The 243,793-nt window shown below is 40.7% G+C and overlaps 8 protein-coding genes across 9 annotated transcripts; 2 read left to right on the forward strand and 6 right to left on the reverse strand.

The window, feature by feature from the left end:
- Positions 1-30,064: 30,064 nt before the first annotated feature.
- Positions 30,065-35,071, reverse strand: LOC117492930 (protein phosphatase 1 regulatory subunit 29). Of its 2 annotated transcripts, XM_034143360.1 has the most exons (3): positions 34,722-35,071; positions 32,112-34,131; positions 30,065-32,045 (listed from the first exon to the last, which is right to left on the reverse strand). In XM_034143360.1, the coding sequence occupies exons 1-3, from the start codon at positions 35,061-35,063 to the stop codon at positions 31,630-31,632; spliced, it is 2,778 nt and encodes a 925-aa protein (XP_033999251.1). In that variant the 5' UTR covers positions 35,064-35,071; the 3' UTR covers positions 30,065-31,629. The 2 variants fall into 2 exon arrangements, with proteins under 2 accessions (XP_033999251.1, XP_033999250.1); XM_034143359.1 differs by having other exon boundaries at positions 30,065-34,131.
- Positions 35,072-104,526: 69,455 nt separating this feature from the next.
- LOC117492932 (adhesion G protein-coupled receptor E2-like) lies at positions 104,527-112,033 on the reverse strand. The gene is made up of 21 exons (XM_034143361.1): positions 111,949-112,033; positions 111,657-111,788; positions 111,329-111,475; positions 111,101-111,223; positions 110,589-110,732; positions 110,329-110,475; positions 110,093-110,239; positions 109,960-109,997; positions 109,693-109,773; positions 109,426-109,455; positions 109,140-109,320; positions 108,927-109,040; positions 108,236-108,411; positions 107,962-108,141; positions 107,037-107,240; positions 106,301-106,542; positions 106,144-106,210; positions 105,873-105,964; positions 105,397-105,556; positions 105,194-105,256; positions 104,527-104,608 (listed from the first exon to the last, which is right to left on the reverse strand). Exons 1-21 carry the CDS (start codon positions 112,031-112,033, stop codon positions 104,561-104,563), a joined length of 2,601 nt encoding a protein of 866 aa, XP_033999252.1. The 3' UTR covers positions 104,527-104,560.
- Positions 112,034-114,667: 2,634 nt separating this feature from the next.
- Positions 114,668-122,313, forward strand: gtf2f1 (general transcription factor IIF, polypeptide 1). The gene is made up of 14 exons (XM_034143369.1): positions 114,668-114,712; positions 115,295-115,360; positions 115,824-115,870; positions 116,151-116,223; positions 116,947-117,140; positions 117,715-117,885; positions 117,991-118,196; positions 118,303-118,453; positions 118,540-118,595; positions 118,701-118,835; positions 120,490-120,560; positions 120,826-120,964; positions 121,071-121,209; positions 122,068-122,313. The coding sequence occupies exons 2-14, from the start codon at positions 115,349-115,351 to the stop codon at positions 122,270-122,272; spliced, it is 1,599 nt and encodes a 532-aa protein (XP_033999260.1). The 5' UTR covers positions 114,668-114,712; positions 115,295-115,348; the 3' UTR covers positions 122,273-122,313.
- A 640-nt stretch (positions 122,314-122,953) lies between these two features.
- Positions 122,954-127,859, reverse strand: LOC117492948 (GDP-L-fucose synthase-like). The gene is made up of 11 exons (XM_034143383.1): positions 127,831-127,859; positions 127,498-127,666; positions 127,205-127,319; positions 126,965-127,093; positions 125,318-125,391; positions 124,733-124,866; positions 124,557-124,621; positions 124,340-124,406; positions 124,109-124,188; positions 123,706-123,805; positions 122,954-123,009 (listed from the first exon to the last, which is right to left on the reverse strand). Exons 2-11 carry the CDS (start codon positions 127,650-127,652, stop codon positions 122,954-122,956), a joined length of 975 nt encoding a protein of 324 aa, XP_033999274.1. The 5' UTR covers positions 127,653-127,666; positions 127,831-127,859.
- A 419-nt stretch (positions 127,860-128,278) lies between these two features.
- On the reverse strand, positions 128,279-130,524 carry alkbh7 (alkB homolog 7). The gene is made up of 4 exons (XM_034143385.1): positions 130,132-130,524; positions 129,291-129,461; positions 129,001-129,125; positions 128,279-128,887 (listed from the first exon to the last, which is right to left on the reverse strand). Exons 1-4 carry the CDS (start codon positions 130,402-130,404, stop codon positions 128,767-128,769), a joined length of 690 nt encoding a protein of 229 aa, XP_033999276.1. The 5' UTR covers positions 130,405-130,524; the 3' UTR covers positions 128,279-128,766.
- A 7,734-nt stretch (positions 130,525-138,258) lies between these two features.
- cacna1aa (calcium channel, voltage-dependent, P/Q type, alpha 1A subunit, a) lies at positions 138,259-218,816 on the forward strand. The gene is given in 50 exon segments (XM_034143354.1): positions 138,259-138,578; positions 155,648-155,753; positions 156,217-156,356; positions 162,582-162,673; positions 163,523-163,675; positions 164,655-164,842; positions 167,027-167,130; positions 167,465-167,580; positions 169,133-169,177; positions 169,291-169,374; positions 170,228-170,434; positions 170,922-171,034; positions 171,278-171,390; positions 171,483-171,614; positions 171,812-171,884; positions 172,258-172,375; positions 172,873-172,940; positions 173,039-173,145; positions 175,509-175,559; positions 176,543-176,711; positions 176,902-177,533; positions 178,193-178,542; positions 179,072-179,207; positions 179,445-179,574; positions 179,928-179,987; positions 180,148-180,254; positions 186,185-186,284; positions 186,822-186,982; positions 187,086-187,226; positions 187,320-187,521; positions 187,616-187,780; positions 188,031-188,141; positions 189,502-189,585; positions 191,417-191,419; positions 192,891-193,007; positions 193,180-193,245; positions 194,020-194,117; positions 194,278-194,428; positions 194,915-195,042; positions 196,841-196,937; positions 201,478-201,592; positions 202,084-202,191; positions 203,666-203,769; positions 205,462-205,577; positions 205,978-206,110; positions 208,129-208,242; positions 212,247-212,457; positions 213,020-213,342; positions 214,559-215,155; positions 215,157-218,816. Coding segments are annotated over 50 exon segments (7,584 nt in total). The 3' UTR covers positions 215,382-218,816.
- Positions 218,817-221,027: 2,211 nt separating this feature from the next.
- On the reverse strand, positions 221,028-222,124 carry ier2a (immediate early response 2a). Its single transcript, XM_034143388.1, has one exon. The coding sequence runs from the start codon at positions 221,982-221,984 to the stop codon at positions 221,448-221,450; it is 537 nt and encodes a 178-aa protein (XP_033999279.1). The 5' UTR covers positions 221,985-222,124; the 3' UTR covers positions 221,028-221,447.
- A 9,075-nt stretch (positions 222,125-231,199) lies between these two features.
- LOC117492936 (nucleus accumbens-associated protein 1) lies at positions 231,200-243,230 on the reverse strand. Its single transcript, XM_034143367.1, is given in 9 exon segments — positions 231,200-231,507; positions 232,355-232,452; positions 232,620-232,725; positions 233,557-233,724; positions 233,943-234,513; positions 234,515-234,562; positions 236,630-236,899; positions 237,712-237,865; positions 242,211-243,230. Coding segments are annotated over 8 exon segments (1,695 nt in total). The 5' UTR covers positions 237,838-237,865; positions 242,211-243,230.
- Between the last annotated feature and the right edge of the window lie 563 nt (positions 243,231-243,793).

Here is a 243,793-nt window from a genome sequence, read left to right on the forward strand (position 1 = left end):
AGCAGCAGTGATAAGAGGATGGGGAGCGAAGAGGGGGCGGCTCCTCTGGGGTGTAATTAAGGCTCCGGATTCTGTTCGCCATTGACCGCTAGAACTTAAGAAACATAAGGGGAGAGATGTGCAAGTGAAGAAGCAACATGCGTGGATAGAACACAAGGGAAGGCCAGTCCCTTGGCAAAGAGCACTGAAGGTAAACAAAGAAAAAAGGGAGCATGTGAAAGAGGATGACCTGGAATGAAAGAGAATATTAACAGCGGAAAAAAGTAACGTGGGAATGAGTTTAAAAGATTCCAGATAATAGTATAAGAACAGAAGAGCTGTGGGAAATGAATCAAACTGAAGGAGGGGGAAAACTAGAAAGAGGGAAGAAAGAATAAAGAACAAGAAACAGGAAAGTGTGTGAGCATGAATGTTAGCGACAGACTTATTGCTCTTAAATGTCCTATTTTTCAAATGTTTTATTTGTTGACTTAGTTTGTTAAAGGTGGGGTAGGTAAGTTTGAGAAACCGGCTCGAGATACACTTTTTGTTATATTCCATGGAATGCTCTTAACATCCCGATAGCAATGAATATTTTAAGTGCTTTTTGACAGCTTCATCTGTGGAAGCCGTAGTACTGTAAAAAGCACGACCAACTGGATGGCCTACCTGCCTGTCAGCCTTCCATCTGTGCACAAACTTATCTCGTGCCCTCATTGGTCATGTGCGCGTTCGTGTGTGTTGGAGGAGGGGCTCTGTAAGGAAGTGGCAGATTTGTTCCGGCTGTGTATTTTCAAATTTTAGCGCACTCGAGCTGGTTTCTCCAAAATTACCTACCCCACCTTTAACAGATGAACATTTTTACATAAAGTGTCGGTAAATCACAACAAAGAAACATAAAAAAACACCAAAAAAAGGAAAAAAATATAAATGAAATATGTAAAACAGTAATAATAGTATATAGTAATTTAGTTATATTAAAGCTGATTACAGAGCTATGATAAACAGAAGGGACTTCAATTCATACTTCTTTTTTATAACAATATATTCATACCTCTGGTCAACATTTTGTTCTTGTTTTAAGTTAAATGTTTCTACTTTGGGTGATGATAGAAAAAAACATCTTCAAAAGTCTTAGCCCTTACATTTTGATTTATATGGGCCACACATTGAGCCATCTGTCCACCATGTGAATCCCACTGAGGACGTGACAGTGTCTTTTGTCGGACAAATTGATTTAATACAGAGAGGCTTGACCTTTAGTTAACCGATATTTGCCTTGGCCGAAGACAGCCCTTGTAGACAGAGAGAGAGAGAGACAGACGTGGGCTTGTCTCTGCTCGTGGCACTTGCGCTGTCATGAGGCTCCCGGACAGCTGTCTCTGTCATCCTGTCTTATTACCATCACTCATCCTGTACATCTGCACCCTTGATGTGGTAAAAAATAATTTTATATTTGTACAGCTTTTTTATACATCGGTTGAGATTGACTCTGAAAGAAATGTAGTTCCCGCGTTTTAATTTTTTGTTGCTAAGTCTTTCATGTGGTGGTGTTGAAGCAGAAGCTTTGTACTTGTTTCTTCTAATTATTCTCAGCTTTACTACGGCTTTTTGTGTGTGTGTGAAATGAGTTGCTTTCATCTATTCCAAGGGATTGAGAGAATGATCTTAATCCATTTTTTGACAGGATATAACATAGGTTGAGAAGGGCTATACAACGCTCAATTTATTTGAGTAAAGTGTGCCAAATGTGGAAATAAGGTTGAATCAATGGATATGGGGTTGACTCAGCTGTTTCAAGACCAGAAAACACTTCAATATTGAGCAGTGTGTCTTTTAACTTTATTAATGATGTGGAAAAATTGAGCCAAGCTTTACGTCAGAGTCAGGTCTTATTAGGTTCACCTAGTTTGTGAGATCTAAAGATGTCCTTCCCCGTATAGCTGATGACGCAGACACCCTAGGAAATATTATTCATGTAAACTTGAGTCAATATGTAACGTTTATGTGACGCAGGAAGCTGCTGATCTGCAAAGCACGTGGCAGATTTACTAAATGGCATGCCTTTCAAACTGGCAGGTCTTCTAAAGAACTTCTCTCGGGATTCGATGGCTCCCACGGGATGGAGAAGTGAAATCCTGGACAACATCTACGTTTAACTCGTGACAGCATTTTACACAACAACCTGACAGATTTAAATAGTATTATATGTTTCAAAGTCACATTTAGTTCTAAATTACTCGTGCTTTTATCTAAATATTCCAGCTTTTATCCACTGCTATCAAAGAATATAATATTATGTCTTGTTGTGGAGCACTTTCAATCAAACCCTCGAGACCATTACTGATGATGACAATTTAGCTCCTGTTCGGCAAGATCAATTGAAGCATGAAGATGATTTGAAAAAGTTACCGTAATTGGCGCTGACAGTGGTAGGATGACTGTGCGTTGGGTGCCGTTTCCTCTCCAAAAGGAGATTTGGTGCTGCGAGCGGTTGGCTGCATAGGCCTGCCGCTGATGCTGAGCTCCCTCGGGTGCGGTGGTGAGTCAGGTTCCCTGTCGCAATGCATTTGCTACAACACAGACATGCTCTAGGGAGTCCATGACGGATCTTACTGGCTTGCAGAGCGCTGTTTGCGTGTATTTGTGTGTGTGTGAGTGCACACATGGCATGTGTCCTGCAAAACTACAAGTAAGACTTAAGAGCCCCTTGATGTCAAATAAGTTGACCCAGTAGGCACATGGCAGACATTCATCCTAAATGTAGTCAGCACGTAATGTGTGACTTTGGAAAAACAGTATGACTGTGACAGTTTGCAAACATTGACGAGACACACTGCCGTCCAATTGCCAAGGACATCACAGAGTTTTGGATGGCTCATGTCTGACTGAAACGGACATAGTCACCAGAACGTCACGATTTGGTTTGTGAACTATGTTTTGAACCTGGACATTTGCTATTTTTGCCGAGGCCATTTGTTTTATTGTATAACCAGCAGTGTCGAAGAGGGTGAAAAAAATATGAAGAAAATGTTGCAATTTTCTCAGTGAAAAGATAAAACTTGTAAGACGGAAACACAGAGAGCACATATATCGCAACACTGTGGTAGAGACCTGTCAATCACAAGGTAGCCACTCCCTAAAGCACACCCTCCTTTATCATCTATTTTACCCCAAATGAGAGAATAATTAAAAAAATGAATATAATGATGTTTCGAAGACATGAAATTAGCAATTGAGAACTTTAAATGATTAGGAAACATTTTTATTGAGGCAAAAAAACATGTGAGACGAATGCTAATATTCTCATAAACTTCTATACAATTAGATTTTCTTTTTAACCAGTGGAGTCGCACTATAATCATTGCTAAATCTTGCACATTTAAAAATCACAGACTTCAACAATGTGTCCCCATACAGTATACCAAAACAAGGGAGTGTGTCATTCTGGGCACACACTCATTTTTGTCATGACATATTCTAATATCCATTATGACATAATGATGTTAGGGTCTCTGCTCACCACATGCTGCGCACACCACCAGTCTTCATATAACTCGCAGTACTTTTCTGCTCTCCTCTTTTAAAGCCTTAGAGGTTAAATTAAAACTAACACTCTGCACAGAGCAGCTCTCCTTCTGCCTCCCCAACTCTTTTCTCACTCATGGCTGACTTCATTTACATCCCTCAATTTACTCCCAACTAATTTCTCTTTTCATGCGGTACTGGCTACCATCGAGGGTTTTTGCTTCTGTACACACACACATTGCCCATCTGCTAAACAGATGCAATATAACACTTTTGACCCTAGACACCCTAGAACTCATATTCGTGCCAATAACTTACATATACAGTACAGTATTATGAAAAACATATTACTTTTAAGGTAATAAATGTTTTAAGGTATACATTTGATACCTTTAATGACTTTTTTTGAGTTAATGAATACTTTTAGTGGTCAAGAAAAAGGAAGACATTATTCAGGTAAAAAAGGCTGACTACGTAACTTCATAAATACATACGGTACATAACTTCAGTAACTTCATTTGAATTTTTCGATATTTTGTCAAAACATATTTTATGGCTTTGTTTGACTCAAAATGTAAAAGGACGAATTGAGGTTTAACATGACAGAGATATTTGGATAGATGCAGTTGTTGTATATATTCCAAAGTCTTTCTAACTATGCATGGCAGAACCTAGAATGTTTTGAACTTAATAGCATTGTTATAGTTTTGAAGATATTATTCCTCAAAAACATCAAACTCTTTGAATAATATTTCATTCCTGACACTTGGATGAACAGGGTGATGTGCACTGCGTGAGTTTAAAAGAGTCCATTTCACCCCTGAATGTTTTCATGCTTGATATCATTGACTGGAAGATTACATGCAGCAACTAAGTTTTGTTTTTGTGTAGTTTCTAACTTTAGTTGAGAAAATGGTCCTATATGCCACTCTGACATACTTGTACTCATTCCATCCTCGCTGGTACCCATCATATCGGTGACAATTTGGGTTCCCAGGAGCCTGTTTTCAGCTCCTCCTGTCATGACAAATATAACACCGGTCACAAACATCTGGTCTACAAGTCAGAGATACTGCACTTGATTTATTAGTGAATCGATCCTGACTTTTCTGTATTTTTATACATTCAAGATGGTGGGAGTGGAAATGGGAACTGTTCCCATGCAGCTGCTTGATCTCCAAGAAACATCTTGACCTACCTTCTTGGCTGCGGTCCATCCAGCACCATCCAACCCTCAGGCGTTTTACATTTCCAAACCCAGTGTATGACTTCTATCTGTAAGAAAGATAAAGCTTGCATCAGTGAGTTCACAACGCTCCGACTTCCTGTTTTAGTTCATTACATTTGGCCTGAATAAATTAAGAATAATGTTCACTCACCGTCCAAATAGAGTATGTTTAAAGTGGTGATAACTGATGTTTTGATAATGAAAATGGAACAGGGGTCACAACAGCACACAGACAAAGTTGGTGACTGGCTGGTGAACACAGTGGAGCTTTTAGCAGCGAAAGAGACAGATATTTCCCTCAGGAGTTGGTAGAGAGCAACACAGAACTAAAAGGGCCCGAACACTAGACTTACATTTGCTGGGTGGACAGAAACATGACGCTTAATGTTATATGACTGTTCGCAATATAAACTGAAATGGTGAAAATGTCAATTTTGTATAGATAACCTGTTTACGCTGCCACCAAGTGCAAAGTGCGGGATACATCTTTTCTGTTTCTGTCAATTCTGATGTGGTGATTTTAAGTGATTTTTTATTAGTCACTGGTACTGTAAGGAGAGAATAAGACGTTCTCATATAATCCTTCCATGCTTTTCAAACTCTGCTCTGTTCGTATGCCTGTAAAGAAACCACTCAAGTGACAAATTATCTTTCAAGAAATGCTTATCTCAAGAAAAGTGAAGGAGGGGTGAAGGAGATTAGACGAAGAAACTACACCGAGGAGTTCACATTCAACAATTAGGTAACCTCTGTGTCCTTATGTCTCCTATACTCCACAAATCCCATCTCACATTTCCTCTTCTTTATCCTGACATATCCTTCCTCCTTTAACCAAGTTATCGATCCAAGCAGATATATTCATAGCCCGAGAACTAAGTGGAAAAAGGAGATTTTACTTTGTAGACCATCATTTCTAAAGCTGTATTTAGACGTGATCAATTTCACAGGGAAGAGGTGGGATAATGTAATTGTAACAAAGGTATCTCAATGATTTGAAACCAATTTGAATTGTCTACGTCAGCACTTTCTGGGGACTGCATTGCAGCGATTACTGTGACATCGTTCAGCTCCCTGTGAATGTGTGGTTAACATTACCTCAGGTTGTAACAGTAGAGTTGTGCGAAGTAGAGTATGTGATTTAATGTGTGAATGGAGCATTTTACACATTATCTTTGACTCGTTGACCTAATTACTATCCTCCCTCAACATTAAGTGGGCCTCTACGTGTCAGAAAATGTGTTCACCTCAGTAATGTTATAGTAGGTCATACATTAATGACACTTGTGATCCCCTCATATTATAATTATGAACACAAAAAGTATTTTATACTATTTATAAAATATTTGTTATAGTTTTTTGCATTATTGATCCAAAAGAAAATGTAATACTTGTTACTCACACACCGTAGCTGCATTGTGTTCCAAAGCCAACATTAATCACATAATGTGTAAACAGATACAAAGAAAACACATAATCTGTGGTTCAGGTGTGTCAATATGAATTACTGTGTTTGGATAACATCACTGCACAAACTGAGCTGCCAGTTACACAGCTATTGTTTGTCCTTTGACTATTTAATTTGTGACTTTCAAAATTCATCCACAGCTTTTCATGTAAGTTGCTTGAAACACGGTGGCAGCAAGAGAGTCTTACATTTGTGTGTGTATATGTGTGTATGTGTGTGTATGCATACCCACATGTGCACACGTGCCTCCGTGTAATTACAGTGCAAGCAGTTGAAACCTTTACAATGCCCCTTCAACAGTGTAAATTATCATAATCATGTTTTTTCTGAGAAGTCTGACTTTTCTATCCCCCCAACTCTGCCCCTCTGCCTTTCATCCTCTTGCACACCCTCCCTCTCTTCCTCTATTGGTGTTTTTGCAGCAGCGAGGTAATTACAGTCTGCACACACAAGTGCACGCACACACTGCAGGCCTCGTATGGAGAAATAGAGCACATTAAATATTGATGTAGGCACTCTGAGAGGTTATTCCTCTCTGAAATGTTAATGTCTTATCCCTGGTAGAACCTCGAGAACATTATATACATATAAGGCAGCCCAAGGCCAGAATAAGGTGAAAGGTGCTTTGGTCTTGTCTGCCACCGGGCACTGACGTCACCACAATTATTGTTGGAGGTGATGAGTAATCTGTGCAATGATTTGAAAACTCACAGTAAGGGGTTTCACAGCCAAATCGGCCAAATGTCATTTTATTTCAAATGCTATCGGTACCTTAGAGCAAACCCCATTACCTAATTTATTCACTTGCTATTTTAGGTGTTTGAAACACCGTAAGAGAAACACTTTATGTAATTTGTTTATTTAAAAGAAGACAATTAGTTATTAGATTATTTATAACCCAGTAAGTCATTTATGAAACACATTACCCTAACTGTGTCTGATTATCCTGATTGATTATCTCAATGAAATATTAAGGAAATCTTATAAGGAAATCTAACACTTTAATAAGTAAAAATATAAATAAATTAGATAAATTAAAGCTATTTAAAGCTAAAAGAAAACTGTGTTTGGTTGCAGTTTATTGGCCCTTTACTGATTTATGTTTTCCATTAAAAATCTTAGTAGAAAAAAAGGAAATGCAAGAAAAGGGTTTTGTCAGAAAGAGCTGACTGAAATGTAAAATTGCGGTTTGCTCTATGAAGCACGGCCGGAAAAAAACACTCTTTTAAACACCTTCATGTCCCACTGAGGAGACAGCAAGGTCTGCGGCCAGGACAGCCTGTCAGCTGGGGTCCGTGGCGTGATGAGCTCCAAGTGGAGCATGACAGGCCCGGCGGTAGGCTGATGGAGCACAGCCTTCTGGGAAGGTCAGTTCTCCAGTTGGGGAAAAGAGGTAAAGGTTAGTCACGATACAACAGGGCACTGTAGCATTAGGACAGAGGGGTTTAATCAGCTCAAGTGATGCAAATGTAGACAGCTGCAAAATAAATTCCTCTGAGTTACCTACGTCTGGCACATGAGACATCATAACATCCCCATTCTTAAATAGTTTTAACTAAAACATCATAACTTAATGATTACACTACAATGCATTTGTGTATTTAGTAGTGTTAATGTATTGTACATTTCCTATTTATTCCCATAAATGTAATTAAAGGTGATTTGTACCTATCTATGGTGAGCTTATTTCTTATGGTATTCAGCACCACTTACCTAATTTAATTGCTATATTATGAGTCATTCTATGGTTTTCCGAAATGTGGCGATCAAATTCAATTTCATTTATTGTTGTCCTACAAGCGGTTATTTATGTAAATTGGGTTGTAAGAAAATCCTGCAGTATGGATGGAGCCAAAGACTGACAGAGAGAAACATTTCTGTTCTCAAATTATCTGTAATGTGGACATTGCCTGCTATAGTAGTACATCATTGTGACACACACACACACACACACACACACACACACACACACACACACACACACACACACACACACACACACACACACACACACACACACACACACACACACACACACACACACACACACACACACACATAATCACAGACAAACAAGCATGTAACAAGGAAAGACTGGCTATACAAGATAAAACTATCCCTCCATACATTCCATACACACAATACCCACACTCGTGGCACGTCTTGAAATGAATCTTTCAGCAGAGCCACTGCGGCTATGCAGATCCTTGGGCTGGTACATATATTTGTATTCTATAGCAGCATACCCAATTTGTGGGTTGTGGGCGTATAAAATATACTGTGGATTTCGCACATAACCATAGTGGATATGCACTTTAATAAAAATGTAAATACTTGTTTGTAGCCTACATATGTGCAAAACAAACAAATACAGTCAGTAGCACAAACACATCAAAACACACACAATGTATTTGATCAACTGCAACCCTTCTCTGCAGGATGTTTCACAGAACAATACGCCATATGGGATTAATAGTATCAGATAGAGAGTGCAGTGCCTTTGAGCCCAGAGGATGTGGCAGCGGTGGTCTGTTGTGAGGGTATTAGTTTACTTGACTGCACATATAAAAAATGCATGAAAGAAAATGATAGGAAAAGTCAAAGATCCATTAAAACCATAAAAGTTAAGTGTGTAAAAGGGAAGGAAAAACTCAGATGGTTGTGAACAGACTTTAATGAAAACTACCATTCAAATTAACATTCAGAAACCTTTTTCTCTCTTTGAATGGTTTGCGTCTCGGTTAGAGCATATGTTAAACACTCCAGGGCAGACTAGCAGAAAAAGAGTCTTTAAAGAGACATTTTAAAGTGTATGTATTACGTTGTTAGTACTTAATTGCATTTGCATTAAAGGGGCCCTATAACACTCATTTTCAAGTTTCATATTTGTATTTTGCCTCTACTGTGACATGTTTACTGCCTGTGCTGCAGCACCTCTTTTCCCCCTCTGTCTGAAACAGAGCCCAGTCTGCTCTGATTGGTTAGCTGGCCGGCTCTGTTGTCATTGGTTAACCGCTTAGAGATTTCCCGCCCCTTAGCTTATCAGGTACAATGTGAAGCGATAGCCAATAAAAGCAAGTGTAACGTAATGATGTCACTGTGTCGCGAAAGTAAACAAAGGACTACAATTGAAGCATTTCAGGCAGGCGGTCAGTGTGTGGGAGAGAAACTCCCTGTGGAGGAAACTTTGGGTTTTTAGCCTTTGCAGAACATTTACATGCACAAAAACCTATATGACACACGACAGGAAAGGGGAAAAACAAGTTGAACTAAACTGTCAGAGAAGAAAGTCACTAACTGATGACAATGTATGTGACAATTTATTTTTAATAACTGGCAGGTTGACAGCACAAAGGGAGCAGATTAAAGCTGATGTTCTATTTTGGGAGAATATGAATGTGTCATCCTGTTGTGATTGTTTTTGTGAGCAATTTGACTTGTTTGAACAGGAAATTAACAAAAATAGTATTAGGGATTCAGAGTCAAACTAAAATTAGATTGATCACAACAACAGTTAAAAGTGTATCTGTAATGTTGAAAGATGATATGGGTGTCTACTGAATGTATGGAACTCTGTGGACAAAGACCAATGTGTATATTTTTGTTGTGAAAACAATTGTTTATGTAACATTTTCAGAGACTAGGTAATGCTAACTTTGAGCCATCTCTTACAAATGTTATAACATAACAGGAATGTAGTAAATCCATCCCGACAGTTGTAAAACCAACATCTCAGTATGATGTTAGGTCTAAAGGTCAGTTCACCCCAATCATCCAGGTCACCTGCAGTGGTATCTACCCATGCAAACACTCTTGGTATTACATGCCAAGGTTTTCTGTCCATGAGGATTTGCCTCAACCCCAATATAATCCCTGTTATTCTGAACAATCTCAGAGTTTCCGTCCACATATTGTGTCATAATCCTTTTGTGGGTATCCAATTAAAACTGTTATGAATCTGTTATATTCAATACAGTATAGCAAGTAAACGTTTCAATCTCAAACATAACTGGTTGACAGAAAATAAAATAGAAAAGAGGTGTTGAGTTGATAAGAAAAACCACTGACTAAACCTTAAATAACATTCAGGTACCGTACCACTGATTCTAAACCTAGGTTATTTCTCACTCACTACTTTACTGCATATAGCTCCCTGGTGGCAGAGAGACTAATGCCCAGATCATTACTTCCTGCTCATGGCTGAAATTACTTTTAATGTGAATTATATTATTATGGCGTGACATTATGCCCAAGGGTATAACATGAAAAGCGTTCAGATATTTGCAGAACGCTGGCAGTGATGTGAAGTTGGGATTAGCTGTGAATCAAATACGCTTCCATTTAGAATGGTGATAGTGGATGAATGCTATGTAGTATTGATGTAGTATTGTCTTAGTCCTAAAAAGACAGTACTTAAGGTATGGATCTCAGAGGTACAATGCCTTTGCTGATGGCCTCAGAGTTTAACAAGCTGTACTACTGGCAACACATAAACACAGTTTCAAGGGAAGCTTATTGGCATGTGAAGGCCTTTTTTTCATTTGGGCCTGAGATACATACAGTAAGCCTTGGTTGTTTGGATGCTGAGCTGAGGTTTGACATCGCTACGCTTGGGTTAACAGCTCTGAGTTCCTGATATATGTTTGTGTATGTGTGCTTTTTATGTGCTTGCTGATATTTCTGTGCAACAATAAAGCCAGTGTACTGACAGTGACAGAGTGTGACTGCAGTTATTTGGCCTCTGAATCTGATGCATCACTGCAGAACCACAATGCCACGGGGGGTGAACAGGTCTCAGACCACACGAACACCAACGCGTAGCATGCTGAATCATACTGTAGGCATGATGTCTTACATTCATCCCTTTTGTGATCATCATCCTGTCTCAAATCAACAGAGGAGCTCACCAAATGTTATGAGAAAGGTAGGAAGCCAAGGAGTTTATTTTGGAACTCTCTCAAAAAGTAACTGCAGGCATAGTGATTGTACAAAGATGTTTAAAGCCCATAGACATGATGAAACTCACAGAAAATGATGCCTGGAGCATTCACAGTACATGTCAAATACATAGGAGTCACAGGGACGTCCTGTACTTCTCAAAGTTGCTCTACTGTGTCCTCTACTGCCAACCTTTTTTCTTTTTTTTATATCACTGTTGGTAGACCAGTCGTACTGTATCATGAGACAAGAAGATTGATGTAGGACAAATTTGCCTCCAAGCAGCTGTCAGTCAATCAAACACAGACATCAACGCCTCCTCGAGCCAACTGATAACAACTACATACGTTTTATAAATCATCTTGTCATTACAAAATGTGGTTTTGGATGGAAAAACAGGTCTGGTATCTAGACAAATGTTTATCTCCTGTACGAAAGTCTTATGCATCATGACATCAAGTAACAACTAAGGAATCATATAATTCATAAATTAATAATTGATTTTATGTTTGCAGGAAATTATGATTATTCACCTGTGTGGACGTCATGCATCACTGGCTATATTCCAACTACAATTCATACTGTTACTGCTACTGTTGTTCCCAGGGCCGCCCCTCCCTACAGGCAGATCATGCAGACTGCGTGGGGCCTCACCTTGCGGAGGGGGCCTCACCTTGCGGAGGGGGCCTGATCTGAGGCGCACCTATGCGCTTATGCGGCGCAATTAGTGTGACGCGGCACGGTTTCGCTGCTGCGAGGCTCCACTAGCACTTTGCGTGGGGCCTCAAGTTGACCAGGGACAGCCCTGGTTGTTCTTGAAAATACTTCATCTGCAATATCTTTTTGGGCCGTAAATCAATATACTTATTATAATGTAATTTTAAGTTTGCACATCTTTATTTATCATATTTTTCAAAATGTACATCTCTTCAGTTCAAACTTAAACGCATACTGTCCACCTGAGTGGACATATAAAAATGTGTTTGAAAAAACTAGAAAAAAATCCTGACTGAGGTTTTCATAATTCATGCATGAAAGGGTTAATACCAATGACTATCAACTTCTAATGATTTGACATATTTTTGAACCTATTCAGAAAATCAAATGTTTTTTGAGTTACACATTACAGTTTTTCCGTGACAGACAGATTGCACATGAAAGCACTAAAATAGAGCCTATTTATTACATTTTTTTCTGTGAGTTCCCCTCAGGGTTCAGCCCTGAATATCCCCCAAGTCCAAGAAAAGACCCAATTCGAAGAAATTCTAGCACTCAAATGAATCGTGACTACCAGTGAGATTACCAATGCGTACACCAGTGCAGTAGTTCATAATCGGAAAATCAGCCAACTGTAGTGGAGAATCACACACACACACACACACACACACACACACACACACACACACACACACACACACACACACACACACACACACACACACACACACACACACACACACACACACACACACACACACACACACACACACACACACACACACACACACACACACACACCACACACACACATGCCTTACTACATTCTATCACTACCATATCATCTGTGATCTTGTCCTGCACAAACACAGATGGGAGCACACGTGTGCGTTCACACTGAGCTACATTGAATGTGGCAAAGAACACACACGCATCACTATTGCATAATCAACAGAGCAAATACGTCTAAAAACACATTCAACATTAATTACATGCCATTCATATTTAAGCACAATGAATAAAACATCTGTCAGAATCCTGAATGCTCACTAGTCCACATAAAAAATGCAGAGGACCCTTCCAACAGGTTTTTAATGAGCCTGATTGGTTGATGCAGCCATGTGAGGGGGTGTGTTGTTAGGACACATCTGGCTTTGTTTCAAGAGATATTTGAGTGCTGCCGATGCACAGTTAATACAGTTTTTTTTATTATCAGAGGCAATTACGATAAAAACACATTTCAATTATCTTTAAGATGCGGTAGAGCTGTTTAATTAAAGCTGCTTTTGTTTTTTATTGTAATGAGCATGAATAAAGTATCACAGCAATATAGACATTGCTGATTTAGCTACTGTTATCTGTGGTTGTACATTTCTTCTTTATGCACTTTAAAATATTTTATTTAATAAATGCATTCCTGACATGCATCCTAAGTAGTTAGCAGATCTGCTATTATTATAAAAAAGCAACACCTACAGTACCTGGAGCGTTTGTCACATATTCACACATTTACACATTGGAGGGTGAAACCACTTTGATGGTTATTTATTTAGAGGTGCATGCACATGTAATTGCTTGCATTAAAACAGCAGAATATAATGGTAAATTAGAGTACATTAGATTATGGTTCACCAGGCTCTAATTCCCTCTGGGTGTTTCCTCACCAACCTAAAAACAGAGAATGTGATGTTAGGTCACATGGGGGAGAGGGGCTTAGCGAGGTCGAGTCCCAGCCAGCCAGAGTCGACGCTGCTTTGATTCAAACAGCTGAGAGTCGCACCATACTAGTTGCTCTGTTGGCCTTTAGAGCTAAGAGCTAAGCATTAGCATACTAATATACTCACAATGACAATGCTAATGTTACAATTTTACTGAAAGTAACCTAAGTCAGTGTTTTTTTGTTAGATTTTTTCAATTTGATGCTTGAATTTGATTTAGTAACATATATTTAAAAAAAATCTTTCACTCAAAACTGTAATATGCAATAATTTATGTTAACTATTTTTCTTTTTCACATGCATAGAGACAAGAAAGAGCACTGCGCTTTCTTCTTTCTGAAAGGAGCAATTATATTTAACATGTTTACCATCTCAGTTCAGGTTCAGGCGACACCATATTTACTTGTTGCAACGGTGTGTCATATTATTGTAATATTCATAAATATTGTCCATCACTTGGCCGAGAGACAAGACTACACATTGGTCCCTAACGAATTAAAGCTTGCTATCTTTAAAGTGTGTGAAGACATTGGAAAGGAGGTGCTAAAGTCAAGGAAAAGGGGGAATATGTCATCAAAGGCTAGCAAGTGCAACATGCTGGATTTACTCCAGTTCACACTAGTTTGGGTGAGGCAACTTTTGATCATCATCACAAAACACAAAGTACAGTTTAGGTGGATGGCAATATTATATTTGACTGAAGTCTTAAACATGCATTATCTGAACAAAATGTCGTGCCATTCCATCCGGTAGATGTTGAGATTGATGAACAGACTGATAGCATGGATTCTCCATTAGCGGCACTTTGCTCAACAGCCCAATGTACAAGAGGAAACCATGCAAGGAGTGATGAACTAAAAAGAGATAAGAAAGGATTACGGAATGGGGGAGGTTTAAAAAAGTAAAAGCGGGTGGAAAGGCGGGATGAAGAGACACTCAAATGAGTGTTAATAGTTTTATAAATGCACAGGGTGATTCCTGACAAGCTTTTAATGCCGGCGTGAGGATGACACATAATATTCAGAGTAATTACATGGTGCCATCTAAGGCTTTTAAATCCTCACCAGCAGTACAGTAGCTGCCAGTGTTGTACGTCGTGTTTGTCAAACAGAAAGAACAGCAGAGCTAGATACTCTTAATCTACACTCACTGCAACAAAGACCTTTTAGCAGTCCAACATGTTGGAGCTTTTTTCTGTTTGTTTGTCTGTTTGTCAGCAGGATTATGTAGAAAGTGCTGGCCCTACACAGGAAATATTGGTGAGTATTTTTTCCAGAGTAATTACTATTTTGCTCTGAAATAGTGATATTTAATCATTTTGGAGTGTATTTATTACCCATAGCTTCTAGAGTGCGATCAAAAATGCAGAGTCAATTCTACTGGAGTTAAACCATGACCACGCTGTAACGGAGGTGATCTCTGGGGCCATTGATCTCGGTCTCCGTTACGGATTATATAGCTTCATTATTGGCGAAGTATATTCATTTGTTCCATGCTAAAACATTGCACATGAAGCATGTGATTATATGTCATTTATGCATCTATTTGTCACGATCTGTCTATGTTTTAGTTTGTCTGTCTCTGTTTCCTGTTTTAGTTTGAAAAGTGTTCCCCCTCCCGTCTTGTCTGTTGCTGGTGATTGCGTTCACCTGGTGCCCTGTGTTTTCTCCTCCCTCCTCACCTGTGTCTTGTTGGTTTGATTAGTCCTGTGTGTATGTAGGTTCTGTTTTCCTGTTAGTGTGTGTGTGTGTGTGTGTGAGGTCCTGGTGGCTGGTGACTGTGTTCACGTGAGACAGTCATATTGAGGCTGTGTGTGTATCCTGTACCACAAAGAGGAATAAATGCCCACACCGGGTTGTATTTGAACTCTCTGCCTCCTTGCTTGGTTGGTCCGCTCAATGGTCAGCTTCACACACGCCCACTCATGTTCCTTAAGCACTTTGGTTTATTGACCTTTTTTATTGTAAAGATCATTATGGTTCATTTATTCTATTCTGAGTGAAATGATGTTCGATTGGGAGTAAAAATTACCTTATATTATGAGTAAAATGGCAGTAGAGTTGTTTTTAATACACACTACATAGAGTAAATAACCATTAAGCAGAGTCAAATCTAAGCACATAATAGAGTAAAATGAACTCTAAAAATACAACTCTGAACAAAGAGTACATTTTACTCTATATAGGTTGGGACCAAATGTTATATATTTAGAGTAAAATGTTCTTCAATTTGAGTCAATTTTACTCAGAGAAATTTACTGTGATATTTGCATGGAACATGGTGGAAGGGTGTGGCAAAGGCCAAGGAAGAAACCACTACAGGCTGACATGCCAGAGGTTTACTCTGCAAACGTCTGGGAAAAGTTGTGTTTCTGTCCCCTATCTCCCTGACCATTCTATGTATAATCTCATAGGCGTTTTATCTAGTGAGAGAAGCAATTGGCGGTGGCAATGCTAATAGCTTAAGCTAATATTCATATGGAGATATCCTCTCCCAAGTTACCAGCATTTACAGCCCTATCTAGGTTACTGCCTTAGGGGTTACCCATAATTCTCAGTGGCTCCGGAAGTAGCTTTGTTAAAACTTCCTCTTCTTCTATTACCATATAACTCTGACAATCACTATGATGGATGTGTGAGCAATAGACAAGGTGATTAAGTGAGAGTTAGGGCAGCTCTGTTAGATACCTCTTATCAGTGCAGGGTAGCTGACAAAGCCAGTAAGCCTGGCAGCAAGGACCCGGCTCATGTTCGTCTCTCAGCTGTCAACTCATGGCCTTTGCTGCTTTGTCTAAGATGTAGTTCAAGGCAGGGAACTTTTTCTACAAGGCTGCAGGATTTCTCATTGCCGACATTACAAAAACTCTTCTTCAACAGAAAGACAATTAACAAATACCTCAACAAGCCACTAATGCAGATTGTTTAACATGTATTTGTATGGGTTATTGTTGAAACAGGGTCTTATTTAAATGCAGCAATTTTCAGTTATTGTCAGTGCAAAACCAATTCTGCTAAAAGGTCTGAGAATTTGCACTGAAAATATCCTCAGTTTGCACATGTTAAAGCAGCAGATAGACAAAGCAACATGCCGTTTGAGAAGGTTTTTCTGCAAATAACACATCTAATTAATTTCTTTTTTTCCTAAAACAAATTGCTGCTCCTCCATGTGCTAAAAGGGTCACCTTTCACTTTGAATAGCAAGCACTGTGTGTGAGCAACACTCTCACACTTTTTCAAAAACTCCATCTACCTAACGTTTTGGAGGAACCATTTAAGACTCAAAATACCCCTCCGAGTGGTTCGGAGGGGAACATAAGTGGATGGAATGAATAATTAATAGGTCTTTCTTGAAAGATGTTTTTTAACTTTTCCCTTTTTTGCTTATTTGACTGTGCACACACCTAATGCCTTGTTTACGCAGTGCATAAAGCTTTTAAAGGCAGTCAGAAGGTGTTTGCAAGAAGAGCTTGAACAGGATTTAGCTCTTAGTGTGGACATGGTTGAAAGCGGCTATGTTGTCTCTTTCATTATCATGCACCTTGAATCCAAACATCGTTGACACAAAGATGACCCCAAACACTTTTTCAGGTACCTCTGGACTCATGATTGTTGTATATGAGCACCATTTATATCTTGCATACAGAGTGTATAGACTTGCTATTGTTATTTGTGATGATGAAAGCCATTGATTTAATTATTCTTATCATCCAAATGAGTAAGATTTTAAGAAACCTATGACTTTAAATCAAAAACTCCTCTTATTACCGCCTGTAAGACTCATTCTTGCACTGTCAGACTCCCTGCGGCTCCTTAGTTTCAGAGAAGATAGATTTTCTGCACAAGCTGTTATTTTCAGATTTTTTTGAAAATCCATAGAACACATGCGGCTCCCAGTCACTTCTGGTAGTCCGGGGAAGGCTGATATAAAGCTCAGCTCAGAAGTCTCTGTGTGATTATAGACCTTCAAAAAGTTCCATTTGACACAGAGATGGATAATCAAAACGTTTTCTTTCGTTTCCACTAAACATCAGTTTGGATTAAAGAGTAGAGTAAAGTCGATGTGTTGATTGACAATCGTACAAAAACACCAATGGCGCTGTTTGAAGAGTTGTTGTGTTTGAATTTGTCAAGAAAGACCAATACTTGCAGTAATTTGACGTCTGAAAAATGGATTAATTTAAACGCCAAAACCCTGTAAATAATCCACAAAACAAATACTGTGGGTGAAACAACAAGATGAAATATGTCTGCAAATGTTGTTTTTGTGCAGCATGAAGATTAAAAAGACCCGAATGGCACAATGTAACATTTTAATAATATATGTAGTTACCTCGGCTGTACCACCTGCTGCTCTACCACCTGCTGCTGCACCACCTGCTGTGTGATGGCAACAAAGCAAGTCAAGGAAAAGGAGCTAGCATTCATTTGGTTGGTCAGCATGACAGTTTATATACTAGAAAATAGTTGTAAATTGCCTTGCATACAGTACAGTTAAGTAACGCCACGTCCCAATAAACATACCCTTAATAAAGAACAAAGCATGACCTAGAATGTTTGAATGAACTTAAAGGGGACCTATCATGCAAAATGCACTTTTGTACGTCTTTTATACATGAATATGTGTCCCCGGTGTTCCAGGGAACTCACCAAGTGTCAGAAAACACAACCCTCTCTATTTTCCTCCATACCCAAATCTCTAAAAAAGGGGCTGCAACGGATCTGATAAAAACTGATCCAGATTTGAACACTTTCCTGACGTCAGGACAGTGGCGCTACGGCTATTTGGCCAACTCCACCAATCAGGAGGAGACAACCACGGCATTGCCGTTCGAAAGCGCTGGAGACGCTGTAGTACATATGCCAGGCCTCTAGATGGTGCTGTTGCTCACAGAATCAGCCCTTGCTAAAACAGATTAAAAAAATGTCAAATTGAGCAAAATGAGGCATGGCTAAAATGCATGATCTGTTTGGTATTTTGAAAAAGAAAAAGTATAAATATGCCTTATATACAGTAGGTATGGTCCTACACTATATTATTCAAATATAGCATGATAGGTCCACTTTAATTTACATTCAACTCTCACTTAACCCTACAATAATCAATATGTGCTGCAGGAAGCTCAGTGGGTTAAAATAGCCTAATCAAAGAAGACTTACAGTCTCAAATAATGATGGACGTAACCAAATTCAATATACTGTCTTACAAATGAAGCTTAGCATATGTTCAAGCAGGAACCTTTATGTACATTCTTCCGCAGTTATCTATCTTCTCACTACTCCAGAAGCTTCTAATCATCTTATTATGCATGGCCGTTGGCTCTTTTAGTTAACCAGACCCATGATAGTGTGTCAAAATTGCCTCATGGAGTCCCCTCCCCCTTATAATATATGAAATCGCAACGTAGTCTTATCGGCAAAGACCATTCACATTCTCATCCTTATGATTACATGTCAATAGATATCTGATGCTCACATTCTTGTGGACAATGACTTCCTGCATCGAGGGGCCTACTGTCATTTTCTCGCGGCAGTGAGTGTGTGTGAGAAGGTCAAAGAGAGATTACAGTAAGTCTCAGATTCTCTGGTCAATGAAAGTTGTGTGGTTCCCACAGAATCTTCGAGGTCAACTCTGTTCTTCTTTTTTTAGTGCATAGTTCTTTGATTGTCTTCTCCTTCATTTCTTTTATTTCCTTTGTGTCCATCTCTTATTACATGCACACATACAAACAAGCATTCAATGTTGTAAGACAATGATAGATATGGGCATGAGAGGGCACACACAAAAAGCAGGCAGGATTAACGTAGTTTGAAATGCAGAATGGATAGTCAAGGGTTAATCCAACCCCATAATCCTCAAGTGATAAAGAGCCTAACATGGATGGTTGGGATTTATGGATATTTAGAAATGTGGGATATTTCTATAGCCGCTGAGTTTGGCTTCCACAACTCTCAGCAGGGAGGTTGAGGCTACAATGAAAAGAGGATGATGTTGACAGTGTCAGAGCACGGGGGGGAGAATGATGAAAATACAGGAGGATGAGACAATTAGGAAGAGGATACAGTAGAACAATGGAGGGAAGAATGTGAGAGTAATCAGACGGGAGTAGGCTGAAGAAGAAAAAGATGATAAATGATGTCATGCAGTACAAAATAGAGAGAGATAGATAGCCAGAATCGCCAGTAATATTTGACAGCCTTCATGTCCAAGACTTCTAAGTCTAAAATAGTTTTGCTCCATAGGCAGGGAGAATTGTTTCATTGGTCTTATCATGCCAAACCAACATCAAAAATGTAGTATTTACAGTGTCACCGAAAACACCTCGACTCAAATAGACAAGTGTTTTTCTTTTTTTTCACAAGTGGGTCTTTTTTCGTAACACACTAAATATTTTAGGGAAAATGGATGGAAGCCTTGGATGGAGACCCAGCTGTCATGAAGGAACATTCTATTTTTAATAATTTCACCTACGTCAGGTTGCAAAATTGGGGCAGACAGCCTTCTGCTGGTTCACAAAGTCCTTGTTGAGAGGGACCGTCTCAAAGAGACACAAGATCACCTTGCCCTCTTAAGACAAACTGACCCTTCATTTTTCACAAAATGACCCAAGTAGATTTGCAGAATGTTCAAACATTAGCAGCTCATTAGCTAGGGTAATGGTGCCATACTATTATCCCCACGGCCCATTATTCCCATTCCCAATAGAGTATCAAAAAGTCCCATTGGACCAAAAGCCCATTTGTCTGACAGCCCATAATCCCAAAAACAAATTCCCATTGCTCAGTAGGCCCGCTTCCTGCAACAACAAGGAGCACATGGCTGAGTATTATGATTGTTTTACCCTCAAATTCTTGCCCTATATAACCTCAACCAATCACACTTCTCACGTCTCAACCTAACCAACCCAACAAAGGCAAGGCTCTGTCATTCTGCAAAAAGAATAATATTTTTTCTACAGGCTTTTGCTCCTATGGGATTTTCTATGGCACGATTGATATATTGGAATAATGGGCCATTTGAACAATGGGCCCTCCCCAGGTTCACCTCATTTATCAATGATAACTCTATTGAGACCAGAGGACAGAGCAAAACCTGTTATTTTTCCCATAGGGTTTAACTTTAAATGTGGAAAGGTCAAATCAGCACAATCCCTGTCATGACACACAAACATGACAAACAGTTTGACAGTGTAACAGCTGCCTCGAGGGCATGCCATCAATAACCACCTACCCTTAATCTCCATCATGTGGTGTGGAGTTTTCTAGGACTGATGTTACAGTCCGCAGCATGCTCAACAGACAGTCAACCACACAATGGTCATAATCCTACACCGCGTCTTTTTTCGCCTAGCAGAAGGTGAGGGCAGCATCATCAACACATCCTCGGATGTTGCACAGATTGAACAATACATCTGATCATTTGTTTAAAGCCACACAAGTATTTAGGCAGATTTGCTTTATTGTCCTCATAAACTTGGGATTTATTTCCGATCTAACATTGCTAATTAGGAGCTTGCTTAGTGAATTGCTAATAGGGTTGAACATTATGGTTACCCGTTACAATAGTATATCCCTAAACAGCTCTTTATATTCCTTGTGATAATTAGTTTATAGTTTATTTTTGGCTGGTTAAGAAGTTGTTTATCACCACCAACATTTTTACATGTTTCCCCATTTGTACCAACATTATACGTCCAGTAAATCCCAACGCTTCATCTGTTGTCGAAACGCGTCCAACCAGCACTTTGAATGCTAAACCAGCAAAGCCCAGTCCGGCCCTCGCTGCCTTCAGGTTCAGGAAACTCCCTGGCTGTTCTCTGTCATCCTACTCATTAAATGTGTATGCTCAGCAAAGCGTTTGCTCGTACTATAGACTTAAACATCTGAGTCTCTATGGAACCGTGACTGAGGTAGACGTGTTTTGTCATTTTCATCAAGTGTGCATTTTTTTTTTTTCTCATCTCTTGAAGTACCCATCTGTGCTTCTGTACCAGGGCGCTCAAACACTGAGAGGTTTGAATGGAGAGTACAAGTGGTGTGTGTGTGTGTGTGTGTGTGTGTGTGTGTGTGTGTGTGTGTGTGTGTGTGTGTGTGTGTGTTTACAAATTGACAATAGACTGTCCAGAGGCCTGTACTACGAAGCTGGATTTTCGCTTAGCCGGCTGACTTCAGGGAAGACTCTGGCTTTCCGGTCCTACGACGCTGGTTCTCTTTTTAGCGGGCTAGATCTCCATGGTAACTTATGCTGAGCGGCTAACCTCCTCGGGAGGAGGTTAGGTTGCAGGCTAAGAGATCAACTCAGTGAAAGCACCGCCTGCTGACCAATCAGAGCTCCGTGTGCGGAGTTTAAAGCTATCAAGTCATATTACAGGATAGAGGAAATACAGAAAAACTGCCGTTGCAGGAAAGACGGCCGGCAAAAATCAACTGACTGTGTGAACGTGAAAATTAATAGAATATCCCCTCCTATCTTCAGAGCAATCTGACTATTATAACATTAGCGTTAAGAAAGCTTACTTAAATATCTGCGTGTGTGTGTGTGTGTAGTGTACTACTATATACATACTATACGTGCTACTTACAGTATGGTGCTACTCTATACTTGGATATGTCCTGTAATTCAATTACTCATGCACCTGAGGCCTGTACTACGAAGCTGGTTCAACTTAACCTGGATATGTTGGAGTTAGCCGGTTGGCCCAATCCAAAACATACGCGCTCTCGCTAAGCTGTACTACGACGCTGGTTATCAAGTGGATCGCTCAAGCCAGCCGTGTCCTATCTAGTTAGGTGCGCGTTCACATGAAAGGGGTGGTATTTGGAGCATTCGACCAATCTCAAACTTGGACAAGCGTACTGACAGCGCAGCGTCATACTTCCTGAATGAAAAGTGAACTTTAATATTAGTCAAATATGAAGAAGTTAAACTTTAAACATCCATGACTTAAACACTTTATCCAGGATCAAAGCCACATAGCTGCACCTGCAAGGTGAATACAGCTGGTAAAAGAAAAAGTGTTTGAATGCGTACATTAACAGGTTTATGATATCACTGCCCCATCTAAGACACGATCTGACTTTAATTACATTTGACTCGAGTGTTTCGTCAACTTAATGTGTTGCTTAAAATAATACTTCTGCATACAGTATGTGACACTGTGAGTGTTGCACGGCCAGATACGGCTCAAGAAGCTGACTCAAATAAGGAAATAGCCTTTATATATACAGTCTATGGAAATAGCCTATATGATACATTATGATGTGATATGATATGAATGATAATGGGACACATCAACGTCTCAGTGCCGCGGACTGTACTTAATGTTACTCTGATCCGGTTACTTATGTTGTGGCAGATATTTAAGTAAGCTTTCTTAACGCTAATGTTATTATAGTCAGATTGCTCTGAAGATGGGAGGGGATATTCTATTAATTTTCACGTTCACACAGTCAGTTGATTTTTGCCGGCCGTCTTTCCTGCAACGGCAGTTTTTCTGTATTTCCTCTATCCTGTAATATGACTTGATAGCTTTAAACTCCGCACACGGAGCTCTGATTGGTCAGCAGGCGGTGCTTTCACTGAGTTGATCTCTTAGCCTGCAACCTAACCTCCTCCTGAGGAGGTTAGCCGCTCAGCATAAGTTACCATGGAGATCTAGCCCGCTAAAAAGAGAACCAGCGTCGTAGGACCGGAAAGCCAGAGTCTTCCCTGAAGTCAGCCGGCTAAGCGAAAATCCAGCTTCGTAGTACAGGCCTCTGGACAGTCTATTGTCAATTTGTAAACACACACACACACACACACACACACACACACACACACACACACACACACACACCTAGCAGTGCTGCACGTGTAAGCGCATGTCTTTACAAACGAGTGCATCATTATTGAAAGCTCACTGTAATTAATGTAGAATCAGTATTCCAGTGAATTGAAGAGACTTTATACACATTTTCATATCAAATTTATTGCAAATATAGAAATAGATCTTTTGTACAGAAATCGCAAAGGGAAAAAAAATGTCAATATCAGCAACAAATAATTAAAGAAAGAAAAAAAGCCAAGATTGATCCCCATCATCCAAGCCTGAGTCTCTCCCTTTTGGTGTTTACACATTAGTGTGTAGATCTGAAGCCGGAGGGGAGAGTCACATTAGATTTGGATGGAATATGATCATGGGACTTTTGATTTAATACAGTGACAGACAGTTTAAGATCAAAAGACTAACTGACACTGTCAACATGGCAAAAGCCCTGACACAAATGGGACATATATGGCAGAATAGTAACTAAGATCGTATAATATTGATGCAAAACTTTGCTTTGGCCCTTGGGATCACACAGATAGTGGTTATATTTTAGCACTACAGTGATTATATTAGATGTTCGTGGTACTTTTCTAAGGGGCTATCATAGCTTGAAATCCCTCTACTCCTGTTTCCTTGTATGTGTTCGTAAAAGGGATGAATCTAAATTATTTTGTAAAGGGAATAGAGTCTGAGAGATGTCAGTACAATTAATGTAAAATGTGTCACTACAGCAGAGAAATTGCAATGGTTCAACTTCTAAAAACACACGGTTTATTATTAATATTGTAATTTGCTCAAATGTGTCCTGAAGCGGTAGTTTGTCAGATTGTGCAGTGAAGTGTGAAAGTGTATCCCTAAACTCAAAGGAATTAGAGCTCAGTAGAAGTCAAATCACTGAATACTGACTGAGCAGGTTTTGAAAGCCCGAATCCTGACTGAACAATAGTTTAATTTGGGCTCATCTTAAAAGTACACAGTTCTGCATCATGTGTAAATAGACCTTAATACTTTTGTTGCTGCAAGGCCAAGACAATATTAGCTCTGGAACCGATCAATGCACAGACATTTAATTTCCTCAATGAGTCAAGGAAGGCCCCGCTCCACTGCACTCTTGACAGCCATTTTTCGGGAAGCCGCTGAGTTTTCAATCTCTGGCTCTGACAAGGCCCATCATTCTGACTTTGGGACTGCCACAGCACTGAATTGTGTGTTCGGAATAGCAATGGATTCCCTGCCTCTGTTGTCTGTGAGCGCAGAAAACACTAATGTTCATGAACTAATGATCAGAATGAACTGCTCTCACTGCAATGGGACCTTTTAGCCAGCTTCCCAACACTGGATCTGGCATTAGATTAATAGGAGCTATGAGTTACAGATTAGCCTCCAGTACCAATAAAACTGCCCTATCAGATAACAGCACCATTTTTCCCAATTAAAACATGGCACTACAAACTGGGTTAATAATGTAATATAGCTTTGCCATGTTGACAAGCTGAGGAGAAAAGCCCGGAGGCCTCTTTAGGTTTTGGCAAAGGCTCCACCACAGGCTATACATCTCAGTTGGAGAGTCTTGTACTGTCATTGCAGAATGTAAACATGGATAGGATTTATGGCCTGCTTTTTCTGTACCGACTGTAATGCAATAACGAATCTGTCAGCAGAGGTGCAGTAGGTGTTACCAGCACACTATTGGTTGGGTGCCTAATGAAATGTACTCACATCTCGGACTCCCTTAAAGCCACAACTCTGTCCACAGGAACCATTTATACTTTGTTTGTTTCACTCTGTGTTTATACTATCGTGTCTATAAAGACTTCAGTTATGAACGTAACGTGTATTATAAGTTTCCATATCTGTGCAGGTATCTATTTGTGTTGAATCAAGTTGAGAAACAGTCTTTTCCGTGCACACAAAAGGCTTTTCAGCAGTGTAAAGTATTGTAAAAATGATAAATAACTGATTTACAACAGACGATGTTAGATGAATTTGATCAACTATAGTTGGCTAGAAAACCAGCAGGCTGTGAGAGGAGAGGATGGGAATGAAAATCTGTGATTTAGCTAACAGTGAGTGGGCTGCGTCTGAGGGAGAAGCTGCTGATGCTGCATTGATTTAAGAGTGACGTCTAACTGATGGATTTGGATTAGGTTAATACCATTAAACAATACCTGCTGTGTGTGTGTCTACATCGATGACTCTTCTTTGAACCTATACTGTCATGTGGTATGTCTCTAATCGTACAAAACTTGTAGGGAATTTTTTTTTTTGTCTATGAAGCAGGCCGCTTAGTTAAAGAGAAAATACAACAACTGTGACAGGGCCTCGCCTCGGGCCAAAGAAGATAGCTTTGCATGTCTGCCATGGAGAATAATCGTTGTAATGGAGGAGAACAGAATGCAGTTTCTCAGAACAGATGGATGTGAACACCCACAAGCCTCAGACATTTTTACCCCCTTTGCACTGCACTCGCCACCAGCCTGTGGCTCAAATATTATGGTAGCTGAAGTGTCATTATATTATACAATCACCCAAATGAAAAACCAATAGGTTAGAATGTAAATAGAAAACGTCACAGAGAATAGAAAACGGCTTAAAACCTAAAAGTTCAAATCAAAGGTACTTGACAATATTGTTTTTTTAGCCCCTATAGTTTCTGTTTTTCAATGTACGTCCACTCAACAATATATTTTTCTCTCAAAAAATACAGGGAATCATGCAAATATAACAACTTTTCTTTTATGTAGTACACTATGTTAAGCTTTCTCTGTTCATAAACCTTTATAACATATATCATTGCAAGTACTAAAAGTCAATCCCTTGGTTCCCAATAACCAACCGCCCCACCCGCAAAAAGAAAAACCCTGACAAAGTAAACAAAGACAAACAGCCAACTGAAAAAAGAGAAACACACAGACATATCAAGAGATCAGGCCGAGTATAAAACATCCATTGAAGCATTTTTTTAACCTTAGCATTTTTTTTCTTTTATATAGTGTACAAAATTCACAGATATTTCACAGATTCTTTAAGTCTTTTGTCCGTCTTTGGAAACTAAACATTGCAGTTAATGCATACATATAAATAAACGTGTCTGTGTACTAATCAGGTTATTTGGCTTTCTTTCAGGATTTGCAACTGCTCTTCTGCTCAAAGAAATACGTTATTTAGAATCACCAGAAACTTTCTCACCCTTAAAAATTATAGGTATAGCTTTAATCGTTTTTCCAGCATGCTTCTTCAAGATGTTAAAACGTGAACGGGTTGGACATGAGTAGTCTGCTATATTTGAATGAAGACATCTAGTCGTTTGTGAATGCTTCCAACATAAACATGTCAGGCTTCTCATTGTAGATTTAAAAACTGCTTGGCAGGTGTAAAGGCAGCGTTGGCAGTGTTAAGCCAGTCAGAGCTGCCTCATTAAAGAATGACCAACAAAGCAGTCACGCCAAGACATATTTCATTTGTCTCAAATCACTTCCTTTCTTCGTATTTTAGATGAATACAGTGTTGCATTAAAGCAACATTTTACAAAAATGCGTTTAACATTTTCATCACATCTTATTATGCCTTCTGTAGCTTTCATGAGACGATCAACGGTGTTTTCATGAAATGTTTTAGAATATCCACAAAGGCAATTTCCCGCACAGTAATATATTAAACTTAATAGACCATTAGATAAAAGGTCTGAAGATACCAAATTAAATTATTTCCAACCTATTCTCAGTAGATATACCTGCCTGTCACCTGCCATGAAATTAAGTGGAAATGAAGCTGGCTTAACACAATTAAGGATGCTTTGAGTTGTCAGAAGTGCTGAAGTTTTTGAATATTTTTTAAGACCGGTCCCCACAGTATTCTTTGTTATGTGTGTGACTCTATCCTTTGGTGTGTGTGTGTGTGTTTTTTCTTTTTCTTGCAGCAACATGAATCATCCCCCTGAATCATGCATGGTTAGTCTTAGTGTAGCCATGCTTCCACATCCTTTATCCCAGATGTCTGCGTGCATTAAGCCAAAAATCCCCTTCCCATTGCTATCTTCTCTTTGAAGACCTTGCCCATTACCTGCCTTTCAGGAAAATAGTCATTTTTGGTTTAGTCAGACTGTGACTCATTCTGGCTCACTTTTGTATTTTCCATGTTTGACGACTACTCTTGCCGTGTGTGTGTGTGTTTGTTGTGGAGGGAAAACGTTTTAAAAACACTCTCATTGGCCACATAATAAACCACGTTTTGTTGTTGGTGTGATGGTGTCAACATCGGTTATTCAACATGTTATAATTAAAGAATTACTTAACATTGTGCAATGTTTTTCTCATGTGCTGGATCTTGATTGTCTAATCCACTTTCCTCTTGGTTACATAATAGAATATATTACTTCTGTGGTTTAGAAATAAGAATAATATGCAAGTTTGTATACATTTTTCTTGCCTCCTTGTAAGAAGATGATCAAGTAAATCATTACAGATTACATCCAAATGATGATTATCACTCGTAAAAGCAAAGTCTCACTCAATTGAGATTGCTTAAATGACGCATGACATGGATAAAAACTGGAGTGTATCATGGAAGGACGGAAAACCTTTACTCTGGTCTTTACTAATGAAAGCATTTAGCAACTCAGAAACTGATTAGACATAAGCCCACACCCCATTTTGGGCTGTAATTCATTATTTATACAACTACATTTTAGTTTAATCAGGCCAGACTGGTTAAAAGATAGCATCAAAGAAATACAATTAGAACCCATCTGTGATTTCTTGTGGTAAAGACAGATAGGGGAAGCAACCCAAGCCAGCCACCCACAGAAAGGATGAAACATTAATAGCACATTAGATGGCTTTCTCACGTCTAGCTTTCCTGTGGCTGTGAGACAAACAACAAGGACGGTGCTACAAAAAGGACCATTGATCACTGACTGAGCCTCCCTCCAGGGGTTCAACGAGGATATGAGCAGCATGGGAAGGAAGAGAAGGCTTTTTCTGTTTGATGCTGGCTTTGTGGCACAAAAACAGGTGGAAGGACATGGCTAATGCTTTGAGAAATATTACTGTTTTTATTATTATTATTTAATTATGTCCTGTTTGTAATTTGATAATTCAGATGGTAAGTTAATCAAACCGGATGTTATCTGTTTTATCCAAAGCTGTCCCGTGCAGTGACAATTGAAAATATAATGACATTTGGATTCTCTATGATTATCTTGTGGTCATTTTGGCAGAAGGCTTTCAAGTGATTATCAAGGTTGAGAAACACAATATCCTCCAAAACAATTGCACTCATTTGAGCGATTGTGAAACGGTGTTCATTAAATCATTGGCACTTCTCCCTCTATCGGGTTCTTTGTTGGGCTGGTAATGCTGTGTCATAATAAAAATCAATACAAACCAATCTGTGAATAACATTTGAGCAGAAGAGCAGTTGCACATACATTCGTACCCCCTGAAAATCAGTTTCCTGGCAAATATGTGTGTGTTAAATATATTAATTAAAATAGAAAATGTATTAAATAAAAAAATCCTCCATCAAAACAGTAATACCAGGGATTTCCTGTCAAATAGATCATGTCAGATAGATGAACATTAATGGCAGCTGTAATGATGAGCAATCCTGATATTACTGAACATTTCTAAATTTGCTGAAACGCTTATCCTCAGTGTCCATGTCTGTAAACGTATTATGGCAGTTGAGGATCTGGGAACCAATTTTCTTCAGTGGGATTGAGAACTCCAAAGAAAATCCTTTCTTCTGATTTGTCAATCACAGTAAAACAAGCTCCTTTGGAAACGTTCTTATCTCAGGTAATTGGAGACGAGTGGGAGACATTTCCAAGACTGTCTGTTCATCACATGGTGCTTTATCATAAAAAGAAGGCGGATAAGGTGGTGCATCCCAGAAACGCGATTTTTAAAAGGTGACCATGAGGCTCTTGAATCCATCAATTGTAAACACTCACATCAGAACACTGACTCCAAGGGGCGATGACCTCTGACCCTGACGGTATGCACACATCTTTATAAGACAAGGAAAAGGAGACAGAGATAGATTCATGAAAACAAAGAGAGAGGGAGAAAAACACAGATCAATATGGGGGGGGGGGGATCATAACACACCACCCTTCCATTTTTGCATACTCAGTCCGGTTCAACCTGGATTTTTTCAGTGCATGCTAAAAAAGTTAACAAGCATTGTTGATACGTGTTGAACAGACCCTCATCCTATTACCTTTGCCTGTAAAGAAGGGCAATTTCTTACTGTTACTATCTGATCAAACACAACAGGAAGTGTCTCATGCTGAACCATCGGAACTATGGGAGCAGGGAAGGTAGTGGGAGATGGATCAAAACACACCATCCACAGAAAAGGAGTGAGATAAACAATGTTGAATAAAGCCCTGAACAAAAATGTGGAGCAAGGACCTCTGATTCAGTTTTTCACATTTTTCGGGTATGATCTCAGATTGTGTATGTCAGCAGTTGAAGCAAAAATCCAAAGGCTATACAGCACTTTGGGAAAGCAGGATGCCTTTTGCCAGAATGCCTGTCAATAACACTATCATTAGGAAAATCACAAGTACATAGTTTTATAGAAAAGGCCAGATGGGTGGATAATACTATACAAGAATGGAGATTAGATTATGGCTGTGTTAGCAAGAGGCACTGCACTACTGTGGTATGTATGTCTGAGCATTAATGGACAATTATATTAACATTGTTGAGATTTATACATTTGTCCATGCCTTTAATAATCTAGTATTGTTTAGACTCAAACAACCAGCCAATAGACAATATATGACAACTATTAATTTAGGTAAATTTGGGCACATACAATATATTCTGACAAGGCATGCCAATACCCACTTACACTAACCACTGTGTACCACACAGCCACACACACACACAATCAGGAGGCGTAAAGTGCGAGCGAGCATGCCTGTCACAAGTTGGCTAATTAAGTTATCAATAGACAATCAATAGCATTGATTTCGAGAAAAGAACAGACATGTTGGCAGTAATTAGAAGTGTCCTTTCCCTCTGTGCCTCATCCCGTTTTTAATATTAGGGAAAGGATTTGGAATGTACTCCAGTGCTTACATTGAATGGTGCAAATAGATTTCCTCATAACCTGCTTGTAATCTACTTACATTCACAGTGGCTGCAGAAAAAAGATATTTATATCCTTGCTTTTTCTTTCTTTGTTCTCTTAAATCCTCACTTTCAATTTCTCCTGTTCCATTGTCACGTATATTACATGTTTTCTATGGGGATTGTGTGAGCTCATCTGTCACATGGTTAAATCGTTCTATTGTACAGGTAAGTAGCATTTAAATATATTCATAAATACAAATAATGTTGCCTTCTGTACTTCAAATCACGCATTCTGATCATTACATGGGCAAATGCTGTTTAGAACAAATAAGGATTTGCAGGACAACATTCTTTACACCACTCATTGAACCATGCAAGAGTGTTAGTTGGAAAGATGTGTTGAACACTTCAGGGTGAAATTAAAGTATTATTTTAGGCAAAGGTACCACTTGAATCTCTTTCTCCCTCACGTTTTCCTTATGATGCAGGACCTTAAAGCCCTCTTGACTGCTTTCTCGCTTTTCTCCTTTCTTTCTGTGTGACAGACGCTATTGACGTGCAAATACCTCATCCGCATGAAAAGAGATAGGGTCTGCATTTGACAACTGTGTTCACTAAACGGCATGCTGTCACTTGACAACAGAGCACAGATCCCACCATCCATAGTCTCCCTTTGCCTCGAAGTCGAAACATATCCCAGGGCAAATTGACACAGCACCCAAAACCAAATAGGAAACAACATCTTGGATCACAACAGCTTATAATGAAGGATATCAGCATTTACCTTCTGTGATTATCCATAGATGGAAATGTGGCACTGATAAAGACGGTCCATCTGATCACTGAAAAGTACAGTTTTACACAGTTGGAAATGCTTTCTGTGCTATAAATAAAACCCACAAACACTAAATGAGAATGATCCAGAAATAGTGCTACAACAAAGTGTAAAATAAAACACCATAATGATTCTCGAATCCCAGGCACAGTTTCACAGTCCTTGCTTTAGCACAATATTCTATACACCTAGCATGCCAAAAAACATAACAAAGGCGACGTTTTGTCCTCAATGTTCTCTACATTATCCTCATATCCTTTCTCTAGCCCACAGGCATGAAAGGGAATTATCCAAACCATTTTTCCCACAATGCCTATCTCTGGTCCCAAAGTCACAACTTCTGCTGTGCGGACACCCCTTTCCAGTAATCAAGGATGTCATGCAGGTCCTCGCCTTTAGCGAACTGCACCTTTTTTCTAAGGGCGTTTCCGGCCGTCACATAACAGGCCTCATCGCGCTGGCCTTTCCGGTAAGGACGAAAACGCTCCCAAATCCGCAGTGAGCTCTCTGAGGAGTACTCTGGGCTGGAGGAGTAGCCGGAATAACTGGAATGGTGGCGGGCAGGCGAAAGCTGGGAGTAAGATGCTGCATCCCTGCGGGAGCGCGTCAAGGGCTTTAGGAAGGAAACCCTCTGGGCTGGGGAGCCTTGGTGGGAGCCTTCATAATACAGAGCTGGGACGGAGTGGCGGTGCTCCGAGCAGTGGTAGTCCTGCTGCACCTCCAGCTGCTGCTGCTGCTGCTGCTGTTGTTGTTGTTGTTGTTGGTGTATTTTCTGTTGTTGATGGTAATGGTTTTGCTTCTGGTTGTCCTGATGTTGGGCACCTACACCACCACTGTCACAACCACCACCACCCCCTCCACCGCAGCTCCCACTCCCCACTAAGGGCAGCCTTTCAAGGGGCTCCCCACAGCCCACGGGACTGGCTCTGTCTTGGTACTGCGGCTGTTTACAGCCATCTGGGCTCCGAGGCTCAGAAACTTCCAGGCTATACACCCTAGCTCCTCCGCGTTCCCTGTCCCGACCCATGGACCCACAAGAGGTGGTGCTGGACTGTTTCTTGACAGAATTTGCTATAATCACAGCCGCATCTGCACTCATTTGCCGCTGGATGGGACGTACAGCAGAGGCTGGTGGAGGAGGCCTGTAGGGGGGACTGACGATGAAGCCACCACCACTGATCCCTGGGCGCTCACAGAGAGGGGCATTCAAGGCAGGGAGTGGAGGTGGAGGGGGTATTTTGGTGGGAGCACTGACTTGGCACGAATCTGACAACCCTTGGGAGAGTGGGATTAGGCCACGAGTCAGAGAGGACGTGCTGGTGGGGGGAGGGGAGGTGCGATTGGAGCAGGCTGTAGGGTTATTAGAGACCCCTGAAGCAGCGACTGCTGCCGCATCCAGCTTCAGTGCATCGATGCAGTTGTTTATGATCTGGTTAACCTTGTCCACCTCCATGGCAATAGTGGAAATCTCAGATGCAGAGCCACGTCCGTCATCATCCGAGTCATCTCCTATATCAGTTCCATCATCGTCCCTCATGTCCATCCCTACATGACCACCATCTCCCAATCGCTCCATCCCGGCCCCACCAGTTCTGACATCCATATAGTTTCCTTTACTTGTAGCAAGGGCCTCTGAAAAGGCAGTAGCCATCTTTTCCACTTGTGGGATGGAGGAAAGTCTGGAGGAACTGGTGTTTGCTGAGTGGAGCATTCCCGAGCTAGAGGATTGGGACATGGGAAGTTTGCCTCCATGGTGGTGCTGATACTGGTGATGTTCTCTGGACTGCTCCTGAAGCTTGTGGACTGCCATTGGATCATTTGCCACTGCTGCGGCCACTTCTGGTCCATAGCGCATTTCTAGTATAGTTTTCTTGACACAGATGGACTTCCTCTTGTCGTCATGCCTCCGTTTCTTACGAAGACAATAGTAGACTAAGCCTAAAATAATGAGCATGCCAAAAAGGCAGCCCACAATGGTCATGATGTAGTGAGTAGTGGTGGAAGGTGTGGGGAGCAGGTCATCTTGATTTTGAGCCCGAGTGGCAAACTGGAGGCAGGTGTGGTTGTAACGTTGAGAGTTTCGTATGGATGCTACACAGAAGGTATAATTGGTGTGTGGCTTGAGCTTGTCGAGGGTAATCTTCTCCTTCTTGTTCTTCAAATTCATAACGTCAGACACATATGTGTGGTTGTATTGTGTAAGAATATACATTTTGCTGTAGGGCCTTGGAATCTGTACAAGGAGAGAGGCTGACGACAAAGAGACATGATGAAGCTTGATACTGGGACTGTTTTCAGAAGGGGGGGTGGTCAGATAGTTTGGCCCAATAGCCCCAAACATATCTGGTCCGATCCCGGAAGGACCATCCAGATCTGGTGGGAGTGAAGTCATCCCTGGAATCATCACTCCATCTTTGCAGTGATGGTTCAAAATGTTTTTAGCATTTCGACCAGCATGGCCAGCGGCGATGAGTAAGGGGTAGCCAAACATTTCCCGGGGCGTCTCACACTGGAGGCGGTCGTAGGTGTGCGTTACATTGTTGAAGGACTCCAACCAGATGAGGAAGCTGTAGAGCTCACAGCCGCAGTGGAATGGGTTTGCTGCCAGTTCACACACCATGAGTCGATTGAGATCCGTGAATGTGGATGGGTCAATGCGGCCAAGTCTGTTGGAAGACAGGTCAATGCTGCTGAGGCTAGGGCACTCCCAGAACGCATTGCTGTCAATAACTTCAATGAGGTTGTGCTGGAGGAAGAGGCATTGCATCCGCCCGAGTCCTCTCATCATACCCTCAGTTAAGTTGGTAATCTTGTTGTAACCGAGCTGGAGAACCTGAGAAAAAAACACAAGGGAGCATTTGATAATTTAATTCGTTTTTAGATTTTCTTCAACATAAGCACGTATACATATGGGGAAATGGGCTTCTGTTGACAACCCATTTGATTGTCTAACTGTGTCCGGTTGACTATTTAAGCAAGTAATGTTTCATTTGTTAAGTTGTTCTGCCAATCATTGAGGTTGTGTACTTTAACTAGGAGATCTGGAGAACTTATAAGTATAACACATTAGTACACTCAACCCTATGACTGAGTGGTTAGTTTAATTATGTCTGCAACTCAAGTTATTGAGGAACATTTTATTACCATCACTCATAATACTCCTCAATAATCTTGGTCTCCCTCTTATGCATTTTCATGCGTTCAGCTAAAATATCCTTACAATTAACTCAGTTTCATAATTAACGAGAACAATTCACTGAAATGTAGTTATGGAAGTCATTATTTACAATAAATCGAATCAAGCTCAAGCTGTTACAGTAGCTGTCGTAAAGTGAAAGTCCTAGACTCAATATAAGGTGTAATGCATTGTGTACTATATTATAGTGTTCAGCTCAAAGCTTTTATCATTCATTCCTCCTTCACCTGTAGGTTGGCTTGTCCTGCAAAGGCTCCATCCTCGATATGGGTGATTTCATTCTTGGTGAGGTTGAGGTCAGTCAGGTTGGTGAAGCGAAACATAGAGGTGAAGAGCACAGCTTTCAACTTGTTCTCATTCAATCTCAAGTCATGGACAGTGTTGTTGATGTGCTGGGGGATTGTCTCGTACGGCGGCTGGTTCTGACTGCAGATAGCAAGCCACACATAGCCTTTGTCCCCCTCAATGAGCCAGCAGTCTCCATTGACCATGTGGGGAAAGTGGGAGAAGAGTAGGAGGGAGGGGACAATAAGAAAAAGAAGAGTGGAGGTGGTAAAAGCACCCTGCATGATGCCGGTGAAAAGAAATCAAAGAGAGGAAGCTAGAATATATAGGAGAAAATGTTGGGGCAGGCAGGAAAGGAGGTTGTTTTGTTGGAGAAAGGGAAGCAACAATGGTTGCTCGGAAAGGATTTCCAAAAATGAAAAGGGTCCGGGCTGGTTGCTGAAAAAGGGGTGAAGGCTTCACAATGCCAGTCACAGCTGTATGGTCATCTTGGTGATTAGCAGGGGATCCATGTTATGTCATATCTTGTTGGGCTGCAATGTGGGGTGACACAGCTTGTCTTCATAGTCTCTCCTTCAGCTTCAGCTGTGACTCACGCAAGTGGATGGAACCTTGGAATAGTGGAGAATCTAGAAAGGGAATAAAAAAAGAAATATGAGAAGAAAGTAAAAGCAAAACAGGTGATTTCATTTCATTTCAATCTTTATTTCGAACAGATTAAAAAAATAAAAAAAATAAAAAAATAACAAATGTGAAAAACAGAATACCGTATTGTTAAAATACAGTATTTATCCACATTCACGATAATATTTATATATTCAACAAAAAAAGTCTTCATATTAATAATAATAATAATAATTTAAAAAAATCATATGTGTCCGAAAGGGAGTAGGAGGAAGCAAATGCTTACTAATTCCCACCCCTTACTTGATCAATGATTGTCCTTTAAGTCATTGTGCAAGTTATTCCTTACATTTATACATACATATACAATCATTTCTCATCTTCAGTCACCTCTCTTCATTCTCATAGTTTTCCAAAAAAGTGTTTCTGTACATCCTTTTAAACTGAATTATGCTTGTGCTTTGTTTTAACTCCTGCTCCAAACCATTCCATAAAATCACCCCACAGATTGTTATACTCATACTTCTCAGAGTTGTTCTGACCTTGAGTTGTTTAAAATGTAGATTTCCTCTCAAATGATACCCACCCTCTCGGTCTATGAACAATGTTTTTAATTTCCTAGGAAGTAGATTATGTCTTGCTCTGTACATGATTTGTGCCGTTTTAAATTTAACCAGATCAGTGAACTTCAATATGTGTGACTTCAAAAATAATACATTAGTGTGTTCAAGATATCCAACATTATTGATAACTCTTATAGCCCTTTTTTGTAATGTGCATAACGGCTGTAGGTTGGTTGGGTGATAAAGCAAGACATGTCTATTACCTCCTATTTTTGTTATTTGTATTGCAGTGTTTTACATATATGATATTAATGGCACTTTTGTACTGAAGAATGAATAAATAAACACAGTTGAATTATGAATCAAAATAAATGCTAAATTAATTCAGACTACACCAAATTCATTTAACATTTCATTTTCTCAGGATGGACCCCATTTATGGAACCTGCAGGCGTTCACAAATTAATCTCAATTTTCTTCGGGGCTTGTTCCACTCTTTTTTTTCGTCAGCTGGTGTTCTTTCTCATCATGTTCATATTTCACACGCTGCATTGCCCCAACAGCTCCCCTTTTAGCATTAGTCATCCCCCCTTGGTCCCCCGCTTGGTAATGCTATGAGGTCATCTAGCTTGCGCCGATACCTACATGCACGCACCTGCCAATCCTCCTCAGTCCTCAGGGGAGGATATATTTTTTAAACACAAAGTGCAGCAATAATCACCCAAATTCTGACAACACATTGTCACAGACATTCCTTGTTATTTCACCATCCTGCCAAACGTAAGCTCTCTATCCCATCTGCATGTCATCTGAATAGCAGTCAGGCGTTTACATAAGGAGAGGATTAGCTGCCTGTTGCATCATGACAGACATTGTCCTCTTGCCGGCTCAGTAGCTGGGTAGACACACAATTACACCCACATTACACACATGGCATCTAAAATGCACACATGGTTCTCAAACATACATGTGCATGTGTAAACGTATGAACTCAAACTCATGCATGTCCTCAAAAGTATGTTTCTAGGCTCAGGGGAACTTGTACAGGCATTGAATGCTATGAGGATGGTTTTTAACCAACACACCGATGGAAAGCTGACTATAATTGTACAAAAGGTTCACCTAATGTGAAGACTCATGATGGGAGACATTTAATCCATTGCTATAGGCCAAACCCTCATTCCTATTATAGTTTGAAAGCTTGTTTAGAGCAGCTGGCAGTTAAGTTTTACGTCCTTGACCTCAAGTAAGTGATGTGTTTGTTAGCAAACAGTACAGTGAAGTAATAGGTTTACCAGCAGTGTATATAATTAGTAGTAAGTGTATACTAGTGGCAGCCTTTATCACAGTACAACAGTAGCTGTACTTATAATTGTGGTTTAGTTAATGCTGATGTCTGTATCTTTCCACACACACACACACACACACACACACACACACACACACACACACACACACACACACACACACACACACACACACACACACACACACACACACACACACACACACACACACACACACACACACACAGACAGACACACACGCACACACACACACACACACACACGCACACACACACACAGACTAGACACTCCATATTGTTGTCTACGTTCCAAACTAGTAAGAGCTTCATTCAATTAATATTAAACGTTTTGTTATCTACTGTAGTACGATTCATACGTATCTCATCCCATCTCTCCTCTGTTTGACAGTCCCTCGATTCCCATCAATATTCCATGAAACAACAAATTAAAACTCTCTCTCTCTCTCTCTCCCTCTCTGTGAGGAACAGGCCACTTTTCTCCCTCGTGCTCCAAATTCAAACTGAGAATTGAGCTCATTCCAGACTATTCCGGTTCACGCTCCCGAGAGGTGACAGGAGAGAATCAGGTCCATCCTCTTTTTTTAATCCACTTATTACAGAAAATGGTGCCGCCTAAAGCATGTGGGAAATGGCCCATTATCATGTAGATCTCATGAACTTATGCACCTGCTACATTACCTGTTTCCGCTCACAGGCAGACACAGAGCAAAAAAGAACATTTGGTTGTCAATGTGTTTGACAGATTGTTAAAACAGATGGAGACAACGCTGCATCAAAGTGCGGCTAATCTGGTCATGAGTAGAAAGCTAGAAAACAGGTGTGAGTGACAGATGAATTGCGTCGATCAATGAAGCCACCCTCAACAGTGATATATTTGATTAAACACACATTTGTCCCTGAATGCGCTCAAAAGACCACTTTGTCGTAACAAGCATCCCAATCATGTTTTGATTTGGCTTAACAAATCTGAAAAGTATCAAATTGTTGTTCAATGTTCAATCCATTAAAGGGCTCTTGTAACAGAGATAGCATTACCTAAAATATCCTCAAAGATCTTTGCCCTTTACGTACTATCCGCACATATTACAGCTCCAGCCATTGTGTACAACATGACACCTGTCCTAATCTCTAGTCCTGCACACATCATTTTGGGACACTCCCTTGCAATAGATTGTCTTGCTCTGCTTTCTGAGGCTTATCCCCTCGACATGAGACGTGATCTCATTTGGTGCTCCACATAGTGAAACCCCCAGGGTTAACATGAGGGAGGCAGGAAGCACAGTAGGCCTGCATGTGTGTGTGTGTGTGTGTGTGTGGATGTGTTTGGGGATATGATTATATATTAGGAATATGGGACATGCATAACACTTGTCTCAAATGTAAAGAGCATGACTCACAACACTGATCAATGGAAAGGTAGCACAGATCAAACTTTTTATGCGTTCGCAAACTGTTTTTGTATTTTCTTAAATATATATTTGTATGTAGAACTTGTTATCTGATTTATTCTTGACATGACATGATGATAAGATCCAGTAGCCACATTATTTAGCTTGATCTTTTGGTTTTTATTTCTCACTTGCGCTTGTGGAGCAAGTACAGTTATCCAATCAGAGTAGGTCACAGCAGCAGAAATGAAGCAAAGTAACAAGTGAACAGGTGGTACAAGCTGCAGGTGTCTGACTGTCCTACTTCTACCTTTTTTTCTGAAAATCACAACACAAATTCTCCTTTTTCACAAGCCTCATCTTGTAATTGAATAACTGGCACACACAACAAATAGAATAAAGCTGGAGCACTAATTAGTAGTACAACTGGAGTTAATTAAATATTAAACATCGCTTCACACTGTAACCCCATTCGGTAAGTGGGTAGTCTGTAAACTCGTTTTCCAGACCCCAACCAAGCTATGTTTATGTGTAGAGTTAAAAGTGAGTAAAAAGAGCATTCCCCATGCTTTTGTGTTAGCCCATAACATTTCATTGGCTAAGTGCGTCACTTACTATAGCAAAAGTGCAGATGTTGACGAACCATTTCACCGTGTGTTCTCTCCTTTTAGATACTCTGCACTTTAGCCTAATAGAATATCTATGATTGCACATACAATATATTTATCATATTTCATAAGGAGCTGTTATCCTCCATCTTTGGAACAAGGTTTTTGAAGCCAAACATATTGTGAAGGACAGCATTTACATACATACACGCATACGCAAATATCACACTTCATCACTCATGTGAGATAGCATCTGGGTTACTCAATGTACATGATTGTATTGATCCTCACTGTTGCCATGGAAACACAGTTATGATTGACAGTGGGAAATTAAGCCCTATGCTAACAGAATAGGGTGATGTTGGCAATTGCATGAGATCAGCTTTGTTAGCCACAATGATAAAACCCTAAACTCTGATAGCATCCAACGAACATTGACTGTGACAGGAGTTGGAATTGGAGCGCATCCATATCATTTCTATTAGCAGCGTGACTCTGGGAGCCGGGCCATTGTCGGTCCGAATGTAAATGTATTTACTGACACCTCTTTGTGCTGCGGGCTGCATATGATGCTGTCAGTTTGGATTGTGTCACCTGTGAGTTATATATGTACCAACTGAATAGGCATGTCAAAACAAAGAGAGGCAGATTTATGCACTTGAAAATGTTACAGCAAATGTGCACTGCACCTTTCATGCTATGTGTGGTCATAATCTGTGTATAATTAGCGCCTGATTTACTAGCTAGCTCATTACGCAATCAGAAAAAGACCTTATGCCTCTGGGTGTATTCTGAGAGTTAGCAAGAGCACTGAAGACCTCTGAGAGCTGATCTGGGGTGATGCTGAAGAACAAATAGTCATTAATAAAGTAATCACATTCTAAATCATTAACATGATTACTAATTAAATCATTATAATAATATCCATTTGCAGAGAGGCTTGTTTCACTAATGTTGTGGGAGTGCAGTGTCATGTAGTTTGGTTTTAAAGGGTGTCACTTAAAAAGGTGGAGGGTAATGAAAGCTAAATAAGGCCAAGCCCTGCCTAAATTATTGTTCCCTTTCTTATTGAACAGCACATAGACTGGCAGTAGATGCTACGATTTACCGATGTTACTTAAGTGTTTCAAATGTACAGTACTTTATCATAACATGTTGTAACATAACCCAGTCTCATGGCATTTCGTGTTATAGTCACGAAATTAATTTAATCTATTGTTTGGTGTCACACAGAACGATTTGAAAAGCAATGTATTTCTATTGGTAGTATGTTGCAACACGTCTTTTTGTCCGGTCGGGTCTTGGAAGACCAGAAGCTGTGTGGTTCATAAAAACATGTTCTTACTCAATATCTTACACTAAGCCTAACCCTATCCCTTTTATTTGAAATTGTATAATGTCGGAGTTTTTTTGCCGTCAGTGAGGAAAAGAAATGGCTCAGAGCCTCAGAATACTGAAATCTGTATTTTATGTCATCTTGTTTTCCTTCTAATTTGTTATTATTTGGTGCAGGCACGAAACATACTACCAATATAAATACATTGCTTCTAAAATCGTTCTGTGTCAGAATATTTAAATCTGTATTTTTTTAAAGGTCTTTTTCCTTCTAATTTGTTATTATTTACATTGCTTTTAAAATCGTTCTGTGTGACACGAAAAAAATGGCGAAATCGTGTTGGTGAACACGAATCAATAGATTAATTTCGTGACTATAACACGAAATGCCGTGAGACTGTGTTGAACATAAGGCTTCGGTTTCATAGTTGAAGAATACATGATATGATTAGAGCAATCGTAAGAAAATAGCAGAGGTGGAAGAAGTACTCAGATCTTGTACTAAAGTTAAAGAAGAAGTACCAGAGTGAAGGAATACTCTACAAGTAAAAGTCCTGCAATCAAAATGTTACTTAAGTAAAAGTACAAAAGTAACATCATCAAAATATATAACTACTTATTATGCAGATTGGTCCATTTCAGAATAATATATATCAAATGGTTTATTGATCATTAAAGTGTTATCAAAGCTGGTAAAGGTGCAGCTAGTTTGAATGACTTTGTATACTGCAGGGTAGCTTGTAAATGTATTAAATAAATGAAGTGGAGTAAAAGTACTAGATTTACCTCTGAATAGTAGAGGAGTAGAAGTACAAAGTAGCATAAAATTGAAATACTCAAGTAAAGTACAAGTACCTCAAGATTGTACTTAAGGACAGTACTTGAATAAATGTACTTAGTTACTTTGCACCATTGGAAAATATGACTATCGCTTTGAAACTTGGATAATATAATACCATGCCAAAGAAGATTGTGTAAATCACTCTGAAAAAGTCAACTGGACATACAGTATGTTCTCGGAGATTGTGAATTCAAGTTTATTTGCAAGTGTTGCTCTGCACACATGGAGTGACATTTCCCCAGGCACTGGCAGCAAGAACATCTGAGTGTTTTGCTGTTGCTGGTGTTTAGAAAAAATAAGGATGGTTTAAGCAGCTCATTTTGAGAATAACTGGCAGGCAATCTTCGGGGTATCATACTGTATATTGTTCAAAAGTCTCTGACAATAAATTGCTGTTGAAGTTCAACATAGTTGTTGATCCAGGCCACTGCGACTGAGTGCAGTGGAAAGTGTATCGCTGAACCAAGTGAGATCTGGCATCAAATGTTCACTGAGTGGTTTTGGAGAAAACATAAAGATATGAAATACTACAAAACAGAGAAGCGATCTTAGAGCAGTGCCTGAAAGGAGATGTTCTGATAAATGTGTGAATATGCAAACCTGTTCGTCTGAAAGGACAATGATTGACCCTCGACATTTTCGCTGTATTATCTGGATGCTAAAGTGAATTGATGTGATTTATTCCACACTGAGTCATTAGACCTTAGACAAGACCTTAGAGGGAGGGGGAGGGGGATTTCAAATAAAGTGCCGTTTTCAAGGAAAGGAACAAAATGAAATTATATATTAAATATAACCAGCATATGAATGTTTCTTTGGGCCAAAATGAATTTAAACAAACATATCTGTATATCTCTTATAACCGTTCAAAGTTGGGGACTTTTTTTGTGTGATAAAACGACAATATCTTTTATTGAACTGTAATGTAATTTCACACAGAATGCAAATATTAAACACGAAGAAAACAACATATTTTTTTCTGAATCAGGTTTTTAGGAGATGTTTTGTCTGTCCTTTATTTATGAGGATATTAAATAAACAACACGGAGGCTCTGTAGTTTCGAACCAAAACAGCAAACTTTAAATATTAATACAAATATCAAGTTTTTGCGAGCAACAATTTGGCCTTACGTTTTGTATGTGTTTCAAGCCCCTGGTGTGGAAAGACCTTTACTGTGTTTTTATTGTAAGGCCAACCCTGTTGCTCCTGTCTTTAACCAATGGGAAAAGGGAATTAAATAAAAACTGTGACAGTCCCAGGCTGATGTCATAATCTTAAATTAATCCTATTTCTATTCCCTAAATTGATTTGAAAAAGCCTCAGGTCACTATGGTTACCGTTATTATGCCAAAGTGCCATGATGGGGTGTGTAGCTTTCGTCTCAGTGGTTTTCATGACGGGGTAAGAATGAAACCGGTTGGAGCTGTCAATCAACCATCCGCACAACATCATCCAGCAGCTCAGACGTTTCTCCTTTTCATTCAATTATATGTAGATGGAGGTAGGGGAGCGTGTGCTGTTACTGCAGCGACTAGTTTTCTTTACCTGATGTTCAATAACAAAAAACATTAGATTTGTTGGGTCTCGACTGGCTTTCTGCTCTTTATCTGGCTCTTTCTAGATGTAGACACTCTCCTGCTCCCTCTGGCCCTGGTATTTGTTTCTGTCTCCTAATTTCCTTCAATTTGTCTCTTTCTCACCTCACCCTGTATCACTATTTTTATATCTCTGCACTGCTGTGTTGCCTTCTCCTCGTCCAAGCCGGCTCCCTGGAGTACAGTCAGTGTGGTGCGGAGAAGTTGGGTCTGTGTGCATAACAGTCTTTCCTCTCCACTTCACACAGGGCTTAGAGATGAGACAAACACAACTACAGACAGATGAGGCTCCTCTGAGAGCTCCACTGTGTGTATGTGTGAGCGGAACAGATCATTCCTCAGCAGCCATAAGAGGAACCTGTTAAAAGCAGCAATTGTACTTTGTTAAGCATCACTGAACACCATGTTGCTGTTATCTCTTGGCAGGACTTCAAGTTCAACATTTTGAGGCTCATTATTATGCAACATCTACACACCCTTTTTAGAGCAATCCATATATAAATCCAAATGAATGAGTGTTGGACCATCTTGTGCTTTATTTCTAAATGTTGTGTTGCTCTTTGTTGCTTAAGCAGGATAGAAAAATGTAGGAAGATATAAATAAATGAGGAAGATGAGAGAGGAGAGGCAGAAAGGGAGCGAGAGGAAAGAGAGGGCAGTGCGAGAGAGAGACAGCTGGAGACAGAACTGTTGAGATGTTTGATCTGTGATTCCTCCACAATCTTGTTTTCTGCAGCAACGAAGAACTGAGACAAAGTCACAGACACTGAAACACAAATCACCTTGGATGCACGTTATCATTAAGATCCAACATTTGGAGAAATAGGTAGCAGAACAAGCTCACAGAGAGGCAGACTGAAATGAAAGCGATAGTGGAGGAAAGGGTGTTCCAACTACCTCTCTGAGGTTGGATCTATAATTCATACTCCATGTCATATATGCCTTGAGAAGATCCTTTCAACGTCTCCTTTTTTTTCGTCCTTTTTAACGCTTCTCTCACTTTTTCTGTCTCCTTACTGATCGTTTCTGTGTGTTTGTGTCTATATCTGTTTGCCAATCTTTGAGTTTCAGACCACTGCCATCTGCTCATGCAGGACATCATATCCATTTCGTGGATGCCTCGCTGGAAGACGAAGCGATGCAATGGAGCATGATCAAAAAGTGCATGTATTCAACCCCAACTGACCACTATTTTGCCACAATTTCAACCCCAAAATGACTGGACGCAAGGCCCAGAGGGCATGACTGCATGTTGACACTTTGGCATGTGAGATGATGACTTGGCTGAAGAGTTTCTAGCAGAGAACCAGGGTAGTTACCACCCAGAGCTTGGGTTAAAGCCAGAGAGAGTTGGGGGTTGAAAATCTGGAGCAGCTATATCAACCATGCGGAAAAAAGCAGATTGTTTTTCCTTGAGGCTAGGGCAGGGTTTGTTGAATAGCAGCGGAGAGAAACGGTCCATGTTGCTTGGACCCAGGCAACATAGGGCAACATAAATTGGATTGCATGAACTACAACGGGAAGTGATTGAGGTCAGTGAAATGTCAGATTTCAGCCCAGGCCATAATGCCATGGAGGGAAGAATGGAATAACGATCCAGCTTTAAACATTTATAAAAATATTTTCAGTTCAATCATGTACATTAAAATGCATAGGGAGGTGGGGGTTATTGTGAGGAACGTTTTTTTTTCAAAAGTTTTTCATGCTGTTAGTCAAACACAGCAGAGGTGAATGCAGCTTGAATTTTGAGGAAGCAATATTTAAGGATTCAAAATGTCAAATCAACAGGTTTAGATCTTTTAAAATGAAAACCAACTTAATCTTTCACTTTGACTTATTTAAGCAACTGGCTTTAAAAAAAAACTTGTATTGTAATTCGATTTTTTGAGTTTCTTTTTTTTTTTTTTTTACTATGTTTACCACGTGGATCAACAATAGAATACAAAAAGCTGTCATTAGGTAGCCATTGTTCATTTCAGTGTGACTAACATACATATACATATAGATATTTAAAAAGACAGTGAATCAAGTAATAGGTTGCCAAACAGCCATAAACGTATAGCCAAAGTATGAAAGGAGAGGATTGAACAGAATAGGAAGAAGAAATAAATGAATCAATAGGATACTGAATTCCAGATTTCAGATTCATCAACAGCTCGCTAAAGGTTGGACTTAAATGACAGCTAGACAGATCTGGATGCAGCTGATCAAAATGAATGCATGAAGTAAAGCCCCAATAAGCCCAGATTTGTTTGTTGATTTCCATATTGCATGTGCTGATCAGTAATCCAAAAGGAATCCCTATAGAAGTGCATATTGTGCGTGATTTTCTCTCCATACAAGAATATAAATCACAGTCCCATATAGCACGCGTTTTGTAAGGGATAAAAAGCCCTCTGTGATAGGATGGACGTTTCTGCAGAATATTCTTGCGAATAGCATAATTGGGTTAAGATGCCTGGCAACAATTCAGTTTTTCATTGCCAAACTTTTTTTACAATGAACATTGAGCAAGTGAATTAACAAAAATGATTATGTGTGGGACAGAGTTTGATTGTTTTCAATGACAGATTTGAGGAGATGCAATTATAGTTTTCTGTTTGAACAGGAAAAGGAACTTTAAGCGATTAGGTTTTTTTTTAATTAGAATTATTTCAGGTAGATATCATTTAAAATAATATAAAAAATAAAGAAAAATAAAGATAACATACTCTAGCTGCTCTACTAATCAAAAAGCATCTGTTGTGATGTGTGTGTTTTATACAGTAGCATGGTGCCTTGACTTTCCTCTCAGAATAAAAGCATCATGCCCATAGTATATTGCTTATGGACTATTGATTTTCCTCTGGCTCGAATTTCCTGGAGGCTTTTCATTTGCGGAAACTTAATAGATTCATGTTTGCTAACATGAACTCTGACAAACACACTCAGAATGTATAACAGCAGTACAACTCTCCCTCCACACACATGAGGCACACATGCCTATAATGTGGGGGAAGCTGTGGGTTTTACATTTACTGCTTCTCACATACGAGTCAGAACCACAAGTTAAGCCTCACTCCTGATCAAAGCACAATACATTCGCCACTATCGACGCATCCGTTATCCTTCGACCTACACACTTGCACCGGTGCTGTCATAGCAACACTGTATCAATGCTGCAGGCAAGAAAGAAGCACAATTCATTTTTCGATCACAGAGGAGCATGGGAACCAACGATGCATGAAAATAGAGGAGGGAGAGAAATATTGAAATATTGAGGCCATGGAGATATAAGTACATTTCAAATTTGAAATGAGGTTATAAAAGGAATCAGAATGGTGTGGAGAGCAGAAGCACCGCAGGAGAGATGGATGTGTGGAAAGAGTGAATGAGGGATGGATAATAAAATTGGGACATGGGGTGTCAAGAGGAAGGAGGAAGAATGACGGTGCTAGCATTGATGAATCAGCGGTAACCTGCATGTAGGGAACTGCTGTGCTCACAAAACAGCTGCTTCACAATCATATCTTTCTCTGCGGTGATTCTCACAACCTAGAGATGGAGGCAGTAATCACTTGGCATATACGCTCCTCTATGGCAGACTGGATATGGGTAGAGAGGTGCGGCAGCTCCATTTTGATGTGTGAATGCACTGCCAGGGGTTCAATAACTTTTTATATTAGATTTTGATTAGTTCTGCCACCCCCCTGTGATAAACTGGAGACCTGTGCAGGGTGTAACAGCTCCTCATAACGCAGAGCAGGATTGGTAGTTTGGATGCATAGATAGTGATCAATATTGCTTCCACAAATCAAAGATGGGCAGGAAATATTAAGGGAAACAAAAAGGTCACCAACTGTGTTAGCAATCAAAGATACTGTAGCTTTGTTGTGCATGAAAGGACATGGCAGCTCATTGAGTTGAACATGACAAGGTTATTCTCGGATGCAACCCCCCCATCAGGATCACTTTCTGTGCACATTTCCATTAAGGCGGACCCGTAAGCCCACTTGGGAGAGTGATGTGCTGCGCTGACTATTTATGTGCTGGTTATAAATATTCTAGAAGCCTTATCCATTCCCGCAACGTTCAGGAATTCCTTCGGCAAGCCTGAAGGTAAAACCGCCTTGTTAAAAGAAATTCAGAGAGAGCGAGAGAGGCAGAATCAGCTTGGTAAGCAGTTTGTACTTTCAAACAAATAATTTTTAAAAAAGTGCTTTGTTTCTAGAGGCATAAAATCATCTCTATCCTTTGGCACCACTTTGCAAATGTGAATTATTGGGTTGACTTGTTTAGCCCTGTGGGTTGGAAATGCGGCACTAACATTTTCCCAGGTTGGAGTTTGGTAAATTGGATGCTCTCAATGAGCACTTACATTGCGTTTACCAAATGGCACACTGTGGCATCACACTATATTCAGATTAGGAGGCACACACACATCAAAGAGCTGATGTCTCTCGTCTCTCGTCTTACAGCCATTTTCCCTTCTCTGATTGCTCGTTTATAGTCAGAGGCACTTAAGTTGAGGATTGAACATTTATTTCAAATGGCAACACAGTTATATCTAGTGCGAAAGGCTCCACTCCAAGCAGCAACGAGGATTCTGCTGGGAGCACTAATCCCCCAGAATAATAATCACTTTCGCTTCAGTCTGCAGAAATCAGAGATAGCTGTACACAGATATCAGAACTTTGGAAAATCAGCAACATTTTCAAAAGCATTACGTAGGAGGAGAAATGGCTGCAGAAACAGGGAAAAGGCATTAGTATTAACGGAACAGTCAACATCTGGACCACTACAGTATGTCATGGGATTTACGAAAGAAGCATTCCTCGATAGCTCTACAGCTTATTTTCTTACGTAAACTGTGATAATGGCCACTTTATACCTTGCAGCAGCCATGTTTACCTTCCTGCCTCTGTATTTACGTGCATGCATGGATTCAAGCAGGCAGCTTATTTATAGGGGCGTCACAAAGGAGAGTACAGGCGGAAAAGGTTATAAATATTTCTGCTTTACAGCCAGGATGAGGCTTGATTCCCTCAGGGGCTTCCCAGGATTAAAATACAGAAAGAAAGATAAGAATGGACTGGAGCTGGATAGAAAATAATGTAATCACAATGGCTCGGTTCAATTCACCAACATAATGTCAAAACTCCACTCCAAGGCAGTTGGATTCAAAGGATTGATCGCTTTCTGTAACTATTTTCAAACTTTTTCATTCATATTTTCCAATCAAAAAGGTAAATGGTGAAACAAGTCATGCTACAAAGTGACCTTCTATATATTTGCACCATTCTCTTGCTGTATTATTTCTGGGAGCATTGACAACTGGTGTTATGTCATGAAGCCACTCCTGAGCAACTTGTATCATTCAGCTGCACATTTGAATCATTTATACTTCAATACTGACTGAGTTCCTGCTGAATGCAAAGTCTCTGAATGGGACACTACTAGCAGACCTTGAGGTTGCTCAGGGGCCGCTGAGAGTTCAAGATGGTTTCTTGCATCAAATATTCAATTTGACATTGTGTTAAACAGCATTTTGCTAGTCTTTTCTCTACTTGTCCACAGATTCAGTAACCACAAAAAAGGTTTGCTTTATTCTTTCACATATAAACGTGTTCCTGAATGAGTTGACTTTTTGTCGTAGTGACTTTCCAATATGTCAGAGTAATCTTCTTTGCACTGCCGTTCATCGCTGCAATATGTTTAACAATACAAGGCCTCTTTAACTAAATTGTTCCATTGCTGACAATAACAGGAACAACACTGAAGGCAACATTAAATTAAAAATGAACAATGGATTTAAGACATGGGGATTTTAACTATAGTCCCAATGTTCATTTGGCATTGTGGGCGAATTGATTGATGGAAATTGGCTGCTGGCTTCTTTGTTCGTTTTCCTTCATAATTCTCCTCAGTGATTGTCCGTTGGCCTCAATACAAGATTACTATAATACGACTATAATAATGTGTTTATATATTCCCTTCCAGGCAAACAAGCCTCGGTTTTCCACATGATGGCGGGGTCAATCCGACAAATACTGTTTTTGCTAAGCTAACAGGCTGCTGGCTGTTGCTTCATATTTACCACACAGACATGAGATGGGTAGCAATTTTGTCATAAACATCTTGGAAAGGAAACGTTAACTTAAAGTCAGTTCTAACAGTATAACAAATAATGTGATATGGGATGGACTCAGAAGCTACCCATCTTCATTCGTCCCTATAAATGTGAATCACTCCTTTGTCACATGTTATCAGCACACTGGATAGGGGTAGGCTCTAAATATAGAAGGGGTTTTATTTTTAAAAATATTTTGTATTATTATTTGTCCACTTCCAACCAATCTGAATAGTTGTGTGGCTTGCAGGACACAGAATGAGTCCCGGTGTATATTGATTCATTTGATTAACTATGAGTCAACAGGGAGTCCAGGCAGTGAGTCATGGTTAATAATAATGGAGATGGCCATGGCTGTCAGGAGCCCAGATGGATGGCATCTCATTCAGAAGCCTGCAGGCCTGCATCTACCGTCTGCCACGGATAACAACATGGGTCAGCTGAACCCATAACCCCTTTGTTGACACAATGGAGGGACTAGGGTTGTTAGGGACAATAACTATGACATTCAAATGCACAGTTATTAATACACAAATGATAATGAATAATCCAGCACCTCTTGAATCATTTCAGTTTCCATTCTCACTCCGTCTCACTTGAATCCATTTACCTCCAACACAAAGGCACAACAATGTATTTACCCTGAACAAGCTAAAGAAAACTTAAGGTGGATTTGAGTGATAGCATTATTAATTCTACAAACATAGCGATAATATCTTTATTGCTAATTATTCTGGCCACGATAATCATGTATTGAAAATCTGATATCCTGAGAGCCTTATATAACATGTGTACTTATATAACACGCATACAAAAAAACATACACTGACATACACATCCTGCCTTTGTCGGTCTGTTGCTCTTAACTTTTCCATCAGTTTTTCCATCTCTCTGCTTTCCCCTCTCACTGTATTCATAATCTCCCTTTTACAGTTTAGTGTCATTCTCATTGGGAGAGAGTGATTCGGGGGGGGGGGGGGGGGAAAGACATGAACTGTGTGATGAGAAAATGAGCCAGAGAAACTTTTTCCCTTCAGTTTTAAAGTTTGATTCAAAGATTGTAAATAAGATTTTTACATATTGTCACAACATAATAGACTTCCTTCTCACGTACTCTCTATTTTCCTGACTTTCCCTGATTTAATTATGTTCATCGCAACTGAGTTCAATAAACAAAAGGTAATTTACTGAGATGGCTGTCAGAAAAAGGCTTTTTTAGCACTTTATGATGACAATTGTGTCTACAAAAGAATATAAAACATGCCAAACAAAAGGTGGAAATGAATGCCCGTTAATTATTCTCTTAAAAGTTATTTTTCAGTAAGAATTATACAGTAGCAACCAGCATACTTTGTGTTCCATTCTTCTCATAATTTAACTATGTATGAACAATACAGTATAGCTAGCAGCATTATTTCTGTTGGGGAGCAGGTGTGTTTCCTCAAAGCAAAATGCTCAAGGCTCCAAAGAGAATATCATGCAACGATGTAAGTGTGTGCATTTCTGTGGTGGTGTGAGCCTGTTATTGTGCATATGCCTGTTCCTCTACAATACACTTTGACAGTATGAATATCAGAGACTCTGTAAATTCACACCACTTAAATTGAGGTTATGTCTACAGTAGTGTCCATCTTCACATGTGTTGTTGTTGATTTTGTGCCTTCCCATGTTCTCACTTCCACATTATTGTTTTTTGTTTGGGGGTGATGCTAACAAACCTTCTGCACTGCTAAACTAGGTCAACGCCTGGCTTCTGGCAAAACAAAAAAAGATGGAGGGACAGAGTAGGGGAGAGAAATGGAAAGGGGGGAAATGAGAGGGGAAAAGATATAATGAAGAAATGACATAACAGTGAAATACTAAGCAGCGAGTCATTTCCTTTCCAGGTGTCACGGTGCTCTGTACGTGTCACAGTGACCAGCAGATTGCTTGTAATAGCGAAAAAATACAAAAACGGATTCAAAAATAGATTGGTGGATGGAGCTCTAGTTTCAGTTTAACAATAGCCAAAGCTACAAGAAAGGATGACATTATAGTGGTACTTTAATGTTTTTATTTGTAATCTACCAGGAGTTATGAATCTGACATGTAGTGATCTTAATGCTAAGAGGATTTCATGCCAACCTCTATATTAGTACTGCAAAATCACTGCTTTATTTTGAACCCTGGCCCTGATTAAATGAATAGTGTTCTTTGATACTGTGGGTTAAGCTGGTAGAGCGTATTGCAGGGAATGTATTATTGTTTTGACTTTAAAAGGGCCAGAACCCCAAATAAAGCCAATAAACCAGCATGAAACAACAGAAACACTCATGACACATGACGTTTCACAGGGTGGTCCCCGGGGTTGTTCACCTGGTTAGTGTTTCATTCCGTGTCACTTCCTGTCCGCTCTGTTGGTGGGGAAGGCAATAGCGGGAAGACCCACAACGTATCCTTATGCTTCGTTACACTCACGGAGGGCTGAATCTGCACAAGTGACATGTGTCCCCGTGTGGTACCCAGCGTGGTGTTAATGACTCAGATATGGTTCTTTTGATGTTGCCAGGTTTTTTGTTTTTGTTCAGCAGCTTCACATTCTAAATTGCTGACGGATAAATGGTAGCAGATGATGGTGCATCTGCAATACATCCAGAGAATCTGACTCACTGTAAATATACCTTTGGCAAAAGCTCAATAAAAGATCTGTCTCTCATGTTTCCACAATGTTTGCAAACACTTTTTCTGGGAAATAACACCATTTCCTTTAGAAATGATTTGTTTTCTTTGCCTATTTGTGATGAATGGTGGTTAACAGGGCTATGAAAAGCTCCTCACGTCAATCGGTTTGTATTCACATCTGAAATATGTTTTCTAATGAACAGTTCAACATTAATTAACACAAGAGGGCTCCCACTTATTAAATCACAAGATCGTTTTGTTCAAGGGCACAATCAAGGACATTTAAAACAACGTTAGCCACATCTTCATTTCCAAAAATAAACAAAATACAAGCAGTTTACTGTATACTGAATCATTTTCAAACCTTTTTTGGCACATGTAATCACTCTAGGTCTTGGTTTTTCATGCAAGCCTCCTATTTGGGGTTAAGTGTTCAGAACATCATGCAAAACAAGTTAATCCCATTGGTATTGTGCAGTATGAATTGAGATTTAAACTTATAAGAATGTAGTAAAGATGGGAATGCGGCCGGAAATAAAGAGGGAGGAAAAGGTAGCAGTGAAAGGGGGAGACACAGGGACATGGGGATTGAGTTATGAGGCTGATACAGTGGAGAGAACAAAGAGCTTGACACCAGATATAAGTCGAGCTGCGACAGATCATGTTATAAAACTCCCTTGCCTGTTAAATCTCAGAGACTGTGTGCGAAAGAAAGGAAGTGTGAGACAGTGTGTGAGAGTAAAAGACAACAAGAGAGAACTTTGTGGTCTGGTGTCGAGAAACATCAACAAGAACCCTCAAAAGAACTGGAAAGGGACAAAAAACAAATGGCGGAGGTTTACAAGCACAAGATGGAGAGAAACGGCAGATAGCATGATGAAAGGGGAGAGGAAAGGTGAGGAGAATTCATACTTTAGGCTCATTGCAATGATTAAACTGTGCCGCTGTTATTGTTTGATTCTCGATGCAGACGACAGAAAAACGGGTTGCAAGGCATACAAGTGAAGGGAAAACAGCAGAGAGTGACAGTGATGAAGTGAGAGGAAATGGAGAAAGGGAAACTGAAGATAAAGACGGAGGGAGCAGGAGCAGAGGACAAGGAGAGAAGCAATCATAGAGGAAGACATTTAATTAGAGCAAAGAGAAAAATAGTCTCTGGTAAACAACACGGAAAGGAGCAAGATACAGAAAAGGGAGAGAACAAATTGAGACTAACAAATTCAAGACATAAGAAAATATGGATTTCAGCGAGCCAAAAGTGCAATAGATTTGTAAAGAGATGCAAACATGAGGAAGCAATATCGATAGTCGGAGCTTGGCAATGGCATCGGAGTGAAACTAATTGCAGGAGGTGTGTTGGTGCTTTCAGATGAACTGCCCTCTGGACCAATGCTGATGTGAAAGCCACACTAAAAGCTTGGCTTCAACAAACTAACACACACATACACACACACACAGACAAGCATATACACAAAATCTTTCGTAAAGGAGAAAAGCACATTTTTAATGGCTTTGTGTCAATGTGAAGGTGGAAGGGTCTGACATGAGACACTATCTCATTTTCTTCCATCCACACTAGCACTAGCACACATATAAAGATCCCCACACACTCACACACACCTTGTGCAGTGAGCTGGAGGCTTGTAATGGGCTTTCACCAGCATGCAGCCACCTTTAACAGCATCCCCACCTACACCTTATAAATGACCGAGAGTATGCCGCTATATGATGCTGACCTTTGTGGACTCTAAGGTGTATAGTCATTTTAGCATGTTTAAATCATGGGTAAAAAGAGCAAAGCAACACATCCTAATGTACAGTCTCATCCTGTCTATATTGTGTGATCCTGTGCAGGCTGTCATCATCTGTTAACTGGGTTTAAGTCATTCATTCCGTCATCATTTAAATAGCCAGATGCCAGAAAATCCCCAAAATGCTAGAAATCGGTTCATCTTTAGTTGGTACTTCAGATATATTTAGCTGACTCCATAACTCTTTCAGATGCTGACCATATTCCATTTGTCTTCCGAGACGTGGCATATAAGATATATAAATAAAAGTGAAAAGTACTCAGCATCACAGCTACCTCTCGAAAGGTTACCCATGCCATCTTTCTCTCCTCAACGCCGGATTCCCTGCCTTCACTTCCTCCTGCTGTCTCCCCTGCTGTCCCCGCAGCTCGACCCCCCATGGTGGAGTGTTTTATCTCACACTGGGAGTTTTAACTAACTGCCACTTATCCCAATTAACATTCTTGAAACTATGAGCTTTGTCACCCACAATTGCAGTCCTTGGAAGATGGCAGGCATGGACTATAATGAGACCAGTTAAACAGGCATGTAAGACGCTCCACGCATCAGTGGCCTTTCAGCACCTGTCTCCCCCAAAGGAACAACAGCAGTGCTTCATTTGGCTCCCTTATGACAAGAGCAGAGACTACTTCTACACAGCCAATCCCGCCATTATAAGATAGTGATCAGGATGAAAAGATATACAGTAGCTTGCCGAATTGAACTACATTCATAATTGCATAGTGATCCACGTGGCTGAATTACTTTTTTGACTTTATTTGTGTTGTGAAAAACTACAAATATAAACCATTTTGTGTCACAAAGTAAAGGAACTATTTGTATTATATAATTTAGCATTTGCTGCTCCATTGGAATTTTAGCTAATTGTTCTTTTCATTGGAATGCTATTACCACCCAGAACAGTGTAAATCAAGGAGTGCAATTTGAAGGCTGTTTTAGATTTGCAAGATTGTATGCTGTAAGTCTGATGTTACAAAACAGCTTGGTAAGACTAACAATCACTTGTCTGAATAACAATCAAAAAGGGCGCAATGTTTGGGTTGGAGAGTTTCTTTGAGTTGCTCTTTGGCTAAGTGTAGATGCAAAAATGTGTAGACAGTTTAACACAATTGGTAGCTTTCCAAAGTCTGCTGATAGCACTTTCAAAAATGACATGTACTGTACTCTTGCCAGTGCTGTACTGTATCACTTACCCTATCATACTTGCTAAAGCCACTGTATAGTGTATTCTCCCCAGGGGAATCATGAAAGTTGCATCCAACCATATATTATCTTATCCTAATTGGTAGTTTTGAAATACATGATACAGTAGCACATGTACAATTTAATGATTAATTGTATCCCTCCCTTGGTGCGTGGATCAGTTTCTGGTCACAGAATTGATGTGACAGAAGAACAGAACGGGTCAAGTTGGCACAAGTTATGAATATGTATGAAATAAGATCATCAAGGGACTTATTATAATACTGTCATAGCAAAGATCACATACCAAACCATTGTGGAATTTTAAAACGGAACATTTCAGAAAATACACTGTTCTTATCTTTTTTTACTGTAATATTTGCAGCAGACAAAAAGAGCGGAGATGTTCCCATGGCATCTTGGGAAACGTTGCCTTCCTGGTGCACCATCTGTTGCTCAGTTTAAAGGGCATGTTACCTGCTGTGACACCGAAGGGATGTTGGCTGTCTGCCAGAACACCCTAATGATCCAAGCCCTAGCTAAAGTGAAAACACTCCACATAGAGCTCTTTGTGCTGTCATTGTGCCCTGCATGGCAGCGCCATCTCTTAACCTGTGAGTAGAACTAAGCTCTAAGGGTGGAAGTCTGCTGTAATAAAAGAATGTGCATCAAAGCACATTCAAACATTAGTGAAAGGCTGTCTGGAGTCAGTGGTTTACATATGCTATATTTCTTTTCCATTCCCATAAACTCAATAGATTGCTTAATCTTTTGACTCTACAGCCCATAACGTTTGATGTCTGGTTTTTATTACTGCGCATCTGTCAAGAAACAGATAGTGCTAGACACACAGTAAGATTAAGAAGGGAAATAATCTGAGCATTTTACCATGGAAGATGACACTCCTGTACCCCATATCTCACTTAAGCATATTAGTAGTGTAGACCACCATAGAGATAGGATTTAGAAAGTTTAAGAGTCAGAAAATCTACATTTCACAAATAGTGTGGTGTTTGAAGAACAAGCATTATAGATTGCAAGATCTGACAATCAGGTTGCCTAAATGACCTTAATTTAAGTTTTCAAATCTTTCATTTAAAGGTAGGGTAGGTAAGTTTGAGAAACCGGCTCGAGATCGCTAGAATTTGAAAATACACAACCGGAGAAAATCTGCCACTTCCTTACAGAGCCCCTCCTCCAACACACACGAACGCGCACATGACCAATGAGGGCACGAGATAAGTTTGTGCACAGATGGAAGGCTGACAGGCAGGTAGGCCATCCAGTTATCCAGAGATTACTTTTTTTATGGATTTTTTGTCAAAGCACTTAAGATATTCATTGCTATAGGGATGTTAAGAGCATTCCATGGAATATAACAAAAAGTGTATCTCGAGCCGGTTTCTCAAACTTACCTACCCTACCTTTAAACATTGTCCATTAGATGCTGTGAAATTATATAGATGCTAACCTCTTGTGAAAATAAATGACTGAATGATTTAATTAAAAGAAGAAATAGGTCCAACTATCGCCACAATCTTGCAGCCATTAGAGGACGTGCACCGGTCTCAACACTTATCTCAATTGGCTGCCCTTCACTATGAATGCATACATCTAAGTATTTGGTACTACTACTGTGCCACTGTTGTTCCTGCAGATGTACCCCTTGGTTGTTTCTAAAATATAACTCCCTGCAGGAAACACCAACTCAGAGGCCATTACAGTAAATTGCACAGTAGGCCTATATGAGGCAGCAGAGGGTTTAAAGAATAATCATGTTTGTTTGTGGTTATTATTGTAATGTCTCAAATGTAATATGGTAACATTATTGGAAACAAGTAAATCGCAATTCTAGGATTGCAACTCAAACCTCTCGCAAAATATCTCAAATGGAAGCAATAAACTGATAAGAGGATGCCAAAATATGAACGGTTTAATGGGTATTTCTATGCCTGTTATTGTCACATCCCTTACAAATTATACCTTGTTGTTATCATAAAAAGACATCTAATACCCATTCTGAATGTGCACATTCACATGCACACACAGACACAATGGGAGTTCAACTAGAAGGGATCACTATGTTTATGAGGTTCAGGTGTGAGAAGATGTTTTAATAAAATCACTGCATCTCAGCTGGACACACACAAACACACATAACTACACACACAAACACACACTCGCATCGAGTACAGTCCACATTACAAGCTGCACAGAGAAACTGAGACAGGTATCAAGTCTGTACGTGTGGCAATACACCAAAAAAACATAGCAATAATGTGTAATACTCTTGTCAAAAACACACAAAGACGTGGATACACTGACAAACACATTTACAGCCAACCACAGATCCTCTTCTTCTTTGTAAGAACTCACATGGATTCCTCTTGTCCTATCACCATCCTCACATATTCCAAGTTCTGGGTTAAGAGCTGCAAATACTTGACCTATGACTTCATTCTGGAGATGTATCATCATTTCACCCTCACTGACTCACCCCAATCTTGTTCCTCTCAGTCCTCTGGTCTTACAGTGAAACATTTCTCCAGTATTTTACATTCACAGTCCATTCCCTCTCGCTTCCACTCCATCCTTCCTCGTCTTCCTCTCTTAACCTTTCCCCCAACATTAATTGATGGCCTCACCGTTCTGTCATTCTCTCACTTTATCTCCCTCCCTTATTTCTTACTGTTGGTGCTCCCCTCTGAACCGGGACGCATTAGTCTCCCACAGGAAGGCAAACTCTTCAATCTGATGCAAGCAGCCTGACATTGGGCTTCTCCTCAATAATGGCACTACTCAAATGTATATAAAGAAATGTATCGCAAAGTCTGACATCTCAGTTAAATGTGGAGAAGGAAATTCCTTTTACTAAACATATGAACCTATCATGTCTACCTGCTTTGTACTCATTTGAAAAATGACTGTTAAAAAGCTTCTTGTGGGAAATACAGACCAATAATTTAAATCCTAGGAAAACCACAGCAAGAGACCAAACTATTAGGAGGCACATGGGAGTAAGCATAAGAAAAACAAGACTGCGGGTAAGTCAATCAAAGTTACAGCAAGAAGAGTTTAAAACATTGGGTGTAAGAAGATTTAAGATAAAGGGCTCAAAAGTCTCGCTCATCTTTGGACTTATCTTCTTAAAAAGGGGCTTAACTTATGGTCATATGTTTGCTCAGAAGTCATTACAATCTAGAAATGCTTTGACTTAATGATAGGGGTGGGACTGTATAGATAAAAAAAAAGCACAAACTGTGACAGGATGAGGAATATTAATTTCGTTCATTTAATTGTCAGTAATATAGAATTACTGACACCACAAAGTATAGGACAGTAGTCCTGAGTTTGGTCATAAAGCATGCTGACCATGTATAGCCATTCCTGACTGATAATAGAGAAGTAGAGCACTGTGTAACAGAAGAGGAACCACAAATAAGGAGAAATGGGGACACAAATAATTCAACCTGGTTTTTTTTTAAAGATGAAAGTGTTTTTGTTTTCTTCTTGGAGGTATTTATTTTTCAAATTAAGAAAATAACACAAATTAAAGATTATCTCATGAGAACACACAGTAAAAAATTATCGTTCAAACGGGACTTTTTGGTGGACGCCTACCCATACATACTAAAGGACAAAGACAACACACATGATTGAACAATCTTGACCATAGCAACTTCTCTTTCTCTTTTACTTAAAGGGGACCTATCATGCAAAATGCACTTTTGTACGTCTTTTATACATGAATATGTGTCCCCGGTGTTCCAGGGAACTCACCAAGTGTCAGAAAACACAACCCTCTCTATTTTCCTCCATACCCAAATCTCTAAAAAAGGGGCTGCAACGGATCTGATAAAAACTGATCCAGATTTGAACACTGTCCTGATGTCAGGACAGTGGCGCTACGGCTATTGGGCCAACTCCACCAATCAGGAGGAGACAGCCACGGCCATTGCCGTTCAAAAGCGCTGGAGACGCTGTAGTACATATGCCAGGCCAGTAGATGGTGCTGTTCTCACAGAATCAGCCCTTGCAAAAACAGAGCTAGAAATGGTCAAATTGAGCAAAATGAGGCATGGCTAAAATGCATGATCTGTTTGGTATTTTGAAAAAAAAAAAGTATAAATATGCCTTATATAGGTATGGTCCTACACTATATTATTCAAATATAGCATGATAGGTCCACTTTAAGTTTGGAACTATCTCAAATGTAGCCAGTATAGTGACTTTGAGGAAACAGTTTTTCCTCTCTCGAAAGTGTGCCAGTCACAGAATGAGGGAGGAGGAAACATGTGTGAGGGAGAGAAGTAGCTGTCCTGTACCCAAGTCTGCACATCTAAGAGTTGTTAAGATGAATTATAGATTGAAAGTGGATAGGAAGCAGGTTCAAGACCTGTATCGGCCTTACGTCAATAAGGTGATGAGGTCAGATGGTGAGATGTGAGGAGAGGCTGGGGGAGGAGGAAGACAAGAAGCATTGAAAGTAGCGCAGGATGAAAGAACTGGAACAAAGAACCAAGGAGAAAAAAAGGGGGACAAGGTTTGAGAAAAATAAGAGAGAAAGTGTGAAAGTAGGAAAGTGATAGAAAGTGAGAAAAAAGCAAGAGAGGAGAAGAGACAGGGAAATCATGAGATGGCAAAAGAAAATGGCGAGGAAAGTAAACAGCTGTTTGACACTGGGAGAAATAACAAAGACCAAGCCTCATTATAACTCCTGCTCTCCTCTGGGCTGCTTTAGACATTTTAGAAGCCGTCATTATCAGTTTTACCTGCTTTTCAATTCCTCGCTCAACCTATCTCTCCCACCTCTCTGACAGCTTGGCAAGGGTAAAAATGCTCCCGTAATTATTTTCTGTTTTTTTTTTCTGTCTCTCTTGTTTTCTAACTGACATCTTCCAGCTAGCCACAGGAGGGGATCCAATTTAAAAAAAATGGAGAATCAATGTGTGGCTTTTCTCAGAGCGTTAACAATGTCCAGCACCCACTCTTGGTGGGATGATACACGTTGATGGATTGAAGTAAACATGAGGTGGCTAGCTAGCAGCTTTCTGTCGATCTGTCCGGCGCTCTGTCTGTCTAACTTTTCCTGTGCAGTCTTTCTCTGCCTCCGTCCGTGGGCGACAGTATTTCTTCCCCGTGATGATACGTGCATGTAAGCATCCAGGATTATGGCTTCTGTTCATACAGAAAGAGAAGCTGGTTGGAAGAATAATTGTGGCTTTGGTTGTGAGAACAATGGTTTCATACACTGCTGACTACAACGCTAATGATCACTGCAACTTTTGTACTGTTTTTGGAAGCCAAGTGTGCAATTTACTGTGTGTATTTTAGCAAAGGTGCAATACAACGACAATAGCCATATAGGCTGTAATTAATATAGCTGCATTGTGGTGCTTTCCAATAAAAAGGTGCTAAGGTTTCTCATCTTTATAAAAATAATAACTGTCTGTTGTTGAGAGTCGTACATCACAATGTGTTGCTTTGTTTAATTGTATTCATGCCTGCAGAGGTTGTATTTTTTATTTAGGTGCTACAAAGACAACTAACATCCCCCATTTGAATACACAGTATTAAAATGTGTTTGCAATTCAACCAAGGATGTAGTGTAAATCTGCCATGACACAAACTGAATAATGAGACAGAAATAAACATTCACAAGGAAGACGAGTCATTTTTCCTGAGGCGCAAGGCAAGTTCAGAAGGTTAATAAGCCCATCAGTCAGTCAGCCAATGCTTTATTTCCACATAATAATAGAAGCGTATTCAAACAGCAGCTCAGAATGATTCCAACCATGCATTTTCTGAAGTAGTGTAGTCAGGGTAAAGCTAATTATGTATTAAACAAATGGTCTCTTTATCTTTGGATTGTCTTTGAAGTAACCTTTAGGGGCTTTACAACTATTGACCAACCCGTACCGAGTACAGTATTTGCTGCAAACAGGTCGCTCTCATTCTAGGCTACCTAGATAATATAACCCTGACATGCTTACCAAGTTTAAAATAACACCGGGCTAGGTCTCAGACGACACACTGTTCCTCATTTAGTGCTCCAGTTTCACTTTCTTGGCAATGTATGTTTGTGTGCTGCGTTAGGCGCGCGAACGTCTTGCACACACACAAATTACAGCCCAGTGATAACTTTCCTAAACCAAAATGCAAACTTTTGAAAAGCACATTTGCTTATTTGAGTAGAAGGCTGCGGCAGAGGGTGACATGACAAACAGCACAGCGCATAAAGTTGGATGAAATGCGACATCGCTTGGGAGCAGAACTCAAACTCAGTAAGAGGCGCCTTCTTCACAGAGTTTAGCACGATCTTGTCAGCATCTCTGGATCTGGTGTGTGTACACAGAGCTGAGTCGCCTGTTTGTTTACTGAGCACATCAGCACAGCAGCCCTTCATCTTCTTTTATTTAACATTCTGCGAGTATCAACTGTATTCCTTAACAGAATTAATACGGGACAAATATTCGTTAGTTCAAAACGTGTTTTCTGTGCTCAAACAGGCTACAGTTTCATCTCGTGGCAGGTTGTAGACTAAGTTCATATGTATAGATCAAACTGGAATAGGAATAAATGAATAAGGAACACGGTGTATCTGAAGTGAAGTCTGACTCACTGCCAGTCATGTCATAAACAGAGGGAATTACTTTTTCTGTTCAAACAGATAATCAAAGCACCCTCAGAAAAAAACATTCATACATCAAATTGTCGCTATAGCACCACTTCACAGCAGTTGAACTCCCGTACACAGACAACCATAGCACAACTATTGTCAAACAGAGAAGATCAAGTTGAAAACTGTCATGATATTTTTGATTAGGAAAAGTTTAGCATAATAAAGTTGTTTCTGTATAGACCTAAGTGAGTTAACCTTGTGTAACACACATATCAGAACCAAAGTGTTGTTTAATACCTTGACCTGGTTTAGGGAGGGAGGACAAACCCCATCAGTTTACAGGGGCCCTTGTTTATATTTAGGTTTGATTGCTAAAGTGCCTCCATTGGGCTCCTTTGTTTACTTGCGTGACATTGTGACATCACTATGTAACACTTGTGCTTCTATTGTACTTCATAGGCTTAGGGGCGGACTTCTCAAATTGGTTGACCAAGTCCAACAAAGCTGTCCAGCTAACCAATCAGAGCAGACTGGGCTCTGCTTTCAGACAGAGGGTGAAAAGAGGTGCTGCAGTACAGGCAGTATGAGAAGAAAAGGGACTTTATGAACATTAAAGCACGTAAATGTCACAGCAGCAGTCACAACAGAGGCACTAAATACAAATAAGAACTTATAAGCAACACATAAGCATAATAGGGCTCCTTTAGTTTGAAATGAATGTAAGATTGCCATCAAAGGATATTATCACATTCAATTTAAACAATTGGATCCCCTCAGAGTTATCAGAGTTCAACCTCACTCTAATCTGCCTTCTTATAACAGAAATAGTTTAAAGTGGACTAAAAGTGGCCTCTCAGTCGATATCTTATTAATACCCACATCTTGGATTCAATTTCCAGGACCACTCAGGCTTCACATCACTCCACAGGGCAAGTAATGGACTGTTTCTAGCTTCCTTATTGCTTTTCTTCCCTTCAACACATCACAGTCTTTTATTAGAGGAGAGGAGATCTACATTACGGGCAGGGCCAGGGAATCATGCACGGGTAGGTTGAGATTACCATCATTCTCCAAGAACAAGCTAATGGGGGTTCTGCCGGCGTAAGTGAAACCTGAGTTTACATGCTTAGTAGATCTTAGTAATACTGCACAATGGTAGCGACATCATGCTTGGATGCTGGTGCTTTGGGTTGGTGCAGTGAAACGTGTTTTGAGTGCCTAGCGCAAGTGATTGAAACAGAAGAAGATAGCCTGTTTTCTTCTGATGCCTATAGGGAATTGAACCATCTTGGAAGCTGCTGGTCTGAAAAGTCCTGCAACTTGTACGTGTAAATCCGGCTACAGTAGGCAGGCTGTTCTGTGAGAAAGAGGCGTACAGTAAGAGGACAAATACGGTCATAATCTCTGCGCATAAACCCCCATCCCCCACCTATCTCCTATTTTTCAGAATGGTGAACATCAGAGACTGCATGGACCTAGAAATATCATAGCTCTCATCAAATATACATGCTAGATACACAGGGAAAAAACACACACATGCAGTATTCCCTGCTGTGAGAAGTATGAAACAAGCGCACTCAGAGAAAGAAGAGCTGGGTGTGGAGGCACGACATCTCCAAGGGAGGATTGTCTGAATGACTTTCTTTGATCATGTGTCTCTTCCATCCACTGCTTTAACCCTTTTGACTGTGCTTTTTTTGTTGTTGGCTCAACTGCTCGTATATGGTGGTGGCTTCTGTATTAGGCTTTTGCAACCATACTGAGCTGATTACAGCACGAGATGGGTCGGCTTACGCAACATGTACTGTATGGCTTGCTGCATGGGGGGGGGGGGGGGGGGGGGGGGGGGGGGTGTATCTTCTTCTCTCATGGTCTACTGCTGTCTCTTCTCCCGCTCTCTGGGTTTGCTGGTCACATCCCCGGTGGAATATATGACCAAACTGTAATGTTTTATTTAAAAGGTCGAGAGCAACCACAACCACATCGTCCGATTTTTTTTTATTTGTTGACTTTTAAATGATAGTTTGGCTTTAGGGGGACATTTCAACATCTGTCCAGGGACTACAGACAATTGGCTATTTTTGGTGCATTTACAGTAATGTTTATTAACGTGCACTGTCCCTGTAAAATCCCAATAGATACAAACATTAAGAGATACAATAGATGACCTCATTGGTTGCGTCTGCTTTAGCCTTTCACCTATAACATGTATGTCTGCCTGGATTAGCATGGATAAAGTGATCCATGCATCATCCTGCTCTTCTCTAATACAAACACACTTTTTCTTTCTCAAGACGTAGACAAGGGCCTCGCTATCAAGGCAATTACATTCCCTCATGTCTTGTCTTCTCCTCTGACTTGCTTTTATCCTTTCAGATCGACCCCATTTCCCCTTCTCCACACTGTCATTACGTAAGTTCTCTCTCCTCTCCCCTCCTTTCCTCTAGTCTCTAATTGAGGGTACGCTACAGACAGAATGTGTGTGGGTGTGCGCATGAACTGTTTGAGTTTATAAGTATACATGGTGTTCACTACAGCAACCAGTATTGCATCGATAGAGTTAAGATCCGTACTGACGTTCTGAGGATACAGAATAGCTTCAAAAACGACACTGGCATGTCTCTCCGTTCTGCAGAATCCAATTACGGTTATACTTGCACTTTCGCACCAGTTATTTTTATGTCACTGGCGCTCTTACACACACACAAGGTGCTGATAATTACTTCAAGGTTGCAGCTTCATTAGCCAGCAGACCTGGCAAGCAGATAAACACTTCAAAGAGTGGAAAGAAAAAATGAGGGAGGATGTTGCGAGCCAGAAAAAGTGATGTAATGTTAAAAAGTTGAGCAAGGGAAAGGGAATCAAATCGGGACAAGATATGACATAATACAGCATATGCTCTATAAATGTATATTTAAAGAATCCTTTCATTCACTCTTTGAACACATATCTGTGAGTTGGCCTCGGTGTCACTCTGCATATCTGTGTATGTGTGCATCTGTGTGTGCCGTCTGTTCTGTGCATCAGAATGCACCCATGCGAGAACAAAGTCATTGCAGTATGGGGATGAGAGAACACAGAAACAACTATGAATACAACAAAGCCTTCAATGCATTGGAAAGAACTGAGAAAGAGTTAAGACACAAAGAACATAGCAACACATCTTCTTAACTCTCTCTCTCTCTGCATGGCAACTGGACTCTAAACATGTGGCGTTTTATCGTTCAAACACTGTTTCAAAGCAGGAAAGGCCCAGTGATGTAACCTAATGTAAGCAGGATTAGTAAATGCTAGACACAGCATACTGGCACACTGACTGCACCGCAAAACACCACAACTAGGACATCAGGAACACAGATGCAGACGTCAGCACAAAAGCAACAGAAATATTCATAGGAATGAAAGTGGAACAGGTGAAAGACAGAGGTAAAGTCTACAGCGGTGTAAATGTAGAAAGAGAGATCTGTCTATGTAAATATAGTATTAAAGTTAAAGTGTCTTTCCTTCCTGTTCTTCATCTTATTCTCCTGTGAACTCGTATGGCATTCATTTGGAAAGCATGTTTCCCTTTGTACGCCTCTTTACGGTGCATAAAGTTGAACAAAGGCAGCGGGAAACATCATGATTTAAGTGCAGGTCTCTAATGTCTAATAATATCCCCAGGTTCCTGCTATTTTTACTCTTTCTTTTTTTACTGGCCACTGAAATGTAGTTTGAAAGGGTAGCCAAAGCATGGGCGTACACAGCACACAATATTGTGCGCTAATGAGTCAGAAGCACAGACTGTATAAAATATGGCCAAATATAAAAAAGACATATGCAAATGATATGGCAAACTAAAAACTGAAGAAAGTGAGTCTGAGGTAAGATAAACTATAAAAGGTTTAATTGGCGGTGCTATTTTGCCTCAGCTACCTGAAGTATGTTTGACAAATTTACTGGTGACAATCAAGTCTTAACTGAGTAGCAGTAACCCTTCCCCATCTGTTTTTAGGACTAAAAGAGCCCACCAAGAGTAATTTACAGCCGCTTTGACATCTGAGATAATGGGAAAAGCAAAGTAATGAAAGTCTCAGTGGATATCAGTCAAAATAAACTCAAAACTCATCAGTGAAACATGTCACACACTTGATGAGATTCAAACTGTGAGGTAATTTAATGCTTCATTCCTTCAGCCCTCCACTGGCAGCACCCACATACGCAGACAAGACTCCAGACAACGCTTACACACACACACACACACACACACACACACACACACACACACACACACACACACACACACACACCACACACACACACACACACACACACACACACACACACACACACACACACACACACACACACACACACACACACACACACACACACACACACACACACACACACACACACACACACACACACACACACAAAGTGCCTTTTCTTTTATCACTTTCAGACTGCTCTATGCTCACACATACATAGAAATACATGCACACACAGCTTAGTTGTCGTCAGACACAAACATACTCAAAGTCTCAGTTCTAGGCTGCCACCCAATCGATAATCCCATTATAGCTGAAAAGGCTCTTGTATTTGTTCTGATTGAGTTTGTGGTGAGGAGGAGGCATGGTTCATAATTAAAGCAGGATTTGCTGGATTGATGGTTAAATGGGGTGGATCGAAATGTAAGCAGACACTTGGGCTATGCCACATATAGAAACATTATGATAAAGTGTTCTTTCCGAAAAGCCTCTCTTCTCTCTCTCTCTCTACACCCCTCGTGTAGCCCATCCCGCCTCTCTTTAACTTTGAAGTGTAGTGAAGATGTGTGGGCATGTGATTTCAAGGCCAATTTAGATACAAATTAGCTGGAGCAGTAGTCACAACCTAAACTGAAATGTTCCACACCGTATATAGACTGTAGAAGCCATGACAAAGACACACAAGCATGTAGACACAAAACCTCCAGGATGTCCATGTATTAAACATAAAACACTAGGGCTGTGAACTTTTATAAGTTAACCCACGCAACTTATCTGGAAAGATGAATATGTAAAAAAAAAAATACTAATTGATCACATTACCAAGACCCACATTTCCATTACATTACATGTCCCTGGTAGACGCTTTTATCCAAAGCAACTTACATACATTCAATACTGTCGGAAAGTCCCCACAGGAGACATTTGGGGTGAAGTGTCTTGCCCAGGGACATGATGACTGCAGTGGGGATGGAACCAGTGCTCCCCTGATCTGAAGATCAACGCACTATCCCACTGAGCCACAGCCTCCCTCCCACACTTCCCTATCGTAATTCCAGGTTGGCTGTTACCATGAATTGCATGGCAGTGAAAATGCAAATAAAGTGCAGAAGCGGGCACAAGCTACACGTATTGCACTGACTGGAGACCACTGGACATCAGTTAGAAGGGATCAATTGCACACCTACTCGATGACATTAATGATAGCTGCATTGCTAGTGAAAACGTAGGAACAGCATTTTGACGAACCATGCATCCATTTCTTAAAGTTGCTGAGATTGTAAGTGATTGACAGCACTCATAGCCTCTCATGGATTTGATTATATCTTTGAGGAAGCATTCTCATATCGTCGGAATGGTTTGAACCTGGGATGCAGCTTTACTGGTTGACTGAATAGTAAGCCGTGGTTGTACTGGACAGCTTGTACGTACAGTGTGAGGACTGTGTGCTACACTGCGTCCGAGGGCAACCGCTCCCTCAGGCTGTTTCTGTAACAGTCTGGGCTTCATTAGGATTCACACCGCTGGCAATACTGTATAACTAACATGTGCACTGCTGGTTTCAGGGTCTTGCGTGGCCCCACGGGTTCAGCGATACAGAACATTAAACATGGATGCACAATTCAGAATGCCACAGTATGTTATGTGTCAAAATGTAGATAAGCTTCACACACTGCAGATAAGATTGAACTATTTTGAAAATGTATGTACCCACCTTCGAAAAGCAGGTACATCATTAATAATAAAAAGCTATGGTGCAGAAACCATATTACACATGCTAATGAAAGGCAGCAGCAGCAGCAGCTCATCCAACCAGACTGGAAGGATTTATAGGCAACTGAAATGTTAACAATGTTGTTAATGGCTCTGAGATCTTACAGGGACAGCCCTAATGTCTTCCTCAATCTCATCAAGTAAGTCAATAATTGCGTACCTTAATAGCCTACAACGGTTAATAGTTTCTCTAGTCTGTTGGTTAACTGAAACGATGTTAATGTATACATATTCTCTCCTTGGCATGCCTGGAATGATATCAGTGCCCTTGGCCCACTGCAATTATCCCTGTATTATTAGTGTTACACTACATGCATCATGTCTCTTTAACAGCCCCTGTATCAACTGCAAGGCCAGCGTTCCTTGGAGATTCCATTGATAATCAAGCCTTGATTTTTATTAATAAGGCTCACACTTTAAGTCGGGTTGTTAGAATTTTAAAGAGATCGATTTCACCTTGAAATGCTAATTAATTAGTTCATTAAATTGACAGGAGAGGATGTACTCTGTCGCTTTCATGGTGTCATAGATGTCAATCAGAGGCTGTTTTATGTTTCGCTCTACTGTTCACACAGCATCAAAACGTTTTAGGTTGTCAAAAAGTCCTGTAAGAGGCCCCTATAGAGGTCATTCTGCTGATTCAAAGTGACTTACTAAATGACAGTGCCATCCTAGGAGGTTTTTAAGCTGAACATCCTTGAAAGAAAGCCTTCAGATAGAAACATATAGGGGATGTGTTCATGTAGGCGATTATATCACTGTTGGATGTAACTGATGAACCATGCACATTCTCACAGGGTTACTTAGCAGGTCACAGCTGAGATACAGTAACAGTCACGTGGCATCACACATGAGCTATCACCTTTTATCAGAAGCTAACACCCAATTTCTTAATCTACTGTATGTGTACACAGGGAAATATTAGCCCTTCCAATTGAAATGCTTATTTTATTTATGTCTTATTTGATGTGACCCCATGCTATCTTTTTTAAAACAGACAATCAACTTTAAATGGCTGTTTCCATGATTGTATGTGAAGAAAATGTATACATCTGATTGTCTTATTAGCAAATTAGAATATTCATGAATCACATTTAAGAAAAGAAAAACACTAACTGTCTTCATGTCCGACATAAAATGCTATATGCACATAATAAAATACAGCACAAAATGTAAAACCTTTGTCCTTACAGTATATACATTTGAAATTGTATTTTGCTTCGATGTGGTTCTTTACCATTTAACCAGAAATGTAGCTAAATATCTATCCGTCTATCTATCCATCTATAAATGTCATAATAGCAAAATGCCAAATGAATGTACTGCACAGACATAATGAATATGTTCCTATATAACAATAATGACTAATGAGCACCACAAAAGGAACATAAAGGTGGCGGCTGCTCGGCATTGCATTTGTCTTTGAAGAGCAAGATTGCCCCTCAGAGCTAGCACAGAAGGCAGGAGGAGAACGGAGACTAAATAATTACAACAATTACTCCTTTTACTTTATCTCTGCCTGACACACACGGCACACACACACATGCACACACAGAACAATTATAATAGCAGTGGTAAGTGAAGTACTGTCAGCGCTAATGACAGTGTTGCCAGTAAAATAAGTGCAGTAAAGGCAGGGGAGATGGCATAATATATACCTGTTAAAACACTAACTTATGCTTTCACCCCAGCGCTGAAATGTATGTCAGGAGCTTCACAAACACTTAAATATAATGTGCCTGAGTATGACACACATGCAAGTATATATACAAAGGCAAGAAGATGATGTCAAACTGAGTTTTTGTGTCGTTGCATAAACATAAGATTACATTAAATGTGCTTTGTGTGTGTGACATTGCAGGTAGAAAAAAGGTCAGACATGCTGAGTGTGTTCATGGAAAAACACTCACGCACGCAGGTGGTGAAAGATTCGTAGAAACAGATTTAAAAGCTATCAGTCATACAAATGGGTCCACGTTCATAAATAAGGACCCTCTTGATACACAATAAGAAATAAAAGAGAATATCCAACCTGTTTCCACTCTGTGTTGACTCCTCTCACTTTTCAGTGGCCTTTATCGTGACACAAAGATCTGCTCGTCCGGGCATGTGTCCTTTATGAACGGTTTCTGGGGGGGGGGGGGGGGGGGGGTTGGCAGGTGGTTCGAGGTTGTACAGCAAAATGAGTTGGTACTTTCTGCTTGTGGTAAAGGTCCTCTGCGCTTCTGCCAGGGTTACAGGAAAGGAAACTGGGCTGAAATGAAGAAATATACAAATAAAAAGACGGGATTGATTTAATTTAATTTAATTTAATGGGCAATTGGCAAAAAAAGAAAAAAGTCTACTCATTTCCAAACAACCTTTTATCGTTGTATCATAACAAGCTAATAATGTACAGTCACTTTATTGCATTAAAAAATAATCTGTTCAATCACAACCATTTATGTATTAAACCAGTAAATGAGTCGCTGGCAGTTCAGCTAATAATACCATTTAAAAGGTCGCTGAAATGTCTATGCGACATTTACCGTTAAAACCTGTTAAGCCCTGAGCCTGTTTTTCAGGTCTCAGGCTCGAAAATGACATTCCCAGAACAAATGAGCATATCTTCCCTTCTAAAAGGGTTACATTAATAATCTTTTTTGTCAAAGTAATGATAAACCTGTGAGTTGGATGTAGAAAAGTCAGAATCAATATAGATGTTTTTTATTTTAAAGAAAATTCAGATTTTACATAGTAAAAAACTGTAAATTATAGTGTCCGTCCAAAAATTCTTTTTTACAGATAGTGAAAACTACCCTTGGATGATGGGTTATTAGACTAAAAGCTTTAGGAATCCAAAGTACAACATATAATAAGTACCCTGTATCAAGATTGATGCAAAACAAGTGACATTTGACCTTTTTAGAGAGGTTTAGCAAAAAGAAACCACTTCTGGGGTCATTTGGGTGGATTTTCCATATCTCTGGCCCCCCTTGGTCGATTTTGATGATAGACATCTCTTTCTAACCGTCAGAGCCAATAGAATTGAGGGAAAGTTCCCCATACACACACACGTTACCAAATAAGGAGTGAAAGAGACGCGTAGAAAAACCGGAAGCTGCGCTAACCTCTGTTGGCTACCATTAGCAGCTAATTTTTCTTCTCCGATTTTTGCATAAAAATTGAATTATGGATTATCAATAATTTTTTCAAAGTGACAGACACATTGGATTAACCTATGGAATAACCTTCAGCCGCGTTTTTTCTCGTTTTAATGCCATTGAACACGACTTTTGATCAGAATAACAGCTAAGGTGAGCATATCTCCATGTTTTGCTACCTAAAGCTACTCGTGTGTTTTTGCTTCCCCTGTCACGAGTTCTGATCGCTCAGTGATGATCCTTATATTTCTATAATCTGTGGACTCTCAGGATGTTATCTATGCTTGTTTGTGCAGATCCAATAAGTATATCGATCAGTGTAGCTAGAGTTCTGTGCTAACGGCCTTAAGATCTTTTCGCCCGTAGCTAATTCAGGGGCTCGGCTCTAGCTTTGTGTTTTTTTTTTTTTTTTTTTATTATAAAAAGATCAGTTAGCTGAGTTTCTTCCCGTTACATGGATATAAAACATTCATAGTTTACTTAATATTAAGTTGCCCTCAGACGCTGTTTCCTGCAGATGACGCTATTTTCCCCACCGGTGTCGGGGGTGCGGTGTAGAAGAGGTTAAAAAGTAATACCTTGTGAGAAAATGAATAAGTGCACCACTAAAAACTAAAGGATTTCAAAGAAAATGGAAATGCAGAGGAGGGAGCATGTGGACAAATGAATGTATTCTCTACTCAAGTCTAGACAGAGGAGAAAGTGTTGAGAAAACAAGAGGGGTGAAAGGATGTTTTTGAAAGCATACTGATTTTTCCCCTGCATCAAGATCACGAAGAACTGCGCAACAGACCGGACACGCATTACAAATAATGCAGAGAGCATGGGAGTGACGCAACGCAGGAAGGATCTATCTCTGAATCATATGCCTCTCACTCCCAGAGTTTCTCTCTTGTTCTCCTACTCACGATCCCTCTACTGTGGTTCACTTACATTCACATTGCAGATAACCAGTATAACAATAATGACGACAATACTGTCCGATGATGCGTAAGAGAGGTACAAGGTGACAGATGGCTGGGTCTGTATAGTGGTACTATATATAATGAGATGCTACCTCTCTTCCTGTTTCAGTCGCAGAGCAGGACACCTGTCACATCACACCTCAAGCCGTCAGTACACAACACACTGCCTACCTATGAATAATTTGAGCAAATAACTGTCAGAGAAACTGACACACACGGCTCGCTTCTCTCACTCTCTCGCTCTCCACTGGTCTCTCCTTTTCTTCTCTGCCTCGCTTTATCTGTCTCTCTCTTTCCTTCCAGCACACACACACACACACACACACACACACACACACACACACACACACACACACACACACACACACACACACACACACACACACACACACACACACACACACACACACACACACACACACACACACACACACACACACACACACACACACACACACACACACACACACACACACACCACACACACACACACACACACACACACACACACACACACACACACACACACACACACACACACACACACACACACACACACACACACACACACACACACACACACACACACACACACACACACACGGCCTAAATCAGTTAGGGGGAGCCCGGCCGGCTGCGCCAAAGTGAGCCGAGCGTGACATCTCATTTTCAGCAGTAATACTGGGCTGAGCCTGCTCCTCCCTTACAAGTTAAATTGTGAAAAAGCTCTGCATTATACTTGATCATGACTAGACACAGCACGAGATATGCATGTGAGAAGAGAGCACACTGAGGGAAACACACACACTTGGTAAATAGAGTGGATATACAGTGCCTGCAAGTGACACAATCGCACAAACAGCATGTTTTGCTTGCACCCTGCAGACACTAAAACAAACACATATGCTTATTTTAGACGGACAAAAACAAGGTTTCAAGCTGAAATACATTAGGAGGGTGTCTCCCCAGTGTGCTCTCACAACAAAATAGTTGAAAATAAAGAAAAAAAAGATGCAGAGACCTTATTGAAGATGTGCATGTTCCAGTGTCTTGCTCAGCAAACAAAAGTATTAGAAAAATCAAAGCATGGGTAAAATTGGAGCCCACTTGAGGCGTTCTTGTTTGTGCTTTTCACATAATTTGTTTATTCCAAGACAGACTATATATAAATGCAAATAAATAAATATGTAATGTCCTCTCATTCCTCAACAATGCTGCCTAGTTCTCACTATGTTGGTTTTATATTCATGGTGCTTTTTAAGGATGTGTGTTTGTACTAGCAGGCCTACACAGTGTTTCTAGAGGTCCAATGGGTTTCCTCGGGACATTTCATCTTAAGGGATCATACTTGGGCTGTCAGTTGAGCTCCGAATAAACATTGCCCAAATGTACTGCATATTCATGCTTGAACCATTTTCCATTTTTAAAAAGCAGTTTTAAAAATAGAGGTTGCCCTTTGGGCCACCCTCAGGTCAAACTGTCCTCTTTGCACCAAAGATGTTGAAATCTAAGGGGCAGATTTCCATTCAATTTGCTGGGGATGTCTCCGCTCCCTGGAGGAGGAATTCTAGTATTTTGGGTGATCTCTTTGAACTTTAATGTCGGGGCAAAGCTATTTCCAGCTGTGCACATGAAATCTGTCCTGAATCTGCCAAAGAATTACCGAGCAGTATGCACTCCAGAGAATAAAAGCTCCACAATTTAGACACTCCATGTAACTCCATTTGATTGTATGACCGGTGGCGTAGCATTATAGTCAGGACCAACTATACTTTTTAACCCTACTGATGCAGCTTTTAGAACAGCACACATATTGTTCATGCTGTGCAATACTCACACAACAGGTTTTATATTTTTGGTATTTTTTCCCACAGTTAGGTATACTTGCACTTCCCTATGTGTTGCTCCCTCAACAGGCAGTGACGCAGTGTGTTTTCTATCTTGTCTAAATGGCATTCTCAATAATAGATGGGCAGTGTGTCTGACTACTCTGTCAGCCTCCAGTGAGCGTTTAAAAATAGCCCGATTCTGTAGACACAAAACACATCAGTATAGAAACAAACCTGAGCATGTCACCACTTACAAAACTTTAGACGAACTCTAGATAGAGCAACCGGTGACCCGAAGAGACCTGGAGCTAGTTAGCTGTTATTGCTAACAATCTCTGAGGTGACGCCTTTTCAATAAGTCAAACATTTAGATTATGTATCTTTATTTCTCCCTATTGTTCAGATGTTTATTGTCTTTTTTCAATAGTTATCTCCATCTCCTACTCGGTATTACATCACAGCTGCTGACACAATCAGAGGGTTGTAAGTGAATCAGTCCTTTGTCCTATGTTCAGCCAACACACAGCCAACACACATACATGTATATCCAAAGAGAAGCCCTACACATACTGTGGCTGGGTGGTGTGAGCAGCTTTATAGCCTCCACAGCTTCTCATGGGTCCATTGGTGAATATGTTACAGAATCATATGTGTAAGAAGCTGTATCTATAGGGGGTTGCACATGTGTTTCTATAATAACTCTATCCTCAGTCATTACAGCGTTTCATCTACATGAACAGTGAAAGCTAACCATTTGGAAAGACCAAGAGATGAAGGAAGAAGAAGAAGAAGGATCAAGAGAAAAGCAGTGTCAGGAGAAGACTCAACATCCAAGTAATTGTACATTTACACCTCGTTACTCTGACAGCCTGTGTGTCAAGACCTTTCTTATACAGTCTATGGTCAAGAACGACTGCAAATAAGTGTTTTCTGTGATTGCATGTGAAAGTAACCCCTTTCTTTGACTTGCAGGATGGAAACAGTGACAGCACTCTGAACTCCATTACTGCAGCTCAGAGCAGCAATTACAGAGAGACTGAGTGTCAGAGTCAACCAATCAAAGCATCATTTACAGCAAAATGATCTTTTAAATATTCAGTCCTGTGGTTTGCATGACATGTCACAACTAATGGCCCTTAGACGGAGATATTGACTCAATATTCATCCCATCATAGCCAAAAAAAGAAAAGCAACTGTGAAAGAGTTTCCGCAGTTTGTCTTCACGTCCAATGTTAGAGGCCCAATCCCAAACCACGCCCTACACCCTACCCCTCTGTTTGCGCGGAGGGTCCGCCACATTAAGTGCTGTTCCAAACCAACGAGTGTGGAGCGGTGTGGAGGGGGAGTGGGCTATCAAGCCCTCAAACAGCGAGTCTGCAGCGGTGCTGACTGGAGACCGGTCTCTACCTGACCGGAGTCACGCTGTGTGTGTCCGTCAGGAAACACGCTGTTTACAAGTAGTTCCAGCAAACATCCACTGATAAACTGCGATGTTAACAACCTCATGATAACCTCATATTTTTTTAACTTAGGATCGTACCTGTGTTTAGTCTAGAAAAAGGTAAATGTGTGCATTTGATTATAAAGTTGTGTATATTTACAGGCTGTTGCAAAAACTAAGAAGCTTATAAAAATCAGGTTTACAACTAAAAGAGATTTACAAAAAACACAATTAAAGATGTTTGGAGTTTTATTTGAGTTATTCATTTTCATTTTTTGTCTAAGAGATGCTGATTTGAAACCGTTGTTACATACAGTTACGGCATTTCCTGTTTCTGCCAGAGAGAGGGGAGTTTGTCCCAAAGCTTGCCGCTGTATTTACTCCCTCCATCTGACAGGAGGGAGCCTCGTTGAGCTGCGAGTGTCACTCCACGGAGTTCACTCCATCACGGAGGGGGAGTGTGTAGGGCGTGGTTTGGGATTGGGCCTTAATGGACCGTCAATGTCAAGGGTGGGAGTTGGAGGAATATTATTAATTCAGTGAACGGTACTCATTGCTAATAAGTTCACTCAACTACAACCCACTCTGCAGAGTTACAGTATTACAGACTGTGCTTTATATATGTGTTTCTATTTCATGTAAGATTCTACAAAAGATAATAGTTTTTGTATACAGAATTCAAGAAATATAGTCTGTGTTAACTACTTAATATTGTGTTATGTGACAGTTACTACCTGATTGTGTGTTCTATGACATTGGCTGTATTGGTGGTGTGTCTCCAGGTTTTAGTGGGTCGCTTTGAGTCAAAGGACCAGAGCAGATTTCTTTTTTTTTTTTTTTTTGTACTGGCTAAAGACACAAACATGGACATAACAATAACATATAGGAGATGACATTCCCGTCTCAGACAAAAACAGAAGAAATAAAGATACAGTCAGTCGGATCACTTCAACATTTCACAAACAAAAGTAGGTTGACAACCAAATATCACCAGAAACACAACATGGCAAGCATATTTAGTGTTCCTTTAATCCCACTCTTTGTTAGAGCTCATTATTTCCCGTTTCATGGCGTGTTGAGCCACCCTTTGATTTTGTGTGGCAATCATTTTTTCCAAAATAAATGGTATCTAATCTTCAAACACCTTAAATTAAGATTACTCCTTGATTGACTTTTAAAAATAACATACAGTATGGACAATAAAAAAATAAATGCATCTGGTCTTCCTCTTCCTCATCACAGATTTGGTTTTTGTTGCCCGTCCGTCCCGAATGGTTTCTGTGCTTCTGACATCTTCATCTCTAAACCCTGCATACTGCTCACTTCAGCAGTCTCAAACAGAGCGACAAGTAAGTCCTCTGCATACATAACGTTTCCTTCTCTCAGCATGGAAGAGAAGGAAAAAGGACGAGGTAATCATCAGCTCAAACAATGCTTTGGTATGTTTCCCTGTAGACTATTAGACCTTGTTTTTATACAGTAAGCATTACGTGTGCCTCTCAATTACATTAATGTGAACAGATCACAAAATGATAAGCAGCTAAAGTTATTTTCTTTTCCCTCTTGCATTAACATCTTTCAAAACTTGAGAGTAATCTTCTGCCAAGTAAATTGAATATTCTGAGTCTCTGCTTGCTATGCTTTGCTGCACTTGTGTATCTTATTTCAGAAAAGATTTCTTGAGCATGAGAATGTCCTGACCCCTCCATCTGTATCTTAGCATGCAAACACATTTTAATTATCTTGACACAAGCCGTACATGATGGGAGAACGGCTGGCTTTTGATCTCACTGTATTTGATTTATTGGTGCGTTCAAAGAGCAAAGAAAGATACAGAATTATGCCTGAAATGTTTCCACGTTGCGGCATACAAATGTATAATATAATCTGTACTCAACAGGCAAAACAATGCAGGAGGAAATCTATTTTATACATGAATAAATAACAATATCAGGCAGTTGTGTAGTGTTCATCTGGACGATTCCCATTTGTAATTTGATTATGCAAACATCCAATTATAATGCCTCATGCTGCATGATCTTTTTGAGGATCATGAAGCCAATCCAGAATAAATCATATATTTCAAACATCCTGTGTGTTCTTATTTGTATTGCATGCACTGAAGCAGACAGTGTTTCTGTATGTGGGCATTCAGTCATATGCAATGATGTTTTTACCAAAATGTATAATGTCAAATATTCAGTCATTCTTGGAACAAGTCAAGTTGTCTATCAAGGGTTCCAACCACCACTTGCTCAAAGCATCTTATACAATCTAAGTCATTCAAGTGCATCAATGCTTGTTTTAATTAACACTGTTTTAGATAAGGAATTTAGGTTTAACAATCGGAGGTGAGCAGTTTTGTGATTCAAGAATCAATTATGTCACAAGGTAAGGCGGTGGGGGGGGGGGGAGGCTGAGCCAAGTGAGCAAACGACCAAGAGGGATCCTTATGGTAAATGTATCCATGTTACCAATGTCAAAGGCTCATTAACGCACGGACCTAACATTTTGGAGAACCTTCTATTGAAAGCATGACGAAAACAAAGGAACAGCCTTCAAAGAAACGTATTGTAAGTCAACAACACCGCTCAATTAGCTTTTTCCATTTCTTTATACTTTGGCCCAGTGAAACGACAGAATGCCTGCTACTTTGTTATTTGACTTTGACTACCACCAACTGAGTAGAAGGGCGGGAAAGGAGGAAGGAGTGAAATTGAGCGCATAACAACACAATGTCCATCTCCATTGCCCACCCATCTGCCTGTTTGTCTGTCTTTCCTTCAAGGCCTATGTGTCCTTAGCTCTGCCAGGCACAATCTGCCACTGAGGCTCATAACTGCAGAGCTTCAGGGGGAAGCGCAGAGAATAGGAGGACAAAAAGAGCATCAGTGATAAAGAAAGAAAGTGTAATGTGTCCAAAGATAAAAAACAGATTGACATCAGAAGCTGCCATAGAGCTCTGAAAAAAAAATGTGTCTGTATGGATGTTGATTTATGTTGTTAATGAGGAAGAGCTACAGGACTTCTGGAGTGCAAAGCATGCTGGGATATGCCTAAGATATATCCACAGCACAATACAGCCTCCAACTGTGGCCAGTGGTCCTTTTGATACACATGTACACACTAAGGGTAATCCCTCTGGAACAAATGAACTGTTTTACCCGCAGTGATGTCAGTTCTTGTCTCACTTCAACACTTCATCATCTTTTTTTGAATGTGTGGATGGTGGCATGTTTACATCTATGCACCATTTTAGACGGTAAACACAGGCTCCATTTTCATTACAAGCCCTCCTCAGTACAGCGCGGTGCTTTAATGAGAAGCAACCCTTCATGTTGTCAGCTATGTCTGTGAACATGAAACAAAAGGATTTCCAGCCGGCCAGCTGCCTGTGTTTTAACCAAACCTCTGGCAGAAGGGTTTAGGGTTTGGACTGAGTGTTAGCGCAGCCAAACTCTCTGGTAAAACATGGATTAGAGAGTGGAAGGGGAATTTCATAATCCTCCCTCCCCCCCCTTCTCATTTTCTCTTCCTCTTTCCCTGCCTCTCTCGGGTGATGAATGACAAATCTCAGAGGGCCGGGGATGCCGTCAGAATAATATTAAGATAATATCATGGTGCAGGCCTGGGCAAAGTTTCATTATTTTGTTTTGTATTCGGATTTTATGTACAGTACGCCCTAAAAGAGAACACAGTAATAAAGGAAATTGATATTGTGACAGGCATCCATTTAAATAGCTTTGTCATATTGGACAAAATGTAAAGGACACTCCACAGATTACCAAATCAAAAGGTAATTATATTACTTGACTATATTCTCATAAGTAATTAGTTAGCATTGTAGTTAATCTACTGAATTTCAAACCAAAATTCAGCAGTAACTTCTGTCACTGAAATGTGCTTTTACTAATTGAATTGTTGCTGCCTAACTCTCATGAGTCTGTGTCCTTGTGTAGTAAGAGCATATTTAAAGTGGACCTATCATGCTATATTTGAATAATATAGTGTAGGACCATACCTATATAAGGCATATTTATACTTTTTTTTTTTCAAAATACCAAACAGATCATGCATTTTAGCCATGCCTCATTTTGCTCAATTTGACATTTTTTAGATCTGTTTTTGCAAGGGTTGATTCTGTGAGAACAGCACCACCTACAGGCCTGGCATATGTACTACAGCGTCTCCAGCGCTTTCGAACGGCAATACCGTGGTTGTCTCCTCCTGATTGGTGGAGTTGGCCCAATAGCCGTAGCGCCACTGTCCTGACGTCAGGAAAGTGTTCAAATCTGGATCAGTTTTTATCAGATCCGTTGCAGCCCCTTTTTTAGAGATTTGGGTATGGAGGAAAATAGAGAGGGTTGTGTTTTCTGACACTTGGTGAGTTCCCTGGAACACCGGGGACACATATTCATGTATAAAAGACGTACAAAAGTGCATTTTGCATGATAGGTCCCCTTTAAGTAAATGCAGACAAAAACATCACCAGGATAATCTCTAAATAAGAGGTTAGCATAGAGCAGAGACATAATCTAAGTTTGACACAACTGAATTAATCAAGCAACAAAGAAAACTGTGGCTTTGTTTCCAAGTGACATTCTTAAAATAACATCCGTTATCCTGAAAAGATCAAGTCTATATTTATAAACCTTCAGTAGTTATTCCACCTGCAGCAAGAGTCATTACTTTTTCCACCCATCTGCTTTTGACGGACACAATGCTGCAACATCAGTAGTGAAGTCATATGAGGTTAGGATGTATGAAAATAAAGAAGAAATATATTCAAACAAATTCACTGACTAGCTTTTTCCCTCAAGACAATCTTGCACAAAAGAGAATGTTTAAGATATGTGCTCATTGTCTTCATCAACTCATGCATGCAGTTGTTGTTTTTTGGTCTTTTTTTTAAGAGAACAAAAACAGGAACACTCCAATTGATAAGAATCACTCTTGTAGAAGACTGTGAAATAGACGTTAAAAAAACATTCCTAGGAACATTGCCTTCCCGAATCTGAGACTCCTTAGAATTCACATTTCAATTGCTTGCTTTTTTTATGTGAGCTGTTTATAAAGACTTACGGTACAGGAAGTAAATTAGCACAATATTTTACTTAGAAGTAAACGTGTGCTCATTTCTGTATACAAACCACAGCACAGTGCCACACACACATCGTCTTAGCTTTTGTCGCCTGGCTGGTGGATTAAGTGTGGGCATTTGTGAAATCATTTTAACCCCTGGGGGTGTGAAGAGGAGTGTAGAAAAGTGTGTGTGCGCATAGGTGTGTGTGTGTGTGCATCCTGCGTGTTCAATGTGCTGTGTATTTGGCCCATGTTTGTGAACATTATTCAGCATATGTGTGTTTGGGTTTGGGGCCGACAGTGATTCAGTAAAACTTCAGTAGAAGAAGAAATGAACTTCCCTTGGCTTGTTTTAACAGAGGATATACAACAATCAATATTATTATCGACCGTGGGGTGAGGTAGCATTTGTTTGACTATCGATTGCTTCAAACAAACAGCGTATTTCTACATTTTAACCTCCATGACTCCAGACTCTGAGAAGCTGACTAAGCATCACAGATCATCTGAAGGATATTTTTCTTCACTTTTGATATATGAATGAAGGTACACAACATATATACACTGTCAAGGTTTAGTCAGTTTAGTCTTGAGAATTGAGTGGGTATACTGAAACCAGCTCCTGAGTGCAGATGTGTGTCTGCAGGATGTAGGTTAGGGTGAGGCGTGCATTTATAATCTCTAATCCCCCTGGAACAAACTAAATGATTCTGCCTCTAAACACCTGTCAGTCTATTTATGCCAGTGCTCTGCTCAAGGCAGAGAAAGCAACCATGTATAAACAAATACAATCCATCTAATCATCACTTATGACACATTAGAAGATACGTTGTAGATAGATAGATAGATTAGTATTTTATTGATCCCAAATTGGGGAATGTTTGCGTTGCAGCTGCATAAAAAGACAAGGCAATGTACATAAGAGTATCTGTAGAGAACGTGCCATCTGCCTGTATTTTCTTATTCTGTTGTGTTCTGGACGTTTCGTGAACGTAGCAAAGAGGTACCAGATATTTACATGTGTGCCAGAGGAAGTTAGGCTGAAACAGCGCCCAAAAGATCCAACAAATGGTTAGCCGCAACCCCGATTCTCGTTCCAAACACAGAGTTCATCTGGGGCTCTCCCTTACCCGCTGGACCCTAATCACAGTCAGGGGGCTTTTGGTGTCGTTGAGTTGGGTGGGGGGGCCAACTTTGAATGCTCTGTGTACAAACCACAACTGACAAGTCATAATTATTCTGCCTTTAAATGCAATTTTAAGATACTTGTACATTACATGACTATTAACATATTGTGACGGTTGTTCCCTCTACAAAAAGTATAGGTTTTTTTAACTCAAAAACTGTTTAACAAAAGGTATAAGGACATGATTTGAACAAGATACAGGGATGACGCTGTTTCATTATAACGGGGTGTTTGCAGTTTATTTATTTATTTGGCTTTTCTTGAATATCATTTACCTCTGTTGTGTATTTGTTCGTTTTTTTGTTTGTTTATTTATCTGTTTATTTATCTGCTTATTTGTTTGTTTATTTATCTGGTTACTTATTTGTTGTTTTCTGTTTTTGTTTTGTTTGTTTGTTTTAAAAAAAAAAAAGTATTTCTTTAAGAAAACATTTTTTATATATATATGTTAATAATTTAGTTTTTGGGAGAAGGGGTGGGATTAAATAAGTGTAAACTTCTTCCCACCCCTTTTCGGATGTGTAATTAAGTAGAGCAATATTTTTGTATATCAATTTGACACTGCTTATTTTTTGTGTTGTATAATAATTCTCATGTTAAATGTTTGTATTATTGTTTTACACATTCGAAATAAATCAAATCAAATCAAACTCTACTACATTTATTTGACAGCCATAGCCATTGCATTACATGGAATTTGGCTGACTCTTTTTATCCAAAGTGACATACATACACTTGAATACCATAGACATGCCTGCAGGAGCCATATGGGGTTAAGTATCTAGCCGAAGGATACTTAGACATGTTGTCTGCAGGGGGTGGGATTAAACCGTTAACCCCCTGAATTGCAGATCAGCGCACCACCCCCTGTGTTACAACAGATTTGTGTAAAATATGAGGCTTCTAGTACTTGTAGTACATACTGATGCCAATTTGCTTATGCCTTTGCACTTCTACCAAAGTGATATTCTGAAAGTATGAGATTAGCTTGTAGTGGGGAAGCATTTGTATAGTGGGGCATTGCTAATTTTATGTAAAACATCGCAATGCTTTATCCAACACTAGTGTACCCCCGTCCCAGCAATGCTTTGGCCTGTATTTTCACTGTATACAAGTGTGAGCTTTTCTCCTGTCTCACCCATCCTTCTCACACCGAACCCCACCTCGGGTTCTCCCTCCCTTTTCCTGTCAGTTTGTTAGCTTAAAGTGACATTGAATGATCCGAAACCAAAAGCAAAATTAATATCGAACTGACAGGGCAGACTGATAAATACTCTCTCCAATAGCTCATGAAAAAAAACAGCCTTTCATAACCCCTGCAAGCTTCCAGGACTTTCTACTTTTCTTTTGGTTTCTCTAATCGAAACAAAACAAGTATTTTTGCATCACAACTAGTGAGAAAGGTGTGAGTAAATGTGATTCATTTTAGTGGATAAACAAATCCAGAACAAAACAATTTAATTTGACTGCTTTAAGGTGTTTTGTTTTGTCATTTGAAATGACCAACAATGATACTGTCCTTAACACTATTAAGCTAATAGTCGCATGAATATGAAAGAGTCTTACTTCAGTGTGTGTAAGAATTTGTGTTTATGCAAGTGTCTGTGTGTGTGTCTTTGAACATTAGTCTAATACATTTTGTTTATATTGCTTCAGGGTGTTTTGTTTTGGGCTATATTAAGTCAAAGGTGAGGTTATGTTAGTTTGAACATTGTTTTGCTTCCTGTCCTATTAAAAAAAATGTCCTTCAAAAACAGTCGAGTTGAAATTAGGTTGATTTTCCACACATTTTGCACGCCAAGATTTTGAGAAATTCAGCTATAGGCCATGGCATATTTAGACAGCAAACAGATGCTTCAGTAGAACATAACGTCATGCATTCATCCAGCTGAACTGTGCCTAGACTTACAGACACACTTATGCACACACAAGTACACACACGGGCAATACAGATACTGTCTCTCTGCGAAACTGCAGATACAAAGTGACAAAGCTCAAATATTTATACCCAGATCTTAGCCGTGCGTACTGAGGGAGGGAGAGCGACACAGGGCAAGATGGATAAAGAACGGCGAGGAGAGAGAGACTCAAGAAGAGAGGCAGGCTACAAGGCGATGGGAAATGTCAGAGGGTGTGTGTTTGTGCGTGCATCTGCGCTGTGTGTGTGTGTGTGTGAGTAAGAGTGATGACAACATAGAGGGAAAGAGAGAGAGATGAGTGTGCAGCACAGATGCCAAATGAATCTAGGGCAGTCCAGAAAAAACAAGGCATTATTCCAAAATCCACTTTGTATGTGTGTGCAAGTGTGTACGTAATTGTATTTCTATATCTCTGTGTGTGTGTGTGTGTGTGTGTGTGTGTGTGTGTGTGTGTGTGTGTGTGTGTGTGTGTGTGTGTGTGTGTGTGTGTGTGTGTGTGTGTGTGTGTGTGTGTGTGTGTGTGTGTGTGTGTGTGTGTCAAACATGTTAGCATCCCTCTAAAGTGGATGTAACATTCCAGAGTCTGAAAAACAGGTAAAAGCACCACGATTTCCTTTTTTGTGCTTTTTTTTTTTTTTTTTTTTTACAATACCCTTTAACAATTACAGTGCACTCTGCATCACACCCACACTTCTTCCAGCGTGTTCTGCGTCCCTCTTTCTCTCTCTCTCTCTTTCTTTCACATAAACAGCTAGATTTGTTTTTCTTCATCAAACTCGACCGCTGAATTATTCTGTGTACGTGAGCATGGGTGTGGGTTAATTGGGGTGGGGGGGTGGCGCAAAGCAAAGAGGATGGCAGATGGTGTCCTCACTTCACGCACGTACAGTACACACACACACACACACACTGAACAGAAAATAAACACCCTCATACAGAGAGAAGAGTACACATACGTAACATGCATGACTCATGATATACACAGTTTGTGCAAAAGCTTTGTTGACCTCACTGAACCACCAGCAGCTCACTTCTCTTCATATGTAATTCAATCTCCAAAGATGGTGGACTATACAAAAGAAAAAAGAGAAAATAATCGTTGTTTGTGTAATGAGTCCTCTCCTTGTTTTGCTACAACACCTGAATTTCCCCTGTGGGGTTCAGTAAAGGCTCATCTTAACTTTTGAAAATCTTTTGTTTCAGTTTATTTTCCTTGGCTCACAATTTAATTCAAAATTGATTCGGAATCAAATAAGCTACTGCCATCTGCTTTTTTCATCTGCTTTTATTTTCACATGCCAAAAGTTGACCACGCAGGAATGTTTTGTACTCATTATCGGCAGTCATTTATTTTAAAAGGCTGCACTTACTCAAGCTCGTTCCAGTAAAACAATCCACACTCACACACATTTATTTCTGCTTTGTTTGTGTCATTTATTTCAGACGAATTATGATTTTGATTTATGACTTATAAATTTAAACAATTTTATTTTATAGTGTACTGAAAATATGAGTAAATCCATTCGGTATGAGCGCATAGCTTCACTTAGTGACAGCCTGAAAATAGCTGCGTGTTGTGTGAGTCATGTAAAGCTCCTTCTTCCTTGGGGGATTATTAAAATGAAATGCATTCAAATGCTTGGTTTCATTGGAGAGAAGAATTAACTTTTACATCCTTTCATAGAGTCACAGAAGCACTTGACTTATTTAGTATAAGCTAGGTAAGCGGGACAATGTGTTGTATTTGTATTTATTTATAGAAGGACCATGCATACAAAAACATTCATCTCAGCAAAGAGAAGAGATGCAATATGCCAGATTATAGCTAATTTCCATCTGTGGTCCTCAGGCAGGTTCATAACAATCAATAAACAAATAATAACATTGCATGATCTCTATCAGTCAAACAATGTAATGAACGTGCATGAATTTGAAGTTGTGATTTAACACAGAATTCCATCTTGATTATAAAATGAAATCAGTTGTTATCCAACTGCACTGTATAAAAGAAAATCCTAACGTTGACTTTGATAACATTTATGACAACAGATTACACATAAGGTGCAAGTTAAACCTAATATTTGTGATGTAAACTTAAAGGTAGGGTAGGTAAGTTTGAGAAACCGGCTCGAGATCGCTAGAATTTGAAAATACACAACCGGAGAAAATCTGCCACTTCCTTATAGAGCCCCTCCTCCAACACACACGAACGCGCACATGACCAATGAGGGCACGAGATAAGTTTGTGCACAGATGGAAGGCTGACAGGCAGGTAGGCCATCCAGTTATTTTAGCCGGGCCGGCTAAAATGAATGCTCGTGCTTTTTACAGTACTACGGCTTCCACAGATGACATTTTTTTATGGATTTTTTGTCAAAGCACTTAAGATATTCATTGCTATTGGGATGTTAAGAGCATTCCATGGAATATAACAAAAAGTGTATCTCGAGCCAGTTTCTCAAACTTACCTACCCTACCTTTAATAGTATTGCCTTCAACTAACCTAATACGACTATGTGTAGTCTGTTGATATAATATAATAAATTAAAGTCAACATCTAACATTTGTCACTGTGCGTTTGTGCCAGTGTTGACAATGTGTGCGTGTGCGTGTGCGTGTGCGTGTGCGGACATCCACAGCCCTCAGTCAACAGAATGACATTAAGCTCTCACATTCTGCTGCTTCGGTGTATCACAACCAGAGAACCAACACCTTTCCTCAGACAGACACGCATCACTGCACACACAATTATTTCTGCTCTACAGCTTTTCCCTGTCCAAAAACATTTTGTCAATGTCACATCACTTTGCACCACTTTGTCACTCCAATTACAGCCATAAACACTGAGTTGTGAATCTATAAACATCAGAGATGGAATATGATATCCCCCCGATGATTACCCCGGGATATAGAGACTGCTGTGGTTTCTTCACACATTGGGTTTTGGATTCCAGTGATATCCTAAAAGATGATTATCAACCCCCACGTTGTTCACAGTATTTTTCGTGGATCTACCTGTGGCTATGAAGTCAATAAAAACGAGTACTTGACTATATGGCTGTATTTTCCTACCAGATGTCCTGCCATTCAAGTAATGATGCTCACTTTACTGCCCACTGTGCAGATTTGGATTGGGTGCAACAGCGGCCCACTGACCATTTTCTAAATAGTTTGTACCTTTTTTGCAACATATAGTACAACCTCACACAGATCCGTGTTAACCCCTTGATGTCCACAAATCCTAGAATCCAGAAAAATAAGTTACACAGAAATTAGAATAATAATGATGTCTCTATAATAAAATATCTTATTTAATATGCTATTCATTCTGTTCCTAGCGGTACGTTTATTTTTTTTATTTTACTCAATCATTCAATGCATTTTTTTTATTTATTTTTTTTTATATATCTGTTGTAATTTATTGTCTTTTATTGTGATTGTAGTAATGTGTACAGCACTTTGGCCCGACCAAAAATCGCTTTTAAATGTGCTTTATAAATAAACTTTGATTTGATTTGATTTGATTTGAAAGAGGTTACAACTATGTTTATGTTATAAATTATTTCAAATGTAACCAAAGCATTTACAACTAATGTGAAGCTGCAGCTATTCAATTCAGTTAAACATATCTGATGTATCTGTCACATACGCCCAAAGTCAAATCCTTGTGCCAAGTTCATTTAGTTAATAAGTCAAGTAAATAAATCTGTTGATTTGAGTAAAAAAACATGTCTAATTAAAAAAGTGATGGGCCTTTAACTGTATGGGACAAGGTTTAGTAGAGTTATGGTTCACCAACTGTAACACTATTGTTTCCAGTCTTTATCTGCATCATGTTTCCTCTCTTTATCCCCGCCTCGGGCTCTCCACTCTCACAGTATTACTTCGCACATCTTATCCGCTCAAAGAACAGAAAAGATCCTATCATCACTCTCACGCCCCTCAAATGTACTGCTAATAAACAAACGCACCGTTGCTGTTTTCTGCATTTTGAAACCCTCGTCAACGGATCACTGTGTCCCATGTCTCGGAGTCTCTGGCCCCAGGGGACCTCCTACAGGTTCCTGGCAGTTAAAGAGTGACGGTTGTTGTGAAACATGACTGTCGTATTGATTGCACAGAGCACTGCAACAGCTGTTAGGCTGAAAGAGAGCGCAGTGTGCTACGGCCAAGGATGTGATGTGGAGGAGTGAGCAAGTGTGAATGTCTCCCAAGGGTTATCCCGCTCTGGATCTTTGCATAATCCTTCCTGGTGCTTACAGGAATCAATTTTGGAGGGTGTAGCTAGGAAAGGGAGCCCGGTGAAGGCGGAGCTTATGGCGCGTTTCCACTACACGGCCTCGCTCGGCCCCGCTCGGTATGGCTGGGCCTCGTTAGGACTGGCTCACTTTATGGCGCATTTCCATTACAGTTTAGGAACTGGGGCAGTATCTATAGTAACGCAGTGTAGGCGGAGCCGTGACGTGATCTTCAGAGAACCCCAGAAAAAAACAACACAGCCGTTAGCTGTTAGCACTCAGAGCTCACAGCTCCTCATATATGTTCAGAAACTAGACAAAAGTTAAACAAGTACAAACCACAGACTGCCTGTGTCATGGTGAATACAGTCGCTGCTTTATTTATGTCTGTATAGGCCGTTGTTGTGAGTGTGGACGGTCGGAGCATATACTGCGTTAGCTTAGCCAATCTCCATTTAGAAAACAAGCATTTTAAAAGGTTTTTCGCCTGCCGTCTGTCTGCAGACTTGACAAAGCATTAATTCATGGTTTTTACTAACCGGTATCAGTATGTTGTTACTTCGGCATCATTTTGAAACGTGTATTACAATTAAATCACGGTCAAATATGTCCATCTTGTTGTAGTTGTAGCCCCCTTGCAAGCGATGCTCTCTCTAGTTTAGCATACTCAGCCCGACTCAGCCTCGTTGTCTCTGGCCCTAGACCCGCGATTTTATGAGGCCAGAAAAACTGTGAATTAGGACCCGCCGGCCGGTACTAGGCCAAGTGGAAACGCAACCAAAGACGGGCCGCTGACGTCACAGCCCTCTTAAACCGGGCTGCGCGCTGTAGTGGAAACGCGCCATAGTGCACAAGATTTGGGATCGTGAATTGTGTGACTGTTCTGATTCTCTGGAATATGAATTTTGGATTGGAAACATATTAGCAGACAGTGTGTAGGGAGGCTCATACTGACCGCATTTGCATAGCCGATACCGAAATGATATACATTAGGTATGGATAAAAAAAGTTAAAACACATGAGGTGAAATTCAGTAAAATTGTCAATTGCACATAGGCCTGCTGTTTTATCCACCAAATGTTTAGTTTATATATATATCTGGCATAAAGTTAAATCAGAAAAGTTGACATTTGATTTGCTTACCTTTTATTCTGATTGAAATTGTAGTCCTATTTTACAGCTTGTATTCCTAATAATACTAGTGTAGACAGACCTTTTACAGCATCGGTGACGTTAATAATGTGTTGTCCGTGTATTAAATGACCTGTCAATCAATCTGTCAACCTGTCATAGCAGGTTTCCATCCAGTATTTTGAATTCTCAGGATTTGTGCCTTCAAGGTTGCATTGTATATAGAACATGGAGTTGCTAACGGCAACACCTGGACACAGCCAGTTGTGCCAGTTGAGTTAGAGAGACAATGAGTAACTGTCAACTAGTCAGCAAAGCAGCCAGCCACCGTCTCCTTTAGGAGTCCATTAGTAGACATCAACTACACACTTTGCACATTAGTATTGACTATTGCATTTCAAATAATATTTAGTTGACTTTAAGAGGCCTTATTGTGCTTTTGGAGCTTTTCCCTTTCCTGTAGTGTTGTATACAGGTTGTTTTGGCTCCAGAGGAAGTTTCTTTCCCACACCCCTGCCTGAAACACCTCGATTTAAGTCCTTTGTTTATTTCTGCGACAGAGTGACTTTACGACGTAACACTCACGCTTCTTTTGACAAGCACTTCAACACATTGTTTGTGATAGGCTAAGGGGAGAGACCTCTCTAATCGGTTGGCCCATCACAATCAGAGCAGACTGGACACTGGTTTCAGACAGAGGGTAAAAAGAGGTGCTGCAGCACAGGCAGTATGAGGAAAATAAAGAGCTTTTTGAATATTAAAGCATGGAGACATGTCCCAGTAGAGGCAAAAATACAAATATGAACCTGAAAATTAGAGCTCATTTCTCTAAAGGTATCTGCTGCCACACAGAAATTACTGAATTTTGTGAAAATGTACAAAGGATGTTTAAAATCCAACCTAATTGTAGTAGCATTCTATCACTGCATGCAATCCACCTCATCAGGTCCATCATCCCTTTGACCTGCATCCAAGGTAAATGAATAGTGGAGCTAAGTGTCTCGGCCTCTCAGTGCTTCGAGGTTGGGAAAATGTAATGGCACTAATGGCCCTAGTTATCAACTATTCAATAACTACTCAAGCTCCTGCCCACCTGGCCTTTATTCGGCTCAGACAATTGGTAGATAATCCCATTAATTATTGGATTGTGAAAAGAGAGACTGCTAGATTGTTTTTATACCATGCCATCATTCTGACCACAAAGAAAATAGATAAATACTTTTATTTTCCTTCACTTTTCTTTGCTGTATCCTTTATCCCTTTCACAAAGGCATTGTTGTTTAATGTTTTTTTAATGTTATCTACCAGTTGACCTCCACAGCATCAGTTAGCATGTCTTTGTTTTCTCACAAGAGAAATAAAGCAGGAAGAAAATTGCACTTCAGGTTTTTCCAGTATAACATCCATCACCTCTTGAGAGCGACCCCAACAGACAGTTCTATGGATTCCTTGAATTATGGCTAACGCAGTTCAATAGTATTCTGACGAACTGAAGATTACATAGCAACAAGGCAGAGGGTTCGGGAGGTGGGTGGTCATTATTTAGGTCTCTAAGGCCTGTCTCACTTACTGATTTTCTCCCCCCTTTTTCCTGGTACACCACTGATCTGTGATTGCAATTGATTGGAGACTGCTCATCATTCCTCGGAGGGCAACATCAGGAATGATCGGCATCAGGAGAGAATGGATTTAGGGAGATAAGCGGAATGGGACAAATGAATGCAGCGGGTGGAGAGAGAATGAAATGTGTGGAAAACACCGGAGTATCATAAACTAGAACAAAATGTTCTGCATTGTGGCTTGAGGTGTTTTCCTCCTTATGTGTTTCTCATTAATCTAAGTGGGTGTGGCCGATGATTGATGGGCCCAGGTTAAGGTAGGGATGAGAAAGCCACTAGGCAAGATTTCCCTTATTGACTGTAGTGAAAGCAAATTTAGTACACTGTACGCGAAGGAATCCTCGTACTTAACAAACCAATAGACCTCTCTGTGATTTTGAGCAGAACCTGGTGGAGCGCTTATTAACTATTGATAGGCAGATGATTAAAGCACCAGTGCTGCCTTATTGACCTTCATTTCTTTAGTTTTAGACCGACATCAATTTACTGCGGCTGGTTTATTGACATCTGTATGTAAATCACATTAATCTATTCTAAGCTATAGAAATAATGAACTGGCACTTTATTCATATTCATTTGCACTGCCTTGTAGACATAAAAAATGAATTGCGTATGCTGGTTTGCAAACACCACACAGTTTTTTGAGTGAAGGATAATGTGAGAAAAACTAATTAAATCCTTCTTATTTCAGCCTAGCACAAAACCAAACTCAAATTCGTGATCCCTCTCAACATCCCCTGTTATTCTTCAATCACCTACAGTAAGTGAACAAGAAAATACTTCCCCCATTTAGATTATGCATGCAGATCATGTTCAAGCACACACTTGTCACATCTTGGCCATTCAATCTCCCCACTACGGGGCACCTCACAGACTGTTTTGCGCTCGGTCAGCACAATGCGCTGTCCCTGGTGCTGAAACACTGCTCTCAGACCACCGTGCAGCACACAGATACAGGTAGATAGACACCTCTAACTGTCTACACACAATACCGATTAATTTAACCAACGTAACATTTCAAATTGTGGATCAGTTGCTCGTGTCTGCCGGTGGAAAATGTGTGGGCGAAGGAAACTGTGGTCCATCGGTCAGCAGTCGGACACTGTTGCTGGTGGTGGTATCTCTCTCTCTTTCACTTACCGACTGACTGACTCACACGCGCGCACGAGCACAGAAGAACTAAAGGCAGCTGACACCGAAGCCCCCATTGCAGGTAAAGCGTAGCGCCTGTCGTGAGACACAGCCGTTACCAAAGCTGGGGCATTCACCCCCTCAAAAAAATATATCTAGAACACACACAAGCACACACACAAGCACACACACAGAGAGAGAGAGACACACACACACACACACACACTCTCGCACACACAACGCCAGTTTTATCCCCTGCGTGATTCCTCCCTCGATACTAAATCCCTTCTCGCACATCTGTCCATCCATGGCGCGTACTCTGCCGCCCGTCCATCCCATCCCCGCAGAACCCTGCATAAACACCAGCCTGACACTTTAAATCTACAGCCACACAGATTTGCATCACTTCTGTTGAAGCCTCTAAAAGGAAAAATATACAGAAAGATCGCGATTTGACATACACCAACAACTATAGCAAAACAGGAAAAATAACCTACAAAAACATCACCATCACAAGCCTGCTCAAAATCGCACTTCAAGCCAACTCAAATCAGAAAAACATGCCTTGGTAAAATCCACCATATGGGCTTCTGTTGCACCAAGAGGACTCAGCCCAGCAGAGCGTTAGAGTCTGTAGTGCAGGTGCATGCTCGCTGTTGCATTGCATAGTATTTATCAAACTAATGATACATTATTAATGACAGTATTTCACAAAAAAATATGCATTTTGGTAGAATACCTTCACTTATTTCCTTTCCAAATTATGCGTCCGTTGGCTGAAGCAAAGAGAGAGTGATTCTTTTTTTTCCATCCAGTGCTAACGTCGCAGGCTCAGCAGCGCGGCGGGAGAGGATGACTGAGAGAGAGAGAGAGAGGGAGAGGGAGAGGGAGGGAGAAAAAGGGAGAGAGAGGGGAGAGAGAGAGTGTGCATAGACCTCTGCTGTATAGAGTAACATGGGTGAACTGCAGTGGGCATCTGCCTCTACAGCTGAGAGGTGAATACCTGCAGTTATGATATCTGGCAGCTTCATTAACGACTGTGAGGTTAAAAATAGCAAATGGTATCGATATATTATTGAATAAATCACTTGGAATTATGAATGGGCCGGCATTCAGTATATGGGAGAGTGGCAGAGACACACATTTGAAGGTAGTCAGACTCGTGTATACTGCATACCCCTAGGTTCCCTTCACCATTAAAATGACCCACATTTAACATTTAAGACACAATGACATACGAACAACTATCACAATCTGATTAGCTAATATAAATGTGCATTGCTTACCACATAAAACAATAAAAAATGTTGTCGAATGTAAAAAAAAAAGGGTTATTGCCACATGATTTTATTATTCTGCGATTCAGTCACATCTGGATCATTTATTTTCTTATTATTGATCTTTCACATTGACATTTTTATCATTTGAATTGTTGCAAATGTATAATCTTTTTGACACCTGACATCCCTCACACTGTTGCTCTCCCACATTTTTTCCCCATTTGTGGAGTTTCTTTGGGAATTATTTCTTCTACAATGTCGTATACACACTGTAAAGCGACTTGAGACAAAATGTGTAATTTCTGATATTGGGCATTATAAATCAAATGTATTTGATCGACTGATTGATTGACATTAACAAACATGGAAGTGGATTATTGACAAAACAAATCCATGTAGAGGCAATTATTTAGGGCAATGACAGATCAAGAAGAGCTCCTTCTCCTCTCTTTAGCTACATTTCCTTTTCCACTTTGTCCACATATGTGTTTGTATCATCAAGAAGAATGAAAGATGGAGTTCCGGGTGGTAATCTGAAAATAAGTCTCCAGCAGTTTGTGAATCAAGCTGTGCAAATCCAGAGTTAAGGGTGAGAAGGCCCTGCTGATATTTGTTCATGCATGTGTGGGCGGCGGGAACGTTCTGCCTGTTTCACATGAAGGAATATGTTGGAGGTGTGATTATACTCAATTAACATCTTCCCCTCCTCATTTCTCACTAACTTTAGTTGTGTGTCTCCTTGTCTTTCTCACTCACAAAAGCAGGCGCACACAGACACATGCAAGCACACGTGTGTACTTCAGCTCATTAACTCACTCTCCCTCCATCGCAGCTTCTTTTCTCCGTCAGCGGAGGACTATTAGCTCCAGAGACTGATGCGGCACCGAGACTCTCATTAATATTTTCATCATCTGTGCCTGTAGTGTTAAGCAACAGCACAATGGCTTGTCTTGGCATGACGCTTAAGAAATCTGTTATATATTGCTGCTAAGAGGAAGTGGATTAATGTGTTTGGAGCTAGTTATTGCATTTGCTTCAACACACAATAAGCCACATTATATGCAGAAATGCAAGTGTCACTACACCAATAATGGATAATGATGATTTCTCACATGAAAAGTCATTTACCTATTCCACATCACGTGGTAAAGATGCAGGGGTTAAACATTGTTTTCAACCTCCTGATTCAAAGCCCTCCCTTCAAAACCTGGTTAACTCTCGCTCTAGTAATCCTGTCTAGACTGCGTTTGGCCGGTTCTGATCCAGAGAATGGATTTATCGGATGGATGATTCGGGAAATTTGTAAATTGGGAGAGAAATACAAGAACAGAAGGCAAACGTGACAAAGCAAGCGGTCGTGTGCTTTCTGAATCGCCCTCCATTAGCCCTGGCTGAAAAGTTTTTTCTTACAGCTTTTCCTTTGCACATCTGTTCAAATTCAATAATGCCCTCGAGCTAACTGGTAGTGTTTTGGACGATATTGAGCTGAGGGAAACAGGGTGTATGGATCGGAAAAGACAGACAGCGAGAGAAACAGATCATGAATGTTGACTACAAATATGACGAAAGAACAGTTTGTTCACACAGAAATTGGGAATTCATCCCCACCAAATATCACATTTCACAAGCTATGATGAGATGTGGTGAGTTATTGAGATACTCAGTCTTTTGTTGGATACAAAGAAGGGCAGACTGTTAGGCCATTACCGAGCCCTGTCATAAATGCTCAATATGAAACTAAAGAAGTGGCTCATATTTCAAAATCATCATTTTTTCTGACCACAGGATGTCAGGTTTCAGGCTGCTGTTAATAGTCTCACTGGTCCCAAGGATGCCGGCCTGTCAACCTACATTTCTTAATCGCCTCATCCAGCTGTCTAGTCATAAATAATTCTCTTTTAACTTCACTCTCACGTACAAAGCCACTTTGATGCATGGGACTCTTTTCCTGACAGCCAAACAATTAATAACTGCTCTTATATTCTCAAGTTACTGCCAGGGACTTTAATTTGAGATCCCTCTTGTGAGACTTACTATTAGTGTGAAGGAGACGGGTTGTAATCATGCTACTACTTAAGGTTTTGGGGGCTATGACATTGGCTGCTCCATTCATTAATCTAAATTCAGAAGCCTTCCCATTCCTGAAATCTGTCCAGCTGGGTGCTTTCCTCTCCATACTTAATTTTAACATTTCCTTGGAAACTGCTTTGGCGCATCTGAGCATGTGTTTTCTCAGCTTAAAGTCAAACTGATATCACATTTAGTCATCTCTTTCTGAAGTGAAAAGTAACGTCAACGTGTTTTTTTTAATGTATTCTTAATAGTTTTTAATGTGCATATTCAGCAGGACAGTTAATGTGTTTTGTTTGTGGCTCTTGTGTTGTGTAGGCTGCTGTCTGGCTCAGTGTGACCGTCTGCTCTGCTTATAAGAAAAACACATCCATATACGTGGACCAAGAGATAATGGTTTATGTTAGAATTAAAGCAAAACTAGGGGGAACCATACAACCAAAACATAGAGTAGACATGTCGAATGTTTTGCGTCTTTTTTATTTTTATTCAAAGCACAGTAAGAATGAAGAATGATGTATTTCTTGTAGGTGCGATAAGTTTTTCATGACTGTTCAACTTACCATACAAATATCCCTATGTTTAAAACTGATGAACTGCTTTCATAAAAACAAGTTACAGTACTGACAAGTGCACAGTGTTAGCGTTGTCCCCAGTCTCAGTTGTTAACAGATTTAGTTTGGCTTAAGACTAAAGACTTTCATCAGAGCATTGTGAGGCAATATCCATCTTTTCCTGCTTTTAAATCGGGTAACACCACAATGAATGGGGGGGGGGGGTGTTTGCCACATGACCAATTGGCTCATCTACTCTTGATTAACAACTTATCCATATACAAATAGCAGTCTATTGTGTGATGATGTCACTCAATGTGCATACAGGCCAGAGACACATTACATTAGGTTGTCTTCAGATAATATAAAGATCATTATTTATAAATAGAGTCTTATTTAAGTCTCTGATGATATAACATCTAATTACAGGCTTGAAATGAGTGCTCTAAAAATCTGAGCTAAGTATCGCACAAGAGTAGGAAATGAATATGTAGGCGGCACAGTGTACCATGAAATTACAACTTTATGGGGGCTGATATTGCACATTCACGGATTCTCTGTTTAACTTTATGACTGTATAACTTTAAAAAAAAACATTATTGCAGTTAGTTACCTGTAGCATTTTATTCTGGTCTATTAAATAGGCTCCTACTGTAACTGTTTCTTAATTATTAGTGTAATAAAACATCTAAACTTGAAGGAAAAGTTGAAAAGTGGTCACAGCTGCTGTCTCAGGTCAACACGGGTCCCGCCACCTTTCTGACACTCATTACTTCTGTCCAATACATCCACATGATTTGACACACTCAGACACATACAGAGAGTATTCAGTTCAGATTGCAGGATTGTTTACAAGATGAGCTATCTCAGCTGACTGGCCTCACGACTCAAGCTCTGCAAGTGTGTTTCCATGGTAACCAAGTATAGTATTGAGGAGAGGAGCAACGAGTGAGAGACACTGAAGTTAACCCTGAGCAATGTCTCCTCTCGATTCAATCCTCTCCCTGTCTGTTATTTCTCTCAGCTGTGGATTGAATATCTCGTCAGAGCCATGGTGTGCCTGTTACATTTTTATGAGCCTTAAAAAAAAAAATGTGTGTTGACAATATTTCTGCTAATACAACATTGTTTGTAATTCATTAAGATTCATTTACAGCTCAAATTCAGCAAAGATTAACTCATAATTTATTTATATTTCAAAATGTTCTTGTCTCCAGGTAATGAAAGATGTTCCGATACCACTTGGCACCCAATGAAACAACCTTAGACAGTACAAAATAAGTGGACATTGTCACCTTGACGTCACACATTGATTTATGGACTACCCTTTTATAGCCTCTAGTTTGGCATTCATCTTGGTTTTTGGACATTGCCAACTCTTTAGACCAGAGAGGGTGGAGCTAAGTACAACCAAATTGTAATCAAAACACTTTAAGGTGGTTATAAACGGGACATTTTTAGGCAACTTTTCTATTTACTATAATGAAGTGAAAAGGATTTGTTTTAAGACAAAAAACACCCAAACCGGACGAGGCCTGGTCGCCATATGTCAATCACAAGCTAGCCACGCCTTAAAGCACACACTGCTTTGTCTTTAAATTGTATTTAAAATGAGACAATATTGTCCTAAATGACCATCATAGGCTACTGTATTAAAAACATGTAAACTACCAATTGAGACCCTAACCTCAAATGTTCTTTCAGGTAATAAACCAAGTGAGAAGCAGGGACATTTTCTGGCCCAACATACTGAGTTTCACATGAAGGTAAAAACGAGTTAATTATCTAAAGTATGTATAAAGCTTACGCTAGATCCTCAACTGCATAGGGAATGTGAAGTGGAAGTATACATTGGAAGCACTGAAGGACCTAATGATCTGATGTTACTGTTGTCATGCACTTTTGGCAGTGATGGATTAGTTCATTTCCAAACTGAACAGCAAATGTTTCTCTGAAGACAGCATTTCTAGGAACATATGAAAAAGCTGATTTGTATATTTCTCAGTTGTGGTGCATGATAGGGGAAAACTTGTGTGTAAAATAGATTCAGTGTTAAATACGCTGAATAAATGGTGAGTGTGTGTTTTGGGTGTGAATGTTAGCCGTGCCATCAGTGGCATCATGCCTGGACAGAGTGGAGGGCATTATCACTAGACTCATCTGGGACACAATCAGCAATCAAGCAAACAGAACACAAAGTTCCAGCTGAACTTAACAGACACCACGCATAATTAAACAGGAATCTGAATGCACAGAGTTTCTCTTGCAATTCACATGTTTGCATGCAACCGATCACACGGTCTGACGAATAATTGAAGAATCTCACACACACTCAATATAGTTAACCACGCAATCCTATTGAATCATAAATATGTGTGCATAAATGGGATTATTTCACATATGTGTTGCACTGCCTAGCTTCTGAGAAGGATGCTGTTTTTAAAACAGAGCACAACTAGCCTTGAAGGGGAAGCTTCAAGTGGTGAAAAACAAAGGATATCTCTACTTCCATTGCCCTGATTTAATATTTATGAATAAAACAACAGTGCAAAGTAAGCCTGCACTGCTTTATTTTTCGCCTTTCCTGGAATGCAGAGGGGCCTTTAAATGTTGAGGTGGTTACATAATTGGCAATGCAAAGTAATGCATTCAACCAGCAGCAGATAACAGCCTCAGTGGAAAGTACACAGTCAACAGGGGATCAGACTCTCACCAGGAGTAGTTTAAAAAAATATTAAGACCCGGAGCTCAAACCTCTAAAAACCCACTCAGTTCAAAAAAAGGTACAATCAGTACAACATGGCTCTTTGGTTACATCTAGTGGCAGTCACAGAAAAATACATGCTAGTGTGTCTCTCGCTCCATTCTTGGATTAACTCACTAAATTCAATTTTAAGTAACCAGTGTAGAAAAGATCAGAGGGTGCTGAAGAACTTAAATATCTCCTATCATGCTATTTGTAGGCATATATTATGGGTCTCAGATATATACAAATATATTTAAAAAAACACGTCTATGAGTTTTGCTAAAAATACCAAACAGATCATGCTTTTTAGACATCCCTCATGTACCTCCGTTTTTAGAGATTTTAGTATGGAGGAAAAGAGAGGGTTTTGTTTTCTGACACTTTGTGAGTTCCCTTACACACCGGGGACACATTTATAAAAATACATCAAAAAGTGCATTTTGCATGATAGGAGACCTTTGAATGTACATGTTATAATAAATGTTAATAGGAAGCCTCCCAGTGTTTCTTATATCTACCTAACATTTCACACTGAGGGTTCTATGCCTCCAACTGTAGTTAAATAATTTCATTTCTAGACCTCTAAAATATGTGATGTGCCAAATTCTACCTGCACCTTGTGCTTGTGTAACAAATACAACACTATATATCAGGATCATTACAGTTAGTTAATTCATCATGGAACCATATTAGTTATTACTGTAAGCAGAGTGTTGTATCAGCAGTCAGTAAATAGCAGCAGTTATTGAAGAGGAGTGATTAGTAAGATAAATTATGGTTATGTATGACAACATGGGATTTCTGCATTTTACATAATCTATGATCTGGGAATGATGGTAAAAACAATCATGATGGTCCAAACATGAAAAAGGTGTTTTTCACAGGGAAACACACAAACAAATATTACTCAATTCAAGTAATTACTTATAACAAAACACAACAGCATATCGCATTGCTTCCTATGCGTTCGCTGTGTCAAAAAGTAATGGCACTTCAATGCTGCACCCTTGAGGCAGACGTAAACATTGTTCTGCAATCTAAAGCCAGCCATTCTGAAATATACACTCAATAGAAAAACAAAAACCTGTGCCTTTGATAGACACTTTAATGATATACATGTTTTTCACTTTAATTAAATTCCCATTTTCCACTCTGTCATCTGTAGTTATTTCAAGAATGACATCCCATTTAATAAGTTTGATTTGATGGTTTCTATTTCCTATAGTATCATAAGCAATGATGTATAACATTAAATTACTTACACGATTTATGAGAACAGGAAAACATACAGAAATGCAGGTTTTAAAGAAGACAAATTATGCTCATTTTCAGGTTCATATTTTGATCCTACTGTGACATGTTTACATGCTTTAATGTTAAAAAGGGGCTTTATTTTTCTTATACTGCCTGTGCTGTTGAGGGGAATTTAAGCCTTTGCAGACCATTTACATGCACAAAACCTATATAAACGCACTACAGCAAAGGGAAAACCCCAAAAGGCATAATAGGGCCTCTAACAATAAAAGGTCAATAGAGCAAAATTGCATTAGCTATATTAAATGGTGTGTAATCCATGTAAAAATAAACTGTAGTAATATGTATTCTGTATTTCATTAAATGCATGTCTCAGATAGAGTCCTGATAAGTACACCGCTGCTGTATAGTACTACAGTACAGTCCTGGGTGTTTTCTCCTGTTACTGGGCAATGCTACGGTGTTAACTGTAATTATGCCTCTGTGACCACTGCATGATATTTCTTAATTAATGGTTAGGGGTGAGGTAAACAGACTTTAAACAGAAAATGTTTGGCTTTGCCTGTCCCTTAAATTTGTCTTGTAAAGTTTGACTCACCTCGAAGTGTCCTAGCTCTCATGTAAATACAATACAAATGGAAAGAGATAGAAACAACTAAGACGGGAATGTTTTTACTTTAAAGAAAGTTTGTTTTTTTAGACTGTCTGACTCACGGTGTGTTTATGGAAGCTCCCACGCACAAGCAAATGAGTTAGGAGTGAAGTCTTCTCAGTAGTCGATAACACCATAAAGACTTCTTATATATGGCCCTGATTTTATAGATGTATTTCTTAAAGCCTAGTGTGTGTTATATTAATATGTTAATGTACTGGATAGATTGTACGTTTTTAAATATGTTGTGTAGGATTGTAAAACTGAAATTAATAAGCTAAACTACATCTAAAAAATGTTTGCAAAAGAGTAAAATGTCAGCACTAGGCAAGGCACGTTTATTGATATAGCACCTTTCAACACAAGGCAATTCAAAGTGCTTTACAAAAATGAAAGACATTAAGAAAATGGCATTTAAAAAGTCTAACACCAACTGTTTGAGACTTTAAAATATGACAGCTAGATCTATAAGAGACAGACAAGGATCTATTTATTATGTAGACATTCTTTTTTTGCATTAATCAAAGTAGAATTTATAAAAATGTAAATCATAACTTCAATCAGATGATTTAGTCTCAGTTCTCCCTCTTATTTCATCAGGAGTCATCATTTTTTACCCTCCTCCTTGTCCAAATCCTCAGAGATCGAAGGTGCATCTCTCTATTGAAATACATAATAATCACTATTAGTATTGTTGAAATTGACAGGCCGTTTTAGTACAAACAAATACTGCTCCAATCCACAAATACTCTACACAGTTCACACCAATGCCTGTTGGCAGGAGGCTTTATCATCCTTTTCACACTACTCAACATGGTAGAAATCAGTTGGGACTGCCTCATGTATCTATATTAATCAAAAATGTACTTATTGTACAGCTAGAGTAAATGTGAGGACTTACCACAGATCTGTCCTTTCCAAAAGAGCATGTCAGCCATCTCATGTACTCCTCTCGCACCTGTACAACCCAAAAACAATTCAATGCCATACAAAATACACAAAACTACAAACTGAAGTATTACATAAAAGTAAATATACCTGATCTACAGAACACACGCTAAAATATCCACCATATCAAAAGTTAAATATCATCTTAGCTCTTGTTTCACAAATGCAAATGAATGTTTTTTGAATTCATATAAGAAATGTATCAATAGTTAGTTTATATTTTGTGAGAATTCAAGAACGATCAAGCTGAAGACTATACCTCCTTGTTGAGCGCACAGTGGACGATGAAGAGGAAGGTGCCCTGCTGGGAGTTAAGAATTATGACAAGGACCCGGAAGCAAAGGTTTGACTGGTAGAGACCCAGCATCCAGGTACAGCCCAGACGAACTGGGCCACAATCTTGAACACAATCAACCCGTTAAGAATAAGAAAGTTCTTCAACATTCAGAACATTTCCGATCTTTATTTCTTTGCAATCTGGGTCTCAGACTCCATAGAGTAGCAAGGAACAACATTCAATTGAGCTTAATGAGGGGGGGAAAAGTGGAGTGTGGAACATTACACCCTTTTCCCCCTCAATGACCGCCATCTTGGCTTACCAACAGAAGTTGTGGGACCAGACACAACAGTGGCTCTGGTCAGCGATCCTAACATTTGGTGAGGCACAATTTGCATGCAACAAAGCCCAAGTTACATTTCTAAAATTGCCCCAGTGTTTACAGGCTAGCCTACAACATGGCAGTGTATCAGGAAGTTTATGAATTTGGACCCAGCAATAGTGCTCTCTCCTGTGTGCTGGTGAAAACAAGTTATTGTGAAAGTTCTCAATTTGATATCAGACAAAGTTAACACTTTTCAACCCCTCACTTATTTATACTTCCTTGTTAGTTTCACTTTGCCTGTAATCCCACAGTGATAAATCACTCATGTGGTGTAGAAAATGAAAAGGGCAAATATGTCATTGTGTTGCCCAGCAATCAATTGCTCTTCACTAGAAATTCAGACGGGCATTGAGGGAATTTCAACAATATTGTCAATAATTAGTGCATGTTGACTTGTTTCTCAGTTACCTAAAAATTGGTATTCAGCTAGCAAAAAAAGATCTACAAGTTATAATTGGTAAGGTTATAACTAGGGCAAGTTACATTTAAAGAATACATCAGGCTGAGCTAAATGTATTTATATTGAAATGAATGGGATGGGATATGTGATATACTCACTGCGAGGATAACAATCACAGGGCCTGTTAAAGCCCAGTTGAAATGTTGCTTCCTAGAAAGCCTGCACCTGAAACAGAATTGAACAATTCAACATAGATGCTGTCCTACAGGAGAATATTAATTCATAACATATCGTGATTTTGATAACATTTCATTTAAGGCAGATGCTATTTACACCCGGGTGTCCATAGCTAACAATGCTATTTACACCCGGGTGTCCATAGCTAACAATGCTATTTACAACCGGGTGTCCATAGCTAACAATGCTATTTACAACCGGGTGTCCATAGCTAACAATGCTATTTACACCCGGGCTACACGTTACTGTCACATCTAATCTGCTCTTCACATATCCCATGAGTTAAAATGGGGTCAAAGTGCATGAAATAGGATTATATTTTACTGAAGGTCAATATGTAAGTAGCACCAAAATGCAGATACAACATTTACCATTTGCATAGGCCTATTACTATTTTGCATTATTGTTAGCTTATTTGATCACATGTCATTAAAGCTTTCATATATTGACAAGAAACAACAAGTCACTCCCTACAAGTGACAATGTCCCATGATGCAGTGGCTGTACTTAAAAGGTTTATACAAGTCGACTTCTCCAGGACAGAGGGCCACACTCACACCTCACATGAAATTGCGGGGCTCCCAAAAGCCCGCCCTTTTTATCTGAAATAGAACAAGCAGCAAAGGGGAGAGGATTTTCTTTAGAGAGTGCAAAAACAGTGACAGAAGTTAATGGCAGTAAAATGTTTGATACAACGCCATATAATAAACAACTTTGCAGACTGCTAGTGTTAGCATGTTAGCCAGTTTACCGCTAACTTAACCCAAGTCCTTTCCCATGCAACTAAATATGACAACTTGAAATAAGAATGACTTGTGGGTTGTCAATATCCTAAAAGCAATTGCATCTAATTTGTCAGGTCTGTCATTATACATGCTGTCTTTTTTTTCTAAACCAGAAGCTTTCAACATCTGAAGCGGGCCTCCACACGCGGGCTCAAAACTGTTTTTAGGGAGGCCCAGTGTATGCTAGTGATAAAAACATACATACATTTAAGAAGATCACATTGAATAGAATAAATAGGTATGATTTGGTAAATAGGAGTGCCGTCTAGAAGTTTTTAGCAGGATGTTTTCGAGGCTCTCCTCAAAGCCATATGAAAACATGAATTCACTCACAGAAGACAAACAAGCAGGTAGAGCAGTTCATTATCCATGGGCTCACAGAACAGTCATTTTCAGTTGACCATGTGACCTCATGTTCTTTGCACAAACACAGCAAACAGGTAAATGATGACACATAGCTTTTGTTTCATACATCATCAGACAAACAGTAAGTTTAATACGTTGTCCTTAAGTCATTCTAGTGTATTTTTCTTTGATTTACCAGTGCTGAGGGTGCTGTTGTTGTGGAGAACATCTTGGCCAGAGCAAAAGTTTCACTTAACTCTTAAATACAGGAAGTGTCCAATCAGAATGTACCAAGTACATGATGGGGGGATTGGGATTTGCAGTCTGAAGATTGTGTTCATTTGTTTAGAAATGATTATCTTTTTGGGAGCTTGTGTTTTAATGTGAATAATTAACACAATATTGATACTAACAGAGGTGTTTTGCTTTGTGTATTTGAAATGTAGGTGGGGTTGCTTGTCTTTGTGTTACCCAAGTTGTTTTTTTTAAATGGTCTGATCTTTCATTGAATTTGTTCCCCTTTGTCTTTTTTTGTGAGGTTTGTTTAGTCTCTTCATTCTTGTTAAGTTAATTTTAAGATAGCATAGTCTGAATCAAGTTCTTTTGATATACATTACATTATACATCTTTTCTTTTTGCCAAGAACTCTATTACATTTATTACGAAGTGTTTGTGAAACACAACTTTATTTTTAACTCAGTCTACTCACAAAAACCAATGCATTTTCAGTTTACATCTGCAAAGGGTTTTCCACAAATGAAATGTATTAGCCGGAGAATGCCTTTATACATATCCTGTATGTGCAGGTAAGGGGTGTCGAAGCAGTCGGTTTATTTCAGTAACAAAACTGGCAAAACTCAGATTTAACAGAGATTTATTATGGACTCAAAACATTATAATGTCATAAGACAAAGTTCTTAAAATATACACATTATTTCACAAAGATACGTTGTCATGCAGCAACCAGAACACCCACTAAGGAAACGTTTCAAACAACAGCAACTTCTCTACACTAATGCTACTAAAAGCATGTACGTTTTGTCAAAAATAAATAGCTATGAGCCTTGTCACAAACATGCAGCTGTTCACTTCACAATTGAGTGATTGAAATCAGATTGTATTAGCTTTTATATTACAAAGTTGCTACAGCTATTATACATGTTTGCCTATACAATATTACTAAACAGAAACATATTTTTTAAGCAGAGGAAAATAATTGCCATGATGACAACATCATTGTTTTCAGATTTTGTTAAAATATATTGCCTTTTGTGTTATGAATACAAGTAGATACAGCTGAGGCAGACACACACAAGCATATATACATTTGATGACTTTCATGCCCTACCACAACAATGATTACAACAATAAAACATAATTAATTACTAATGGTTCAGAGTGGGTAAGGCTTGCATTTCTTCTCTCTGTCTTCCATTTCTTCTTTGTCATTCTCACTCCATCACCATTAGCTTGTTTAATCTTCAGCCTTGTCAAAGTCCTCGGAGACTGATGGTACATCTCTCTGTAAAAAAAGATCATTCAATAAATGCTAAACATTGCAGGACATTTGACATAAATCTTTATACAGATCGAAATACAAGACTTTTTGAAAAATGTCTTACATAGATTCACAGTATGCAGTAAAACCTAGGTTCATTTAGGACATTGTTTAGAATTGTTTTGTCACTTTATCACACTATATTTTTGCATTTTTAATTTTGATAGTCATTTAATAGCTACAAAGACACCTCAAAAAGAAAAAAAGGTATACTTAAATCAGTGGTGGAAGAAGTTATTTTACTCAAGAAAAGTCACATTTTTTCTGCTGCTGAATATCCTAACCTATTATTGTATATTAAACAAAATCTGTAAAGTAACTTAAGATAATTGCAGTGGAGTAAAAAGTACAATATTGGATTCCAAAATGTAGTGGAGTAAAAGTATAAAGTAGCATGAAAATACTCAGGTAAAGTACCTCAAAGTTGTACTGAAGTACAGTACTTGAATAAATGTACCTTAATGCATTTCACCACTGACTAAAAGAAATACAAACGTTTCATTTTGTTAAAGTAGTATCATGCATTGTTGTTGTGTTATTCAAACTTACCACAGATCCTTGTTTTTCCTTATTGAAAGAACAGGTCAGCCATTTAATGTATTCATCTCTAACCTAGAAAACACAATGAAATACAACTTGTTAAGCGTTATTGCTACCAAAAAGAAATATGGCTGTTTGTATTGCCTTCATTGTTAGTAGTAGTGCACTACCAAATGAAAATGGTATCAGAGTCATCTGCATAAAGAGCGTACCTCCTTGTTGAGCAGGCAGTGGACAACGAAGAGGAAGGTGCCCTGCTGGGAGTTAAGCATGATGAAGAGGACCTGGAAGAAGAGGTTGGACTGGTACAGGCCCAGAATCCAGGTACAGCCCAGTATGACAAACTGGGCCACAATCTTGAACAGAATCAGCCTACAAACAAACAATGAGAATTGAATGAGCTTTCATGTTAAGAATTGTGGAAACTGAATTTTTAACACTTTTTACATTGCCACTTCCTCTATCATTTGGCCAACTTTACATAACAAAGTATAAATACATTAAGGATAGAATATTCAATTGTTAATCTGCATAAGACTATGAAAAACATTCAAATGGACATTATTTATATACTGTCATATATGGTTATACTGTAATTACAATATATACGAATTGTCACCTTCAACTAACTTGTTTTTATCTTTCATATCTATGCAAAGCCAACCTAGAACATATACACTGTACATACGTGGTGTCTTTAGACTGAGAAACACCGCTCTTCATGTTGACCAGGGTGGGTCTCAGACTCCATAGAGTAGCAAGGAACAATATCCAATTGAGCTTCAAGAAAAAAAAGATGAGTCCACAGCTGGAAAAGACTACTCTTTATAGACTACCACTGCTTAACCTTTTCACTGTCAGATTTCTGGCTAATCACTGCATGTTCCAGGGACATTTCATTTTGTGGCTCCCCATCAACAATTATAACTTACAACTTACAACTATGAGGGGATACTCACTGCAAGGATAAGGATCACAGGGCCTGTTAAAGCCCAGTTGAAATTGCGCGTCCTAGAGAGCCAGCACCTGAAACAGAATCAAACAAACAATCCATGCAACATAGATGTTGTCCTACGGGAGAATATGAATGTATTCATTACTGTTTGTCTCACTCACACTTCTGCCGCAGTTGCACCATATCCGTCTGAATATATCACTGCTGAAACACCCACAATCACAAAGGGAACACCGTAGCCAATCACAAAGAGAATTGGCTTGGGGAGGCCATCTCTCTGGATGACCTGCACCTTGGTGAGTCTCCGCACCAACAGGTGAAGCTGTAGTGCCTCCAGCAGCATCCACACAAAACCTGCTACAATTAAGAAGTGCAGGAGCCCCGCCATGACGGTGCAGGCCAGCTGTGGAGACACAAGTAGTACCGTGAAAACAAAGTGAAATTGACCTCAGCAAAGGAGGGTTCAGGTAATACATGTCTGAAAGACCTTATCAAGTATTTTTTTAATAAAGAGTTTCTATTATTTTTGGGAGGGTTTTTTCTTTCCTGTAGTGTGTTATAAAGGTTTTTGTCCATGATAATAGTCTGCATAGGCTAAAATCCCAATGTTCACACATTTTGTACATTATTAACTAAGGGGCAGGACATCTCTAAGCGGTTGACCAATCACACCAGACCGGGCCAGCTAACCAATCAGAGCAGATTGGGCTCTGGTTTCAGACAGAGGGTGAAATGAGGTGCTGCAGGCACAGGCAGTATGAGACAAATAAAGCATTTTCTCTACAGTAAAGCATGTACACTTGTCACAGTAGAGGCACAAAATACAAATATGAACCTGAAAATTAGCATAATAGGGCCACTTTAAAACAAAATCGATTGCATTTTGTCTTACTGTACCTCTTCATCAGTATATTTGTCATTCCACAGCAGCAGCAGATGGGAGAAGAAGAGGCAGATGCAGAGGTTAAGACGGGCGGTGTTGTTGATCTTGGGGTTCCAGCTACACAGGAGGAAAGTGAAGATGGCCAAACCAAAGAAGAATAATCCGACAATCACGCAGATTCTGTTTAGCCACTCTAAGAAAGGATTTGGTGGTGCCGGCTGAAAAGACACAACACACAGGCAAACGCATACTGTGATCAAACTGGCCTTATGAGGGGGAACCTGTATTAGCAAATGTACCCCCACACACCAATCATTAAAGGTCACCTATTATGCAAAATAATAAAGACAACAGGATCCACTTTTTCATGTCTTTTCTACATCAACATGTGTCCCCTCTGTGGAAAGAGATTCTGAAAGTTTCAGGAAAAAAGATTCTCTCACTTTTTGTCCTGATCCATTTATATAAAAACCTGTCTGAAAATGAGCTGATCAGATTTCTGACACTTTATGATGTCATAACGATTTTTTGGCTTGTGTAACCATTAGCCAATAACCAACCAAGGTAACCCCCCCTCCACCTTATCACCTGAATCTCCTCCTAGAGCACCATTGTGTTCTTTTTAACCAAATATCTCTCAGAGGGGCGTGGGGAGTGGCTCCTTATTTTCATCTAAAGTAACAGACAGAGAATCAGCACTTTTGAAACAGGGCTGAAACAGAGGGGATTATGGGATGCTACAGTGGGTGATCTGTTGGATATTTCAAGCCAAACACTTCAGAGACATGTTTTGTATATATCTGAGACCTATTATATATTTATAAAAAACAGTATAATAGGGGACCTTTAATACCTCCCCAATCTGCATGATGAAAAAAATCTATTAGGATTTTGACATTGGCAACAATATTTGACCATACACAAAAAAACCTGACATACATCCCCAATCTGCATGATGAGGGCGAATGTGGATAGGTGGGAGCAGCTGCACACCGTGTAGTTTTCATTGGTGTATGCAACCCAACAGCCGTCCACTGACCAACTCATCGTGTCTTCCCCTATCTCCTCTGTTTTCTCCTCCCAGTAGACACAGGTCATCAAACCATTTTCAGGTGCTGTCTGATGAAACCAGTGAAAGATTTTAAGATATGTTGAAAGATATCATGTTGTATCTTATCTTAAAAGGCAGGTGGATGGATCAATTGGGAATCACCTTCTTATGTTGGATGGTGAAGTTGACAGGCTCGGTGAGGTTGGTGTTGTTCATTGACGTTAAGATGGCAGTCATGACATCCGAGTACATCTCTGTCTGGTTCTCTGTTTTAAAGTATTGATGGCTAAGAAGACTCTCCATCCCATTTAATGTCATGAAGGCAACTGATGCAGAACCTGGGAGTGGCCACAAAGTGAAGGGGTTCACTTAAAATACAACATATTTTTTTATTTTGTGCATGTTTTAGCCCATTTCACATAATTTACATTAATAATTGTTAGCCATTTTCCAACAGCTCTGAATGTCTTTTTTCCCATGGGTAAGCTAACACAGATTTTCTTCAGTTTATATACTGTGTCAGGTCGACTTAAAAATGAATCTAACTAATGCATGCAGAATTAAAACATACATATGGCAGACTAAAGATAAGTTATCTGTGCGTTTTTATACAAGGACAAAATGACCTTGTATTTTATACCTGTGTTATTCATGTTAATTTGATTATCTTCTTTTTTTTTGGTGCCATTTTATAATGTGTTTCCACTGCACTATTTCTTAATGCTCTTAATGTCTTTCATTTTTGTAAAGCACTTTGAATTACTTTGTGTTGAAAGGTGCTTTATGAATAAAATGGCCTTGCCTTGCCTTGTATTATTTGTATCAACTATTTAATGACATGATTTTTTCTCACCATTGTTGTTGTTGGCCAGATCTTCCAGGTTGATCTCCATGGTGTTATTGTTGGCTGAGAGAGAACTAATCCCTGCATCGTGGACTCCAGGCCCGATACTTTCTACACTTAATTCTAACACACAGGTTAGTCTTTAGAATTTGATTTGATTTGATATCCACCCAGTTAATATAGACGACAGTAAATATCTTAACTAAGATTAACATTCCTTACCCACTGTTTCAGTCTTCACATTAGTCTTGGTTTGGTTCACCACTGGCTGCACCATCGCCGCTATTAAACGGTCTGAGATGCCCAGGATCACACTGCCAGTCTTGCCGTCTCCTGCGCTACTCACCTTGCTTGACCTCCTTAACCTGCTTGACTTAACACGTGGTCCAACACCTGACACTTCCTGCAAAAATAATACATAAATATTTCAATAACTCGCCTGCCTGATAATGCTAACTGAGAGTAGGATTAAAGCCTCATATAGCTGCACAATTGTTAGCAGAAATACCATGGATGCTGCGAAGCTGTTTGTCACAGTCTGTAGAGAAAGCACACAAAAAAGGAAGGAAAATAAAGATGCAGTGTCATCCATGTGCATCTCACTTCAGAGCCATGCACAATGGTAGAATCACATAAATAGCTAAATTCTTAATCGTTATTTGTAGGACTAATAACATAACCTTCTATGCGTTAATATTGTAAAGCGAATTATCTATCATAAAAGTACATTTTCAAGGCTTTCTTGGAAAGTACCAGCACTCTTGTTTTTACTTACCGCCGGTGGTAAAAAGTCGCCTACATGTTCTTTCAACTGGTCGTCCATGTTGCCAAGAAAAGCTCTCTCTTTTGTTTGTCCCTACAGAAAATACACAAATGTCACCTCACATTCAAAAACGCTTCAATGGGTTTTTAAGTGTATTCAAACATTGAAATAGTTTGGCATATTTGGTTTTCACATTTGGCATCTGCAATTTCAATTACATTTTAACAAAATCCTACGACACAAGTAAGAAGACAGTGCCACTTTGTTGGCGATATTTACCTCTGGGGGTTTTATTTCTTCTAAAAAGCTCTCAATAGCTGTTGAACGAAACGAGACAAACGATCAGTAATTAAGCACATCAGGATTTGTTAGTGTGCTGTTAATACTGTAAATCGATGAATCCTCAGCTCACTTTGACAATATGTGAATCCGACTGTCCAAACAATTCCGGTTGAAGGGAATAATCCATCAGGACAAGAACAATAAAAGGTCCCTAGTACATTAGTGCACACAGTGTCTTTACCACATATACCAGGGTTCTCATAGCACTCATCTATATCTGTTGTTGGAGAGAGAAAACACAGTTAGACACTTAATAGTAAAGATATATGATAACAAAATCAGACTTAAAGTGATGTGTGCACACACCTGTGCATGGGTTATTATAGCTGGCAATCACAGCTAGCTTATTGAGTCGAAAACCATGGAAGCAATCGCAGAAGTAAGAACCGATGGCGTTTGAGCAGTTGGAATAGGGACCACAGATCGGGGGAACTTTGGCACACTCAACAACATCTGCCAGTCAAACAACACACAAATGAAACAATAATCCAGTCAGCTTTGTATGGGACAATTGAGTTGCAATTTTCCATCTGCTTTTAGATCTTGAAAAACATAAATTCAAATACCGATACAGATGTTGGTCAAGCTGGGTTCTGCAGCTGGGTCAGTCGGTGCGTACCCCACTTGACATTTACAGGTATAAGCTCCGGGAATGTTAATGCAAATAGATTCAGGACCACAGATGGTGATGTTTAAACACTCATCAATATCTGAGGAAGCAATGGTTAACACAGTAAGCGTTAAATTGTGAAAATACAAAAAATGAATGGGAATAAAGTGATTTCATTACAAAATAAAAGCACTGAAAAGGGGTTTTAACAAAGAAGTACATAACTCAAAGTTCATAAGTATGAACCATGTTTTACTTTAAAAACAGCGTAGCCTATCTGGTGATGGTGAGGGCTGGAGTGAAATCAGGTACAAGAGTCTTGTTCTTGAATCCAGTAAACACTAACTACTGTTGAGGTGAGCATCTTAGTTCAAGAGGTGCATTGCAATCAATTTAATTATGTTCTTTTTGTTGGTGGTATTATATTTTTTTTACACATTTTCTGGATTCATTACATTTAACACTGACCTTGGCAATCACGTGTTGCTTCAGTTACAAGCTTGTAACCATCATCGCATTCACACGCATAACTTCCCACGTTGTTGGTACAGGCACCCGGTCCACAGATTTCATCGCAACACTCGTCATAATCTATAAAGCAGAACAAGCAACTGTAATCCATGTTTGTATATCAGCCTGAAAAATGTAATGTCATTGCATCTCATTACTGACAGGGACACATTTTTTAATTGACACCTGTGCATTGGTTGGTCCCTGAAGGTGGTGATGTTCTGTTTGTTGCAATGTATCCAACCCAACAGGTACATGTGTATGACCCTATGGTGTTGGTACAATTTGAGTAAGAACCACACATGTCTGAAGTCTTCAGGCACTCATCACTATCTGACAAGAGAAATCAGGAGTTAAAATTGGGAAATATATTACATGCTCACGGAATGCAGACTGTAAGTTTATATGAAACATCTTAATGAACTTTCATCAAAACAAAATGCAAAGAGATAGTTATAGCCATAATAAATCACACTGTGATTAAGTGCATTTTAGATTTGATAAATCTACTTACCAGCACAACCATATGAATCTGGTGTGGGGAGGTGTCCAGGGGGGATTTCATACCCAGCAACACAGACGCACCCTCCAGTATATGCGCACTCAGCTTGTGGTCCACAGGAATCCAAGATACACTCAGAATGATCTAAAAAAGATATACCACACACACACACACACACACACACAAACACACACACACACCAAGATTTAATTAGGTATTCTTTAACTACAGTTAGCAGCATACAGGACATGTCTTCACCCAAATATAAAGGCAAGGATGAAGATGAGTTATCATCATTACTTACAGGTTGCATAACCTGCAAAAGGGGTGACTGGATTAGCTATTGGTTTATATATGTAGAATCCTTCAGGACAGATGGTTATGCTCATGCTAATAGCATCACGAGTACAAAATTCCAAAACTGATTCATACGCGACCCCGTCTGCTGGAGTTGTTACAGTTATGGGATATGCATAGTCAATAAAAATGGCGAAAGTGAAACCAGCGCGAGGTTCTGGAGTGCAGGTTTTAATGACTTGGTCTCCACCGATTCCAGTGAAGCGCCACCATCTCCCAGTAAGAGCTGTATCATTCTGTGGGTACCCGGGAAAGGTAGTTGATTCAAATAAGTAGTTGCGCCATGTTTCAGTTATGTTTGTGTATCCATCACAAGAACCTGCATGAAACAGCAAAATGTATATCAATAGTATATAACACAAATGTGCAGTATTTCATCTATAACAAAGTCTTTATATCTGATGTTTAAAATTGAACATCATTCTTACCAGCTGTAAAAGTACAATTGCCGAGGATGAAAAGAGAACCTTTAAAGCAAAAAGACATAAAGTATTGTTTGAATTACTTCTTAGAAAGTCTTTACATTATTTACATTTGTGTGAGATTTAATATATAAAAGTATCATATAATTAACTCAATCATGAAATAGTTATGCATGTAAAAAACTGAACAAAAATTACATCAGCCTCTGTTATAACAATACACTAGATTGACAAAAATGTACAGTATTATTGTTTTATTTGTAAATAATTGCAGTTGGTTGAAAGGAAAAATCAAACAAACGTATCCAAATTGTATGTTTCTCTGGTTGCATATTGAAATCCAGACACAAATGTAAAAATAATTGTGCAGCCTTAGCAGGTTTATACTCAGTGAAAATAATAGATTCTCATTATTACTTATTTAATGTAAATCTTAGTTAATTGTCACACATTATTAACAATATGAAACATGATTTAACTCACCGAGGAGAAGTGAAAAGGCACAGCACTTCATCGTGACAGATCCGACTCCACAAAACATCAATCACTAGTTTCTAATCTTTGTATACTGTAAGTACATTTTGGAAATTTGCACAGCACCCAAACACTGTTTTCACAGGGTCCGATACCAATGCAAAAGCCAATGCAAATTGGAAAAGCTCAAGTGTAACAGCTTCCACCAAGACACAAGGAGAGCTCTTAAAGGCACGCAGCAACACAATAACAAGACTCACTAATTAATAATAATTCACCATATGCTTAGTAGCACAATGGTGAAAACATTTTTAAATTAAGAGTGAACATGTTCCATATTTCACAGAGTAATAATATTTTAAGGAAGCCAGCATCAGCAGCAAACAGGGGCATGTTTATATGGACCAATCAGAGGGATTGTTTAATTGGCCACTCAGATTAGTCAGAATCAGAATCAGAATACCTTTATTAGTCCCACGGAGGGGAAATGTACGTAGTTACAGCAGAAAAAGAGCCACAGACAGCTTAATGTTGTTACATACATTAAAGTACTAAGTTATGATATAATAAAAAATATAATAAAAAATAAAAAGTTACATAATTTTCAAAATGCACGTCCTGTAACAGTTCTTAGGATTTAGCAGCCAGGTATATATTACACAGTTATTAACGGCATATATATATATATATATATATATATATATATATATATATATATATATATATATATATATATTGCACATATAGGCATAGCACATATTGCACATAGATGGATGGTATTTAACAGCAGCAAGTTACACAATTTACAAAATACACATATTGTAACAGTTCTAAGGATTTAGCAGCTAGGTATATATTACACAGTTATTAACGGCATATATATATATATATATATATATATATATATATATATACATATTGCACATATAGCACATATTGCACAGTTGGTTAGTATTTATTTAGCAGCAAGGGGTGATAGTCGTTTCAATTGGCCAATCAGAGAGCTCGTTTCAATGTGCTAATCAGAGGGCTTTTTCAGTAAGCCAATAAGAGGGTTCGTCCCGATGGGCTAATTAGAAGGCTTGTTTTAATTGGGCCAATCATGTGACTTGTTTAAATGGGCAAATGAGAAGGCTTGTTGCAATTGGCCAATAAGGGGGCTGATTTGAATAAAAAGTTGAAGCATCATAAGACATTTAACAGAAAGTATTATTTGCTAGTATGCAAGACTGTCTAAAAGTGGTTTCGTTTGCCTCCAAATATGGCCCTGTGTGCCAAAGCAAATATACAAAGTAACGTTCCTACTACTTCTATTTAGTTTTGCCATAATCAACCTGTCAGTATTTGTTGTCAAGAGTGTTCTGCCCTCGTGTGGTCAACTTGGTGAACTAGATCTGTACGCCACTAGAAATAAGGTAACAACACAAAGTTCACGTCCGTTAACAAGATAAATTATAATGTGGACAGAGATTTAGTTATAATAATTAATAATGATTGATACGGAGTCTGCCCTCCGGATGGCTTTGAACACTGGCATTGCAAGAGCCATAACTCGATGCTACTCTGTTACTTTTAAATACCACTGAGATAGTAACGACTATGGTGTAATTATTTCAGAAACGAAATATGTATAATATTATGAATCGAGCCATAGTAGCAGTGTGGTTATGTGGAATAGTAAAACTAGCCTGAAGAAGAACATTACACACCCAATCCCGCTCCGGACTGCTAGGAACCATATGAGTAGTCTAATGTTTCCTGTCGACGCTTTATATGAACGGAACGATTTCAGAGGGGAGTAATCAACGCAAACCGGTAATTCAGATGCAAATATTCTTAATGCTGTTAAACTTTTTTTCTATATGTGAGCACCCTAAGGTTTGCATTTTTGCGTCCCTTCATTTTACACGAACGCCATTTGATTTGGCTGTAACCTAGTAACGGTTAGCAGGACTATAATGAAACGGGTTGCTATGCGTGTTGATACTGTTGATGTTAGCATCAAATGCTACCATCCACGGTTCATAAACCGCTCAGAGACGTTATCAAGCTTAATTTTACGCTCACTGACAATTGTATTCGTAATTTAACAGTATGTAACTCTCATGGACATGGGACCAGTGTTTTATGTGCACATGAACTATTGCTACAGTCGATTAAAGCTAAATATAACAAGTCTTTGTCAGCTTGCTAAGTGTTACTATTTCTAACAGACACTGCTTTAGCTACATACATTACTATGCACAGCTGCTTTGGATACATTGCCACTTACCAATAACACATGGATGAATACTAGGGCCACTTTACTTTTGATTTATATGTAACGTGTTTTAAAGTCACATCAAACCGCTGTGTGGAAACAAAGCCTTTATTAACCCATTTTTCCTGTTATCACAGTGAACCCACTGGCCAACTGTTGATGTGTTAGTTTATCCACAGAGACGACCAACCATGACTTCACTGGTAAGTTTTCACTCTTTTGACTTTCAACAACAAAATACAAAATGTCTCTTTTGCCCCTGTTAATGAAGTCTGCTTGTGCAGTGATGTAATCTTATGACAAGTTAACAGTCATGCAGCTACAAGTAAGTGGCCTTCACCTATATATTTATATTATTTTATTTAACCAAAAAGTCCCATTCAGATCAAACATGTATTGTACAACCTGGCCATGGTCGCAATTGGATAAAAGCACTCATTAAAACTCAACATGTGCGAAATGATATGCAAACACTTCCACATAAAACAGAAGCAGAAGGAAAAACACACGCCTCCATTACCACATTTTTTGATGCCCTTAAACTTATCATGAATACAGCATTTTATTTTTCATTTATGTTCAAAATAGGAGGTGGTCTGTTTTGGTGCTGCATGTCATTTAAATGGCATCACATATGGAAAGATAAAGCCTTTGTTTGTCTTACAGGGGAGCAGCAGTTCCCCGTCCACAGAATACACAGTGCGAGTCCCAAAGTGAGTACCATGCAAATATCCCAAGAAAAATGTCCGCACAAGCCTTGTACACATATCACCACTTTGTGTGTGTTAAAATGATTACATTTCTTTTTGTTATTGGTGTTTTGCAGACGTTCAATTAAATAAAAGCCCTATCCGCCAGATGCTGTTATATATGTTTATAAATCAATATGGATTTATTGGACTGAGTTGTTTTTCTGTTTTATGTAGTGGTTCGTGCATGGAATTGGTTATGATCAGACAATACATTTATTTCTGTATTCTGTTTGTCTCCTAGAAACACCAACAAGAAGTACAGCATTATGGGTTTCAATTCAGGAGACAAGGTCAACTGTTCTGCCTGGACACAGGTGGGTTTCATGTCAGTGTATTTTCATGTGACAGACATTTCCTGTGTGGTGGGGCATGAGTCAATACTGAAAGAGAGAAACGACACAAAGAGTGTAGGAGGAGATAAAGAATACAGCAATATGAACATGGGATAAAGCCATGCTCAATGTAACGTGTTTTAATAAGGGGATTTATCTCACTGTGTTCATATCATCATATCAATACTGTCAATATAATTTTTCCAATGTCTTTGAGAGTTAAATCAATAAAGATTGAGATATTTCAGAAATACACTTTTTAAAATATTGATTGGAGAGTTTGGTCTATTTAAATGCTACTGAAGGTACATTTAGCATGACACTGCAGGTGAGTGGGGAAATATGTGATACACTTTATTCTCCCTGTGTCACCATCCCTAGCTGCGTGCTTACGTTAAAGCAATTATTACTTTTTGGACTGCAAGTTTCCTTTCCATATTAAGTTTAAATACACGAATGAATCATTAAGTAACGTTTTCTTTAGGTGCATTTACGATAAATCTACAGAAGATAAGAACCAAACTGAAATGAACAAAAAGAAATTGTATTGTAAATGTTTCGACTAGTCTGAAAGAAATGTTATGTAAGGAAGAAGCCCAAACTCTTAAAATTAACCAGTGCATAAATAATAATATTCGCCTTTTAATTAGCAGCCACGTGGTCCATTGTTCAGTTTTGCAATTCTCCCTACCTCTCCTTTGCCAGGCTCGTATGGAAAGAGACATGAGTGCTCGGCGGATATATGGGGAAGAAGAGTCGGTGGATGGCGCGGCTGGCAGTGAGTTTGGCAAAAAGCAGCGCGAGGAATCACGGCGGAAGAAGTATGGCATTGTGAAGCGTGAGTTCAAAGTGGAGGACCAGCCCTGGATTCTCAAGGTCAATGGCAAGGCCGGCAAGAGGTGAGGAGATAGACGCTGATGTATCTTCAGCATCGTACTTTTTAACATGTATACGTCTGGAGGGAACACCTACATATTTGTGATGTAATTTATATGTTTTCATATTAGTTACTTTATACATGTATCTTTCAGCCATCCACTTGTCATTTTGAAAAGTTCTTGCATGTGTTCTATTCAGTTTAAACAGCCAGCTCACAATGCAGTGCCTTGCGAAAGTATTAACCCCCCTTGCGCCACCGTCCTGACGTCAGGACAGTGTTCAAATACGGATCAGTTTTGATCAGATCCGTTGCAGGCCCTTTTTTAGAGATTTGGGTATGGAGGAAAATAGAGAGGGTTGTGTTTTCTGACACTTGGTGAGTTCCCTGGAACACCGGGGACACATATTCATGTATTAAATACGTACAAAAGTGCATTTTGCATGATAGGTCCCCTTTAAGTTTGTCGGGTTGTGCTGAAGTAGAGCAATCTTCAAGTCTTTACCAAAGGGTCTCCACGAGTGTGTATATGCAGGTCTGTTGGGGAACCCTTCCTGTTTGGATTACAGCACTTCTCTCCCTCTGTCTGTGTCCAGGTTCAAAGGTCTAAAGAAGGGTAGTGTTACAGAAAACGCGTCCTACTACATCTTCACACAGTGTCCCGATGGGGCGTTTGAGGCCTTCCCCGTCAACGGCTGGTACAACTTTGTACCACAGGCCAAGCACCGAACGCTCACTGCTGAGGAGGCGGAGGAGGAGTGGGGCAGGTGAGAGGGGGGTGGAGGAACAGGGAGGGATGTTTTGTTTGCAGTAAAGGAAAAGCAAACTATAAGTACAAACATTTCATATCAGACATTATCTTCGTTTTACAGACGAAACAAGGTGGTGAATCACTTCAGCATCATGCTTCAGAGACGTTTCCGGGAGCAGGAGCGCGGCTGCGATGATGACGACGATGAGAACGAGAAGGGTGGGAAGAAGAAAAAGAAGGGAGGGAGAGGGGGCGATCTGCGCATTACCGACCTGGAAGAAGACCTGGAGATGAGCAGCAGCGACAGTAACAGCAGTAACGGGGATGGTAAGTAATCAATCATCTCAAGTTCTGACATACTTATCCACATTTTTACTCCCTGTCATCACGTGATTTTCCTTTTTTTTTTTCTCCTCCCCTTTTCATTGAACAGATGGAGAGAGCAAACCAAAGAAGAAGAAAGAAACAGGGAAAGGAAAAGGGAAGAAGAAGAAGAAGAAGAGCAGTGACAAAGAGGCCTTGGAGGACAGTGATGACGGAGACAACGAGGGTCTAGAGGTGGATTACATGTCAGATGAGAGCAGGTCAGACACCCCACACTATACAAAAACCGTTTTTGCTTGTTGTATTTCTTCTTTGAATAGTTTGAAACTCTGTTTTCCTACTGCAGTTCAGACGAGGAGCCAGAGAAGGGGAAGATGAGCAAAGGAGAGGACCACCCCAAAGGTCCCACTTTGACTGTATTTCCATGTTTATGGCCTAACTGCTACACTGAATGAATGATTTAGTAAATAACTTGTTCTATATCCAATATTTGTTCTCCTTTTACAGGAATAGACGAGGCGTCTGAAAGTGAGGAAGAGAGTGAGGAGGAGAAACAGAACGAAGAGGAAACGAAAGAGGAGGAAGAAGAAGAAGAGGCGAAGACAAAAACGCCAGCTCCAGCAGAAAAGAAGAAGAAAAAAGGTACAGAACTCGTAACGAAAACTATGACGAAAAATGTTCGTCAACGACCTTTTTTACATGACTGAGACGATGACGAGCTAAAATTAGATTCTTGATAACGAAAATTTGACGAAATGTATATTTAGTTTTCGTTGACGAGACGAGACGGGACTAAGGTGTTAATGGTGGACTATCGGACATTCAAAATGCAGGGTATTTCCCCCCAAGTGTCCGTCTTGTCTGTCAAAATGCATCTTACATTTCTAACTTGCAATATCATTATTTCCGCTCTCTTCACTCCAGAAGAGCGATCTCCCTCTCTCTGTGTGTGCGGGGGGCGGGGCCTAACAGACACGCTGCAGCGGCAGAGATCTGCCGGGGACCGAGCGTTCAGAGAGTATAGAGACACTCTACAAGACTCGATGTGGACAAAGCTCGTTTGCCATGTTTTCGCGTTAGCGCGTTGACACGAGTAGAGTAGTCTGTCCAAACAGCCGGCCAAAAGGCGTCATATTCAGTCGGAGAAATGCACAATTTTCGACTTCCTTAACTCGTAGCTCTGTTGCCCCAATTACGAGTAACGTTATCACATCAGGTGTGCAGAGGTGGGAGAAGTACTCAGATCTTGTAGCTAAGTAAAAAAATACCATAGTGTAGGAAGAGTTCCTCAAGTCAAAGTATTCTCATCAAAATATATTTAAAGTAGCAACAGTAAAAGTAGTCATTGTGCAGATTGGTCCATTTCAGAATAATATGATATATTTTATAATGATTGATCATTAAAGTGTTCTCAAAGCTAGTAAAGGTGCAGCTAGTTTGAATGACTTTGTATACTGCAGGGTAGCTTGTGAATTTACTCCAGGTGGAACTAAAGTCTGATTTAACACTTGATTATATTTCACATCATTCATCCACATCTGTAAAGTAACTAAAGGTATTAAATACATGTAGTGGAGTAGAAGTGCACCATTTAACTATGAACTGTAGTGGAGTAGAAGTACACAGTAGCAAAACATTTAAATACTCCAGTAAAGTACAAGTACCTCAACATTTTACTCAAGTACAGTACAATATTTTAACATAATTATATATATTTCATTTATTTCACATTTAAATAAAGCAATTAATTCGGTTAACAATTTGTTAGTTTTTTCCTTTAAAAAATAACAAAAAGTAAATACAAGAATACCGTTAAAGTACCGGATCGATAAGCAGTATTGATAAGACTAGTAGTACCGTAGAAAACCTTAATGATACCCATCCCTAGATATTACACAAGTAAAGTGTTAAGAGAGTGAAATGTTGCTTTACGAATTTCAACACTTGATGCGGTCACCTTGATTACAATGTCAGATACCTGTATTTGCCTAACTGAATTGGTTTAAAGAGAGAAAACATTTTGACTAAAAGTTGACTAAAATGTAATTTTTCATCGACTAAAAGTAGACTAAAACGTTTTGAGTTTTCGTCGACTAAAACTAGACTAAAACTATGAAGGATAGAAATGACTAAAATGTGACTAAAACTAATAACCATTTTCGTCTAAAGACTAAGACTAAGACTAAATCAAAAACAGCTGCCAAAATTAACACTGGGTCGGACACAATGCATACACAATCTGTTCTGCTTGAGGAAGGTCGAATCAAATGATGGTCTCTGTGGTTCTGTGTCACAGACAGCAGCGGCGAGTCAGAAACCTCAGACGACAGCGACATCGAGGGAGAGACGGCCTCAGCTCTGTTCATGGTGATTAGTGTGTGTGTGTGTGTGTGAATATTTTCCATTATGGTAATTATGAACGTCAGCAGAGTGTGTACTTACTCATTTAAAAGGTCGATATGCATGAAATGATGTGTATTGTTTTCATACTGTCTTTTTTTTTATTGTAATCTATAACTTATTCATTATTGTTGCACTACTATATATATTGTTTCATACTTATTTATTGTGACAAAACCCAGTTTCCCCCCGGGATAAATCAAGTGTTTCTGACTTTCTTTTCCTTTCTCAGAAAAAGCGCACGCCTCCAAAGCGCGGAGGACGCGGCTCTGCAGGAAGCTCAAAGGCCGGCAGTCGCCCCGGGACCCCGTCCATAGACTCCGCCGCCACCTCCAACACACTCCGAGCTGCTGCCAGCAAGCTGGAGCAAGGTCCTGGATCATACACACACATTCATTATAACTAAATAAGACACTTGACATATAACTATGAAAGCTCTCGTTCTTCCATTCCATCTAAAATCTCTATTCCTTGCAGGTAAGAGACCGCCTCCGGGCCCCAGCACGGACTCACCTGCTGCCAAGAGGCTGAAGATGGAGCCCAGCAGTCAGAGCCCCGTCCCCTCTGGGAAGAGTACGCCTCAACCCCCGCCTGGGAAATCTACTCCTAGCTCAAGGTACTTCACTATAACCAGTCAGACCATTTTTTTATTATTATTTTGTTTATTCCACACATGGCAGTTATTTTAAAACAAAACATGTACACTTAACAAAACATGTACACTTAACAAAACATGTACACTTTACAAAACATGTACACTTTACAAAACATGTACACTTAACAAAACATGTACACTTTACAAAACATGTACACTTTACAAAACATGTACACTTTTTATAGCGCATGGTGGAAAGTAGCAGGGAGAAGAACATCTTATTTTACCTGCCCCTTTTTAGGCATTTCACTTTTCTCCGATTACAATGCAAGTCAAATGTAATATGTATGTAATGTAAATAACTTCCTAGTCTGTCATTCCCAATCTCAAAGCTATTCAGTTTATTAGAATTGAAGCCTCAGGTCTAGATCACATTTAAGAAGATTGAAGACTCTGTATTCAGACATCGTTCCATATTTACAGAAAGAATGTGTGCATGGAGACTTGAACCAGTGACCATCCGGTTCCCAAGCCATGTCCTTAAAAGCTAAGCTTCTGCTGCCATATTTCATCTCAATCTCAATCTTTATTCATTTATAAAGCACATTTAAAACAACCTCAGTTGACCAAAGTGATGTACAGGGAACACATATAAAATAGCACAATAGGCGTAAAATAATAGAACAATAATTAAAAACGAGATAAAAAGCACAATAACTTGAGACATATGAAAACACATACAAATATCAAAATGCTAATATTACAAGCCAGTGCAAAGAGGTGAGTTTTTAGCTGAGATTTAAAACGTTTTTTTTTTAAATATGTAACTTTTGTGAACGGGATAAAAACGATGTTCTTTTCTCTCCGTCTCCTCAACAGTGACGTGCAGCTAACAGAGGAGGCGGTGCGGCGCTACCTGATCCGTAAACCGATGACCACCAAAGACCTGCTGAAGAAGTTCCAGACCAAGCGCACGGGTTTGAGCAGCGAGCAGACGGTCAACGTGCTGGCTCAGATCCTGAAGCGCCTCAATCCCGAGCGCAAGAACGTGAACGACAAAATGCATTTCTACCTAACCGAATAAGCGATGGAAGAAAGGTATTAAGCGGCAGGGGGATGGAAAAGGGAGGGGGGGGGTGGGGGGAATTAACCTCTTCAGTCAGAAAAGTACGATCTGTGGAAGAGAGGCTTTGTGTCCGTGTCTTGATTTAGTTTTTCTTGCACTGAAATCTAACAGTAAATAATGGAAACTGTGTTATTGTTGACTGAAAACAACTGAATTTCTATAGTTTCTGTGGTGAGCCTACTGGATTAAAGAAAAAGTATTGTTTTTCTTAGGTAGAATTTTCCCAATAAAATTTGAAAAATCAGCCGCTGTGTAAGGCTTTACTTTTATTCCCATACGCCTCATATACTTATCTTCATCATAGTTTTAGAGGGATGGTGTCCAATTCAGTCGTTTGTGATTTGTTTTGCAAAGCATCCCATATTTGCATATAAGGGAGTGAGGGCTTACTCCTGGGACTGTTTAAGTCCTATGTTTCTTATATTTATTATTGCCCTTTTCAAATCAGTTTCATTCGTGTTTTCAAGAAAAGTTTAGATAAAACCCTGTTCCTTTTTGAGATTCAAAGTTGAAGAGGCTCCAGGACACTAGAGAATATGTTCAGCGTTGTTTAATGTAGAACTTTACAAACAATCATGTATTTAAAGAAACTTGCTTTACAATAGAATAGTGATCATTTTCAGCTCGGTGATGGTCCCTTCATGTCCGGGCAATGTCATAGTTGGCCACGAACCAGTCGCAGGTCATCTTGATAGCTTGGGGAAGAGAAAAAACTTCAGAATGCTGAGAGTGCATGCAAATGTTCATTCAAAGCTCTTATTTCAATCAGGAGAGACTTCATTTTGTTTAAAGAACATGTATTGACACATGCCATATGATAAATGTTAAGTCTTTGGCGATTAGACCCCGATCCTGAAATCCTATATCTAAAGGGGGGATGCAGCCGTGAGCATAGGGAACCCCCCCCCCCCCCCGGGGTCTAGACACTGGTGATGATGCTGAATATCTGGATTTGATGAGGGGATGTGATGAGGTCTTTGGATTAGCTCTCCTGGCACTGGATGTGATGAAAGGAGGTGGATGGGGAGGAGGTGGTCGGCAGCATGAAACCTGAAATCACAGCTGACTGCAGGAGAGAGGAGAACCATTTTAAAGTTTGGCTGCAGCACGATGATTGGCTGCTGAGATTGAGGTGAATGTAATAGGTTAGCAGGAAGCCTGTGATGAGCTGATTATAAGCAGGTGCGGAGTGAATGTATACCAGTCTTCCTGAAAGAACATGCGCTGAGCTTCATTTGTATGTAGTACAGGAGGAAGTACAGACTAGCCTCGCCTCAAGGCAAAACCAAAGGCACTCAGTTTGGTGTGCTGCCTTTGTGCTATCATGTACACAGCCCTATTTGATCAAATGAAGTAATTCACAGTATCACTTTTAAAAAGGTGAAGCTGACCTTCATTCAGAGGTGTGAAGGTGAAGTTGGGGCGGTAGCGTCTTAGCTTAGCATTGCTGGCGGTCTTCTTCATCTGGCCATCAGACATGGTGGTGTCAAACTGATGTTAGCGGTTAAGGTGTCTGAGAAAATCTCCCTTGGAAGTGGTTGCTCTAGATTAGGCGTCACTAAAAGAAAATGTTATGAATAATTATGTTTCTTTCTTGTGTTCAACTTAATAATAGATTGTAGGTATCAGCAAAAAAAAATACCCATATTGTGCATCCCTAATAGGAAATAAGGTTAACAGTTTAGTGTTGATCTGTTCTGTATATCTCAGGGTCAGTAAACCAATAAGCATCTCAAAGTGATAAACCGGTCTGTGCACACTGTGTAACATCATTTGGAAAGTATAAAAGGATACTTGTATTTTTCCTGTAAAATCCAGAGCCTTTGCGATCAAGTCCTCAGCCTCTTTGATTGAGATTTCCTCCTCTTCACCCACTGAAAAGAAATCCACAGTAAAATGTATATCAAAAGACATTTGTTTTTAGAAAGAACTCCCCCCAGTTGTTTTTGTCATATTAAACAATCGGAAAAATACCCAGAAGCACATTTTAATGAGTGCTACAGGTGAGCAGAGCAGTGTACTCACCAGAGAGGATAATGGGGTCAATTTCCTCATATTCTCTCAGGACCCAAACGATTAGACGACCCAAATCCTGAGAGTAAACGCAGACCATTTAAGAATGTTTGTCATACTTATTTCCTCTTAATAGCCAGAGATTCCTTTGGCCAAAAATAAAAACAGTATACAAAGTAATGGTATACAACCACATGCCAATAATAAGGACTATATTGATGACTCGTACCAGAGAGTAGATGAACTGTCTCCTCGGAGCTCCAGAGCCACAAACGTTAACAGGACTTCCTTCTTCTGTGAGAGGGAAAATAGTCTTTATTACATAGTTATTGTCTGTTTCTGTATATGTGATTTGACTGCGTCAGTTTGGAAATCAAGGTGCATTAGTGTGTCAGCGTTAATCACTTTTGGCTGTGTGCGTCTTGTTAACCAGTGCCGACAGCACGTGACCGTTCTCTATGCTGAAGTTGTCATAGGGGCCAAACACATTGGTGGGGATGACCGCTGTGTAACGATGACCGTACTGCTGATAGTACGCCCTGTCAACACACAGACACACACACAGACACACACACACACAGAGTAATGAGACGGAGTAAGACACAGATGATCACTTTTTCTGCAGGCATTTATATTCCTCTTTTAACTCCCCACCACCAACAGTAAACAACATTTATTTGTTGTGTCATGACATCCTTAACTAGAAACTTGATCCCTCACAGAGCCCATTGTGCTTTGCGACATTCACAAATTGAACTGAAAACACCTGTATCAGTAGATAACAATCAACTATGGATGCTGTCACAGAGCAGTGGATTGTGTTCAGACATATAGGCAAAGCCACAAGTTAAATAAGAGCTACAAAAGACAAATTAGAAGCTACCTGTCTGACCGGGTGCTGACCCCACATTTCTTTGTAGAGGATGAATGCATGTCAGATGCACCCTTGTTTCTACACCACACCCCTGTTTGCACCTCAAATCTGCATACCTGTTCTGAACATCAATCAACCTTTTGGCATGCGAGTATCCAAAATTGGAGTCATGTGGTGGTCCGTTGTGTATCTATGAGAGAGGGGCATTACAATACAGACAGAGTTAAAGCAATGCCTTTTGCTAAAATAAGAATAATTGCACTTCATTGCTCTGTAGCAACATGTACCCTGTCATCATTTAGTGGCATTAAAGGTCACCTATTATGCAAAATCCACTTTTTCATGTCTTTTATACATCAACATGTGTCCCCTCTGTGTAAAGAGATTCTGACAGTTTCAGGAAAAAAGATTCTCTCACTTTTGGTCCTGATCCATTTATATAAAAACCTGTCTGAACATGAGCTGATCAGATTTTGGCCACTTTGTGATGTCAGAATGTTTTTTGGGCTTGTGTAACCATTAGCCAATCACCAACCAAGGTAACCCCCCCCCCCACCTTATCACCTGAATCTCCTCCTAGAGCACCATTGTGTTCTTTTTAACCAAATATCTCTCAGAGGGGCGTGGGGAGTGGCTCCTTATTTTCATCTAATGTCGCGTTTCCACTACACGGCCTCGCTCGGCCCCGCTCGGTATGGCTGGGCCTCGTTAGGACTGGCTCACTTTATGGCGCATTTCCATTACAGTTTAGAAACTGGGGCAGTATCTATAGTAACGCAGTGTAGGCGGAGCCGTGACGTGATCTTCAGAGGACCCCAGAAAAACAACACAGCCGTTAGCTGTTAGCACTCAGAGCTCACAGCTCCTCATATATGTTCAGAAACTAGACAAAAGTTAAACAAGTACAAACCACAGACTGCCTGTGTCATGGTGAATACAGTCGCTGCTTTATTTATGTCTGTATAGGCCGTTGTTGTGAGTGTGGACGGTCGGGGCATATACTGCGTTAGCTTAGCCAATCTCCATTTAGAAAACAAGCATTTTAAAAGGTTTTTCGCCTGCCGTCTGTCTGCAGACTTGACAAAGCATTAATTCATGGTTTTTACTAACCGGTATCAGTATGTTGTTACTTCGGCATCATTTTGAAACATGTATTACAATTAAATCACGGTCAAATATGTCCATCTTGTTGTAGTTGTTGCCCCCTTGCCAGCGACGCTCTCTCTAGTTTAGCATACTCAGCCTCGTTGTCTCTGGCCCTGGCCCCACGATTTTATGAGGCCAGAAAAACTGTGAATTAGGACCCGCCGGCCGGTACTAGGCCAAGTGGAAACGCAACCAAAGACGGGCCGCTGACGTCACAGCCCTCTTAAACCGGGCTGCGGGCTGTAGTGGAAACGCGCCATAAAGTAACACACAGAGAATCAGCACTTTTGAAACAGGGCTGAAACAGAGGGGTTTATGGGATGCTGCAATGATCTGTTTGGTATTTGGAGCCAAACACTTCAGAGACATGTTTTGTATATATCTGAGACCTATAATATATTGATGAAAAACAGTATAATAGGGGACCTTTAATAATGGGATTAATTGATTTGAAATCAGCCCATTAATGCCAGATAATTATGTCATTATATATACCGTAATCATTAAAATGTGTATTTACTACTTTTTAAAATATATATTTTCCTTACAAAAGTCAATTTAATCCAAACAAATCTCCATGTAATTAAACAACGGTCTAAATAAAAAATAAAGTATACCATAGTCTCATCGATGGGGTATGTTGTCTTGTCAGGGAAGATGCAACTGGACAGGCAAGACACCATTTTGGTGACGCCCATCTCGTGGGCTGTTTGTAGCACGTTGTCATTGATTTTGATGTTGTCCCTCTGTGAAGGTGTCAGACTATTAGCCATTACATTTAAAAGACAATGTAGATATTCATCCTCAGACTCCACTTTTACAATAGATTTTCTGTGGTAGATCATGCTCTATCTCACCAAAAAGTGCAGGTTCTCCTTCATGTGCAGATAGAGTCCTCCCACTTTGGCAGCCAAGTGGATGACATGAGTTGGACGATACTTCTCAAACACAGCCCTGGTCTGCCCAACATCTCTGTTTTAACACCACATGTATTTAGAATCGGATAGCCATTGGAAAAACCCACAATTCATGAAGTGCCTGTTTGTTTTCCTGCACTATAATGTCAATGTTGGAACTCATCAATAATCAATCATAGTCAAATTTGTTTGTAGGGACAGTCGGACAGAAGAGTATGATTGAGACAACTTACACAAGATCAGCATCTTTAGAGGAGAGGAAGATCCATTCCTCTCCCTCCAGTTTCCCACCTTCCTCCTGCACCACATGCTCAATGGCTTTGCCCACCAACCCAGATCCACCCGTCACCAGGACACGCATTGGCACCACTTTGATCTCTGACCCCATCTTCTAGAGCTGTGCTAAGAGAAAATAACACCAATAAAAACAAACATTTCCCCCATTGCATTACTTTAAATCTGATAGACATGAATAGTCTCCATTCATGTGCTCTCATAAAAGCAGATGAACCAATTTTTTACAAAAAGGAGAACAATTCTGAGCTGAATAACATAAAAGTCCTTACCTGATTTAGAGAGCAGAAGTAAGTGTTGGCATTGCTATAGGCAGTCCTGTCTAACAAGTACATGGACCTTTTGTGTCCTGTTGTTTTAACCTGACCCCCCCCTTCACTTTGAAACAATGAACAGGTTTTGGTTGTGAGGCTGTGAGACTCCTCCTATAGCATGGTCTGCTTTGTGATTCATGCAGAAGGTGAGTTGCTACCATCTAATGGCCATCATGTATTTTAGACATAACTTTACACATGTAAATATGCACACATACACTGTATATGGTGCACTCAAAATTAAATGATGAGGTACTTAAAAAGGTGTGATGGAATGAAGTTGAAATAATAGTTGCAGTCAAGAGATAACTTTGTCCTGCTTAAATACATATGTGAGCATGCTGGGAGTGTGTATAAAAAATGTCCACAGCTTCGACGAACTAAAAGAAAACAGGAATGAAAAAAATCCAAGTTCACTTTACATTTATTTGGCAATTAGTCACAAGAGTTTGTATTGTACATAAGTGGAGGAACACCTGCATAAAAACCTGAATAATCACAGAAGCCAACCCGCCATCTTATGGAGAATCAACAACATATAAACAATTATTTCATACATTTAATTGAGTGGTTATTGAGTGTGTTTTCAAACGACAGCCAATGTGGCGCAGGTGAACTCGCTGTGAAACACCACTGCTAGTATGCTGGTTCATTTAAGTACTCTTGTACGGTGACTCAATCCAATAAATATTTCTCAATTGTACAATATGGAGAGTGTCTCAACTGCAATAAATGTCCCGGACACTTCACCATAGATGCATATCATATCAATATATTAACCAAACAAAACTTGGTAATTTATGGTATATATTTTTAGATCTTAATGGTGATCAGTGACATCATTCTTTATTTATGTTATGTATTGTTCATTTCCAAGCTGAGAGGAAGTGGTTGTTAACCCGGAAGGTTCCGACAGATGGCGGAGATTCGACGCAGCCGAGGCACTCTCTGTCCGTTAAAAACAGACTCCTCGTCTTTCAGGATCTGGTGAGTGAAGTTATATCTGGCCTGGTCCCTGTATGGGAGAAAGGAGAGCAGCGTGAAACAAATAACAGTGCTTTCAGAGTCAAGGATTTAACAACTATAGGACATAACTCCATGACAATATACGTAGACCACATGCTAGACCTCAGTATGTAGAGGGAGAATCGAGGCAGCAGCAGGTCCAGCCATTCTTCGGCATCATCCTCCTTCACTAAGCGCATGATGCTGTCTGACAGGAGACTCAACCCAGCAATGGTGCTGCCGCAGAACTGAAAAAGACAGAGAGAACGACAGTAAGACCACATCTGATGGGGTAACAGCGGCGCCAACACAAAAGGTTGTATCAAACTTGTTACAGTGCTGATGGTATTGTAAATGTTAGAGCATGTGTGATTGTTTTCTTTGTCTGAATGCAGAGAAAAAACAAGACAAACCTTGACACTGTCAATGTGAGGCTTGATGTAGCCAGTCTTGTCCAGATCCAGAATGTGCACCGGCCCGAGGAGAGGACTTCCCTCGGGAAAAACAGATCGAACACGACTCAAGACCTCCTCACACCTTTCCCCCCACATCACTCGCTCAGTCTCTCGGTACCCGTGAATAGCCTGAATGAGGTGAAGTGAACACAGCAGAAATTACAATTTCACCGTCATTTAAAATACATTGGTGCTTTAAGTTAGCAGTAAGTGAATGGCAAAACTGTTGAAATAATGAGCAAAAATAATTCAACAGCCTGTGCTTGTTGAAACAATTGGTGCTGTTGGTCACTGGAAACATTTGCATACAAAGTTATTAGATGTGTTTTAATGTGAAACTATGTGTCTATTGCAGGCTTGTGTTGCACTTGTTTTAATGTAGATAGTTACTAATTGTTATTGCTGCAAATGTAGGCCAGAACAGTAGAGTGGGGTTATTATTAAGAGATTTGCATAACCAAAAACTATAACCGGAAACAGGAAAATACAAATAACAGGTGTAGGATTTGGCTAAAATAAAAATGTTTTTAATGTTATATAGTTACTGACAGATTCAAGAGAAGGTCTATATTTGGATAGCTATGAGAGAAGGCTGCAACAGTGATGAAGTGGTCCTTTATCTTCTTGATAGCTTCTAAAATGTCAGACGGTAGCCTTCATCACGTTATTAATTGAGCTTCATTTATCGTAAATATGTAACAGGTGTGCGTTGCAACTCTTATGCACTTTGAATAACCAAACGTGAAATGTGTGTATACCCTTCTCAACTATTATCCCTGTACTTCTGAACAGTACTTACATCGTCCCAATGGTCAAATTCGTAGCGTTTCTTCTTCAGGCCTAGCTCCAGCTCTTGCATGAAAGCCCCCTCTTCCTCCTCAGTGATGAAGCCCGTCCTCACCTCCACCTGTGTGCCGAGTCTCTGCACCAGCTCCGGGTTTGACCCGACGATGAGAGCCTCATTCCGGAGAGGCAGCAGGCCGCTGCGGGCAGACGAGCTCCGGCAGCGGGGCTGACTGCTGTAAACGGCTGGTTTGTGTATTCGTTTTAATACATTCAGCAACAGTTTCATCCTCCTGTCTGTTATATTATTATAAACTCACTACACCGTCTTGTTTAGCTTCAGCTTTGTTTTGGTCTTGTAGCCAGAAGTCAAGCAGTTCTGTGAGACGCCATGTTGAATACGCGTTGCATTGTGGGAGGCGTAGTCTTCGCTGTTCGCTCAGAACCAAACGTCACTAGAAAATAAATGTTTTTTAGTTTTTCCCACACTAAATATACATTGGTCTGTGAAATATTTTTGATAAATGTTATTAATGGCTATCTCAAAAATAATATATGTTACCTAAATTACGCTATGCCCTTTGGCATAGAGTAACCTTGGGAAGGTGACATGCAGTCTAACACATTTCTCTGATAACAAACTTATTTTTAGGACATGTATTTATCCTATATATTCTGTTTTATATCAAATATACTTGGAACATGACTTGCTTGGATGCTTTTGTATGAAGTGCCTTGTATAACTTACACTATTAATTTATTGATTAATAAAATAGAAATGGATAATTCTCTCTATAGACTTATTGTCTTATATTGTTATATCGTATAATGATCCTGAGAAGGCAAGACAATCAGACAACAAGGTACAATGAGGACAAATTGTAATTACAATCAATTATGATATCATTTCCAATCAGCTTGCATAGGTATATTGCTTTATATATCATATGTGCACTTCCAGACGTGCATGCAGGTATGTGCCTTACAAGAAGCTTACTAAGTGCAACCATTATTCTTGCTCTCTGGCTCTTATAGCTTTAGGATGTGAACACACAGAGGAGAGTGACTGCAGCTGTTGCAATTCTTCCTTGTGACCACTGGAGGGAAGTGGAGACTCATGAATGTGAACAGACTCAGGTTAGTATCTACTCCATCTGTGCTAACAGCTGGTGAAAACCTTAGTAAGTAAAACGTTTAGAAATCAAGTGGTGTTTCTAACAAGTGTGTGAACGCAGGTGGACAAAACACTCCCTAAGGTCTTTATGCAAGGCTGCTTGTTGTTATGCAAAACATTGTACAGGGGGATTTGTTTCAAATCATATTATTTTATTTCATAAGCTAATGATAACTTAATTGTTCACTATGCAACGTACTTGAGTAACACACCCTATCATAATCAAACAATAAAGAAGTACGCAAATAACTGATTGTGTATTGAAACAAATAAGAACATGTGTATATTTAGGGGGGAATACAGGAACAGAATATACAAAAATTAACGGAAGAAATAAACAAATCAATCCAAACATAATTACATTAGTTCATATATAAATAATACAGTGTTCGTTATGTTCTGTGTACCTGAATAAGGGAGATGAGAAACACATTTGAAGGATTGAAAAATAAATGCATTATCCAAAGAAAGGGAGAGCTCTGAGAGCAGATTAGGTGGTGACTTCATCCTCACAAGAGAATCTCCCAGAAAAAAGCACCAGGCTATTTACCACCAAGGACAGTGTACTGCTGTCTCTCTATCCCTCTCTGTTCTGCTCCATCTTTTGTTTACAGGCGAACCCTTTGTTAGTGGAAAATGGGTAAACAAGGAGAGTGAGACACTTCCTCTACCCTCACTGGAAATCTGTAGATCCTAAAACTGATGTTTAAATTGTGTATCAGACGGCTCGGATCTAAGAAGGGTAACTGTCAGGGAGCCAGGAGGAGATCGAGAAACAGATGAAGGAAAAAGAGGAAACGTACGATTTTTCCACCTGCATTATTCTATATACTTATAGATGTTTATAAATGCATTATTTAGGAGTTCTTAGTTAGGTTTCTTTGCACATTGGTCTATCCACCATACTCACATATTCACATTTAGCTTTTTGTAGCATGTAAGCATTAGCCAATATGTAACATGCAATTCCAAACGCCTGCTGCATACAAGGATTGTTAGTGCTCCTTCTGTGAGCCTGCTGTTGGTCTCGGTCAGTGAGCATCCATAATAAAACTAACTCATACCCCCCCTTCCCTCCAACACACACACACACACACACACACACACACACACACACACACACACACACACACACACACACACACACACTGATGCCCATTTCATTGTTGGATGCCATGTTGCTGCCCCCAGCATTACATTCATCCAGCCATGATGAGTGTTTTGGGCTCATATTCTCATTCCCAGTTGGTGCACTCATTTAAAGCTTCTACGATTCACTGCATTATCATCGGTCAGCGTGTCCTGGAGGCATCATTATGTCTTCTGGTGAATCATGCAATTAAACTGAAATCACCACAAAAATACTAGCCAGTGCTCACAAGGTATGTGTGTTGAACCTGTCTTAAAGGGAAACTGCACTCATTTAACACATCAGTGTCTGTTTTTCTTAGGAAGTACTAGCCGATATATAAAAAGTAATATAACGGTACGCCTTTTTGTGATTCCAGAAGGAACTGTGGGAGTTCTGCTAAATTGCCTCAAGTGATTTCCTTTCCATTGAATGTACATCACAAGTCGAGCAATGTTATGGCAGTGAAAGGCTCAGTCAGTCAGTTCACTTTTAGGTGAAGCTCACACAGTGAGGTTGGCCTAAGGACACTCACAGTGGGTAAAAGCAGTATAAAAAACCCTTATCTCTTGTGTTGTTTAGAGTCTCACTACCTCTGTCCTGTCAGCCAGTGTGTCCTGTGCGTCCTGTACATGTGCTTTATTCATTCACTCTCTGATCTTTATCCTTTAAAGTGTGTGTATCAACTTTGGTGTAGTGAAAAAAATAAGAGGCCGTGTTAAAGATATTTCTTTATATCACAGCCTTTTATTTTTCCAGTCCATCTTAAAAGGTTGGTTATTTGTAAATTATCGAATTCAAATACAGAAAAATATAAAAATAAGCTGATTGATTACACCTCTATAGTCTTAGTACTGTAAAAGAACACACACACACAAAATGAGTTAGATTATAAATTCATCTGTAACCTATTTTAGATTTAAACATTAAAAGATGATTTGTTCAACTATTAAGCTCTTTGTAAAAAAAAAAAAAACGTAATTCAATTTTATATCATGATAATTCAAAGGAATTCATTAGAAACAATGTTTTACAGACACCCTCGCCACAGTGCCACAGACCCCACATAAAGACTCCAAATGCAGCATCTGACCCAATTCTCTCTGGTTGGACACTTCCATCTTCACCTTACTTTTCACTCTGGTTACGTAAACATGAAAGTTATGGTTAGTGCGCTTTTGACACATATCATTTACTGAAAGATGGCTGCAAACCATACTTTGCTGTATATGATGTTGACCAGCCTTGCAGAGGTGTACATGGAAGTCTGCATTGGTTCTGTGGAGGACCGGGTTCAGCAGGGGCGGAGTGCTCTACATGCGTTCAGCCATTGAATTATTCAACCTTATGAATCATTGAGTCTCGACACTCCTTTTTAGGCCCTCGCCTCAGAGCTCCAGCCTCACAGCTACCTATGAACATCTGAAGGAAGAACAACAGAGAACAGTCATCAGAAGTTTAAGTACATGTATCCATCTATATGAGCAGAATAATTACATTTTATTTAAGAAGATGCGGTTGTTGACTTACTCACAGATTTCAGCATCCAAACTAAATCTAAATGTCTGAAGGCAATCACTTAAATCACTGAATCACACCTAAATATATAATACTATTTTAATTATGGTGACAAGCCTAAGTGTTGTCATATAATTGTATTTGATTGCAAAAAGCATTTATGTACCCCTTTCTTAAAAAAATTACATTTTAGTTCTTGACAAATGTACACTCACTCACAAAGATACTGCAGTACAACAGGCAGGCAGCCTACATCATGTTGCATTATTTTTCTCTGCCAAGTCTGCTATAAATACACAGAGATGCTCGTGTATCTCTATGTCTTCTATAGAGACAGTGTATGTGTTCTTGTGAGGTAACAATGTTTAATGCATGCTGCTGCTCCTCAGTGCTTCTGCTGCTGCTGGCTGTGTGGAATAACAGGTTTGGACAGAAGGCTGCTGGCTCCGGCTCTGAAGAGCAATAGATCATTTCACAGATCATCACACCCAAACATAAACACACACTTTTGTGAACACACACGTACACAGGATAAAACAGCACAACAAATTGGTAGACCATTTTTTAAAAAGCAGAAATGAAATACATTCAGTCCTCACCGTATCATGTATTTTTTGTAGGTTTTTACTTTTGCAGATTTTTCAGAGAGCTGAGATGAGACAGTGTGTAACAAACTGCATCCGCTATTTGAACACACCCATCACATCATTCGTATGGATAATATGAACTAGATTAAACTGTAAGGCATAATTACATAGTTTGGGTTGTTTTGTACTAAAGACAATATTGGTTTTAAAACAATGAATCCAATATCATGGATGCTGATGACGTTGACCTAATCTTTTATTTTCAATACAAATGTGGAGGGGGTAGGACCAGAAAAGTGTTTAAGCTTCTTCTTGCCCCTTTTGAACATGACAGAGACTATTTGAGAATTTATTTTATTGTACCTTGAACGTTTTTTTGTTGTTGTTTTGCTTCTCTTTGATTTAATTATTATTATAATTATTGTTTGTTTTGTTTCTGACATGTTCAATACATTGACTAATAAGGCATCATATAATTACATAGACACAGGTTTTGTGCATTTCTTTGGCAAATTATACATCTCATAATGATTTGTTCTTTATGTTTCTAATGCGTTTCTTTGGGGTTATAAGCTTATGTTGTCATGCTCAAAAACCTATATAACACACTACAGGACAGGGGGACCCTCCAAACGCCTTTAAGGCCCCTTTCAGATGCTTAAATGTCTTGTTAAGGCGCTCTCCATGGTCCTGTTAGCACATTATGGAATGTGTGCTGATGTTGGTGCTGTCCATGGTCCTTAGAATGATACCAACATTATACATTTCTATCTATCTATCTATCTATCTATCTATCAGCCTGGTTGTTGTTTCTCTCTCTCTCTCTCTCTCTCTCTCTCTCTCTCTCTCTCTCTCTCTCTCTCTCTCTCTCTCTCTCTCTCTCTCTCTCTCGTCCTCTCTCTCTCTCTCTCTCTCTCTCTCTCTCTCTCTCTCTCTCTCTCTCTCTCTCTCTCTCTCTCTCTCCTTCATGCCCTTGTGGTGGGGTCAGCCTAACTCTCACAGCAGGAAGCCTTGCTAAAGTGGACACAAGGAAAAACGATCCCTTTCTAACATATCGAATAGACATTTAAGGTTGTGCTGTTATCGATTGGCGTTTGCACGTGTAATGTTACTTTACTAATTCAATTTCTTCAAATTGGTAGATTAATTCTCCCGGTCATCCTTAAATCTGTATGTATGACCATTTCCCATTCACCGAGGCGGATATTTACTGGAGTCAATCAATTAGATCACATAATAGAGTAAAAGAATGTCGTATTAAGATGTTGTGGGCTGCTGCCTTCCCCCCCACGTACGGGGGTTGGGGTAACGTGGCACCAGTTTACTGAGTGCCTCATGACATTCATTGAATATAAGACAAGTCTTTGCAATCACTCTCAATGAACAGCAAATCCAATAAAGGCTTCCCTTCAATCAAAGACAATAGTTATTCATGCTAAAACTGAATATGTTTCACCATTAACATTGCCGTGTTGGGCATAGAATTAGTGTATTGAATTTCTTTGGGGGAAACACGTGTCTTAAAGGGATTGCAGATCTTATAATATGTCGGCATTGTCCCTTCACTTTGTCTTTGTTATGTCATTGTCTCATTGACAATATTTGTACCCATAACACATTTGTCGCACCTTGGCTCCCGTGTTTTGAAGCCATGAGAAAAGCCCTGAGGAGAGAGAAGAAGAGAGGAGAGGAGAAGAGAGGAGAGGAGAGGAGAGGAGAGGAGAGGAGAGGAGAGGAGAGCCAGGGAAGAACATCCTCGACTTGGTTTCGTGGGAGGGAGGGAGGAGAGAGCTCTCTTCGTCCATTAATTTCCAAATGTCTGTTGCTAAGAATAGCCTCCCCCTCCACCTTCCCTAACAAACACACGCAGACTCACACGCGCACACTTAGACGCGCATGTACTCTCTCTCACGCGCCCGTGTGCGCGCAGTCATTGTGAGCTTTGGTTGCAGCTGTATCTTTGCACAAGCTGCATGATGCCAACACCCCTCCTCTCCGTCACACGCGCATCTGGCTATAATGAGCATTCTTATTAGGTCTTTATGAAGTATCCACTCATACAGAGGTGGACGGAAATGAGAAACACAGTCACATAGTTGTCACCTCACCCTCTACGCCAACAGGCTCTTTTACGCATTATCTGAGATACATAGGAGTTGGGCTGCTTGAGAGGTACCGTCCAACTGGTCAGGGCTGCAGCCCGAAGCACCTTAAAATAAACAGGCTATGTCGATGCCTCCCTGCGTGACATACGTCTGGAAGTTGGACAGGCTGCGTGCGTCATGTGCTGCGGCTGCAGAACCGAGCAGGCTCACATAGTTCACACACACTGAGAGACAACGATTACGTGCGCGTTGCGACTTATTTGATTTATAGGCAGACACCGGCTAGAATTCCAAAAAAACAGCCGGTCCCCTCCCTTTTCATTTTATTTCTTCTTCGTCCATTCACCGATCCATCTATCCGTCCGTCCGTCTGTCCCTCCTCCTCCTCCCCTTGGGGCTGCTGGACGAAGAGCGAGGAGGCCGTGAGGAACGCTCTACCCTACTCCAATGAGAGAGAGAGAAAGGACGCTCTGCCAGGACATTTGGGCTTATCAGTGCGGACGAAGGTAGACTTTTCGGGGCGGGTATGGTGAGGGACTTTCTCGGCACTGCTGCACCTCGAACAGCCAAACCAAGATCATGAGAGGGTGTAAGACGGCGGAGAAGCGGCCGGCATACCCTTGTCTTTGACGACGCGGTCCGTGTGTCCCTTTCTCAGCTTCTGGATGGCCGCGCAGGTGACGGAGAGAAGATGATGGATGCAACGAAGGAGGATGTTATTGAATTCGTTTGAGAACATTATTTGATCTTCAACGCTCGACAACAATGACACTGATATTTCAAAGGAAAACGGTATTTTTCTTTCACCTTTCTCCTCGAGATTGTCTAGTCTGAATAATACGCATTAATAACAAATGTCACAATATTCAAGGCTTGTCAGAGCGCACTAGTAAAACAACTGTAAGGTGGCGGGAGCCCCATTATTGCCACACTGTGCCAAACATTGCGGATGTTTGAAATAAATAAATAATTGTTGCTTTTTCCCTTTTCGATGCCTTTTAAGTCTCTGTTTCCAAAATGCCAAGTTGGACGCTAGTGACGGCCGTAGCTCTAGGCTGTTAATTATTTTCAGATTTATATTCGAAATCAGATTTATTGAGGCCTGTGTGATATTAAAGGCGTTTAAATTTTGATTACACGCTGTTATGAGAGTAAAGGAATAAATCGTCCAGAAAGGTGCAGGAGGCTGCGGTGCGCTCTGATACAGGCATGAACCATGGAGAACATGAAACATTCATGTTAAGTCGCTACAGTCTCCCCATGATTTCATGTTGGGGGCGAATCCTGCTTCATACGGACATAAGAACCGACTTAGACTGAGACACCCCACAGCACTACCCCACAGTGCAACCAGTCAGCCAAACGACCGCACATTTCATTTCCTCACACCCACAATTGGCCGTTGGCAGAGACGCACTGACAAGGAGACAGTACATGGGCGTCCTCGTCTGCTAAAAGCATCATATAACTGCTCGCCGGGTGCAGGTGTTCAGCATTAAACCAACAAGACAACCCGTTGTGCATATGAGACGTTCCGATCCAGATGGGATGTAATGTTGTGTGGCTGCACAGCTGAGCATTGGTCTCCTTCTCCGCTGCTTCGTGAAGATTGGATTTCGGTGTCCAGAGAATGGCGCGGTTTGGAGATGAGGTACCGGCCAGGTATGGCGGAGGGCCCGGCGGAGGGGGCCAGGGTGGCCGCGGTGGTAGCAGGCAAGGAGGACCCCACGGACACGTTCATGGACACGGACACGGCCATGGCCACGGTGCACCCGGAGGGCCCGGGGTCCAGAGAGTGTACAAGCAGTCTATGGCGCAGAGAGCCCGGACTATGGCCCTCTATAACCCCATCCCCGTGCGCCAGAACTGTTTCACTGTCAACCGCTCGCTGTTCATTTTCAGTGAGGATAACTTCATCAGAAAATACGCCAAAAAGATCACCGAATGGCCATATCCTTTACCTGGTACAGTGAGTAAAAGCTGATAATGTAGGCCCTGCTGGAGGATCAGGTAGGCCTATGTGCAAACAGTGTCTGATTGGATGATTCACATGTTTTCTTATGCCATGAGTTAAAGTCATCATAACAAAGGTGTAAATGCATCAATGCAAGCCTGTGTGAGATATGTTACAGAAGGTGACAGAGGGAAAGCTGGAAGTGTAATTTATAGTTAATTAACAGGAGGGGGCATGAACCAGCGGCCTCTTTTACGAGGCTGTTGATCACCATCAATCACATTTGTTAGTAATTTCACGTCACAGTCGCGAGGGAACTGCTTGATATACACTTCCTGTGTGTGTGTGGCGTGTGTGGTGGTGGTGGTAGTGGTTTTTAGGGGGTGGGATGCGGAGGGGTGTAGGGGGCGCTGCTGGTTGCTGATGTCAGCATGTGCAGTAAAGGCCTAGCGCTGCTATAGAGAAGCAGGAGAGAGAGGGGGGAGGGGAGGAAAGAAGGAAAGGTGGGAGAGACCTAGAGAGAGAGACACAAATAAGCATCCACAATGATTGTGTGTGTGTGTGTGTGTGTGTGTGTGTGTGTGTGTGTGTGTGTGTGTGTGTGTGTGTGTGTGTGTGTGTGTGTGTGTGTGTGTGTGTGTCCTTCCTTGCAGTGATGCACATAACAGCTACCATATCAGCACGATACAGGTGTCTTTCAAGATATGGTCTGTGTGTGTGTGTGTGTGTGTGTGTGAGAGAGAGAGAGAGAGATAGACAGGTATATGAGTGTGAGTATGTTAGGATATTAACTTGTGCATTGACACAGTATTTAATGTGTCCCCCACTTTTGAGCCACCTCTTAATCACACAAGCTGCAGGTGTCACTATATGAATGTGCCACCATTTCAAACTGTGTGTGCGTGTGCATGTGTACTACAACCGCTAAGCGTGACAGCGTTACATTTCAAGCAATTCCCTGTTTTACCATCTTTCATGAAAACCAGCACGTATTGCACCATTCGGGGGGGGGAGAAAATAGAAAGTGATTTAAGCATTTCCATTTGCAGGATTTGTGTATGTCTGTGTGAGTGCATGCAAATGTGGAAGTAAGTTTCTGTGTGAGTGTTAATGACAAGAGGGGAAATTGAAGTAATGATTGTATTGATCCATGCTGATGCTTGAGCCGTGACATAACACACTAATTGGGCTGCTCTGGTAAAATGCAGGAGCTACTTATAGTGCCTCTGAATCATGTCTATTCACCATCTAAATGATAGATGTGTGTGTTAGTAAGGGAGAGTGTGTGTGCAGAAAATCTGTTCCTTTACAAAATACAGATTTAATAACTCTAACTGCAGTCTCAAAGTAGTACATTTATTTTTGAATGAAAGTAGTCATTTGTATAATGTTCTCATAGGATTGATTACTTACTTTTTGACAAAACATTTGGGGATTTGCGTGTTACTTTGGTTATTAGTCAGGATGTGTTTCAGCACTAAAAGTGTTTTCATCTTGATAAAACTCTTCTGACTAACTCATGTTGCAATGATTTCCACCTTGACTGTGCTAATAACAAAATAGAGAAAGAATAACATTAGTGAAAATAATTGGTGGGTCTCCTGGTAACTTGATCCAACATGCAAGGCACTAGGGAATGCAAAGGAAACTATAGATTGCCTTGTATTGGCCTTTGAAATAAATACTTTCTACAGTGGCTCAAGCTGTTTGGTTAAAGTTCAAACAACTTTTCTTTGAGTGGCAAGTTGCAATTTACCTATTTTTTAAAGAGGACATTTTGACATGTTGGAAAAGCCACTTTGTAAATAATAAAAAACAATGATGGCTGAATTCCAGTTTCTGGTTCTTGGTAATGTGCAGGCTGACTCACTGTCACAATGTCACAGCTTTCAGCGACACATGAATAACACTGTGCCATTATTCATGTTATTAGTAACACCTGTGCCTTTCCTACTATGACAGGTGGTCTGTTGGGAAAGACATTCCATGCCTCACTGCACAAACTGTCATATAGCTGATCCCACTCAATACTTTTCCTTTTTCCCCATTTGTATATTTGGCAGCATAGCGAATGTCCCTAGCCCTTTGATGACAGGTCTGGTGAAGGCAGGAAGGCCAAAGAATAAAGCTAAACTACAGTAAATATATTAACTTCTTTATGTAAGGAATACATGTGAACATGAACAGAAGTACAAAAGAAATAACAAGTATGTTGTACAGTGCAAAGCTGTAAAATGAATACAATTGTTAGGTTAATCGCATATCACAAGTCTTTAAATAGCTGAACGTGTTAAACTGTTGATTTCAAGACATACGAATGCTTGGTGCATTACACATGTTTTATTCTATTTGCTTGACACAAGCAGGTTGGTTTGTCGTGACTTCATGATTGGTCTAGAGGAGGGTTTCAGGTTATAGATTTTTCTGAAGTTGCTCTTATGTATCCATTCGTGATAATAAACGTCTTTCAGATATAGTCTCAACACCAGCGGTGTTTGAAGAAAAAAACATGAACACCAGTTTGATCTAATATAATCCAACACAATAGCTCGGCAATAACTCCTCCCTTTGTGAGGCTTATAATGTTCAATATTTGCTGAGATTGTGTCAGGGTGTTATTGATTCAATGTATCTGTAATTTCTGAAGCTGTGCTTTGTGGTGTTGTTGTTTATAGGATTGTAATAAATTGCGTGGTGTGGCTTGAACAGCATTTTATCCCCTTCACCAGAGAATTCATTCACATTACACTGTCCATTCTCTGTGTAACCTTGTCTATTGTGGGCAATCTTGAGTACGTTTGAGATACAGTTGACGTTATTGTGTGGCCTAATGTGGGGAATCTAACCAAGCTGAGGCTATAGGGAACAAAATAACCTTCATGATGAAATGCTATTTTGAGATTTTTCATAACCTACTTCAATCGATATTCCAAAGACAAAAACCCACAGCATCCTTTGAAACTCTTCCAGTAAAAGTCTCATTAAAACACTGTATTAAATCACCCATTTTTATGTTAAGGATTGAGTTATATCTGCCTGATTCCTGTTTAATTGCCTGTTGAATGGATTAGGTTCAACTAAATTATCTAATGTGCTAAAAGCTTGACACGCTTGAGGTAGTCCTCACTCTGCAGAAGGTGATAATTCCCCTAACAATCATAGGTTCATTTCAGGTAACACCAGACCTCACTGTGGACACTGTGATGTGAGTTGATATGCTGCACATCCATATAATTGACAGAAAATGTATACTAGATTGAGTGAAAGTAGATTTTCCAATCAATTGTCAATATTAACCTCAACCAAAAGCCCTTTATCTATTTTAACCACCCTTTTTTCATTTTGGAGTAAAAGAGTAGCCCTCTGAAATCCACCATTGAAATGTCCCCACCACAGATAATGCATCGGCATAAATAAATGATATGTACTTTATATGCTGTCATATTGCAGAAACAATAAAAAGGCAGGGTCATACTGGCACATATTGAACATTAGTGGACCCAAAAGTAACCTTCTGAATATGGTACCCTGATTCAATGTCCTTCTCCGACCATTCATTGGGAAAGGTTAATGTAAATATTAATGTAACGCAATGTAGAAAAGGGCAGAAATATGATTGGTATTAAAATGCTTAGGAGGATTCATTCATTAGAACCTGCAGCCAACAGAAGTGCATTTAATTTAACTGACCGATGTTTCACTGAATAGTCATTAAAGCAGTGTTTTGATTCACCAGATGCATAAGTCTCAGTGGATTCACTATTCAGCAGAATTATGACCTGCGGCTTTATTTAGTTGTGAACAGTCTGGACCCATGGGAGTACCATATAAATAACCATTCTCTAACATCCACATTTAGATACAATAGACGGATATTTGGTTGTTTAATTAGAATTACAGAGTTCAGGGTGCTACTGTGACATTTTCTTATTGGGAACAAGTGGTAGGCAAATAGTGTCTTGTGGAATATAATAAATAACTGGATGTATACTTAGTAACAAGTATACAAATATATACGAATATATATGAACTACACAAACAGAGCATAGTGGTTATCCAACCTTAGAATGTTTGCATGCATTAGAATAAAGGTACTTTCATATAATTTAATTATATTCATCCTTAATCATAGCCCTGGATGTTATTTTTTTGATCCGCAACACTACAGCCACTTTTTGTTCATTTACGGTAAATCTCTTTGCGTGCTTCCGTCCGTAAGTAACGTCTTCAGTCCGTGTGCGCGTCATGGTGTGCGTGAGTGACTGCTACCTGACGTACTATGAAATACCCCACCTGCCTCGAAACGTCTTCGGTAATGCTTTTGGCAGGAGCAGTCAACGAGCAGTGAGTAGCCTACAGCTAACGTTAGCATCTCGGTCGACTTCCAAAATAAACTAAAAGCTAACTTATTCCAGTTAAAGGACGTAAATGAGGCTGGAACTCAGGTTACTAAAATAACACCCAACCTGCAACATTTTCCTTAAAAAGGACTAGCTTCAAGTTATTCAGTTTATAACTCAATGTTACGGTATTTAGCATAATGTGTTATCCTTGTGCATATAATTATGTGCATGTTATCTTATGGTTTTGGACATTTCAGATTCTGAAAAAAATATATATGGTCACTAGTAAAACTATAACACTTAAATTAACAGCCAGATTGTTTGATATTGAATCCCATTTAATTGTTGTTTTGTGAGAGAGTGGACCATAAAAACATATCAAATCACCCAAAAATTCATGCCCCAGAACTATTGCACAGAATAGTGTAGTGTAAAACAAGAATTGTATTTGTGCTAGTGTCCTACTCCTTATCATGTGCTCAGCAGTAACATATCATGTTGCGTGCTGAGGGAAAGTTGAAACTGAATCCTATCTGACATTAGAAATAAATTCCCCATTGGCTGCTCCACTGACCTTTGACCCTGAATGTCTATTTGACCTTTTCAAATCCATACCAGGAGTAAATGTAATCCATGAAGCCCTGCATATTGTTTTCTATGTATTCTGTTGTTTGTTTCTGTGTAGATTTGTATGAGATGGCAGCTAAGTTCAAAATATGCCCATCTGCAGAACACACATTTTTTCACCTGCAAGCATGAACCCACATAAACAAACCCTCTAATATTCATCCCAAAACTCATGGAATACACACACCATATGGTGTTGCCTGAGTCATCAGCGTTCACTTAAGTGTGTTTCCTGTGCTGTGTAATTGGAGAGGAAGTCGATAATGTTCGAGCTATCTATAGTTATGAGCTCAATAAGAAATAATATAATACAAGAAATGGGTTTCATAAATAACCACACTTTCCTAATCATAAAATGTGAAATGAGATAAACCGTTGTATTATATAACCAATGATCAGCAATATATATAAGCTGTAGACATGAGTGTTTTTTATATGGTTGTGGTGTGTGTGCTGAGTGAGTCATGTGCCTTCATGTCTAAGGTCTCTATCGGATCCATACGACCCAGAATCAATGATAAATCAAATGACCATTCAATATATGTTTCATCTCAGCTGTTTCACTGAGTAGTTAAACCTCCTTCTGTGTCTTTAAATGGGCCCTATTATGCTCCTTTTTCAGATTCATACATATTATGTCTCTCTACTATGACATGCTTTAATGTTCCAAAAGTTATTTATTTTTCTCATACTTATTGTGCTGCATCAACTCTGTTCACCCTATGAGAGAAACTCCCTCTGGCGTGAACTTTGTGATTTTAGTCTTTGCAGACCATTTACATGCACACAAATGTATATAACACACTACAGGAATGATGAAACCCCAAAAGCACAATAGGGACCCTTTTAATATAAAATACATTTGATAAAACACACTTGTTAGCAGACTGGTCTCCAGATGTGATCCTTAAGTTACATTACCAGAACTAGTGCTGAAATATCTGCAGATGTGTGAATCATATATTTTTTGTATTTGAGTGTAAGTACGTTTAGATTGACTGACCTTTCCTACACTTCCTGACGTGCAGGTTTGTGTAACGATTGTTGCGTTAATTACAGATTGTGTCAACAAATTGCCCAGGGAGTACTAAAATGTGTTTCAGTTGTAAGTCTTTCTGGTTGTTGTTTCACATTTGTAGTGTGAACCTGAGCAGGCCACCATAGATTACTGAGGTTTCTCACTTCCTTTACAATAATGTGATTCAGGTCCACAGACATACATAGCCTCAGTATACTGTAAAAGTGATTAAGAGAGACAGACGGGGAGAAAGTGAGACACACCCAGGAACAGAGCGAGAGAGACCTTGGTGATTTTGGGTGGATGTGGAGAGTCAGTGATCTACGTTCACTGCAGAATCTAAATTATTTATTGGCCTTTCTCCAGCTTGCAACTGTCAGCTGATAACTACACAGACTTAACATCAGCTTAGTGTATGTGAGTGTGTGTGTGTGTGTGTGTGTGTGTGTGTGTGTGTGTGTGTGTGTGTGTGTGTGTATGCGTGTGTGTGTGTGTGAGTGTTTGTGTGTGAGAGATTGTATGTTTGAAAATGTGTTTATTCATTTGCTAACAAGTCTCATTGCATATAGTCTTTGGGTCAGTCATTCTTTTGTCACTTATTTTCTCTCTTAAATTGAAAAAACATGTACACACAAGCACACAAGCACATGCACTCTTACAGTATCTCTATCTTTCGCACAAGGCTGCCTATGTAACACAAACTGCTTAAAAAGAGCACTTCTCAGTAGAATTACACCGCCGCCTTTCTTTTCTCCCTCGCGCTCTTACGTTGTTCTGACGTTGCTCTAACGTTGCTCTAACGCTGCTCTGACGTTGCTCTTTGGAAATAATATACAGCATAACCATGAAGCAAACAGTATGTGTGTGTTTGTGCTTTTTTGTGGCCAAACCGTTAACATTTTTCTCTCAGATGTTGGGTAAGGTGTTAAATGCAGTAAGTGAAGGGTATAGTTCTCTGGGATGAAATGAGCTTTTCTAGGAGAGGGAGTAGGAGGGGAAAAAAGGGTGAGATGAGGTAAAAATCGGTTCCTGCTCTGCTTCTAATGTGCAGCCCGATAGTGAGAAAGAACAGGGAGATGGACTAGGGAGTGATGGAATTAAAGACAAGAGGGGGGGGAAGACAGAAACATTATAGAGAGGGGTAGACTAATGAGAAACAATGAAGAGAGAGAGAAGGAGTCAAACTGCCTGTCTGCATATAAATCATTTAACACAAAGCGCTGCAGAGTCATGCACTCAGGGTTGGCTAGCTACAGTACAGCCGGAGCACAAACTTGTTTTTGTCACTTAGACTGCCCAGACGGTGCATTGACCGCAATAACAACCCTAAACTCACAGTGGAGTTTTTGCCAGTGTCACAAACACACTTTTCCCCTCAGTCTACTTGAACTCCCCTCTCTCTTTGACTGATAGGAATGACGTTTTGTCCTCTTGTCTCGTGATTCACTACCTGTACTTTCTGTGTTTTGCTCAAAGTCGACCCATCTTTATTTCCTGTTTCTCTCCATTCCCCCCCCGCTCCCCCCCCCCCCCCCCCCCACACTGCCTCTCGTCGTCCCTCTGATCGCCCGACTCCGCCTTTTGGGCTGCGAAATTAAAGCATTTGTTTTGAGGTTATGAGGGTGCTTTGCAGAACATCCTGACAGATGCAAGTCTTGTTTTGTTTAGTTTGCGGAGTGTGTGTGTGTGTGTGTGTGTGTGTGTGTGTGTGTGTGTGTGTGTGTGTGTGTGTGTGTGTGTGTGTGTGTGTGTGTGTGTGTGTGTGTGTGTGTGTGTGTGTGTGTGTGTGTGTGTGTGTGTGTGTGTGTGTGTGTGTGTGTGTGTGTGTGTGTGTGTCAGAGTTCCCGTTAGAATATTTTTTTGCCGGTCAACATGTCCGTTAAAGTTGAAATCTTCCGGACAAAATTAGATAAGTGCCGGTTAAAGGTCTTCTTTGTTATTTATTGAGCTTTAAAACAAATTGATATGATTCGACATTAAACAAACTAATTATAGTAGATTAACTACATTATTCAAAAGTGTACAGTAATTTACAAAAACGCGGGAATAATAAACGGAGCGCTCTCTCCTTCTCCTGACAGCCCGTCAGTATCATGCAGCTCGCGGATCCAGTAATGAGTGACCCGACAGTAAAACTAAACATATCTATAACTAGTTTAGGTAGTTTGAGAGGTAATTAAAATAGCTACGTGTGATTTTCTAACCTGAAGTGTGTTTTGCTCTGCTCGCCGCTGCAGGGGATCATGCAGAGCTGCGTGTCGACTCGTCAGCAGCAGCCGATCTCTCTCTCCTGTCAGATTAGACTTTACTCGCATTTATGTCCATATCGATCAGATCTAGCTAGTTCTAGCTAATGATATGACTACCTGCTTGTTAAAAGACACCTAAACAATAAGCGTCGCTATGCAACCGGATGAGGCCACAAAGTATAGCGCAGCATTATGCATTTGTTTACATGCCCACCGGAACCCCGAGGCATTACCAACAGATCAACGCACAATCAACCCATACAGGACATCTCTTTCTCCACATTAAGTGTTAGACATTAGAATTGACAATTTTTGTCTGTCACATACTCTTTTGTCTGTCACATACTATTCTTGTCTGTCACATAAGTGGCGCAACTGATGCGGTATTGCGCTAAGGGAAAATTATTTTGACCGGACATTTTGACCGGAGAGATTTAGATTTGCCGGACTTCAGCATATTTTACCGGTCATTGTCCGGTAATTACCGGCTAACGGGAACTCTGGTGTGTGTGTGTGTGTGTGTGTGTGTGTGTGTGTGTGTGTGTGTGTGTGTGTGTGTGTGTGTGTGTGAAAACCCCAATGTTGAGTCGGCCCCTGAAGCACACACACACACACACACACACACACACACACACACACACACACACACACACACACACACACACACACACACACACACACACACACACACACATGCACAAAGACACACTCGCAGAACTAGAAACAATGTAGAGCTTATAAGAAAGCTCTTTTTTTTACACTTAAACTATATATTGTATTTTTCTCATTATGTGCAGTATGTATTTTTAATAGACCTTTATCACAAAAGATATTCTGACTTGTCACAGTAGGAAAAGCACAGGTGTACAACATGAAAGGAATAATGGCTGGATTCTACTAAGCTTCTTTGATTTCAGGAGGTAAGAAAATAAGCACCCATTTCTGTCTTTCTCCCTGACAGTAACTCTCGACAAATTGTTTTCCTGTTTCTGTATTTTTTAACCATTAATATATACAAATATTTCTTATATGAGAGATACCAAAGGAGTACATATTGTGTTGTGTAAGCAATTGTCTAGGTAATGGTGATGTAAGAGTGTTTTTGTCCCCTGCAATGAACAGAAACTAGAAATAATGTCCATGTTGATTAACATATAGCGGGGTCTGAGATCGCACACTCAAGACAAATGTCGAGCCTTATTCTTATTCCAAGTGTGAAGTGACGTGCTTAGAGCCGTCCACTTGTGATCGGAGCACCAAAGACTCATGTGTATACCAATAATGAACCTGATCAGTATTTTTTAAGTATATAGGCATTCAAATAATTAATACAAAAAAGAGAAAGAAAATAAATTCCCAGTTATCCCGTCTTCCTTTTAACGGCCAAAATATTCACTTTTTATATCTTAACGTTGTGTTATTGCTCATCGGCAGAGCATTGTTTGACTTTTACCTTGTCTGGATGTGTGTGTGTGTACTGTACAGAAATATATCTGTCTGTCCTCCCACAGTGTTCTTACATAGAGGTGGAGGAACACTGAGGTCGTTATAGGGAGTGAGGGATCTACATTTCCCTCTCTGTCTTCCTTTCTCTTGACGTGTGAATCTTTATTTGTGTATTATGACCACTGGAAAAGCGGAATATCTCTGAGACAATCTTATCACAGTGTACTGCTAACGTTACCCTATTTATATAGATAAATGTAAAGCGAGTGGAAGTGCAATGAAGCTCTTGTGGGAGGAACTGTTCACCAGCATCAACTGGAAAGAACAAGCTCCACTGTTCCCAGATTGTAAATTGATCCTTGAAATCTGATGAATGCATCGTGCTGGCTGTTTTTTTGATATACTGCAGATGGGTGCCCTTGTAACATATATGGCAATTGAGAAATGGAAGCAAAATCAATATTGAAACATGCTGCTGTGTTGCAAATACGGTATAAATCACAATAGAAGCGTTGGTATTGCTAGCTGTTGGCTTGTTTATAATGCAGTAAAAAAAACTGACAGGCAATGCTAATGGTGCCAGGAATGAGTTTTGTTAGTCATTATTGGTCGAATTATATTGCAAGACCTAATAGAGAATATAATAAATACACATATTGTATTTACTTCTTTACCCTTATGCACGTTGAATAGAAGATCTTTTTTTTCCTCATACGTCTTTCTCCATCTCTCCCTTCTCTCTGCATTTTTCTCATTCCCTTTTTCTCTTAGCTGTGCATTCTGGCTCTGTTGAATAATTCAGTTTCAGTAGCTGGCTAGTTTGGATGTGTGTGTGTTTGAGAATGTGTATGTTTCTGTGTGTGTGTGAGGGGTGCAGTGACGTGGGGGCATGGCTATTTTTGGGATTGGGATACGTGGGGAGGGAGAAAAATAGAGAGAGGGATAGAGTCTGTGATGGATTGATTTTTCATGCCTGTGTTCGTCAGTCACGTGCTGCGGCTGTTACTAGACAAACCCTGCTGGAAAACCTGCACTCACACCTGCAGGGCGTGCTGGCACACACACACTCACACACTTTGGCAGGGAAAGAGCAAGTAACGTCGGGGTATAATAACGCATTCAAGCTAACACACCTGCTGCCTTTCCTGAACATACAGATCATGTTAAAAAAATAAACAACACACGCTACACTGACTGATCTGTAAGCTACACACAGCCCACAACACACACACTGCCGTCAGCATCTTGTACAAAGTGACAACTCGGCGTTATGTGGGTGGTGAGGGAGAGGCAGTGGCAGGGGTGAGATAGAGACTCAGCATATGCCTTATGGAATAAACAGGCAGGAGAAGTGGGCGACTGTAAAGACCATACACACTTGATGGATGCTAAATCAGACTGAAAGAGGCCAAGAGGGGCTAAACTGGCCTTCGGGCACTCCCATTCGTTTGGCAACGCAGTCAAACATGGTGCCAAAGTGGGAAAACTGTAGAATCATTCCTTATTATGTAACACTGAGGCATGGGTATGGTTTGGGTTTTATGTCAGGCGGTGTTCTGATCATAGTTACATACTTTAATGTTTGATGCAACAGCACAAATCAAAGGTTTTTTGTTTTGGAGTATTGTCCCATGTGACTATGCTTTTGAGTGGAGGCCATTTTCTTTGCTTTGGAAGGCCTCCACTGCCAAATGAGCATACTGTAGGGAGACAGAGGCAAAGTGAATTCCTCATTTTGGGATGAATCCATGTGAAATCATTTTGTAAGTGCTGCTTAAAATGTAGAGTCCATTTTAAGTATCGCTGATATTAGGATTCCTTGGCTAAAGCTGGTAAAGGCTAACTTATATCCGCTCGTATTTTGCATGAAAACGTTGATACATGTGAACTTTTAACTGCTCTTCTGCTTAAAATGTACGATGTGGGAACGAGGAGCTTCAACTGTTATCTCTTATGGCTGCTGATTATCAAAAATAATTAGATGGGTCTCAACCACAGTGCTTAATCCCATTAATGTTATCAAATCAGTGCTTCTGAGGGAAAAGTGACAAGAAAATGAAGTAATCATTTGAGCTGTTCCGCCAGCGCTCTGCTGCATAATGTATCAGGACAGAGAGGGAGAGAGGGACGGGAGGGGAGGGGAAGGAGTGAGGGATTTAAAAAAACTGATAAAAAGGAGTGGCTTTAAAGTTATTAGATAAACTTTGTCCTATTTTACGCTCCTTGTTGGTCCTTTTCTCAAAAGCAACACCAAACCTTCTCAAGCAACAGAACATCATACATTATATTTGATTTGTTAAAAGGATTTTGTTATGAGGTCTAACTTTATACCGTAAACAAATAGTGGTGCAGTGATGACTTATTGTTGTAGGCCGACCTGGAAGTTGGCATTACTCCAGGGGCTCTAAGGGCTCCTTAGACAAAAAGTAATGATATTGTTTTCTAGGATTTTGGAATATTGCAAAAAAGAAGCGCTGTGGCGAACACATTTATGATTACAATTGGCAGAACACATTTGCTTTTAAACAAACGACATGACTGGTGCGTCAACACCGCTAAGCTAAAGGGTTGATGACCCTAAGTATTCACATGTTGTCACTTGTTAGCAACCGCTGCTTTTAAGACTCGTTAAGCATTGGATGTTCACCAGTGGGGAGTTTACTGACGTATTTTATGACAAAATGCAAAAATCTCACAAGCCTAACCGCATTAACCACATACCTTATTTTGGAACGATGACCAAAGACTCATTAAAAAAAAATTGACTTTGAAACCCAAGATGCTAAAATACTAGCTCATGTTCAGGTTTATGACTCATTCCTACACCGCTTTTTGCACAAGGTGATCTTTCTGCTAGATTCTTGACACTTACGACCCCCTTTTTTTTTTACTTGTTCTTGACAACGTTTTCAAATTAACGTATAACACAAATAACCAGTGTGCTTTAACAGAAACAAACGGAACGGAAAGTGAGTGTCGGAGTGAGAAAAGCCTGTGCTATCATGCTTGGTTTTATTAATAGGGAGGCTGGCACCTTCCCAAAGGGTAGCAGCTGGTCTGAACTTCTTTTGGCAGACAAGTGGAGTGAAGGGAAGTCAAGTGTAGTGTTGGTGTGTGTGTGTGTGTGTGTGTGTGTGTGTGTGTGTGTGTGTGTGTGTGTGTGTGTGTGTGTGTGTGTGTGTGGTGTGTGTGTGTGTGGTGTGTGGTGTGTGTGTGTGTGTGTGTGTGTGTGTGTGTGTGTGTGTGTGTGTGTGTGTGTGTGTGTGTGTGTGTACAGTATATGGATGAAAATGGCACGTGCATGGGGTTGAGAGAGGCAGTTCCGTGGAGGCAATTGAAAGGTGGACAGCATGTGTGTGTTTCATACATGTGTGTACTTGCCAGATTTAAGGATTACAATTGTGAGGCACGAGTTGGATAAAAAAAAAAGGCACATATGCTCATGTGGAGGTGCGGAAATGTGTGAGGAGTCGATATATGGTCGCTTGTGAGGGCTGCAGGGATTTTATACAGCACCACACACAGTGGCATACATACATACTGTATGTGACAGCATGATGTATAGCCTCCCACCCACTCTCTTCCTTTTATTCCCCCCTCCCTCTCTATATATGTGTGTGTTCTGCCACTAACCTACTTTCGACACCGCTCAGAAGGAGAAAATACTGCAATACTCTCACGCCCCTCCGTCATTCTCTCGCTTTACCCCTCATTCAGCGCTCTTCGTCTCTGCCCTTCTCACTGTTGTTTTCCTCCCTCTGCTCTGCCTTCCCCCTCTTCCTTCTCTCGCCTTTATTTCTAACCACTCACTCTTTTCAATCATGTCTGTGCCCACAGGACAGGTTTCTTTCTGTCTGTCTTTCTTTCCTACTCTCCTGCATTGAGCCCTCCATATATTTCCCAACTAGCCTCTTGCTGTCCTCGTGCGTTTTGCTGACACCGCATCTCAGCCGATATTGAATGGAGATGGCATGATAGAGATAGGCATGATTGATGGGCGGACTCGGCGAGAGAGAAAGGTGCACTGAGGAGAGATGCAAGAAAGCGGCGGGGACACAAGGCGGAAAAGAGCTGAGAGGAAGACAAATGAGAAAGAGAAAGGAGAATGTAAGAGGAGACGGGGGAAATAAGAGCAGAGAGGTATGGGGAAGAAGAGAGAGAAGGCTTAACAGAGCAGGTATAGAGAGAAATACATCGGTGAGAAACAGGCAGGGGCTTTACTGAGGAATAGACAGGACAGAAGACAGAGCTAATGATGGACAAGGTGAATGAAAGGCCAGTGGAAGTGACCGAATGTACGTGTGCGTCATATGTCTTCGCCGGTGTACTTTGTGGGCCTTCTTTTGGGGAGACATCTCTGTTTACGACCTGCTACAGTCCCCTTTAAAGTGCACACACACACACACGCAAACACTCACACCTAGACGGATAATAAAAAGCAAGCATATGCAGAACCACGGGTAGAGCGAGAAACACAAGGGAGGCAAAAGAGAGAGAGACTGAGGACAAAGAAAACACTAGAAAGATGAAGGGTGGGAGAACGGAGAGAGATCAACATCTCTTTCTCCCTCTCCCTGAGTCCTGCCTTGCTTTTAACTCTGTCATGCTGCTATATTTAGCCATTGAGGAAGAAGGAAGAGATTCATTATTGAATGGTGTATGGCCGGGTGTGAGTCATTTATTCATATTCTAGATTTTTAAATGTGTGTGTGCAAGGGCATCTTTAAAGGGGCAATGGACGTCTTTTCAACTGATAACAAATGAGGAGGTCATGGCGTCATCTATGTACGATGAACTGTAATAGCTAGTGCTGTCATTGAATAATAGCGTGCGACCCTGGACAGGACACGCTGCATTTTGTTTACCATACTTACACAGGTTGTTCCCAAACCCCCAGGAAGAGCGCTAGCTGTTTATGCAAATGTAAGTAGTGGCCAAACGGGGGTACTACACTTACGTGTCCGTGACGTCATTTGGGCCCAAAACATACTTTTCCCCATTAACTTAGATTGGGAAAGAGACATCCTTAAATCAGCATTTATCATTTTAGCCAAATAAACTACAAAGTATGAACACTTTTATAGCCCTTATTTAAATCATTAGGGTATAAAAGCAGAGTTCAGAGGTGTTTTCCCTCTCCATTGATTTAACTGAGCCGAAAGCGGGAGATTGGAGGCGGGGCTTAAGGAAAAATAAAGTGCACATCGCATCCTCTATGGGCTCAGATACAGTTACATTTAAAGCTACAGGCGCTCCATTGTGGGCTTAATGCACCACTGAGCAACTCGCATAGGAATGAACGGGGCCTTACATTGCTACTCTTTTGGGTTAGCTACCTAGTTACGAGGGAAAATGAAAGTATTATCCTAATATGGCTTTGGTTGTGCAATGGTTGATGTACTTCCTTTGTGGAGCTAATCAAGTGGTAACATAACGCTAGGACAAAATGTGCCAAACATACACATCGAACAGTCATTGCTTATGATAAGCATTTATAATACACAACACACACACATGCACACACACACACACACACACACACACTTGTCCCTTTGTCCCTGTGTTTCTATATCAGTCTCTCTCCCTCTCTTTGCTTCTCCTTTTCCTCTTTTTATTTTTCAGTCGACTACACTTTGCCCTCTCACAGCCTAACACACACACACACACACAAACACACACACACACACACACACACACACACACACACACACACACTCACACACACACTCACAGTTACACGCACCCTGTGCTGGGGGACAGGGAGGCTAATTGAGTGGTGCCCTGGGTGTTCTAGTAATGTGTGCACGTGAGGAAAGAGTGCTCGAACAGATGATAGCACACACACACACACACACACACACACACACACACACACACACACACACACACACACACACACACACACACACACACGCACACGCACACGCACACACACACATACATTATCACTTGGGACCAGGCTAGATCAGTTGTTCAGTTCCCCTTGAGCATGACCGTAGAAAACATGCACACTGAGATCTATACACACACACACACACACACACACACACACACACACACAAATGCCTGTAAAATACATGGTTCACGCTTGCACACATCCTGTATGATGATGTATGATTCCATAAATAGCCCCTTCCTTCCTTTTTGGCTCATTGCCGTTCACTTCCCCCTCCTCCTCTTCACCATGGGAATGCTGATCCCAGAGGAAGCACGCACGTAGGAAAAAGGTGAAAAAGAGGACAACAACTAGGATATATAATAATACAATAAGGAAAGACTGGATTTATTTAAGTGGCATGGAAATTCAAATTACAACTCTGCAGATCGTGTAGATATCCAGTATGTTCATATAATCATAGTATTATAACTCGTCCTTTTTTCCAATATTCTAATATTTCTCTCTTGGCTTTCTTTTTCTTGGTCTATCTGTTCCTCCCTTTCTCTCGCTCGCTCATTAATCTCCCTCACACATTTGCTCTCTCTCGCACTCTCTTTCGGACACACTCTCTCTCCACTGGCTCTCTTTTCTCTTGTAAATGTAACTATTCATCTTGTGACCTTAACGAGACAGGCGGATTGATTTAAGTAGACACCACATGAGTGTGTGTGTGTGTGTGTGTGTGTGTGTGATGTATGTGTGTGTGTGTGATATAGACAGAGAGAGATTGTGACAAACACAATTAAATGTACAATGACACACTCCCTCTTGCTTTTCATTTATCTCTCTCTCACCCTCTCTTTCTCTCTCACAACTAGCCCTTAGATGTTATGTACACAGGGCCAAACGGTGATGTCACAATGGATCTCACTCAGTGTCCACGCAAGCTATTACACACACCAACACTTTAATGTAGCCTGCGTCTGTTTGTGTGTGTGTGTGTGTGTGTTTGTTTGTTTTATTTTTCTGTGTGGGTGGTGTGTTACCAGAACATACACTTAGCATATTTAACTGACTCATAATGATGGCTTGTGGGTCTGTGTTTGTGTGTTTGTTAGTGTGTGTAAACAGGCGGCAAAAGCAGTTAGTGGCCAGACATTCACTTATGCACTGGAATTGAAGACATTGAACCTTAAATGAAAATGTGGTATCATGTTCATTTTTCAATATTTTTGTCATTATTTTTTGAATTTTAAAGTGTGACTTATCTAAAACGAACCTCAGAATGGAAGTTGTTTTAGTGGGAATTTTGTTTAATGATATTGTTCACGTCTGCCCCCTTCAGCAGGATTAGAGTTGTCATTACTGCATCTAAAATTGGAAAGCTGGAGAGAATAGAGACATTTTAGCAATGACTATGCACAAAATGCACTTATTATGTCAAGCTGTATTTGTTTAGATGTATGACTCAAGAAGTGTTTGTTCCTTGACTGACCTTGCTTACTCCATTTGAGTGGATGATTCTCGCCACCATCATTGCCAACTGCATTGTCTTGGCTCTGGAGCAACATTTGCCTGTTGGGGACAAGACGCCGCTGTCTGAGCGCCTGGTGAGTTAAGCAGGCATGACACAGTGTGTGAGCCATATGTAAACACCATTCAACCCAGGTGACAGCTCTGACTACTTATTGATTTGACTTCAGTGGAGATGCATGCAGCTACTCAGCTTATAGACACATTTAAAGCAATGATTTGTTTCACCTTGAAAACATGTAATGATCCAGATGTGCAATGCAACACATTATCAATAATACATTAAGATTCCAAATGATTATACAGAATACACAAACTATTACTCTTAATCCATTAATATACTAAGTAAGAAAAGACACATTCTCTACCATCTCTACGTTGCTACACATTTTTATGAACATTTTTCTTCTGAACACACATTTATCTAGCTACCGATTGGTGTCTGGCTTTGTCTCTGTCTACTTATATCCCTTTCTTCTGTCCTTTTCCTTTCTCCCTTCATTAACCCCCTTGCTTCCTTTACTCTCTTTCCCTCCTCAGGATGATACAGAGCCGTACTTCATTGGGATCTTCTGTTTTGAGTCTGGAATAAAGATCCTGGCGCTCGGTTTCGCCTTCCACAAGAACTCCTACCTGAGGAATGGTTGGAACGTCATGGACTTTGTGGTGGTGTGCACAGGGTGAGTGGCAAACAAACAAACAATAGCCCTACCTGTCACAAAACACACACATACAGTACATGCATATTACGTACCTGCATGAACACTTACAAATGCACACACGCATATATCAAAGATCAAAATATGATGTTGTTCAACTTAAACAGAAGAACATAGGGTCGCTTATCATGTGCTTTAGTGCTGGTTTGAACATGTGTATGTCTGTGAGGGTCCTACCCCTGATCCTTTGCCCTAATAAAGGGCCCCATTCTGGGCAAGGCAGCAGGCAGATCACAGAGCAGAACTGCAGGCAGCCAGCAGCCTGGGTAGCGAGCAAATGTCACCATGATGTACACAGACAAAGAGGGGGTGGGGGTCACAGAGGAAAGAGACATCAGATAGAAGGAGGGAAAAGGGGGATGTGCAAAATGAACAGGTGTATGTAGCCAAATGTAGACAGAGCAAGCAAGGGAGGTAAAAACCATCCCCTCCAAAACAAGCGCGATTTGTGCAGATGTTTTCCCAACACGTGTCTATCTTATAATTCATCATTTTAACTGTAAATTGACATTCAGTCTTTAAAGTCAATATTGCAGGCTGTGTGGTGTTTACAACTGTGAAAACGCTGGTGTGTGGGAGCAGTTTTTGTTAAATGATTAATGTGATTTACACGACTGTAATTGCATAAGTGATCGGTTAGGGAGAAGAGAAAAAACTATATTGAATGTGTGTCTTATTGTTGATGTGAGAATACTCTCAGTTAACTGAACCACACAACTGATGTTCTCTATACAGTAGTTGTCTTAAGACATTCACAAAGCTTACAGTAATAACTATTTTCTGATAATAACAGCACACTTAATCTCTGGTTCTCATTTTTTCTTTTGCTAATTGTGAAATGCATTGATTCTGATAGCATAGAGTACATGAATCCTTAGACATGCCACATAGGGAAACTGTTGCTATGCTACTGTGTCCAATACAATGAGATGTGGGAGTTCTGGCGCAGGTTCATATGTTGAGGTCACTGCATATGGTTATTTGGGAGCTTTATATGTTACATAAACCTTCCAAATATTTGCTGACAAAGCACCGGAGAAACTGGTGATTGCGACCCTCTGCCTACCTCTCTCTTTTTCTCACACACATTTACCGTATGGCGGTATGCCCTTATGCTTCAATAATAATCATGAATCCAAGCTCTTCCCGGCATTGCAAAGCAGAGTGACTGTAAGAGAGACGAGGGGTGAGAAGATGAGTGTCAGCGAGACAGCAGGAAGTAGCGCGATGCAGAGAGGAGGGAGGAGAGGAAGAAGAGGGAGAGCAGAGGGAAGTGAGGCAGTCCTTAACTTCCAGGAAACGCCCGGTCTCACATAATCCCCCCCCCCCCCCCCTCTGTGTTTTTTAAGAGGACATCTAATGTTTTGACAGTGAAACCCTCTGAGCAAGCATGACACAGCAGTTTCATAATCTGTGTCTGCTATAGGCACAGGCTTAGCTGGTGTTGTGTGAGATGTTGTTACAACAGGCAAGCAGAATGTTATGGTTTTAATGACAATGTACCTCTAAAGTGAACCTGCAAAGCACTTCCTGATATGATAGCAATCACAGGCATTGCTGTGTTTAGACTATTTTCAAAGTTTCCATCTTAGATTTCTCGAGAAAATAGATGGAAACTAGGCTTAAATATTGTCTTGGATGAAATGAGAAAAATGATGCACGGATGACCATTTCCTCTTATAGTGTCAACCATATTGCAATTGCAATCGGTCAAAAATGATCGCAAGATATTGGTTCACAATTGTTTAACCTTATTATCATTATAGGACTGAAAAGTGCACCAAAATGGTTTGTTAGATAGTCAAAACCTTTGGCAAAAAATGTTCGGTAGTAGTACAGTCCAAGAAGAGACAAATTGCTCTCTGCAACCATGAAGAGTCACTGGAAATAACACTGTCTGAATTGTTAAAAAAATATCATGAGGCATTACTTTAAGAAAACAGATATAGACTGAGGAAAGCTAGCAATATGTCAAAAAGGAGTAAAAATGAATTTAAAAAAAACCTATAAGTACTCTGCAATGTAAACAACAGTCACGCAACACACCCAGCTTTGTAACCATTTTGCAGAGAGGCAGGAAGCTGCAGCAAGAAATGCAGACGGAGAATATGCTGCAGCACTTACAACACACATACTGTATATTCCCATGATACATTATGTACACTGACTGAAGTCAATACATTGTACACACACATACATACCCACACACACACACACACACACGCACGCACATCCTTTGTCGTGCTCTCTATGAAGGGGGGTTGTGTTTTCAGCAGTGCTGCTCTTTGAAGATGAACGGCTACTTGGCCTTTCTATCCACCCTTGGACGAAACCTTTGATAACACTCTGACCAATGCACACACACACACACACACACACACACACACACACACACACACACACACACACACACACACACACACACACACACACACACACACACACACACACACACACACACACACACACACACACACACACACGGGGGGCATTTGCTCGTGCGGCATACAAAGAAAAAACACACATGGCTCTCAACATGTCTGAATAGATTAGATATTCACTCCACAACCTTGTTGGATGTTAGCAGATTTGTGTGCACTCTTGTTTCTCTGCCCAAGTGTGTGTGTTGACCTATCTCTTGTAGTAAATTGTCTGAGTGATTTGGCCCTGGGAATAAGCTAGTTGTTTTTTTTATGCCAAGTATTGATTATTAGTCCAATTACCCTTAGTTTACAGCCAGTCTCGACTCGCATCCTCCCTCCATCTCTCCTTCTTGTTCCTTCATTCAGGTTTGTTTATTGTGAAAAACAGCTGACACATTCAGATAATTAAAAACGGAATAGGTCATGGAGGCATTACTTTCAGTTCTGTCATTGTTTAGAGTTGTACTGTATATATTTCTGATATAAAGCTGTGTGTTTGAGATTTTCTTAACCTTTAATTGTCTTTGATGTTACGTGACGTTACACATAATGCCATTAAAAGGAATAATACAATCTTTCTATGTGAGGCAGGATATAAAGTTAATGCGAGAGGAAATGTATAAATATGCAGATACATGTTATTATGTAATCGTGGTATCATACGAAAGCAAGGAGACAAGAAAAAGTGGAACATTTGGAGGGGAGATGAAGCGATTTGGTCAGTGATGTGGACAAAGATAATTAGCCACATTTAGCTGAAGTCAGCAGGAAAGCAGGCGGAGGGAGCAGGCGAAAAAAGATGGTGTTTGTATAATTGTGTCCCATGAGAGCGGGTTGGTGGGGAGATTGTGTAATATTGCTTAATGTGATTGTCCTGTATCATTTGTGTGCCTCTGTATAAAGTGCAGGTGTGTTTATCTGTGTATAAGATGTGCGCTAGGCAGCTTCTCGGTCCCTGACGACATTTGTATCCATCGGTTATTACAAATGACCTACTTTCTAGTGTGCATATGTGAATACAATCATTCACACTCAATATGTTAGATCTCCAACCAGTGGCCGTGCATGTGTGTGTGTGTGTGTGTGTGTGTGTGTGTGTGTGTGTGTGTGTGTGTGTGTGTGTGTGTGTGTGTGTGTATGTGTGCATTTGTTATCTTTTTCTGTGTGTATGTGTACATGTGTGTTTGTGTGTGTGAGTTGTGATGCATTTACATCATAGAGAGAAGAGAGGAGAAAGACAAATAAAACAATCAATCAGGCTCCTCCATTGGCCCTGTTACCAAGGTGATACAGAGATTCTATCAATGAGCCAAGGTCCCTGTTGCCATGGAAACACTTATGAATGAGAAAGGACCCAGTAACCGTGGAGACGGTGTGAATGAGGAACTGCCTCATCGGCTTGACACTGTTTGTGACGGCGGATGCTGTTTTAGAAACTGAAATCTTCATTATTACCATCATTGTCCTCATCGTCATTTTGTTTGTTTTTAATATCAAACATCGTAGAAATGGGTCTTTTTTTCTTTCTCGAATGGCTTCTCTTTTGTATTCCCAATAATGCAGATACACAACACACACATACCTATTTGTCATATTCACTGTTTGTGTTTTTATCAAAGGGGCCCTATATGGTCAGATAGGGTTAGAGAGTGTGGAGGAATGTTGGGGATTTTAGACTTTGCGTCACATTTACATGCATCAAAAATGATACACGTTGATACCAATAAAGTCTATTAGCAAAACAAGTAATGGCTTACCATATTTAGGTGCTTTAGGAGCTCTAATTGGAAAGCACTTCCAGTTATACATCTGAATGTTTTATATTTCTTCGCACATGTCAGAATTAGGGCTGTCAGTCGATTAAAATATTTAATCGCATGATGTCCATAGTTAATCGCGATTAATTTTTTATTTGTTCTAAATGTACCTTAGAGGAATATTTTTCAAGTTTGTAATACTCTTATCAACATATGAGTGGACAAATATGCTTTATGCAAATGTTTGTTTATTATCATTGGAACAATGACAAATATTCTCCTGAATATTTTCAACACAACAACCTGGAACCTCTCTCTCTCTCTTATACACTCTCTCCCAACCCTGTCTACTTCTTTGCACTGAGCCAGTTGCTCAAACAGACAAGCCTGTTTACAGTTGTCGGCGAAATGCCGCTCCTCTGTCTTCATAACAGTCAAAGCATGAGACTGAAGTTCCCACCGAGGGTCAAAATAATGCGCTGTGATGTGCAGTCGACACGTTGGATGCGATCCGAATTATCTCACACAGTCCCTCGTCCTCCACAATGTTAATTGTCCTGCAAGCTGGAGCCACCGCCACCCATTTAGCTATAGCTGTTGAAAGATTGCTGCTCGTAGACGCCGTGTCCAGGCGTCTCCCCGGCAAACTTTCAAGCGTGGTCTGCCGCAAGCGAGCGGCAGCATCAGCTGTGTGCTTGGCTTGCTGTTTAAAACACCTTTTTTTGTATCCATATCTCTCTCTAGAATCTGCCACCATCCAACTAACAATAACAACAACGTCAAGCCTTTGGGCTCTGAAACTACGGGGCGGGCCGAGGACAAATACACATGCGCTAATCGCTCGTTAAAATAATTAGTGGCCTTAAAAAAAATGTGCGTTAACACGTTATTAACGCGTTAACTTGACAGCCCTAGTCAGAATATATGGTTCAGTGAGCTACTAAAGGGAACATCTGCCATGATGTTTCAGCTTCACACAGCTGTACTACAGTGTTGCACAGGACCTCTCAGTTACAAGTCAGCCTCTGTTGAGGTATTTGATATCACACAATGTCATTACAAGGACCCCAGCCTACACTAGTGATGGAGCGCATACCACTGGGGGTGGGCTTCCTGGTGATTCAATACAGCATCCTTCAATAGATTCAGGATTGGTGTTACTTTTCCCTTTCCTGCCATTTTTAAAGTTTCCCACACAAAAGAGGGCTGACTTCAAACCTGTGATTAAGGCTCTGCTGTGTCACTGGGCCTCTTAGTGGAACAGATGAAAGTGGAAATGTGTCGGAGAGACCGAGAGAGAGAGAGAGAGAGAGAGAGAGAGAGAGAAGTGGGAAGTGGGAAGGAGGATGATTCACAGTGTGCGTCAGACCAGAGGATTGACTGGAAGTCTGGCGGCACGAGGGAACATCTTAAACAACTGAAGCACGAACATACACACACATGCTGTTTACAAGCCTTTTATTCCGATGATGAGCGGTGTTATCGGCGCTGAGACACACACCAACACACGGTTACTCTGCAGTCTGGCGACACCTCCAAGATAAACAGTTTGAACGTAACGAGAATAAAAATAGGTGGAAATAAGCAAGTCAGCATCTTTGTTTCTCACCATCTGCCAGTGCTCCCTCTCTCTCTCTCTCTCTCGCTCCCCCCGCCCTCTTGTCCTCCCATCCTCCCTCTCCTACCCATCACCCCATCTCTCCTCTTTCATTTGAAAGTCTTTCTATCATCCTGTTGAAAAACACAGTCCCTTCAGCCCATCCCTTTCTCGCCCTGATACACTTCTCTGCCTTTCTTCACTTGTCAGCTGTATTGATCAGCTCTGCTCTTACAGGATTTACATACAGTGCTCACCCAGTAGCTTGTAATGACCTGGCAAGGGGTCTGCGTTAAAGTGTGTGCTTGTTTGTAAAAGCGTGTGTATGAATGAGGCTGACTGACAGCTTGACTAGCTTACATATTGATTGCCTTTGCTCACTTTTGTGCATTTGTCTCCTTCCCTTTAGGATCCTGTCCACTATAGGCTCAGATTTCGACTTGCGGACCCTCAGGGCTGTGCGAGTATTGAGGCCCCTCAAACTGGTGTCCGGTATTCCCAGTAAGTCCAATCTCTTCATTCTGCATTGAAAAATAAAGACTTATTTGTTTTTCAGTAGTCTCCTGCCTTTACCCCAAACAGTGTCTTTGTTTTTTCTAAGCTGAGGAAATGTTTTAGCTTAGTTTAGCTGCAGAACTTGTTCAGGTTTTATTGGTGGATCAGAAATAGCATAAATAAGCTTTTTATGTCAAGGTGTTATGCAGCTTCTGTGTTCTTCATAATGCACCCAAAGTGTTCTAATACAAGTGGATGTTCTATGTACTCTCTGCTCCTTTTAAAAAAAAAAAATGTTATAGCAGCAGTAGTGTTCCAGCACCACTGCAGTGTTATTAATAGCGTGGACTCCACTACAGAGCTGAACAGGCAAACCAAGGCTTACTCATCACAAAAGTCACTAAGCTCCCCATGAAAACCAAATTACAGTTTCCTTCCAATATGTGATATACATTTGATAAATGTGATTGGTTTCCACAAAACAACATTTCACATTAAATAGAACCTGCCACAAACGAGTGCTTGGAGACCTTTTGTTTGTTAGAAAATATTTTTCAGAAAACCTCTATAAACCTCATTTGACCTCTGGTGACATTCTGCCAGCAAAGTAAATAGAGTACTAAGCCAAGTCTTTTTGTATTTATGGTTTACATTATGACGAATTAAACAAGTCATGCTGATAGTGGAGGACATGAAGGGTTACTTTTTTAGAGATTCAAACTGCTATTAATAATTAGAGGAAGGAGCACCCCTCTTCAGATCCTTGCACCTGATCCTATCGATGAAAACGCATATAAATGTAAATTAATGATGGTTAATAATCATTCTCAACACTGTTTACACTGTGTCCTCCAGGCTTACAGGTGGTGCTCAAATCCATCATGAAGGCCATGATTCCTCTGCTGCAGATTGGCATGCTTCTTTTCTTCGCCATCCTCATGTTCGCCATCATCGGCCTGGAGTTCTACATGGGCAAATTCCACACAACATGCTATGACAATCACACAGGTAAAGGATAGTGTGTGTGTGTGTGTGTGTGTGTGTGTGTGTGTGTGTGTGTGTGTGTGTGTGTGTGTGTGTGTGTGTGTGTGTGTGTGTGGTGTGTGTGTGTGGTGTGTGTGTGTGTGTGTGTGTGTGTGTGTGTGTGTGTGTGTGTGTGTGTGTGTGTGTGTGTGTGCGTGTGTGTGTGACCAAACCTTGGGTGTGTGTGTGTGTGTGTGGGGGTGTGGGGGTGTGTGTGTGTGTGTGTGTGTGTGTGTGTGTGTGTGTGTGTGACCAAACCTTGGGTGTGTGTGTGTGTGTGTGTGTGTGTGTGTGTGTGTGTGTGTGTGTGTGTGTGTGTGTGTGTGTGTGTGTGTGTGTGTGGGTGTGTGTGTGTGTGTGTGTGTGTGTGTGTGTGTGTGTGTGTGTGTGTGTGTGTGTGGGTGTGTGTGTGTGTGTATATGTGTGTGTTGTTGCCAACAGTGCTAGTTAATTTGCTGTTTACCCCAATGAACACCTGTTCCGGATGAGCCTAGACTATTAATAGTCACAGTACTAAAAATAGGAAGGCAATTTAGTTCAGCAAAATAACATAATTGGCTTTAGATTGTTTACAGTGCCTCAATTCTGTGTTTATGTTATGAAAGGCAGTTTCCACAGAAAATGTCTAATTATTTTCTTGTTTATGCATAATTTGCCTCTTTTCTCTGTATATATAGATAACATTATAAAAATAGTATCTCATCTACCAAGAAACAAAACCGTTGAACACTTGTTGTTTCTTGGTCTATTGAGAATATAAGATGTTAAATGTCTCAATAATTCAAGCAGGTGAGCCTATTTTGTTTTTTGATAATTATTTTATGCCGCCTATACCTTTTGTTTTGTATCCTATTTCTTGACATATTTAATTCCAGAAAGTAAGGTGAACAATCTTAACAAACAACATAATTTCCTACGACTACCTTTTGTTTTGAAACTCCTCTCCTCATTCTTTGGTGTTCAGGTGAGATGAGAGAAGAGTTTCCATGTGGGACAGAGCTTCCGTCGCGGCTGTGTCCAGAGGGCACCTTGTGTCGAAGGTACTGGACGGGACCAAACTACGGCATCACCCAGTTTGACAACATCCTGTTTGCTATCCTCACCGTCTTCCAGTGTATCACCATGGAGGGCTGGACTGACCTGCTCTACTATGTATGTACTGCTCAACACAGTTTTCAACACCTTTACACAGCCCCTGACAAAATGCAGGAATTCTTTGAAAGACTTTATTCCTTCTAAGCTGTTTAAATGGCTAATGTAAATGGGCCAAACATATTCCTGATTACCTCCAGTCATGCAGACCTGGTAAAAAAACAGTTGTTAAAGTTTCAAGTCAATCATTTGAGAGTTTCAGGTCTAGTAGGTTCAGGTGACAATAGAGGCAAGCATTCAAGAAAAGAGGATAATAATACAGAACTCAAACTTCATCAGCACTTTTATAGATATGCTGTACTAGCAGATAAACACCAATTATTAAGAATCACATACAGTATCAGTATGTTAGCCATGTTAACCTTGTTTTTATCAGCAATACCTTGGTTTGTATATACATTATTCTCATACTTGGCGGCCATTTTGTTGGATTGTTTGTTAGGATAAAACTGCCACTCGATGTATGGAAAAATAAATGAAATATTCCCCGTCAAATGTAGCTTAACATTTGTCTTATGTTCGTCCGACATGTCTGTCAGAAGTCTCTACATTTTGATGCTGCACAACCGAAACATCCAAGATTATTTTCTCCCATTAAATGTTATATTAAAGCATAAAAACCTCCACTGATTTGACCTGTGCACACTGAGAGCCTGCCCAGAAATAGGTACCCGGTCCTGAACAGTGTCATCACTCATGCCCAAGACCGAGCAGTTCCCTGCTGTCAGTGGTAACGGTTGCTAGGAGACCAGAGGTAGATGAGGGTCTTTGTGTGTAACTGTAGTCGTCTCTCCCCCCCCCCCTCCTCGTCTCCCTCTCAGTCTTCCCGCTGCTCCTTCTCTTTCTCCCTCTCCTCCCCTCATTTCCTTCCTTCCTCTTTTCCCCTCGCACTCTGTGTCTCTCTCCCCGTGTCCCTCCTTCCCGGTGCTGCTCTATATTTAAAAGGGCCTGTTCAGCCCAAGTTATTCTTGCAGCTGCTGGGGAGGGGAGCGATAAAAGTTTAATGGTAGAAAAAAGGGTCTGCGGTACATTGGGTTCACAGCAGCAATGCCTGCTTACATACAGGAAGAAGGAAAGATGGAGGACGGAGGAGACAGGGGGACGCTAGACTGCAAGCCTCTGAGAAAGAGGGCGCAAAACAGGAAAGAGAAGAGGGGGTCTAGGGGTGGGAAGGGGTGATATGAAGAATCAGTTTAGAGGCTGATCAGAAAAAAAATATCTAAGCAAGAGAGTAGGAAATTATAGGACAAACAACAATTAAAACGAATAAAATAAAAAGGGGAAGCAGAAGAAACGAAGTGTGATGCAAAAGGAGGAAACCATAAGGAGAGAATACAGAACATGTAAGGAGAGTCTGGACAGCAGGATGGTGCAGATAGAGAGGGGGAGAGACCAAAGCATTTGTTATACATTATTTACTCTGCACTGAGCAGCTAAATAGAGTGGCAGATATGCATTTACTTATTGAGATGACTTAAAGCTAAATCATGTCCGCCTTGCTGTTGTTTATGTTTCCCACAGCTGTGGACAGCACTTTGAAGTGAATTGACCTCCATTTTTTTTTTAATGCCACATTGTTTAATGTCTACTTTATGTGACATTTTCTTGCATGCTTACTCCAGATGTAACAGGGCTGGACGATATTATAGGGTTGAGTATTGCTTTCACAAAATATTTACTCAATTAGATTTTCGATTAACAATCATCAGTTATGTTGATTAAATCACTAAGTGGTTAAAGGGCAAATAAAAAAAACTGCCTGAGTTAAGAAAATGTTCTGTAATGCAGCGTTTAATACCACAAAAAGAGAATACTTTTGCCATATAACGACATTATGATATCCAAAATCTAGCACGATTTCTAGCCTCATATCAGGGTAGTGATCTTCTATCGATATATTTCCTATCCTTATGCCATGTGTGCAACTACCTGGATGCTAAAAAATGCACCTTAACTTGATAAGCAGGCTAATAAATGGAACTGGTATTTTATTAAATGCTTGGATATCGAGTTTGTCTTGAAAAAAAAGCCTTACATTCAGTAAGGACAGATCCAATCATATGCCAGTGCAGTTAACTCATGCAAATTCATACCTGTTGTAACCTGGGTCTCGCATGAGTGCCACATGTTCTGATGTCGCAAATTGCTAATTGATTACTTTCTTATGTCCGTGTGTGATCACAGAGCAACGATGCCTCAGGGAGTGCATGGAACTGGATGTACTTCATCCCCCTCATCATCATCGGCTCCTTCTTCATGCTCAACCTGGTGCTGGGTGTGTTGTCAGGGTAAGTGTGTGTTTGTGACAATTATATTGTAAATGTTGTTGATACATAATTGCACTTCCCATATTCATTGGCGGTTAAAAAAAACGTGTTTTTATGCCACAGTGAAACATGCAGGGTATCATTAAAAGTGTGTCTAACGTGTGTGTGTGTGTGTGTGTGTGTGTGTGTGTGTGTGTGTGTGTGTGTGTGTGTGTGTGTGTGTGTGTGTGTGTGTGTGTGTGTGTGTGTGTGTGTGTGTGTGTGTGTGTGTGTGTGTGTGTGTGTGTGTGTGTGTGTGTGTGTGTGTGTGTGTGTGTGTGTGTGTGTGTGTGTGTGTGTGTGTGTGTGTGTGCAGGGAGTTTGCCAAAGAGAGAGAGCGTGTGGAGAACAGGAGTGAGTTCCTGAAGCTCAGAAGACAGCAGCAGATAGAAAGGGAACTCAACGGATATCTGGAGTGGATCTGCAAAGCTGGTATGTGTTCATTCATCACGCACAGAGACATGTAGACATGTGGAGGCGGCTGTGGCTCAGTGGATAGTGTGCTGGACTTCGAATCAGGGGGTAGCAAGTTCGAGTCCCACTGCAGTCAGCATGTCGTTGTGTCCCTGGGCAAGACACTTCACCCCAAATTGCTCCTGTGGGGATTGTCCACGTATGTTAGTCGCTTTGGATAAAAGCGTCTAACAAATGACACGTAATGTAATGTATAAACATATCGCAAGAAAACATAATAATGATCCTTTGCCAACAACTTAAAGTGGACCTATCATGCTATATTTGAATAATATAGTGTAGGACCATACCTATATAAGGCATATTTATACTTTTTTTTTTTTCTAAATACCAAACAGATCATGCATTTTAGCCATGCCTCATTTTGCTCAATTTGACCATTTCTAGCTCTGTTTGTGCAAGGGCAGATTCTGTGAGAACAGCACCATCTACAGGCCTGGCATATGTACTACAGCGTCTCCAGCGCTTTCGAACGGCAATGGCCGTGGCTGTCTCCTCCTGATTGGTGGAGTTGGCCCAATAGCCGTAGCGCCACTGTCCTGACGTCAGGACAGTGTTCAAATCTGGATCAGTTTTTATCAGATCCGTTGCAGCCCCTTTTTTAGAGATTTGGATATGGAGGAAAATAGAGAGGGTTGTGTTTTCTGACACTTGGTGAGTTCCCTGGAACACCGGGGACACATATTCATGTATAAAAGACATACAAAAGTGCATTTTGCATGATAGGTCCCCTTTAAATATAGTCAGGATTGTGATTTTAGTACAATATTAAAGCATCTGTTTGGTGCTTTACAGTAATAGCCTATGACTAAAAATAATCTGATGGATTTGATTGTGAAGCAGCTGCAACTGAGATAATAATTATTCATTTTAACTGTATTTTCTTTAATCAAAAAAGCTTTTATTGTAAAGTTTCGATAGTTTGAAGCACACTGACACCTCAACTCAAATCATGATTTACATTAAAACAATTCAATCGTAAAGGTTAGATTATTAGGCACGTTTCTGGGCAGTGTATTGTAGTCATAACTCTCCTTCAAATGCAAACACAACTTGAATTACAGCCAGTGCACTAAATATAAGTGAACAGCTTTGATTTACACTCATTTAGCAAGGATTAAAGCCCCTTGTTTGAAGCTGCGATGGAGAAGACTGCCTGTCCGTAGTTCTCTTCATCTCCTTTGTCTCCTCACTGCTGAGGGCAGGGAAGATGTGGAGCAGATAAGAGGAACGGAGGGTTGGATGTTGGAAGGAGTGGATGCAGCGGCAGGGAGAAAAGGGCAGACCTTTGATCTTCTTGAAAAGACAATCTCCATAAAAACAAGGAAGCTAGAATACAAAGGAGGGAGGGATGAGAAGCAGGCACAGGTGCAGGACAGACACTTTGTTTCCGGTTTGAATTCAAATAAGAAATGACGATGATAACAAAAGATTGACAGACACTGTGGAAGTCATCAAACAAATTCAATGTCGCATATTAACATATTTGTGTTTAATATGTGTTTCGCAGAGGAGGTCATCTTGGCGGATGATGACAATGTCACGGCTTATGATGGTAAGAATTTGCGTATTAACTGTGTTGTATGGCTGTGATTTTAAAACAAAATGATACAAAGAAATGTAACATGTCAGTACTGTCAAAATAAACACATAATGTTTCTATTGCAGGTTCTCGTAGAAGAGCCACAAAGAACCATAAGAGCAAAGCTGAGCTGCTGAACCCAGAGGAAGGGGAGGGAGACCTGGCAGTGGGTAAGATACAAACTCTCTCTCTCTCTCACACACACACACACACACACACACACACACACACACACACACACACACACACGCGAGCAAAGGCAAACCACAGGTACATACAGATGCTATCTTATCTTGCATATCAGCATTACCTGACTCTCCTCTCCTTCTCTCTCTCCTTCTCTCTCTCCTTCTCTCTCTCCTTCCCTCTCCTCTATTCTGCTACTTGGCACTTCTCTCCTCTTGTTACCTTTTTCCCCTTTCCTCAACCCCCCCCCCCCCCATTTAACACTTTTATTTTCCTTCTTTCCTTCTTTCCTTCTTTCCTTCCTTCCTCATTCCTTCAGCTTTCTTACGCAAGTCTGCCTTTTCTCCTGCGAGATGTGTAGTATGTGTAGAGGAAAGAATACTTTGCTGAAATCAATAAATAAATAAAATGCTTATGAAAATGAATTAACCAATAATATCTACAGACAAAGAAAGGGGGGTATTCAGAAAAGCAAAAAGCTATCATTTAGGGAGAGGATCTACACTTTTGAGTGTGGTGGACGTGATGATATGATTAAAGATAACATGTGAAACCAATTTAAAGCTGTTAAACCTCTTCACTATTCGTTCATCGGGACACTAAATCTTCTGCTGTGTGTCATCATCACTGTATGTGTGCCAGGAGAGGCTTTTTTGTGTTGTATCGTGTAACTTATTGTACCTCCTGCTGTGTATGAATCAGAAAGCAGAGGACATTTTACACTGTGTACACTTTTGCTTATCCAAGATGCTAAGTGCACACAGTTCTGCCAATAAATCACTCTATACTTCATTATCAGGCTAACGCCAAACCATTTCCCCTCGCTTATCCTTTCAGGGTCACCGTTTGCCCGGGCCAGCTTGAAGAGCTCCAAGCTGGAAGGATCAGATTTCAAGCGGCGAGAGCGACGGCTACGCTTCCTCATCCGACACGCCGTCAAGTCGCAGGCCTTCTACTGGACCGTGCTGTGCTTGGTCGGGCTCAACACTATGTGTGTGGCTGTAGTGCACTACGACCAGCCGGAGCCTCTGTCAGATTTTTTATGTGAGTATGAGGGAGGGGGATACATGCTAACTCTGTGTAAGCATCGACAGATTATCTCCACCTATATGCACTATTACTAGAAAGGAGTGGGTGAGCATGAAAAAGCATGAAAAAGCTGACTAACCCAAACACACAATTTCTCCCTTTTGCATATACTATTGAACAAATGGGATGACATGAATTGTACCGAAAATCTAAACACAAATTATACAGCTATAAAAATATGGAAATTGTGATAAATAAAAAATATAAAAAAACAACATAATAGTGAGAAATTGGAGGATTTGTTTACGCTAATTGAGAGTATTAAAAAATACTTTTAGAATATTTTGATACACAATACGGATTTTGATACAAACACAAATTTAAAAAAAAAAATGTTTGTACTTAAAATGCATTCTTAAATATATTTCACATAAATCTGACCTCTTTTCTCCTCTTCTTCTTCCTCTTCCTCCTCCCTTCTTATCATCTTCCTTCCCTGCAGATTTTGCTGAATTAATCTTCCTGGCGATATTCTTGACAGAGATGTTTATAAAGATGTACGGCCTTGGCAAACAGGCCTACCTCAACTCCTCCTTCAATTGCTTCGACTGCATTGTGAGTCCCAACACACACACACACACACACACACACACACACACACACACACACACACACACACACACACACAACACAAATCCTCAAGCAGGTGCAAACACTCATTTCACACCAGTATGCACACATTTAATAACATAAGCACACAGACAATTAGACCTCACACACAAACACAAATACAGGGATGATGTGTTGGCTCATCATGATGAATGGCATGCGTGCCACATATGCTTGTGTTTGCTTTAGGTGATATGTGGTAGTATATTTGAAGTGCTGTGGTCCATCATCCAGCCGGGCACGTCGTTTGGCATCAGCGTGCTTCGAGCTCTCAGGTTATTGAGGATTTTCAAAGTCACCAAGTGAGTACTTTCTAGTTCTATTCCTCATATTCATGCATTGGACATAACATTGCGCTCAGTTAAACACACTCGTGCTGTCTTCTTCTTGCCAGGTACTGGAAATCTTTGCGCAATCTTGTCGTCTCACTGCTCAACTCTATGAAGTCCATCATCAGCTTGCTCTTCCTGCTCTTCCTCTTCATAGTTGTCTTCGCCCTGCTGGGCATGCAGCTCTTCGGAGGACAGTCAGTGCTGCTTCCCTTAACCTCTGCATCTCTGTCTATCTTCTCTTATATCCCAAAGACATTGTTTGATTATTGCCAGTTTGGTTAAGAAAATGAAATAATTGACGATATGTGTTCTACCTATAAGATACTTCTGTGTTTTTGCCTCACGCTTCTGTTTTCCATTTCTCTTCCATTTCATGTTTTTTCTCCACTAGGTTTAATTTTGACACTGGCACTCCTCCGACCAACTTTGACACCTTCCCCGCAGCAATAATGACGGTGTTCCAGGTAAGCAGAGGGGGTGGTGTGAAAGGGTGGAAGGGAGGGAGAGGCTGGTGGAGGGGAGGGTTGGTTTAGGACAAAATGGTTTAAGAACTAAAGAGGATATTCACACAAGGAAAAATGTAAAATGCTACTTTTGAATTGACAAATGTCTTCAGTGAAAGGTTTAATTGTGCTCAACTGTGTGTGTGTGTGTGTGTGTGTGTGTGTGTGTGTGTGTGTGTGTGTGTGTGTGTGTGTGTGTGTGTGTGTGTGTGTGTGTGTGTGTGTGTGTGTGTGTGTGTGTGTGTGTGTGTGTGTGTGTGTGTGTGTGTGTGTGTGTGTGTGTGTGTGTGTGTGTGTGTGTGTGTGTGTGTGTGTGTGTGTGTGTGTGTGTGAGATCCTGACCGGTGAGGACTGGAACATGGTGATGTACGATGGCATCGAGTCTCAGGGCGGAGTCAACAAGGGCATGGGCTTCTCCATCTTCTTCATCGTGCTCACACTTTTCGGCAACTGTATCCTTTTTACATAATAAAACTGCAAATAAGCACACAACACACTCACACTGTAAATAAAGGCACTTTCCGTTATGCTTTATATGTTGGTTTAGTAACTGACTTACAGAGTACACCATCCAGATTCAGATGCATATGATTGCACTCTTTGAAAAAAATAACTATAATATTTTGCCCTCACTAAATATTGTGATTATTGCAATTTGGATTTTACACATGTCAATATTGCGTTTTCAATAACAATTAAATATTTTTTGTTTTGTGCAGCCCAACTTTTCATACACAGATTGTATTTCTTAGTGTTAACTTTGTAATCCACCTATTTCTTGTCATTTATCCCACTAAGCCAAACAGACGGTGTTTTTTTGTATTTTGAAATGAAGGATTTGACAATGGTTCCTGTTGAGATCCAGCTGCTCGTTTATGTTAATGCTGTATTTACCCGTACAGTACAAACAAACTCCGACATGCTGGATTTCCTCTAACTCCATGTTCAGACACTCTGCTGAATGTGTTCTTGGCCATCGCTGTGGACAATTTAGCCAACGCACAGGAACTGACCAAGGTACACAGTCCTACAGTCCCATTTCTCAGAGAGTTATGGTCCTCTACTCAGCAAATCATTTCTGATTTTGATTTCCTTCCTAATGTCTCTCTCCGCAGGACGAACAGGACGAAGAGGCGGCTAACACTAAGAAGCTGGCCCTGCAGAAAGCCAAGGAGGTGGCTGAAGTCAGCCCAATGTCTGCCGCCAACCTCTCCATCGCAGCGTGAGTTGTTGTTTCTTATTAAGGTTGAATTTGAGTTTTTGTACTAACTGTTTCACACCAGGCAGTAGTATGAGGGTGGAACATGTGCACATATCTTCAAAAAACAGAAACTCATTCATCCACCACGATGTAAGCACTAATGAAAGATTCAGCTGCTTGAAGTAATAGCAGTACAATGTGTGAATGCATTTGGAATATATTTTATAAATACATTTGTTACATCATGTTGCATTATACATGGCAGTTTATGGACAGCCATTCTCATAACATTTGAACCACATTTGTAAAAGACGCCTAATTACCTATGATGTCTTTTCAGTGTAATGCAGAATCTCACTGTCATGGTTGCAGATTGTTCACTAATTTGCCATCATCCAAAGAGTTTTACTTTTTCAGATTTCTTTTTTTTAATAGCACAATATTCATAAAGACAATTACAACATATCTTAAAAATATTGCCTTCCTTGGAATAAAGATACTTTCATTTTGTTTACATTCATACTGTAGGTTGACATGAATGAATGTTAATGCTGTTTTATAGCATACAGCACATTTAGTGATACGTCTAAACATGCATGCACGCTTTCTTCTCCCTTCCGATCAGCTTCTCCCTCTCTTTTTCACACACACACACACACACACACACACACACACACACACACACACACACACACACACACACACACACACACACACACACACACACACACACACACACACACACACACACACGCACGCCGGTGTTGGATTGATCTGGGCCAGCCCTCCTCTGGTCAGGAGAGTCAGAGTCTTTGATCTCTGTTCTCTGTCTACACAGGGGTCTTCCCTTTCACTCCTTCTAAAGTTCACACACACACACACACACACACACACACACACACACACACACACACACACACACGCACAAACAGGATTGAAACACACATGCTCATAATAACGTGTTCATCGTGTTGTGAATCACATTGTTTCCTGTTACTGTGTGCACTGTTCTTCACTGTGCTGTGAGCATTTGTGTCTTCGTACCAGTACACTTTACCTGGGAGTCCTTTTGAGGTTAAACATGTATCTGTCAATACGATGCACATGTATCTGCGTGTGTATGTGTGTGTGTGATTATTATTAAAGCTACACTTGTTTGACAGGTGTCTCTAAATGTAGCTTAATATGTTTCTACTTTATAACCTAAGCGAGTTGAGTCAGAACTGGAGTTTTAGATTACATGTTGGCAACTGTTAACTGTTATCTTGAAATATCCTGTGCATTGCTGTAGGGGCAACGCAGCTCTGCAGTGTGTATTTCATTCACTGTATCGGTGTGAATCCCTTGTTTTTTTAGTATGAAAAAAGGAAAAACATTGAAATTCCAAAAGAGAAAGTCCTTATTTTTCCAAGCAAGGATTTTAAACTCGAGGACATCAGTGGAGCATGACGAATCTCTTAAGAAGAGATTCTATGGTAGATTCAGGGAGGAGGCTACCATGAAGGCTACATGAAAACACCTGTTAGGCTACATAATACTTACTGGTACGCTCTAAATTATAAGTATACAAACACAGCTTTACAATCTACACAGATTGCAGGAACAAATCCAATTGAAATCACTTCACTGTGGTGAGTTTATCAGATAGGGAAGGAGTTGAACTGTGTTGTTAGTAGTTTATGCACCACAGTTGATGGTAGCAGTCTTGAAAGTATACATTTTTCATTTGGAACTGTTCTTTATTTAGCAGGCTCTTTAATGACGCACTGTGCACTGTGACACAAAGGAAGATCAGAGGTAATGCAGAGAGTTGAGGAATATATGGTAACAGATGCAAACAGTGATGAGGACAGGACAGCAGGATCAGGGAGTGATGCAATACAGATGCAAGTTGGGAGATAACGTAAAGGAGGACAGCGACATTTTAAAAAGTATAGATAGTGTGTGTGTGTGTGTGTGTGTGTGTGTGTGTGTGTGTGTGTGTGTGTGTGTGTGTGTGTGTGTGTGTGTGTGTGTGTGTGTGTGTGTGTGTGTGTGTGTGTGTGTGTGTGTGTGTGTGTGTGTGTGTGTGTGTGTGTGTGTGTGTGTGTGTGTGTGTGTGTGTGAAGGGTTGCATTCCAAAATGCTCAATCTTTTTGGCAAAAAATGTAGCATTTCTTAAGATTTCTTATATTTTTCCCTTAATTCTTCATTTATTTTTGCATTTCAGTAATATATTTAACTTATTTTTAGTAGAAAGTCTGTTTTTACAGCACCTTTGATTACGATTGTGACCATTTGTCGGGCTAGGCTGGCTTAAATGGCGAATGGATAGCCCATTTTGGAATGAAATCCTGCCTCTGTTCTTTCGTGCCATCTCACTCACCAGCTGTTTCCCTCCTCAGCAACAAAGTACACAGTGAGTGTCACAACGCTACCGACCCCTTTCTGGACTGGTATTTATTTATTTGTTTATTCATTTCTGAATCTTTTCTGTTTATTGACTCTACAACCATTCCCTGCTTTATTTTGCGTTTTTAGAAAACCTTCCTTTCCTTCCCTTTTTGTGTTATCCTTTTTATGAATTACATACCTGGCTTTTATTTAGCTGTGATTGGTTTTGGCTTATATTTTGGCTGTTGCTTTCCTGTGGTTTATTATTGGGCCCTGTGTGAAAAAAGGGGGTAGGGGGGGGTAAGCGGATAAAGTGTAGAAGTTTTGGAGGTTGGAAAAGATTGATACTGATCATTTGGGTGTTTCTCTATCAGGTAAACACAGCTCACTACAGTTGTTACATTCAATTGGCAGTCGAATTCTATGAAAGCTCTTAAAATATAAAGAGGAAATAGGTTTGACTTATCTGCAAAGGCCTTTCCATATCCCATTTAACACATTCAATATTTTTTTAACAAAGGGAAAATCTCAAGTGATCAATACACCAATTTTATTGCAAGATTTGGAGAAAATGTTCCCATTTCCACACAGCTTATTTATTCAGAATTGTCAAATGTATTTGTATGGAAACACTGCTACTGTAACCAATAACAGATTTTGAAATGACTGTGCTTTCTAGTTAATTCAGCTTGGGATCTGTTTCATAAACTGTGTATACTTCCGGTAAATTATACATTATTATAAATAATTCTGACCTTGCCACAGTGTTATCCTCCATTGTGTCTCCACATGGTTTCCCAAAGTAGGCTGTTGGGTGTTTTGACGAGCTGTGTCGACACCCAGAACTTTGTTTTATTGAGCTACGTTGTTCCAACCAAATGACCCTCTAAGAGTCTGTGGCCCCCAGTGTGTTTCTACATCCTGGCTTTACCTACTTATACTTTCTGCTGGTTTTCACATCATCCTCACGTCTTTGTGTGTATATTCTCACAGCAGCAAGTGTCTTGTGTCTAAACGTGTCTTTAATTCTGTCTTTATTTTACAGTAAGGAGCAGCAGAAGAACAACAAGGGGGGAATCAACAAGTCGGTGTGGGAACAACGCACCAAGGAGCTGAGGAGGCAGACGCTGGTGACCAGCCGCGAGGCTCTCTACAACGAGCTGGACACTGAGGAGCGCTGGAAGGCAAGCGGAGGGAGGGAGGAGCAAAACAATGTAAAGGACAAGGCCAACCAAGCCCCTTAGGCTTGTGCTATCAGTGTACACAAGTGACGGCAATGATGATGACTCATGTTGCTTACCTGGTGTTTATATATGTGAAGGCCATTATGAATTCCAACTTAATTCCCTCTTCTTTTCCCTTCTCTATCTTCCTCTATGTTGCCTTTCCATCCTCCCCTTGCAGGTGAACTTCGCACGTAACTCCCGCCCAGACATGAAGACCCACCTGGATCGTCCGCTGGTTGTCGACCCCCATGAGAACCGCAACAACAACACTAACAAGACCACAGCAAACAATTCAGACCTCTGCTTCAGCCAGCACCATCCTGCCGACGAGCTCCACAGACAGACACGCCTCCACGAACACGTTGGCCAGGTGGGAGGAGTCGGAGGAGGGGGCTCTGGGACGGCGAGGCCTCCCCTGGAGCGCGGCGAGTCCTCGGAGAGCAGGCGCAGTCGTAAAAGCGAGCATCACCACCACTCCTCTCATGTCCGACTGGATGCCACGGTGATTCCCGGGCCCGGCTCGGAGGACAGGCCTGCCCGGCGCCATCACCACACCCGGAGCGGCAGTCGAGGCGCGGGACAGTCGGAACACAGGAAGCCCAGGTCACATCGGAAAAATGCAGAGGAGGGCGAGGAGGGTGGCGGAGGAGCGGGGAAAACAGGGAGACATAAGAGCAGAGGGGTGGAGGGAGGTGGAGAAGGAGGAGAGCAGGAAGGAGCTGGGGAAGGCAGTGAGAGGAGGCCAAGAAGAAATCGCCATGGAAACCAGACGGACGGCGAGGGGAAGAGGATGTGCCAGCACAGAAGGAAGTATGTCCATGAAACAAAGTTTTCTGTTTATCCTCATTGGGCCTCATTTACCAATATCCTCCTAAGATTGCTTTTGGTTGAGAAAAGTCCTAAGAAAAGTTAGAGTCATGATGTGTTCTTAAACCGAAGAATTGTTTACACCTGTGTTCTTATATTGATGAATCCCATCGTCCTTGTAAAGTGAAAGAAGTGCAGATTCTCCCTAAATAGCAGGTAATCAATTTCAATGAGTGACCATGTTCAAGAGAATCTAGTGAAGTATGACCCTACGAAGGAAACATTCATTTAAATATTTCTTAGATGGATGTTTAGTTAAGCCCATAATACTTTGTGATCTTATTAGAAAAATCATGAATTATAAAATAATATTGTATTTTACATCCTATATTATACAACTGTAGTATTAAAGAAAAGGCAATAACATTACAACACACACATTTTGCTTCTCTGCAAGAAAACTTGTAGATGTCAGAATCTTAGTAAAAGTTGGTTTAGAGAAGAAATGTAGTCTTAGAAAAGTTGTTGACATTTTAGACCCATGGTTTCTTCCATCTTCAATGTACTCAACATTTTCTGCGATCCTGTCACACCTTTCTCTGAATACCATCAGAACGTTCTTTTTCCGTCTCTTATTGTTCCTTCTTACTCCTCACTTGTAGGGAGTGCAGTGTCCCTAACCTCTCCACCACGCGGCCCATTCAGAAGAGCCTCCCCCGGCAGGACAGCCAGTACAGCGAGGACATGGACAATCTCATGAACACCAAACTGGTCTCCGGCTCCACCCCACCCGGCGATGTTCACCCTAACCCCCTCGCCCACCACCCTGCGGCCCCAGGCTTTGGATCCGCCCTCCATCTTGCAAACAGTAGCACTCACGGGAGTTTGGTGACATTAGATAGCTACGGGAGCATCGCCCATCATCGTACCAACAGTGTCCTCAGGGTGCCTCACCCTGACTACACAGCTCTAGACATGCCTATTTTTCCATCCACCAATGCCATACTGCAAGGTGAGGGCAGAATCAATGTTGTTATATGTTAGGAAAATATCACTTGTCACCGGCTTGAGTTTCAATATCAGGATACATGTATTTATCATCCAAGCAAAAATGAAAGTAGTCATCACATACAGAGCATATGGGACAAATAGTTCCCCAAACAGTGTCCTTCACATACAAGAGAGGGTGTTATTCAGTCACAAGATACATGTATACCGGTTCAAAGCAGTATTCTATGCTTAGTTCAGATTAGCTAAGGCCCACGTAAGCAATAAACATGACAGTCATATCTCCATAGAGGCTGAATCATCATACTAATCGTTGTCACATTATAGCCTCACAGTGTGTCCTGACGCTGTTCTAGGTAATCATATATCCTGTCATGTACACAGCTAAAGTTGGGCCCTTGTTATCATGTGCTACTCATGAAATTGGAAGAGTACGTTCAGTATTTTCCCAACGTTATACTATCTTGTATCCTCTTTACCCGCGTATCTAAAATAACATCCCATCCTAAACCCCTGTTTATTTCTCCCTTCAGTCAATAAGAATGCCAACACGGAGCCACTGCCAGCGAAAGAGGATAAGGACGATGATGATGATGAGAAGAGAGGTGAAGGAGGACCCAGGCCCATGCCTCCTTTCAGCTCCATGTTCATCCTGTCCACCACCAACCCGTAAGTGGCATGGATACAATCGCACACACACACGCACGCACGCACTCACGCACACACACACACTCAACTACACTGTATAATTCAACATCTGACACACAGGAATGCATTCTTGAGGCATCCACACAACTTTAGCTTTGTGTGAATGGACAATGAATCTTCTATCAAGTCACCGATCCAACACTTTTATAGATAGATCTAGTCTGGAGATATTCATCCAAACTATTTGTGTGCTCTTAGGTTTCGGCGTGCCTGTCACTACGTTTGCACCCTGCGATATTTTGAGATGACCATCCTGCTGGTCATTGCCATGAGCAGCATCGCGCTGGCTGCTGAAGACCCCGTGTGGCCCGAATCCCCCCGCAACAATGTAAGAAAGTCCATGTACATGGAAGGGACAAGGCTTCTGCTGTATGAAATATCATTTGTATACATGTTTACAATACATAATGCTTTTGGTTTTTACTTAATATGCTGGTTGCTTTTTTTCTTTGTAGTGTCACTCCTGCCTTCTACATGTGATGCGCTGGATAATTAGGAGCTTTAAATGTTACTGTAAATCATTCATATTGTATAATTTGATATTTAAAAAACATGGACCACATCCCAATGTAAAGAAATTGGCTGTCGCTTGAATAAAAAAATCCCCATGTTTCCACCATGTCACGCTTAACAAGTAGTTGAATTCAGCAGCAAATCATTCCCTTTTTCTCTTCCGTGCAGGTCCTACGCTATTTTGACTACGTCTTCACAGGAGTATTCACATTTGAGATGCTGATTAAGGTGAGGCAATGTCCAGAATCAACAATCAACGACATACCAAGAGAAGCCTGCAGCCCAAATGAGGATTGGACACTCTTCATAGCACACCGACGCCACAGAGCACGTCCATACACCAGGAGTTCACACGCCTCATAACCAGCTTCTCCTTTCTCTCCCCCAGATGGTGGATTTGGGCCTGGTCTTACACCAGGGCTCTTATTTCCGGGACTTGTGGAACATCCTTGACTTTATAGTGGTTAGTGGTGCTCTGGTGGCCTTCGCCTTCACGTAAGTCCCCCTCCTGCCTCCCCCTGTCTCCCCTCCTCGCTCCTCCATCTCCCCTGCCTCTCTACCACCTCACTGGTACCTTGGAGTACAGCCTCCCTTGTTCTGCTTGAGTCACCCATGGCTCAATTCAGCCTCTATTCCTCTCTCTGTTCTTTCTTTCATACCCGATCACATGCTTTCTCTCTCTCAGCATTTTCTCTACAGTTGGCCATTTCTCCTGCTTTTTCTCTCTTATTCAACTTCTACAGTCCTGCCATTTCTAAACCCCTCCACCAACTCCCCGCGCCCCAACATTTAAAAAAAAAAAAAAAGATATCCCCAGCATCCCTTTCTATTCGCATCCGCGCCCCCTGTGAGAGGTGAGGACCACCCTTTGCACCTGTAACCCTTTAGTGCCCAAGGCGTTCTAGAGTTAAAGGGCCCATGCAAAGCCTGGACAGGTCATGGTGAGCTGCCTCTCTAAAATCTCCACACCCCTCTCCACGGCAAAGCAGGTACTTTAAACCCTTCTTAATCTGCATGACTGTGAGGATCAAACACTGGGTTCAGTTAGGGCTTAGTTTATGAGCACTCTGCTGGGTGCAGAGCATGACTGGTGAGGATTTGCTGTCATGCCCTTGCATCATTTGGGAGCATTTAAAGCAAGCAGACCTTCAGAACTACAGTCAATGTTAAGTGTAATGTGATAGTGAAGACTTACTGTCCAATGGGTTTACAAAGGTAATGCTGTAACCTTCGACACCAATACTCACGGGTCGTCTGCAGAAAATATGCTTGATCTTATTTCATGACTTTAAAAATGAAATATACTTTTACAGGAAACAACAATGTCTGTGCGGAGTGCCCCACACGTGTTTATTTTGATGGTCTTATGTGTGGGAAAAGGTGTGGGGTTATCATAGTATATGTAATAGACACAGGAAGTATCCTCGCGTGGAGACCAAGACACTCTGGCCTTTTCCGATAAGGAGAAAAAGGATTTACTAGTTGCGTTGATCCTGCCTCACATTCACCCATGCAAGTAAGTGACCATTTGTGATTCCCTCAAATGTATGCAGTAGTGATGCAGGGCTGAAACAGTATGTGTTAATGGTTTCAGATAATGAGCCTAGCTGTAAGTCCACATTATACCTGTGTGCTTGCTGCTTTGCCATTCATATCACATGGCATCAAACCTTATTTTGTGTTGGGTAGGCTCCATTTCATTTCCCAGCAACAGCAAAATACACTGAGGGGCGAATTCACAAATAATGGATTGCAGATGCTTACGGCACTATGGATTGCGCATCGCTTGCAAGTGCTAAATCTGCTTCGTCTCAAAGTCTTTGTGTGGCTTTTAGCGCTGATTTTCGTCAGTTTATGCAATACAGTTAGTTTGCACAGAAAGGGGCAGATTTAGCTCCAATAGTTGCACTTTTAATATATGTGCAAATTGCACTGCAGCACCGCAGGCTGGGATGCATTTATTTCTTTGCAGGAGCTTTGAGAAAAACACGGTTTCTTTCAGTGTTATTTGCAAAGGTTGAGCAGCTGCAAAAGCTGTGTATACTTTTTTTTATAATGGGTCTGAATTGGTATTAACAGAAATGTTATAACATGGACGATTACCACGTAAATCACACACTTTTTACATTTGAAATGATCAAATTGAATTGATACTTTGAAACGGGTACAATCTTCCATAGACTCAGATGAAATGGATGTTCTGAATCCATACAGACACAATGTCTCCATATCCTTGATATCAAAATGGAATGGGCTAAGTGACATAAATAATTGAATGCATGCTGCATAATGCATTTAAACTGTACTTGGTACTGCTTTAACCCTGTATGTCTTTGAGACATAAGCTGAAATGAAGTTTACCAAGTGGAAACCAAAGAAAACTGCTCCACTTTGCATTTCCCCAGCATGTAATCTTCTAGCATTGGTTCCTATATTAGTCCTGACCATCCAGCTTTCAAAACACTTTAAATAAGTGGAAGCTGAATCGCCGTTAAGCCTTAGGTTATTGTCAAAGAAGACTTGAGGAAAAAATGTCCGTCTCTGCTTATAATTATCTTCCCTTTGTCGTTTGCTCTTTGATCTTCTCTTCATCTCTCTCACCATGCATAGTAACACCCTGCATCTCTTTTACTTCTTCCTCCTCATCCTGCTGGCCTAAATCAAAATAGACTTCTTGCTGGTCATCTCGGAATATGAGTATGAAAAGATCCCACACACACATGAAGTAGGGGAAATGCATCTTTTAAACTCATTATTTCCAATGCTCATTACAGAGTTACTATGGCTTCTATAAATGTACGGTTGCATTTGCCCACTGGGTATTATGGGACACACACAATGGTGCTTCAACACAGTACTTTGTGGCAAGCCTTATCAATTAACTTAAAGGGAAAAAATCAAGCAGTAGCTATAAACACATAATGTATCATTATTTCGTGAATCAATGCATTCACTGTTTTTTAGAATGTCAGAAGAATCTCTTCCTTTTGAGTGGTCCAGTGATGATTTTGTATAATCAGTGAAAAATGTCCTCTTTCTTATGAGTCCTGTTTTAACATGGTCTCACATTGTCTTGGTTTTGCAGCATATCAACGAGGATACAAACAAAAGGAAATGCCAGTATTTTAGAGTTTCTTAAAGGCCAGTATGGAGATGAAAGTGTTTGTCCTATAGAGAAATGATGAACTCGGCCGGTGCTCCAGGGTTCTAGTGGTGGTGCCATCTATGAGACTGACTCCTGCTCCAGTCTTTCTCTCACTTTTGTGTGTTCACTAACTCTCTTCCCCCTAAAGTCTTATGTATATATGTGTGAGCATTTGAACCAGTCTGTGTTTCTGTGTGTGTTTGTGTGCTTCTGTCCTAAACTGTATTCTCTAACCTCTTTCTTTTACATATGTATATGTGTCTGTATTTCCTCTCTCTGTGACCAAGTCTTTCCTTCCTAGGGACTTTCTAATGATGGACTAATAAATAGATGTCTGCCGTGAAACCTCAATAGCTTCAAATAAACAGAAAGAATAGGAATAGTCAAAGAGCTTACAAAAAATATCGCAGCCGAAGCAATTTTACACACATGTTGTAATAAATCTGAGTCATTAATAAGCAGCAGAGATGTCAAACTGTTGTTATCCAGGCAAGGCTGCTGCGTACTGTTTGTCAGCATAAATACAAACTCACAAAACAATCAATTAGGCCGTTTGAACCAATAAAGTCTGATTTAACTACGATAGGGGTTAACGACACAAATGGCTGATGGGCAGATCCGAAAACAGTCAGAACAGACTCATGTACATCCAGATAGAGCCCTAATTCAATTGGTGGAAATCAAATGGCACTCCAGAAAGGCTCAGCAGTCTCAATGGAGATGTTTATCGCTCCTTTAATCCAATTAGTCTGGTCTGAGGGCTGCTGGTGTCTTGGACCGCTTGCTGCTGTCCTGCACATTTCTGCATCCTGACGGAGCTTTGTGTCCAAACAGGCTCGCAGAGACACCGGCCTGATACTTGACCGAGTTTGGTTATGTATAACACTACCAAGGCATTTTGAGATATTTCTTTCGACAGGCAATGTTTGTTCGAGTAGGCCTTTCTAGATAATTGTATCATTGATGCAAATTAAGGCTCTGAAAGCTGCAGTGTAACTCGGCTCATGGTTTTTGAAAGGAAGTGCTTATGTGCAGATTTTTTTAAATGTGTTATAGTCCAAATAGAAAGAATAAAATACTATTAAAATACTATGTATTTAAAATAGGGGTTAGGGCTAGTTAGATATTAATGACAATAAATTGAATACAAGTGAATACAACAAATTATAATTATAACAATAGTGATGATAATAATAATAATAATAATAATAATAATAATAATAATAATAATAATAATAATAATAATAATAATAATACAAATATTAATTATAACAATAGTGATATTAATAACATTTTTTTTTTAAATATATAATAATTATTCAAAAGACAAATACTCTGGCTTGTAAACCCATCTAGATTAATTTAAGGCGATAGTTTGGTGCTGTGTGTCCATACACACGTTAAATGTCACAGTGTGTTAATGTGCATGTGTTTGTTAGCCACAGTAGTCTTTAGCTGGGAGGGTTGATATAATAAAAAGCAGGCCTTGTATTCTCTTTTTGTGTCTCTCTTTTTCTGTCATATGGATGTTTTTCCCTCCTTTCTGTGTCCCATTCTGTTTCTTTCTCCCACCCTTTGTCTTTTTTGTCTTTCTCTTTGACTCACTGTCTCTCACCCCTCATCTCTCCGTTTGGACCAGCAGCAGTGGCGGCGGGTAAAGTTCTGTCTTTTTCCTCTTCATTTTCTCCTTCTGCACTGTCAGCGCCTGTTCTTCTGATCACACATCTCTTTTCCTCCATCACAGTTGACTGTACTTGTCTGTTCTTCCCTGTTTTCCATTGTTCACCATGGAACAGCTCTGACTCAAACACAACTAAACCTCAAGTTAACCTGCATCAAGTCCGCAACCGAATCACACAGATACCATTTGCAAAATATCATTAGTACAATGAAATCAAATGGAAACTTTTCAGATTTCTTTAAAAAAATGTGCCAGAAGGAAGGTTCACATGAATACACAAGCAGTTACAGCACATGCACATACATGCGTGCTCATTTGCACACAGAAAGTCTACTTGCATACAACCTCCATCAGTCTACCATCTGGTTTAACAGCTGCTTTCTCGCCTAAGGAACAATGTCTGACTTTCGACCTTAATCACCATGATCTCTAGGAGAAAGTAAGCAGAACAGGCAAACTATCATTAAGTTATCATAGCTAGTTAGCCACTTATTTCAGTAAAAAGACTTTCCTGTTTGCAAAGTAGTCATTTTTTTATCATCAGTTAACTAAACTAGAAGGCTCACTTATAATTCTTCTGAGGTTTTAGTTCCGTGCAGCCGAAACTAAGGGTTTTTCCTTGTTTCCTCATACATTAAGTAACTTTAGTGACAAGGTGCTTGAATGAACGAGGTTTGGCTCAGCATTTCAATCGAGAAATGCTTGCTAAAATATCTCTGTCTTTGCCGAAATGGCCCACAAGACAAGATTCCATGCTGTTTGAACAATGCTGTGAAACCTGCTTATCCTAGTTGTACTTACGAGTTGAAATAAATAAACTGGTTGAGTCATCGAAAGAGAGAGTTTGGCCATTATTTTTACGTTACTACCCCTTTTATACACACTACCATATTGTAAATTATGTTTAAACTTTCTTATATAACTACAGAAATAATTTGTCAGCTGTCATTAAGTTAAAAGGAAAAGATTTTACTCTGAGTTACCACCTTCAGAAAGGCTTCCTTTAGTAACCTGGCTCTCAAGCTCTCTCTGTAAATGTCTCTTGTGTAGAATATAGTTCTCCAATTCTCAACGTGCTGTTTAAAAGGAGAAATATTGCATCATGGAAAGCAAGGTTTCAATGCAGCATGAATATATTCCACCTCTAGCTGGGCATGTGCAAGGCGAGGCTTTAGCCGTCTTTGTAAAGCATTGAAACACATTGCAAAGTATTACAACAAGCGTAGATATTAGATAGCATTCAGACAGGAATGACACCAGTTGTTCCTGTAGCATGTACTGTAGCCGTAAAATACCACCTAACTCTAGCATGTAGCAACAATGCTAACCTCACATTTAGGACTATACACGTAATATGATAGCAATGCTGCATGTGTTGCTATGTATTTAACCCAGACGCAGTTACTCATTGTGAGTTAACTCGGACACAAATACCATCAAGGAATGGCTGCCCGCTGCCATTTTGGATGCGAGAGAACAAAGCCTTTCATATCTGCCTGAACATGCTGACTCTTTTTATTTGTGTGTGTGGCTGTGTGTGTGTGTGTGTGTGTGTACGGATCTGTTTGGGTGTTGGTGTGCATGTGTTTACGCATATAGGGGAAGCAGTAAGGGAAAAGACATCAGCACCATCAAGTCTCTGAGGGTGCTGAGAGTGTTACGACCTCTGAAGACCATCAAACGTCTTCCCAAACTCAAGGTATGTTTACGTAGAAAACAATTGACCTTAGTTTCCCTTACTGGATTGGAATTGTGGGGGACATCTTATTCAAATAAAGGCTTGGCATCAATCTTGTGTGGGTTTTCAAGTTTTGATCAAATATCTTTGAAATCAAATGTTGAGATTTGTTTTGTTGCCTTATTGCCAGCACTACCTACCTGCTTTATCAGTGGACTGAACACATTTTCTTTTTAGTTTAAGCAATGCAAATGTGATTTCTTTGTGCGTTCTTTCTTGCATTTGTGCTCTGCAAATTTCACAGTCACTATTATGTCATTGTGTTGTTCCCGGTTAAGTCTTTGTCAAAGTGTTTTCTTAAATGTTTCTTTCATTTTTTAGGGTTAGGGTTACTAATGATCCTTTTCTTACATGTGGTTTTGTCTCCCTTTCAATGCCATCTGATGCCATCATTCACAAGTCCAAAACACTGAAATATTATGAATCCAATGCATTACCTTCAGACAATAAACAACATGTCTCCGTCTGTCGTTCTCTTTTTTTTTTCTCTGTCCCCAGGCTGTCTTTGACTGTGTGGTGAACTCTCTGAAGAATGTGCTCAACATCCTGATTGTCTACTTACTCTTCATGTTCATCTTTGCTGTGGTGGCCGTGCAGCTGTTCAAGGGACGCTTCTTTTACTGCACTGACGAATCCAAAGAGTTTGAGCGCGATTGCAGGTCAGGAAAAACCCAACTATACTGTACCCTGAGTGGTGAAAACGTTCTGGTTCATGCTTAAGTGTTTCTTCTCCTTACGCTGCATCTTCAAATCATATCTCAGGGGCGAATATCTGGTGTATCAAGGCGTTAACGAAGTGAAGGCGCAGAAGCGGGAGTGGAAGAAGTACGATTTCCACTACGACAACGTGGCTTGGGCCCTACTCACCCTCTTCACCGTGTCTACCGGAGAGGGGTGGCCGCAGTGAGTCAAATTTAAAACACAGACAGTCACATGCAGCTCAAATATTTTCCGACAGCCTGTAACCGTAAACTGTTCCCCTCTCTTCCTCCGCAGGGTGCTGAAACATTCAGTGGATGCGACTTATGAGAACCAGGGCCCGAGCCCGGGGTACCGGATGGAAATGTCCATCTTTTACGTGGTGTACTTCGTGGTCTTCCCCTTCTTCTTCGTCAACATATTCGTGGCTCTAATCATCATCACTTTCCAAGAGCAAGGAGATAAGATGATGGAGGACTATAGTTTAGAAAAAAATGAGGTGAGGAAAGGAATATTTGAGGGTGACGCGAAAGACTGGAGAACGTTTGAGCGGGATAAGAACATAACCGCTTTTGATGTGTTTTTTTTTGCAGAGAGCCTGTATAGATTTTGCCATCAACGCCAGACCTCTGACACGCCACATGCCTAAGAACAAGCTGAGCTTCCAATACAGAATGTGGGAGTTTGTGGTGTCGCCGCCATTTGAATACACTATAATGGCAATGATCGCGCTCAACACCGTCGTGCTAATGATGAAGGTAAACTGCAAATTCACAACGCACACATTAGCATTGACACACTAACAAAATAAGGATAAGTACTAGTTTCTGAGGTTCATCTCTCTTTCGTTGTACCGTTGTGATGCTTTTTTTCAAGTAAACAGACATGTTGCTCTGTGCACTTTTTTCTGTGACACATTTTTTTTAATGATTACTGCTGACTCATAAAGTGTGTCTTAATCCTCTTTTTTCTGTCCCTGGTGGTGTGTGTGTGTGTGTTTGTTTACAGTATGATGGAGCTTCTGATACATATGAAGCTGTGTTAGCCAACCTGAACATAGTGTTTACCTCGCTCTTCTCCATGGAGTGTGTTCTCAAGATTATCGCCTTTGGAGTACTGGTGAGTGTATGTGTGTGTGGTGAGGATGTATTAGCAAGTGCTGAAAATATATCAGTATATATTATACTTATGCTACTCAAGCAATCTGTTGTGTTGAGATCAGTGAGATTGAATATGCCCTTATGACTAAAAAGCCAAACAATGCGCTAAAAGGGAATTAAGTGCAAAAAAGTAACTTCATGAGATGAGCTCTGGTTCATGTCGTGGAGGCAGCCCCGTATATTATTTAGTAACGTTGGGACACGTTGTCTTGTCGTGGATTATTTCTTATCTATTTAAGGAGAAACTGTGGGGAAATAATGAGCAACTTAAGGTAAATATTATATTACCATATATGTTATAAATGGTGACTGTGAGATACCAGCAGTTGAGTTTGCAGTTTGTGTGGGCTGCATAGAAAAGAGAGGGAGGTGGATGAGTAAAAAAATTGAAAGAAGAGATAGTTAAAGGATGAATGTTGGGAGTAGATTCAGGACAGAGGGCGAAAGTTAATAAAGTAATTAGAAAAACGAGAATGAATGACAGAAAGGCGTTAAAAAGAGAAGCTAACATCACGGAGAGGGTGGAGATTAAATAGGATTGGATTTAATTCTTAACCACACACAACACGCACAATCCAACACACAACACCGGGCCTTAGAGACATCTGTCTGTGTGTGTGTGTGTGTTGGTCAAGGTGGTTTATTTTAATAGCCGCCTCCCTTGCTCTCTCTGTGTCCCTCCACTTGTCTAATGTACAGTTAGGCTGCAGGTGCTATGTAGGAGAGAGAAGAAGAAGCAGGTCTCCCTCGTCAGCATTTATTCCTCACTATCCTTCTTTTTACCTAAAGTCGCACTACGTTAAAAGGAAGAAAATGTAAAATGATGTATATCTGTGTAGATAATGGAGCCTTTTTTTTTTGAGTTTTAGGAGCTGTAGGGAATGATGTGACTGTATTTGCTGTATGTTGTACTTGTATATATTCCTGTAGGTGTAATGAGGCTGATGCAGTACAAGTTGTTCTTGTCTGCTGGCATCCGCCCAACATGCCGTCACTGATGGTCCATCTGTCTTATCTGATTTCTTTCCTGTTCCTGTCTGACACTAACATGCCTTTTTTTCCCCTATTTTCTCCTTCTTCTCTTTCTGTCTGACTTGTATTCGCTCCATGTCTCATTCTTTACATCTCATGCTCTTTCTGTATCTTTATGATGTAATAAATCAATCCCATTGTGTCATTTTCCTTTTAATTTCAATATGATTTTGTCTACGCTACATCTCTGTGTCCCTGCCACATCCATGTCTACATTTCCCTCATGACGCCTTATCATCCTCCCTATTTCTACCTCATCATCCCTCTTTCTCTTTTCCTATTCACAGAATTATTTCAAAGATGCCTGGAATATTTTTGACTGTGTCACAGTTCTGGGCAGCGTTACCGACATCCTGGTTACGGAGCTTGGGGTAAGTCGCAGGATCGAAGGGTGTTTTCTGATTAAATGTGTATGTTTGAACGATCTGATTCAAAACTGCAAACAGACAGAATTGATATCTATTAGCAATCTATGTCGATCTCTTTTGACTGTTTGTGAGGTGAGCTTCAGCGTGTGTCTCGGGGCTTATACAGCTGTATCTAAAACACATACAGTAGACAAGAGAAGGAGAGCAGGAGTTAGAGGCCACTGTTGAGCCTTGCGTTGCTCAGTCGTGCATGAACGACTCCTGAAAGTCTTATATAAATGTCCCAGTTGGTGGGACGAGGAGAGACCAGACTGCAGACAGAGCTGACAGCGGGGCGGAAAGCTTGCTGATGCTCTGTAGCGAGCCAGTGCACAGATTCTGCAGGCAACCGTAACAGCCAATCAAATTATCAGATTGCATCTTAAGCTGGACAATGCAGTTGCATCAGCCATATGTTAGTCATAGAGTACAGCTGAAGTGTTGAAGGTCTAAGGGACTTTTGACTGTCCACAAACAATTAAAAAAGGATTGGTCTGATTAAAAACATTAGTGTTAGAGTTATATTATTGCTACACAGCACACTAAATTACATTTGACTGTGATATTTACATATTATCTTGGGTGATAAGTTTCATTATTATGTTATATAGTGACACCCATCATCAGTTGAAAAATGAGTGCTAGTGTATTAACAGTTTTAATTAACTATCACAGTGGTTTTAGCCTGGCCGCCTGAGTTTGCTTTTATCACCTGAAAGCTATATATAGGTCACATTGAAACACAAACAAGGTAGCACAAGGCCATACAACTCGTACTAATCTGTATGTGAAAGGGCATATTTTAGGAAGAGTGTCCTTTTTCAAAATATATTCTTAAGGTGTGTTCAGACAAAACATGAGGTGATGTATTTAGATGTTGTGTAATAAAGGTATTCTGATTGCTTACAAACTCAATGTGAGTTCAAATAGTCCCACTACACAGTGCCTCCTACGAATAACTGCTCCTTTCCCATTCACTTCCATTCAAGCAAGTGGGTGTTAAAACATATTTTGACCTAAGCAAGAAGATTCACACTTCTTGGGCTTTTTAAAAAATCCTAAATGTCCAAAAATGTGAAACGGACATGTTTGCTAGCTTATAGCTAATGTCTGAACAATTGGTATATTGTCTGTTTGGAGCAAGAATAGTACAGGATAAGAAATTACAAACAAGACATTTGCTTTTTGTTCTGTCTGAACACACATATTTTACAAGAGCTGCACAGACATTAACAAGCTCTTTGATCTGGAAACGTTACCTACCAGTTCTGTCTAAAGAAGCAAGGGATACCAATGATTCAAGCGCTCTTAAGACCTAAATTGATAGTTCAGCCAGATTCTAGTAAACATGCTCTAACTGGTTGGTTTTTATACTGGTTTACAGTCATGTTTATCTTTTTAGAATCTGTACCTGTGTCCAACAATCCCCTGCTGCCTTGATCCTTGGTATCCCTGCAATATGAATGTGTAAAATCTGCAGAGCGAAAAACCTGCTTCTGTGTTAACTTGTCTCTGTAATGACTGTCGATTTCTTTCTTGTTTTTATCTTTTTACATGCTTTCTTTATATCGTCCGCAAACTTAACGACGATCTACTGTAATCTACCTCGCCCCGCCCCCCTTCTCCCCCCAACACCTACTACTTCCTGCGATTCCATCCAATCAAAATGCACTATGAATCCTCTGTGTCCACCCATGACAACCGGCTTGGTCAATCTCTCTGGTTGTTCTTCGAACCAACCAAACATCCAAAAATTTGCTGCTATAAACCATATGTCTGCAACATCTACATGTAGATGGTTTGTAATTTTTTGGAGATCTTATTTTACTGCATCTGTTACAACTGCATCCCAGCCAATGTGATAGCTTTGTGCATGATTTGCTCGAAACCCCACCACAAAGAATCCTTTAACTCTGAGTGAGCTCAAAATGTGTAGGGTTTTTATTTGTTGCCAAGTTTTCTAACCTCTCTACCAGTCGCTGTATGATTCATATCTTGTATTGTAATCCTAGCTTAGATCTACTGTTCATTTTGCAAAGCATTGTAAAAAAAAAAATAGAACAGATTGCTACATATATGCATCGGGATTAGCTATCTATTGTATGCACACACATAGACACACACACACAAACTCACACACACACATATGACAGTGACTGGGAGAGTGTTTCCAGTAACGACAGAGTGAATCCGAAGCGTTGCCCTGAGCAGAGAGAACAAGTGATGCATGCTGCCCCTCGCATGTCTCTGGCAAGAATCTTTTATTTTCACAACACACACAGAAACACACACACACTGAGCAATATAATAATACATGCATGTGCCTGCTGCCAGCCCCTTTTTAGCACTTCAAGTCTCACTTTAACTCACCTCTATTGCACATCTGTTGTTCTATACTCTGATACATGGTTGAAGAACTCTGTATTACACATTTCATTTCAATTAATGGTAATATCTTTTGTTTAAATTAAGTTGAATTGACACATAGAATCACAATTTGTAAGGCACATACTCATGCTGGTGAGACTGAATATATATTGACCTGATTTGGTCCTTCAACCACCCTCTCGCTCTTATTTGTCCGTGACATCACCACTGGTTGTCACATGACTTCGGCAGCCATTCCTATTGGATGGTTTTTCGGCTGCCTTTTAGCTTTACCGGTTTGCCTTGTGTTAGTGCACACCTGCATGTTCTGGGCTTGCTTCATTTTAGAAATATTGCATATTTTGCCTTGAGAGAACTAGTGCATTTGGTTGTCTTTCCAAGGAAACGTCCTGATGTCCCTGCACTTTTAACTACTCACCATTCCTGCCACAACTACTACTACGTAACCCAATTGGATGACACTAGTTAGATTTGGATGATGTCCTTTCCCCTTGTGTTGTTTGGTTTGGTTTTGTCTAACTCAATGGATATGAAAAAGCTTGTTGGAGCCTTGCTGATTTGAGTTTGGTTTGCTTTGACTTGTTTGGCTCCTGATTCCTTTATTTGTCTGAGTTTGAATCTCCCTCAGTTTGGATTTGACTGTTTTTCCTCTCATTTGTTATGATTTGGTTGTTTAAGGAAAATTGTTTGCACACTTTGCACCAAAACTAACGCCTCTTTCCCTTTATTCCAACCTCGAATCCTTCCTATTCTCTTCTTCCTTCCCCTTCAACGTTTCTCTTCTTTACTTTCAATCCTAATTCTTTCTACACCCCCTTTCTCTATACCTCTTTCTCTTTCCTTCTCTCTTTCTCTGGGCTTATGTTGTGGCTGTACTGTAGAATAATTTCATCAACCTGAGTTTCCTGAGGCTGTTCAGGGCAGCTCGTCTCATCAAGCTGCTGAGGCAGGGAGAAACCATTCGCATCCTGCTCTGGACCTTCGTTCAGTCCTTCAAGGTTTACACCCAATTACACAGCTCAACAAACATCACATGCATTTTACAGAAATACACCTATACGACCTTTTGTTTATATACTTGAACAGTGCCTAGGTGCAATCGTGTATATTTTGCACACGGCACTATTATGTTTGAAACATATACCTAACAGATAATGTGTCTCCCCCCAGGCGCTGCCTTATGTCTGCCTCCTCATCGCCATGCTGTTCTTCATTTACGCCATCATTGGCATGCAGGTGGGTGAGAGCCTAACCCTAAAAAGCGTCTGTACTGCTTTGGGGATGCATTCAATATATATTTGAAAGTTAAAGTCGACCTATCATGCTATATTTGAATAATATAGTGTAGGACCATACCTATATAAGGCATATTTATACTTTTTTTTTTTCAAAACACCAAACAGATCATGCATTTTAGCCATGCCTCATTTCGCTCAATTTGACATTTTTTAGCTCTGTTTTTGCAAGGGCAGATTCAGTGAGAACAGCACCATCTACTGGCCAGGCATATGTACTACAGCGTCTCCAGCGCTTTCGAACGGCAATGGCCGTGGCTGTCTCCTCCTGATTGGTGGAGTTGGCCCAATAGCCGTAGTGCCACTGTCCTGACGTCAGGACAGTGTTCAAATCTGGATCAGTTTTTATCAGATCCGTTGCAGCCCCTTTTTTAGAGATTTGGGTATGGAGGAAAATAGAGAGGGTTGTGTTTTCTGACACTTGGTGAGTTCCCTGGAACACCGGGGACACATATTCATGTATAAAAGACGTACAAAAGTGCATTTTGCATGATAGGTCCCCTTTAATAATGATTATGAAGAGGAGGAGGATGCACCAAAGGAGAATGATGATAAGGATCCGGTGCATAACGAGAGGATGAGGATCAGGATTATAGAAGCGGGGTGTTTTAGCGTGTTGGCGTATTAGGAGCTGCTTTAGTCGCAAACAAAGCCAGAGAGGTCACTAATGAGAAGTCTTGGTTTTCAGTGTTGACAGTATGAGTGTGTTCAACAGCTGTTTGGGAATATCGCTATTGATGAAGAAGGAGAGAGTGCCATCAACCCGCACAACAACTTCCAGACCTTCGTAATGGCTCTCATGCTGCTCTTCAGGTGCGTGTGCTTTGTGAATCTGTGCGTATACACAGTGTTTAGTTTTAGTATCTCATAAAGAAATAAAATAGTTTTTTGTAAAAAATATCTGAAACCTGGGTGACTTTTTACTTCACTGTAATTTTGCATAAATCACAGAACCTTTTTTTGTGTCTTTTAGGAGTGCGACGGGGGAGGCGTGGCATGAGATCATGCTGTCGTGTCTGGGCAGCAAGGAGTGCGACCCCCTGACAGGAAATCCAGAGCCAGAGTGTGGCAGCCAGTTTGCTTACCTCTACTTTGTCTCTTTCATCTTCTTCTGTTCATTCTTGGTGAGTACATACTACTGTACGTAATCCAACACACTCATCTGTTCCTTGTGTTATGATCCAGTAGTACCATTTTAAAGGCATCAAACAACTCAATTACAGACTCTAAGCCCATAGATCAGATTTTATATAAAGATAAACACAGTAACAACCCAGTATGTATGCACAGTAGCAGAAAGCGTAGGCTACACTTATATTATTAGTATTGTACTATTTATACAATTCAATTTCATCGGTGGCTGTGTGATTGTAACCGACGTGTGTGATTCAAACATTTTAAATGTCCAGAGTCCAAAATACAACATTTATTAAAAGAAAATAAATGTAATTATTTACAGATCACATTTGAATCTAACGAAATATTCTTCTTTAATCCATATTCGTTGACATTAAGCCTTTCATATACAATATTTTCCTTTTTAAACATTCATTATTATTATTAGCCGTCAGATGCGATGTTGAACGTTCTGCTGGTGTGTTCATGTGTAGATGCTGAATCTGTTTGTCGCCGTCATCATGGACAACTTTGAGTACCTGACGCGAGATTCCTCCATTCTGGGACCTCACCACCTGGATGAGTATGTCAGGATATGGGCCGAGTATGATCCTGCTGCCTGGTGAGTGGGAACGTGCATGCACTCATGGTGCACATATGCACACACAACAGAAATGTGGCAGACCATGACACTGAAATTACACTCATTTAATTCTAACATTATTCAAAAAGTAAGAAAAAACGTATCATATTTTTGGTTGTGCTCGCAACAGTTGTCGACATAAAACAGCACAGTACTTATGACCAGACATTCCTTCATGTTTGTTTTAATATACTCGTTAACACAGAGCAAGCCCCAACAATAAATCAGTAACTTTTCAACAGTGGTTTAGATGTGTTTTCTTTTAAATTGTGTTAGACTGAAGCACAAGGTGTTTGAAATGATCTGGAATAGACAAACAAAAGAATAAACCACTAGTATGAACTAATAGGAATGTTCTAGTGAAAGAGATGCAAGTGGGCTGTAACGGATCTGAGCATAACCTCATCAGGCATCTGGTTATCTCTCTCACGCCGTACAACCCCTCCCTCCTCCTCCTCCACCTCCTCCTCCTCCCCTGAAATATCTCCCACCCCGTACCAAATATTTTACCACTCCTGGAATCTGCATACGGTTTAAAAAACAATGTGGCAATGTTTACACACAGCTCCCCTTGTCCAACTCTGTGGTCTAAATGTCTCCTGTAGACATGCTACGTTTGATGGTATCTGTATTCCAGTGCCTGTGTGTTGCCCCGACCTGTAGCCTGCACATAGACAGCTCTACAAAGTCTGACAAGAGATGTATTATTAGTAGGAATGTATAACATTTTGTGTTCTATTCGTTGACACTAACATGCTATTTTCAACCCAAACGTACTAAATCTGACACGCTGCACAGGAATCAGAAGACAGGGAACTAAGATACTTAACATTAAACACATAATATTAAGAGGGAGGAGATCTACACACCGCAAGCATGCTATTAAGCATTTAGCTGGTAACCAAGGACATGCTTTTCTACTCTGTTTGCAAATCTTTAATTACATTGTGCACACATCTAGACAGGGGTTTGACTGGAGGGACTAAAGCAAGGGCTGTCGAACTGAGGACGAGGAGTAAGAGAGAGAGAGAAACAGAGGAAGATGGAAAAATGACCTTGAGTCATATAATGTAGACTCACGTCAGGCTGGAGTTACAAATGTGATGTCTTTAGACAAATCCAAGAACACTTAAACTGTTCTTTAACATCAACAACGTGTGCCTTTTGGCTTGTAATTCATCATAACTTCCCCTAATCCCAAAGATTTGAAAAGTATATTATTGAAAAAGTTAAATATCCTGAATCAACTTGCTTTATTCATTGCCAGCCGATCTGCAATTAAATACTCAGATGACTTTGTTTAAACCTATCAGCCAGCATCAAATGAAGTCGCTGAAAGAAACCACGATGAACTGTTGTTAAGTCACAAGTGCCAGATAGAAGAAAAAGTACAAAAACAAGGCAATGTCCAACAAAAACATGTTAGTGTACAAAATGTGCATGTGGAAAAATGGAAGAGAGCCATGTTTAGGACTTGAGTTTAAGAGTGTTATTTGTCAGTTGTAAAACATCGAGGCTAAAAAACGCATTTAACAAATGGTGGCATAAAGTGGAACACGGATAGTGTGTAGAGTTTGGTAACTGTAGGAGCATGCAGGTGCAGAAGTGTCTACAGAGTCAGTTATTTACAGTAAACGTGTTGTAAAGTATTTTCAGATACTGTGTTCTTGTCACTCTTGTGCTCTTCCTCCCAATGTTCTGTCTTCTTTCTGTGTGTCTGTGTGTTTTTTTTTCCTGTGCGTGTGTTTTTCTTAACTCCCCTGTATTCTTCTTGCAGCGGGCGCATTCATTATAAGGACATGTACAGTTTATTGCGAGTTATCGACCCGCCTCTCGGCTTAGGAAAGAAATGCCCCCATAGGGTGGCCTGCAAGGTTTGACTTCTATTAAAACAAAATCTCTCAACCACACTTGCTAGCCACAGCATCCAGGAATGGAGTGAATGCCGCTTTATTTTTTTATTATCATTTCAATTTAAAACTTCTTTTCCACCATTATCGACTTGCATTCTGAATTGCTGAGAGAATGTGCGGGACAATGCAGACACCCAGAGACGCATGTGGAATGCACCGAGTGAAAAAAACAAATCCACATTTTTTAGCACATTTGAAAAGAAATCTTTTTTTTTGTACATATTCTTTTTTGATTATTATTTTCTTTTTGCTTGGAGCCATGGCTATAATGTAGCAAGCTACGGGTTCTCACTGTAGTGTTGCATTGTTCTTGGTTTTTTGGGGGTTTGGGGAAAGACAGAAACTGCATTGACACCCCTTCCTCCTCCTCCCCCCTCTCCTGGTCCGAGCAGCAGCACACACACACACACACACACACATATATATCTATATGCCTTTGTCCTGCTTACACAGAGTTGTCTTCTGATACCTACATTTACTTCTCAAATTCCAATCCTCCTGTTGTTTCCCTTCCCTCTGTCCTTTACTCCGTCTGTTCTTTGACATTACGGAGTAGCTCACACAGAAGCCACACAGCCACAGTCGCTCCAAATCAGCCCAATAACCTTGTCTTTTTGTGGTTTATTTATTTTACTTGGTCTTCCTCTAATTCTCTCTCTTCATCTCTGACTCTGCGCCTCCTCCTTTTCAACTCTGTCCTTAAACCACTCGTCTCCTCAATCTCTCGCTGCATCTTATTTCTCTCCTCTTCTCTCTTTTCTAAATATCTCCATCTCTCCTTTTTTTTTGTGCTCTTGTTAACGGGGTGATGGCTGATGATGCAGTGGCAGGATCAGTTGCAGGGAAATGTATGACATGCTGAGGCAAATGTGTCCTCCACTAGGCCTCGGGAAGAGGTGTCCAGCACGGGTGGCCTACAAGGTCAGAAAGGGCCCCATCTTCACCCCCAGTCTCCTATGGGTGTTATTTTGGGGGGGTGGGGGGGTCCAGAAAGGGGAGGGTGCCAGGGACTTCAAGCGCTCAACGTGGTGTAACCTTTAGTGTCGTTGTTTTTCTTCAGTTCTGTTTCTGTTTCTTTTCGTGGAAAGTGGGGGTGGGCTGGTCGGTGTTGTGGCGTTGTGTGGTGGTGTGGGATTGGTGGGTGGAGGTAGCAAGATGGGGTTAGGGGTTAAGCTGGGGTGTGGGGGGGGGGGGGGGGTGTATCCACAGGAGGGGACGAAAAGAGGGACCTTCTCAGCTCGTTTGCACCGTGTACGACACACATTTACACAAACATCATGCACATGTTTTTGAAATAGTGTCATTATTCTTCAGGTAAAGTGAGAGTGACAAGCTAATGTATGAATGCAGTTATTTTAATAGTTGAGATGTTCAATAGTTAGACATTTCACACATGAATACACACACACACACACACACACACACACACACAGAGAAACATGCGTGTGCAGCAGGGCTTGGAAGGTCCGCTAGACTTACGTCCTCTGACTCGTTCCGTCCTGTGGATGTGGCAGACAACCACGCACACATGCACACAAACACAGATTGAAGTCATATCCACCTACACACAGATATCTTTCTCTTATTCCTAATGGTAGAGAGAGCAGAAGGGCTTGTCTCAGTGATGTGTTTCCCTCAGAGAGCCTTTGGTTGCCATACAGAAGCAGTTCTTTTTCTGTCACCCTTCATGTAGCAGCTCCAAAGCCCCCAAGCAGCTCTTTTTCTATCTGCAAGTCCAATCTTCTCTTTGTCCTTTGGTTCTGTCGTCAATGCAGTTCTATTCTGTTTCCAGCCCCCCTCATCTCTGCATATTGCTCCCCTCCCCACACATATACACTCCCTCACCTGCCTTCTGCATGGCCGATAACCACCAACCCAATGCACAAACCCCCCCCGTCTGTCATATAATCAGCTCTGACACAATTAATCTGACATCAATTGTCACCAGAAATATAGAAATATACAGAAATATAACAACATATTTGCCTTCATGGTACCACATGTTCCTGTTACACCTCTTGTGATCAATGTGTCTCATGAAGCATCATTGGCAGATCACTGTGAGCCTCGGGGGGGCAGCCGGCCAAACAGCCTGTAGGCACAGGAGATCACTCCATCGCGTCCATCGCTTTATCCACCTCCCTTCTACTCCTGCAGGCCTGGGGCAAATAGTACTGACATTATATAACATTTCAAATGAATGGGGCTTAGATATGATATATGAGATATTTAAATGGCCAATGCCGATATTTAGAAGGTGGCCAATATTTATTACCAATTACCATTTTTAACATTTACTTGATCAAGTAGAAAGTGTTTAGTGTTTTTTCTAGCTTAACCCATTTTGTTTTGGAGAGGAGCAGATACATTGACTTCTGTTAAAAAATAGTCTTACTGCTGAACCATGAAGAAATTGTTATCAGGGGCTACACCGTCATTATTGCTGAGATGAGAGCCCCCTAGTGGCAGAACATTGTATGTATAAGGACAAATCTATGATCGAAAGAAATGTCCACAGGTAACTAAACTAAAAAAATAGATGAACAAATATATGATTTTAATTTAATTAACAACAGTGAAATAGTATATAAAATCTAAATGGCATTAATCTGCCCGATTACTCAGCCTACTACTACCATGTATTTACAGTGTGGTTATTGCACTCAAAATTATTATCCATCCCCACTTGATTACACTCAAAGGGAAAACATTCACCTGAGGTTTGAATTATATTATTTGCTCCAGGTTTCCGCACCTCTATCTCTGTCTCTTTCTCATGTTTTTATTTGATTACCCCAGCCTTACATTAGATGCTTTCTTCTTCTCCTCTTTTTTATTGTATCAACTATTCTCCCTAAAAGCCTCCTCCCTGAACTTAAAAGTAAACCCCTACTCCCCTCACCCAACAACCTAACATGCTCTACATGCATGGTGTTGGCTTCCCTGATCCAAAGATCTAACCCTATTTGCCATCTTTGTGTTGATTCCTTATTTCCCGTTCACCTTTCCCTGAGCCAATGAGAGAAATCCAAACCTTACCTTTGACCTCCCCCCCCCCAGTCCACAGAACAATGACCCATCCGCTCCACTGCTCTTAACCTTCAGTCTTCTCTGTCCTGAAGAGACACGCAGGGCCTTCTTTCTTTTTTCCTTTACGTCCTATTTGCTCTTGTCTCTTTTGGTCACATTTTCCTCTTTACACGCTCCAGCTCTTAACCTATTAACCTATTGATTTTTATTTCTCTATCATCTCTTTCCCTTAAGCTGTCCCTTTCAACTCTTTTAAAATCTATTTTCTGGCAGAAGCCATATTTCCTTTCACCTCATATACCTGGACTATGTTCACCTGAACAACCATCTGCATTTTAGCACCAAAACACCACTTCCATGGCGGCCATTTCGTTTCGTCTTCTTTCTGTTTCCACAGAATGCTGCTCTCTCTCACCTATTAACCCTCCAAGTCTGTGCCCATTTCTCACATTTTAGACATCAGATAATTAGCAATAGAGCGAGATGCTCTATTATTTCAGGTTAGCCCATCGTCTACAGATGTTCTTATTCCCTACAATAACTAGCCACTTTAAAACAACTCATTTGAATGTCGCCAACAGAGGATGCTTTCTGTGTACGGCTGCGCAGCTGCTTGTCCTGAGAGGCATATTGTGTATGCATCGCATGCCGCATGAGGGTGGGATATGCAAGACAGGTTTGGGGGATAGAGTTTTTTCTAAGTTTTGATGGATGGATTAAAGGAAAGGCATTACATCTGGGTGTGGGGGCAGGCATGATAAGCTGCATGTTGGGATGGCGCCGTCTTCTGTCACCAAACACCCGAACGTCAATCTGTCATCTGTGTGTGTCTGTGTTATAAATGATAAACCAACAAGACCTATACAAAATCAAACCAATAAACGAAAAACAAAGTGTGTTCCTTCTTAGATCGCCCCCCCCCCCCCCCGGTTGTTTTTGGTTTAATGGTTTGTCATTAGGTCTCTGTTGTTTTCACTGTGAACCTCCAAACCCCCAGGAGGAGCTCTGGATGTTAGTAGCTGCTGCTCAGACTGTCCTGTATCCTCATTGAAGGCTCAACATCACCTGTTTAACCAACCTGTGAGGACTTGTGATTGTCAACAAATAGACTTAGAAGACCAGTTACGAAGATACATGAGTCAAGGAACCAATCTTGAAAGAAACGTCTTTATTAATCATCTTAGCACTCACAGGTTCGTCCATATGACAAAACAGATTGAATACTGTGAATTTCCTAATTGTGAATTGATGTCGCAGATGCACTGAATATCAAATGGACCTAATTGGACACTGAGTCAGAGCTTGCTACAGATGCTATGCAAAGCTCCTTCAACCTCCTTTACCCTCCCCCTCCCCTCCCCCCCCCCCCCCCCCCCCCCCCCCCCCCCTTTACACCTGGAGGTTCCACAAGCACGCCGACCCGCTTACTTCCCCATTTTCTCACCACTCGCCCTGATTGGCTCTCCCACAGAGGCTGCTCCGTATGGATCTGCCTGTTGCCGATGACAACACGGTCCACTTCAACTCCACTCTCATGGCCTTGATCCGCACGGCACTGGACATCAAGATCGCCAAGGGTGCAGAAGGTTTGGAGTCCCTCTTACCTCCTTCTACTTCAATTTCCACATGATTTCTTGTCCTTTTATCTTATTTCCCCCCAAAGTGCAGCACCGAACCCAGAAACCTTCCTGAAGCGTCACCTCCTGTATCTTAAGTACAGTGTGATTTTGATGGCGTCTTATACTGTGTGTAGTATCTTATGTGAAATGATGAGGGTGGAATCGAGGTTTTTTCATAAAAAATAGAATGACCTCTGATTAAATCATTACTATATTGGAGGAAAAAAATGCATAGGGGTTATCATGACCTTACTAATACAAATATGTTGTTGTTTTTGTTTTCACGTTTGTATGTCCTCTCTTATACCTTTTTGTGTCAATCTGGTTGTGTATGAATGGTTTGTGTGTGAATGCATACACTTTTTTCTGTCCCAATTTCTACTGTGTGTACTTGGGCTTGTCTGTCTATATATGTGCGTGTTTGTATGTGTGTTGCATGTTTGTTGAACTCTGCCTAGGTGGGGTTGACAAGCACCAGATGGACGCCGAGCTGAGGAAAGAGATGATGGCGATCTGGCCCAACCTCTCGCAGAAGACTCTAGATTTGCTGGTTACGCCGCACAAGTGTAAGTTGCAGAGTGTTGTGCAGGCGCAGCAATGTGGCATGGATGCAGCCACTCTGTGCCGCCCAGTGCTCCGACGATTATTCTCTTCACGCCACCTGAGGACCGCTTCTCTCAGTCAGTCTCTCTCACTGCTGCACCCTCTGATACAGCCGGTACATAACCCCACACATCCCCACCCATAAACCTGAGATCTAGGAAGACATAGTTAAGAAAGCTAACAATCTAACTAACTTACTAAAGTACAAAGCACAGGCTGGACGATAGACGCAGAACTACTTCACACACAACACCAAGGCTGCATTCACAACTAATAACGCGGTGCTACAAAAACGCCATTCCTCCTATTCTCTCAATCAGGGATTTTTTTTATTAAGAAAACAAAAAAAACAGCAATAGGAAAGTTTAAACGGCCAATACATTAAACAGCCTGTCACTGAGAGAGTACAGTACATTTATCTGTCTCTTATTGCCATAGATAAGGGGCCAAATACAACTTAAATAAAGAAAATATAGGTATCACTTATCCCTAGTTTTGTGTATCATCTCAAATTGTATGGGAAATGGCATATTATGTTTCTTGAAGGGCAAAATCCCTGTGACTCTTGTTACGCTGTGAAATGAATGAAGTTGCCTTCAAGTGCTGTTGTTGTCAAGATCATAAAATTGCTCTGAGAAAAAAATGTCCGATGAAATATAAAGTCTCCTTCTGCTGCTTGGGGGATACAGCTTGACTACACACAAATGGGTCATTTAGATTGCAAACCGCCGCATGACCAACGCCTTATTTGGTGTGATTGCAGCCATTTCCTATCTTTTCCTTCAGCTACAGACACCACACTAACAAGAACAGACCCTCCATCCCTGTCAGACCCCCACAACTCTCCCCCTCTCTGTGCCTGAGATCAGAGGGTGCCTCACTATAGATCAACTCTCTATAGACGTCTTTTCACTTCAGGGGCGGTCAGCTGTGTGCGCCAGGCTGGCTGTGCTTGATACTTTTTCAGTGTTTCTTACACAAATGCACATGTGCTAACGCACTAGTTGCATGACACAGCGGTTGCTTTAGTTTGTGACATGCATGAGATTTGCTCTCAAAATGTATTGTGTATTTGGCATTACATTTGCAACCATGTTCAAATGAGTCATTTATAGTGTAAATATCACCAAATTTTATTTTGATTTACTTTATTTTTTTATGTTGATTCTTGTGATCACATGGTTATAGTTACCCGGAGTGACTGGATTTGTTTGACCTATATCAAAATAATGTGCTTGATTACACAATTTTATTTATATATTATACAGTAGAGTTAAAAAAAAAAAAAATCTGTCTGTGAAAAGACTATTCGCTCAATGTTGTGTGTGTGAAATGTACTCTGTTTTGTGTGCATGCCTCACCCCCTTTCTGCCATTCCTTGCGATCAGGGTCCATACCAAAGGTCTAATCTCGCAGGGTAACTTGTCATTCTCTCAGCAGCCACAGACCTGACAGTTGGGAAAATCTATGCTGCCATGATGATCATGGAGTACTACCGGCAGAGCAAGATCAAGCGCTCCCAGGCACTTCGTGATGAGCAGGTACTGCTGTCTCAACGAGCAAAAGCACTCCACCTGCATCCGACCCTTTAAAGTCAAAGGCAGACTGACGTACTGAAATCAAAGCTGCAGGGCTGTAGTCCCATTCATGTAAGCCTGGGCTGTGACAACCTCCATCCAGGGAGGAGTCCTTATTCAGTCACCAATCTTATGAAATCACCTATAGCTTTTTATCTAACAGCCAAAACAGTGCTGCCATCTGCTGGGCAAGTTGTGGTACTTCTTGCTTTTAAGCTTTGGCAACATTTAGTGCATTATTTAGGTATACTCTTCACAAAATGTAAAATGCAAAAGCCAGGGTTTTGCAGTTATCACGCATTTTTTATAAGAAAAATACATGAATTGGTTTACCCAGACTCCAGTGTTGTCACAGCCCCCGAGGTGCCTGTGCCTGAAGCACCATGGGAGCCTTTATTAAAGCTCCTCTATCCTGAGCCTGATTCTCTCCTGGTTTGATGCTTGAAAAAGATATGGTACCTCCTCACTCCCAATCCCCAATGCTTGTAACCTTTGACTGTTCGATTTGCATTATGATGTTGCTGCATCCTACCCGTAGCTGTATTTCATCTTGGATCAGGAGATGATGTCTCATTAGAACTGAAATGTAATGCTCCTCAGCAACCTGATATTTCATTGCACGTGTAAGGATACGATTGCCATCTCTCAAACATCAGCAAACCCTCTTTGGCCCCTTTTTCGTGCTCCTTTACCCCTTCTCTCCCCAGACACATAGCTAGCATATGTTGTAGCAACACACAGTGCTAAACCTCTGCAGTGTTTCCTCATCCAAAACATTGAATAAGTGCAGACATCACATAACTATGTAAAGGTTTATTTTACCTGTTGTAAATCATATTGTATTTAGTGTTTGCAACCATAGATGGAAGGTTTGCCATAGTGTGGATTTAAATTAAGGTAGAAAAAAGATTTTAAAATCACAAACTCAAAATGTGGACATTTTTAATTGTGACATTTGAGGATTTTTTTTAACTTGCATGTGTAACAGCTCCAGGACCAATCTGACATTTTGAGCGCTGGTAATTAGGCAGCACTTTGGAACTTCTTTAGTCAATGATAAATACATGAATGACAACGTATGTATGTCCCATCATGCATTTCACCTGCTGTATGTTCCCCTTCGCAGGATTGTTGCCTTGTTGATGAGTCATGATGTTCTCCATCCCTATTTTGAAAGAGGCTCCTCTTCTATTACTCCCCTTCATGTCGGTATCAATTCTACTTTCCCTGCTATAAAAAAAAGCTTTTTTTTATAAGGGAAATGTATTTTTAGATGTTTAGTATCAATCATCTTATGACAACTGATCATAAGATGAAACACTAAATGATTACTGATAATTCAGTTTGATCCTATCCTGAGATCTAGCCTGAGTGGGTGAATTCTGCTTCCTTATTGGACTTCTTAAAGTCCTCTACCTGGTTGCTCAAAGGGTTGCCAGGTCCCACAATGCACTCCTAGTCGACCCATCTCTTTCTCTTGTTAGCTGCTGGGCAGCTCCCCATTTATTCCTCCTCGATAACCTCTTTTGCCTGGCCTTGCTTCAGCCGACAGTCCCCTCTCTACATGCCCTCTGTTCCTGCTCTGCTCCTTCTCCCTCCATTTCCCTGTCAGTCTGCCTGATAGCTGGCGACGGCCATGTTGTATATCTCACACAGAATCGAACGCCATTACTGTTTCAGCGCGTGGAGCCACCTTCCCCAGGCCAGGATGGGGGTCCGGGACTTAACAACGCCCTCCCTCCACCTGAGACGACAGAGACGGTCAACGGCCTGTGAGTGTGACGCCGGTTGTCGTGGTTGCTTTACCGGAGGTGGTTTGTAGAAATCTAGGAATATTTCACCTGCAAAATGACGATTGTATCTCAAATTATTTAGCCCCTCTTACCTTGAAGTATTGGATACAACTTTTCTCACACCCTCCATGGGGATTAAATATTCCAAAAACGTATTTTTGATAACTTCAAGTAAATCTAAACTTCATGAGATAATGCCAGAATGTTTTAACTGATGTTCCAATATAGTTTTTGTATTTATCGTTCACCATGGAGGCACGCAAGAAAACGTTTTTAAGGTAACACGGGGTGAGCCATTGATATGCAAATCATTATTTTATGGGTCAGATATTCCTTTCAGAAAGATGTGTGTGTGATGGTACGTTTGTGTGTGTCATAGGACGGTACAGGGGGGGATCCCGGCGAGCCAATCGTGGGTGACGGCTCGTGCTCAGGAGATGTCCCAAAAAGCAGGCAGCTGGAGCCCTGAGGGACACCCTGAGGACAGCCTGGGGAGCATGAGCAACTCTCAGGTAGAAGCTCATACAGGCACACCCCCAGGACCACAAACACACACACACACACACACACACACACACACACACACACACACACACACACACACACTTAAAACACATCTTTGTCACACACCAAGTTTGTGTGGACTCAAACACTCAACTCCCATTCAACATTTGTTTTACTTTCATGTCATTGCTAACAAATGAACCCCCAAAGAACCATTGAGGACACTTTAATGGTAAAATGAACTTTGATCATTATGGAGTTACAGATTCAAATTCCATCTCCATTAAAGCAGTCCCCCCTTTATCCATAACCCCTGTGCATTACATTAATTAGATAACGACACCAGGTTTGGGTGTTGTTTAAACAAAAATATCTGTCATTTGTGGATGTCGCAGGACTGTTATAAGTCTGTCCAATCATTGCATTTGTTCACATGCGTCACCAGAGTCTTCCACAAACTACAGATGTGAGTGCTAAAAACAGCCATGTTCCTCACTGAGCTTTTACCATCATATGTTTAATTGTATAATAATAATGTTGGGGACGAGCTTTAGAGTGAAACCTAAGGGACGGGCTGCTGCCAACTTGGTGACTTTCTTGCTAGATTTGATAACTTTCCGAGCTAGTGCTGCTAGCTGCTCTCATTAGAGAACTGTTTTTGCAGACCATTTAAAAATCTAGCGTACTCATGCTGGTTTCTCAAATGTTACCTTCTGACCCCTCAATTAGAAGTACAGCAATGTTTTGTTTAACAGGACATTAACTTGCTTCTGGTTTCATGGTCTACACTCCAACCAAATCAGTATCAGCAATATGAACTCATGCTTAAGGTTGAGGCGATCTTGTCAGTAGTCGGGAAGATAAGCCACATTCTTGTACTATATGTTCTCCTATTTAATCAAAGCCTATTTGGCACAAAATACAGAAGCTCAAAGCTCATACTGTCCCATCTCTACTGCTTTGTTGCCTTATTGTTCCTTTTGAGCAGGCCATTTTCCCTCCTCGAGATTTGTCAGTTAGCATTGACATGTTGTTGAACCTTCTTTTAGTTATTTCCATCTCTCAACCTGTCTCTTTACACATTTTTTATCTGACTGAATCTTTCCTTCGCCGTACATTTCCACATGTCATTGAGAGTTTATCCTCTGTCCTCAGAGCGGTTCATGTCTCCGTCATCATTCTGTTAAACCTCTCTGCTTGTAGACCTCCTGGAGGGCCTGACTCTGTATCAGTCAGGCCTGTGACATAACCTCTTCTTCATATCAATCAACAGAGGTCTGGAGAGGTTTAAACTCAGGAGTTTGATAGAAGAGAGTCGCTGTCGGCTTTATTTCAAACTAGTTTGATTGATAACCTACAGTGAAAGCGGACAAATGGAGTCATAAAGCACAGAAAACCCGAGATATTAGAAAACAAATACCTTCTATGGTAAAACACTAGCACTTAAATGTAGTCAGCTGTTAAGCATTTTTTTGTAGTTTATTATTTGATTTAATGTTTTATCTAGTCTTTTTTAATGACTGAATATATGGAATAGCTAGCACTGCCTCTCAGCTCATGATTGAAATAGTGTGACACATCTGTTTTAAACAGTTCCATTCATTTGTAAAAGTTTCACTCCAAACATAATATCATTTGGCATATTTGCAGAGAGAAATGTGCAGGGTAGTAACTGAGACAACAAGCTGGATTTACATTTGTAAACTGTCTGGAAATTCACATATTTTTTGAATATTTGCACTGGCTTGATGATCCATTTTGACAGCAGCAAATATTGTCCAAGTTTAATCTCAAGACCCAAACACTCAATTCCTTTTGTATTTCTAGTTCAAACTAAAACAACAAACAGAAGAAACCAAAATGGCAAAGTCCTTCCTCACACTCACACACACTCCGTTGACCTCTCTCTGAGACCCTCCATTCTCTGCTTTCTTTGGATAACAAACTTTCCAGCATATCCCCCTACTCCCTGTCAGTTTTCATGTCAGCCGTCACACCATCTCCTGCTCTCCTGCTCTGTTTTCAGACGGTAGAGATGAGAGAGATGGGGCAGGATGGTTACTCGGATACTGAGCACTTTCCACCAATGGAAGGCCATGGCAGGGCCGCTTCCATGCCCCGCCTCCCAGGCGACAACCAAGTGAGCAGCATTCTCATCCTTCCACTCCCCTTTCAGTCCCCCATTACCTCTGTTTCTTCATCTCATTTCGGTTTGAAAACATCATAATCTCAAAGGTCTGATTGGTTGGTGTAAAACGTATTGCTATGGTTACTTGAATCCATGTTGGAGACAGGTTGGCACAGGGTCTAAAAGATTCATACTAGTGGACAAATTCCTATTACTACTCTTGTGGTAAAGGGCAAAGGTCACATTTATTTTTTCTAAACGACCCGTAACGTGACTACCATTTAACTAGCTATCGCGACAATATTTCTAGCTAAAACATGGACATGTTTTGCTGAAATGTTGCTCTCCCTACCAAACCTGAATTCAAAAGGTCCACAGCAAGGCAAAGTGAGACCTCTTCTTCTCTTGCTGTCGTCTCCTCTTCCTCTCATCCTGACACGTGCATGGAGGTTTTTCAACCCTGGTTGTCTCGTTTCCATCTAACACTCATCCATTTCATATTGTTCCATTCCCCGGTGAGTGCTCTGGTTGTCATATGCGCACAAAAAATTGATAAATACAAATGTGCACACACATACATACAGTTTACACACCTCTCTGACGGCCCTTTTTTGTTTTTGCCAAGACGCTGATTTATTTATCTTTTTGTCGTTGTTTTCAATCTAAACTGTTTGCTTCTTCTATTACAGTTTTGGCTTAAATATTTTTGGAATTTTGGGGTTATTTGTATTTATTTGGAACCAGGACTGGAACCAGCATGATATTGTGTGTTACAGATGTGTGTGCTTTTCTTCTGCTCTCACTGTTCTCTGTGCCCTGAAACTGTTGTCCGCTGTTGACTATACTTGTGTGTGTATGCAAATCCATTTGTGTGTGTATTTCGCCGATTGTCCTCATTGCTGTTGTGACCGTGTTGCAGTTGATGGAGCATTTTCATGGTGAACATGTCTATATAACCCTGTTTTGGCTCCAACCTCCCCCAGTCTCTGTGGTAAGTGTTTCTCTTCCACCTTCACTGCTGCTTCAGTGTCTAATCATACTGTCTTTCTCCGTCCCTCCTTCTCTTTCTTGTCTTTTGTCTTTCCTCTCTCCACGTGGCACACCATCACTTTTTGGGTTCGACACTCTTCTGTCTCTGCTCCTTGCTCCACTGTTCCCCTTTTCTCTGTCATCGCCTATCCATCCCTGTCTCCTTTATTTCTCTTTCTCAATTCTGTGTGTGACCAAACCTTGGGTGTACTTGTGGCTCTCTCTGTGTGTGTGTGTGTGTGTGTGTGTGTGTGTGTGTGTGTGTGTGTGTGTGTGTGTGTGTGTGTGTGTGTGTGTGTGTGTGTGTGTGTGTGTGTGTGTGTGTGTGTGTGTGTGTGTGTGTGTGTGTGTGTGTGTGTGTGTGTGTGTGTGTGTGTGTGTGTGTGTGTGTGTGTGTGTGTGTCTTCTCTGTGCTCATACAGCAGCGGAGGAAAGGGAGACAACGTGGCAGTAACCTCAGTGTATGTACCCTGTCTTCCCTGTCTCGTCTCTCTTCCCCTTTTCTCTCTCTGTCTTTGACTCTCACACACTCTTGGAATTCCTTTTTTTACCCCCTCATTCGTCATGTCTCCATGGTGTCTCTTTCAAATATATTTGGACAACAATTTTTTTGGCATGACCAAATCTGATTCCAGCCCAGCTTTCAAAGTGATCCCAGCCTCCTTAGCGACTTCTCCCATGCACCTTTTGGGTTTGGAAATGGGCTGAACTCTGCACGTCACATGTCATTATCAACAGTCCGGACGGACACACTGTCCCGTGGCCTCTGTGTCTCTGTCTCTCTCTCAGCTGCTGCTAGTGCTTTGTTGCTCTCTGTCCTCATGCCTGTGTGCTCGTCTATATACGTGTCTTAATGTTTCCCAATCCGTGTACGAGTCTCCATTCATTCCCGCATGCAAGATATTTGTTGAAATGTGTGGAGTGTATTTGAGTACAAGGAGACCGAAAGACAAAGGGTATGTGTGCGTTTGAATGGGTTTGTTGTTGGGATTCTCAGTGCTACTCCTATGAGGTCAGGTGTTTTTTTTTTAACATGTCAGCTGATTTGTCTAATACACATCAACTGGAAAACTGGCCCCTCTCACTGCCAAAAGGATCTAGCACTGAAGTAGCCTGATGTGGTTTACATGCTCAACGTGTGGCGCCATAGGCTCTGTCCTGCTGTCCCGCCTCAGAGCATGAGGCCTCACTCTGCATAAAGAGGGTCTCATGTAGGGAGAGGACTCAGGACAACCCCTATGTACCTGCATGGCTGGAGGGAAGAGTTTTGTGCAGCCTGGAATGTTCCATTATAAGCGATGGCAGAGGAACGATGCAAGCCGTACTGATATTTCTATCTTCTTTTTTTTCTTTTACAAAGCAACGTACAGAAGCATGGAAGGCATGGCTGTTTGCCATCATCTCTCTTCCTTTATTTCTTGTTAATCTTTTTTCTTGTATTCTTTTTTTATTCATGTGTACCAGGGGGTCGGCAATGCCTGTGGTTTCAGCCCTTAGCCAGTTCATGGGGCTAGCTAGCACTGTGGAGACACGTGCCAGTGGGGGGGATTTTGTGAAAGAATAAACTAATAAAGAGTCATCAAAACTGGAACAAATATAGGTTTTTCCTTATCATCTTGAGATAAAGATGTAATGTTGGGACTCAAGTCACAGTTGTGAAAAACATGTCTAAGTTTCAGAATTAAAGGGGACCTATCATGCAAAATGCACTTTTTGATGTCATTTTGATGTCACTTTTATACATAAATATGTGTCCCCGGTGTGTCGGGGGAACTCACGCAGCGTCAGAAAATAAAACCCTTTCTCTTTTCCTCCGTACCCAAATCTTTTAAAAACGGGGGTACAACGAGCTTTATGTGGGTCCGCCGCCGATTTGACGTCATATCGGCAGCGGACCCACATAAAGTTGCTATCAGAAACAATGCCTGTCGTGTTTTGGACGTAATCTCGTCTTTGTTTACATTAGCAAGCCTCGCTAACACTCAGAGCTAACCTGTACTGGAGAGCACATGTGTTTAAAAAGCAGGAAATAAAAAAAGGAACTCACCTTGTGATAAACCCGCAAGAGAAAACGCATTTGAGCTCCATACTGTTTCAGAAATAATCCTTGATGTGGTTTAGAACAGGATGGCGTTTTATCACAGCAGAATTGAACTTTATCTCCGGTAGAATTCTGATCAGGCATTAGCTCCGCCTCCTCTTTCTTTCTTTTTTTAAGCTAAGGACCCAAAATCCGCGTTTCTCTAGCAGGGCTGCAAAAGAGGGGTTTGAGCAGTATGAGGGATGGCTACAATGAGTGATCTGTTTGGTATTTTAAGCAAAGAACTTCACAGACATGTTTTGTATAGGTATGGCCCTACAATATATTTTTCCAATATAGCATGATAGGTCCACTTTAATGCCAGAAACATTTAATGAATAAAAAGATAATTAAGTCAAAATGGTAAGAATAAAGTTGACATGTCAAGATCAAAGTTACATTTTTGAAAATAAATCAATATATCTACTGTATCAACTACTGGGGTTAGCTGATAAACAAAAAGTTTGACTTTATTTTCTAAATGCAAAATGTGATTTTAATAGTTATGAATCTGTACATGTTATTGGACCTCCTTTCAGCACATGGGTAATTAAGATCATTTGCTGATTATTTTATAGGGGGAAATTCATTGTGATGCAGGACCGAGTTTGGCCTCTTTTTGCCGACCCCTTCCTTATAATCTGTATTTTTGAAGTAGCATGATTATTATTACGTATTACTAATGTGGGAGTGTATGACTTGGGAAGGGATGTGGGGGGAAATGGTGGGCTTTCATTGTTCAAGAAACAGATGCCATTCACACTCAAACACTCACACACACTGTGTCTCTTTACCCATAAATCACAGGCAAAACTGTCTGGATAATCAAAGGAAATCACATCTCTCTGCATCTCCCACTCTCTCTTTCCTCCCCTTCCTCTGCGGTCTCTCTCTCTCTCCCTCCCAGACCATAAATGACACCAGTCCCATGAAGCGCTCGGCCTCGTCGCTGGGCCACAGCAGGTCCGGCCGGGGTCACAGAGACAAAGGAGACGACTACAACATGGAGTGTGTGCCTGAGGAGGAGAGGACTTCCCGGCATGGACACCGGCGAAAAGACCGGGGTCACCGGGCCTCCGAGAGGTCGCTCTGTCCGCATACAACAGAGGCTGACACAGGTGGGGAGGAGACCATATGCACACAAACAAAACCGCACATACAGGAGACAATAATGAGGGTTTGGCAGATGCTTTATTAACACAGATTTTTTTTATGTAACCATTATTCTAAAGTCTGATTTGTATTGTTATCTAATGTCATAGTGCTGTCATGGATCCATTACCTAAGCAGGTCAAATTGGATATAACATAAAAGAAACACAGACACACTAGTGATTGAAGGTAAAGATTCAATCACTACTGTTTAAGAGTCAGATTACCTGGGACAAGTCAGGCTTAAGCAGGGGTATGAAGACTGAGAGAAGCTTACAGGTTTTTATTCTATCTATCACAAAAAGTCAATATTTTATCCTTTTGTAAGTGACGTTTAACCTAGTACCATAGGATTTAGCATTCTTCTCCAGGAAGCACATTGGGAGTGGAAAACCAGACTGTCATAATGCAAAGGTTATCATATGAACCAATGATTAAAACCACAGTGAAACTGACTTCTACAGTGTCATAGTGTCTAGTGTTTTTTAACCACACACCCAGTAATAACTCTCATGGACTCCCTCATCAGGCCTGGGCACGGACCTGAGCACGACCACGCAGTCCGGGGACCTCACGGCCAAAGACAAGGACCGCGACAGAGACCGCGGCCGGTCCAAAGACCGTAAGCACCACCACCACCATCACCACCACCACGGCTCCGTGGACAAGGAGCGCTATGTAGCAGAGCGAGGGGGCGAGTACGGACACAGGCACTCCCGCGAAAGAGAGCTTGAGGACAGGGACAGGGAGAGAGAGAGGGACCGGCGCTGGTCTCGATCGCCCAGCGAGGGTCGTGAGGGTCACGAGGGTCACGAGGGTCGCGAGGGTCGGGACGGCTTGACGCACAGACAGGTGGGCTTCCGGGTAGTTGTGTGCATGTGGTGTCTAGTTTGGTCAAGTGGGACGACCACACTATTCGAACACCCTGAAAGGGGGTACTTGTAATGTTTATGTCATTTCAAAAGTAAGATATTTACTTGTAGGTCAGTATTTTTCACTGTGGTATTGCTACTTTTATTCAAGCAGAAATAATTGCTAAATACTACTGCTAAAAAAGGTCAGAGGTTATTTTAGGACTTTACTGCCCTCAAGTTAGAAGCCTTATCAACCCCAAGTTGTGTTAAAATGACAAATAAAGTTTGGATTATTTGTATTTAAATATGTGTTGACGACATGCACACAAACATTTTGTGGGTATAATAATGCAAGTAAGTAAAATGAAAGACAGACAATAAATGTTCACTATGCAGTTAATTGTTCAATGTTTCAAATCACTGTTCCAGCAACCCAGCAAATATACATAAAAATGTATATTTGCATACCTGACTGCTGCCCCGTCCTGCCCTGCTACATGTTTTAAGACTGCCAAAGTTCTCCCATGTTCCCCCCCAATACCTTTCCTTTTATAGCATGCTATTCCAAACACATAACACCTAACATTTACTATTGAAATGTAAAAACAAAAGTATCTATAATCTACCAAACTTCTGTGCAGTTACAACTTTTGTTAGACTATTCTAGCAAAGAAAGACTAATTAGGGAAGAATTGTTTTCCTCCCATCACAATGTTTGCATGTGTGTTATATAGAAATAGATTTCAGAACATGACACATGTCTCACAGCTCACTGACAGTCACTTTAAATCTAACACGTTTAGTGTATGTTTAGTCACCGTATTGACCCTGTACCACATTTGTTGCTCCTGAAATCAACCCTTTACCCTTCTTTTCTCCCGTCGTCTGTTGTTTTCTTTCCTCTGCGTTGACATGTTGCTTCTCTATGTATGCTGCTGTTTGGAATCTCATCTTTTTTGTCCACATGCTCCGTTCCTTTGTGATGCCTTTCATTTCTCTCCTCCATCCCACGCACGTTATGACTGGTGCTTTTATTGCTGTGATTGTTGTTCTTGTCTTCTCTTGCTTTCTCTTTGCCTCTCCATCTTGCATTCTCTCTTTCCCTCTCTATTTGTTTTCCACTCTTTCTTTCCCATCCTCTTCACTCTCTACATGTTCTGTCGTTGAATTTGTGGTTCGTTCTTTTTATTTGCTTTATTTCACTTTTCGTGTAGGGCAGTAGTTCGGTCAGTGGAAGTCCCGTCCCCTCTACGTCGGGGACCAGTACGCCACGTCGCGGCCGCCGACAGTTGCCTCAGACCCCCGCAACCCCCCGGCCTCATGTCACCTACTCCCCTGTGGTCCGTAAGGCCATGCCCACAGCACCTGGGGGGCCCCAGGCCCGCCCCCCCGCTCCTGCCCCTCGGCACTTTTCTCCCGAGCCTCCTCAAGGCCAGGGCCCCCCCCCCTCTGTCCTCCCTCCAGCCCACCATGGCATATCCCGCCAGGGTCATCACCCCCCGCCTCGCTGGGGGGACACGGGTGGAGGAGGGGGCTCCATGGAAGGGGACGGCTGCTTCTACAACCAGGACTATGACCCCCACCATGAACCCCCTGCTTACGAGCAGAACCCCATGCAGGGTGGCAACCCGCACCCCCACCCTCAACCTCATGCCCTGGCCAACCACCCACTGCCGCCTCCCCCACAACAACAGCAACATAACCCCCATCCACTGCCTCCACCCCAGCCCCACCCAGTAAACAACCCCCACCCTCATCCCCCGCCCCACCAGCAGCCCAGTCGCACCTCCCCCAGGACTGTCGGCCATGCACCCCCCCCCCACCACGGCCCTGACGGGGCCTGTGCAGGGCCAGATGCAGCCTGCTGTCCAGCGGCGCCTACCCAACGGATACCGCTCTTCATCTCCGTCCAAACATATCCATGGACCCCCACACACGGGGCCTCACAAGGTCCCCCCTCCACCCGGGCATCCCAAAGGTCCCCGCAAGGGCCTGCATGAACCCTACAGTGAGAAGGAGGACGACGACTGGTGCTAGCCTCTGGGGATGGGTGAGGGGCGTACGGAGGAAAAATAACTGATAGATGGACGGACAAATGGAAACGGGAAGCTCCGAGCGAGAGCTCTGACTGCCAAGGGAAACCATGATTCCTTCTTTCTTGCCTGTTCAATTTTTTTCTCCCCTCCACTGCTTGGCATGTCCCAGTGATGCTGGGCTGGGTGGAGGGAAAGGTGTCAGGATGAAGGGGTGGAACAACAATGCAGAGGCAGGACCAGTAGAAGTGGAACACCACCTCCACGTTCTGCTCGCATTGTTGTAGCATTCATTTGTTGATGCCAAATAAGACCAACCTCAAACTGCAGGATGCAAGCAGCCGGGGTGACTACACTAGTCTGTGTGTGTCTTAAATGCTGCCTCCGGCAACGATCTACAGCCACTTACAAGATGTCAAGAGTTGCGACTCGACAAAAGACACTTTACAGTCAGAGACAAAAGAACGACCACTGTTTTCTTTTCTTTTGCTTCTCAAAGCCAACTTCAGTTAAGTTAGCTGCAAAAAGAATCAAACCCAACCCTCCCAGCCACAAGTTGAATATTGATGAGTTTTATCATCTGTGTTTTTAAATAAGAACCAAACTGACAATGAGCCCTCCACCTGTGTGAGGTGCGGAGGCTGCGTGGGTGGGAGAGTTGGGGATTGTTGCACGGGGGTGGGGGGGTTGACGAGTCCCTGGTCAAAATGTAGAGGAAAGGATGGGTGTGTTTGGGATGTTTCCTCCTCCCAGAAACAAACAATTGAACCAACCTCAACCCATGACCTATGAGAGAAGAAAAACAAAAGCGTGGAGATGGGTTTCAGAAACAAAAAACAAACCAATAACTGTTTTCTGCAGTATTTCTTCTTCTATTCCTGCTTCTTCTTCCTCCTTCTCTTCTACTTCTTCAAAACATTGAAGCTTGAATCTTCTGTTGCACCCAACACAGCTTCGTTTTTTAGACTTGCGGAGTTGTACACCCTGTGGAATCCTGCATGAATGATACAAAAAATAATAATAATAGCAACAATGAGAATCTACTGTATGTGGGGGGGGAACTCTACTTGGTCCTTTCTGTTGTGGTCTGCAGGGTTTCTCTCTTTTTTTTGGAAGTAAACATGCCTTTCTGTTTCTCTCCGTCTCCTCTGTATGACATTACTCTTCCTGTACCTTCATTTACACTGAAATCAAGTGAAAGAAGGCGATAGGGAGATTTGATAGTTACTGTATGTTTATCCAGAAGGAACAAAAGTATTACTTTTTGCTTGCTTGTCTGTATGTCCTGTGTCAGATGCCTGCCACTGATACAGATGGAATTGCACATACTTTTTTGTGGAAGTAACTTTTTGTAACTACGCTGATAAAAACGATATAACGGGAAGCAGGGTAACGTTGATAAGAGATGTGGGGTCCAATATTGGTGAACAAGTCAGTAACATCTCAAAGTCTTCCAGGGTTTGGGCTTAAAAGAACATGCGAGAGGAAGAGACCAATAGAAAGGCAAGGGAAAGGAGAGAAACTCTTCATCTTAGTTTTCTGTTATCGACCGTCATGATGGACAATCTGATGATATAGTGACTTCTAATGATCATGTCGATCGTGATAATGAGACAGATTCTCCATTTTGGGTCTGTTTTTTTCTGTTCTGTTTGATTTTGAGCTCAGCTACTCATTTTTCCAACCCTAAGGTGGAGCTCTAACCCACAGTTGCATCGTGGGAGAATGAGTCTGCAGGTGGGAAAACATGAAGAGTCACTCTTTATAAGACTATATAGAATTTCAACCGTGCGTGGGTTAATTTGATTTAGAGCGCCCTAAGAATTGGCCAAACACAGCAGTTGCCTCCAGGTTTCTGCAGTGGAATAAAAAGAAGTCTCCTGCAGATGCGAAAGAGTTCCACCACCGCTTGTGACCTTCAGGTGGCGCTGTATGACTGTGTGTTTTTTTTTACCTCTCCTTTGACTTCATTTCTGATTCGGAGTCGATGCACCAAGTATACAGTTTAGCTCATTCTCTCACTCGTGTTGCACAGTGCAGGCGGGTTGGAGAAAAGATGTGTGGGCCTCGTCATGGTCCCTGAAAAACATCTATGTTCTGTGTGTAATCACTCCTGTATATCTTTAGTTTATTTCTTTGTGTTTCTCTGTGTGCCTCAAACTAACACGTGTCACTAATGCACACCACTGTCAGCCCCAACATTGTTATTATTATTATTATTATGATTCTGTTCATTCATTTAACGTTTTTTAACCTGGAGGCCTATCACATGTTGACCAGAGAATGCACCGAAAAAATTGAAAAGAAAAAAACTGCCTATTAGTGTCTTTCCAACCTCAGTGGAATGTCACAGACAAGTATTCTTTCACATCACTACACGTAAAATCAGAAAGCACACTAAGTATGTAGCTCCTGGTTGTGGTGTGTGTGTGTGTGTGTGTGTGTGTGTAAGTGGGTTTTTTGCGCGTGTGTGTGTGTGTGTACATGAGTGAGTGTGTTTCAGATCAAATGTTTGATGTTTTGTTTTTGTGCTTGCTTTGCTTTCTATTCTTTGTCTCCAGAAATCCTTTAAAAAAATGTTTTAGTCAACATTGTATCAAATTTCCGACTCTGTGTGTGCATATGTGTGTATGCATGTATGTGTGTGATGTCAGTAAACCCCTGAATGAAACAGGCATAGCCCCAAACATTCACCATCCATCTTTGTGTCTATGCTGCAGTGAAATCCACTAACACGCTGATTAACCACACAAAGTCTTCAAAAAGCAATGTAAAGCCGCTACTGAGAAAAAAAGAGTTTTTTAAGTACAAAAGGTTAAAAAAAAAAAGGAAAAAATATCTAGTTCCAGAAATGCATGTGCTATGTGCATGCCACACCGTGGGTTAACAGTCATCTTCAGGACATAAAAGAAAAAGCAGATTAAAGAATTCAGAGGAATTTAAAAAAAAGATATATAAATAGATAGATGTTTTTAAAAAGCAACGTTTCCTTTTTTTCCTTCTATTTTTGAGAACAAAAAAGGTTAAAAATTACAAAAAAAAAATGTCTAAAGAATTTAAAAAAACACAAGAGACTTTGGTGAGAGTTTGTTTTCTTCTGTTACATGGGGTTGAGGCACATCACGAAAAAAAAGAACTGTTTTTAAAAAAAATATTCAAAGAAAAGAAAGTACAGTTCAGAAGACAGTATTCTCCCTTCTACTTTGTGTGGGGGGTCAGGGGGTACAGGAGCTAGCCAAATCTGATGATGTCCTCATTATGAATGGCTGTGGAAAACTTTGATCTCTCACTCACTCCCTCTTTTTTCTCTCTCTCTAACTCTGTCTCTCTCACACTCTTATCTGTCGCACTCTCAAACTGTCTCACCGCTATTTCTACCAGTGCATTTTGTAATTCTAAACAGAACTCTTCCTAAAGAATAAAATCCAGAGAGAATGCACACTGTGTTGCCTCTTTTCTTGTCCACGTTATGGCTTTATTCTTCAACTGAGCATGTGTGTTGTAGGTGTTTACTATATGTTGTGGCTTAAAGGCGCCTCTTGGGGTTTCCTTGTAAACAACCAAAAGTAATGTTGACACTGGAAACAAATGTCCTTACTATGAAAGATTTGCAAAACATATTTTACAAACATTTTGAAACATGCAGTACTAACATCTATATTTTCTAGCTTGCAGTCATGTTTGCTGATTTATATTTTCCTTTTTTGAGGCATTACATCCATCAGTGGAATAGTGTGAAACCAATGGTGGGATTGTGTAACGCACACAACAAACTTGGGATATGATTTTGTTCCAGCAGCAGTGTCAAGCATTACACAAGTTAACAATGGGCCCAATCACCAACAGTCTGCTTCATAGCACTACTAAACTCCACAAGGTCATATAACCTATGAACACATTGACAAGATCTCCCTTTTTGAGTGTGTAACATGTTAAACTGTTGACTATGTACATTTCCAGTAGACACAGAGCAGCATATCATTCATATGGATTCATGTTTTCTTTCTATCTGGAAAAGGTAAGCCTTATATTCGCCCTCTATTAGCTTTGCATTGACCTTTTTACCAGCTCCTGGTGGAAAATGTGCTTTTTTTAGCTTCAAAATGATCCACTTTGTTCACCAGCTATTGCTAACTTTGTCTACGTGCTGTGTTATCCTGGCTCCAAAATAGGGCTTCCCATTGATACCAGCAGAAAGTATACACATCCTACTTTGTCAACAGAAAATCCATCTGTTTGCACCTTTAAATGAAGACGTTTTGTATGTTACACTTAAAATGGTTTGGCTTCTTGAAAGCTACTTGCAGAATTCTCGCCTAGTTTGATTGCAATTATTGTACGTCGCTTAGGATGAAGGCTGCAGCTAAATAAAATAAAAGAATGTAACGTTTGATGATGGGCATGTGCATTCAGTGGGTTTTTCCAGAGCTTTTTGACTGAAAATAGCTGCTAACTAGAAACAAGGTGGTTTTGTATAAAAGCCATTATTAACACTGCTTAAAATGTAAGCCCCTTATAGGCTGATAAGGTAACAGGGATCAAAACCACCCAATCAGCTCTGAGTCAATTCAGCATGTGCTTTTGCAATGCTTACATTCTGAAAAAAAAGAAATCCATTAGGAGATGACATGAATCTTATGCTTAGATAGATGTGACAAGAACATGGATGTGCAAGCATGTTCATTCACAATGAGCTTCTGTGTGAGGGAAATCAGATAAAGGGTAAAGAAAGTGTGTGTGAGTGATCGGAGCAGACTAACATGTGAAGGCGAACAATTGTGTGTGTTTTCACAGGCATGTCCAGACGGTTCCGGCCACTCCTCCCGGCCCTGTGTGTACACAGACAGGGTGCTCTGGTTTCAGCCGGAAGAATAAGCAGCCTGGTCGGAGCCTCATGGGGCTCTCTCAGGCACTTCCCCCCACATTCCTTCTTCTGTTTTCCTGGGATAAATCCCCTCCCCCCTCAACACCGGTGGTGAATCCCTGTTGCGCCCACTCTGTAGTCTGCAGGGCCATTACATTCCAAAACGAACACCGTACGTTAATAGGAATATAAATAAAAGCTTTATTGTATTTAAATATAATTCACCCATTACTTAAGCTTCACTTTAATTGCTAATCAATGAACTTGAATGGTTTTGTAAAAACAATTTTCAGATACTGTTTGGGTTAGGTGCAGAATGAACGACCCAAATGAAAGGAATTCAGTTGTGTGTAATCTCCCTTTATCTGTTTGTGCCGGATTACTGATAATTAACCACTGTCCCTTAACAGCACACTACAAATGCATGTTTTACCCAACCTTTTGCACCCTGAATCAATCACTATTATTCAAGTATTACGGCCACAGTAAAACACTACTTTTAAAGAGCTGCAGGGCTCTGATTGTTCTCAGTGTTATGTCCAGGCAATGGTTTTTACAACCTCCCCCCGCCCCCCCTCACTCTTTGGACCTCAATCTCCTGAATTGTCCCAGCTTTTGTTCTGCAAATCAGTGTGGGGGAAGGAAGCAAACTTCTTCACACTCAGTTTCCTGTCACCCACAACCACTTTCACATGGATCTTCTTGAACCAAAAGCAACCCCCCCCCCCCTTATACAACAGCAGTTTTGTGATATGTCAACAATGACTAAGACAAACAACACACCACTCAAGGTTTTAGGTACAAAATCGTTTTTAATAAATACTGAGGTAGTTGTAGTCATTGAATGTTTTACACCTGGAACACATTTCATCTCAGTCAGCACTTATCCACACACATTTGTTAAGCTTTTAATGTCCATTAAGGCAGCTCAAGGCCTCATTCAGGTCAACCAGTTCCTTTAGTTCCGCTTTTGGCCAGCTGAAGCCTGTCCTTGTGGTGAGCTATAGCCAATAATTAGGCCAACAGTCACCGGGACTACTACACATCCACAGGGCTGCTTCCGTGAGTCCTGGTACATGCCCCGACATGTTCACAGCCATGCTTGGGGCTTTTAGGGCACTCTTATCCCGGATGTTCACGTTAAACGAAAGAGTCCATGGCGTTCAAGCCGTGTCGAGAAGTTTAAAGTCTTTAATCCACGCAGTTTCAACACGCTGAAATGGCTCTCTGTACAGGCATGGGGGCTGGGGATGCTCCCACTTCACTGCTGCAGTTCATATATTCACACAGCAAAACTGTACTTAAAATGAGCTGATGGGGAGAGTTTTTCTGCTCAAGTTTTGCCTTTTTGCAAGGTAGAAAGTCCGGCTCCACGGCCGCTTTACCCCGTCTTTTCCGGGAGTGTTGTGCTGGTCGGGGCGGGCTCATATTCTCCTTGTTGTAGGCGTCGCGGCGGAGCTTAGCGGGGGAGCTTTCGACCTCTTCTCCGGTTGAAGTCAAAGGTTTTCCCTCCTGGAGCTCCATTTGAGCGTCTGTAGGCTCCTCGGCCGGGGACTGTTGTTGTTCCGCCGCCTCCCACTCCACCGTCTCCTGGGCCGCATGGTACATGTCCCGGGCGGATTTCATCACCATGGTCAGGAGGAGGCTCCGGTGGAGACGGAGACCCCCTCGCTGGGTGCGGGAGCTGTACAGTTTCCCCAAAGCCACCACCATGATCCTCTTGGCCTCTGTGGTGACCTCCATGACACTGTTTGTTTTTAAATTAGTCAAAACAATCAAAGGTTAACGTTAATTCAAGTGTCTCCCCTCTGACTTCGCATGTAGACACAATACAGACTGACTGCAGGACAAGTACTTATCACCTCGCTGACGTCACTCACTCAGCGTCATGTGAGAGAGCCCCGCCCATCGGCCTCAAACCAGTCTGCTATTCAAACAACCCTGAAACAACTGGTAAGGCAACCTCCACACACACTATGATAATTGCATTAGCTACAGACAACAACAAAAATAAACGCGTCACTCAAACCGCATTGAAGATCACTACATGAACACGTGGAGAAATACAGTTTCAGTTTCTTTTTGTATTCATTAGACTTGTAAAATTACACCTTGGAATCTTAAAATGTTTATTTTTAGACAACCTAAGAACAATAAGCCTTTATAAATGTATGGTTTATCTGTACATTGTTTTGCTTTATGTTATCTGCTAATTTTGTCTGGAGGAACAGCTTGAAACTGCCTGTAAAACTAGTCTTTATCGTTTTCAGGTATTATACAAGTTTCATAAACTGGCTACCACGTGCGTTGTAGTGTGGACTTTGGACAAACAGTCCCCCCTCCTTGTGGTACATTTCCAAAGATATGCCAAGCACGCACCAGTCTCCACATTGGAAATACTCAACAGACCCATTTCATCCTGGTTCTGGTTTTGATAAAATATTGTGTGTCGGTATAAATGTGTATCTGTTGCTTTAATAGCCACACCTCTATTACGCATTGACTTGTGTTTGTAGTAAAAACTATCAACACCCTTAGGGGAAAATGTGTCATTGTTTTTCATTTAATACATTGAACCACCTAAAATGTGTTCCATTACAGTTTAAGCAATTATCCAAAAACAACTTGACATTTAATTTGGGTTCAGGATGCTGCATGTGCTTTTATATTTAAAACCTTGTTGCAGCTTTAAAGTGGTCTTACTGAATCAGTCCTTTTGCTTATAACATTTATTTTTCTAACATGTAAACACAGCCTGTCGTGTAAGAATACCTTAACCCTTTTTTTTTTTTTTTAGCATTGAACTATCTCTGCTCTGCATGACTCAGCAAGTAATGTTATTCAGATAAGATAAGGACACGTTTAAAAAATGATTAACACATTATATATTGACTACAATGTGTTCCTTTGATATGCAAACCCTGTATCAGGAGCAATCTAAGATATTTCCCTATCTATATTTAGTCTTTCTCACACCATGGAAAAAATCCACTGCTCTCTGGAACACAGCAGAAGGCCTGTTTATAATAGTGTGCTCTCTTCTCACCCATCCCCCAGTGTGTGTTACTTCCTTTTGAAGGACAGACAGATGCCCATATTTAGCACATCCTGCTCATGTGGCACATACTGAGAGGAAACCCATGACGTGAGTGGGAGCCCTTGTTTCCTGAAGCCATTTAAAGCAACAGCGGTGATGATTGCGTCAGGGCCACTTCCCCTAAGCCCATATTTGGGCATTGGAATCCATTCCTCCAGGTTTTTTTTTATCATGATAAGAAAATGCAGGTTATTTTTACAGCCTACTTCATTTACGGTTAAAACTGGACACACCGAATATCACATTAATATGAAATCATAAACGATATATTTTAATCTTGAGTGTGTTGAGCTCATTGTGGAATAGCCTCCCAACTGAGATACGGGATTGTCCCACTCTCAATAGTTTTAAAGGTCAACTCAAAGAATGGTTGAGAAACAAACAGACGTGTAATCACCGCTAAATGCACTTTAACACAGGGGTATCTCCTCTTGCACTTTATGTAGCTCTTTTATCTTCTCTTGCACTTTATATATCGTAGCTGCTACATTGTACTGCCATGTGGTAAATGCTTGTATGCTGCTCATGCTCTTTCTGCATATCATGTATTTATTTTTGCCATACATATAACTGTCATGTTCATAAATGTTGTATGTGACGGGACTACGGATGGAAATGAGCTCAAAGCTAAAATCCGGCTCATTGCATTATTTTTGTTTAAAATGTTCATCAATGTGCATTGTCCCGGTTCAAATAAACGAGAAAATGAAAGTGTATTGTATTTTTTTAAGATACAGAGAGAGATAGAATGGGAGGCCATCTATTTTTAACGTTGCTCCATACTTCCATAAGAATGTGTGGTATGCAGGAGTTTTTCTGGTGTGGCTGCATTTGAACAAGACATGAGTTGAAGAGGTTAACAGGCGTTTGCATTTGTCTATGCTTTAACTGTGAGAAAAGGTGTCGGTCTATGGGGTAGGAGGGATGCATGAAAATGTGGAAGAAGGGAAAGATGTTGATGGAAATCCTTTGTTGACAATGACATTAATAATACATTATGATCTTATTTTGTAGTTGAGACTCTTCAAGCGTTGGATATTACTTTTTTATAGTGACCATTAGCATCCCAAAATGCCACATTTCTTTCTAACCTCCTGATGGTTAGAAACTTAGCACAGTTCATTATGGTTTAGTATTAAATCACCAAAAGAGGTGGAGGTAAGTAAGCTTGTATTTGGACATGTCAGTGCAATGCTATAGCGAAGAGTGCCCTCTTGTGGTCATGCAGTATAATTGTTTCAAATCTAAATCTAATATCTAATGTGCATCCTGCATTTTAAATGTCAGGTGACACGTTACCCAAGTGGTACAACACTTAACATCTTGAAAAAGGTGGTTGCTCAGAAGGAATCAACATCATGATAGACCCAGAAACATTATGTAACAACCGCATTGAATCACTTGAGTCAATTGTGCCGAAATCAATCCATGTCCACTAGGGGGCAGTAAAACATCACATCAAGCAGTCATTACTCAAGATCTGCTCTGAGGTCATATTTCAAACCACTCAAAGGGCATTTTAGCTCTGTTGTGGTCTCATCTAACTAATTGCTTATTTGTCTGCCTGTCCTTTCTTATTGGGTGTTCAGAACATTGTGTTTCTGGATGTTTATTTGTATTGTACATGCTAATGCCACTCTGCATTCAAAAACATCTAATAGTCAACCATCAGGGGTGTCAAACTCAATTTCATCGCGGGCCACATTAGAATTATGGTTGCACTCAAAGGGCCGGTTGTAACTTTAAGACTGTATTTATACATATATAAATATATATAATATATATATAAAATAATGTATTATTTTACATTATTGCCTCTGCATTGGATTATTATCAGATAGGGTAATAACTTCATAATTAACTACGTCTGAAAGCAGAATTCTAGGGGAAATAATTGCAAGACTCTTCAGTGCACATGTCACAAAATGAGATGCATTGTGGGACATGTAGTTTATGGGCAACGTGCTCCTGTAAAACGGCACGTAACCTTAAAATAAATGTAGGCCTATTATCCATTGCAGCGCGTAGCTCGCTTTAAGCGTGCCGTGTCGTGCCGTCCCCTTTTTTGGTTGTGCTTCCACTAGGCCTCGTTCCGGCGCGGCACGGCGCGGGGCCACTTTGTCCAATGATGAATTGGAAATGGGGGACCCTGATGTAAACAAGACGAAAGTCTTTCTCTGGTCTGCATCCCCTTAACAATTGTATGTTTTGAGCTGTACTGTACTGTACCCAATATACAAGCTGTTAATAAACTTTTCAATCAATCAATCAAAGTCCCCTCTTTTCTGGCCCTAGAAAATTGTGGTTCTATCGGGGCCAACAAACAGGGCTGAGTCGGGCTGAGTATGCTAAACTAGAGAGAGGAGCGCTGGCAAGAGGGCTAGAACTACAACAAGATGGACATATTTGACCGTGATTTAATTGTAATACACGTTTCAAAATGATGCCGAAGTAACAACATACTGATACCGGTTAGTAAAAACCATGAATTAATGCTTTGTCAAGTCTGCAGACAGACGGCAGGCGAAAAACCTTTTAAAATTCGTGTTTTTCTAGATGGAGATTGGCTAAGCTAACGCAGTATATGCCCCGACCGTCCACACTCACAACAACGGCCTATACAGACATAAATAAAGCAGCGACTGTATTCACCATGACACAGGCAGTCTGTGGTGTGTACTTGTTTAACTTTTGTCGAGTTTCTGAACATATATAAGGAGCTGTGAGCTCTGAGTGCTCACAGCTAACGGCTGTGTTGTGTTTCTGGATTTCTCATTGAAGATGACGTCACGGCTCCGCCTACACTGCGTTACTATAGTAACTACCCCAGTTCCTAAACTGTAATGGAAGCGCAGCATGAAGTGAGTCGGCCCTGTTAAGGCCCAACGCGGCCAAGCCGTACCGAGCCGTACCGAGTGTGGCCGAGGCCGACCGTGTAGTGGAAATGCGCCATATTATTTTCAAGCTCTTGCGGGCCACATCAGATGAAGTGACGGGTCGGATTTGTCCCGCAGGCCTTGAGTTTGACACCCCTGGCCCTGGTCAACCATAAACTAAATGTCTTAGCGATACAAACAATGCTAAGAGAGGTTCCTCAGAAACACAGATTACTGCAGGTTTAAAGCACTGGTGGATACATGTGTTGTCACATTTCTACATTTCTTATCGAGGGCAAATTATACATTACCATAACAGGTTTGAAGTTGAACTGTGTGTGCAGGCAGATCCACTTGATTCTCTGCAGTTATCCTTTCATCACGGGGTGTTGCACTAACATAGGAAATTTAAAAAACAGATCTTTCTTCAGCTCTGGGCTCGGCAGTGTTTGGTTTTAAGGCAGTCATAAATTAAACTGAAATAAAGAGAGCGCCAGTAGTTTATCTCACATGTTGAATCATTCGGAATGTGTTGTTCTTGTTACAATAACATTAAAAATGAGTCATTATCGCCAACATTTCCATAAAAAAGCGTTTAAAGTTTCTATTGGTGTATTTCTTAGTTATGTTCACTTTTAGGAAAGGTAATATCACAGTTGTAAATGAAAACATAACTGTGTATCTGTAATAATGTTATATAGCCCCATTTTACAGTGTTTATACAAAGTTGAGTTGTGTTTTGTTCACTTTATTGTAGTGAATGTCAGTCCATTTGGTCTTATAAGCCAGCTGTCCTTTCAACTATGGAAAGTAGCTGTGTTTCACGATTGAAACTAAAGCCAAATAAAGGCAGAAATAACTGTGTGGGGTGATATGCTCATAAAGCGTGAAACTGGTAGTACAGGCCTCCAGGTGGGAGTACTGAAGTGTGCATGGGAACATTTAACAATGTGCATGCATGTTAACGTTTTTGTCTCTTGGTTTATAAAAATATGCTTATTTACAGTAAATAACATGAACTATTTAATGTACATTTTAGGTGAAAAAAGGAATGCTGGTGTTTTTTTCATGGCAATAGTCAAAATCTTATACACTTTAACCCTTTATTCTAGCGTCACATGAAATTCATAAGAAAACCAAAATAACCAACAGGCAGCTGAACAGTCACCTTCCAATGAAAAAGGAATCAAAGAGAAATTGTTACAAATCTTTTATTAAGATATTCATTATTTAATCAATTTTGACATTTTTCTCTATGATTTGTATTTATTTATTTTACAGTTGTTAATGTGCAATTACCTTTGATAATGTTGGGTCACAGTTACAGGGCTTTCACAAAGTTATTGGCACTTGGAACACAGAAAGAAATAGGATGAGAAGTACAGGATGTACACTGGCGCTACAGGGTTACACAGGGAGAGGAGCAGGGGCAAAGACATGGGCAGACCAATTACTGCACAGGTTGTGAAGAAGCGCCGTTTCTGGGTAAATATATACCTCATGCTGCGAGTGCACAACAAACAATCTGACCTCTATGTGTGCGTCTATATATAATATACAGTATTTATCTATACATGTGTATAATCATATTTATATATGTACTGTTTAGTGACAAAAGGTTCCCCGTGCCGTGCCACACCTTATCCATTCAAGTGTGTAGGTCTACATGTTTTGTGAAATGTAAACACATACTTTGAAATTACGATCTGCTTAGAACATACAGAAAAAAAGGGAGCATGAAATCTTTCAATTCTCTAATGCACAGAAAGTGAAACACAAGCACACCTCTTGCAGATGAAGCAAGTAGGTTGTGGGTGAGGGACTTTTTGGACATCAGAGAACGTTCACTATAGGTAAAACCCCTGACAAGTCCCGTAACCAAAGTGAATTCTACTCTAGGCTCATGAGGCGCAATAGCAGGATAGTCTCAGTGTGTGTGGACATTTCTGTATGTGCACTGGGTTGCTGTGCGTAAGCAAAGCTTCCTAAGAGTCAATTCACTTGTGATATTTTAACTGTAGTTAGTGACTCAAAATGGAATACGAGTCATTCAGTTGGTCACCGTGTAAAAGGGTTATTGTAAGAAACTTATCCAAGTTGTTTCTGTCTTTGAAAGCTACTTTCATTTAGACATTTTCCTCATTAAGTCTTTGTTATTCTCCGTTTAATTTTTCAAAGAATGTCAATGGCAATCAACTTTTAGGTGATCTAATAATGGAACCAAATGTAGACATTTGAACAGTGCAAATTAATCGCCATACCTATATCTCTAGGCAGGAACATTGACAGATTTGGTACCAAAAAGCTATTATTTAACAATGTTTTTTGTTATATAAGAAATTAACTTCAAAGGATTAAATTCATGTCTTAGTGATTGGCATGTCTCTTGGTCCTTTAACTTTTTACACCAAGCATGTATCTGGAAAGCTGGTACTTTAGTGGGTTTCTTTTGGAAAGTTTGATATTTTTATCAGATTATCAGTAACATATCATGTAATAGTCCATCAAACTATTTTTTGGTTATGGCGAGTTAATCACACTGATTTAGGTGGCGTCATAATATTTATAAAAAGAGGGAAAGACATCGAGATGTAGTTTGAGGTGAACTGTAAACGTTGCACAGTTAAAAGCCACTAAGCAAATTAAACAAACATTTGAAAATGTGGATTTAACCACCTGAAACTACTGCTTTGCCTCTCTCCGAAACAGATGAATATACTTGTGGAAGTGAAACTCGACACCAGCTGCATGAAGGACAGGAAGCACGACAGTCTTTGAGTATACTGTAGAGGTACGTGGGGGAGGGGGGGCATCTACAGTCAGATGTAGAGCTTACTGAGGTTTTGTTGTCATTACCCTTAATTACAGAATACGAGGTACTGCATTTTTGTTCTTTCCATAAACCATCAGGTCAAACTATTTCAGTAAACTCATCCTTATCATTTAATCAAAAATGAAAATATGCTAAGCTTGCTTCTTGTTCTTTTCCCCCCATAAGATTGCATCAACTGCTTTCATTAACAATAATAAATTCCTTCCTGTTTTTTTTTTACCCTGTACCTGTCTTCAGAAAAATAAAAAGCTTTTTAGAAATGCCCCTCCAGAAGGAGAAAGTAATCAGTCATCTGTGGGAGCATTTCAGGTTAACAACACATTCCCAAGTCATACCCATAACGTTTTCTCTTATATCCAACTGCAACAGGAATACTGAACCCCCTGTGTTGACCAATAACAGGCCATTCAAAAAAGCAAATACAAACTTTCACGTACAAAAAAAGGTCAGTTTTGAACATTTCACAATCAGATGCATCCAGCAACAGAAAGGAAGAACACTTGGGGTTTAACTCAACAGTCGTTTTGATTATTTACAGTAGGAATTTGTGCCACTTTCTAAACAAGAAACGCAGGCAGACATGGAAAACAAAAAGACAAATTTCACCAAAAGGGGTTCAGTTGCTACACAACATTTCTCAAAAAGGTGCATGAACCGCTGGTTCTTCTTATTAAGGTGCAAAATCATTTCAAACTCTAAAACAAAACTGTCAGCCATTTTCGAATTTCCATCGTAAAGATTAGATACATGAATAAACGACATACTGAAAAGACACAGCCGTGCAATACAGGCTCTCCTTCTTACTCAAATAACTGTTTTGCACACGTGGATCGTACCATACAACCATTTGCTTCAAGCATTATTGCCTCCTCATGACATCACTGTACCCACCAAGCTTCTGCTTACTGATTTAAATTAAAAAGGCACGTTCCTATTTTATGTAATTATTCCCTGTGACTTTTGCATTTGTCAGCAGTTCTTTTTTCTTTTTAAAAAATATGAATACTGCCCGAGCTGTCAGATCAATATAACCTTTATATTACAAGTAATCTTCATTATTGTGGACTAAAGTTTTATCGAAAGGAGGCAAACGATTCAGGTTCACCTAACAAGAAATGGTTCTCAGACAACAGTCAAGCCAACTGTATCAGTCTTATTATTCCTATAAGCTAGTGAAAAGAAGATGAAATGCTTCATATTTAGCAGTTCAACTGCTCATTCCATCTCTCTGCACTGTCAAATAAAGATACAAATAAATGACTGTGTCTTGTGATAAGACTGCTTTATTAGACTCCTTTTTTATGCAAAAATAGCACTTTCCTTATTTGACAAGACCTCTTTCAATTAAACATGACGATCGAGATTTTAAAACAATCCCTCTCACTCTCTTCTGCTCACGCCGTTCTAGGCATGAGCACTTGTATAAATATAGTTTGTCTTCTAAAAATATGACCATATTTTATAACCCGTTGCCCTTTAAATTCTCTTTACAATCATCTCAGTAAAAAGCGTTCCCCTTCTCTCTTTATCACGTATTCAGTTCATAGACAGAGAAACATGCTACAATTTTAGGAAACAGAAGAAGAGGAAGATGACATTTCTATAAGACACTGCACAGTGAAACACTCAGGTGAGATTCTCTAGGTCTCGAGAAAAGGTGATGTGGCGAAGAACAGTTGCAGCGCGAGGATGGGAAGGTGCAGGGGAGGAAAAACAGGTAGTGTTAAATTATATTATTGGTTCTATTTTATTTTTTTTTAGTTCCTTCTCCAAGGCTGGAATCCAAGTTGTTTACTCCTAACCCTTTCCTTACAGCCATCCTTCCACCTCTGCAATGGTAACCCACCAATCACCTTCATATCAGGGAATGTATTTAATATTAAACAGTGGATGCGTTTACACACCTTAAAAAGACAAGGGGACAGTTTGGAGAAAACCCTCTCCCTTTCCTCAACTACCTTCATTGTACAGTCATAAAGCAAATAAGTGTTCATGTCCTGGTTACATCAGGGTAACAGCTGTTGACCCCAGCAGTGTAGTATAGACAGTCACATGTGAGAGATCAGCGTGGGCCAAAGAGTGAGGAGGCAAGCAAAACTGGGGAATACTGGTATGTGTGTCACCAAATCTCAACCTTCCCCGGACACAAAGTTCAAAATAAGGCTCCTCCTTCCCCGCCTACACCTGGTAGCGATTCACCTGAAGAGCCACCTGACTCCATGCCGGCCCCGCCGGCAGCCTCCAGGGAGGTTGGGTCGAAGGCTGGGTCCGCCCCCAAGGTGTCCTCCATCTTGACTCCGTCGGGAAGGAAGGCGGTGTAGGCGTCGCTCTCGGCCATCAGTAGTTTCAGCTTGGGGATCCAGCTCTTACGGACCACGCGGCGGGCGTTGGTGCACATGTCCGCTGCGATGGCATTCATCTCGCTCTCTTTGAAGCTCGTGGCAAAGTTCTGGCAATAAACTGACATGGAAAAAGTAATAAAAAAAAAAACACAGTTAGGCTGATTGCACATTATGCCGTTAGCCATCAGAAGTGGTGTCATGAAGCAGATGGAAATGAACAGCAGAAGTCAAGGGAAATGTTGAGTAAGTGAAAAACACTTCACTAAATGAGTAATGTGTGCTATCGTGCCTTTGCCACGGGGCTTCTGGCACAACTCGCAATGTGCAAGGAGCATTGAAGCAGCCAGAAGTATCAGAGATCCTCCGCCTCACACTGCAACACTTGCAGTATTGAAGCGACATCTGGTCAATTTTGGATTACATCCCAACGTTTTACTGCATATGTAAAAACTTTAAAAAATATCCTACATTCAGACACATTTCAGTTGATGTTGGCTTTTACTGTAAACCGTGTCCCAGAGTTAGGACATTTGAAGAGAGGTAATAACTGCAGGTATGTTGCTGATCACACAGGCTTTGATTTGTAATATAAGTTGTAAATGGAGTCACATTTGACTGACGAGAAACAAATCCAACTCAAACATATCTAAGGAGCTACACAAGTGAGCCTTTTTCATTTACGTAACATCATATTCAGTATGTAAACATAGGTGATGTTGCCATCTAGTGGTCAAAGTGGGTTATTACCTAATGCTGATCATAAGGGTGCAGCAAGAATCAGAAATCTCCCCTTTGCACTTTCAACCAAAAGTAACTTAAAGTAGGCCATACATCTATTTCTGCACCAGCTTTAAGATATGTTAAATATATGGTACATTCCCCTCTGTCTGTATCCAACATCACACACAAAAGTGCAAATAGTTTCAATGCTTTAAAGGCAAACACCCTCGGACAGAAACACTCACATTTGACCGCGTGCAGAACTCTGTTGTCCAGCGGCTTGCGGCTCGGGTCGTTGGTGGACGAGCGGATGCCTGTTCCACAGCTGTTAGCCAGAGTGTTCCTGATACATCAAAGATAAGAACACACAACAGAGGAAAACAAAAATAGTTGTTACATCCCTCTTATGCCTGCAGATAAAGAAATCTAATAATCTCTATATAAAAATGTAGCTTTTGCCAACTTTACATGAAGCACTGGCAGAAATAGACCCAGACAGATGAAACAAACCTGTCAAAGAAGGCGGCCAGCAGCCTCCTCAGCAGCACCTTGTGTCTGGTCCCTGCGCTCACGTGACAGTTCATTAGCTGGGCTCGCGATATATACACAGAAGTACCTGCAAAGAATGCACAAGCAATGATTACCAAGAATCAAATAAACCACCAGCACTTATCCCCGTTTACGAACCACTTATTGTCTCCCATCAGGCCACGGTTGATCTCTTCGAGTTTAGATGTTGTGATTCACACACAGTAATATGATAAAGATCTTCGCTTTGATTTACTGGCATGGAGTATTTGTTTGTCTAGTCTGATTCATATCAAACATTGCAGCTGTAGGCGGAGAGTGAGGAGGATGTGCTTCGGTTACATATCATAGTTTAGAGTCTTGCTTTTGCTTTTTTACCATTTGAACTAACTAAAGTGTATTCCTTTTAATAGTGTAATGGTATGCTACATTCGTGCATTTCACTTTATTACACAACCTTTGTAACCTGGCGTATGTTAACACCGCCTTTCTTTATCTTTGTATGTTGCACTCAGTCTCTCAATCAAACACACACTCTGCTGCAAGGTATGTAACCCAGCCCGTAAGGTAACACACACAATGCCACAGGATGTCCTTGACATAAACACACAGAATCAAATGTTCAGTACTGGCACGTAACCTGCATGTCAATGTCAAGCCGAGTCATCTGAGGACAGCCTTCTCTCAATATGTGCATACATATATGATTGCCAGTGGTCTGTTTAAAGTGTCCTTTGAATGATCTAACATAAGTATATTCATTCTAGGTATATTCTAGCTTCTGTGTTTCTTTAATATACCTTTCAAATGTTTAAAAGCCTTAGACAAACGCATAGAAAAGACATTTACCAGCTGCTCTAAACCCCTATTCTCTAAAAGCATTTACCTTTGGTTTTCTTTGAGAACACCCAATCCATACCTGAGACTAACTCCAGTTTCTCAGCGGGGTCTCCTTCCTCGTACAGTTTGGGATGACAGCGGTTGCCTATCTGAGCGACGAGTTCTGCAGGCAGACATGTGAGGTCTCTGCCTCGCATTCGACCCCGAGTCTCTGTGTGGTCTGGTAGAGCCTCAACACGCTCACCAGCTGCTGGAGAGAAACAGGTTTGCAGAATTACAATAAAACCATATCATTTTAACACACGGGAAAAGAAAATACGGTGCACAGTGAAGCGTCTGAACACCAGATTCATTCAGATTCAAATTCATTCAATTTCACTGACATTAGTTGTGATATTAGAGCTTTATCCAACACAACACATTTAAGTCACATTCACACATGCTGGTCTGACTCGTGTCCTTTACCTGCGGCGCCCATGTTGAGCATGCTGTACATGGTATACATGTTGCAGATTTGCCTATACTGCTCTTCAGCACATTCGTCTGTCGCCTCTTCCTCTTCTTCATCATCGTGATAGCTGATGGGTGAGTCGCTGGCGTAGGTGCTGAGGGTGCCGGGACTGGCCCCCTCTGACACGCCGAGGCCCGCTGCGTAGCTCCCATTGGTCCCAGTGCTGCCACTGAGCCCGCCCCCGGCCACCATGCCGGCCAGGCTGGTTACGTTGGCCCCCATACCCATGGCCAGTCCCAGGGCTCCGGGGCTCTGAATGGCACTACCCCGCACTGCCTCCTGGGAATAACGGGCTGCTTTCCTAGCCCCGCCTCCTCCCCCTGAGCCGACCCCGCTGCTGCCCCCCTCCCACAGCCGCTTGGCCACAGGGGTGCAGACCACAGAGTAGGGGGCGGCTGCTTCCGGCTGGCTCGCTGGCTGCTCCGTCTTCACTCGGGACACCAGAGGCAGCGGCGTCAGGCAGGAGGCAGGCCGGCCTGCACTGTTACTGGTCTGAGTCACAGGGCTCTGGGGCTCAGAGGGGGGGGGCCTCCTCAGCGTGAAGGCCCTGGGAGTCGCAGCTTGGAGAGGAGACCTAGAATAAAGACATACATCAAGGGTCAGCGTAACTCATTGATTTCAAGCATATATATGTGCTTGTGTTGGGAAAATACTGAATGTACTCTTCCAATACCAGAGTAGCACATGATAACAAAGGCCCTACGTAGCTGTATACGTAACAGGATTAGGGTTGCAAAGGGGCGGAACGGTTCCGGAAAGTTTCCATGGGAAGTTAAGCTGGGGAATTTTGGAAATATTCGATGCAAAATTAAACAAAAAACATGACATTTCAACAGATCTTTTTTATTTTATTTTTTTTAAAGTAGAACAGAACAAGTTTTAATTATTTTATTGAACAATTATTTGCTTCATTGAAGAACGAAAACAGGAATGTTGAGTTAAATATTACTCATCTGTGCATGTGATGGAGGAATGCACAGTGCCTGTAGGGGGTGTGGTCTCAATAGCCATGCAGTAAGCAGTGTGCTATGGCATGGATATTCAAGTGTACTTGAATGGCATCTGTTTGTTTTAGTCAAGATTATGCTAAAATATACTTTCCTCAACTATATTTAAGTTCTCTATGAAGAGCCAACCTTCAATTTTGAAAATTCCCAGTTTATTCCCATAAATTCCCGTTAATTCCCATGGAAAGTTTCCATCTTTGAAAATTCCCGGAATTTTGCAACCCTAAACAGGATGTATGATTACATAGAAGAAGCTCATGAGACACTGTGTTGAACATACGATAGCTATGTTCAACGATTAACATGATGATTCAGCCTCTATGGAGATAGGCATATGACTGTCATGTTTATTGCTTACGTGGGCCTTAGCTAATCTGAACTAAGCATAGAATACTGCTTTGAACCGGTATACATGTATCTTGTGACTGAATAACACCCTCTCTTGTATTTAAGCATCTGAAGGACACTGTTCTGGGAACTATTTGTCTCATATGCTCTGTATGTGATGACTATCCATTCTTGCAAAGATAATAATTACATGTATCCTGATTATTGAAGCTCAAGCCGGTGACGAGTGATATTTTTTAACAGCTTGTATATTTTTTAACAAGAAAAATCAGTCTGTCTTTGTGTGATTGTTCATGGGTTATCAGTAAACTACTCCAAATAATTTGTGACTCCCTTCCTTATTTTGAACCATTGTCACTTTATAATAAAAAGCCCTTTTCACTGATGAAAAAGTATTTCAGCCTTTATCTGTCCATAGTGCAGACAGTATATGTTGCAGGCAATATCCGTTTTGTTCCTTTCCAAACTCTGAGCACAGTATATATTTCAAACTGTTGCAACTGGATTAAACACTTTATTTTAAACAGTCACTTCACCTGGATCGCAAATCTCAATTAACCCTTATGATTATTTTGGTTATATCGTTTCTTTTAGATCTCTGCCACCTTAACAAGGAAAGTGAATGACATTTTGATTTGTGTATTTACTGTGCTCAAAGCTTTGACAACTTAAAGGTCACCTATTATGCAAAATCCCCTTTTTCATGTCTTTTATACATAACCATGTGTCCCCTCTGTGTAAAGAGATTCTGAAAGTTTCAGGAAAAAAGATTCGCTCTCTTTTTATCCTGATCCATTTATATAAAAACCTGTCTGAAAATGAGCTGATCAGATTTTGGCCATTTTATGATGTCATAACGATTTTTTTGGCTTGCGTAACCATTAGCCAATCACCAACTAAGGTAACACCCCCCCCCCACCTTATCACCTGAATCTCCTCCTAGAGCACCATTGTGTTCTTTTTAACCAAATATCTCTCAGAGGGGCATGGGGAGGGGCTCCTTATTTTCATCTAAAGTAACAGACTGAATCAGCACTTTTGAAACAGGGCTGAAACAGAGGGGGTTATGGGATGCTACAATGATCTGTTTGGTATTTCGAGCCAAACACTTCAGAGACATGTTTTGTATATATCTGAGACCTATAATATATTGATGAAAAACAGTATAATAGGGGACCTTTAAGTATGAAAAACTCAAAACCTCTTGTGTCTTGTTTTTCAGATATGTCCACGCTACTATGTTACTTTCTTTGATGACTTCCTACTGAAAACAACGTCTGCCTCACCTTGAGAAAGAACTCTGTGCCTTTTTCCATGATCTGTTGGATCTGCAGGAAGCCGGCCGTGTACATGAGCAGGAACTGGTCCCCCACCGTCATGCTGAGACGGCCTGTGTAGCAGAAAGACAAGATCTGCTGGAAGCTCTGGGGCTGCACGGCCGACGGGAGCTCCACCACAGTGGGGCTTGTATCATTGCTGATCCCACCTCCGTTATTGCTGCTGCTGAAAAGGTCACGGAAATAAGAACTGCTAGCAGCCAGCACAGCTCGATGGGCCTGAGACAAAAGCAGATAAGTAAGGCAACCCATTAGAACGTTTGAAAGACGTGTTCTATAAATATTATGTACAAGTTATGGACAAGAACTTTACCAAAATAAAAAAGACTTGAGAAAAGTTTTAAATAAAGTAAGCAATATATTAAAAGAAAAGACAGCATTTGTTGCCAACTATTTGGGACCTGAATTCAGTCAGTATTTAAGTATTGAAGTCTTAAACACGATTCCCAAAAATACTGATTTAAAGTGCTCCCTCTGTTATAAGAAAGAAAGCCGTACTCAGATTTTGGGAGATACAAGATTGCAGGGCAGACAAAGTTAAGAGTATCCTCCAAGATAAAAGTGAGGAAAGACATCCAATCAAACCTTACGGCACTCCAATTGGGGGCAATCTAACCCATTAAGTTTACAAGCAAAGTGGGAAATGACATGCCATTAAAGACTACAAAGGGGTGATTTAACTTATCTCCAAACCTTTCTCTGAAGAGGAGGAACTTAGCAGAAGCTCTCTAAAATTATTCTGATGTGAAAAAACGCTCTCTGTAAATAAGTACAACAGCATTAAAGGTTGGTCTCTCCAACACAGTAACACAAAAAAGGAACAATTTAGAAATATGACAACGATTGCTTGAGACTGTCCAAACAGCAATTACTTTGAAGTATATTGACGTTCCATTATCCAAGCAACATGGCTGCCATCTGGTATGATTGTTTACACTGAAGCCTAAACTTCTGTTAATTGAGCCCCAACTTTTGATACACAAGAGTAATTTCTTTTAGGAAAACAATAATAACTTTAGTGTGATCAGTACCTTGAAGGCATGGCCCTTGACCACCACGGAGACATCGCAGTAAAGGCCCTGTAGTCGCTGTTCATTCAGACACTCTAAAACATTGTTGCCAAAGTTTGGAATCGCCATCTGGAGGGTCTGGGCCATGGTGCGCCTAGGCACACCACCAAAAGGTCTTGTTGGGAAAGAAAGAGAGACAGAAAAAAAGAACAAGAGAGGAATAAATAGGGTTGCAAATTTAAAACATATTCAAGAAAATATAAAATGGAAATATTGGGTTCATTTGCTCAGGCTGTATTTACCAGGTCATATGCATATAGAAACTAACCTTTAACCTAAAAGACATAATCAATTAATGTATCAAACACAATGTGCCATGATCTGTATGTGTGCTAGATAACAAGTTAACAATTTGGAATAGATACTTTAAAATAAGACCCAATAATGTGCACTAGGGTTTAAGATTAGGTGAAAAAATAAATGTGTTACTTTAAAAAAAAAAATGAATGTAGATAGATGTATTGACAGTCTTTGGTTAGCATGCTCAATCAAGCTACATCCCACATGGTATAGGTGTTTAGCATGAATTGCTACCAAGTTATAAAGGGTTTACTTAGCTTTGGGTTACTATCTGCCTTACTGAAACATATCAACCTTTCCAAAGAAATATTCACTCGAGTTATATGATCAAAATCGACGTCCTTTGGCTCAGACAGTGCAGTACTGTCAGCAGTATTGTGGGTTGCACACGTGATGGGAGAATGCACTGTGTATGCAGAGGGTTGTAAATATACTGAATTTTTATTTAATAGGATGTTTGCAAATGATCTGTATTATGTGATGTAGGAGTGTTCTGCTGAGTGCAGTGCAAGACTAGACATAAACTAAATGTATACTTTTTAAATAGAAATTGTGAAATAATGTTTAAATCTGATTTATATTTCAGTCAAAAACACTGCAGATTTAAGTTAACTTTACCTTGACATTTTTCAAAAAACGTACAGATTGTTTGCAACCCTTGGAATTACAGAATTGCAATAAGTGACAGTTAATCATCCACACATAACTTGTATAACAGTATAACACCGACAATTAAACAAAAGTTCAGCATGTCTTGAAAGTGTCAGGATGTTGCCGAGTCATCATGTAGTGTTATAAACATTACTGCTCAACAGGGATTTCATTGTAGTGTTCACACTGCATTATCCCTGGCGAGCAAATCATGATTTCAGTGGGATAAAGTTGGGCAGGCCCATTTACAACAATGACAAAAAAACTATTTTATCCTGTGCTGTGTGCTTGGTGTGAGGAGGGATTCAGCAGGCAATGTGAGGAGGAGGTGTAATGTAACATGAATGTGTTAAAAGACAGAAAGCTCAGGGAAAACCTTCAAAATAGGTGAGGAATGTCACACACAGTACAGCCTACAGTCTTTTACTTGGATAAACTAAAACCTAACATACACAAAGTTAATCTAATTCAATGTATGCATTACTTCAGGACTCTTTATGAAACATCTCTATTATAGAGAAAAGAAGTCCTGAATAAGCCTTGGCATATTGACCACAAATAATTCTTCACACAGTGATACTGAAGGCTTTTGGCAGGCTCATGGGACGTTGATATTTCAAACAAAGTTGTGTTGTGCTTTGATGGGTCATCTACATAGCATTAATCTTATACGTCACTTCAGCCTTGCAGTGGTTGTTTTTGCCAGGAGTGGGCTCAGTGAAAGCCTTTTTATTGTCTGTCTTATATGAGCTATAAAACTGTCCTTAGATAACTGGGTCATGTCCTGTTATTCTATGTGAACAAAGTGTGTGGCTTAAACAAACACCACATAGCATGTTTCCGTTCACTTCTCTAAACATTCAAAGGCAAACATACCTCCTTGCCCTGCATCCGCTTGAAAGATTCCTATATTATGCATGTCAATATTAAATTAAAGTGGAGCAAAGTTCTCTCTGCTGTAGGAAAGCTATATTATTGCGTGAATCTGTGAGATAGCTTTGAATTCACTATCAGTTATATCAACACAACAGAAAACGTATTTTTGAAATTGTATACACGATCTGATTCTACAGAATGTGAGGAATCTACTTTTTAGCACAGAGATTCAGATAAGCATTATATGCCCTCTGTACTGATGACCTAACTTCCACTGTCACAGCTAAGGGAACAACAGATCCATTGATAAGTCTATGTGGCATTTCATTGGCTATAATAAACCTTTACAGCAGAATAGAAGTCATAAGTGGATTTCACAGATTTACATAAATGTGTATCCAAGCTAAGATAAAAGCTGTTTTTACACTGATGCTTGACTACTAGTGTTGCATACGTGCAAGTTGCACACACACGTGAAGATACAAACCCAACAAAAGACAATATCTGAAACTGAGAACACACTGATTGAAGCCCACCCTGTGTGAGGCACACTACCACTTTGGTGTGAGTGACTGACGAGGGCTGGAGAGAGCCGCCCCATCATATCCAAAGCCTTTCATTTGGGACCTATCCAAGCTCCAGGGTAAAGAGAAATGCTCTCTTTGTCTCCGTCTCACTCAAGCTCCCTCTCCCTCATACTAAAACACAGATGCGCACACACAAACTCAAACAAACCCACAAAAGGCACACTGAGTCACACACAGACATGAGACAATACTGCTTGTTTACAGTTTGGCGAGCCGCAGTAAGCACACATGCGTGCACATAAAGACACACAAACACAGGGCTGAGAGCAGTGTGTGTTTGCACAGTTCGCCCTGACAGTGAGAGAGAATGTGACTGTGTGTGTGCGCATGTGCGTGTGTGTGTGCATGTGTGTCTTTATGCACCAAGGAGGGTCAGTGAAGCTTGCATAGATGAAAGGGATCATCTCAGGTCCTTATTCCATAAAATATATAGAGCGCAGCAATGGGAAAGAATTACATTCCCCCGAACTCACCCTGTGGCTTATACCAACCAGCCTGGTGGGGAAAGTAGGTCAAACATACAAACAACATGCTTAAGACCTTAGACTTCTCATAGTGACCCTTAAGAATGTTTTGCCCACATCCAAAACGGCTTATGTAAGATGGGAACGTCTGTCAACATATTTCAGAACTTATCCAGAATAAGTCCTTTAATAGTAAGGTATACAGTCTGACTACTTCAGTGTATCCAGTTATACCATTGTAAACATCATCATGGGCTCATACACAGCTATGTGGATGATTAGTGTGGAGTCATTGGGTAGCTGGCACACAATGCATTCCCTCTATAGGCATTTCCTGGTTCTCATGTGCCCATGCCTGCGCTACTCCTATCAAGTCCAGACATAATGAGCAGGCCTGATTCGTGATTATTCTTATATAACAGGGAGATCCTGAATATAAAGCAGCACTGACATGAAAAGCTTCTAAACTTCTTAATGTTGCTGATGTTGTAGCTGACAGTAGTCTGCCTCTGTTCAGAAAGGTTTAAACGGGAAAGGATTCCGGGTAATGGGGAACAGCTCTTTAACACACCGACCCGTGTGCCAGTCCACCCGCCGGGAGGCTCCACTGTCTGCTGGCACCGGAGGCGACGGGAGGGGGGTGACAGGATGGCAGCAAGCCCCGGTGTTGAGGAGACGCTGTGCTCCTGTTTACGTGCCCTCAAATGACATTTAAGTGTATTAATATTAATTATCTTCGCTTTATGTAAGTGTCCCCCGCTCCCCTGTGGTTGACAACGCTGAATTGTTGTATGCCCTCTTCCCATCCGCAGTGGGCCTGTAGAGGTGGCTAACAGCTAAGCTAACACTACTGTTAAATATTTTGGGTTCGCCCCATCCACCTCATGCACACTCAGCCCCCAGTTGCACAATGACAAGCATTTCCGCGATAGTCCACACACTCAAAAATATGAACAATACACTTACTGCCTGTGCGGACGAGGTAGCTGTGCTGCGACGCCGGTTGTCAAGCCCAAAATGTTGCTTATTTAAATATTTTGGTGATGGGGGAAATCGCTCCCCCTGCCATTCTCCATTCTACCGACATCAACAGGTCATCCCAGGACACGCAGCAGCTGAGGGCGAGCCAGACGGAACCAGTGCGGCACGGAGCGGGGGGGGGGGGGGTGGGAGCACAACAAGGCACAATTCTTTACGAACGAGTTACCGTGCCAAAAAAACCTGACTGCCATTGCATTTTCGCATATTTGAGAGAGGAAATTAAACTACAAACCTTATACTCCACGCTGGTTATGTGCTATAGCCTACTTTAGTGTGTTTTCTAAAGGTTGTTTTGAGATAAAGAACTTGGACCCGTCCCCTAAGTGTGCAGCCTACTTCCCAAACTTGTTATTGTCCCGTACCTACTGGACCGTTCATCCTCAACCTTACTCCACGGTGTTAAATAAGGACACCGGCACAGACCCCTCACTCCTCTACACCCTCCCCCTCCTGCTGCTCCGCCACCGCAGCAGCAGCAGCCGGTGAATCCTCAGACGACCCCGGCAGGACGCCTCACACACAGCGGCAGACAGACACTCACCCCCTCGCTGGGAAGTTGATGCTGGTTCAAAGGAAGAGACGCAGATCTCTCTCTCCCGGTTTTTCCTTGCTCTGGGAAGCCATTCAGTTTAAGCTAAACGCCGATAGCAGACTCATCGAGGGCGGTACAGTATCCCAGGGGATTGCGGAACACAGAGCCACTGATCGCACGGAGCAGGAGAGGAGGAAGACGAGCATGACGCGCTCGTCATTCAATCGCATGATCGTGTCGAGCGCAGCCTCAATTTGGGGAGACCTATCCCACGCCGGGGACTGTTTGCGCATTGGCACAGCAAGCAGCAGCAGCCTGAGAGGGAAAACTGGCTCCCACTGGCTCCCCCCTCTCTCTATCTCCGCACATGAGCCATAGCATTTGGAAAAGTAGGCCGTGCTGTGCACTTTCTAAACTGGGGTGAACTTCCGCATATAAAGTAGGGATAAAGCCGCTCCCTTGTTGGCTGTAAACAAGTGAAAGCTTATAAGCAAAATACAGGGTGCAGGAGTGACACCTATCATACCTGCACGCACCTTAGTTCAACTGAACATATATCCGTAATAACCATTAGGTTGCAGCCAGCAGGTATCCATGTGTTTGCTGACCTCTGGCCCACAACGCTATATTCAACTTAATGTGCATAAGCATTAATATGGTCTAATGTAACTGAGTACATTACTCAAGTACAGTAAGATTTAGTACACATTTTTCATAACGAGTACTTAGAGTAAGCTACTTTTTACTTTTTCAATGCAGGACTTTTACATTGTGTTGGGAAAATACTGAATGTATGTACTCTTTCAATATCAGAGTAGCACATGATAACAGAGGCCTAACTGTCTGTGTACTTAACCGGATGTATGATTACATGGATGATGCTCATGAGACACTGTTGAACATATGATAGCTATGTTCCTATGATTACCTTGATGGTTCAGCCCCTAGGGAGATAGGCATATGACTGTCATGTTTATTGCTTACGCAGGCCTTAGCTAATCTAAACTAAACATTGTATACTGCTTTGAACCGGTATTCCTCCATCTTGTGACAGTGTAACACCCTCTCTTGTGTATAGGCATGTGAAGGACACTGTTCGGGGAACTAGTTGTCCCATATGCTCTGTATGTGTTATAGGCTACTTCCATTCTTGAAAGGATAATAAATACATGTATCCTGATATTGAAACTCAAGCCGGTGACGAGTGATATTTTTCACAACACATTGTAACCGAGTATTTTTTACACTGTATTGTTACTTTTACTTATTGCTACTTTTAATATCCATTAAAAAGAATATTCCCTTGTCTAGCTTTAATATTAACCACACTTTCGACACAGAGTTCCAGCCTCAGAAGGCTATGTATCATATCAAAACTGCAAATAAATTGTCACATAAAATAAATTAAGCTCTTGCTTGAAGGACCACTTTTCTGGCTGTCATTCATAAGGACCAACTATAATTCCTCACATAACCATCTGCTTTACACAATAAACATTCTCTCAGTTATGGAATGATACAGATGTTGACCCTGCATTACATGTTGAGGTCTATCAAAGTTATTTTGACATAGGTCATAAAATAAATCCATG

Source organism: Trematomus bernacchii, unplaced genomic scaffold (genome assembly GCF_902827165.1).
Source record: "Trematomus bernacchii unplaced genomic scaffold, fTreBer1.1, whole genome shotgun sequence".
Taxonomy (NCBI): Eukaryota; Metazoa; Chordata; class Actinopteri; order Perciformes; family Nototheniidae; genus Trematomus; species Trematomus bernacchii.

Coding starts and splice junctions, on each gene's coding strand:
- LOC117492930 (XM_034143359.1), bottom strand. CDS start 35,063: ATGCAGGGTGCTTTTACCACCTCCACTCTTCTTTTTCTTATTGTCCCC. Junction 34,132..34,721: donor CAGGACAAGCCAACCTACAG/GTGAAGGAGGAA, acceptor TTTTTTTCTCAG/GTTCTCCAGCTCGGTTACAA.
- LOC117492932 (XM_034143361.1), bottom strand. CDS start 112,033: ATGAGCATAACCATCTGTCCTGAAGGATTCTACATATATAAACCAATA. Junction 111,789..111,948: donor TTTTGCAGGTTATGCAACCT/GTAAGTAATGAT, acceptor TATCTTTTTTAG/ATCATTCTGAGTGTATCTTG. Junction 104,609..105,193: donor AGGAAAAACAAGGATCTGTG/GTAAGTTTGAAT, acceptor CTTTTTTTACAG/AGAGATGTACCATCAGTCTC.
- gtf2f1 (XM_034143369.1), top strand. Junction 118,454..118,539: donor TACATGTCAGATGAGAGCAG/GTCAGACACCCC, acceptor TTCCTACTGCAG/TTCAGACGAGGAGCCAGAGA. Junction 120,561..120,825: donor CGGCCTCAGCTCTGTTCATG/GTGATTAGTGTG, acceptor TTCCTTTCTCAG/AAAAAGCGCACGCCTCCAAA.
- LOC117492948 (XM_034143383.1), bottom strand. CDS start 127,652: ATGGGGTCAGAGATCAAAGTGGTGCCAATGCGTGTCCTGGTGACGGGT. Junction 124,189..124,339: donor TGACCCCATTATCCTCTCTG/GTGAGTACACTG, acceptor ATTTCTTTTCAG/TGGGTGAAGAGGAGGAAATC. Junction 123,010..123,705: donor CTTCACACCTCTGAATGAAG/GTCAGCTTCACC, acceptor CTCTTCCCCAAG/CTATCAAGATGACCTGCGAC.
- alkbh7 (XM_034143385.1), bottom strand. CDS start 130,404: ATGAAACTGTTGCTGAATGTATTAAAACGAATACACAAACCAGCCGTT. Junction 129,462..130,131: donor AATTTGACCATTGGGACGAT/GTAAGTACTGTT, acceptor CACCTCATTCAG/GCTATTCACGGGTACCGAGA. Junction 128,888..129,000: donor TTCTCCCTCTACATACTGAG/GTCTAGCATGTG, acceptor TCTCCCATACAG/GGACCAGGCCAGATATAACT.
- ier2a (XM_034143388.1), bottom strand. CDS start 221,984: ATGGAGGTCACCACAGAGGCCAAGAGGATCATGGTGGTGGCTTTGGGG.